Source organism: Heterocephalus glaber, unplaced genomic scaffold (assembly GCF_053883595.1).
Source record: "Heterocephalus glaber isolate CG9 unplaced genomic scaffold, H.glaber_assembly_v1.0 deba00001444, whole genome shotgun sequence".
NCBI lineage: Eukaryota > Metazoa > Chordata > Mammalia > Rodentia > Bathyergidae > Heterocephalus > Heterocephalus glaber.
In genome coordinates, this window is record NW_028258297.1 from 4,590,447 (window position 1) to 4,873,045 (window position 282,599).

Sequence of the window (282,599 nt, forward strand, 5' to 3'; positions counted from 1 at the left end):
ATAAACTCAGGTGTGAATAATAAGTCACTCCCACCAGGAAGTGCAGGGGTGTAGGAGCTCTGTCCCTGGAACCCAGAGGGAGCCCAAAGACACTTGCCTTTATACGAGGTTGACAGGGGCGGGGAGGGTAGAGCAGAGAACGACAAGAACGCATGTGCTCGGCTGCCTTGGGGTGCTTTGTTCAGCAGGGGCCACTGAGTGGAGGTTGCCAGGGGCCTCCAGGGATGCCCAGGGTGGTGGGCTGTAGCTCTGAGCCACCGGTGCCTGGCAGATGGACCCCGAGTACCCGTGCAGCCTCTGAGTGGATGGGTGAGGGGCTGCCCAGGCCCAGCCTCCCATTTCATAGGGAGAGTGATAGTCCTCAATGCTGCCAAGGTGGCTTGTCCAGGTGGGACCCTGACACCCCTACTCCAGCATCTCAGGCTCAGGATTGGGCCACCCTGACCTCAGCCACTGCTTGGACCAAGAGTACAGACAGACAACAAGGTGGAGCATTGGGAAGAGGGCAGGCTCTGGAGTTGGGTGAACTCTACTCCATGCCCACAGCTGGCTGGCCACATAACCCATCCAGGCTCAGGGCGAGAGGCTCCTGACAGGTGCAGTGCCCCAATTATAGCCATGCTGCCTGGGAGAGTCACAGAATCATTTTGGGCCTTGGTTTTCCAATCTGTAAAGTATGGATAATCACACCCACCTCCACGGGACTGAATGACATAGAGGACACTTTCTACAGAAGGAAGAGGGAAGGTGCTCAGTGAATGGCACCCATAGCAGTTACACAGGGTCAGACTTGTACCCCTGCTGAGGTACACATTCACGGTCCTCCTGATACCTTTTCTGGTTTCTCTGGGCGGGAACCAGTGTACACACCTTTGTCTGGTTCCCTGCTCAGATAACACACTTAAAAATCCAGCATGGCATTGTAGGCCTTTGGGATCTGATACAACATCATTTCTGTCCTGTTTCTCTCCACCAGTGACACATCATAGGTCCCCAGAGGTCCTTGCTACAGCCAACCTCAGGACCTTGGGTTCTGCTGTTTCCTCAACCAGAATTCCTTCTCCATCATTGGAAACCAATTCATCTCTGGTCACTTGTGCAGGGTCCCCCAGGCCCACAGTGGGAGAGCCTAAATCTACGTCCTCAGCCCCATTAAATCATCTCGTGCCCTGAGCATCCATTTTCTGACCTGTACAGTGGGAGTTCCAGACCTCTGAGCTGGCCTTGCTGGTCCATGAGATAATGCAGAGGGCTGATGCTTTGTGGGTGTGAGGTACACTTGGGACAAAGTGTTATGATTTTTGCAAGGCTCTGCTCCCATCATTGCGTGACTGGCACCTCTCAGACCCCTCCCCTCCTACATGCTGTCCCTTTGAGGGTGCTCTTTTTAATACAGGGCTTCTGAATGAGGTTTCCCACATCTGATTCTCTGCAGGATCCCTCACTACCCCAGGAACCTGAGCCCTGGAAGGCTTGTATCCATAGGTGCGAATCCATGCTTGCTGTGTGGCTTTGGGGTCCTTTCTCATGGTTCACCTTGGCCTTTCATGTTGTGAGAAACTGAAAACCCAGTTTTTAGCCTGAGAATGCTCATTTGAACTTGGTCTTCCCAGCCCATCAAGCGCCTCTGTGGACCGTAGCTCATAAACGCTGCTGAAAACCTGTGAGAGGAGAGCTTCCTGTTCCCCCATTTCAGCCAGGTGTTCCATAGAGAACAGGCAAAAGAAAGCTTGAATCTATCTGAGGTGCAACCAGTACTGGGCCAGCAAGGGTGAGCCAGGGAGTTAGGACAGCTTCAGGGGACAGCTGATTGCTAGGGACAGGGACACAGGGAGTGTTCCAGGCTGCCTGGGCCACTCCAATCAGTCCCGGGAAGGAGAGACACTGCCTTGCTGGCTCCTGCCTGAATCCTGTTTCTAGGTGGTCCAAGTTCACATACTATGTCATATCAAGCCCCTGGGTCTCTATGCTGCTATTCGATCCCTGGGGTGGCCACTGGAGGCCAGAGCCGAGCTGGGGTGCAACCTCTCACTCATAAGCCAGCGAGGGGAGTGGCCGGGCCCTTCCTGGTCCCATCTGGGCGCCAGTGCCCACAAAAATCTCCCTAAGTTAGAGGCCGGGTTGAGGGCTGGACCTTCCCAACAGGCAAGTCCAGCCAGATAGGTAGGACAACTGAGGCTGTCCAAGGTCGGGGGCAGGAGGAGCTTAGTGGATCTTGGTTGCACGATCGAGGAATCGGAGGCTAAGAGAGCGGAGGAACATGCCCAAGGTCAGGAGGCTGCTCAGGTCTCAGATCTCACCCTTTCCACTTGACCAGGATGCGGCTGAGCAGGAAAGTGGGAGCTGGAACTAACCTTCGGCACCTTCATGTCTGTGCCCGTTACCCACACTGCACCCCGCTGTTCCTCGACAGAATGCAACTCTCAGCCTCCCTTGGTTCACTCACAGCCTGGTTCACTCCCTCCCTCACCACCTGGTTCCTCCCTGCTCCACACCTCCTTTAACACACTACCCTGCGTTCTGCCACAGCCCAGACTCCAGAGGGCTCAGCCCACTGGGGCAGGAAATGATCCCCTTCATCAGAAGACGCATGGCCCCACTGCTAAGTCAGGGCTGCCTGGTGGCCTCCAGGGGAGGGATAAAGAATTTTCATGTAGAAGTGAGGGGAAGTTTCTCCCAAAAAGCATTTGAAATGAATTCTGGAGGAAAAGGATTTTTTTAAGTGGGTGACAAGGGACAGGGCATTTCACAGGGAAGGTACAGCCCAGGGTAAGACAGAGAAGCCTGGAGGGCAGGGGCTCAGGACTCCTTCCAGGGTTGCTCCAACCAGGAACCTGGGTTGCTCATGCAGGAAGTAGGTGATACAGTAACAGAAAAAACAGGGTGGGTAGATGATCATCACTGAAATCCACACAAGTTAACAGAAACTTGCAAAGGAGGCTTTAAAGTCTCCACCTATAGCTACTCTCCTCCTCTAGCCAGCATCTGGGAGTCCGTGTGGGGGGTCAGTGACGACTGCAATGTCCTCTCTGGATTTAATCACCATACATGGCCAATGATGAAATTATCCTGAAGCTTTACCAAAATGCCAGTGACATTTACAGAGGTTACAGTAGAAATTCTTTTCGCATGCAGGAGCTCTCTCTGTCCCCAGGGCAGACCACTACTTTCCTAGGCTGGGGTCCAGTCCTGCAAAAGCACTACTCAGCAGCAGAGTGCAGGCCTGGGATGTGAGAGGTCCTGCCCTCCATCCCCAGGACTGCAGCAGACACAAAACTAAACCAAAAAAACAGGAAGCGGAGGGAGACACCACCAGAAGCTGGGCAGACCCCAGAAGTGGGAGGAGCTGGAGCCCTCTCAAGCTCCTGGCCTCAGTCTTTCTGTTTTGCATGTCCGTCAAACACTAAATGGATCATAACCACCTAGAACATGTGTTCCTTTTGCATCCGGTAACAAAGCTACTGAGCGCTCCCTAAAGCCTAGGTACTGGGAAAGGATAAGGGGCCCTTTCTTCATATTTGGAGAACTCCATTAATTTTGTGGACCAATGACCATCACTGTGGGCTTGGGGGTTCCACTGATTCCTGTGACAGCAGAGAGAGGTCTACTATGCTGGCCTCTGCTGAAGGGGTGCACATGCCAAGGCATCTTTTACGCTCAGGAGGTACACGAAGATAGAATTTATCAGTTCAGACACTTACTTTGAAATTGGATCACACTCTTTCTCCCAGCGTCTTTCAAACACACCAGTGTGCTTCCAACAGGGCACAGAGAACTGTCTCCCACCGTAGCAACTCCGGGACAGCGATACGGACTCCTTAGCCTCCTGGTGGTGGGGCTAAGAGTACTGAAATGTGATCTCTGCAGCTGTAGCTATAATTGTTTTATGTCACGTTGACCGGGCATGTTTACGTTTTTTAACAACTGTCTTAAAAAGTCCGGTGACATCTGTTGAGAGTTTAATTGTGAGTGTAAAAAAGTCATTAAAGGAACAGCCGAGAGATCAATTTTCATACTGTTTAAGCAACACGGTGGCCATCAGGCGGCGGGGGACTCTAGCGACAAGACTAATTTTGTGTCCCAAGTCGAAGCGCTCCGTACTGAGTCAGGAGAGGATAGAAGATGATGAAAAGGAAACAGAAGAGGGGGCAAAGGAAGAAAGGGCGCAGAGAGCGACAGGAGAGAAGACAGGGAAAAAGGGTCAGCGGTCCTTCTATGGCAAAGTGTCCTTGGCCTCGGAGTCCAGCGGGGCGCCCAGGCAGTGGGGGAAGAGGTACCCCGTTCTCTTGGGGATCGGCTGCGGACGCAGAGGTGGACGTCGTGGGCACTCACTGGCCGAGCAGGTCCGGATTTCGCGCCCCCCTACGCGGACACTTTTGTTCTCCGCTTCGGGCTCCCGGCCGCGGAGTGGCGGAGTGCGCATGCGCGGGTGGGGCGGGGCGGGAGATGGGCGGGGCGAACGGTGGACCCCGGCCCCGCCCCCTGCCGCCCCGGCCCGCTCCATCCGGGCACTGCCGAATTAGCATCGTGCCGTGGCACAACTTTGCCGAGGCCCAGCGAGATCCAGGCGCGCGCGCCGGAGGAAATATAGTCCCTGCCGGCGGCGGGGCGCGCGCGGGTTGCGCGGGGCTGCGGGCGCCGGGGGGCCATGCGCCAGGCCGCGCCCGCAGCCCGGGGACCCGGTGCAACTCGCCGGGCAGCCTGAGGAGTTGGGGTGACCCGGGCTTGGCGCCTGGCCTCCTTTCTTACCCTTCGCCAGCCCCGTCCTACTCGGCCGTGGAAGAGAGGGCTCGGTACCCCAACCGCCAAGGAGTCCCGGTTCACCCCCGCCGGGCTCGTCCCCCCACCGAGCCGCACAACTTCCTGGGAGCCGGGGCCAAAGTGCGCGCAAAGTGCTGCCCAAGTTCCTGGGATGGAGCTGCAGAGCCGGCCTGAGACGCTCGCCGTGGAACTCTCGCGCCACCAGGTATGTGGCTGAGTGGGGGTGTCTGGGTCGGGGAGGGGACTGAGGAAGGGAGCTCCAGAGCCCCGAGCCCCACGTCTTCGCTTCCTGGATCGCGGGGTTTCTGGGGCTGGCGCCCCACTCCTACCGCCTCCCGGGGTCGGGGAAGTATGCTCAGCACCCACCCCGTGTTCCCTGCGCTCCTGCCCGCTATCCTGCACGGTGGGGTCGGGGTTTCGTGGGACTCGAGCCCTGCTCTTGAGGTCTTAGTTGCGGGGGTCTGCGCTGAGCGCTTGGGTTGCGCAAAGGGGCCCCGCGGGAGCTGTCCCCGAGAGGGGAGCATGGACAGCCCCCTACGGTCCCCACGCCCGCGCACCTAGCGCTCCTGCAAAGTAGTTTTGGCGACGGTTGCCGGGCGGGTGGCGGCGGCGTAGCGCCCGGAGCTCGAGCGGTGTTGCGGCGCGCGCGAGTGTGTGTGTGTGTGTGTGTGTGTGTGTGCGCGTGTATGTGCGCGCGCGCGCGCGTGTGTGTGTGTGTGTTGGGAGATTAGGACGCGACTTGAATATTTATGAGCTTTGCTCGACACGGACTCGCCGTGTTTACTTGGCTCTTTGTTCCTCCCCCCTCCCCTGGCACACACTCACACTCACACTCGTGCACACGCACCCCGGCCTGCGCACTTGCACGGCTCGGGGCGCGCCGCCGGGTGGCTTGCGCCCCCGCCCCGCCCCGCGAGGCGCCCCGATGAGGCGGCAGCCACAGGTAAGCGGCACTGCCCGGCTGCCGTGCGCGCGTGCGGGACGCGGCCGGGAAACTTGGGGCGCACCGGACTCCCTCCCGCACCCCAGCTTCAGCTTGCTCTTCTGTTTCTGCAGAACGGCGACCTCAAGAAGCAGCTCCACGAAAGGCAGCCGCGGATCGCAGCGCTCAGCGATAAACAAGTAAGCGAGGGGTCTGTGCCCCCCCCCGCCCCCACAGTCCCAAGGCCAGGGCCTTGGAGGGGTCGCCGGGCACTGTGGCAGAACCCTAAAAAGTACCAGCATGGGCACTCCCCGTGAAAACTCCCCTGGAGGTCTGGTTCCGGTCCTCAAAGTTACCGTCCTGTCCTCCCTGCCTGCAAAGAAAGAGCCCGATGGTAGCGGCGGGGGAGGGGGAGGGAGCACGGGGCCCCGGCAGTGGCCGAGAGGGACAGGCTGCACCTCGAAGGCGCGGCGCCGGCGTCCATCTTGAGTTGGTGACCATGGTTTTGGGAACGTGGAGATTTTCCGGGCCTTACGCTGGGTAGGAGTGGGGGCGGGGGCCCGGCGGTTTGGGCCTGGATGCTGCGCTCCTGGGAAGCAATCTGTGGGTTCCACGCAAACCCTTTTTTCAAAAAGCCCTTCCTCTGGGCGCCCGATCCCAACCACTTCGCCGGCTTCACTTTTTATTCTTGGAACCTGACGCCAGCTCCCGGGGAACAAAAGAAAGGCGCCCCCAGGACCCCCCCTCTTGGATCTGCCCAACTTTGGTATCTGGGCCTTAGGGATAGAAGAAGACCCGTAAGAAGCTCCCGCGATCGGGAGGGGGGCGCGGGCGCCGACCCCCCTCGCCCCCCCTCCAAGGAGGAAAAGTTGTCCATTGTGACTTAGTTGCGCTGAGCTCAGCGGTCCGGGTTTCAGCACCGCGAACAGATGCCGCGGCGGAGCCCGGCCAGCCCCGCGCCCTCGCCCCGCCCCCTCGCCCCTCCCCCCGCCCCCAGCGGCCGCCCCCGCCCCTCCCCCCGCCGCCCGAGCTGAGAACTTTGGCACAGCCAATGGCGAGCCCGGGGCTCGGGGGGGGCGGGGCTCGGGGGCGGGGGCGCCCCTATCCGAGCCCCTGCGCCGCCGCCGCCCCCGGCCCCGGCCCGCCCCTGTGCCGTCGATCGCGCTTCCTTCGGAATGCCACTGCCGCCGGCACCAAACTTGGACAGCTCCGCCACCGCCTACGGGGTCCCCTCCCCCACTCTCGGCCGGGCCGCCCCCTCCCTCCGCACCACCTCTGAGGCTGGGTTTTCGGGGCCTCGGAGAGGCTTGCTTGGAAGAGGTTGGCCGGGTGCCTACGATTCCGGAGAGGGACTACTCGGAGGCCCGGGGCTCCAATCGAGTCTTAAAGTTGAAAAGTGGTGGGAGGGGGCGTGTGAGAGAGGAGGGAGCCGGAAAGAAAGATGGCAGTTCCGGGGGCCCGGGCCAGCTCGGGGGGCGCCCGGCAAGAAGGCGTTCACCCCTCTTCGGTGCCTTGGCCCCCCAGCCCGGGCCGCGCGCCCCCGTCCGGGCGTGGAAGCTTCCATTCCCGCCGGAGGGGCGCCCGAGGAGTTCGCGGGAGGAGGGGACCCGGGCCCCGCATTACCATTTTGATTGCTTCGATGCCATTTTTGGAGGGGGAGGGGTTGAAAGACCCTTCTCTGCCGAGCACAAAGATGTTTAATCACCGTGCAGAATCAAATCAGATACTTTCTTTAAAAAAAAAAAAATTGCCACCAAATCTGTTATAGTGAGATAGCTGAGGTTTTTCGAAGACGATTTTTCACTGAGACTGCAAGTTGTTGACTCTTATGCTCAGAGTAGATTTGAGAGAGAGAAAGAGAGACAGTAACCCTGTAGCTCTCCTTGCAACAATGTATTTTCATGTTTGCCTTACATGCAATAGTTTCGCTATTTGGAGCGGCTGTTCTGAGCTCAGGTTCGATCATTTCTTCTGTATGGTAGGCAACTGTTTCAAGGCTGTTTAAATTTTTATGATGGTAGTAAATGAGTAGCTATTTATTATCCGACATGCCAGAATTTACATAAGGCTGAAAGGAACATTTGAAAACCCTTTTTGAAGGTGGAAGGGAAGGATCCCGCTCCTCGGGGGTGCCTTCGCCTTTAAATTTGAACTCGAAGAAGGCTGGCTGCCCAAGAGCCTCCTCCATCTTTGTGTGTGTGTGTGTGTGTGTGTGTGTGTGTGTGTGTGAGAGAGAGAGAGAGAGAGAGAGAGAGAGAGAGAGAGAGAGAGAGAGAGTGTTTAACAGGAAAGAAAGGAAACAAGAAAACTTTTGTCCTCTGGCCTTTTAAAAATGTTTCTCTTTTAGATGACTAAAAATAACATCTGGTACGCAGCCAGGTTTTGGCCTGGCCATCGGAATTTGTGTTTGTAACTACAAGTGTGTTGCTTTTCCGGTTCCCTTTGTGGCATTTTATATAACAAGGGCTCATAAAAGAGGGAGGGGAGGGGGTTGAGGCTGGGTTCAGCATGCTAATCAAGCCGCCTGTCTCCTCCAAGCATGTTGGCATCTTTCGGAGATCTCATGAGGGTTAGGTGGGCTTAACATTCACCCCTCTGGCTCCCCTTGGGAGACTGTAGTGGTGACTGGCTTGGCTGGAGAAAGGTCAATCAGTGGGCTTGGAGGTGACTGAGCAGAAGTGGGGTGTGAAGAGGCTGTGTGGAGACACCCCAAAACTTGTCCAGGAGGTGCTGAACTGGGGGAGTGGGACTGAAAAAGCTTGGGTGTCAGTCTTTTTTAAACTTAACAGACTATGAAAAGATTATAATTCTTTTACAGGGTTACTTGGGGAAAAGTCTTACCGTCTCCACCTCCAGGACTTGTGTGTGTGTGTGTGCCGTTCCCGTTTTATATCAGATCTAAAGGTTAAGTTTCAGTTAAAAGTGCACATGCAGGTGATGAACTGGATAGTAAAATGAATGGATGATCCCATTTTCTGAGTTGGTTAGAAATACAACAGTGGCAGAGTCGTGTCTTTCAGCGCCCAGCCATCAATTTCTCACTACATGCCCTTGGCACTGGAATTTTCTGTTACTTTTAGAAATACAGATAAGTGTTTAAAGGACTTGGAGAAGTGGATAGTGGGTTGGTCAGAAGTAGGTAGATAAATACATTCTGTATCTAGCTCTTCTCCCATCATCAGGAGACGACGGGTTAAACACAAAACTACCTGCCTTAGGACCTTGCTGTTTGAAAAGGGAGTTCATATTTTTCCCTTGAAAAAATCGGTTGGGGAGTAGGTCAGAGCTGAGTTGTGGCCCCATGGGGCCCAGCCAGACTGCCCCCAGGTTTGGCCACCCCTCTGTGCTGGATTGTGGATGTGGTGGGGCTCTTTTCCAACAAGATATGATGTGTGAAGACTCCATTAGCTGCTCCAGTGGTTTTACATCATGAATTTGCAGCACATGCAGAGAGGCAGTAACATTTTTATCTAAATCGTCAAGCAGCAAGCATTTCTGTGTAAATAACAGACCCATCATAAATACAGGGAACCCCCCCACCCCAGCTCTCCTCGCAGAGCCTTGGCATCTCCAGATCTGACTGTGCAAATCCAACATGAACAGCGCTCGGAGAACTTGGTGTTTGAACTGTCGCCTGTGCTGGCACGGACTCACCGGAGCATCCTGAGACGTGAATCTGAGGCCTTGCGCGTTGCCTGATATATCCATTTGATGGACTCTGGATTCCGAGGGGCTGTCCTCAGGAGCAGCAATAAAAATCTGTCTTCTTGAAAGATATTATGTATGTGGCCCTCACCCAACTCCATGTCGTGTCCTCAGCATGATTGACTGGCCACGTCAGACACTGGAGGGATTCCACCTCCAGCAGATGAAGTGGGCAGTGGGTTTATTCTGAGAGGGCCGCCCCACTCCGAGCTATTTGCATCCCTTGGTCAGAGGATGTTGTTTTCCAAGCTCTCCTGCCCTCCTCCAGGTAGACACATTGTCGTCTTCCTCATCCAGAGTTCCAGTCCTCCTTCTGCAAGCAGCACCATTACAGGTTCAAGAGCAAATTAATCCCAACCCCCAAAGCTCCACTTTTCTCACTTCGGGATGGAGACAGAGCATGGGGGTGGATGGCAGGACTCCTGAGCCCACCTTGAGCCCTCTTGGTCCCCACTTCCTCCTCCCTCCACTGCCCTAGGAAGATGGCAGTGGCCCCTCATGCCTCCACTTAAGGAAATGCAGCTTTGTTGAGGCAGCATTTACAGTCCCATGCCCACCGACAGCATGCCACTCTTGATGGTCTCGGGCACGCCCCATTCTAGGCACATGGCCTTCATCCATCTTAGAACATTTTCATCACCTCGGAAAGAAACCCTTTGGCTGTCACTTTGTCCCACCCCTGAGCAACTGCTCATTTCCTCTCCAGATTACGGTTCTAGACTTTGATCTGAATGGAATCCTCGCTGTTCCCATGCATCCTTTTGTGGTTGAACATGGAGTTTCCAGGTTCACCCAGGCTGCATGTGCATCAGTACTGACTTCATTCGCACTTCCCGAGTAGTCTGTTGTGTGGATGGAGTTCACTTTGTGTAACCCTTCACCTACTCGTGGGAAGTTCGTGGTCTCCATCTTCTGGCTCTCAGGAGCAGTGTACTGTGTCTTTCTTGTGCTTCTGGTACTTCTTTGCCAGAGTGTCTTAAAACTAGAGCACAGTCACAGTGCCCCTGGCTCACAGCCTTCTGGTGGGTCCACCTCACCCCTGGACCTGGCTGTGTGACCCCTTGGTTAGCAGCTCCTCTGCCACCCTGAGCATTTCCCTGCCTCTGGGAGTAATGGCATTGTGTGCCTTGATCTATCACACTGTTGACTACTTTTTGTTGCTTTATCCAGTGGCAGCAAACCTACAGAACATGTGCCACAGTGGGCTGTTTGTATTACTAAAAGCTCTAAAAGGTTCACCATCAATGTGCTAGACAAGCTCCATGCCAGCGGTCTGCTCAACTCCCCCTTCCCATGTTTCAGAACAAGGGGGACTGTGAGGATGAGCAGTGACAGTCTCGTGCCAGGGGATCCCTAGCCATGGCAGGCAGGTGGTGAATGGTAGCTTCTTTGAATGGTAGTGTCTTTGAAGTGAGTGCCCCAGAGACAGGTGGGACTAGCTCCCTGCCCTCGAGATCCTCACAGAGTGAGGTGTGGGCAGAACTTCTGGGAAAGGGGTGTGAAGATGGCACTTTGAGAATGCCAGCATGTTTCTGGCCTGGAGACTGAGGACAGCTTCCTGGAGGAAGCTGCTGGGCAGTGTGGCCTCAGGGCTCAAGGGAATGGTCAGGCAGAGCTGGACCAGGCTTGCTGGAGGAAACCCTGCAGGCTGGAACAGGAAGTAAAACCAGCAGAGAAGGGGGGCGGGAATGCAAGCTGAGGTGGAGCAAGGCAAGTGTGCAATGGGGGGTGAACTTGTCCTGCCCTGGCTGAGGGCCGTGGGCACGCAGCGGGGAAGTGTGTGCAGTGCTGGAGAGCAGGTCCAAGGGCAGACGTTGTCACCTGGGCCAGAAGGCGCGGCTCTGGCAGGGATGGTGGGGCCTGTGCCTGACTTGGGGAGGGGAGGCTGGACGGTGGCAGTGCCTAAGCAGGGAGGGCCGGGAGCCCGAGGGTCCTCCCTTTGCATCACCAGAGCCGCTGAGAGCTGAGAAGTTGAGGGCGGGTGCTGGGAGCCCCTGGACTGTGAGTCAGTGGGTGACTCCGCTGAGCTTCAGAAAAAAAGTGAGTAGCATACATTCAGCTGTACTTACTAGTTAGATTTTTATTCTTATTTCTTTGTTCTAATTTTATTGACTATACATAGTATATATAAAGGTAAATGACACATTCATATTGATATCTAACCCTAAACATAATATATGTGAAATCTGGGTGCTATAATATTGTATAAAGTTGGTGGAGGATCAAGTTACAAAAACAAGAGGGAGGGCTGGGGATTTAGCTCAGTGGTTTCACAAGCACAAGGACCCGAGTTCGATCTCCGGTACCAAAACAAAAAAAACCCCAAAAAAAACAAGAGGAAGGATCCTATTTTGAAGTCAGAAAGATAATTGCCATTCTGTTGCTCTGAAGTAAGATCTTATGAAGGAAGACAGTGATCAAAACCCTATTCTGTAATAAGAGATAAAAGAGAATTCTTTTAAAGAAGTTCTTGTTATACATAAGTAACACGTGCTGGATAGGAAAAATCCCAGCACAGGTTTGAATGTGGTGAGACTCATGGTCCCGCCTGACCTGTGGACCAGTGTCCTCTGACACAAGCGGATGCGCCAGTCTCACTGTTCCTCTGCTTGCTCTTCACACACACACACACACACACACACACACACACACACGTCCTTCAGAATCTGTTGGGAACAACTCAGGTGAATTCTGTCAACTTCAGGAGCTCCCACCAGACTGGGGATGTGCAGGTAGGGCTGATGTCGTATTAGCAACAGTGGCCTCTCCCTTTATAAGGCTTCTCCCTGGCCTCTGCTCAGAACATTCTTACTTGTAGCGGGGAGGCAGCTAGCTGTCCTTTGAGGTATTGGCATGACACAGCTGGCCCTTGGCAGCTGAAGGGGCAGTGGGCCCTGGAGAGGGTTGGGGGACAGCTCCAAGGAGCTGCTCTCTTCAAAGATTCTGTCCCAGTGCCTCCTGGACAGACATCTTTCTGTTGGGACTTGGTCAGGCTGGGCAGGTGACCATGTCAGAGAAGGGCACCTTCCTGAGGTCAGGCAGCTCGGGACCACTGAGAGTGGAATTGCTGATTCTGTACCCCAGCCTTGGGCTCACCCTGGTTTAGCCTCCTGCTTCTGTCCGGCTGTGTCCTGCGTGGTCAGGTCAAACATGATGCAGCTGGAAGAGCAAAGACCCCCAAATCTTAGTGTCCCAGATCCCTGTGTCTGCCTGAGTCACCTCGGGCAGGTCATTGTGCTTCTCTGAGCTGTTTCCTACCCATGAAGTGGTGGTAGAAATGACCTATCTCCCCAGGTCATTGAGTGGGTGTGAAGAGTCCCAAAACCATCAAGTAGAGGGTAAACCCTGTTGCTGCCATGGGTGCTTGGTTGACTCTCTAAGTACATTGTCACTGGTCCCCTTTCTGGGGTGGTCTTTCTCTGGAGATGTCCTGTCAGCTGCCTGGGAGAGGTCCATGGAGACAGAGTTTGCTTTGATGTTTTAGCCTCTTAAAACACCTGCTGTTAGAACTGAACGATTGATTTCAATTAAGTTTGAATTTTTTCAATAAGATGACTCTGATAATAACTTTGGTAATCCCACGATGCCTCATTAGAGCTGCTGGCTATGATGATTAGCCCTGTGATTTTGCAAGTTTTTCCTCTAATGCCCGTCTCTTCACGAATGGAGTCCTGGGCTCTGGGACCTTTTTAAATTTCACTTGTGGGAGCGGGTGGTAAGTGTGGCTGCCTCCTGTTGTGGCCTGCACTGGTCCTTGTGTCTCTTCCTAGCAGTGGAGGCTCTGGACATCTTGGGAAGCAGGATATTGTTTGCTGTGGTCTCCTGTGTCTCTGACCAGCCCATGGCAGAGGCTTAGCCATGTAACCCTGGCTCTGTCCCTTGGTGACTCTTCTGTCTTGGTCAAAGACACCTCTTGGAGATTCAGTTTCCTTAGCAGAAAAATGGGATAAACAATACCTCGCCGGTTAGCACAGAGTTTGGCTGAGGTTAGTGCTCAAGAAGTGATATTAAAGAGGCAACAGGAGACCAAATGAGAGGGCACAGTAAGTTCCAGGCCCCTGCTGCATCCTCAGTGATCGGGGCTGTGACATCGTCCTGCGTGGGCCCATAGGAGTGGCATTTTCCCGAGGGTGCTGAGACTCTCTGGGACTGACCCCTTCTCTCCCACCCAGCCTCAATGGCTTGCTGCTTGCGTCTGCTCTGTTCAGGAGGAGGCAGAAGCCCAGAGGGGCTCAATGGCTGGGAGAAGCTCAGGGCCTTGGCCACCTACTTGGCCATGTGCTCTCCACCTGGTGCTGGCTGTGTGTGGGGAGAAACAATGGTACTTTGTAAGAATGTGAAAATTTGGGTGTGGATTGTAACTTCCAGCCTATGTTTGGGGAGAAGTAAGTAGCATTAGTAGTGGGAGATGACTACCGACATGGCTGGCAGTTCCTTCTGAAGCAGAAAGTCATGGAACTTTCTCTGGGCCCCAGGTCAAGTCCCTTCCTGTCCTGGGGGCCTAGCTGGCCATGTGGTACTAGGCTGGGGTTGACTGGTGGCTCGGGTGCTGCTGTTCTTTTATTATATCGATGCTATCATTTTATGCTTTAAGGTGGAAGCAGCTTCTCATTTTCCAGTGGCTTTGGTTCTCTGAAGGAACGAATATGCTTCCCTAAGATATTTTATTGGCAGTTACTTACTGTTCGTCAGGGAGAAAGTGCTGATGTGGCTTCCTTCTGGCTACAGCCTCTGACTGCCAATGGCAGGGGCCCTGGTGGGCTCTGATGGCTGTGCTTTCCATGTTTTTATTTTTTGGTTTGGCACTTGTATCAGTCTTGTTAAGATGCAGGAGGAAGAGGTGCCTATTCCTGCCTGGGAGAATGTTTTTGTATAGAGTTGAATCAAAGCGTCAGCCTGAAGAAGGAAGGGAGGAGCAGGCGTTGCTGGGTCCTGTCTCAAAATGAGGACTGTGCTAAGTTCCAGCGTGTTGTCAAGTGTTGGAGTAGAGATGATTTCCTGATGAAATCATCTAAGAAACAGGAAGCCAGTGGGGGCCAGAGACAGAACTGCATGGAAAAGTAGAAGCAACTGTGACTTTTTGTCAGGGCAGAAACCTCTGGGTTGCTTTTGATCTCCATAGTCCAGTGTGTGCAGGGCTGGCCTTGGGCCCTAGACTTGGGACATGGTAGAATTGAGGGTATGCATCCCCCACACTCGGCTGATGGCTTATAACTGAAAGAGTCTGATGAGAGAAGCCAAGGGAGATTTGGGGGGCCCTCCTCTTCTATGGGGGAAACAGTGGCAAGTGGAGGTGGGGCCTGGAGTTTAGGTCCAGGAACCCGGCCTGGGCCAGAGGATCTGGCTTCCACCTGCCACGCCGAGGCCAGCTTTCCATAAGTGCGTCTTACTGGGGGTTTCTGATGGAAGCTGTCTGCCTAGAGAGCAGCTCTGGTGAGAGGTACTGCCGGGTCCTGCATGCAGTGACCTTGAGTGCCAATAGCAAGGTTGAAAAAGGACCCTGGTGTCACCCTAGTGGTTTTCAGAATGGTCATTAGGTGCTCAGAGCAGCTGACTCTCCATGTGTACCCTCGGCCGCCCCCGTGCATGCTGGAGTTGGCAGTGAGGACCCTGTGGCTGAGACCAGCCACAGGCCTGTAGGTGAGGGTGCTTTTTCTTACCCATGGTGTTCCCAGTGAGTCAGAAGATGCATATTGGCCATCCCCCAGCCTACCTCTCTGCTCTCGAGTCCACCTGCATGCTGTGGGCCTGGGAAGGGGAGTCAGGCTCCCACATAGCACAGAAGCTGAAAGCTGTAACAGAGGAAGACAGTCTTATTTGGGGGACACAATGTCTGCCTTTTGGTCCCTCAAGCACGGTGGCAGCAGAGGCTGTTCCAGATTGTTCCTCGAGGGCTGGGGATTTAGCTCAGTGGTTCCGCCACCTGCTTTGCATACACAAGGTCCTGAGTTCGATCCCCAGTATCAAAAAAAAAAAGTATGGTCTCAGATTGTCCCTCAGTAGAGCTGGAGCAGTGTGAGAGGGTTTCTGTCCCAGGGAAGAAGACAGGGCTGGGGAAGGGGAGTGGAGAAAGGGAGAAAAGAAAGAGAGGCTCCTCCTTGACGTTGTTCCACGGAGAGCTAATCTGCATATGTAAACGAACTTCAGAATGTAATTAAAAATATATACATATTAGAGGCTGTGATTCCGAATTTAATGTGAGATGCAGCTCACCCAGTGACAGGCAGTGATTCCCACAATCAGCGCTGCCGTGATTAATGCGACATGCACCCCACAAGTGCCGGAATTGCTTCCTACCCCACACCTGACAGCTTGTGGCATGCTGAGCGCCCTGCTGAAGTCTCAGGCTCCTCCTTCCAGCGGCCACTGCAAGAAGGTCCCCCAAGAGCTTGTCCTGGCTTGGAAGGGACAGTGACAAGACAGCCACTGGTGCTGGAAGGTGCCAGTAGAGGGGACAGTGAAGGGCAGCTGCAAGGAGTCACCTGTGGTTGGGACTCAGGTGGCCCAGGAGTTCCACATAGGTGACAGGAAGGGAGCTGAGGGTGATAGAGCTCTTTGAGTCTTCCGCCCTTTGTATCTCCTGGGTGCCCAGTGACCTTGGGTGTTGTGTCCAGAAGGGGATGTTCGGAGGGCAGGGGCACTGGCAGCCCCAGCCCCTGAGCATGCACATTGCCATCCCCCAGCCCACCTCTCTGCTCTCGAGTCCACCTGCATGCTGAGTCCTGCACGCTGAGGACACAGCAGTGGACAGATAGGTCCCAGTGGCACTCCTGTGACAGAGGGGAGATGGGATAGAGGACCACAGCAGGTGAAAGGTGGAGCCACTTAGAAGGTGGCAGGTGCTGTGGCCAAAGTAGAGCAGCTTAAGGCGTATGTGGTGTGTGTATGGGTGTTGGGTGTGTAGTGTATGTAGATGTGTGGTCCTGTGTAGGGGTGGGGTGGCTGGAAGGTCCCCCTGAGAAGGTAGCATTAGAGTGAAGGCCTGCAGGAGCTCAAGAGGGACTGTGTGGCTCTTGTGGGAAGAGCGTTCCCAGCGGGGGACTATTGCATAAAGGTGTGAGCTTGGGCCAGTGTGGCGGGCGGAGAGTGATGACGAGGATGGGTACTTTGGTACTTGCACGTGGTATGTGACCACAGTATGTGAGAGGGGCAGCCCTTGCAAGGGCAGTGTTGGCATGGCTGGGTCACAAGCTCGCTGGGGAGACCTGGAGCAGGCTGGTTCTCCCTCATGGCGAGGGTCAGGGTACGGAGCCCAGCGCCCACCAAGGGGTTCTGTGGCTGCGCAAGGACACTCTGGGTTCCCAGGCTGTGGGGAGCGAGGACTTCAGCCTTGCCTCCATGCTCGTGGGACACTGGCTGCGTGCAGCCTGCTCTGTGTGTTACATGGAGTCTCTGGTGCGTGGTATGGACAGTGGAGTGTGCCCTTCCTGCACGCTGCTGGCCATGTGGGTGACTCCTGCAGGCTGGTGTGGCCCGCTGTCAGGCTTCTTACAGTGCCTGTCTGTCTCCAAGTGAGGGAAACTCCAGTGCATTTCTGTAAAGGAGATAGTCCCTTGGGCCCAACCCACACTCTGGCCTGAATCAGCCTCGTTGAAGTTATTTTACTAATGTGCTCTGCAAGGGACGTGAATGGGCCATCCGGCCTCTCTTACTGTGGGCCTAATTATAAACACAAGGGACAGTGCCAAAGAAGCCTCCTTGGAAGGGAGAAGAATCTGGCAGCCTGGCGTAAAGTGTCCTTTAATGAACTTCTTTGGTACTTGTATCTTAGCAACACATTTTATTACATCCCGTGCAGCGGGACTTGCTGTGCAGTAATTTATCCCCCCACAGCCCCCTCCTTGGTGACTGGGGGGGCTGACATTACCCTCTTTCCCGAGGCTGTTCGCCTCTCTTCAGCTTTGTTTAATTGATGACAAAGGTAAACACTGCACTGAGGGCCAGGACCTCACTGGCTGGCAGGAACTGGCATGGAGGGGACCGTGATCCAGGCTGGAAGGTGGCATCTGGTGCCCAGCCGAGGCTGCCCACAGATCTGTGGCTCCTTGTCCCAGTGCTCACTGGCGTCTCTATTGATGACACTAATTTGTGTCCAGCAGGCAGAAGTGGGGATGTGTGCAGCTCTTTCCTCTTTATCCACAGCCTGTGGGTGTGGAAGGGCAGGAAGGCTCTGTGGGATGGAGTGGCCGCAGGGCAGCGCTGGAGAGTGGGGAGGTTGGGAGCACTGGGCCAGGGAGCCTTCCAGCTCTGCTCGCTGGTCCCAAGCCTGAGGACCTTGTCCAGTGACTTTTCGTTCATTGTCTCCTCTGCTGCCGAGTTTCCCGAGGCTGCTGTAAACTGGGGGTTTAAAACAACAGGTGTGTGTTCTCTCCCAGTGTCTGTGGGGTCTAGAGTCCTCCAGCTGCCCCCTGCCCTGTCCGGGGGCTCCTGGCATTCCTTGACTTGTGGACATGTCTTTCCACTCTCTGTGTCTGTCTTTCTGTGTGTCTTTGTATCTTTTTCTCTTCTTACAAAGATACCAGTCTTTGATGTTAAGGACCACCTAATCCAGAATGACCTCAACCTAACTAATTACACCTGCAGAGACTGTGCTTCCAAATAAAGTCACATCCTGAGCTTCCAAATGGAAATGAATTTGGGGTATGCTACTCTGCCCAGTCCAGTCCCCCTGCCAGTTGAAGCTGGTAATGCACACCTCACACTCGAGTTGGAGAGGGATCAGAACTGATAGAGGTGTGCCACTGGGCCCTGATGGCCAAGAGCTCGGGGCACATGTTGCGGGGCTGTCCTCCTTCCCGAAAAGTGCAACAACTGTCACTTCTGACACCAGCGTTGTCACCCAGTGTTGGACTGAGTCAGCAACATCCCCCAAATCCAGGCCACCTCTTAGTAGGGTTTGTGGGTCTCCACAAATGGAATTTGCCAATTACTTGTGTGCGCAGTTTTAGAAACCACTGCCTGAGGGTTTCGCCCTGACTCCCTCTCAGGAATGAGGGTGGGACCTTTACAAGGAAGCAGATTTAGGGCCAGGAAGCCACCAGCCTAGAGGCCATCAGTCTGCATGGAAGCTCAGGCGCCCGCGTCCCACCTCCCAGAGGCTCTGTGGCTGTGCCATGGGTGCTTGCCTCCATGAGATCCCGCTGCCCCTCTGTGGGGTGTGGTGACAGTGAAACGAAAGGGGAACCTGGGCAGATACGGCCTGTGAGTGGAGAGCTGGGGCACTGCTGGGGTCCAGCAAGGTGGGGGGGGGTGACTCAGAGTGCGCCTGGGTCATCCAGGGTCAGCAACCGCATTCCTCCTTCTCCTGTCCCCTCCACTGCTACTTACTGTGCCTTCTGTGAGCCTCCTTCACCAGGCTGGAGCCAAGGAGCTGTCTGCTGAGGAGCCAGGTAGTGGGGCTGAAAGAGCTGGGTGTGCCTCCAATGTTCAGTCACTCCTGTCTCCCCTGTGTGTCCCCAGGTTTCCCCAGGTTTGTGGGGTGACGTGGTGAGCGATTGACTCATGTGCTTGGCATTGGCCACAGTCATTGCCACCAGCTGTGGGGCAGGGCCGGTAGGGACACCGTGGGCCTTGGCCTGTCCTGCTCCTTGGTCACTGGCCCACTCCGAGTAGCTCAGGACATCTCCCACCCACCACTGCCAGGGGCAGACAGGCACTGTCCTGGCTGAAGACCCTCGATCCAAGTCCAGCTCTGCTGCCTGGAGGCTCAGAGAAGCCATGGCCAGAGTCCAGCCCTTCGCCGACTTTCTGGTTCTTTTGTGACTCACCCTGTTCATTCCAGAGCATGGAATTGAGGTGCCTTTGGGTTGGAGGTGTCAGCCATTAGCTGATGAACCCAGCTAAGCAGACCCCAGACCTGGAGTTGTTAATGCTCCCGGCTCATAGATCTCGTGACCTGGCCAGCAGCGTGGTTCCAGGAACCCATTCTCAGGGTGCTCAGCAGCTTCTTTACTAAGTGCGTTCGGAAGATTCCAGAGTAAGTGGAGACAGAGTTCTCTGTAGCCTCTTCCCCCTCGCAGCCTGGCTGGAGAAGCTGGTGCCAGCAGCTGCACCATCCCCTGTCCCCAAGTGCGTTCTGCTGTGTGCCTGGATGGTGCCTGTGGAGGTCCCCTCGGGGCACAAAATGGAGCCACAGAGAGCCTGTCAGTCGGGCCTCGGACGGGGTGTGGGTCCCGAGCTTGCTGAGCAGCTGCCCATGCCAGGCTCCATCCTCGCTGCTCTCAGCCCCTCCCCCATCTCTCCCCATCTGAGGGGCCTCACCTCCTACCCAAGGGGAGCAGATGCCACAGGACGCTCACGCCCCGGCACACAGCGGCTTGCCTTCTCTGTTGTGTCACCTGTGACGTGGCGGGTCCATGGCTGCAGGGTGGCCGGGTGCCTGCCCACAGGAGGGAATTCTCACCCAGTGTGCACATCAGACCTTTTTCCCGTCACAAGGTGGCTGTCGTCAACGGGGCTAACCCTCGGTGCACAAAGGCCAGCATCACATGCACTTGTGACAGGATAGTGCCCTGGCCCAGGACAGAGCCCGTGTGCCCTCATGAGTGGGGACCTCGTGGGGTCCCTGGCAGGGAGGGGCCACACCCGTGAACCTCCCCTTGCCTTCCAGGGTTGCTTAGCGCCCAGCCTCACAAGTGCTACTGGTAGGCTTTGGCCTTTTCCTTGTAAACATGTCCTGGGTTTACTAAATAACATTGATCAGAATTGTTTACTGTGGTAAAATAGATGTAATATAAAGTTGACCATTGTCGCAATCTTAGGAACAAGGTCCAGCAACATTAAGTCTGCTCACATTGCTGTGCAGCCATCAGCCCCACCCACCTGCAGGAGGCCATCTTCTTTCGGAGCTGAAACTATCCCCACTGAGCAGCTGCCCATCTTCCCTCAGTGTCGGTGACCCTGCTGGACCTTTCCTGCTAGGAGCTGGGTGACTGAGGGAACTCACAGGAATGGAGTGTCTGTCAGTCACATAATGTTTCCAGGGCTCATCAGTGTTGGGGTAGCACAGAGTTCCCTTCCTGTGTAGGGCAGAACCCCGTTCCCTTGCACAGGTAGAACATGTTACTTATCCATCCATCTGTGGACACCAGTGCCCTTCGCCTTGGGGCTCTTTTGGAGGTGCTGCCGTGAACACAGGTATGCCGACAGCTGCTTCTGCTTCTTTGGGGTTCACACCCAGAAGTGGCACTGCTGGCTTAGACTTTTGCTTTTCCTCCTGGACAAATTCAAGCGTGAGAAGTCTGAACGTTGCCAGGCCATCCTCTGGGGTCAGAGTCCAGCAGTGGCCACCTTGAGGCAGACTTCATCAGGTGGCTGAGGGTGCCTCCCAGCTGGCCTCCCAGCCCCTGGCAGGCCCCTGGTAGGAGGTGGATCCACAGAGGAGCATCCGTGGAGCATGTGGGCTTCTGCAGAGTGCAGTGCAGATGCCTCCACTGCTGGGGTGTGTGCCGAGGGATTTACCTGCTAGGGATCCGTGTTGACAGGAAGAATGTGGACGTTAAGAGTGGAGACTGGTTGTTGTGATGGTCAGACTTCCTTTTGTGTGATTTATCTTCCTGTTTCTCTCCCTCTTAGGATGATTAGTCAACACAGGTGTGAGATGGAGTCCGCCAAGCCTTCTCATTCATTAGCAACACTAACATTTGTAGAGCAGTGTCTCGGTGTGTCAGGTACAGCCACGCACGTTAACCTGTTGCGATGTTGCATTTCACGGGTGAACAAGCCAAGGTTGAGAGCTGGTGAGCTCCCAATCTCTTTCCCTCCCTCCTCCCTCCCTTGCATCAGGCTGTAAATCATAAAGGGCGGATGGGAGAATAGGATCTGGCCAACCTTAGAATAAGGTGGAGCCCTCTGGGGATCTGAGTCGTCCAGGCCTGTGGTGGCCTTGCATTGGCGATGGTGAGCTGCCTGTCACAGAAGGGACCCAGCCCACAGGAATGACCAGGAGCGGACTCCAGGAGGAGGTGGTCAGCATTTGTCACACTTAGGAAGCAAAGCCCAGGGATGACACCTATCCAGAGCTCTGGGAGCCACTGACAGAGGTCGCAGATGCATTCGCTGGCCACCTGGGGATGCTTCTTTCCTTCTGCAGATTGGGCAGAGACTCGCTGTGACATCCAGGCTGGTGCTCTGGGCTTGCAAAACTGGAGACTTCTTGCTCTGCACCCCAACCCCGGACACAGCTCTTCAGAGCATCAGTTCTGAGCCCACTTCCCTGACCCTGGTTAGTTTTGTGACCTTGAGCTTGCTGTTGAGCATCCTGAGGCCTCTGCTCGTCTGCACTGTGGGGTGACATGCAAGCTTGCCTCGTAGAACCGGGTGTCCTTGGTCAGCAATGGTGTTAATGCTCAGCAGAGCCATTCCATCATAACTGTTGGCTGTTATTTCTGCTCCCAGCTTCAAGACATTTATCTACCAGGGATCTCACCTCTGCCGTCTGTCCTCACCCTCATCCAGCCAATGTCACCTCAGAAATATGTCTCTAATTTTTCCTGCCCCTGCCATGCTCCTCTTCTTTCCCAGCAGCTCTGCCTTGGGGCTGTCCAGCAGCCTCCTGGCTGGATTTTCCCTCCGGCATTTGCTGTCACACTGTTACCAACACTGTTTTTCTAAAGTTGAGTCTTTCTGGCACTCTTCTGTACTTAAACACTATCTCCAACTCCCTGTTGCCTGTGGAAACCACTCCAGATGTTTCCTTGGCCCCTGGCCCAGATGTGAGTCCTGAATAGAGGAAGAGCTACTCTACTGGAGCCCACCAAGAACCTGCCCTGTTCCCCCAGCTATGAGGCCACTGAGAGCAGAGGACATCAGACTACTGTACATGTGGTATCCTTGTCCATAAGGGTGACACGGGCTGTGTCTGAACAGCTACATCTCAATGCTGAGTGGGCGTGGAAGTGGCTTAGAAACCGAATGTGTGACTGTTCCCGAGGGTGTGATGCTATGTGTGTGTGTGTGTGTTTAAGCTGAAAGTTTTAAAAGTTGTAAAATCATCAAGGTTGATCCCTTGTGTTCCTAGGGGTACCCTCCTCCCACAAGCCTCCGATAGAGTTAATGGTGAGATAACATAAAACAGAAAATGTGGCCATCATCTTAAAGACAATTGCATTCAGATAGCATTTTCCTGGGGCATCCTATCCACTTTTTACAAATGTTTCTGTGACATTTGTAGTCACTTGATAGGTGTGACAAATCTCAGGCCAGTGTCCGGGATGCCCTGTCCCTCTTTTGCTTGGGCCTGAAGCTCTGTTGATGGCCAGCAGGTAATGCTGAGGTTCTGGAAGGAAAGATCAGGAATAGAGTACACATTTCTCGTGCTTTTACTTGAAAAAATAAAGCTTTCAATGGAAAAAGATAGCAGGGTAAACAATCCTACCAAATGTAAATTGATAAATTATGGAGTGAGGGCTAAATACAAAGAAGCGTGCATGTCCAGTGCTGATATATTTTAAACTCTCAGGTGCACTCCAAGTACAGAGTTGACAGCTTTGCTCAGGGACCCTCAGCACCTGCCCTTGACCAACTCCACCCACCTGCACACACCTGGTGCCTCCCACCCTTGGGGGACCGGAAGCTCCACTCACTGCTGGGTGCAGGGGTCCGTGTGGAGCATGCTTCCCACTGGATTCTCAGCCTCTGGAGTTTGAGAACTCTGGCTTGGATCAGGGGAACACTTTCCCTGGATACCTGGCATTGTGGAGAGGTGGGGGTGTCCTGCCTCTTGAGTCCTGATTGGGTCTTTTGCTGCTTTTGTGATTATGATGGTGGTGGTTATTGCCGTGAGAGAGGCAGCAATGATGGCGTGGATGCACAGTCATGACTGGAGTAATGAGGATGGCGGTGGTGATGATGGTATCTTCCTTCGGGGACAGATTGAGGAGGCTCCAGGTCATTGCGATACTCCTCCCACACACTGGGTAAGGAGGATTAGGTGGAGTCCTTCTGAATCTCCATTTCCCCATCTGCCAAAGGGAAGTAACAATATCTTTGGAAGCTGCAGAAGCCATGCAGATATTAGTGGTTGTGTGACTGTAACTCAGAGGACTGTGTGTGATTTTACTCCTGTGACTAATAGCAGGAGGAAAGAAGTGGTAACAGTTTGTAAATGGTCTGTGACGTGAGACTTTTCATTTTTATTTGTGTGATCACTATTTGGATGTTTCTGTTTGTCTGAATTGGCTTTTCTTAGGTTAGATTTGAAAACTTTCTTCTTTTAAAAGAAAATATAAAAAGTACAAAAGATCAGCTAACAGACTTCCATGATCTAGCCTTTGGCTCGGTGTTGGGGATGGTCCCTTGGAGGCTCTTCTTATCCTGTGGAATCCACCCACGCTGGCTCCTCCTCCTCACTTTCTTTGTCCCGGTTTCCATGAGAGCTCAGATGTGGAGACTCACACTGCAGCCTCTGCCCAGCCACTGAGCTCCCTGATTGGCCTGGGACACTGGGCCTCCTTGAGAGCCACCAGCTGAGACTGGCTTTGCCTGAACAGGAGTGATGGAGCCCAGCAATCTCTTCCCATTTTAGGGTTAAATAGTTCTAACCCCTCCCCTCTTGTCTGTGCGCACATCTTGCTCCAAATCAGGTTGTGTTCCAGAGCTTCGGTTCATAATCCTGTGGGCTTTGCTCCGTCCTCATTGGGCAGACAGCTTCCTTTTCCTGGATTCTTCCCTCAGCCCCAGGTGCCTCCTTCCTGACAATCCTGCTCTCTGTAATACTTCTCACCCCTAATGAGCTACTTAAAAATAACCATTGATTTCCAGATAAAAATCACAATTAATTTTAAATGTCCTCTGTAAACCTTGTTATAAATAATTGCCAGAAACATACAAAGTCTGAGATTAATTGGAATGGACAGCTTCATTTGATGTGGGATGTGTTTTTCATTTCTTAGTTATGTGTGTGAACTGCCTGGCTATGCTGGGGCAGCAGTGGCTGGGAGACACCAGAAAAGCCAGCAGAGGCATCTGGCCCCTTGCAGGATGGGGATGTCGTGGCTTGGAGCCATCCAGTCCTGGCCAGCAGCCCTGTGTCCTCTAATAGCCTCTGGATCGACTGTGAAAGGGGTCCAGAGCCTCTTGATTGCATAGGCTGGTATTTTGTGCCTGTTCTCTCCTCATTTCCACTTTCCCCACCCAGGGAGCCTGAGGAAGGCTTGTATTGTTTACTCCTTTCTGCCAGGAGATAAATAGAAGTGGACAGAAAACAGAGATGTCTGGGATGCTGGACTCTGTCCTTCAGGCAAAACTCCAAGGCTCAATGCAGAGTGTGGTGGTACTCAACTGAAATCTTAGTACTTGGGAGGCTGAGGCAGGAGGATCACCATGAGTTCAAGGGCAGCCTGTACTACACAGTGAGCACAAGGCCAGCCTGAACTATGACATACTGAGATCCTATTTCGAAAAACAAAACAAAAAAACACCCTGACACTTGGAGTGGGGACGTCGCTTGGTCTACCCATTCCTAACAGAACCAGAGAAGGGCCTGGGCATTTGCCAAGGCAGAGGGAGCCACTGAGGGCCACAGCTAGGAAGACCTGTGGCCCCTGGGGCAGCACGAGCCCCTTGTCACAGGGTGGGTGTGTAGGGTGCATCTCTCTCCAGCAGATTGCCATGGTAACCAGTAATCTCTGTTGTATGGATTCATGGTCAACCTTTTGTCAGCTTCAGGTCCACAATTCTCCAAGTCACTCCAGTGTGTCCTTGAGCAGACTGCCCTGCATATTGCTGTCACTTGCACATTTCTCCACTGGCCCCTGTGTGGCTATTGTTCAGAGCCACAGAGATGCCAGTGGCCCTTCGCTCCCTTTTCTTCTGAAAGAGCACGGGCACGAGGCTAGACCTGCTAGTGAGGAACTCTCAGTCCTGTGCTGTGCTGGCCGCAGATGCAAGCAGGCGCGTCGGTAGCATCTTGGAATTGGTTCTGTCTGGTCAGGCTTTCTGTGCACCTGCGACATGCCAGGCTATGGGCGAGGTGCTGGGGAAACAGACCCAGATGCCAGGCCCTGGCCACAAGCTCATGCACCCCAATTGTTGAGCGAGAGAAGGAGCTCTGAGGCCTGAGGGGTCCCAGTAGCCACCTAGAGACAGCAGCCTCAAGGTGGAGCTCACAGAGGCAGACTCGGAACACACAGTGCAGCCCGATGACGACACTTCCTGCCTCCTTCCCCCTCTAGGCTCAGGTCTTTCTTCCCTCCCCTCTGTTCCTGCTTTTTCCAGCTTGTTGGGAAGCTTTGGACAATCAAGGCTGCTCCTCTTCGAGTTCCTTCTGTGCCTTTGGTCTCAGAGACCTGAGGTCCCTAACCCCACCCCGTGTCTCTGCAGACAATGGCTACAGAGAGAATAAAGCTTGGGAGTTATTTTTTCTTACTTTGCAGGAATGTTTATTTGAAGGCAGTGTGGCAAGGTGGAATGGTTTGATTTGATTAGCAAGTCTAAATGTATTAGCAGCAAGACAGAAACGATATTACAGTTAGTGTAATTAGCTATGCTGATGACTCCAGGCAGCGGTGTGGGGTGACAGATGTTGCTTCCTGGTCGCAGGTTAGACTGAGAGGGCACATTATCCTTGCGAAGGGACTTGGATCTTTGGGGGCTGGGACCCTGGCCCGGCTGTTGTCAAGTTTGAGTAGCAGCTAACCAGTCACTTGGAAGAGACACATGTAGTTGTGTGTAAAGTGACTTTGTGCGGTTTGGGTAGGGGGTGGGCCCAATGCCTGCAGAGCGGGGCTTCCCAGCTGCCCCGAAGTGGCGCCATCAGTGACATTGGCAGTGGCTTCCTTTGTAGCCCTGCCTCTTTATAGATCTATGTGACACCACAGCCTGCCATCCTTGTTCATGCTGGGTCTCTTGAGGGCTCTCTCCTGAGACAAGGCCTGTGCTTTGTCACTGGGCCCAGGGCCAGCCTGCGGTGGGGATGCCTTTGGTTACATTTGTTGGCTGTGTCATGGGTGCTTGGAAAACACTGCAGGGTCCTGGCTCTACACCCGGGAGACTTGGGGAAGGTCGTGACTACATCTTTACCCGTTAGTTACTTGGAGGAGTGTTACTAATGGCTGCAGACAAGGACAGGGAGATGAGAGACACTGTTCCTGGCCCTGGGAGTTGCCCATTTTCCAGTGGGGCAGATGTGCAAGCATCCTGCAGAGGGAGCCAAGCACCCCTGGGTCAGGATGATGGAAATGTTTTGGAACTAGGTGGCGGCGGTGGGTGCACATTTTGTATGTACTAAATCCCACTGGATAATGTGCTTTCAAAAGGCTACTTTCATGGAATGCAGACTTCATCTCAGTTTTTAAAAAGAAAGACAAGTGCTAAGAGGTATTTCAGAAGCCCAAACGTGACCAACTGGGTGCATCTCAGAGGGTTTAGTGAGATAAAGTTTCTGAATACATGCACCTGGTAAATGGGGTAGTTGTGGGTGGCAAGACTGCCTCTGGAAGGGGAAGGAGCCGGCGGGGGGGAGGAGCACATCTCCTCAGGCTGAGGTGGATCCCAGGAAAGGATGAGGAAGTGGTTGGAGAGAGACAGGGGCAGAGATGAGACCAGATGTCCTCTGTCTGTGCCTTGGCTGGCCCTCCCAGGTAGCAGAAAGGAGCCGGCGTGTGCCATATACAGCCTGGAGGAGGCTGGCAGCTCCGCCTGTTGCAAGGGCCACTTACCTGGACATCCCTGCACCATCTCAGATGTGTGCCTGAGTCTGCACAGCCATTGGAGTGTTCATGGCGTCACAGCTAGGCTTGCCATGGCTACTGTGTTTGTCAGGTAGTCCATACTGAAGGAGCCAGAGCTGTTCACATGGCCCTGCTTCAGATCTATGCAGGCTATACCAGGCACTGGGCACAGCAGAAGGAGCCTGGCTCTGCCCTGTGGCATTGGTTCTGAGCTGCATGAGGTTTCGTGGGAGTGTGCTTGGGAGTACCTAGAAAGGACCAAACTTGAAAAAGGACTTTCAGAACTTGAAGTATCTCAGGTCAGATGATGATTTGGGGGAAGTGAGACTGGGAGCTGGGGAGATGTTTGCTCCTGGGGTCTCCAGATGCAGGGGCTGCCTGCAGAGTGCACCCAGAGCAGTGGCCCAGCTGGTCCCCTGGTGGACATGTCCTTGCTCCGCAGAGTGAAGCCACAGTGGTCCAGAGCCTTTGAATGGATCAATCAGGAGATTGGATGGGCCTTGTCTGGCTTTTCCTGTGTCAGGAAATGATGGTGAAAACCAGTGAGGTTCTGTCTCAGCCCTCCTGATTACATGGTAGAGGGCTGCAGTATCTGGGGCTGGTGATACTCAGAATGCTGGTGGCCAGAAAGTGGAGTGCCTGAGGGGTGGCCTGGAGTCACCCTGTGGGATTGCAGGTAGGTGCACACATCTTGCCCGGGGGTTTCCCTTCTAGGTGTCTACCCTAGGGCAGTGTTTACACAGCACACTAGCTCTGACTTCGCCAACCAGCCTGAGGAAACAAAATAAGCACAAGTGGAGGGAACCTAGCTCCCCATTATGACAATAGGTGGATTGCACATTCACCACTGTAAGTCGGCTGTGATCGTGAAAGGGCAGGTGCTGCGCATGCCACCCCAGTGCAGCTCAGGAACATGCGGTGTGGTCCACCAAGGATGCTGAAGACTTCTTCACACAATTCTGTTTTTAGGGAGTTCAAGAACATGCAAAACAGAATATACTCTTTGACATACATAGATAGTAAACTACAAAGAAAAGTAGGAAATGACAGATATGACATGGCAGTGGTTACCTATAGTGGGAAGGGGATCTCCAGGCTAATATTCATTTTCTTAAAGTATTATTAGGTTTTGTTTTGTTTTGTTTTTGGTACTGGGGATTGAACTCGGCACCTTGTGCTTGTGAGGCAGTCGACAGCACCACTGAGCTAAATCCCCGGCCCTAAGTATTGTTAGTTTTGAGACGTTATGTGTCTTATAGTTTTTAATCTCTCTCCAGTACAGCCTAAAGCAAGTGTGGATGTTTTGAGAGGGCCTGTTAACGTGGGCTTCCCTGTGAAGAGTGGGGGCTGTGCCACAGGCCCAGCAGCTGGCCAGGCCATATGGCCTCCAGGCACAGGACTCCAGCTTCTTGGAGGAAGAATGTTGTGTAACTTTGGGAGTCAAGACAAACTGGTTGTGCATGAAGCCAGCTGTGTAAATGTGTTATAATTTTGCCTTTTGCTCTTGCAAGTGACACAGACTTTTTTTTTTTTTCTAACCGACATAAAATCTGGAAGTGAAACAAAACAGATTAGCGCCCTCTCCTGGGTCAGGCAGAAGTGGACCTTGGGCTCCCTAGGCTCAAGGACCCAATGGGCTCTGCAGTTTCAGCACCGCGGACAGCGCAGAAGGGCGGCTTGGCAGCGCAGCTTCAACACTTGGACAGCCCCGTCTTCGGGGGAGAGGGTGGCCGAAGCTTGTTCCCTCCTGAGTGAGAGGAGGTGGGCAGGCACTGCCAGAATGCCCACTTCAGAACTCAGATGGTCAGGAGCCCGTTTCGTGTCAGAGGGGAACGGGCTGCAAGATGGTAAGTGGAGCAGGGCAGGAAGGCGTCTGATCAGTCCTGCTTGTTGGTGACCTGGGACTCATGAGGAACGCCCATCAGTGGTGACCAGCATCATACTTCTGAGGCTGGCTGGAGGGTCACTAGCCCCAGTGTGGTCTCACTGCCACCTGCCACCACTGCCTGACTAGGGCCAGAGGAGGACACCAAGGCCAGGCAGGTCCAGGTGGGGGTACTGGTAGAGGGAGCTGAAGGGTCTCAGCCAGAAGCTTGGGTCCTTCACCCTCGGTCCTAGGAGGAAAGATGGGCTGGATGCACAAGGAAGGGGGAGGTTGATGGTGATGGGAGGGCCATGGGAAGTCTCTGCTCTCACAGGTCTTTGGCTGAGGATGAAGATGGAGAAGCAGGGCAGGAAGTGTGAGTAAAGAGAAGCGAATGGGAGTTGGCTACCCAGGAGAGCTGGCTGGGCTGTGGCTCTGTGTGGGAGGAATGGCAGAGACCAACAGATAATCTCTGAGGATTCTCTAGGCTTTAAACTCTAGGGTAGTGCTTCCCATCATGACAGCACCTATTTATTAATTCACATTTCACGTTGATTTACTTGCTTGATTCTTGGCTACTGAGTAATGTTACATGACCCGAACTTTCAGTAACAGAACTCTGTACTGTTCATTGAAACATCTATATCTTCATACACCTGTCCGATCTTACTAAGTCTAAATCCTAATCACACTTGGCAGCTCTGATTTCCGGAGCAGACCCAGTGTGGGAGCTTCCTCCGCTTGCCCTTTGAGGAACTGTCTCTCCTCTGATCCCTGGTCCAATGTGCACACAGGGTACAGCACTGGGCCACTCTGAGCACCGGATGGGCAGTGACAGCAGTGAGCACGGCGCATTTGTCAGCATTAAACCAGGACTTCAGTTGTGTGGATGTAGGGCTCAGTATGGTGTGGCCCCAGCAAACAAGGGTTCCTTGGTCTGCAGCCCCAGTCTGAAGTTCATAGTGCTGCTGAGCTGAGAGGGAGGTCAGCTGGGCCCAGACGCCCAGGACACCAGATTTGGGTGTTGTAGCAGTGTCAGAGCGTATGCACCCACGTGGTTTCTGCTCACTGTGCTTGATTTTCCCTACTGGCCTCTCTGGCTTATTCCTGCTAATCCCTTAAGACTTGGTTTGGCTCCACCTTCCCCACCAAGTCTTCCCAGACTTGACAGCACTGGGTTAGACCTTCCCCAAATGACCCACAGCTTCTGGGAGCAGGGCCCACAAAGCCCTCTCTCGGCTCTCACCACACAGTTCATGGTGCCTTACCAAACCCAGTGCTTCGCATGCATCAGTGTGTTTCATAGGGTTGCTCCACACCTCCCACCAAGCATGAGGGGATTTTTCTGTGATCTTCACTTAAAGAACCAGGTGGGATTCCTGGAGGGGAAACCCATGAATGAGAATGCGGGCCCCTGGGAGATTTTCTCTCATGCCAGTCTGCGCACAGCTTGGAGGGCTTGGTTGGAGTCACTGAAGGACCCTCCTACTTCCTGGCCCCAACAGCTTCTTGCACTGATTTCAGTTTTTGTCTCCAGATTTGTCCCAGGATTTCGAATGGGATGGACCTGAGAAGTCACTGGTTACTGGTTTGCTCAGCTTCTTCCTTGCTTTGGGGTGGGAGTGAAGATGGCCCATCTGGAAGGTGGTGTGAGGTTGTCACATGGGCTTGGATGGTTCCCTTTGCCTCTTAGAGAGGCCTGGGTCCTCTACCCTCCAGGTGTCTGAGGACCTCCAGGGTGCAGCCCCTGGGGCTGTTGAATTCAAGTCAGAGCACTGACTCCCTAGGGCTGTGATTAGTAGAGACAGGCAGCAGGGTTTAGTCATAACATTTGCACTTAATGCTTATGACAAGCTGAGGGTCCTCAGCCTGGAGTGGGAGCTTGTTACAATGACAGTGGTGGTCACTGGGTCCAGCCAGAGACAGCCAGCATGGTGAGCAAGGCATGCCCTGCCTGCCTCTTCCCTCCTCCTTCCCGCTTCTCTCTCCTGCACCTCTCCCCTCCCTTGGTCCTCCAGGTACCAGGCCAGTGCTAGAGCCTGAGCCATCTGGCAGCAAAGACGTGATCCCTGTCCCCAGCGGACAGACATACAGCCAGGGGGATGGCTGGGGGTGGAATGACACTGGTCCCCAGAGGTTGGCTTTTCAGAATGGGTTATGTGGAGTGCTCTGTCAGCGTTCATAGACTGGCTATGCCCGCCCCTGTCTAGTGCATCCTGAGCTGGCCCGTGCTGAGGAACATGACCACCACCCAGCTCCTTGGTCCACTTAGGAAGTCGTCTCAGCTCAGACTCAATTTCAGACATGTGGGCTCTTCAGGGTTCTCCCCCCTCATGAAAGGAAACTGCGAATGGACCCGAATGCCCCCTCTGCAGCTCATCACACACTTTCCCAAAGTGCAGAAGAAAGGATTCTCCTTAATCACCTTTCTCATTTTCATTAGTGGCATCAAAGCGATCAGGTCTGGAAAAGCCAATCTGCAGCCATAGTCCTCCCTAAGAAGCTGATGAAGAACGCAGAGGAATTTGAATTTCAAAGCCCAGCCTTTACCTCTCATCAGTGTTGGCGAGGCTCCCCCAAGACTGTGTGGCCTCCGTGAGAGGAAGCAAGGGGGTGCATGGAAGCAAGCAGGCCCCACCCCCACCCCATGGAGCTCCAGCCCCAGCCCACCCTGGGGACCGAGTCACTCAAGCTCCCCATACCCATTTTATTCATCCGTCAGCAGCAGTGGGCACCTGCTTCATGCCTGTCCATGCTGGACAGGTGGGGTGCAGGATGTGTGGGAGAAAACTCCAGAGGCCACAGGTGCTTGAGATCCCTGGGGAGAGGACCCAGCTTGGCCTGGAAGCCTCAGTGAGGGCATCTGGGGACACTTGGGGAGGAAGCCTAGTAGGTCTTGATGAATTTGGGGTGCACTGAGCTCTCCAAGGAAGCCAGGACAGTGTAGGAAGCAGAGCCATGCCCAGGCCTGGCCCTGCTGGAAGGCCGAGAGCACTGAGGCCTGGAGCCATTGGAGTGGGGTGTCTGAGTAGGGCAGGTGGACACCAGGTCAGCCGACCCTTTCTCAGCACTAGGGGGCTAGCGGTGTGGGTCACCACCTCTGCCACCCACACTTTGGGCCCTTGAGCATGCTGACATCTGAAAGCACCTCCAGCTATGGGTGGATGCACTGCTTACCAGGCCCCAGTGCTGGCTCATGTCATCTGAGAAGTGACAGGAAAGATTCCAGGGTGGACTTGGATTCCTGGTGCAGGCCAGGCTTAGTAACTCCATCAGAATTGATGATGGGCACTACAAAGTCCAGCTGTATGCGAGGAATTGCTGTGAATGAGGCCTCTGTGGGTTAGAAAACCCTCTCCGAAGCTGCCGGGGAGGTGAGACTGTAGGGTGGCGGTAAAGAGGTGGCGAGCTCAACCTGGGGCCTTGTCTCAAAGCTGAGAGCAGTCAGGGAAGCCTTAACCAAGATGCTTACCACCCCCCAGCCCTCCAGCCCATGCTGCTAGGAGGCCCTGAGAATTGGACCTGGGCACTGCTGCTGTCCACAGTGGGCAGCTCTGGTCTTGGTACCATAGCCAAGCCACTGGTGGCCGTGCAGCAGCAGATCTGTGGGGTAGGTGTGGGGGCTCTGCCCTGCATGGGTGCCACCTTTGGTATGGCTTCACTGGGTGACCAGCATCTGTCCAGGGGCTCTGTGGGACGGACCGAGTGTGGCTGCCATCTTGACCTTGAGAACAGCATGCAGTCTACAGCCATACCACCACGAATGTGCCAGATCTTATCCGATCTTGGAAAACAGCGTGCAGGAAAGGATTAAGCAGGACATGTGGCCAGCCCAAAAAGCAGCCCTCACCTTCAGATGAGAGAGTGGCCATTTGCAGTCCCAGGAGTGCTCACCCTTCTAGTGGAAACCATGGTAACCTTGCTGGACATGGTGGTTCACTCCTGTAGTCCCAGCATTCAGGAGGCTGAGGCAGGAGGATTGCTGTGAGTTCTAGGCTAGCCTGGGCTATGTAGTGAGTCCAAGGCCTGCCCGAACTGGGTAGTTTGGGTCTTGGAGGTGGAGCTGTGCTTGCTGAGATGCTGGAAGATGTGAGAGTGTAGTGCGGTGGCATTGAAGGCTGTTTAGTGCATGTGATAAAATGAGGCGTGGTTCAGAGGAGCTTAGTAACTGGCCGTCCTTGGGGCAGTTACTCAACCTCTCTGTCCATTTCCTCCTCTGCAAAATGGGAACAATGTAGGACCTCAGAAGTGTGGGAAGGATCAAGTGAGAGGGTGGAAATCCAGCACTTACACCAGGCCTGGTGTCCCCCTCTGTACTCATGGGGTGTTGGCTGCAAGACCCCCCCACATAGCAAAACCCATCTGTGCTCTAACCCTTGTATGAAATGGTGTAGTAGTCTCGTAGACTCTGCACACATTCTCCTGCACACTTTAGATCCTCTAGGTCACTTGCAATACCTGATATAGTGTAGCTGCTGGAGATACTTGTACCTTCCTGTTTGGGAATAACCGAAGATAACAGCCTATAAGTGCTCGTTGCAGATGCACATTTTCCCCCTGAGTATTTTCGATCTGTAGCCAATTGGATCTCCGGGTGCAGAGCCAGAGGTCACAGAGGGCCGAGCGTATGAGCCACCTTGTCCTAGTTCTCCACTTCTGCCGTCCTGTGGCCCTCAAACTCTGTTCTTCACTTGGTGAAATGAGGGCCCAGGTTTGAACCCCAGGCCTCCTGACCCCTTCCCAGCCCTGACTGGGAGCTGGCGCAGTGGGGGCACTTGAAGGTCTGAGGACCCAGCGTTAGTTTGTGCAGCTGGCTTTGGGGTATCCTGGGACAGATACCAGGCCTTCAGAAGTGGACTTTCTGGCCAGGGCTCCCCTGTGGGGAGTGGGGGCAGGTACAGAGTGCTGGGGGTCCTTGTATTCTGCTCCTAGCCCCGTGGGCAACGGCTAGTCCCCACTCATGCCCAGGCTGTGGGATGGGTGCGTGTACCTCGTGGACTGGCAGTAGTTCCCATCCAACACTGACTGCCCAGCTGGTGGGGAGCGTGGCCTGCTGGGCTGGCTCCAGGTCAGGCACCAGCCGTCAGCTCTGGTGTGGTGGAGGAGTGGGTCGATGGGCGGACTAGACCCACTCTGTATAGTCACATTAGAGCACTTGCTACCGGGAGAGTCTTTCCTTGAAGATCTTGCCCTGGGGAATATCTCCCTTTAAGGTGTAAGTATTAATCACTAGCTGAAATGAGCATAATTGGTTTATTTAGATGCCGCAGTGGAGCGGGGCCACTATTCTGGCTGCAGACAAAAGGTGAAGAAGTGGCCCTGTGCTTCCCCAGGCTGCCGAGTGGCTGGGCCTCAGCTCTTCTGCAGAAGACAAAATCTGGGGCTACAGGAGTCAGTGCAGGGACCCGGAGTGGTCTCTGAGTGCTGAGTCTTCCACCGGGAGAGGATGTGACTGTTAAGCATGCCTGTGTGAAGGGGGCCTGTGTTGAGGGGATAATAGCTAAGCAGTGATGCAGGGGGACAGAAGGCCGGGGGCTCAGCTGATAGTAACAGTAACAAGTGTGATGGCCCCCAAGTTTGTCTCTGCTCTGTGTTGCACAGGTCATATGTTCATGACATTCCCAACAGCCCACGAGGCCTGTTCTCCCTGCCCCTCAGGCCCTTGTTGTCCTTGGTCCCCAGAACCCCATGAGACCAGTGTTCTCATTGGCTCGTGTGAAACCCACTTTCTCAATGGGCCTTCCATACCCCTGTTCTCTTTGGCCCATTTTCCTTGGGCTTCATGAGTCCCGAGTTCCCATTGGTGCCCTGCAAGCCTGTGTTCTCATTGGCTCTCTTATGAAATCCACACTCATAGGTCTCCTGCCAGGCCCATGTTCTCATTGGTCTGTGTGAAACCCACTTTCTCAATGGACCCCTCCAAACCCTGGTTCTCATTGCCCCTCTATGAAAACCATTTTCTCATTGGCCCTTGTGAGGCCTCATATTCATCACCACCCCAGGCCCACATTCTCATTGGTTCCCCTGAGGCCTTGTTTTCCTCCCACCCTTGAGAAACCTGTGCTCTTATTGGCCCCTGTGAGGCCTCCCTGTGAGGTTTGCATTCTCAGTGGCCCTCTGTGAAGCCCACATTCTCATTGGTCCCCCTGAGCCTACATGTTCCTTGGCTCCACATCGTTGAGGAGGAAGCCGAGGCTCTGACCCCTCCCTGAATCATACTCAGCCCCACAGGGCCAAGGTCAGGAGGTTAGTCAGGGTGTGTGGTGCTGTCTGGCCCTGGAGCCAGTGCCTGGGTACAGGGCACAGAGCTACCCGGAGGGATTCCATGATCAGAGTCAGAGGCATCGGTCACACATGGCAGGGGCCAGCGGTCTGCCCTTTCTGCCTGTGCCCTTCACCTGGAACAGCTCTTCTTGCTGGGGTGACAATGGAGACAGTAATGTGGCCTGGAGAAACTGGGCTGCACTGTCCCAGGATCACTTTGTTTTGGGTGAAAATGAAACTGGACTCCAAGGGCACTGGCGCGGTGGGAGCTGGTTCGTCCCCAGCACCCCGGGTGTCCCAGGCACAGCCAGTGCAACAACCCACTCATCCCTGCTTCCCAGCTGTCAGGGCGACCTCCTGGATGAGCACAGACCTCAATTCTGTTGTGAGTGGATCCTGGGGAGCCCCCAGAAGGCAGCTTCCTCACCTGCAAAGTGGAAATGACCAAGTCTGTTGGCAGGGTTGCTGCTGGAACCAGGGAAAGTGGACAAGGGGAGGCTGCAGAGTGTTTCTGCTTTATCAGTTGCCGTGGCACCTGGAAGAGGCCTCTTCAGTGTGCCTGGGGTTCCCCGGCAGTGAGGACATTAAATGCCCCAAGGCCGAGTCTTCTCGTGGGATCACAGGTAGAGGCCGACCCTGCCCACCTGTGCCCCTCACGGCCTCCCTGTGCTGGCCCCACTACCTCTTCCACATTCCTGCTCAGCTGTCAGAATCCGCTCCTTTCCAGTGCTTGTCTCTTCTGGGTTCACTGTTGGTCTCCTTCCCCTTGGGCAGCACCCACTTCCCCTTCTCCTTCTCAATGCTTCCCACATCTTCCAAGCTTGGGGTCAGTGTCTCCACCACTGGCTTCCAGTCTGGAAGGAACCACGTATTAATAGCCACTGCGCGGGCCGGCACTTTTTTCTTTTGGTACCGGGATTGAACTCTGGACCTTGCGCTTGCCAAGCAGGCAATGGCACCACTGAGCTAAAGCCCTGTCCCCTGAGCCAGCACTTTTTTTTTTTTTTTTGGTACCGGGGATCAAACTCTGGACCTTGCACTTGCAAGGCAGTCGGTGGAACCACTGAGCTAAATCTCGGGCCCCCACTCTTTTTAAATTGGCTCTACAGATTAATTTCTGTTCCATTCTGGCAGATTCGTATAAGCCTGTAAGATACTTTGCTCACTTTCACACTTGGGGGGATGAGTGTGTTTATTTTGCTCATATCCATCACCTCTTACCTTCCTCTCTCTTATTCACATCCTCTGGTCTAATAAAAGTCTTCTTCTGCTTTCCTGTCATCTTCTTTAAATTCCACATATGAGGGAGAGAACACAGTGTTTGTCTTTTGGAGCCTGGCTTATTTCACTCAACCTGATGGTCTCCAGATCCATCCATTTTCTTTCTTTCTTTCTTTCTTTCTTTCTTTCTTTCTTTCTTTCTTTCTTTTTTTTTTTTGGTACCGGGGATCGAACTTTGGTCCTTGTGCTTGTGCAGCAGGCGGTGAAATCACTGAGCTAAATCCCCGGCCTTCCATCCATTTTCTTACGTATTGCAGAATTTTGTTCTGATCCTACTTTTTGAGAGATTTTCCCAACCTTATCTTTCATGGCTGTTTCCTCCTCTGCTTCCTTCTGGTTTTCTGTGTGCAGTTCGATGCCCAGTCCTCGGATGTGGATTGCCCCTTACAGCCTCTTTCTCCTGATTGGTCTCCTTGTGAGAAGCATTCCCTCGAATGTCCTGCGATGCCAAAAAAAAAAAAAAAAAAAAGAGTGGGGGAAAAAAGAAGAAAGACATAGGGTAAGTGGAGCAGGGGATGTGGGAGGGGGTCCTACAGCCCCGGGAGAATCCCACACAGGCTGGAGTAGGAGATGCAAGCTTGGGATGGGCGTGGTGTGGGGGAGCTGCCGCCTGCGGTCGGCCCGGGAAAGAGTTCGATCATTCTGTCAGGAAGTCCTGGGAAAAGTAGCAAGAGGAGCCTAGAAAACCACGCAAGGACAGCTTGACGCAGGGGAAAGAGCAGCTATGTAAGAAAGGGAGGATTGGCGATTGATTCTTGACTCTGTGTGCTTGTTATTTACATACAAAGAAAAAGTGGTTTTAAACTCTGAGGCTTTGAGGACCCAGCCCCAGCCCTGCTGCGTGAACAGGATTCCCCTCCTTAAACAGTTCCATACCTCAGCTTACTGATGTGCCTACATGAGGTTTTGCATGCAGAGTCAGGCAAGATACCTTTCCAAAACAATCAGTCCTGCAAAGTCCACCTTCCTGCGCCTGGCCCCTGGGGGGACACGGTGTGGTCCTGACCCCACTGGAATCCAGTCCCCCTGCAGATGTCCAGGACGAAGGGAGACTGGGATGGCAGGGAGCCCTGGGGCAGGTGGACCTGGGGCTGGCGGATGGGGAGGGAGAGTGCCTGGGGGAACAGCAGGTGGGAAGAGTTGCAGCAGGAGGCAGCGGGAGCTGGGGGTGGGGTGGGGGCCGGTGCTCTGCTGAGCTTGCAGTGGCTTCCTGCAGAAGGTGGGCTGGGCCGGGGATTGGTGTAACAGCCCCCTCTCCCCCTTCCCAGAGCTCGAGTGAGAGAGTGGTGCTTGAACCGTCCCTGGTCTGCCCTGAGCACCTAGGGGGGCTCCCCTGAGAGCCCAGCTTCTGTGACCTTGGTGAAGGTCGTCAGAGGTGGAGGAAGCCTCTCCCGCCTCCGAAGGCTCATCCATCCTTAGTTCTTTCTAAGCTTCCTGTTTCAACAGTAGATTCCAAAACCAAAAGCCCCTGCCTTGGGTGGCCTGGTGGGTGGTCCCCCGGGATCCCCAGGGTGCTCAGGATCAGGTTTACATCCGGCCTGAATCCTCACCAGGTTGTCTGGAGGGTCCCTTGAGACCTCCTCCCTCCTCCCAAGAAAAGCCCTGCCGTCCCCCAGCCCTGTGATGTGTGATAAATCCCAACATCTCCACCATTAAACAATACCGTCACCAGGGCTAAATTGCCACCTGCAATGAGTAAATTAAATATTGACGATTTCATTGACTGTTAGATTTAATTTGGAGTCGTCTTGCCAGGACTGTAACGGTGCTGGCGATGACTTGCTACTTAATCCTGTCTGTCATCCCATTAAGTGTTGAGTAATGAGGAAAAGATACACTAGGCAGGGTGAGAAGGTCCCTGAGCACACACCCCTGGGTCAGGCCTCTGCCCCATAAATTCAGTGCTGGAGAGGCTGGGGGTCATCTCCAAACAGCCCCCCACTGTGTCATCTGCTTAGCGTCTCCCTGTCCTCACTCGACACGTCGGTCCCTTGCTGCAGCCTGCCCACCAAGGCCAGCTGTCCAAATCTCGGTGCTTGGTTGTGTCATGCACTGTGATCAGTGCCCTCTGTCTCAGGCTGATGAGGGAGGAGGGTCTGGAGCTGTGTTCATCCGGTGCCGAGCCAGCGTGCTGCCTGGGCTCACTCTATGTTTAATGGAAGAAATGCTCAGCACGGGCACCGTCTACTCGCTTCCCATGTTAGCACATGGTGCCCACCTTAGGTTCTCCCCAGTGGAGGCAGGAGGACATGTGCGGACATAGAGGGTGCTGTCCTGGGATCCTGCAGTCTGGAGACCCGGAATCGGGCACTTTGATGCAGTTTGAAGGCCAGCGGCCTGGGGACCATGGTGTCTTCAAAATCTGGAGGCCCCTATGTCCAGGGGCAGAAGGTGGAGGTCCAGCTCCACAGGAGAATCGCCCAAAGCAGAGACCATGGCTCCTGCCCAGCCTTCAAAGGTGCCCGGTGCCCACCAGATTCAAGGTTGTATCCCTAGGGGAAGCACTGTCAGACTCATGTCACTGGAGGAGTTACACCCCACTTCCCAGAGTGGAGGAAGCGGAACCCTAGGGTGTCTTGCCGTAGAGAAATGTTAGGAACTCATCTCGCATGAATGGGATCTTCAGAAAACCCAGTGTCACTGCCCTGTGCACAGCACACAGGGCTCCCACCTTGGGGCCCATTCGCAGTGACTTGAGGAGCTGACCTGGCCTCTTTAGCTACTGCAGGGGAGGAAATGAAGGCAAGGTGGGAGTGGGAAGCACTTTGCAGGTGTGCATTAGCCCTTTCCCTGGAATGTGGATGTGATCCTAGGACGTTAGTGTCTCCGCTTTCTAGAGGCGCAGTCTTCAGCTTGGAGAGGTAGTGTTGTCTGACTGAGGTAGGAGCAAAGAGTGAGACCACACCCCGGCCTCTCCTTCCCGGTCCAGGACTCAGAGCTCCCAGGCTGTGGGCTGGAAAGGGGTCTGCTTGTTCCTTCTCCATCACTCGGTCACTTGTCAGAGTTTGCTTGCCATCCCTTCTCCCTGGTCTCCAAGCAGCTGTCCCACTCATAGGTCCATGGAGCTGATGGAGGACCCAGGGTTGCAGGCTTGGTTAGGACCAGGGGATTCCCTGACTGTCGATGCCTGCTGTTTGACCTGTTTGCCCCACGATGTGAGCAGCAGGCCTTAGGCAGGGCCTCGCCAGGCCTTACTACATCCCTGTAGCACCTTGAGGTTGCTTTGGGTCACTCGTGGACCCAGGGGGCCTGACAAGTGAGATGCCATGGGAAGAACACTCAACCCCCAATCCTGGAAGCGTTGCACTTTCAATGTCTACACAGCCCCGTGCTCCAGTTGGAGGTGTAATTTCCACTTCATCAAGGGGGAAACCGAGGCTCATGGGACTTGGCATCCTACATATGGTGAAAGAGCAGGGCACTGGCCTGGGTGGGTCCCCCTTCCCTCAGGAGCTGTAGAGTCCAGGGGCCAAGCATTTATTTGATACCTGCTGTATACCCAGGTCTGTGAGCACTGCAGGAGGCCAGGGCAGTTGTCATAGGCTGCGCAGTGTGCCTGTGTAAAGCCCTGTGCCTGTAGTTTACAAAGAAAAGATTTGGCATGTGGCACCTCAGGGCTGGATGTGACCAAGGAGTTGCTGCCGAGCCTGGCCTCCCCCTGGCCTGTGTGCTTCCCTCCGGGCACCCCCGGGGTCCTGCTGTCCTGGGGACTCCTATGCTGTTGGTATGGGCCAGCCCCCTGTGCCTCTCGGTCCCCGCCCCTGACTTGGAGCAGCTGGGAGGAATGGATTCCATTCCAAAGCATCCAGGCCCCTGGGTGGGGTCCACCCTGGTGGGGCTGCTCCTGCCACCTCCCTCCATGAAGACTGGAGCATCAGCACTTGCCTTTTAAAATACACAATTTTCCTGGGAGATGTAATTTACATACACTGAAATTCTAGTTGTACTGTTTGGTGAGTCCTGACAGCTTCGGCCCTCAAGTAACTCACACCCCAGGCATGACAGAACTCCCCAGCTCAGGCCTCAGTAGGAGTGAAAAGGAGTCAGGTGCAGCTCAGGGTAGAACATTGCCTCATGTGTGCCAGATTCTGGGTTCTAGCCCATTATGAGGGGGAAAGAGTAAAAGCAAAAACAGGCAAAATCAATTTTTTTGAGATAGGGTCTCATTGTGGAACCTAAGGTAGCCTTGAACTCATTTTGTAGCCCAGGCTGCCCTCCAACTTGAGATAATCCTCCTACCTCAGCCTCCTGAGTGCTGGGATTATAGGTGTGCACCACCATGGCCAGTGTGAAATTGATTTTAATAATGCATTTTATGTAACCCAGAATTCCAAACTATCATTTCAGTGTGTAATTCATGTTTTAGAACACTAATGAGGTAGTTTACTCTTCCACACTGTGTCTTTGAAGTCTCAGACATATCTTAGCCTGAGTTCAGATCAGCCACTTTCAGGAGCTCATGGAGCCAGGAGACGAGGTGCCCCTGGGATGTTACGCAGGTCTGGAGCTCAGAGGAAAGGACATGGGGACAGGTTGGGGCTGCTAGGGCACCGTGAGAACATGAAGCTTGCAGACTGGGAGCAGTGTTTCTGCCAGGCCCGGGAGAGCGTGGGACCTCACAGCTTCCCAGTGCTGCCCCAGCAGACCTGGCCTCACCACCTGGACCAAGATATCATATACACAGGACGGTCTAGCAACCTGGCGGCCCCCAGGGGCCCTCTAAGGAGCACTGGCTGGGGACAGCAGGGAACTGTGGCCTGTGGGCACAGAAGAGCACTTCCCAGATGGTCCGGGGGCTTCCTGAGGTGTTAGTACAGACACAAGTTCCCTGAATTAGATTCTGGTGGCAGTGGAGGTGGGGGTAATGAGGCCAGGCCCGTGGGAGGGCACATCTGCAAGTCACATGCGAAAATTAGATTTCCTGGATGGCTGTTCATTGTGCCGAGGTCGGTGGTAACGTTACCATGTCTGGCTGTGTTCTGCTTTCCTGTGGTTTGGTTTGTGATGCAGGCCTGGCAGCAGCGGCCTCCCTGGACCTGAGGGCCCAGGTTGAGCCTGCAGGGCATCCAAGGAGTAGATGCAAACTCGCCCAAGACCCCACACATTGGAGTGCTGGGACATGGGAAAGAACTGGCACCCCCATTCAGCCCATCTGGCCTCTGTCCCCAGGTCCAGTGAGGCAGCCCTGCCGTACTCCAGGCTAGGAGGAGTCACCCCATCTGCCCGCTCCAGGATTAGATTTTGATGCATTGTTCCAGGGCACAGAGGAGAGGACAGAAACAAACCCAGGCCCTTCGGGACCACACTGTCTTCCTGTCCCTGTCCACGGCTTCCGGGCTGCTTCCCCCACCTTCTAGCATGGGACATTCTCGACAGTCCCTGGGGTGCCAGTAGGGGTCCTGCAGGGCAGACGGCCCAGGAGGGTCCTTTGAGGCTCTGGTGCCTATTTCCCCACTCAGTAGCTGTGGACTCTGCTGTGTCAGCCGGTCTCGGGGCCTCTGCCACTGCAGAGCCAGAGTGACTTCCAAGGCTGCCACTTCTGTGCAGAAGTTTCCAGAATGCGCCCCAGCCAGCTCCTGGAGTTTCTGGGATGCCATGGCCGCGGTTTGCCCACCTCACAATCACAGCCCCGATCCTTAGTCCACGATGCCATTTAGAGTGTGTATTTCCTACTAAATAGCATAAAATTACACCTTTTCAAGATAATTAAGCCACTCAGCGACACTGAGGGCCTCTGAAAGGGTGTTTTAAATGTCAGCCCCAAGCGTCGCTTGTGTTCAGCACGTTCTGATCGAGAGCAGCTTCCCCTCTCAAGGCCTCTGCAGTTGGTTAAGTGGCCCAGGGAGCTGCCTGTGCCCGCCAAGGCTCAGTCAGGGTCACTGGGACCGCAAGTGTCATGGGGGACAGGGCTCTCGGTGAGCCGCCTCCCAGCTGGGCACCTGCAACCCTTCTGCCCCCGCTCAGAGCCGCTCAGCGTAGGTAGGTTTCTGAAGATGGTTCTTGCTTTCAAGGGGGGACGTCATGGCCCCCTAAGATGTCGCTCACATCTGGGGACCACTGGGTGTGGGGAGTCACCCCAGTGCCCTGGGAGAGGGTGGCTGCAGGGTGAGAAGGGCCAAGCAGGCTGTCCCCCGAGTGCTGCCGTTCCCAGCAGAAGATGTGGGGCCCAGATGGTCTCTGCAGCTGGGTGAGGGCCCTGTGCTTTGCCCTGGCTCGTGCTTGGCACCTTTTGCGTGGGTCCTGGTCTGGCAGCCACACTGCTGCCCCTGCTGCGTCCACCAAGACCTTGCCTCGGCTCTGTTGCCTTGGCTCTGTTGCCAGGGGCTGTGCCCCTGGTAAAGGCATTCAAGGCCCCCAGTGGTTGGGCCTCTGCTGACCCCTCTCCTCCTCCACCACCTGCCATTGGGAGCTGCAGCCCCCAGTTCCCCCGCTCACCCTGCTGCTGGTGCCCACATCTTTGCCCTGCCTTCCATTTCCCATGACTTCCCTGACTGCTGCTGGGGACATGCTGGGCCAGCTTTCAAGGTTAGGCTCAACCTGCAGGAAGAACAGCTGGTTAATCCTCCGGCCCCTGAGAGGTCTCTTGTTGTGACATCTTGCTGGGTGGTGCATCCCCTGCTCAGGGACAGTCGTGCTGGCCCCAGCTCGTAACACACCTGTGTGCCAGCTGCCTTGGCTGCCCCCTGTGGCCCCTGTCCTGCTCCCTTGCTTGGAGGTGAGGAGGTTGGGGTGGCTGTGCCATCCGGATTGACGTTCACACACAGGTCGGTACCGTGCCCCGGACGTATCCTGAACACAGCAGTTCCCTGGGGTCTCCCTTGGACTCCAGGTGGCCCTCACCAGCCCTGTGTGGACAAGTGTAAGGGTCAGTGGGCCACAGACCTGGCACACAGAGGACAGGCTGAGCGACCTCACACCAGCCGTGCACGGGACAGGCCGGTTTCTTCCCGACAGGGATGGAGGTGGCCGTTGGATTTCATCTGTGAGTAATAAACTGGTTTTGTAACAGTTGGAGTAGTGCCTTTGTTCTATTAATATTTATTAGCAGGCACCGAGGTAGGAGTTTGCGTGTTATCTTTGCCGAATAAACATCAGATCTGCTCTGATCTGTGAAGACCCAAGGAGATCACAGCCTTAGAAGCAATTAATGCCCAGTGAGCAGTGGCTCAGGGTGTGGAGGGGGCCAGGAAGGCTCTGTCCCAGGAGTCCTGCTCATTGAGTGACCTGGGGCTGCAGCTGCCTGGGCCGCCTCCCAGCCTGGTTAGCTGTGGTCTCTAGGAACCATAAGCGATGCGGAACCAAAGCACTCATCCTGGACCAGATCCTGCTGTCCAAGCTGGACCATGTGGCTGCTGCCCACTGAGCCTTCTCTATATTTCTGTCCGTGTCCTAGCGGGAAGAGAGTCCTCCCCCATGCCTTACGACATCGGCCAAGGGGCCTGAGTGCGTGCCCACCACCCAGGACGCCGCAGTCAGGAAGCTGTGCTGCAGCCTGGGCGGTGGTGGTTCTTGTTTCCCCCTTGTTGGCACTGTCCCTACGCTGATGGGACTCGTAGATCCCCTCAGAGCTCCCTGACTGTTGCTCTCGGGTCCTCAGAAACGATGTGCTCCCATTTCTCAGATGAGGAAACAGCCCCAGCATGGGGGTGGTGATGGTTCTTGGCCACCTCCTCCCTGGGAAGCCTTCAGGTCCTGGCCTGGACAGAGACCAATGCCCAGGGCTGCTGGGCCCTGCCCTGCCTTTCTCAGTTTCCCACCCCCAGCATCTTGTAGATCCATGTGCGCTTGACCCTCAGGTCACCCATGACTTGGCCACCTCATCAGCTTGCTGGTGGCCTTCTTCCTGGCTGACCTGGTATCTGCTGGCAGCTGGTACCCTGTGCTGGACTGAATCCCTGGGAAGAGTCAGCCTCAGATGTGGGTTCCTGGGTATGGCATCCACAAGAGTGTCCTCCTCTTCCCCCAGGAGGGGACCCACCCACCCATCTCCAGCAGCACCTTCCTTCTTTTACACCATCTCCTCTCATAGCTGGCCAGGCTGGGAAGGGCCCTGAGATTTGCCTCATGGGCATGGCCCTATGGAAATGTCTTTCACTTTCTAGGCCTCAGTTTCCCCATCTATACAGCAGGAGTCAGGGCTATGTGGAATGGTTTCCACATAGCCCTGTGTGGTTCATTAGGTCGGAAGGTGCAGGCTACTTGTTTGATCTTTCCAGCAGGAAAATTGGGTTCCCTTTGCAAGTGGATGAAGCTGCCTTGTTGGAAGTCAGGCAGCCTGTGAACTGCAGGCCCATGGCCTCTGAGCTGAGTCCACCCTGGGACCAGGCCTTTCACTCACCAACCTTTGAGGGACACTTTCCAAAGCCTGTGTGCCCTATTCAGGCCAGGGGCACCTTCCTGGGCACACACCTGCTGCCAGCTGTCTGCAGCATTTCCCTGGCTGCCAGTGGAACTCAGCAAATGCAGGAAAATTTGAAGATATCTTTGACTTTTATGGCCCTTTTCCCCCTATTAAAATGCTTAGAGCTGTAAACGTAGTCATCTGGATCTCATTTATCCTGACAGAAGTGTGGCTATAAAATATCCGGTGCTCATGAAATAGCCTCTGAGATGATTGTTTCTGCTGTATCGATAAATTCCAGCGTGGAACAGAAAGGTCAGCCCTTGCCAAATAAAATGTCTTTTCTGCTTGTTAATGAGAGGTTTATAAGGATGTGGAAGAACACACTTGGGGGCCTGTCTCTGAGCAAGAGAAGCAGAGTGGGGAGCATACCAGGGTGTTCTGGGAGGAAACCGTCACCCTCAGACGCAAGACTAAAGGAGGCGCTTTGATCTGCACCTCTGTGTAAGCAGAGACTGTGGTGCCTCAGGCCATAGGCCTGGTGGGTGCAAACCCCTCCTTCCCTAGGGCCTGGCTAGGGGGATCCTGTGCTCGAAGGTGCCCCATCTTGATGCCCTTTTGCAGCTGACTACGTTTGTCTCCCGTGGCATGGCACAGCTGTGATCCATACAGCTGCTGGGCACACGGTTGTCCCCGCTGTGGTAAGCATTCATTTCCAGAGCTCTGTGTGACCACGTGCTCCCATGCCTCTTGAGAGGCCCAGGGATGGAACTGGCCTGATCATATGCCAAACAATTGCACTTTCTTAATAATGCTCAGTGGGCTGGGGATGTAGCTCAGCTGCATAGCACCTGCCTGGCGAGCACGAGGTCCTGAGATCGATCCCCAGTACCAAAAAAAAAAATGCTGTGTATCTTCATCTGCTTATTTGCCATTTGTATATCTTTCATAGTGAAGTAGCTATTCAGATCGACTCTTTTTAAAACAGGTTGTTGCATTTCTAGAGTTCTTTCTTTGCTCTGGTCAGGTGATTTGTGTGTGATCATTCTCCAGTGTGTGGCTTGGATTTACATTTTCCTAATGCTGTTTTCTCACCTTCAGGAGAAAATTTTGTTGAAGTTTACTTATTCGTGAAAGTATTAAATTTTGTTGAAGTTCATTTATTTGTTCCTATTTAAAGTCTACTTTTGTTATTGTGTCTAAGCCACGTCCAAAAATTTCTCTTACATTTTCATCTAGAAATGTTTTCGCTTTAGTCTTTACATTTAAGTCTCTAGTTAGTTTTGTTTTGTTATTTTTTAAAATATGGTTGGTGGTGTGGATTGAAATGCTGTTTTGCTTATAATATATGGATATCTCCTTGTTCTAACACCATTTGGGAAGAGACTGCCCTTTCCCCACAAAATTGTCTTTTTAGCCCTTGAATAAAATTAATTGACTGTGTGAGTCTAGTTTGGACTCTGTTGGTCCAGGGATGTATTTGTGCATGTTAACACCAAATCCACGCCATCTTGACTACTGTAGAGTCACAGTAGGTCCCAGAGTCAGGTAGTGACTTTTGGTTATTGTTTGTATTTGTTTCAGAGTTCTTTTGGTTATTCTAGGTCCCTTATAATTCAATATGTAGGCCTGCTGAGATTTTGATTGAGGTTGGGTCAAATCTATAGATCCACTTGGGGAGAATTGACATCTTCATGTTGAGCCTTCTACTCCATGGTTATGGTATATCTTTCCATACTTGGGTCTTTTTCTTTTTCTCTCAACAGTATTTGGAAGTTTTCAATGTATAGGTCTTATACAGCTACGGTTCAGATTTATTCCTAAATATTTCTTATTGTTATTTTTCAATGCCATTGTAAATGGGATTTAGACATTTTTAAATTGCTGAATGTTCATGGCCAGTATCATATTTTATTCTAATATCCAGCAACCTTGTTAAATTCATGTATTGGTTTTAGCTTTTTTTTTTTTTTTTCCACCTACTGTGATAAGTATGTGATTTTTCTCCTTCAAAATACTCTTACAATAAATTGCACTGACTGACTTCTGAGTGATGAAGCAGCCTTGTATGCATGGGCTGTTGGTTTGCTAACATTTCTGTTAAGAATGTTTGCATCTGAGTTTCAGAGAGAATCTTGCTGGTCACTGGCCCTGGGTGAGAGATACCTCTCCGCCATATGCCCCAGGGTTGTAGGGTACAGACCTGGTCCTGTAGAACTGCTTCTCCATCGGGGCTGTGAATAATGGTGCCTCCCACAGAAGGAGACTTCAGACAAGTGAGGACCCCAAGCACATCTCTCTTTCTGTGGGCCTGGAGTCCTGGGGGTGTCAGCTCTTACCTCCCCACCCCAGTGTCCACCCTGCAGCTGTTGTGATCATCCCATCATGCACTAGGATGTCCTCCATGAGTGATGCTGGGAGCTGAGGGACACATAGGTCACACTCAGGGCAAGTCTCCACCAGGAGGCCAGTGGGGGTAAGTGTCAAGGCCTGAAAAGCACTCCCACATTTTGACTCATAAATCCCTGTTTTTGAACTCTCTCCCAGGGAAATATCCTGAGATATGGCACTGGCTTTATCCATAGAGATGTTGATTGCACCATTGTTTATTAACTGGAAAAGAATGGGCTAAAAATTCACTCTCTATAGCAGAGAGAATGTGTGTGTGTGTGTGTGTGAGAGAGAGAGATGAGCTAGGAAATACCATCGTGCCTGCTGAATTGAAGAATCCTCATCTATCAACAGGCGATTGATGAAGTTTATTGTGACACTGGAAAATCTCACAGGTTCCTAAGTAAAAGTAGGAGAAAGGGTTACAGAACTCCATCTCACTGCATAAGAACTTACCAGAGAAAGCTAGTGTGATGGTTTTCTGGGTAATACCATTCTTTCTTTTTCTCCAAAATTTCTTGGAGGAAGATAGATTACTTTGTGATTTATAAAAAGACGGTAAGAACAGGAAGACTAAACTGGGCATGGTAGCGCATGTCTGTAACCCTAGCACAGGGAGGCTGAGACAGGAGGATGACAAGAAGAGGCAATTTAGAAACTTCATGAAGCCCTCTCTCAAAAAGTAAACAGGCTAGGGATGTAACTCAGTGTGAAGGCCCTGGGTTTAATCCCCACTACTGCAAAAAAGAAAGAAAAGGAACAGAAAAAGGGTAGGCTTTGCCATCTCCCAGACAGACTGAGTCCACCTTGGCTCTATGTGTGGGCTCAGTTCACCTCTCTGTTTGCAGGCTTTGGGAAGCATCACTTCAGTGCCTGTCACGGGTCCTCAGGTCAGCTCCTTGCAGAGGTTGGCTGGGCAAGGAGCGGCCGTGCTACCTCAGGTAAGCGATACTGGGGGGCCCCAGGGTGTCATCGGCTGTGCCCATGGTCTCAATCCCTGAGCTGGATCCCTCCCCCAGGCAGCGCCTCCCTCTCTAGCTTCTTGTGCCGTTCGTCAGAGGACACCTTTGGACAGGTTTTACACAGGGAGGAACCCGGGTTTTCAAACAGTAAGAAATTGCCAGGTCAGTTCAGTGGCCGGGGCAGAATTTCTTTTTGAATGGAATAAGCGAGTCTGGACTGGATGGAAGAGCAGGTGGCTGGGTGCATTGCAAGCACCGTTTCGTGAACACCAGGTTTCTGTCCTGGGGCAAAGCACTGGGTCTATTTTTGACTCTGGATCACAGTCCACAGTGTTGAAGGAACTCTAGATGAGGTAACTCATTTCAGAAGGCAGCACAGAGGTGGGGCCAGGTGCCTGGGTTCTGAGCCAGGCTTCCCCATGGACTCCATGCCTGGACAGGTCGCCCAGCTCCCAACCTCCTGGGCTGGAAGCTCCTCTTTCACAGGGGCTGATTCTGGTGCCTGTGTTGTCCCTCAATCTTGAGGCTGGCACAGAGCCACCAGGACCCAGGTCTGGCTCTGTGCCAGGCACTAGGCAGAGCTTACAGGTGTGGTGCCGGCTGCCCAAAGGCATGCCACACTGAAGTGACCTGCCCAAGGCTTAGGGCCCTGCAGAGCTGGCCAGACCCCTCCCTCCCACTGCATGTCATTAGGGACAGGACAAAGGGATGTGGGGGTCAGCAGTGCTCTGTGGCCATCACACACGCCAAGCCTAGGCCGAGTCTCTGTGCCTCAGTGTGCGCTTCTGGGGCAGGGGCAGGACCACACCCACAGTGTGGCTGTGGTGGGTGCCAGCTTCCTTGTCATCATCTCTGAGGAGGTAGTACTCGCGTGGACCTCTGGCTCGGGGTGACCTCCCTTGTGGGTCTAGGTGTGTGCTGAGGTCTACTGCTGCAGTGGTTATAACGACAGGACACTGGTGACAGCTGGCATTTGCTGGGCATTTGCTCACCCACCCACCCCCAACCACACTGGTGGCCTGTCACCCTGGTGTACAGGTGAGGGACCTGGGCCCAGGGAACCTGACCGGAGCCCTGGCCTGGCCCGGCCCGTGCTGGCTTTTGCACAGGTCCCCTCTCCTGGGCGTGGACTCTGTGGCCTGCACAGGCACAGCCCAGCCCCGTCTCCACCCGGTGAAGAAGCAGAGCCCCTGTGTCTGCAGGCCCTGCTCGACTCCAGCTGTACAGGGCTTTGTGCTTGGGGACTTACTGTGCTCTGCTGTCCCTGCATCTCGTCCTGGGCCACCTCCCATCTCCTTCCCCTTACCACCCTGTGCCCTGTGGCAGTCAGTGCATGCCCCGGCAGGAATCCTCAGGGTCCAGGGCTTGCCTGCTGGGAGACTCGGGTCCCCTGGCCGTTCTAAGGCCCTCTCCGCACCTCTGACTTGGACACCTCTGAGGGGGTCTGCCGTGCCTCCCGGCCTGCCTGGGCCTCTGACGGTACACCTGTCCCTCTCCCCAGGTTAGGCCAAAGACTCTGATCCCAGACAGCCTCCCCGTTGCCCCAGGCAGGGACCGGCCACCCAAGCAGCCCCCGACGTTCCAGAAGGGCACTGTGGTCAGCATCAAGAACCCTAGCCCAGCCCTTCCCACCGCCAACAACACTGTCAACCATGTGCCGACACCCGGCAGCCAGCCCCAGGCCCTTGCTGAGCCCGCCGCCATCACCTCGCCCCTGAGCAGCGCGGGGGTGGCCTACGCCATCATCTCCGCCTCCCCCAGCAATGCCGCCGTGCCCGTGGTCAGTGACAGCATCAAAGTGCAGCCCCTCCTCATCAGTGCGGACAGCAAGGTGAGTGCAGCCCCGGGCACGGGTAAGGGAGGCTGTCCTGCAGGAGACAGGTGAGGAGGCCCAGGTGGGCTTGGGAATGAAGGGGTTGAGCAGGGGTGGATGAATGGAGTGTGATGTTCAAGGGCATGACAGACAACCGGAAGTGAACAAATGAACAGGATAAATGCGTGATGGCAGAGCGGCAGTGGGTGGAATGAGTGAGCCAGCGGTCCCCTGTACAGATCGGCCTCTGGGTGAGTAAACCAGTTAACACCAGTGCAGCAAGAGTGGCCGGTAGCTGAGTTGGTCACTGTGCCCGTGGGGTGATTAGTGACAGAGTGGGCAGCTGTGGGGACCCAGTACCTCATCCATTTCTACTGGTGGCTCACGTAGTCTGGGGCTGTTTCACAGCCCAGGTGCCTGGATGGAAAATCCCTGACTTCTTTCTTGCCAAGGTCTAAAACGGAGCTAAGATCTTCTCTCTCCCTGTCCCCTTGGGCTCCTTTCCAGGCCTTTGGGTTCTGTGGCTGCTGCTGCTTCCCTTCTGTGGCCTGTTTCCCTAGCCTGGATGTTGGTGCTCCACATCCACCCTCCTCCCAGTTGTCAGTACCCAGAAGGATTCTCAAAGCTCGGAGGGTCATCCTGGGTCAGGATCCGATGGCAGGGGACCAGGACGGTGCCTGACAGGATGGGGTGCACCCGGGTGTATCTTTGTTGCTGTGGCCCTGGACTCGTTTTGTAGGTGTGGACAGGCTGCCACACATGCTGGGAATCTTTCCCTCCGCTGTACCCATCCTGACTCTGTGACCGGCTCTGGGAGTTTTTGTTGAAGAGCTTAATGTTTTTCTTCCCCGGGAACATTAAAAAAGAGCATCTTGTTTTTCTCTACAGAGAATTTGATGTTTTGAAAAAATGTGATGCAAAGAATGAAGCTGATCCATTAAGCCAGCAGAAAAACAACACATTTTCCTCTTCCGGCTTAGAAGCCTGCAATTCCTAAAACAGTCTGCATGTGTTCTGAGGGAACTAAAACCCAAAACAATTCAGGTTGTTCCTGGCTTGGATCAGGTCCTAGCTGGCTGCTCTTAGCGAATTGCTCTTCCCTGGGTGCATGAAAAATACCAATTCTTTCCCAATGTCTTGTCCAGAGTAAAGACATAGTGAGGGTGCAGGAGAAGGAGCAGCCAGGGAGAGGTGGCTTTGTCACTTCAGGCATCCCCACTCAGGGCAAGGTTAGGAGCTGGAGCTCTGTCAACCCCGGCCTGGTGGGAGTGACCCAGCCCTGCTGCCTCTTGACCTGATGGTCTCAGGCAAGGAATACACTGAGCCCCTTTACCTCAGTTTATCTGCATTTGGGCTGGGGATAAAGAGACCTGCCCGGTGCAGGCATTGCCATGGTTTAAAAAGAAACAAAGCTGAGGTTCAGGGAGGCAGGATGACCTCTCTGAGGCCACACACTTGGGAAACAGGGCAGGATTTGAACCCACCAGTCTCATGCAAACCCTCACACAGCCGGGAGAGCTGTTGGGAGGTGCAGGCTCTGATCAGAGCAGGTGTACCGGCTCTGTGCTGCACCTTCTGGGATGTGCCTGGGCCCTCCTCACGCCTCTGCCACCTCCCTCAGGTCATCATTATCCAGCCTCAAGTCCAGACACAGCCCGAGAGCTCAGCGGAGCCCCGGCCGTCCACAGAGGAGCCATCTCAGGGAGCTCAGGCCACCAAAAAGAAGAAGGAAGACCGAGCTCTGAGCCAGGAGAACCCCGAGGTAGGGTGCCCCCTGTCGAGGGTCCAGGCTCTGGGTCGGGCACAGTGCAGGGTACATGGCTGGGCTGTGGAATGGTCTTGATGGCCCTGGCCCAGGTGCCATGCGGAAGGAGCTGCCATCCGGGACCACCCCCCCAGTGAGCCAGGTCTCAGCCATCCATCCCAGGGATGAGGAGGTGTGTGGCAATGTAGGGCAGTGGTCAGTGCAATTCCCAGCACCATTTTGCCTGTCCCAGTGCCACCAGTGTCCAGCTGTGGGACTGGGCCAGTCACCTGTTTCCTCATCTGTGAGTGGAGCAGCAAGGCCTCCTTTGTTAGGGATCTTTAGTGTCAGTGAAGCCCCAGATCAGGGGAGTGGACCCTCTTCCAAGGAACTGTGGCTGTGGTCCCCATCCTCAGGACCCCCAGCCCAGGGGGACAATGCTGCCTTGGCACATGTAGCCCTGCCTGTCCTCTGCTGTGGCCAGAGCAGGACCCTGGGTGCCTCAGAAGTCAGCACCCACCTCAGGCTGGTCTCCTGAGGGACCCAAAGACTCTTCCAGAAATCACACACAGCACCACCTCCCCAGTGTCCCCAAAGGAGGCGGGACAGCGGGCTTGTAGGGAGCCATGGTGACACCTGCCAATGGCCCCTGCAGTTGGATGCAGCAGCAGTCTGGGGCTTGGCCACGGCAGGTGGCTGTCCTGGTGCTGTGGCCGATGTCCTCTGCCCTCCCAGGCTCAGGCAGCCTGCTCCCCCTCCAGACCTCTCTGGCCTCGGTTCCTCCTCGCCATCCTCCACCCTTCTGCACACCTTCCCCACCTGCTGATTCTGTCCTGGTGCATGTGTGTCTTCCTGCCTGCCTCCCGTGAGATGGGCGGATGTGGTCCTCACCCTAGGAAGTTCACTTCAGTAGGTGGCAGGTGTGGCCACAAGGGACTCCAGCATGGGCTGGATGCATCTGGTGTAGTCAGAGCTGCTGGAGATGAGAGACAGGCTTCCTCCCAGAAGGGCCTGGAAGGTGCAGATGGGGACACAGTCAGCAGAGACCAGGGAACAGCACAGGAGGGTTGGAATGTCAGGGAGCGTACCATAACAGCCTCATGCAGTGGTGGGAAGGGCTCTGCCCACCCTGGGGAGTCCCATGGCCTGTCAGACCACACTGGGGAATGTACACAGGAACATCTAGGCCTGGCATTAAGACAAGCCTGAGTTTGGAAGATCTGGACACAGGTGGCCAGGATGGGACCTTATTTCTTAGGTGATGGGGAGCCATGGAATGTCATGAGCAGGAGCATGGCTTGGAGACCATCCTTCGCCATGTGCACATGGCCAACAAGGTCGACTGCTGATGAGGCCGAGGTGCGAACTGTCTCCTCTGTGGCCCCAGCTCCACTCCTCTCAGGAAAGATGATCAGTTCCATCCTTCGGGCAAAGCCTGAGCACCTGCTGTGTGCACAGGGAAGCCATGGGCTGGCTCATTGCACCCTGCTGGCCCCTCGAGGTTTTGCTGCACCCTCGACTTTCTGAGGGTCCTCGGGTGGATTCTCTTTGTGCTCTCAGAGTGTATCTTAGCCAATTATTGTGCATTTTTACAATTAGTATAATTGCATCCAACTGTATAATTAGCATAAATACAGTAATGACTTCAATAGAACTTGTAGTTACAACCTGAGGAGAGTGGTGTGCACAGACCTGCCCAGTGCCAACCCCATTAGAGAAGCATCTTCTTGACCTTGAACCTGAGCAGCAGTGCCTAGAAACTTCAGTGGATGAGCCAGGTGGGAGCCCAGGGTCACTGGGGAGACATTGGTTTTTGTAAAGAAATGAAAATTGCAAGTAGACAGGCTTCTGGCATGGGAAGCCAGGGTTGCCCAGAGTTGCCTAGATGGTGCTGAAATGGCACAAGAAGTGAGGCGGCTAGAGATGCGCTGGGTTTGCCAGTGCCCCAGGGTCGTACCTGGGCTCCAGGCAGGATGTTTCTGCAGCCCAGCATGGCTAGCACCTAGCTGGTCTGTGCCACTGGGAGGTGCTGTGTGAGTCAGCTGCAGCCCTCACAGTAACTGTACGCCTGCAGCTGTTGCTGGCCTGTTGCTTAGAAGGGTCACAGGGAAGAGGGGAAGCAGGAGAGGGGCCCAGTGATCCCCAGAAGTACATGTATTCCTCTGCACCAGGCTACACTGGGAGGTGTTTGCTTGTGCTGCAGCAGCCATCAGTCATAGACCAGTGACGGATGACACTGCCCTGCAGGTCAAAGAGACTCTGCCCCTACCATGACCACCCTGTCTCAGCAGCCCCCTCAGGCCAGACTGGGTCAATCCATTTGCCGTTTCCTCTTCTCTTGCACCATGAGCTCTAAAAAAGCCTCTTCCGGGTGGCCTTTTCCCGCCTGTTCACATGGTGTTCACTGAGCTGGTGACACCCAAAACCACCAGCCCTGCCAACAGCTGGCAACTGGAGATGGCTGGCAGCTGGAGAGCATCAGAGAGCCCTGAGAACAGCCAGGAGCCAGGTAGCTCAGAGCTACTGCCTCTGAGCGGCAGGAGGGCAACTGCACCAAAAGAGTTGATGGGTGCTGGCCTTCACAGCCCAGGGCAGTTAGCATTAGAGGAGCTATGCTCTGCCAGGTCAGAATTTCTGTCCCAGGTGAGCAAGAACTCTCAGCTGTTGGTAACACCTTGGAAGCCTCCCCAGGGACCTCCACTTTTAGGACCCTGGAAAAGAGGACAGACAGCGATGACATTTGTCAGCAGTTTCAAGAATCAGCCCATGTCTGATTCCTGTTTTACGTGTGGCTAAGAATTCATGATAGCTGATGATAGAAGTTGGGCCCATCAGAGTTGAGCACTGCAGCCAGGCGGTCTGACCCAGAGCCTGCTGCCCCCACCTGCAGCCTTCAGTCTGGAGAAGTCACCTCTGACCATGTGGAGTGGGGCTCAGGATGGTCCTGACCATGCTTCGTGAGAACCCTGGTTCTGAGTTTCCACTCGCTGCTCCCAGCCCTTCCTCCACAGGAAGATTGGGGGTGTATAAGGTGGAGTCTCCATTTCTTGCCTGCCCAGGGGGCTGGAAGGCTGGCCTCTTCCGCCTTCCTGGAGCTGAAAGATAAGGAAGCCATCACAGGAAGTGCCCAGCCTGGGCCCAGATGCAGTAGAAGAGTCTGCTCACAGATGCATAGAGTCCCTGCCCTGTCCATTTAGCCATGGGGCCGGAAAGTGATTCACGAATCAGGTGAGGGCACGAAGCCTGGACTGACCGCTCTTCTTGGCCTAGATGTTAGACCCCAACCCGGTTTCCAGAACTCGGGTCATCCCAGCTCACACACCTTACAGGACTGACTCTTACCATCTCCACTTTTCATAACATGCTGACCCTTCCCTTTAGGAAGATGATTGTAGAAAAATGAATTGAAATAAAGACTTTAACCTGTCTTAAAAGGACACTGGGGACCACGGGAAAGCGGTCTGCACCGAGACACACCAGGAACATTCCTGGCTTCTCATAGACGTGGGAAACGCTGCCTTCCAGGCGGAGGAGCATGTCTCTTTAGAGGGGAAGCAGGGAGGCTGGCTTCTGGGATTTCCACAACAAGATTGGTTCCAGAATGCGGAGGGGAGCATCTATAGGATGCTAAAGGACAGGAGCAGGAGCCAGGATGCGGCCCCAGGCCAAGGTACCCTTGGGCTCACCCACATCTTCAGCAGAGGGTGACCCGGGAAGGCCTCACCTGGGGCTGAGGGCTGGGGCTGAGGGATGTCGGATGGAAGGGCCACACTGTGAGCTCCACATGCAGTTTGTTGGCCCTGTGTGAAGTCAGAACAGGTCAAACTACGTCTTGTCACATTTAGATCTGTGCAGGTGGGTGACAGGAGTGTGTGCCTGGACATGAAGAGTCGAGAAACCACGAATTACAAAACCCACAAGAAGGGTCGCTGGAAGGAAGCAAAGGGAGCAGGATGAGGGGAGGGCACCAGAGGGATGCAGCTCGCTGTCGGGTTTGGGGGTTTGCAGTTATTGTGGGTTCATAGGTGTTTGATTTCAAATTAAATAAATAAATGATGATTAAGAGCAGTGACGGGCTCGGCGGCGTAAGCTGTGTGTCTTTAAGCGTACCTGAGACGTGCTTTCCCAGCCTTTCGGGGGAGCCCTCCCCTCCTCTGAGGGGCCCCTCTAACTGGCCCGTGGATGGCCTCTGGGAATCTGGTTCCCCAGCACTTTCTTGGCCTCTGGAGCAGTGGCATGGAGGCCAGGGCACCTGGAGCCCTAGCCCTGCAGCCACCTTAGGCAGATGCCCTGTGCGAGTCAGGCGACAGTCAAAGGCCTCACTAACTCCACCTCTTCCTTTCTGCAGAAAATCGCCTTCATGGTAGCGCTCGGCCTGGTCACCACGGAGCACCTGGAAGGTAAGGAGTGGGCACTGGGCTCAGACAGAAGCAGCTGGTTGTGGGAGATCCAGGTCAGGGGATGAGGGGTGGCCCTCCTTCCGGGAGCCGTGCACCAAGCACTGCAGTGGGGCAGCTGTTCCCAGCGACAAGTGGGACCGAGAGGCCCTCCAGCTCTCTGTGCTCTGGGGCTGCATGGACCCCACTGTGCACTGTCTTCTTTCCACGAAGGGAACTCATGGGTCCCTGTCCTTACTCTGGAGGCAGTGCAGTGAAGCGACAGGAAGTGACTGGCCAGTCCAGTTCTGCCATTTACTAACCATGCGAGCAGACGTTTCCGTGCATCCCTGTGCCTTGGTTTGCTGACCTGTAGAATGGGATTGTGGAGCCGTCCCCTTGATGTTAAGCACCAGGAACCCTGCACTCCTCCCGGCTGGGCACCATGTGGCAAGTTAGTGAGTGTACCTAGTCTGTGGACCTCAGTTCATGCCACACATGCCAGTAGGCGTGGAAATGTTACTTTGTTTGAACAGACAGGCCGGTGTGACCCTGGAGGTGGTGTTTGACTTACTAGTGACTCCAGGCAGGAAGTACAGGCCCCAGCTCACGTGTGGGGAAGGAAGCTGAGGCCAGAGAGGTTGATTGACCTGCCCAAGGTGACACAGCCATTTGATATCAGGCTGAGGCTGGAATTCAGGTCTCCTGACTCCTAGCCTAGAGTGTTTCCCACCACACCACTTGGCCTGCTAAAGACATTTCATGAAATGAAAATGCCCAGGTGTATCTGGGTGCCAGAAGGCAGACTGGTTTGTATTTTCTCCTTAAAATCCAGAACAGAGCTGGGCATGGTGGCGCATGCCTGTCATCCCAGCACTCTGGGAAGATGAGCCAAGAGGATTGCAAGTTAAAGCCACCCCTGAGCAACTTGGCATGACCATGGCTCAAAATAAAAGAGGAAATGGGCCAGGGATGTAGCTCAGTGTGAAGGCACTGGGTTCAATCCTCAATAGCATAAAAAATAAATAAAAATGCCTGGGATTTAGCTCAGTGGTTCTGGTGCCTCACAAGCGTAAGGTCCCGAGTTCGATCTCCGGTACCTAAATAAATAATAAATAAATAAAAGTGGGACAGGAAGGTTTGAACAGAGAGCTCGCTGTACCCAGCAAGCCTGCTACCTTCAGCCTAAGGTCAAGTTGGAAACGTGTGGGGAGGCAGGGGACCCAGCCAAGGCTACAGCACCCACAGGGCCCTGCAGGGATCAGAGCAAGCCCTCCCAAGCTCAGCTGAGGCCAGCATGCTTCCATGAGCCTCTAAGGGAAGAGCCTGTGCCGACCCCGGTGCCCCTGCTCCCTGGCAGCTGCTGGACTGTGTGGGTGGCTGGTGCAGTGGGAGGGCCCGTCTTCCAGATCCCAGCTCACTGACCTGGCCCCCATGGGGAGACCCTGTCCTGGTTGCCCTGAGTCACCTCTGTATGCTGGGTAGGAAGGCATGCTCTGAGCTTTCCTCTGTATGAGTCACATTCCCGCTGCTGGGATATAGTAACTGACATCCATAACTTGAAGGAGGAGAGGTTTAACTTGGCTCACAGTTTTAGGGGATTCAGTCCATGGTTGGCTGGCTCCAAGCCAGGAGCAGCATGGCGGAAGTGCAGGGTGGAGTAAAGTGGAGCAGGGGAACAGCACCAGAGAGAAAAGACCCAGGGACCAGATAGATATATGCAGTTCCCAAGGTCACACTCTATGACCCACTCAGACCCACCCAGGAGTGTGCTTCATTGATCCCCTGGGCAGCTCCTAAGCTGATCAAGATGACACAGTCACACATCCCCACCTGTCTGATGTTGTGAACTTGAGCCTAAGGTTCCTTCTGTCCTCAGCTTGTATTTGAAAACCATTCTGAAACTGACTTTGGAGCATGGAGAGCACATGGGGTGGTGGGGACCGAAGACCTGTGTCCAAGTCCTGGTCAGCATGACACTTAGCAGCTGGCTGACCTTGGGCAACTCCTTCTCCACTCTGAACCTCCGCTTTCTCATTTCCAGCAGAAGGAAAACTGCATCCTAGCGTTGCAGAGGAGGGAGAGACAAGTGCTTTCCTAATATGAGGGATTGTTTTATAATTAATCCTCCTTTTGAACCCGTTTCCCCACCCCCATGGTACCCTAAATGTTCATCTGGGCCCCATCTTCTCCCAAGGAGGCCTGTGGTGCCTCCCAGGAAGCACACAGCATAATGCCCAGAAAAGTTTGTAAAGGAGAAACACTGCAGGCGAGAAGGTAGAAGGCAGGCAGTCGCCCGCAGAGAGGGCTGCAGGTCCACCCAGCAGCAAGAGGGAAAGAGACTACAGTGTACTCAGTATGTGTTCCTAGGCTCGGGGGTGAGTATGCAGGCACCCATGGAGGCTGCTTGGGGTAGGGGCTCCTGAGTGCCCGGGAGACCACAGCTGGCCCACATGGCAGCCGGACCCTCACTCTGCAGCCAGGCAAGAGGGAGCCAGTAACCACCGTTTCTGTGCCTTCCAGAAATCCAGAGCAAGCGCCAGGAGCGGAAGAGGAGAAGCACCGCCAACCCCGCCTATAGTGGCCTCCTGGAGACCGAGGTGGGGACTGGGCCCAAGTGGCTGTGCCGTCTCAGGAGCTGAGTCCCTGTAGAAGCTGCCCTGGGCAGCGGTTGACTGGGGCCGGACAGAGTTGTGGGTGTACCTGTGGTGCACGTGGGATGGCTCCCTGCTTCCTGGGACCCCTGTGGGCCTCGTGTGCAGAGCCTGCCTGGCCACAGCTTAGAGGGGGTGAGGCCATGGGCAGTGGGGAACGGTTCTTTGTCCTACACTCTGACGTGGTGCATCCATCCTCCCTGGGGATGAAGGTGGGGAGCGGCTGTGGCCCAAGCTGCGACCCCTCTGAGCAGAGACCTGGCTGGGGCTAGGGACCCCAGGACTGTCTGGTGCCTGTGGCTGTGATCTCATAACTGCCCTGGTTTGTCCTGAGCCCGCTGTCCCCCTGTGTGTGCCTCCCAGGAAAGCCTGCATCTCCTTCTAGAGTGGCACCTCGGCTCCACCCGGCCCGGCCGCCTCTCCAGCCTTACCCCAGGGCCTCTGAAACAGGCCAAATAGGACATTTAACGTTGACTTACAGGCAGGAAGTGCCCTCCTCACCCAGATCCCATCCCGTACCCCATTATTGTGCTGTCCCTGACAGCCGGACGAGGTGGTACAGACGGGTGACCCCAGGTTCCGAGTTCACCTCAGCTCCTGCTCATTGGCACAACCCCAGGAAGCAGCTGAGCCCGAATGGAATCCTCTTGCCCTTTTGAATGAAATCCCAAATTCTTAAATTAGAATGCAAATGTCTCCCCACAAGCCAGCTGTGTGGAGTCTGAGCCGGAGGCTGCTGTCCTCAGGGAAATGGGTCCCAGGACCCAGGGCAGGAAGGGCTGGGGCACCCCAGGCTCAAGCTCCTGGGGAAGGTGGAGAAGCCGTCGGTCATGCACAACTGTGGGCCCGTCCCACCCTAGCCCCGGTCTGCGTCTCTAGAACTTGGGCCGGGAGGGAGGCTCTCGGGCATCAGGAGCCCCAGGAGGGAGCTGCCCCTAGGTCTGGGAAGGGGCCTTGTCACTGCGGAGGGATTCGGGACGACGAGTTGTTATTCTGTTTGTGCCCACAGAGGAAGCGGCTGGCCTCCAGCTATCTCAACAACCCCCTGTTCCTCACAGCCCGAGGTAAGCGGCAGCCTGGGCTGGGCTTCTGCAGAGCTGTTGGGGCCCGGTCAGGGCCATGAAAGGCCAGGCTCCTCATGGAGACCTGCGTTCTGCTCTGCTTGTCCCTCTGGATGCTGGGACACTGGGCTGAGTCCTCAGCGAGGGCCCCGGTGCTGGCAAGCAGGGCTGGCCTGTGGGCTCCCTGGGAGTTTTCAAAGGCCCCTCCGCCCTCTGCCAGCCTTGCTTGGATGGAGGACCACAAGGAGCCACACCCACGGGTACACAGCGGGGCGTTTGCTTGTTATTGTCAGAAAAATACACAAAAGTACAGATAGTTTGGATGCCTCCCTGGGCCTTGGTTTTCTGGACTCAAAAATGGACTGCACTTGCCTGTACCCCAGAGCCTGGCGTCCCTGAGTGAGCTTCACCACACTTAACAGCACGGTTCCTCTCCCTTGGACCTGAGAGGACAGCCATTGCTGTGGTGTTAAAGTGTGTGAATTGACACCACGTTCTGGAGTGAGGGTGGGTGGCAGCCAGAAGAGAACTGAAAAGCAGGCAGAGAGGTCCCTGGAGTGATGGCACCGGGTAGCTCACTGTCACCGCACTCCTCAGGGAGCTCAGGCATCGTGGGCCCAAGCCTGTGGTGGGTCCTGGCTGTGCCCAGCCCAGAGGTCCTTCATCCCATTCTGCCCTGGGTGAGAGCTCGTGAGGCTCCCATCATGCCTGAGTGGAAATTCAGTCTTCTCCTGGGCCTTGTGATGCTCCCATCATTCCCTGTGGAGAGGACCCTGCCACACCAGGTGTTCTGGACCCATGCTTGCCCTTTGTTCTTCCGTTGCCCACTAACCTGTTCTCGCCCTTCCTCCCTGTGCCAGCCAATGAGGACCCCTGCTGGAAGGTAGGTGCCCGGCTCACTCCTGGGGGAGGGAAGTGTTCTGGGCCATGCAGGGAGGTCACTCCTGGACTAGCCTGGCCTGGAGTAGTGCACGAGGCCTTCGGTGCCAAGAGCTTTGCACGTATTGGGCCTGCTTCCGTCTTGCCCGGAAGAGCCAGGCATCACCACAGGGAGCCCTCCCTGCCCAGTCCCCAGAAAGTCCCCATTGGAAGCAGCCAGCCTCACTGTGTGACCCTGGGCAGAGCTGGCCCCTCTAGGCTTCTCTTGCTCACCCCACAGGGCATGCTGGTCCCCAGGGTCTCATCCCATCTGCCCATGGATGTCTCTGTGATCCTGTGAGACCACCCACCTGTGCACACCTGTCCCTGCTCCCCTTGCCTGAGGCCGGTCATGGCCTGGTACCCAGGTGTTTCCTTTGTACTTACCGAGCATTCTTCATTCAGTTTCTGATCTCATTCCGGATGGATTTTCAGGGCCCTGCATGCTTGTACTGGTCAAGCCACTAAATAGGACAGGCAGTTGGTCCCAGCCCATTCAGGCAGTCTATGTTGTCTTCCACAGCAGCCCTGCCGTGGTGAGACTGCTGCTAGCGGGCCTGGTCACTGGTTCACAGCAACCTGGTGCCCTGCCCAGGTGACATAGGATGGGAGGGAGCTCCTGAGCTGGAACCCCACCCCCACAAGCCCACTGTCCCAGAGAGGTCTTGGCTTTGAAACAGGAGACCCGGATGCTGCTCTCAGCTGCACCTCTAGCTCACTCTGTAAGCCCAATGCCTCACCCTCCCGGGCTCTGGCTCTGAAATGAGGGCCTTATCTGAGGTGCTGTGCCCTCCTCCAGGGACATTTCGTGTCCAGTGCCCTATGGCACAGCCATCTCAGATGAAAGCCCTCTGGTATTGGAGGCTCTGTTTACACACAGCCTATAGAGGACGGGTCCTGTTGGTGGCAGGAAGTGTCAGATCTGTAGATCACAGGCTGCGTAGGGTTGTGAAGCCCCCATCAGAGTGGCTGTTGGTGCACAGCCGCCAGGAGGTGGCACCTCCTGGGAAGGTGTCCTCATCCCTACTGCAGGGCTGCACAGTAGCAAGGCACTTCATGCGTGTCTCCCGTTCAGTCCTGCATTGACCATGGCAGGCATCCTCATCCACGTGATGAGGGTGGACCTGTGTATGACTCACAGGTGTCGGGCCCAGATAGAGGACAAGCTCTTGAGGGTCCCAGCAGCTTGTGCCAGGCCACAGCTCCTAGGATAGGACCTGCGCTTGGGCTGCTCCCTGCGACAAAGCGGAATGCTGTCTCCGTCCTCACCTGGAGCCAGGTCTTGCCATGGAGAATCGGGACACTGGGGCCACACCATATGCCTTGTGTGGTCATGATGACCTGGTTGGCTCCCCAGAGTCCTGCCTTTGGGTCGCCATGCCTCCTGCACTGTCGCCCTGCAGGACCTGTCCTCCCTAACCCCAGCCCCTCTTCTCTTCCAGAGTGAGCTCGAGCACGATGAGCTTTGTGCAGCCTGCAGGCGGGGCTCCAACCTGCTGTGCTGCAGCGCCTGCCCAGGGTCCTACCACCTTGGCTGCCTGCACCCACCCCTCAAGACGGCACCCAAGGGCGGGTGGCTGTGCCCCAAATGCCAGCAGAAGGTTGGGCATTCTGGGTGGGCCCTACTGTGGACAGGCAGGGAGGGCAGACGTGGGGTGACAGGAGGGGCTGGGCGGTCAGATGGACTTGACCCTTTGCGTGGGGCTTTGTCCTGTGAATTGTGGGGTGCTCAGCAACATCCCTGCCTCTGCTTGGGAGAGAGACCCAGAAAAATACCAGCTGTGACACAGCTTTGGGCACTAAGTGGCCCTGTGGCCACTGTCCCCTGGGCACAGTTGGGGGGCTGAATGTCAGACCTGAACAGCCGGGCACGCCACACGGGACGCAGGACCTTTCTGCCCTCTCATTTCCCCTCTGCCCCCAGGCCTTAAAGAAAGACGAGGGTGTGCCCTGGACCGGCATGCTGGCCATTGTGCACTCCTATGTCACACACAAGACCGGTGAGGCGGTCCCTCCCCTGCACCGCGGCCCTGGGGAGGCTGGGTGGGCCCAGGCAGGCGGGACCCTGGGACCAGTGCTGGGTGGAGCGTTGGCAGTGTTTCTAGTTCCCTGCTTCAGCCTGAGCCACTGGCCCTGAAGGAGGAAGGCTCTGGCTCAGTCCGGTGCCTCCCTCCTCCCCTTGTGTCCTCTTGGCCACTGCTTACCTGCCCTCTCAGTGGGGCCTGGCCCCCTCTCTCCTAGTCAAAGAAGAGGAAAAGCAGAAGCTGCTGCAGCGGGGCAGTGAGCTGCAGAGTGAGCACCAGCATCTGGAAGAGCGAGACCGGCAACTGGCCTCTGCTGTGAAGGTACGCGCAGGTGCGGACGGACGCCGCCTTAGATCCCTGTGTGGAGCAGGGCCTCTGCCTGCTCCCGAGTCCTGCAGAAGGCATGCTTGCCAGCATGGCCCAGCGAGGATTCGGCTCCGTGACACATTAGGCAGATGCCTGTCAAGTAATTAGGGACATCCTGGCTCTGGCCCTTCACAGCTCTGTGACCTTGGCAAGGCCTTGGGCTTCTGTGAAGCTCAGTCTCTTCCTGTCTAAAGGGAACAGACTCCTCTGTAGGGGGTGAGAGACAGGATGACTGAGGAGGAGGTGGTGGTAGGGATGGTGATCACGGTGTGGCAGTGGCTGTGGTGGGAGTAGTGTAATCGTGTGGCCGACGGTGGCTGCAGGAACGATCAGCACCGATGCTCGGTGGTTGATGTGATCGTGGGGGCGATGATATGGTAGTGGTGGTGTGGAGCACGATGACTGTGCTGCAGGTGAGGTGACAGTGTTTGTGGTCACGGTGGTGATGGTAGTGGCGATGGTGCAGTGAGGTCGCAGTGTTCATGCTGGCTGTGGTGACCACCGTGCTGGGCCCTGGAGAAGTCCCTTAAGTGCAGTGTCTCCTTTAGCCCTCTGCATAGCCCTAGGAAGAGCCTGATTATCCTGTGGTTCAGGAGACAGCCTCAGGGAGGCCGCTATTTGCTAGCAGCACTCAACCCCAAGCGGCGGGACTTCGGACTCTGGGCCTCGGCCCCGCTGCGTTACTGTGTTGCTGTAATGCACGCAGGATGGAAGAAGGCAGGCGAGAACAGAGAGCTGGCTGGGCAGCCCTAGGGCCTTGTGGCTGCTGCAGGAGGAGGGAGGTGGCCCGCTGTGAGGGACGTCCCTCACTGTTGCTTCTTGTAGCGAAGTCAAAGCTCCCCATGGGGCTCCCTGCCGTTTCATTCCATGTCTTGCTGCTGCCTGTTGCTTTCCGTTCTCAGCTGTGGGAGTGAAAGGCCCTGGGAGGAGGTTGGCCAGGAGCTACCCAGGACCCAGCAGGCTGAATTCTGAACCCTCTCTGAACTCTCTCCCCTTGACAGAAATGCCTGGAGCTTAAGACCAGCCTGCTGGCCCGGCAGAGGGGCACCCAGTCTTCACTGGACCGCCTCCGGGCCCTCCTGAGACTGATACAGGGCGAGCAGATGCTCCAGGTCGCCATGTCGACCACAAGCCCCACCCCACTGCTGGCCGGGCCCTGGACCAAGCCCTCAGCTGCTGCCATGCGCTCCACCCTCCAGCACCCCCAGGACCACAAGTGACCCCAGGGACCTGTCTTTGTGCCCACGGAAAGTTACTGGGACCCTGCTCGTGCAACCTCGGGGTTCTGTTGGCCTTAATTCATAAACTCTATGAATTTCAGACAAAAAACCAGATAGACCAAGGAGAGAAGGGAGAAGCCAGGCGAGCATCCTAGAGCCAAGGCCAAGGGGAAGGGGCAACCTGCACCTTCCCAATCCGGGGAACACCCGGAAGCCAGGTGGGGTGTGACTGGCACGGGTGGCCCTCATCCTTGGCTGTCCTTGGGCTGCCCAGGCTTCTGGCTCTCTCCACAGCCCCATTTCACACCTTCAGGAGCAGGCGGCTGCACTGGGGAGGTCAGGATGCTGCAGACTGGCCTTGCCTGGCCACTGCAAGTGCCACCTCGGGTGTCCTGCAGGGAAGGGGAGCCAGGCACAGTTAGCTGAGTAGTAGGGTAGTTGGGTTGGGCGTGGCAGGAGAAGAGGGTAGCAAATCTAGGTAGTCCTCCAACACCCCACCCTCGGGCCCCCCAGGGTTCCCATGCCTGCCTTCCCAGACCCCCAGCGATTATCAGTATTACTAGGTTGAGAAGCAGCTATTGAACTTGAAAGCCAGGAGGCCTGCTGGCACTGCCTTTTGGACTCACTCTGCTCCCCATCAATGTGTTTTTCTTGTGGGGTTTCTGGGCAGAATGGAGCTGCCGCCATGCAGAGGAGGCATTTGGCAGGTTTCCGTTTTGGGTTGAATCATTCAACTTACAACGGGAGCCTTTTATTTTCTGCTTCCCAAGAGCCAATAAGTATTCCAGTCCTCTCTTCTTGCCAGTACAGACATGATGCCAAAAAAATAACTTTACATTTTTGTATGGCGTTTTTAGTTGTGAGATATTTAATGTGAAGGGGGCTCCTGCTCCCTTCTCTTCATCCAGTGGTCTCTGCCCTGAGATATGAAGGGGAAATCTCCCCCTCAATGGGGGACTGGCCAGCCTGAGCAATCTGGTGGGTTTTAAAGAACTGGATTTCAGAGTGAGGGGAGAGAAGGACAGGCCGTAGCCTTGGCAGGGTCTGGCCTTCGGGGGCTCGAGCGTCCCCTCCTCTCACTGTGTCCCGATTAGCAGAGCTGAGGGTCCCACAGCCTCTCCCAGGGCTCCTGCTTCCCGGGCACCGGTTCACTACGCCCTCAGCACAACTGGATGAGTGTCCAGGAGCCCAGGGCTCCACCCCAGCATATCACATGGTGCCGAATTGCTTTGAACATGTATGTGCGTGTGTGGGTGTGCGTGCAGCCCAGCCCCAGACACGCACGCATGCACACAGATGTAGGTGCAGCACTGGGAGGCTGGCCAGAGCCCTGCAGCCTGCCACTCGGTCCCTCTTGTTATTTCCACGACTCCGGGAGAAACTGTGCTGTACGATACAGATCTATTTTAATACACTTAACACTGGGTTGAACAAGATTTTTATATTCTTTTATTGATGAACAAAGTGAGCCACGTGAGACCCACGTCTTATATATTGGTTACTCTCGATGCCAATTATGCATTACTGCGAGTCTTGCGATGTAAATGTCTTCAGGTTCCTCTTCTATTGGTTTGCTTTTCTTCTTGGATGGATTGGGTCAGATCTTTTCAAAATGTCATGGGAGGATATGGAAGGCTGGACCCGGGAGGGGTAGCTGCCGACGTGTCTTGAGACTGTTAGTTTTTTGGGACCAAGGAGGACCGTCCAGTGGATAGTGAGGCTAGAGAAAAAGTGTTTTGTCTTAAATATACCAGTGTAGTTTTCCTTCTGTACAATGCATTAAACTTGATTGATGATTTTAAAGCCCTGTGGTGTCCGTGCCTTTGGTGGGGAAGCCCCGGGGAGTGCCCAGGGGGACAGCAGGGCAGCCAGAAATTGGGGTCCTCCCCACACTTCACACCAGGGAGGGAGGGAGACAAGGGGCAGCATGCAGTGCCTCCCACCACTGGTCCCCCCAGAGGTGTCCCACAAGACTGTTAGGACTAGGGCTGGGTGGGAAAACCCCAGGACCCCCCAGGCCATGGCCGCATGGAGCCTCAGCCTGGCACCTGCCCCTTATTGTTTTGATCCTTGGCTTGGTGATGTCATCCACCTGTTCTGCGTTCCTGGCACCAGGGCACACATACACCCCTACCATCACCCTGGGGCTCCCTGGGGCTTGCTCCCCAGTCATTTGAAAGAACAGCCAGATGAGAAGTCAGACCCCCAAGTCCAAGTGCCAGGTGCTGCTGCAGGGGCCCTTGGGTCAGGGCCACTTGAGACCAGCAGCTGTGGCCAGCGGGTGATGCACTGCCCAGGAGGCAGGAGGGCAGGACAGCCTACCCAGTGGGCCACCCTGGCTATGTCCTGCCCCGCTGCACAGTAGCCCAGGGCACAGTTTTAGGGGCCCAGAGCTCATGTTGCCTCCTCTTGACCCCTGACTGCAGAGCACCCGGCTGCCACCCTGAGTGATCTTCACGGCCTCTGTCCAGGCTGCCATGGGGAGGGTGCTTCTGCTCGGGGACCAGCCAAGACCTGCTGTGCTGTGTCCGCAGTTCACTCCTGCTCTAGATCTTTGCCAGTCACCCACTCTGCTCCCCAAACTGCTCTACTCGACATCAGTCGTGACTCTGCAGGGCATCCTGGTCAAGCCCTGGACACTGAGGACCAATGACACATCGATGACAACCCACTACTGAAGAACACCTCACTCCTAGGCCCTCTGCCCCTCGACCTCTGCTCCTTGGCTTCTTCCCTTCCGCCTGCTCACCCAGCACTGGAGCCCAGGCCTGTGCACCAGGCTCTGCTCTCTCTGCCAAACTCCATCGCTGAGCTGGTGGCCCATGGCTGGCCGCAACATCACACTTGGCCTGGCTTCCACCACTTTGCCCCTGCCTGACTGTGGACCGGCCCCCTGGGAGGCACCCATGACCCCTCCCTGCCCCCCACCTGGGCACCAGTGAACCCATGAGCTCTGGGATGGGCCGTGCTCATCACCTATGCCAGCATCACCTCTCTGTCAGCCCCACCTCACCTGAGCCGCTGCTGCCCCTGCCAGCTGCCCTCCAGCCCTCTGTTTCTTCCCAGCCAGCAGCTCCTCGATGGTGACTCAGCTGCCCGTGGTCCTCCACACCTGCTCAGAAGCGCTATGCGGTATCAACAGAAGCAGCGATTTTAAATTTTTTAATGTCTTAGGGTTTAAAAGACACATTGCCATGCATCCCCCTCGCTTTGAGCACACTCATCCTGTCATTCTGGGAACTTTCTGAAGCAGCTCTGAAGCCTTTCCTGAGTGTCGATGAGGTGCGGTCATAAATTCAGTGCTGCCGCCGCTGAGTGCCATCCAGTGGAAAGGCAGGCTCAGAAAAACATGGCGTGGTGTCCTCTTCCGTCTTATTCACCGAATCTGGTGCCAGGTGACTTCTGGCTCTTCCCCAAAATCAAAATGACCATGGAAGGGAAATGTTTTGAATTGATTCCAGACCTTGAGACAGATATGACAGCGCGACTAAAGACATTCGGGAAAGAGGACTCCAGAGCTGCTGCAGAAAGTGACGAGGGTGACGGGATGAGCGTGTTCAAAGCGAGGGGGAGAGTTTTAAGGGGAATTCATGGCACTGTGATTTTTACTGTGATAGTTTTCCCTTTATTCACCATGCCTTTCAGTCACACCTGGTACAGTCTTTACTTTCCTTACCTTCTCTGTGGCCCCCGGGGCTCCAAGGCCCTGATCCTCTGGCTTCTGGTTCATTTCCTGCTCAACTACTCTGTTCTCAGTGCCTTGCTCTTACCTCCTCCCACTAGGCAAGCAGCCGCCACAGGGTCTTTGCACGTGCTGTGCCCACCGCAGGGCAGACTCTTCCCCACTCTCTTCCTGACTGGCTCCCTGTTGTTTGACTCCTTTGACTCTGGGCCTATTTGATGTTTTTGCCTGCCTGTGTCAGCAGTGTAGGCCTGTATCACCGAACACCATTTGTGTTGTGTAGATGGTTGTGAAATAAAGGAAGGAGCCTGCTGGGGCACAGAACTGGCCCTGGGGCTGCCACTGTCCTGGCTCAGCAGAGGCCCGGCAGTTTAGCTGCCAAGCACAGCCAGGCAGATGCGAGAGAAGACAAGGCCATGAGCAGCTGGCTCCACTGGGCATCTGCAGCCCCAGTTGGGCCAGGAGGCCCCAGAGCTCCTTCCTGCCCACCTCGGCTCTGTCACCACAGATGGGGCCCCGGAGTGGGCAGCTGCTGCCTCCTCGGCCTCGTGCACTGCACCCCGCAGTCCCCGGATGACTTGCGCTGGGGCAGTGGCTACCCAGGACCCCAGCTGCACCCGACCCTGCCACAGCTCAGGGCTATCCTGGTTTGGCCACACCCTGTGGGGTTTGGCCACATGGGACGATGGGGACTCAGTGCTTCCCAGGGTCTCTGCCCACTGTGACACAGGCTGAGTTTCCTGGGACCGGACAGAACGGTCCTCGCCCAGCTCTGGAGCCAGAAGTCCAAGGTCCAGGCCTGAGCAAGGCTGGTGGCTCCTGCATCTGGAAGGACGGTGGCCTGGGCCCAGTCTGAGCCTCCCCAGGGGCCGGCCACTCTGCCACCCTTGACTGGGGCAGCATTGCTCTCGGCTGCCCTCCCCACGCAGTGTGCCCTGCGTCCTGATGTCCTGTTGTGGAGGGACTCTCCCACATTAGATCCGGGCCCTCAAGGACCTCCTGCTCACTTGGTCCCCTGGGAGGGCACGTGCAGGGTTGGCATTCCAACTCCAGCATCTTCCTGGGGGACTGGGCCGGCCCTGCTGGTGTCTGAATGTGTCCCCTGCAATGGAGGGCTCCTCCCTGGTGCCTGGGATCGGTGCCCTGGACAGAGGGAGTCTGTCCCTCTTGCTTTTCCTTCTGCCACCGTGAGGACACAGCTGTCCCCTGCAGAGGAGTTGAGTTGGACCCAGAATAGCTTTCACCTGACAACCGACCTGGGGTGCCTGGGCCCTGGGCTTGGGGAACGCCCCAGTTCCTACAGCCAGTGAAGTCACAGAGACCTCAAGTGACGCCCAAGGCCACACAGCCTGGAGGACTAACCCGGGCTGTGGCTTGGTGTCCTTGCTCCTGGCCACTCACCCCCTGGGCACTGGCCACACAGGGTGCAGAGGTGGACAGCAGAGGCCACCCCACCACCTCTCCCGCATGACTCCTGACGTGGCTGCCTTGCCAGCCTGGAGCCTCAGGTGAGGCCCGAGGTTCCTGGGTGGGAGGGGCCGGGAAAGGATGGCCCACTAGCCAAGTTGTGCTAGCCATGCACTGTGTGTCTCCTATTTAGTATACCTTGGACTGGGTAATTCATAAACAGCAGAAATTCACTGTTCCTGGTTTGGAGGCTGGAAGCCTGATATCAACACCCCAGCAGATTCTGTGCCTAGAGACAGCTCTGCATTGTGTCCCCTGGGAATGGCAGGGCATAGGGGTCCAGTAGGCCCCTCCTGTCTGATGCATAGAATTAACTACTACACTCAGCATTTACCTATAAACTTGGGACAAAATTCTGCCAGTCCCATGTCCTCCAGCTACACTGATTTATGAAAGAAAGAGTCACATGCCCCTTCTGTGCTGGAATAGGGTGGGGTCTGTCCAGGAATCCCACTGGCACACTCTGTAAGGAGCACGAGGCTTAGAAGGAAAGAGCCATGCTAGGCATGGTGACATGCCATAATCCCAGCACTCTGGGAGGCTGAGGCAGGAGGATTTCAAGTTCAAGGCCTGCCGGGGCAACTTAGCCTAACCCTCTGCTAGCCCTCCCTGCCCCTCTCTATACCTTGCATGTGTTTTTAGTCCATCTTCTATTGCTCTAGCCAGCTACCTGAGGCTGAGCACTTCATGCAGAAAGGAGGTTTGTTTAGCTCACAGTTTTGGGAGACTGGAAGTCTGAGAATGGGCGGCTCCCTGGGCTCAGCCTCTGTTGAGGGCCTCCTGGCTGCACCACAAGCTGGCAGGGAGGTGTGAAGGGCGACAGCCACATGCAGAGGGGGCCAGGTGTGCGGGGTGGCCTTGTGTGACACCAACCTCCTCACAAGAACTAACCAGGTTCTTCTGAGTCCAAATCCCTGAAGACCTAACCAGTTTTCTCAGGGCCCTGCCTCTCACCATGACCACACTGGGACTGCACCTGTCAGAGCCCCTGGGGACACAGCAAGCCACGCATGGAACACTGCCTTAGGTTGCTCACTTCTGTGTCTCTTTTCGTAGATATATTCTTGTGTATGTATAGTCCTGTACCTATATATTCTAGCACATATATATATATATATATAGAGAGAGAGAGAGAGAGAGAGAGAGAGAGAGAGAGAGAGAGTCAACAAGTTTTGTTTTGTACCGGGTATTTAACTCAGGACTTCACAGTTGCCAGGCAGGTGCTGTGCTGCTGAGCTACATCCCCGAGCCCAACGTCAATATATTTTTATTTAAGGAATTTTATATGTGGGCAGGATACAGGTTGGGGCACCGAGATGTGGCTGAGCTCGGTGCTCTCCTCTTGGAAACTGCAGCCACAGTGGAAGTTTAAGAGTTGAGCCGCTATGAGGCCCCACTCAGGAGAGACAGCTCTGGGCTCGGCTGGGAGCCTGTGGAAGCCTAGCGGCAGGGAGGGGGCCGGAGTCGTCTGTCACCATTTCCCGGGCTGGGGACACTGGAGAGCTGGTCTCCCCTTCTTCTGCCTCCAATGTGGCGGCGGGGGCGGCACCTGCAGGGACCCTGGCTGGCTCTAAGCCTCCCTTCCACCGCTGCCACCCTCACACTCCCCGGGCCTGGGCTCCAGAGGCTGCTGCAGGAGGCAGCCGTCCTGAAGATTGTTGGCGGTCTCCCCGTCCTCCTGCCGCTGCTGCCAGGCCGCTGGCTGCTGGAGAGAGGCAGGTCCAGTCACTGCAACTGTCTAGCAGCAGTGACAGCAGCCAGTACCCGGAATCGGTCCAGTACCAGGTGGCACCAGAGCAAGGGACATCGGTGACCAAGTCCAGAGCCATCTCCATCCCGCAGAAGAAGCCCTGCCATCTCTCTCTCCCCTCTTTTTTCTTCAGGGACGGGCTCCCAGACATGACAGCCATCATCAAAGAGATCATTGCCAGAAACAAAAGGAAATATCAAGAGGATGGATTCGACTTAGACTTGACCTGTATTTACCCAAACATTATTGCCATGGGATTTCCTGCAGAAAGACTTGAAGGCGTATACAGAAACAATTCTGATGATGTGGTAAGGTTTTTGGATTCAAAGCATAGAAACCATTACAAGATAGACAATCTTGAAATGTCTGAAAGACATTGTGACACTGCCAAATTTAACAGTATCCTTTTGAAGACCCACCACAGCTAAAACTTATCAAACCTTTTCATAAAGATCTTGACCGCTGGCTAAGTGAAGATGACAATCACGTTGCAGCAATTCACTGCAAAGCTGGAAAGGGACAGACTGGTGTAATCATTTGTGCATATTTATTACATCGGGGCAAATTTTTAAAGGCACAAGAGGCCCTCGATTTCTCTCTCTTACCACTGAGCTAAATCCCTGGACGCGAGGGCCTGGATTTCTATGGAGAAGTAAGGACCAGGGACAAAAAGGGAGTAACTATTCTCAGTCAGAGGTGCTATGAGTATTATTATAGCTACCTGGAATCGTCTGGATTACAGGCCAGTGGCACTGTTTTTTCACAGGATGATGTTTGAAACTATTCCAGTGCTCTGTGGCGGGACTTGCAATCCTCAGTTTGTGGTCTGCCAGCTAAAGGTGAAGATCCATTCCTCCAGCTCAGGACCCACAAGTCGGGACAAGTTCATGTACTTTGAGTTCCCTCAGCCGTCGCCTGTGTGTGGTGACATGGAAGTAGAGTGCTTCCACAAACAGAACAACATGCTAACAAAGGACAGAATGTTTCATTTTTAGCCAAATGAATTCTTCATACCAGGGCCAGAGGAAACCTCAGGAAAAGTAGAAAATGGAAGTCTATGTGATCAAGAAATTGATAATATTTGGAATATAGAGCGTGCAGATAATGATAAAGAATATCTAGTACTTATTTTAACAAAAAATGATCTCGACAAAGTAAAAAAGATAAGGCAAACCGATATTTTTTCCAAATTTTAAGGTGAAGCTGTACTTCACAGAAACAGTAGAGGGGTCATCAAATCCAGAGGCTAGCAGTTTAGCTTCTGCAACACCAGATGTTAGTGACAGTGAACCTGATCATTACATGCTGACACCACTGACTCTGCCCCAGAGAACGAGCCTTTTGATAAAGATCAGCACACATAAATCATGAAAGTCTGATTTTTTTTTTATCAAAAGGGATTAAAAACCATGAAGACAAGCTTAAAAATAAAGAATTTTATATGTACAGTAACTTCTTCAGTGCCCATCAGGTCATTATAATGAAGTTCCTTGTCTTCAAAATACCCCTTTTTGGTTTAATTAATGAATTTTTGAGACAGCGTCTCACTCTGTAGTCAGGCTGGCCTTGAACTCACAGTGATCGTCCTGCCTCAGCCTCCTGAGTGCTGGGATTACAGGTGTGTGCCACCACACCCCGCTAAAATAGCCCTCCTCCCTTTTTGCAAACATCTCACTTAACTTTTTTGTTTTGCTGTGGTTTGTTTTTTTTTTGTACCTGGGATCACACTCAGGTCCTTGTGCGGACTGTTTTCGGGGCAGCCCAGCTGCTCCGTCTGCGGCAGACTTTCGTTTAGGTCTGGACAGGTTTCAGTAACTCACTGTGGATGTCAGCTATGCGTTCCGGGCAGCCTGCCTACTCCCCAGAGTTGCCTAAGATCTCTGTCATTTCTGCACAGGCGAGTGTTTGGACCGTTTATCCCAGGCTTCCTGTCAACAGCGACACCCTGGAGTCCTCCTGTTGGCGTCACGCTGCATTGTTTTAAGCTGAAATGTGCTGATATTCTTCCAACACATTATCACCGTAATCGCTTTCTTTTGCTGTGGAAATGATCAAGAAATTGTGCTTTGATACAAGGAAGGGTGACGGGGCCACGTGGCACAGAGCTGGGATTCCACAATTATCGTTTGTAAAAGGGAAACTTATCAAAGAAGCCACGGGAGAACATCTTGGGGCCACCTCTCGGAGTCAGAAAATTTGAAACATATATTTCACAGACGTGCCTTTTGCGGTAACCCTCTCTGCATAATGCATAAGATCTGATTTAATGTCATTGTTAATTCTGGTGTTCACAATGGTGTTCTCTGAAGGGAGCCATCATTTTTCTTTCTTTTTTTATTTTTTTTCCTGGCGACAGTACTCTGAGGCTGTTTTGAGGCTGATCGGAATTGTGAGAGTGCAGACGCCTTCCTGGGGCAGACACAGATGCCAGGCGGGTTTCTCAGAGGTGTGGCCAGGGACATGGTGCCCAGTTGCCTCGGGGACCACATTGGCCACTCCTGGGAGCCCACTTAGGCCTGGGCTGCACCCCTGAGCCTGGGTGTCTGCGGGGGTCAGAGCTGGAGGGTTGTGTTAAAAAGTAAGGAAGAATGAAAGGAAGGAACAAAGAAGGAAGGAAACAAAGGAAAAGTCTGTATAGCAGAATAGAAAAGAAATGAAATAATGATGAGTTTTAAAGAAGCACGAGGGCCCCATTCTGGCCCAGGGTGGCTGCAAGTGACAGAGCTGGGAAGGACAGAGAGGCCATGATCAAGTCTGTTGAAGGCGACAGAGAGACCCATGGGCTGAGGAGTGGGGCAGGACATAGACGGTGACAGGGGCCCAGGCAGGAAGGAGCAGTAGGGGTGATGGGGAGAGAAGAGTCTCGAAGACACGCTGAGGCCAGCCAGCTGGCGGCACCTCCGACTGCCCCGGCTCGGGGCCGGGTCCCCTGCAGTCTGCCCCTGGAGCTCTGGGACAGTGAGGTCACAGGCTGCGATGCTCAGCTGGTGAGCAGTGGCTGGAGCCGCTCAGAGAATGCCCATGCAGGAAGCTTCTGGCCAGGCACCTCCACGCTCTCTGCCTGGGCACTGCAGCTGTGGAAGAGTTGCCCCAGAGGACCTGATGGCTTTCAGAGCAGGGCCAGCCATCTGGGAGGACCAAGATCTGGTTTCAACTCAAAGATCTAGGTGGTTCTGGGACAGCCAGGAAATGTTCAAGACACAGTGCTGTAGTACATAGCCCTTCCCTGTCCACAAGGGGGCGCTGACCCCTCACCCTCTCCGAGGCAGGTGGAGGAGGTTGAGCACGTGGGGAGACAGTCTTATGGTTTCTGAATCACATCCTCAGAGCTGGAAGGAAGCAGGTGGTTGGGGCCTCACTGTAGGATGAGAAGACTTAGGTCAGGTCCCCCAAAGTGGCAGAGTAGAGAACTGCACTGTTCAATCCTGGCCCGGCCATTTGCCGGCCATGTGACTCTGAGCCCATGGGGTCCCCATTTGTGGGTTAGGAATAAAAGCTTCACTGGACAAAGACCCACTCCCTGTCCCCATGGGGAGAAACCACATGGAGGGGGATTGGTACTCAACTCCCATCCTGGGGAGCCGGAGGGGACATTCTAAGTGGCCTGTCCAGGGGAGGACACTGGTGTGGTCAGCCGAGCCCATCCCCCGGGCCAGGGCTGATGACCAGGGTAACTGGTTGGCAGAGGCCCTCGGCCTCAGGACTCTGGTCAGCTGCAGGGGGCCATCCGGCCCCTGTCTCTTTGTGGGACTCCTGAGTCTACTTCACTCATGGCAGGGAAGAGGGGTCCCATTTGCTGAGAACACCCAGCGGGGAAGCCACGTGGCTCACAGGCAGGTGTGAAGGCCAGCTGCTTCCCCTGGCCCACAGCAGGGCTCCGTGTGTGGGTGGCAGTGGCTGCTCCTCACCAACTGGGGCCCTGTGGCACCAGCATCCCACAGGTGGGACCCAGCAAGCTGCCTGTGTCTCTGGCGGAAACAGAGTGCACAGTTCCATTGGGCTGGGCCCCACTCCCAGCATCCTGGAGCCCAGCCCCGTGTCCTTGCTCCTGAAACAGCTTCAAGAAGCGGGCAGTATCAGCGTCTGGAGCAGCTGAACAGCCCAGGCTCAGAGACGCTGCACTTGGCCCTGGACCCAGGACTGCATCTGTGATGCAGCATGCTTCAGCAGTGAAATGCTCTTGTCTGCAGATCTAGTCAGTCCTTGTGTGCAAGGTGCCACCTGTGACAGGCGCTGGGAACAGCTCAGGAGTCACCTGGTTCCTTCCTTACAGACAGCACAAGCCAGGTAGAAAACACAGCCTGGAAAAGGTGGGGTGGAGACAGTGTGCAGCCAGCACCTCCATGTTCCGGAGCAGAGCCCCACATGTGACCCCAAGGGGCCAAAGGGGCACCAGGGTCACTGCATGGCAGGAGTGGTGTGTCCACAGCGGACACCCGCCCTTTTATCCCAACACCCGCCCCTTATCCCTGAAGCAGGGACAAAGAGTGAGTCCTGTGGTGACGGCGAACACCCCAGAGACCTGCCCCTCCTTCCATGCCTGCTCTGGCCAGGGCTTCACCGAAGCCCCAGGGCTGGCCGTGTGATCCAGGCCTGGATGATTAGTTTACCTCCTGGCCACAGAGATGGTCCAGGTGGGCATATGACCTCACCATGCCCAATCGGGACCACACTGTGGACTTTCTGTTGGAACATGGAACCCAGATGTCTCTTCTTTCTGCACTGTATTTCATGGGGACATGGATGTGCCCATCTGTCACCCCGAGGAGCCACTCTGCCTGAGGCTGTGCAGGTCCAGCATGTCCTGGGCACTGTGGCAGACTGCTTTATGCCCAAGGCTGCCCCCTCCCTAGAGGCCCTCCACCACACCCTCTGCCACAGTGTGCTGCCTTACCACCAGCCAAAAGCAATGGTACCAAGGGACCATGGACTGAGCCCTCCAAAGCTATGAGCCAACATAAACCTCTCTTCCTTTAGGAGGGTTTGTCTCTGCATTGTTACAGTGGTGAGAGGATAACACGTGCACTGGCTCAGTGTGGGCACCCTAAACACCTGGAGCCCCCAGGTCTGGGTGGCTTATTACATAGCAGCACCAGTACTAACTGCTATATGATCTTCACCCATAAATTCCCATTTTCAGTTAAGCCATACTGGGTCATAATTCGAAAGAATCATTTTCATAGACACGTTATTTTATTCTAGCCATAGCCCAGGAACCACGAAGAAGGATCTTAGAATCAGAAGCAGGAAATTCCTGCTAGAAGATTCTGAGTTCATTTAATGCAAGTTTGCAAAACCCACAGTGAGGACATAGATGCATCGAGTTTGATGGGAAATTTCCAACACGAGAGGTGGCTCCTGGCTGCCATCAGGGGACACGGAGGCCAGACAGGCCTGGCGAGGGCTGGGGTGGATCTGACCCCCCACATCCTCTGATGAGGTGGCTGCCCTGTCCACCTGTGTCCGCCTTGCCTGGGCCATGCTCCCCGGGGGCCTCGTGGGCACTGAAGATCTTCTCGTAGTACTCGATCAGCAGCTCTGTGAACAGGTTCAGGGGCACAAGGGCATTCAGCGAGGATGCACCCTGGGAGGGCCAGATCAGGTTCAGCCCGAAGACGCAGGCCAGGTTAGAGCTGTTCATCTTGTTGAGGATGCTCTCCTGGGACACCTGAAGACACCACGTGGGACAAGGAGCGTGAGCCCCGAGACAGCGGCAAGCCAGACCCCATCCTAACCCCAGGGAGGGATTTGAGTGGAAGAAACAGCAGCGCACTGGGAGCCACTGGCCAATGCTGAGGCCTTGTGCAGCCATCTCCTTGCTCCAGGCCTCAGTTTCCCTATCTGTAAAAGGGAGGGATTGGTCTTGATGCCCTGAGAGACCCTCTGGGTCTGACCTTCTGTGAGCTGTCTCCTGGGGTCTCCTCAACCCCCCACCCTCTCCCTTCCTCCAGCAGATTCGGGAGGCCCACACGCACTGACACAGATGGTCTGGGCAAGATAACCTCTGGCCTCCAGGACAGGCTTGGTGACGTGGGGACTTCTGAAGTCAGCTAGCAGAGGTTTCTTGGGAGGGTGGTAGGTGTGTGAAGATTCCCCACCCCCTTGGGGGGCTCCCCATCTGTCCCAGATGCCACAGCACCTCAGGGAGTGGAATTAATTGCTCATGGGGAAACTGAGGCTGGGGATGACCAGGAGACCTGTCTAGGTCCTGCGGTCCAGCGGAGGCGGGAGCCCATGCAGATCCATCTGAGGGCAGGGCCTATTCTTTGCCTCACTGAAAACCCAAGATGGGGGGCTCCAGGAATTGAGACAGAGATGGGACAGAGCTGTCCCATCTACTCTGTCCCTGCTGGCCGGAAGTGGCATTGTGAAGGTGTGACCTCAGGCCCGGCAGGCAGTGGGAGGGACCTCAGCCACTCACCGCGTGCAGGAAGGCCATGAGGTAGCGAAGGATAGCATAGTTGTGCTCGGGGAGGCTCCGCAGGATCTGGCGGCAGTGGGTGACACGCAGGCTGCTCTCCACACCTGCAAGACAAGGGTCCCGCTGAGCTGGCTCGGAGGGGCTGGGCACATGGTGCCTGTCCCTGGGAGGGCACAAGCTCAGGGATGACAGCTCAGAGGGTGACCAGTGAGGCAAAATGAAACTTTTAAAGTAAGATTATTTTTCCTTTAGAGAAAAGTGGCTTCTCCAAGCTCCTCAAGCCTAGGACGTAAACTGAACCCCCCCACCTCCGGCCCAGATGAATGGACAGAACATGCAGGTGCTGGGCCCAAAGGTCAAGTCCATTTTTGTCTCCACAGGGTAGGAAGGAAGAGGCCTGGGTCCAGGAAGTGTGGAACAGGCCTGGATGCATCTCCTGTCAAAGACCCTAACACCTGTACTTGGGGAGATGGGGATTTGAGGCAAAGGGACCCTCTGTGTGCTTGGGGCCAGCTTTGAAGAAAGCCTTTTTCCTTTTCACCAAAACAAACAGCCTCTTTTGACTTGGCAGCAGAGAACAAACAAAGCGGCAGGAACAGGACAGCCTGGCCAGTAGCCTGAGCCCCACTCCCTCCTGGCCCAGCACCCTCCACTTCTCCAGCTCCTTCCTCATCCATGCTGCCTCTCGGGAGGCCAGGGAAGCCAGGTACTTTTTAAACAGGAACAGTCTGGATCAGGGGTCAGTAAGTTGCAGCCATGCCCAAACCTGCCCAGCATCTGTTTTTGTCAATAAAGTTTTATTGGAACACAGCCATAGCCATTCCCTGACGTTTTGTCTCTGGTTGTTACAGCTGAGACTGCAGGGCTCCAAGTCCTGAAACACTTTCTGGCTTTTCCAGGAAAAGCCTGCCAACCCTGCACTAGATTGACTTTTCCTATCCTGATTCTCAGGACAAATCCCCACGTCTTGTTGCTCCTAGGGAAGGCAGCGTCCCCTCCTCAGGCCTCGATGTAACTGTCCCACTGTGGTCGGTAGCAGTCAACTTCCCTGGTGGCACTGAGCTCCCCCAGGCAGAACTTCAGGGGCCATGGAGTCAGGAAGCTTCTCTCTAGGATGGAGCCCAGCATGCCCGGATGACGCTGTGGGCGTCTACCCTGCCCACTGGTCGCATGCTGCATAGATGGCCCCCAGACCATTGCTGCACACCCACAGTCGGATCCACCTCTACAAGGCCACCTGGCTCCATACTTCCCAGTGTCCTATCCACACCAAGATGGCCTCTTCATCCCTCATAGTGGGATGGTCTCCTCCCTGTCACAGACAGGGCTTGGCCCGGCTAGTGTGGGGGACACCTGGCAAGGCCATAAATCTCCCTCTGTGAGGAGTTGGGGTCTTTGATCCTGTGTGGTGGCCATGAACTCTGTCTCCAGCCATTGCACTCCCCAAGGTGGGCTGGTGCCACACAGCTGACAGTCCCCACCCTCTAATCACAGGACTGGTCCTTGTGAAATGGAGGCCCCAGCCTGAGTCACCCTAACTACCTACCTTAACCCGCCTGGCCCCTGCCAGTGACAAGATATTCCTGTCTATTATGGTATATCCAGATGTTCCCCCAAAGCCTCAGGCACTCCTAGGCGAGATCATGGGGAACTGATATGAACCAGTGGATTGGTCCACTTGTGGGTTTATAGCTAAATGTGATGTTGAGAGGTAAAGCCTCGTGGGAGAAGGTGGGTCACTGGGGGCGTGGCCTGGAAGGGTCTGTCTCCCTCCTCCTTGCCCTTGATCTCTCTGCTTCCTGTCTACCCTGCCATGGACTGTTTCTCCTCTGCAATGTCCCTCTGCCATGTTGTCCTGCCTTGGAGCCAGCCAACTATGGACTGAAACCTCTACAAACTGTGAGCCAAAATAAATCTGTCCTCCTTAGAGTTGTGGGTGTTGGGTACTGTGTCTCGGCAATAAGAAAGGAATTAAAATGTCAATCCTGGGGAAACTCGAAAGTTTAGAGGCAGAGGCAGAGGCCCAGGCCATATCCCTGGGGCAGGATGCAGGCCACATGCTCTTTGGGAGAGGCAATCCTGACGGCACAGAAAGGAGCAGCCTGCTGGGATGTGGCTCAGCAGTAAGTGCTTGCTTACCATGCCTGGCCCTTGTTCCACCCCAATTCCCAGACTAAGTAACAAAAAACACAGAACCAGGCTCCCTCTGGATCATGGAGCTCCAAGTAGCAGCTGGGTGGAGCTGCCCATTTGAATGTGAAGGTGCTTTTGATGCCAAAACACAGCAGCTGTTTGGCTCCTCCCAGTGCTGCCTCCCCGGCATGCTGGTACCCAGAGGCCACCCACCTATGGCACCCAGTGCCAGCCTGTGCCACGGCCACAAGAGCCCATGCTCCATCACAAGGCCACATTCTCCCTCCACCCCCACAGTACCAGTCCTGTGTAGGTGGGGAGATGTGCAGAGGACTCCTGTGGGTGGAGTCAGGACCCTGACCTGGCGAGGGGCCCTGAGTCTGTGGATGCCTTTGCTCCACCTCCATGAGGACCTCGAGGCCTGCTGAGGACCCTGCTGTGCAGTGGGTGACAGCCCAGGTCCCTCTCCATCCCCCTGCAGGCACCAGCCACCTTGGCCACACCAGAACCTGACTCTGGGCCTCAACACTGCCCCTCCCGGCACGCACTGGTGATGTCCATGATCCGCTCGTAGGCCTCAAAGGTGAGCAGTGGCTGGGGCAGCTCTCGAAGGAAGGTCTTCAGGATCACGGCCGGGAGGTGGATGTCCCCGTAGTCATCAAAGTTCACGGGCTTCCCTGCATGCGGACACGCGACACAGCTGAGGGCCAGGCCCAGTCCGGGCACTCCAGAGGGGAAGGCTCGGGTAGCCTCTTGCCTGGGGACTGTGCCAACCCCACCTGGAAATGGGATGCCCTTTCCTGCCAGCCCCAACCCTCCCTGCTTCTTCCCAGGTGCCTTGGACTGGCCAGGGGGTCCTGGCCCTGACTAGGGTGTGAGCTCTCTGAGGTCAGAGTCTTGGCTCTTGGAGTCCCTCAGGGCCAGCCAGGAAGACAAGCGCCCCACTCAGCACCCTGTGGACTTTATGTTTGATGAGTGACTGTGTGATCAATGCCAGGGGAGTGGACAGGGGTAGGGGCAAGCTGACAGCACCCTTAGCTCAGATGCCACCTCTCCCAGCTATGGGGGGGGCTGCCTATGAAGCCCCCACATGGTGAATGCCCCTTGCAGAGTGTCAGGTACTGCACATGTCCACTAAAGGCAAAGTGGCCTCACGTGGCTGCCTGGCCCCAACTGGCTAGGGACCTGGGGGATGAAGGGCCCAGTTCTGGACTGCAGGGTGGGGGTCCCTGGCTGACCCTGGCAGCTGCCCACCTTGAGCTTTCCTGGGACCAGGTGGGGGCTCCGGCAGGGGTCAGGCAGACTCACCTTGGTCCAGGAGCCGCTGCACCTGGCGGACGGTCTGGGCACTGGCTGACCTCCGGAACAGCCCCTCAGTGTGCAGCCCTGCAGGAAGGGACCCAGCGTCTCATGGCGCCAGCACAGGGCGGGTAGCTCTATGCCCCCGGGGCTGGAAGGGTGTGACTCCCAGCCCCCCAACATCCCTCCTTCTGGAACAGTCAGGAGCTAAAACCAGGCAGCCCAGTGACCCTCCTGCCTCAGCCTCCCAGAGTGCTGGGATCACTAAGCCCTGCTCATAGAACTTTTATGATCAGAACATGCCATCGGCAGGGTCCCCGGGGAATGGAGCACCAGGGCCCAGCAGCGATGGCTGCACTTCGGCCTGGCAGCCACAGTACCCTGTCAGAGGCCACTCCTGGGCCACTGTGCCCATGGCCTGGCCCTCCCAGTCACCTCCCTGGATGGTTCCCAGCCACTCCAACCCCCAGGCCTGAGGATGGACTTCCCTGGGCAGGGACCCCAGCCCTGGAAGCTCTGGCCCCAGCCAGCCCCTCACCTTTCTCTTGCAAGTATGTCACCGTGAGCCGCAGCACTGGGGGGATGAGCTCACCTTGGTTTTTCTCTTTGAGGCTGAAGGGAGAGAAAAGAAAGTGGGGGCTTATACTGGGCTCGATGAGCATAAGGCTCATGAACACACTCACTGAGGAGCTGTTCAGAGGGAGAGAAGCAGCTGCTGTCCCCAGGAAATGCCCAAAAGAGAAATGAACAATAAAAATGACACCCCAACATCAGAACACCATCCCCTTACATGGGACAAGGACAAGAGAGGAGTGGAAAGCTTCCCTTGTGGGCAACTTTAGAGTGGGGTCTTAAGGGATAACTAAGAGCCTGCCATAAGATAAGAGAGAAGGGAAGTCCAGGCAGGGGAATGTTCAGGGGAGATCCAGAGCATGAGAAGACTTGGCCATGCCAGAGGACTGCAGAGGCCTGGCCTGGGCGCTGATTCAGTTGAAAATGCACTTGACACAGCACAGAGGTAGGGGCTTCCAGGCCACAGTACCACCACTCCCAGTGCAGAGGAGGTGTGCCACGCAGGCACCAACATCACACCCCCATGACCCCCAACCCCGTGTCAAAATGAGAAGACATGTAAGTCTCAGAACCAGACTTCCAGATCACCTACAGCAACCTCAAAGGGAAATGACATGGAACACTGATACTAAACCACCTGGACTCCCTGAACTGGCAAAAAAACAGGATCTAAAAAAATAAACTCAGAAATAATTTCTCAGATAACAGCAGAGATTATGCCCATAGTGCAAGGCATGATTAATAAATCTGGAGAGGAGCTCAGGAACATGATGGAATCCCAACACAGGAAACAAGCGGAATCCATAAAACAGATGCAAATAGATTTCTAGGAGATGGAAAACTCCATTGAAAGTCTACACAGCAGAATGAGCTAATGTGAGGACAGAATTTCAGATATAGAACATAAGATTGCAATTAGTGACCAGGAAAAGAAAAACTGCTTTAAAATTGTAAGGGACCACAAGAAATCAAACAAGCAGCTGCTAGATGATGCAAAGAAGAATAATATAAGGCTAATTGGAGTCAACAAAGAAACAGGAGAGGGTGCAGATGACATAAAAAAACTGTTCACAGAAGTAATGGCAGAAAACTTCCCAAGCAGGGGAAAAGAACTTGACATACAGATAAGTGAGGCATATGGGACTCCAACTAGCCTTGATTAAAAAAAAAAAATCTACACATAGGCATATAACTGTTAAGATTCCAGAAACCCAACAGAAGAACAAAGTTCTACAAGCACTTAGAGAAAAGAAACAAATCACATACAAAGGAAAGCCCATCAGAATCACAGCAGACTTCTCAATGCAGATCCTCAAGGCAAGAAGAGCTTGGAGTGATGTATTCCAAGCCCTAAAGGAAAACAACCTCCAATCCAGACTGATGTACCCTGCAAAGCTACCTTTCAAAATTGATGGAGAAATAAGATACTTTCATGACAAAGAGCACCTTAGGAACTTCATGAATACCAAACCAGCACTCCAAAACATTTTAGACAATATCCTAGTAACAGACAATGAGGATCACAACCCCAGGAAGCACAGCAGACTGAATCCATCGGGCAAAATAAGAAATTAAATATAAAGGGGGTGAATCCAGCAAAAAGAAAATGTCATGACAATGATAAGTCAATATGTATCAGTTATAACTTTTAATGTTAATGGTCTCAATTCAATAATCAAAAGAAATAGAATGGCAGAATGGGTCAAGAAGAAAGATCCAACAATATGCTGCATACAAGAAACACACTTAATTCAAAAAGAAACTCATAGACTGAAAGTTAAAGGGTGGAAAAAAATACTCCATGTGACGGGAACCCCCCAAAAAGCAGGAGTAGCTATCCTCTTTGCAGATCAAGTGGATTTCAAACCAACAATGATTAAGAGCAACAAAGAAGGACACTACATCCTTTTAAAGGGAACAATCCAACAGGAAGACATGACAATAATAAATATATATGCACCAAATGTTAGTGCACTCAACTATATAAAACAAATACTAATGGACATGAAAAGTCATATATGCACTAATACAATGGTAGTGGGGGACCTCAATACCCAACTGTCACAAATAGATAGATCAACTAGACAAAAAATAAGTAATGAAATACTAGAACTCAGTTGAACTCCTGAACAAATGAACTTAACAGATGTTTATAGAGTGTTCCACCCTGCAAAATCAGAATACACATTCTTCTCAGCTGCACATGGGTCCTTCTCCGAAACAGACCACATACTCGCTCACAGAACATGTTTAAGTAAGTGCAAAGGATCTGAAGTTATCCCCTGTATGCTATCAGACCATACTGTGATGAAATTGGAGATCAATAGCAAAAGAAACCGCAAAAATTACATAAACACAAGGAAACTGAACAGGATACTTCTGAATAACTTCTGAATAATGGGTCACAGAGGAAATTAAAGAAGAAATCAGACAGTTCCTTCAATTAAATGACAATGACAATGCAACATATCGGAATCCATGGGACACAATGAAAGCAGTCTTACAAGGGGAATTCATAGCAGTGAATACTCATATTAGGAAAACAGAGAAGGCCCAATTAAACCTGATGCTGAACCTCAAGCTTCTAGAAAAAGAAGAGCAGGACAAACCCAAAGCTCATACAAGGGAGGAAATTATAAAGATCAGAGGAGAAATCAATTCAATGGAGACTAAGAGAACGATACAAAAAAATCAATGAAGCCAAGAGTTGGTTCTTCAAAAGAATCAACAAAATTGACAAACCCTTAGCCAACCTTATCAGAAAAAGGAAAGAAAAGGCCCAAATCCATGCAATTAGGAATGAAAAGGGTGAAATTACAACAGACCCAGCAGAAATCCAGAGGAACATCAATACTACTTCAAGAACCTATATGCCAATAAGATGGAAAACACAGAAGAAATGGACAGATTCCTAGATATGTATGAATTACCAAAGTTGAACGAAGAAGACCTAAAAATTCTAAATATCCCAATATCAACTGATGAAATTGAAAACATAATTAAAAACTTACCAACTAAGAAAAGTCCAGGTCCTGATGGTTTCACTGCTGAATTCTACAAGACATTTAGAGAGGAACTGCTGCCACTACTGTTTAAACTCTTCAATGAAATTGAAAGGGAAGCAATACTCCCATATTCATTCCGGGAAGCAAGCATCACCTTAATCCCCAAAGCAAAGAAAGACCGAACTGAAAAAGAGAACTATAGGCCAACCTCACTAATGAACACAGATGCAAACATTCTTAATAAGATACTGGCAAATAGAATGCAGAAGATCATCAAGAAGATCATACACCCTGACCAAGTGGGATTCATCTCAGGGATGCAGGGATGGTTCAACATATGCAAATCAATGTAATTCACTATATCAATAGAGCCAAGGACAAAAACCATATGATCATCTCAATAGATGCAGAAAAAGCATTTGACAAAATGCAACACACATTTATGACAGAAACTCTACAAAAAATTGGAATAGACAGTCTCTACCTCAATCTGATAAAAGCCATCTATGAAAAACCAACAGCCAAGATCATACTAAATTGGCCAAAAACTGAAATCTTTCACACTAAAATCAGGAACAAGACAAGGATGTCCACTATTACCACTCCTGTTCAATATAGTTTTGGAAACATTAGCCACAGCAATTAGACAAGAGAAAGAAATAAAAGGAATAAAGATAGGAAATTAAGAAGTCAAATTGTCATTATTTGCAGATAACATGATACTCTATAGAAGACCCCAAGAACGCCACCAAAAGTCTTCCAGACTTAATAACCAAAATACTCAGCAGAGTAGCTGGATGCAAAGTCAACACACAAAAATCAATAGCTTTCCTCTACATGAACAACAGACTCACTGAGACAGAAATAGGGTAAAAAATTCCTTTCACAATAGCATCCAAAAAACTGAAATACCTAGGAGTCAACCTAACAAAAGAAATCAAAGACTACTTCTCCAAAAACTATAGCACTCTGAAAAGAGAGATTGAAGATGATATCAGAAAATGGAAAGGCATCCCCTGCTCCTGGGTAGGAAAGATCAACATAATGAAAATGGCCATACTTCCAAAACTGCTATATAGATTCTATGCAACCCCAATTGAAATCCCAGCAGCATACAAGGAGTTTGAGAAAAAATCCAAAAATTCATTTGGAACAAGAAGAGACCCAGAATAGCAAAAGCAATTCTAGGTAACAGAGACATGGCAGGGGATATCACAATCCCCAATTTGAAACTATACTACAAAGCTATTGTGATAAAAACAGCATGGTACTGGCAAAGAAACAGACCTGAGGACCAGTGGAACAGATTAGAAGATGCAGAAACAACTCCAGACACACTCAGCCATCTCATCTTCGCTAAAGGAGCCAAACACCCTCACTGGAGGAAAGATAGCCTCTTTAATAAATGGTGCTGGAAAAATTGGGTTTCAACTTGCCAAAGACTAAAACTAGACCTGTATCTCTCACCACGCACTCAACTAAAATCAAAATGGATTAAAGATCTAAATATTAAAATAGAAACGCTGAATTGGCTGGAAGAGAGGTTAGGTAGAACTCTTGAAGACATTGGTGTAGGAAAAGATTTTATGAACAAAACCTCAGCTGCCCATGAACTAGCACAATCAACAAGTGGGATCTCTTCTTATTAAAAAGCTTCTGCACAGCAAGAGAAACCACCAACAGAGTGAAGAGACAACCCACAATGTGGAAAAAAATCTTCACCTGCTGTTCCTCAGACAAAGGTCTACTATCTCGAATCTATAAAGAACTTAAAAAAATCAGACCTCCCAAATTTAAAGACCCAATCCAAAAATGGGCATCTGAAACGAACAGACATTTCTCAGACAAAGAAGTAGAAATAGCAAATAAACATAAGAAAAAATGTTCAACATCACTGGTCATTTGAGAGATGCAAATGAAAACAAGGCTGAGATTCCACTTCACTCCAGAAAGAATGGCTGCTATCATGAAATCAACCAATAACAAATGCTGGTGGGGCTGTAGGGAAAGAGGAACACTGTTCCACTGCTGGTGGGAGTGTAGACTGGTGCAACCACTGTGGAAATCAGTGTGGAGATACCTCAAAGAACTAGGACTGGAAGTCCCATTTGACCCAGCTATTCCCCTGCTGGGTACCTTCCCCAAAGAATTAAAAGAATCATACCACAGCGATATATGTGCACCCATGTTCATACCAGCACAATTTGTAATAGCTAAAACTTGGAAACAGCCCAAATGCCCATCAACTGGAGACAGGATAAAGAAAATGTGGTTTTTATTTATAAAATGGAGTACTACTCAGCCATAAAAAATGAGAAATTAGAGATATTTGTAGCTAAATGGATGCACATTGAGGTGATACTCTTAAGTGAACTAAATAGGACACACATGTGTAAATACTGGATAGTTTCTCTGGTGTGAGAAACTGAAAGCATAAATAAGGACTAAAAGGTATAATAGATAATGTGAAATAGGAAGAAAAGGGGCAAAGGGGAAGGGGAAGTGGGAGGGGTAGGGGAAAGGAAAGAAGGGAATGCAATTAATATGGGAAAATGGAAAAATGTAAACAAAGTCTCTGTAAATAGGGAGGAATGGAGGGGTTGAAGGGAGAGCAGGGGAAGGGGGAAAAATAAGAACCAAGAGAGATTATGTAAAGGTGTAAATTTCCAACGATGAATGTCATTATGTTGTATACCTAAAATGTGCCAATAAAATAATATTTAAAAAAATAGAAAAAACCGTACTTGACAGAGACCCAGCCTAAGGTCCAGGAAGCAGCACTTGTTTGGGGACAAAGAGAGGCAGATTAGTGCTGTGCCCTGATGCCACCAACCGGGCCCCACAGAGCGGGAAGCCCAGTGCCTGCCAACAGTGGCTCTGTCCTAGCCTCGGATCATCTCCTGCATGCTGGCCCTGGGCTGGCCACGTGACCCAACACGTGCAGACAGAGCCCTCAGCACCCCGTGCAGGGCAACCATGTGGCATGGCCAAGGCCACCTCCTTCCTTCCCTGAGAATGGCAGGTCCCAAACAGAGGTCACGCCTCGCCTGGAGTGGGCTGAGCCCTGGTTGGCCTGAGCACCTCACGGAACCCGAGCAAGAAAGAGGCACCTCGTTCCAGCCCTGGTGGCACATGCCTGTGACCCTGGCACCCGGGAGGCTGAGGCCGGAGGATCGCTGCAAGTTTGAGGCCAGCCTGGGCTACATAGTGAGAACCTGTCTCATAAAACAAAATAAGAATAAAAGCAGACACAGGACCACCCAGGCCCTCCTCCTGCAGATCAGAACACCAAAGTCCTGGAGAGGCAGGGACTGGCCCGTCCTCTGCTGTTGGGTGGGGCAGTACACCAAGTGTGCACCTCACACAGCTGGCCATGGCTAAGCCGCATGGAGTGACTCAGTCCACAGCACAGAGGCCCGGGTTGAGTCTCCCCTCCCTCCTGGCCCCTCCTGCCAGCTCGGACAGTGGCCTGCACGGCAGAATGGCAGTGCCATGTGGAGTCCCCACAGCCCAAGGGACCAGCTCAGCCAGGGAGGCCTGGATGCCAACAGCACCAGGTGAGCCACAGAGAGAGCTCAGTGGGCTGTGGTCCTACTGTGTACAAGTAGCAGAGAAGCCGCTCACAGCACCATTGCAGCCTGGTTCCACAGAGGTCAGAACAGGGGCTTGGAGAGGAGACCGCTGCACCTGCAGTCACAGTCTAGGGCAGCAGCGGCGAGCCCGCAGCACACAGTGGGCTGCTTTTACCACTGAAAGCCTTAAAACATTCTCCATCGCTGGCCTGGGGTGGCCTTGCTCTGCAGCCACCTGTTCTGGCAACAAGAAACTCCTCCGAGGACACAATGTTAATCCACCAGAGGTAGCACCTGGAGACCCGCACACCTCCCAGTGCAGTCACTTGGGGACCCAGGTCCCAACACAGGGGGCCCTGGAGCACAGGGTGGATCTTGCCGAGCGGGGCTGTGTGCTTCAGGAACAATGCCACGGGCAGGGGACCCAAGGCCAGCATGTCCCCAGTGCATGGCGGGAGAGAGAGGGGGTGCCAGGCTGTCATCCTCCTCTCTGGGGCCAAAGTGGCCCTGGCTCTGCTAAAAGTTGGGTTCTGGGGGAGATGCAGAAGCCAAAGGCCACACGGTCCTGCTCACTCACAGGCAGCCTGAGGGACAGCCTGAATCTGTCACCTCGGACCCCATTTGGGAGAGGAGAGGGGAGGGCAGCACCCCAAGCTGGCTTCTCCCCTGAGCTGGCAAGTTGAGAGGTCTGTTCTTTCCTCCCCACCTCCCCAGCCCTTCACCTCCACATGAAGAAACCAGGAACACATAAAGGTAGCTAAAGAGCGTGCAAATGTGTGATTATGTTTGTAAGTCTTTTCTTCCTCCACTACCTGATTTAAAAGTCCACTGCAGAGAGCAAGAATTGTAAGACTGTGTCCTCAGCACAAAATAAAGATGAAATTTGTATACTAGGAACAGCATCAAGGGGCGGGGTGGAGAGGGCAAAGGGATGAGGAAACTTTTTTTTTTGGTACTGGGGATCGAACTCAGGACCTTGCGCTTGCGAGTCAGGCAGCAACACCACTGAGCTAAATCCCTGGCCCCAGAGGCAACATTTTTGCAGCCTACTGAAGCGGTGATACACACCTGTAATCCCAGCACTTGGGAGGCTGAGGCAGGAGGGTCATCAAAAGCCAGGGCTCAGCCTGGGTTACATAGTAAGACCCTATCTCAAAATAACTAACTCAATAAATAAAATAAAATCATGAATGAAAGAGGTGTATTACTAGTTACATTACAGAAATAATAGGACCATAGAGCAATACTATGAATAATGGCGAGCTAGCCAGTTAGAAAACCTAGAGGAAATGGATAAATTCCAGGAAGATACAAACTTAAAAACTACCAAAACTCACTCAGGAAGAAATATAAACTCTGAATAGATAAAACAAGCAAAGAAACAACTGCCTGCAAAGAAAAGCCCAAAGATCAGATGGTTTCACTGGTGAATTCTACCAAATGTTTAAAGAAGGATTAACTCTAATACTGAACAAACTCTTCCCAAAACTAGGAGAGGAAGGAACATTTCCAATCCATTCCATGAGGGGCTGATTCCCTAAACTAGACAAAAATGTCACAAGACAAGAAAACTAGAGATAAGTATCTCTTATGAGCACAGACATAAAATACTAGCAAGCAAACCCAACAATATACTTAAAGGACTGCACATCTTTAACGACGAACACGCCTGATTTATTCATCTCAGTAGGGGCAGAAAAAGCATTTGATAAAATCTAATCCCCATCCTGACACTCTCTACACACAAACAAGACGTTCAAGAAAACAGGAATATAAATATAAAGAACCCACCACATTGTAGTGTTTGTAGCTAGGCCAACTAGGCAAGAAAATGAAATATGAGGCATCAGATTGGAAAACAAGAGGGAAAACAGTTTCTGTGTGCCGATAGAGAAAATCCCCAAAACACAAAAAACAAAACTTCTTGTAATTAATGAATGAGCTTTGGCAAGGTTTTGGGATATCAGCTCAATATATGAACACCAATTATATTTCCACACACTAGCAACAAATAACCAAAAATTAAATGAAGAAAACATGTCTGTTGAATATCATCACAAAAAGAAAATACTTAAGAAAGAAATTTAACAAAAGTGTATATAATGGATACAATGAAAAATATGAAACATCTGGGCAGGGATTTAGCTCAGTGGTGCTGCTGCCTGCCTCGCAAGCACAAGGTCCCGAGTTTGATCCCCGGTACCAAACAAACCCAAAAAAACCCAAACACAAAACATCACTATAAGAAGTTAGAAGGAAGTCACGATGTTACCGCTCCATAGGTTATAGGTACAGCACAATCCCTATGGAAGCCCCACCTGCCTTTCTACAGAACTTAACAAGTGGAGTCTGTGTGAATGTGGACAAGCAAGGGGTACAGAAAAATCTAAACAATCCCAGACAACAAAACAATTTTTTTAAGAGTTAGAGTCTCACTAAGTTTCCAGGCTGACCTCAAACTCCTGGCTGGGCTCTTGTGATCCTCCTGCCTCAGCCTTCCAATTAGTTGGGACTACCAGCACTTACCACCACACCAAGAAAAAATGATCTTACAACAAAATCAGAAGACTCACACCTCCTAATGTCAAAATTTACTACTGAGCTAAAATAAGATTGTGTGGTACTGGCCCAGTGTAAACATGCAGATCAACTGCATAGAATTACCCTAGAAATCAACCCTTGTATCTATAGTCAATTGTTCATTTTGGGGGTATCTTTTAATTTTTTTTACTTTGAGACAAAGTCTTGCTAATTTGCCCAGTCTGGGCTTGAGCATAATCTTCCTGTCTCAGCCTCCCCGAATGCTGGGATTACAGGTATGTGCGGCTGTGGATTGGTTTCTGATGAGAGCTCCAGAACATTCAGAGGGGAAACAACAGTCTTCTCAACAAATGGTGCTGAAGAAACATGTGACAGAATGAAGTGAGACCCTACAACATGCGTAGAAATCTACTCAAAATGGGCTACAGGCATGAATCTGACAGATATCATCGGGAAAGTGCAACCACAACCCACAGAATGGGAGAAAACATTGCAAACCATAAGGACAGAGTGCCCAGACTGTAGAGAACCTGCTTACAACTAACAACAAAAAGTCAAATAACACAAATAAACAATGGGTAAAGAATCTAACGAACATGCGTTTCTCCAAAGAAGATATACAAATGGCCACAAGAACACAAAAAGATACTTGACACCATTAGCCCTGAGGGAAACACAAATCAAAACTCCAATGAACTATGTGTCACCCACACTGCCATACCCGGAATAAAGAAGAGAAATAATAACAAGTGTTGGTGATGACATGGGGAAATGAGATCACTTATTTATTACTGGTGGAAATGTGAAATAGAAAACAATTTGGCAGATCCTTCAAAAGTTACAGATCCTCCAAAGGTTACACAGAGAGAGTTGCCATGCAGTGTAACAATCCTACTCTTAGGAATATACCCAAGAAAAGAGGAAATGGGCACACACAAAATCTTGTATGTGAATGTTCACAGCAGTGTTATTCATAATCATCAAAAAGTGAAAATGGCCACACGTTCATTAACTAATGAATGGATACTCAGAATCTGGTCTACCCACACAAAAGGATGTATTCAGCCACCTCATGGGTGGACCTTGAATATACAATGCCAGGCAAGAGAGTAAGCCTCCACATGGCCTCAGGGTGTGAGGTTGTTTCCAGAAGGCCTGGAATAGGCAGAGCCGGAGCACAGAGTAGACTTGTATTCATCAGGGGCTGCTTGCTAATAGATATAAGTTTGGGGGGGATGATGGGAATACGCTGAAGTCAGGTAATGGTTGGACATGTTTGCAAGTGCACTAAAACCACAGAATTGGTTTAGGCAGGAAAAGGGAAAAATAATCCCATCTTGGGAAGGGCCTGGTCCTACTTATAGGATGCCTTATGTAGTCACTAAATGCTGCCCTGTGCTGGCTGTGATGGTGCCAGGTGTGTGTGTGTGTGTGTGTGTGTGTGTGTGTGTGGTGTGTGGCACACAAGCATCAGGGGAGCACACATCCCAGGCCGTGTGCAGCACGGGACTGCCACATGCTGTGCACATGTGCTGTGGTCACTCTCAGGGCCCAAGGAGGGAGAAGGATAGGGCTTCACCTCCAGTTACAGAGAAAGAAACAACAAGAGGGAGTGACCAGGGCCAGGAACGTAGCTCAGCAGCACAGCGCCTGCCTTGGCAAGCATGAGGACTTGAGTTCAATTCCTGGTAAAAAAAAGAGGTAAGTGACCAGCGAGGCTTCCCAGAGCAGGAAAATGCCAGAGCTCAGACAACCCCCGCCTTTCTCACATGCTAAAGAGGTCTCATGTTCTCTGCCAGGCCCACAGCTGCCCAGACCAGGCCCCGCCAGTTCATCCTCCCCCTCAGGACGGGGGCGAGACCCCTGCATCTCCTTCCTACACTAAGGGCGTTTTCTCCCTCCGAGGCAACGGTGTTCTGTTGGATGCTTTTGAATTTCGCTCAGCAAATTAACATTTGTGAATAGGATTTGGTTATGAATTTTAATGACTTTCATTCATTCACAGTCCAAACAAATTACATATCTGGTGCTTTATTTAATATGTTTATTGCCGTTTTATTATAGTCATTGGCAATGAAATGGCATAAAATATTAATTTAAAGAGGCGATTGCACAGATTCTCTCTCAAAGTGGCGCGCACAGAATGTTTTCAACCATCACCTGATGTTTCTCATCATTCCCTAAAGAGATAATGAACTGGGGCCGGGGATTTAGCTCAGTGGTTTCGCCGCCTGCTGCATAAGTGCAAGGACCCGAGTTCGATCCCCGGTACCAAAAAAAAAAAAAAAAGGGAGATAATGAACTGGTTTTATTTTAGTTTATTTCGCAGTGCTAGGCATGGAACCCTGGGCCTGGCGCAGGCTCTCAACACTGTGCTATACCCCCAGGTAGGTTTTATTTTAGTTTATTTTTTACAGGACTAGAGATCAAATCCCACTGACCTACATCCCTGGCTATTTTTACTTTTTAATTTTGACAGAGGGTTTCACTAAGTCTTTGAGTAGCCCAAGCTGGACTGAAACTTGTGATCCTCCTGCCTCAGCCTCTGAGTGCTGAAATTACAGGTGTGCACCACCACATTTGGGTCTAGCTCTGCTTGTTTAATGAACTGGTTTCTAAGAAGTGCAAGTGGCCCCAGAATAGGAATGGACTGCAGCACAATGACAGTGACAGCAGAAGCCCCGACATCTCCCGACAGCTCAGTGTCACCAAGTTTTGACGGTGCACACAGTGCCAGACCAGGGGTGTCCCTGTGTCCCCAGTGCAGTGGGAGGACCTCATGAATGACTAACAGTTTCACTATCTGTGGCTCAGGTGGGTGCTGGAAGGGACTGTGAGGGATACGCAGGCTATCAGGGGGGCATGGCTGGAGCCTTCATGCTAAGGGACTGACCAGCAAGGTCCCTGAGTGTCAGAGTTCCCGGGGAGCGGCACCCTCTCACAGAGCCACAGTGACAAGCTGTGTACACTGACCTCAGAAACCCAAACCCGGGGAAACCCTGGGGACCGGTCCTGGGGGGCTCGGTCCTCACCAGCGTCCCCTAGAGGGGACCTGTGGTCACTGCGGGCACCTGTTGCACCCAGACTTCTTGGGAAGGTCAGAGGGTAGAGGGGACAATGAATGGGGCACTCCAGCACATTTTTATCATGTTTGGAAAAGGAAGCCTGGCATGCTCATGCAGATTTGTAACCCCAGCCCTCTGGGAGGCTGAGGCAGGAGGATGGGAAGTTTGAATCCCACCTGGGTGACTTAGTAAGATCCTGTTTCAAAATAAAATGGGCTGGGGATGTAGCTCAGTGCAAAGACTCATAGATTTAATCCCCAGTACTATAATAATAATAATAATAATAATAATAATAATAATAATAAGAAGAAGAAGAAGAAGAAGAAGAAGAAGAAGAAGATTTGGTAGTAAGATCTGTGTTTTGGGAAATGGGAAGAAAATGTTCAAATGAGAAGGGGAATGGGGAGAGGAGGAGGGAAAGGAAAGAAAGGACAAGAAAAAAAGAGACTAGAAGGAAAGGGAAAAAAGAAGAAGCAAGAAATTATCATGCACAGGTACAAATTCCCTATGATGCATGTTATCATTAAGTATAAAATGTACCAATAAATGTTTTGCTTCCAAAAAACACTTTTCTTAATGTTCTTTTTTCTTCCTGAAGCGCCTAGAAATAACTGCCAGTGAAGACTTTTGAATGATGATCTATCCAAGTTTCTGGTAATTGCTCATCAATGAGAAATTTTGCCCAAACAGGAGATAAAAAATTTTAAAGCTTTTAAAACTACCCTGCACAACTGTACAGTGGGTGAAATTATCTTTACAGAGTTCAACAGCTTTGCTGAGATTTCTTGTGAGAAGATGAAGGATTAAACTTTTCCTGTCACTCTTTTGAGAGGACGCTGGCGCTCTGAGAGTAGTACAGGCACACGCCATTAGGGGCTCACCGTGCAGAAGGCTTAGATACCAGGCCAGGGCAAAAAAACAACAACAAAAAACCCAACAAACCTGTGTTCCAGATATATCTGGGGGCAGACAGTATATCTGAGCATGCACCATATCTTCGGGCTAATTTCGTCAGAAAGTGCTGGCCAGCGCCTCTCCCTGCACACCTCCTGTGTATGTGCCAGCCAGGAGGTGCGGTGATAGGGTAGCCAGCAGCGATATACACTATTCAAACCCAAGTTAAAAATGACAAAAATTATGAGTTCTGCGAGGGAGTGGCCCTGGCCTCATGGTGAGTGCCAGTGGCCACTCATGGCCGGTGGCTGCCAGAGGGACAGTATGGCTGCAGCCGTCATAGCAGGGCGTCCCATCAGACAGCCATGGTGGGGAGCAACATCCTCTCCAGCTGTGACACCCAGAGACACCACACCCCTTGAAGCTCTCCAGGTGGCCACAGGAATCTTGCCTCAGTTTCCCACCCTGCCCCACCCCTGAATCACTTCCTGTGGCTGCCTGGATATGAACAGAACTGTCTTAGAGTCAAGAGGGGTCAAAAGTCTATGAGAGTGGAGGAGGCTTCTGGGCCACCATACCACCCCCCTCAGTGCAGAGGACGTGAGCCACGTGGGCACCAGCAACCCTCCCCCATCAAAATGAGAAAATGCATAAACAAGTCTCAAAACCAGACTTCCAGATCACCAAAAACAACCCCAAAGGGAAACTAGATGGAACACTCAGATACTCAACCACCTGGACTCCCTGAACTGGCAACAAAAGAGGATCTGGAAAAAATAAAATCAGAAATAATTTCTCAGATAACAGCAGAGATTGTGCCCATAGTGCAAGACATGATTAATAAATCTAGAGAAGACACAGATTAAAAAAATAGAGGAACTGAGGAACATGATGGAATCCCAACATAGTAAACAAATGGAATCCATAAAGCAGATACAAACAGATTTCCAAGGAGATTAAAAACTCCATTGAGGGCCTGGGGATTTAGCTCAGTGGTTTCGCTGCCTGCTGCACAAGCACAAGGACCCGAGTTCGATCCCCAGTACCGAAAAAAACAAAAACAAAACTCCATTGAAAGCTTACACAGCAGAATGAGCCAATATGAGCCAATGTGAGGACAGAATTTCAGATATAGAAGATAAGATTGCAATTAGTGATCAGGAAAAGAAAAATTGCTTTACAATGGTTAGGGACCATGAAAAATCAATCCAGCAGCTGCTAGATGATGCAAGGAAGAATAACAAAAGACGGATCAGAGTCAATGAAGAAACAGGAGAGAGTGCAGATGACATAAAAAAACTGTTCACAGAAGTGATGGCAGAAAACTTCCCAAGGAGGGGAAAAGAACTTGACATACAGGACCAGGGATTTAGCTCAGTGGTTTTGCTGCCTGCTGTGCAAGCTCAAGGACCCGAGTTCGATCCCTGGTACCAAAAAAAAAAAAGAACTTGACATACAGATAAGTGAGGCATATAGGACTCCAACTAGCCTTGATAAAAAAAAAATCTACACATAGGCAGATAATTGTTAAGATTCCAGAAACTCAACAGAAGAACAAAGTTCTACAAGCAGTTAGAGAAAAGAAACAATTCACGTACAAAGGAAAGCCCATCAGAATCACAGCAGACTTCTCAGCGCAAACGCTCAAGGCAAGAAGAGCTTGGAGTGACATATTCCAAGCCCAAAAGGAAAACAGCCTCCAACCCAGACTGATGTACCCTGAAAAACTATTTTTCAAAATTGGTGGGGAAATAAGATACTTTCATGACAAAGAGCACCTTAGGAACTTCCTGAATACCAAACCAGCACTCCAAAAAATTTTGGACAATATCCTAGGAAAAGACAATGAGGATCACAACCCCAGGAAGCCCAGCAGAATGAATCCATTGGTCACATCAGGAAATTAAACCCAAAGGGGGAGAATCCAACAAAAAGAAAAAGTCATGACAATAAGCCAATACATATCAGTTATCAGGCTGGGGATTTAGCTTAGTGGTTCTGCCGCCTGCGTTGCAAGCGTAAGGACCCGAGTTCAATCCCCAGTACCAAAAAAACCAAAAACTTATCAGTTATAACCATCAATGTTAATGGTCTCAATTTACCAATCAAAAGAAATGGACTGGCACAACGGGTCAAGAACAAGATCCAACAATATGCTGCATACAAGAAAAACACTTAATTCAAAAAGAAACTCATAGGCTGAAAGTTAAAGGGTGGAAAACAGTACTCCATATGACGGGAACCCAAAAAAAAGCAGGAGTAGCTATCCTCTTTGCAGGTCAAGTGGATTTCAAAATAAAATCTGAAACACTTCTGGTGCCAAGAATTTCAGATAAGGGATAGTCAACTTGTATGTACAAATCTATTGTGAACATGTGTTTTCATTCCTCTTAAGTAAATCTTAAGAACAGAACTGTTGGTTCTTAACAGTAATACAAGAAATTTCTATATTGTTTTCCAAAATGGTTTTATCATTTTACATTCACATTACACTTGATCTTAGCCAAAAGGACGAGAAGTGATTTTTACATTCACATTAGCCGTATTAGAAAGTTCTAACTGGTTCACACCTAAGCTGACATTTGTTCTTTTAAAACTTTTAACTTCATCTCCCTAATGAGTGTATAATACGATCTTATTATTGTATTGATTAGTCTTTTTCTGATTCCAGTGTTTCACACCTTTCCTTGTGCTGTACTGGCTATTTGTCATCTTCTTATGTCTACTTTTTAATTGGGTTGTCTACTAATGAGCTGTAAGTGTTCTTTATATATTCTGGTCATAGGTTATATGTATTATAAATATGGTCTGTTTAAGGACTACTTTTCATTCTCTTAATGATGTCATTTAAAGTTCTAAATTTTGATGGAATCTCATTTATCAATTTTTTTCTTTTATACATCATGTTTTTTGTATCCTAGGAAATTATTGCCTACCCTAAATTCATGAACATTTTCCCTTATAATTTCTTCTTAAAGTTTTATAGTTTTAGTCTTTCATATTTAGGTTCATAGATCCTTTCAAGATATTTTTATGTATGGAAATAAAGGGTTGAGGTTAATTTTTTACATACGGATAACAGGTGTTCTAGTACCATTTGCTGAAAACACTATCTTTTCCTCTGCTCTTGAGTTGAGTTTATGTTCTATAAAATGTTAATGTTAAATAATCTTTCAAAACTTAGTGGACCATATATGTGTGGTTCTATTTCTAGATTCTCTGTTTTATTCCAATGATCTATATGTCTTTCCTTACACCAACACTGCCTTGATTACTGTAGTTTTAGTGGAAGTCTTAAAATTAGGTAATAAATGTCTTCCAACACTGTTTTTTTTTCTTTTTTTTTACTTTTCTAGGTCCTTTGTACTCCTACATAACTTTCAAATTTCAATATCCAATTCTTCATTTATAGCAAGTATACATAGACCTGAATTTTTTTTTTCTTTTTTTTGGTACTGGGGATTGAACTCGGGCCCTTCTGCTTGCGAGGGAGGCGGCAGAACCACTGAGCTAAATCCCCAGCCCTGACCTGAATTTTCATATATACCTTGTGTTTTCTAATCCTGCTAAATTCAGATACAAGTTCTAGGGGCTCCTAGAGATTTATTAGTATTTTCTCTGTAGATGATCATTTCATCTGCATATAAAGATTTTACTTCTATCTTGCCAATCCTATGCTAATTGTTTCTTTTTATTGCCAGACTATTTTGGTTTGGGCCTATGTATCAAAGTTTAGTGGACAGATGAAGAGTAGGCATATCTGCTCTTGTTCCCCACCTTAGGGAGAAAGCACTGTATCTTTTCTATCCATATAAGGCATTTTTGCTAGAAGTATGGAGTACCTGTCTTTTCTGTTGAGAAGGTTCTGTTCTACTTCTAGTCTCCTGATAGCTTTTAGCATGAACAGCTATAGAATTTAGTCCAATACTTTTTCTGCAACTAATGACAGGATCATATGGCTTTTTCCTTTCCTCTGTTAAAATGATGACTTGTGTGGGTGGATCTTCCAATGCTAAACCAACACTGCCATCCCTACAATAAAATCACTTTCTACATACTGCCAGATCTGACTTCTACTAGTTTTTATCTATGTTCACACTTTTTTCTTCTATTTTCTTTATCCAGTTTTAGTATTAGCACAATGTTGATTTCCTAAAATGAGGGGAGAAGTGTTCCTTCTTTTCTCTGCTTTAAATGTTTGATATAATTCATCAGTTAAAATGTATATGAGCCTGTTGTTGTTATATAGGTAGGTTTTCAAGCTAGGAATATACTTTCTTTCAGTAGGTGCTATTCAAATTTTATATTTCCTCCAGAGTCAGTTTCATTAATTTGTTTTCCAAGGTACTTCTTAGAAGTTGTCAAATTTATTTCAAAAAAGATTTTTGTAATATGCTTTCTATATCCTTTTAAATTCTGTAAAATCTGTGGTAATGTCTCCTAGATCTTGATATTATAATTTTTAAAATGTATAACTGATATTGTGTAATAGGAAGTAAAGGTCTAAAGGAGTAAGGGAAGTGGGAGGGGTAGGGGAAAGGAAAGAAGGGAAAAGAAAAAATATGAGAAAAGGAAAAAAATGCAAACAAAGTCTTTGCCAAGAGGGAAGGGTGGAAGGGGTGAAGGGAGGGCAGGGGAAGGGGAAAAAAAAATAAGAACCAAGATACTCATGTAATGGTACAAGATCCCAATGATGAATGTAACTGTACTGCATACCTAAAATGTACCAATAAACTAAGTGGGAAAAAAGAAGTCTGTGAGAGGGCCACACCTGCCTTGCAAGCGCAAGGTCCTGAGTTCAGCTGGAGCCGCCTCCACTCGGGGCTCACAGCCAAGGTCACTCTGACCTCTCCTTCCACATGGGCATCACCTTCTCTGACTCAGACCCTTAAGGACCCTAGGGGTGACTCTGGGCCACCCAGATAATAATCTAGGATAATTCCCCTCCCCAGGGTCCTTTACTTAGCCACAACTGCAAAGTCCCTTTTGCCACATAAGGTGACATAGTCACAGGTTTAGGGGGACCAGGACACGGACATCTTTGGGATGCTGGGGCCTCATCCAGGACCTGCTGCCACTGGTGATGAAAATCCACTCATCCCCACCCTCCTGGCCCACAGTGTGTGGGATGGCTCCCCTGGCACCCCAGTCTCATTGCACGGATCCAGTGTGTTGGGACAGCAGGGGGGACATCGGGATGTCACAGGCAAGAGTAGCCGCTGGTCCAGGTCTTACACAAGGAAGATGCCCTTAAAACACAAGAAGTTTCCTACTAAACCTCCACACTCACGACCTGACGTACAATCACCAGACCTGGCCACTCCAGCAGGACCAGAGAGCTGGTCCATCCCTGTCAGGCCACTGAGGGTCCTAAAGATAGTCAGATTTTTTTAAAAAGAAAATTGCATGTGAGTTTCCTATGAAAACTATCTAAAACGAAACTGCGCTCCAGGACACCGGGCTGCTTCTCCAAACACTGCGTATGTCTGAACCGACTGGCCCATGGCAGCTGGAGGACGAAACATCTCTTGCAAGTTCCTCCAGATGGGTCTATGGCCAGCCAGGGCAAGGAACAGGAGGGACAAGCTGACGACCTGGTGCTGGGAGAGCTGCAGACTCCGTGGCGGCCTGCTGGGACCCGGATGCTGGGGGAGGGGCTGTGCGCAGTCAGGGAAGGCTTTCCAGAGGAGGTGCTGCCAAGGCACGTAACCGTAACCAAGAGGTGGAATGGCCTGGTATAACGGGGGGAAAGGCGGAGCCGAAGAATGACCACAAGAGCCGCGAAGACTGAGGACTGCATATTCCAGTTCCATGGGTTCAGAAATCAGGGACAAGCGGAGAGGAGAGCAGAGTAACAAGACAGTCAGGAGGGACAGGCTGTGCTCCCTGGGGATGTGGGAGACCAGGGCCAGCCCGGTGGGGATGGCTTGCAGGCGTGCACCGCTTCCCCGTGGTGTGATGCTGCCTGTGCCTCACATGGAAGGTGGCAGCAGGGGACCCAGAACCAGGCCTGGAGGCCGGGACCCTGATCCTCTGCCTGCAGCTGCTGGGTCCCCACACATGGGCTCAGAGACATGCAGAGCTGTGAGCCCTCAGCCTCAGCGGTGACCTCTGGTTTCGTTTTCCTACGTGCTAAGCTGGGCCGATGGGGACCAAGGTGCGTCCCGGGGCTGAGGGACAGGGCCCGCCAGGGTCACTTACTATTGCAGACTGACACCGAACTGCTGTGTGGGCAGAGGTGGCCGTGGGGGTGGCATCTTGGCAGGAGGGTGTGGCCGTCCCTCATGCAGGTTGCGCAGCTTCTCATCATGCCTGCAACATGACAGAGGTGGGGTCACACCTTGTGGGGGACAGCCAGGGCCACAGGAGGCCAACTGTGGGTGCCACATGGTGATCAGTCACTCCCAGATGGCCACATCCTGAGGGGGCCACATCTGCCTCATACACACACACACACACACACACACACACACTTGTACACACACACTCAAAATCCCCCCATGCCTGGGGTCCATACAAAAGCCAGGAAGTGTGGTCCCACTAGGGCAAATGGGGCAGGTGGGGAAACAGGTTCGGCTGGGTCCGGGTCCCCGCTCCTACTCAGGAGCTGGGACCCAGCCCTGATCCCAACAGCGATGCCTGCCCTCCCCTTGGGCTGGGGTCTCCTGCACCCACCTGGGGCGTAGGGATGAAGTACCAGCTGCAGCTCCCACCACAGGTCGGATTTGTGACCCTTGGGACTGCTGTGGGGTTCAGGACCTCCCGATGGCCAAGGCCAGTCCCTCCTGACCCACAGGACCTGTGCCCTCAGGGTCACCCCAGGCCCTGGACTATCCCTTCATCACTTTCACAGGCAAGGGGACACGAGATTCCCATTAGTCACCAGCTCGGATTGTTCCAGAAACACATTCAGCCCCAGTTACCACAGTGCATCCTGGGTGGGGTTTCATCCAAACCCACAGGAGACCACGGATTTCCTTGTCACCCCAGGGCCTTGGGTCCAGTTCTCACTCTGAGAGTACCCCTCCCTGCCCAGGATGCTCTGCTTGGTGCCACTGCTCCCTACCTCTACAGAAACCTCCTTCCCTGCCTCTCAACCTGGCCAAGTGACCCCTTGAAATGCACTTGAAGACTCACTTCTTCCTGGAAGTCTTCCGAGATTTCCTCCCCAGCTGGGTTCAATGCCTCCTGAGGCCCTGCTGTCACTGACTTGGGGCCCCTGCCAGCCTGAGAGTGTGCTTTGGATGGGGACCACATTCCCTGCACACTTCCATATTCTCATCATGTTGTACGGCGTCCAGAGTGGACACCACTTCCTTCACACAGCTTGGTGAGGGCTCTGATGGCTGAACAGGGAGGCAGAGGGCAGAGGGGTTCCAGGTGGGCCCCGAGAGGTGCCCTGAACTTGGCCCACTTTGCCCAGGCCGTGTGGCCAGGGTCATGCCCTGCTCAGCTGCCCCTAAGCTTCCAGCAGAGTTTGAGACTCGGGGAGGGTTGTTTTCCAGGACACCTGTAACACGCAGGGAACATGTCATTCCACACACGGCTCGGGCCACATGGCGCGAAGTTCCTGATTTCCTGCTCAGAAGCAGAAACAGCAAGCACAGAGGCAGTGAGCAGCGACTGCCAGGCTACGCCTCGTGTTTTCAATCAGTTCTGCCACGAGGAAAACTTCCGCCCACGCACGTGGCTTCACAGTCCCTGTCCCTGTATCAGCACTTCGCATCTCTGACAGCACAGTCTTTGTGGAAGCCACAGATTCCTGGGCTGAATCCAGGTGCAGGTTTGGAGGTGAAGGCTCAGCGAGATGGGTCTGGGCCTGGGGACCCTCATGGGTTCAGGGGACACTCACCGCAGTACCTCCGGGGGGATGGGCAGCTGGTCATACTCATACTGGAGATGTTCTCGGAGCTCGCTCAGATAGCTCAAATAGGTGACCTTTTTCCCGAACTTGTGGCTGAGAAAGCAGAGGCCAGAAGAGGAGGATTAAGTAACAGCGGAGAGAGGACAGGGGCTGTGGGGCGTTGAAGGAGCAAAGCAAGGGTTTTTCACATCAGGAAAATGTAAACACGGACGCAACTTAAAAGCAGAACATAAAGAAGCAGCGCGTGTTGTAGGGGGGGAGAAGCTTGGCTTGCAGGAGGAGAGGAGCCCCACACTCACCGCATAAAAATAAATAGCTGCCTCGCTGTGAATCTGCAGATATAGGAGGTGGTGCCGGAGCGGGAAACACCTCGAGGGGACTGAGACTGAGGACTGAGGACGAGGGCCAGCCCCGCCCTGCCAGGCGCAGTGACGGGAGGCGGCTCCCCACTTGCTTGTCCGTGTCTGTTCCTGGTGAGCCCAGGAAGTGAGCAGAGCCAGAAAGGCAGAGCAGGCCCAGCCACCTCAGCCACTCCACCCTCTGCCTCAGACTCAGGACAATTCACCCCACCTCCCAAGATCTGGGTCCCTCTGGAAACGAGGGCTGTCCCTCCCAGGGCAGGTGGAGGAACTAGTCACTCTCTGGTGACGATTATTGTTATGAATGAGGCTCGGTTTCCTGCACTGCAAAACGCACTCTGGTTTTATTTTGTTAATTTCTAGAACAGCGCTATTTCCTGGCTGTATACACTTAAATTGTACAACTAGGAATGTGAGAAATGGATCGCAGAGTTGCCAGAAAAGGAAAGTTATGTACTCAGCAAAACCAAACACATTTTGTCACTGTTATGATGATTTGCAAGTGTTGAAATAAGTATTCTCCTGTTTTAAACATATACGGCGTGAAATTAAAATAACCCAGTTCACCACTGCAAAAAACAAAAGCCCCACAATGGAGATTGTGACGGACAAATGGGTGAGAAAAATTCAAATGCTCAGCCCAGCATGGGTCCCAGCTCTAGGCCACTTCCTAAGCTAGTTTCTGGGGTTCCTGGCCTCTGTTTGCTCCAGGACATGGCAGGCACTGGCGCCCCCTAGTGGCCAAGGGAGATCAGCCCTGGGTGTCCAGGCTCCCAGCCACCTACTGGTGATTTTGGTGGGGCATTCAAGGATGCCGCTAGGTAGGAGCCCAGGAACCTGAGCTGAAGGCCAGAGCTGCAGCGTGCCCAGCACCCAAAGGACAAGGTCCTGCAGGAGTTCCCTGTCCCCTGTGCTTCAGAGCGTGCAGTACCTGGGGACAGCTGGCCCCAGGCAGTGAAAGGCTGCTGACAGCCTGAGTGATGGAGCAGATGGTCCCCCGAGGCCACAGGGCCTGGCTGTCCCACACAACTGTCCAGACAGGCCTCTCAGCCACACTACTCACACAGGCCCTTTTGCCTGGCATCTGTTAGATGCCAGGCTCCAGGGGCAGGGCATCCAGGGCCCTGCTTCCTGCCCCTCATACCCTGAAGAGAGCCCAAGCCAGGTTCAGCCTGGGACCCCAGCACACATGATGGTGGAATCATGTGTGACTTGTGTTGTCGCTGCAGGAGCCAGGCCTCACTTCAGGGTGTGGGAGTCCAGGGGTCTGGGCAGAACCTGAGGGTTCCCTATGTGCGGGCCTTTGAGAGTGGCCGAATTCATCCACTTCCTCCAATTCAGACAGGGACTTCTAGGTGCGGTGCGGTCAGGTGGCTGCTCAACCACACACAGGCCACAGGCAGTGGAGCCCTAGCCTGACTTCAGGGCTGCCACCCTGATTCCCAGGGTCCTCTCCTGGCATCTGTTTATGCCCAGGTCTGGGAGAGGATGAGGGGTAAACCACACAGGCCTGAGCCAGAATCCCAGCCAGAGTCCTTACTGGGACCTGGGAAAGGCTTCGTAACCACTCTGAACATCAAGCTCCTCTTCTCTGAAATGAGGAAAGTTGGCCAGCATAAAGGTGCATAAGACACTGCAATGATTCATCCTAAGAGGACAATGTGAAGACTAAAAAAAACACAGCACAAATGCTGAGCATCTGCCAGTGCTGGGCAGTCTCTGCTCTAAACACTCCATGTGCATCAAGTCGGCAACTTAAGAGCATTGCCAGCCACATGGGGAAACCGAGGCAGAGCAGCTGCATCTCCTGCCCAGGGTATTGCATGGCCATGGGGCAGAGACAGCCTGGGCATTCTGGCCTCAGATCTGTTTCACCTCCACTATGGTAGCAAGGGTTTCTTCTGACAGCTTGAGAGGTTTCCAGAGCCCTGGCAGCTTTTCCAAGGCAAAGGACATCGTGTAGAGCTGGCATCTGACACTGTCCACGGCTCCCAGGTGACCAGGAGTGGCCGCCTTGCTGTCCATGGGACTCAGATGCTGGGAGATAGGCACACAATCCCAGGCTGGTGGCCGCAGCTCAGGTGCAGGGTGAAAAGTCCGCAGGGAATGTTGGTGAAATGGAAGACAGGCTGAGGTGGGCACACAAGGGTGGGCATCAGGCAAGGCTGGGGGGGTGGAACGGGACCACGATGCTGGCCAGGAGCCTCTGACCAGCTGTGCATGTGTGCACAGGTGTGTGTGCACGGGAGCACATATGTATACGCATTTGTGTGAGCAGGCATTGCACACGTGGGCTAACAGGACATGGAGATCTGGTGAGGCAAGAAGGGGAGCAGGGCCTTGGCAGCAGAACACGAGCGCTGGGCATGTTCAGCAAGCCTGGCTTGCACGTAAGGGCGTCCCGGCTGCTGGAACAAATCGCCGCAAACCTGACAGCCCAGACAACAGCCCAATCTCCTGCAGGCCCAGGCCCAGAAGCCCACATAGGTCTTGGAGGGGTGAACAGGGTGTGGCAGGGCCGGTCCCTGAGGGGTTCCAGGGTGGGCCCACTTTCTGCCCTTCCAGCTTCTGGAGGTGTCCTTGATTTAAGGCCACCTGGCCCCATCTTGAAAGTCAGTGGCTGGCGTCTCTGAGCTTCCCCCACCTCCTCCTCTGTTCTCAGCCCCTCGGGGCCAGCTGGATAACCTCGGAAATGTCCCAGAGTAAGTCCTTCACTTAGCCACATCTGCAGAGTCCCTGCTGCCATGAGAGGTGACACATTCGCAGACTCTGGGGACTTGGGTGTGAACATCGCTGGGGTCATCGTCCCACTGACCACACCGTGAGGAAGGGCTGCAGACCCCAAGGACCGAGGCTTGCTGGAAATCCCAAGGGTGGGTGTGGTGGCAGACACAGGGACACAGGGACAGGATGGGACACAGCAGCTCAGCCCCTGGGAAGGGGCTGGTGGGTGGGGTGCAGGTGTCAGAGGACCAGAGCTATCCCTGCTTTGGGGGACTGGGCCACTTCCGGGAGTCAGATGGGATGATGGGTTGGATGTGGCCCTGGATCCTTGAGCTCTGCCTGAGTCCTCACCTGTGCACAGGGTGTAATACCTACCTCCCATGGTGGTTTGGGGCTTCAGAAGCCATGGAGTTCAGGAGCCACAGGCCTATGAGCCATTGAGGGTGGGTTTCAGGAGGAGGCATGACTAAAGGACACATGGGGAAGCAGCAGAGGCCTTCAAGGGCCATGTATGTCCAGGAAGGGAGACCACTCAAAGGACTCAGCTACCCATGGACCAAACCCTCTGAAACTGTGAGCCAAATAAACCCCTATTATGCGGCCTGTGTCGAGTACTTTGTCCCGGCGATGGGAAAGTGCTGCATGCACCCTCACTCAGATGCCACCGCCTCACCCAAGTGTCCTAACGTCCCTGTGCACACCTGGGCCCTCCTGGACTAAGCCTGTCCAGGGTTGGGCCAGAGCCACCAGGTAGAAACCGAGTCTGCCGGTCTGGGTATAGCCTCATACCTGGGTTGCCTGCTGCCCCACACCTGCTACCCGGCCCCGTGCAGTTTGTGGAGATGTGTGTGGCTGAAACAGGGCAAGAGAAGCTGCCCGTGTGAGCCTGGCAGAGCCTGGGTCTCACCACCCCCTGGGGCTCCTTCTGCTTACAGAGGCAGAAGTCACCCAGAGGGAAGGCGTCTGAGGAGGAGCCGGACAGCTGTCCCCAGGTGCCTGGGTGGTGGCTCGGGTTGGGTGTGGTTAAGGGAACCTGCAGAATGTGCGTGGTGGCGCATGCCTATAATCCCAGCACTTGGGAGGCTGAGGCAGGAGGATCTCCGTGAGTTCAAGGCCAGCCTGGACTACAGAGCAAGACCCTCTCACAAAACAAAACAAAGCAAAACAAACAAAACCCAATACAAAGGGAACCTACAGGCTTGGAGCATCTAAACTCTGCACTTTCTGAAGGAGGGCCTGGCCCCGGCTGGGTCCCAGGTGCCCTGAGCTCCTGGGACATCCGCCTTGCACCCTGGGCCTCGGGCCACACCATGTGGTTTTATGCCAGCCATGGGATCTGGGGGGGGGCGGGACTTGGGCTGTCACAGTCCAACCCCAGCAGGGACAGAGACAGTCACTGAGGTCAGCCGTGTAGCTCTAGGCCTTTAGGGCTGGTTGCAAGGAAATCCCTAGGTGCTGAGGCTCAGGCGCCTCCCTGGGGAGCAGGGTCCACTGCAGGTCACAGTCACTGCTGGGACCGTCCAGTGCAGGCCCACAGGGCAGGGGGCTCTGCCTGCCTTCCAGGCCCTCACTGTGCCCCGTCCCTGCCCCGTGACAGGCTGGACAGTGAGGACAAGCACTCCAAGTCCTTCTAGTGAAAAGAGCCTGAGAACGCTCAGGGGACCCTGGAACAGCTACAGAATGTGGGGCTCTCGTCACAGGAGGCTGAAGACACCGGGGCATGCCCGGCAGGTGCAGTGGGTGGTACTTCCGCCCATGACCCTCAGAGGGCCAGGGCACACGAATGGCCATCCTGGGACTCAGTGCAGTCCCTGGGGGTAGGCAGGGCGACCCCTCCATGGATACCCCAGAGACAGCAGCGCAACCTGGGCCCTGTGGGTCCTCACAGACAGACATACCTGATGAGGGGCCGGAAGAGGTTCCACAGGACCTTGATGAAGCTGGTGGGGTGCACCACGTACAGGGCCTTCAGGTTCTTCTTGTACCTGTGGAGGGGACCGAGAGATACCCTGGGTCTCAATAAGAGGATGCCAAACAAACAAACAAACAAAAAGAAAGGGTAGCTGGAGGTGGTAACACAGGCCTTAATCCTAGCACTCTGGGAGGCTGAGACAGGATGGTCACAAATGAAAACCCAGCCTGGGCAACCTAGCGACTCAGCAAGACACTGTCCCAAAATAAAAAATTTAAAAGGGCTGCAGATGGAGCTCAGTGTGAAGGTCCTGGGTTTGATCCTCAGTCCCACAAAAAGAGAAGGGGCTCAAAAGTGGGGAAAACTGTACTCCTCAGCGTACACCATTCTGCAGCTGCTCCCTGCTGGGGAGGGGTCGAGGCGCATGGCCCGGGCCGACTTGATTACCAACAGCTGGCACCACTGAGTGCACAGACCTTACGCCTGAGGACGCCTGGACCAGAGGAGCTTGCTGTGCCAAGGCCAGCAACTGCACACTACACGAGGGACTTGGGGTGGCCCTGGGGGACACGAGGCTTCTTAGCTTTCCTGCATCCCTGCTCCAATCCTGCTTCTGGACACTTCCATGCAAGGCTGGCAGATGAAGGCAGGTGACCAGCTGGGGTGGGAAGAGGCAGTGGCATGTTGGGGACCAAGAGGGTGACATGTGGCCTGGGGGGAGTCCCAGCCTCCAGGGACAAGGACACCCACTCTTCCTGGGAAGGAGCCAGCCAGAGCGACTCTGGAGCCAGTGCTTAGCACCCCAAAGCCCCACCGTCAGAATGTCAGGGATTACACCGGCCACTTGTGAAAAAACAGCTATGATTAAATATGAAATACTGGTCAGGATGCCGGAGCCTGAGTGGGTGGCAGAGGGGAGATGTTAGACAGCTGCAGCGTGGACAGGAGCCAGGTAGGGGCAGTGGGCTCAGCGCCACAGGTGGGCAGGGAGAACAAACACAAACAAGCACATACAGGAGTACACATGCACCCTAACTCCGTGCCCTGAGAGGGTCTCCAGGAGGTCCCCACTAGGAGGAACCAGGGTCCTCAGAGAAAGGACGGATTGCTGAGCGGGGGCCAGAGAAACACAGGAGGAGCCAGAGCATGGGAGCTGGAAGCAGGGAAGTGAGCACGAAGCGGGCCAGGACAGGGCCCAACACGGACTGGGATGAATTCCAGGGCCCAGGAGCCAGCTTGCAGGATGAACAAGGAGCAGCTTGTGCGATGGAGGATTCAAAGAGATCATCAGTGCCTCATGGGCAGGACATCATGCATCCACATTGCCATGGACCAGCAACACAAAGAGGAAGCCCTGCCTCAGTGGACACCACTGCTCTGCCCCCGGGGTCTGGCAACTGCCTCAGTAATAACCCATCAGGAAGAGGGTGCAGCCAGCACCTGAGGCTGAGGAGGGAGGTGTGTGTGGGCTCCCAGTGCCCCCTGCTAGGAAACACAGGTGAGGCATTCTTACAGGGCCCTCGCTGCAGGACTGAAGCAAAGACTTCTGAGTTGTCCAGGAACCCACAGTGTGGTGGCCTCCACATCCACCCTTGGAGGCTATAGCCTTTGCCAGAAGCCACCCAGGACAGTATCAGCACTCCGGGAAGGGGGTCAGGACACTGGGGTGTGAGCGGGTTTGTCCTTCACAGGAGTGAGCTGTCAGAGGGTCAGGAGTGTGAGAAGCCAGCAGGAGACAGAGCAGGAAAGAAGGCAGGAAACTCTCTCCACATGAATCCCATCTTAACGGATTTGGAGCTCCACTTGCATGCCTCTGGTGACAGAGAACTCACTCCCTTGCAGGCACCCACTGAAGACCACAGCGAGGATCTTCCTCCCACCCCTACCTGGTCCCCTCTGGCCCAGGTCAAATGACCACTGCCCGGAGGTCACTGCCTCATGTCTTCCCTCCTGGAGGGCCACCAAGCTAGTGGTGTGACTTTTCGCCTTGTCCCTGTTCACGTCTCTGTCCTGAACATCAGGGGCTTCTGCTGCTACCTTACACGGGAGCTCCCCACGCTGGCCACCACCCCCCTCTGCACAGCTTCGACCCCACAGTCCCACAGCCCCAGGCACGCACTTCCTGTCGAACTCCTTGTAGGCGCTCTGCAGCCAGCTCAGGGATGGCTTGTTTCGGCTGTTGAGACCATGGTGGAAGTAGATGATGGTGTAGTCGTGCTCCACGTACTGGTCTAGCGTGAACTTCAGGTACCTGTGCACAAATATAGACTCATCACGAAAATCACCAGCTTCTCCCCAAGATGCCTCCCGTTGCTGGCAGGTGTGGTCACCTGGCAGGTGCCACACAAGCTCATACCAGGGCCACCTAGACTCTGCTCGCCAGGGACTGAGCTGCAGATGTTCCATCACTTGCCTAAGGTCACACAACTGCTCAGTGGAAGGGGCAGGCTGAAGTGTGACCCCCAAAGACACCCACGTCAAGTTCTCAGACCCTGGGAAGGTGGCTTTATTTGTAAGAAATCCTTCGCAGGTGTAAACTGAGGTTCTCAGAAGAAGCCAGTCCTGGAGGAGGACTAACACAGCCACACGCAACTTTACAGGACAGACGTCAAGAGAGGACTCAGCAGGGGGGACAGAGGTCAAGGGGGCTGTGGTACAGCCCCAGGCCAGGGAGGACAGGACTTGCACACACACAGGACGCTGGAGGAAGAGGGGGCGCCCCCCCCAAGGGAAGCACTAGCAAGCAGGGCTAAGACCCCAGACCGCCTGGACCGCACCCTTGGACCCTCCCACTCCACTCCTGGCCACTGGGCTACGTGTCTGGAAGTTCATTCTGTCCCCACTTTCCAGAGGTGCCTCCTGATATCTGTCTAGACTGTGAAGGCAGAACCCTGACTCTGCCCTGCCAGGCACTTGGCCACCCCCAGGGATGACTCCTCCCGGGGGCTCCCTTTGATCCCTTTCTGGGGTGCAGGGTGCTGATTCCTCTCCGCTGCAACTGGGAGCCCTGCCCTTGTGTTACTGTGGAAAGGCCTTGTTCAGCTCTCTCTATTTATTTTTGGTTTTTTTGAGACAGGGTCTTGCTAGTAGTTCAGGCTGTCCTTGAACTCAGTAGCCTGGGCTGCCCTCAAACTCATGAGGATTCTCCTGCCTCAGCCTCCTGAGTGCCAGGATCAGAGGTGCATGCCACCACACCTATCGCTGGAGGCACTTTACCTTTGTGAGCAGCAGTCCCTTAGGAAAGGCTCCTGGGTCTTTGTCATGCAGCCCCAAGTGTACCTTGCATCAGGGGAGTGTGTGTCACTGGAGCCTGGGTGGCAGTCTTCTGGGATGGTGACCCTCTCTCCCAGCTCCCACCATCTGGGTGCGAATCCCCCAGGAAGAGCCGCCTCATGGGCCTCAGGGACTTGCAGAGCTGGGCACAGCTGCCGCCAGCTCTGTCTAGAGACCTGGGTGTCCTCACTGTGTGCTGCAGCTGTCGTAGGTGCCTCCAAAGGAGCCTGCCCAAGGCCTGCATCTGGTGACTCTCTGGGGCCCTCCAGCCCAAGCCATCCCCCGATGACCCGTGACCCTGCCCTGCCTCTGTCCCCCAGAGTTGCCCAGACCCCATGCTGCTGGCCTACAACCAGGTGGCTTGAGTGGGGGGCACCCGGAGCAGGGTGTCATAGCCTCGTGTCCTCACATGGGACACCTGGGGATGCCAGGGCTGGTGGGGAGCAAACTCCAAGTGTCCACCAGGGCTGCTCTGTCTCCACCTCGTGGCCAGCAACCGGGGCAGAGGCGCAGCCTGTTGAGCCAACTGTTCTGGCACTGGTCCCCATGAGGCCACTGGTACTGGGGTAAGTGGCTGGGTGGCTGCCTCATGACAGCAGCAGGGCCAGCAGCAAGGGACAGGTGGGAGGGGGTGACAGTGCCAGGCCAGGTAGGAAGCAGGAGAGTGGATAAGGGAAGAGGGCAGAGGGCCCACAAGGCGAAGAGGACCGGGAAGAGGAAGAGGAGGAGGAAGCTGGAGACTAGGCAGCCTCCTAGGGCCCTGAGGCCTGGGGTGGAGCCCAAGACAATGGATCTAAAGCCACCAGGCTGGAGAAGGCTGGGTCCTGCTGGGGTACTGGCTGGCCAACAGGCAGGTGACTGACACTCCGGGACACATTTTCAATCTACTTGGCAGCCTTTGACCTCAAATTCCCACTTTGCTGAGCACAGGGCTGGAGACGGAGGTGTTGGGGAGGGTGTACATGGAGCAGTGGCCCAGGAGAGGGGACAGGCAGAGCCTGTGGTCAGGGAGGTCAGCATCGGTGGACAGGAGAGCACTGGGCTTGTCCTCCAAGGGGCTCTGCTGGGGCCACTGTGTCCTGGGCCTTGTGACCTGTGACCTGGGAGCTGGTGCCCCGCCCTCCAACAGCAGGAGCTTGTGGGGCTGGTGACCTCTGCGCGTGACCTTTATGACTTCATCACCCAAATATTTCATGACTTCATTGCCCAAATATTGTCCTGCCCTGTAGGCAGAAGACAGGGCCTCAGAGAGGGGTGAGGGCCTCATAGAAAGCAGCCAGGAGGCCCGGAGAGCTGGTAGCCTTCAGGGGAGACGTGGAGGATGGGAGTCCATGCCTGAGAGGTGGGCGGAGCCAGAGGCCCGGTCCTGTGTAGCTCTGCTAGGGGCTGGGGAGGGCGGTGTCCCCTCAGGTCCCAAAGCCCGGAGTAGAGTCTCCCTCATGCAGACTGGAGCGGCTCTGGGTGGGGACGTTAAGCCAACTGGAGGCCGCAGAAGTCCTGCTGCCTCCCCCCCACCCCGCCCTGCACAGCCCCCCGCTGTACCAGCCTCAGAACCCTGCACACCTGGGTGGCACAGGGTGACGCTGGGTGACCCAAGAGCACATCTCCCCACCTTCTGTCTCAGGCCCATTTCCTGGCCATAGTATCCCCCATTCCACCGGGCACCCAGTAAACACCCAGGGCCAAGGACAACAGCAGTGGAGCCCTGGGGCTCCTGTCTACTCCACTCAGAACCCACAAGGTAGCCCTGGGGGGAAACTGAGTCTGGAACCAGGTGACCGTGGGATAGAGAGGCCCTGGTCCTGTGGCCGAGAAGAGAGAAGACTTGCAGACACATAGGGATGATGGCGTGTGAACATGGAGACGGAGAGGGAGAAATGAGGGAGGACCCTGCCATGGAGCCCCAGATGATGTAGCTCTATGTGGTCAGCTGCCTGCTGTGTCCTTGGATGTGGATGCCACAGGACCCTTGCACAGCTCCAGAAGGTGTCCCAGTGAGGCCTTGAAGGAACAGCATGGTGTGCTTTGGATCTGGAACACTGGCCTCCCTGCCCAGGACTGGGGCAGGGCTGTCCCCAGCTTCAGAGGGAGGGCACCCACTGCTGAAAGGAGACCAAACCAGCCTTCCACTGTACCCATGGCACTGGTGATGGCCATAGGAGCCCTGGGGACCCAGACTGTCCACAGATGACCCTGGGCTGGACATGGAGGTGAGAGCTCAACTCCCAAAGTCAGCAAAGGAAACCCAAGCAGGAGGCCCTGTGGGACAGCGGTGACACAGGGATGTGGGGTGGAGACAGGGGGACTCACTCCAACAGGCGCTGGTGGTTGAGTTCGTGTGAGGGCGGCATCCGACAGCAGCTGAAGGTGACCACGTGTCTCCCATAGCAGTCGTCACCTGTGGGAGAGACACAGGCCTAAGCCTCCAGCCACCCCGGGAGCCTTAGGACACAGTGACCCTGACTGGCCCGGTAGAGCCGGAGGCCCAGGAGGGACACCAGTAACAGAGTGCGGTGGCACAGGCTTGTAACCCCAGCACTGAGGAAGGCAGAGGCAGGAGGGTCCCAAGTTCGAGCCCAGCCCAGACAATTTAGGGAGACCCTGTCACAAAATAAAAAAGAAAAAGCAAAGGGCTGAGGATGTAGCTCAGTGCAAAGGCCCTGTTTCTGGGGTTTGTTCTGGGAAAAGAAGAAAGAAGAAGAAGAGGAAGAAGAGGAAGAGGAGGAAAAAGAGGAGGAGGAAGAGTCCTTCGTGTTAAGCCACCATAACCAGCCTATGTGATGGAAGCGTCTCCCACTTCAGACGGAAAGCAGGCCTGCCACCACCTGAGCTAGGTTGCCTGTCCCAGGCCACACCGAGGCTGAGGGCACCTGGGATTTGAATCTAGACACTCTGACCTCAAAAGCTAGGGTCTGCCCGCTCTGGCACCTCCACCCCACCACATTAAAGCCCCCTGAGGCCGGCCACCCTCCCTGGACTCTGGGTTGGCCCCGTGCTGACTCCTCACACAGCTGGGCCCGCCCTCGGGGAGAGCCTGGGGGAGGTCCTTGGAGACCCAGGGATGGGCACACGGCAGGCCCCTGTGGGTGGTGAGAGCCCGCCTGCCACGCACTGCCATAGCCTGGGGCAGAGGCCAGAGACCCAGCCCCATCCTGATCCCCCAGCTCAGGAAGGACCGGACTGGGGAGGGTGGTGGCTCCTTTTCTCCTCCTTCCACTTCTCCTCCTCTTCTCTTTCCTCTTCTTTCATCTCTTTTTTCATCTTCCTCCTCCTTCTCCTCTTCTCCTCTTCATCTTCAGTATGGGGAGTTGAACCCAGGACCTTCACACAGAGCTACATCCCCAGCCCTGAGACAGGCTCCTGCTAAGTCACTAAGTAGCCCAGGTTGGGCTCCAACTTGCAATCCTCCAGTCCAGCCTCCCGGAGTGCTGGGATTACAGGCATGTGTCACCATGCCTGGCACAACTTCTTTATTACAACTGAACACACAAGGACACGGGGAAGCACAGCCCGACGTGTGCTGAGGGACAGGACAGGAGGCCAGGCAGCAGGGATCCAGAGGCACTGACCCTGCCAGCCTCCCTTGGCTGCAGGGACCTTCTGTCATTTCTCAGGTGATGGGAAGGCTGCCTCCGCCTCTCAGCCACCTGCATGGTCCCCCTCCTTCCTGACTCCACCCCTGCCCTCCAAACCCACTTGTCCTTCCAACCGCTGGGCAGGCCACTGCCCCACTGGTCCACCACAGGGAGGGATGGGCTGCAGGGGCTCAGTCGTCACAGGGTGAGGAGCGGTCCTACCGCTCACCTACCCCTCACTGTAGCCGTGGGAACTTTGCATCATGGGAAAGTTCTGTGGGGCAGCACTGCCCGCAGTGGAGACCAGGTGTGGCCACGGGTGGACCTGGTGTGTGGCCCTCAGGGCAAAGGGGGTAGTTCTGCCTGGCTCCACCTGGTGCTGCGGGTTAGCAGGGCGCCTTCCCCGATACACAACCCTGTCCTCAGCCCGTACCTCAGAATGAGGCCTTATTTGGGAAGAGGGTCAGCACTGCAGGCCTGTTAGTGGTTCAGACAAGCTCATCCTGGACTTGGGGTGCACTCCAAACCCAGAGACTAATGCCTGTGTGATGGGGGGAGAGGGAGACTAGAGACCCAGGAGAGATGATGGCCCTGGGGAATGTGGGGGAGATCAGTGACACAGCAGCCCAAGGGACACCAGGGCCAGGGTGTATCCTCCCCAGAGCCTGCAGGAGACCCCGGCCCACATCTCCAGTCCAGACTTCTGGACCTAGAACTGCAAGACAGTCAACTTCTGCTTTTTTTTTTTTTTTTTTTTTTCGGTACAGGAGATTGAACTCAGGACCTTGCACTTTCAAGGCACCGAGCTAAATCCCCGGGCCTCTTTTTGTTTTTTGAGACAAGGTCTTGCTATGTAGTTCAGGCTGGCCTTGAACTCACGGTGATCCTCCTACCTCAGCCTCTCCAGTGCTGGGATTACAGATGTGTGCCACCACACCTGGCTCCTATGTTTGCTCTTTGAAGCTCCGTCCAGGGGACAGGGATACTTGGATGGAGGCTTCTTCCTGCCCACCAGCCAGGGACCATGAAGTGGTCAGCTGGGGAGTCTCCCAGATGCAGGGTCCTGGGTCGCATGGGACTGCCACCATTAGTGGTTTCTTGGAGCTCAGTGGGCCCTGCAGCCCACTCCGCTCTCTCCTCATCCCTGAAGCCCACGCCCTTCTGCCCCAGGATCCTCCAGCCTCCTGGGTGCCACCTTCTCTCCTATCCCTGGCCTCCCCCACCTCCCTTTACTCCTCCCCCAAATGCTTTCCCTCCCCCTTTCCCCTCCTCCTCCTCCCGGGCTGATCCTCCTCACTCTCTCCCTGCTCTTCCCTGGAACCCACCAAGCCCAGCCTGGGGCCTAAGCCCTGCAATCATTGATTACAGGAAGCTTATCAGGACCCTGAAGAAAGTAAGGGTCCCCTCCTGGAAAGGCACAGGACTTTCCGGTTTGGAAGTAGTCCTGACATCAGTCCTCAGGGAGTTTCCTTGAAATGATACCCCGAGGCTCTGAGAACAATGAACTGTGTTTACATTTATATGCTGCACTGGAGCACACTCAGGCACACAGGTGTGAGCTCTCCTTCCGTGTCCCTCCCTGTCGGCCGTCCAGGGAGCTGCTTGTTATTTAGGACACAGTTCTCATTCCTCCAGGAGGCCAGAAGCCTCCCTGATGTCTGGAATCCAGAGGATTTTCAGTTTCCAAATACACCCTCCTTCCCTCTCCCAGGCTCCTTAGGACACTTGTCAGGCTTCCGATTGTCCAGTGACAAGAAAGAGTATTGTACCATCTGTCAATGGCCCAGGAAACAATCAGACTTCAAAATCCCAGGTATAAGATGGCTAATAAAGGCATGAAAAAAATGTTCAACATTGCTGGAGGTCAGAAATGCATATTAAAACAACCCTGAGATTCCATCTTAATCCAGAGAGAATGGCCACCATCAAGAAATCAAACAATAGCAAATGCTGTCCAGGCTGCAGGGAAAAAAGGAACCCTTCTCTCTCCATTGCTGGGGGAATGTAAACCAGTACAGCCACTCTGGCAATCAGGGTGGAGATTCTTCAAAAAACTGAAACGAAAAATTCCATTCCATCCCCAGCTATTTCCCTTTTAGGTATCTTCCTGAAAGAGTTAAAGTCATCATATCACAATGTTCCATGTTTATAGCAGCACAATTCGTAGTAGCTAAATCTGGGAGGCAGCCTATATGTCCATCAGTAGATGAATAGATAAAGAAAGCATGGTATTTACACACAGTGGAGCACTACTCTACCATAGGGAAGGATAAACTTGAGTCGTCTGTAGGAAAATGTATATACTTTGAGATCACAATGTTAAATGAAATAAATGAGACTCTCAAGCTTAACTATTGTGTGGTTTTTCTCTTATACAGAAACCCAAAACAAGCAAGCTCAAGGACCCGAGTTCGATCCCTTGTACCAAAAAAAAAAAAAAAAAAGAAATCCAAAACATAAATAAAGAGCAAAATAAAAGATAACTAGTAGAAAGTAGGGAGGTCTTTTCAAATGGGAAGGGAACAAGAGTTGCAGGGAGGGATGGGAGGGGAAGGGGGGAAAAAAAGAATTAAGATGCATTATGTACATGTACCAACTCCCCACAAGGAATGAAATCATTATGTACTGCAAACATGGACTAAGAAAAATAATAATTCAGTCAGGCATGGTGGTGCGTGCCTGTAATTCCAGCAATCAGGAGGCTGAGGCAGGAGAATTGCTGGGAGTTTGAGGCCAGCATGGGGTACATAGTGAGTTCAAGGGCCAGCCTGAACTACATATTGAGAACTTGTCTAAAAAAATAAATAAATAACCCAAACAGTAAAAATTAAAAATTCACACTCGGGCCAGGGATTTAGCTCAGTGGTTTCGCCACCTGCTGCGCAAGCGCAAGGACTCGAGTTTGATCCCCAGTACCAAAAAAAAGATTCACACTAGCTCTGCAGATCATGTTTCCTTTCCTACCTTTAATAAACTTAAAACCTTGCCACCTTTTGCCCCCCCCATCTTGACCAATTCTTTGTTCAGGAAGACAAGACCCTAGAAAGCATCTCTAGAAGGAGTACCCAGTACCCCAGAACCCGGTAATCTATTTTGGAAAAGCCAGCCAGGAGGTTTTTATTTCTCCAACCCAGCCAGTAAGCTACAATATCCCAAGGTAGTTGGCCAGCACACAATCCCTAGACCTATCAATAATAGGAATCCAGGAAATGCACAGAAAAACAGTTCCCAAAGCCCTGATCCTGGAATCAATCAAATCAGAGAATACTATCTTCAATTCTTCTCCTGAGAACTCAAGCAGATTTTTGATTGGACACCCTCAACCTCCCCTCAGTCCTGAGAGATACAAAAGATGGCTGCCATTGAGCTCTGGGGTTGCTACTATTAAGAACCTCAAGCAGCCTTAAAAACGTGGATTATAGCTCTATAGCTCTATATATTTATCATATTAGAAACCTAAAACAGAAAATCTTAAAAGATTTATTCAAATATTTAAATGAACATTAGCACAAATAACACACTTTTAATGTCTTACAAAATGAACTTTGTTTCCCATCTCCCTCTTGTTGGCACCTGAACTGTGGATCTGTATCCCTCACATCAGATCCAGCACCCTTTCCCCCAAGCCCCAACAGTTTTGTAGAAAGGACACTGAGGGCTTCAGTGACCGGGCACCTGCAGAATCTTGTCCTCTGGCTCCTCCCCTGTATCTGGTGCATACCGACTGTATTTTTCTGGGGGCTTCACTGGATGGAGAACTGTGGCCCTTTGTGTCCGTCACCTCTACAGAACCCCAGCACCTTGGAGGTGACAGCCAGGTGTGAGAAGCCAAGTGCAGCGACCTAGAGGCAAGAGCACCTGCCTGCGGGAGATGGCACACAGAGGGCTCCTGGTCCCCAGGCCTATATTAAAGCGATGCAGTCCCTTCTCCTCTGATGGATAGCACCTGCAGGTGCGGGTGTGGGCTGGCTGGTCTGCTAAGCTTTGGAGACATATGTTGTTCTGGATGCGAGACTGCAGCACAGTGCCCTTCATCAGCACAACAGCCCATTTCACTTGGGCTCCCACTACCCTAGGCTTCTCAGAGCGTCCCACAATGTGGTGACAAGCACGTCCTTGCTCTTGCAGGACATTGGCAGGTACCTTGTTCCCACTACTTTCATCCTGTGGCCAAGCCCCCTGGTCCCCAAGACATACACACTCTCAGGGACCATGCAGCCGAGGACCTACCTGCCATCTGCAGGATGCCATGCCTGGCCACGTCATAGAACGGGTGACTGGTGCTCACTGTGGGGTCCTCGCCAGCCATGGCCACCACTGACGGTCTTCTCGATGCACCCAGCTTGGCTGCCTCCTTCTGGGGTCTCTGTGGCTCTGTGGAAGGCAGTGGGTGTGAGAGGAGCTCAGGGTACTCTCAAGAAAGAAGCAGCCCTGCTGGGTCCTTTGTAACAGTCATCCAGCCTCTGCTGTCCCCCTGCCTCTGCCACAAGCCCTCTGTGTGCTCGCCTCTGCCCTGCAGCCATGACACGCCCTGACTTACTGCACCCACCGCATGCCCACCCAAGGCGTAGCAGTGAGGGAGAGAAAGGAGATCCAAGGGCTCAGTTCTGTCTTCAATGCCAGAAGTGGAAACTGAGCCCCAGAGAGTGATGTGCCCGAGGCCACATTGTTAACTGGCAAATCCTGACCTACACTGCCTTGGCAGATGCTAGCAATGTGGCTGGAGGGCAGCAAGGCCCAAGAGGGCAGGGTCAAGGGCAGAAACTGGGGACCCTGCTGGGTGAGGAGGGGGTGAAGATGTGGCTACAACTCAAGGATGTCAGGAGCTTCAGGTATTAGCAGAGGCCAGAAGAACCTCTTCCCACAGCCTTTGGCCCACACCACGGGCACAGCTCTCCATCTGGTGAACAGATTTTGAACCCTGGCCTACAGATCAGTGAAAGAGTAACTTCCTGTTGTATTAAGCTACCAGGTTTGTGGTCACTTATGAGCCCTAGCAGCCGTGGTGAGGAGGTGGGCTCTACCCAGGGGGTCCAGGGAGGCACAGAAGGATAGAGGAGGTGGGGGGCACAGAGACGGGGCTGGACACCCATGGGCGCTGAGGACAACTGCCTTGAAATCCACAGTGGCCCGTGGTGAGCCATGTGGAGTCTCCAGTGTCACTGCACCATGGCAGGATCCTGTCTCGTACAGCGCCATAGGGTTTGGTGAATCCTCCAGAAGCTAAACGTAGGTCATCGCGTGCCCAGAGCGATGGGCAGAATGGGACCCTGGATTCGTGTGCTAAAAACAACCCCCCAATATACACCAGGTATTTGGAGGGGATCGGCAGCTCTGAATGAACGGATCAGGGGTATGGTGGTAGCGCCTTGTCACAGAAGCAGCTCCCCCAGACTCACTTGCTCTGTCACTGGCGAATGTCAGGATGCAGCACAAGAACCCAGCAGGTGTTGGACAGGGCCTCAGACTTCCCGGCCTCCAGAGCTGTGAGCTAAACAAACCTTCATCCTGCTCTTGGTTATGTGCCCAGGAAAACTGAAAACCTGGCTCAAACAAATACAGGTCCTCATGTGTTCAAAGCCGAGCTAGCCACAGGAGGCACAAGAAGGAGACAGCCCTGTTGGCATAAACAGGGAGTGGATCAGCCAGATGCCATGTGTGCATGGTGGACTGTCCCTTAGCCACAAGAGGGCAGGAATTCGGGGACCTGCGACAACCTGGATGCAAAAAAGCCAGACATGCAAGGCCTTGTGCATGCATGTCACACATCCACATGCTCCACTGTGGAGCCCCGCTGAGGCAGAGGAGGGCTGAGGGGTCCTCCTGGCACTGCCATTCCCCCTGCACGGTCCCACTGACTAGAAGTGTGCAGAACAACCAAGTCCAGCGAGGCTGGAGGGGGACACAGGACTGAGGGCGGGGAGAACAGAGAATCAGCAGCTGTAGGTACAGGATTTCCTACTAGGGTGACAAACATTCTCTGGAACTACATAGAACCAAACTGTAAGTGAACAAAACGCCATTGGACTGTGCACTTTAAAATGGTTCATTTCAGCTGGCCAGGCGGGATGCACGTCTGTAATCCCAGCATTCTGGGAGGCTGAGGCAGGACGATCATGAGTTCTAGCCCAGTCTGGGCAACTCAGATACTTAGCAAGACTCTGTGAAAGCCCTGGGTTCAATCCCCAGTGCCACAAAAAAAGAAGAGAGCGAGAGTGAGAAAGAAAAGAAAAAGTTGATTTCATGTCATGTAGATTTCACCTAAATTAGAAGAGAAAAAAAATGCTACAGTAAGAAGGAGCACAGCTGGAAAGAGACAGAAGGAGCCAAAATGTTGGACCCCATCATCAGGACCAAGAAGCAGGCCCAAACCGGGACCTCACCACTGCACGGCTATCACGTGGCCTTGGGGTCCAGAACCCAGGCGAGGACTGAATGGGTCACAGCCCCTGCGGTTGAGAGCAGCAACCAGGAGGAAAATGCAGAGTTCTGGGACGTGGCAGTGGGCGTGAGAATCTGGCCAGACCCCCTGTGCCTGGGTGTGTGACGCTGGACAGGTGTTCAGCTCAGGACTGTAGCCCCTCCCTTCGCCACTTTGAAACCTGGAGAGAGAAGTCTGCACTTGAGGGGGGACTGAACCCCCTGGCCCATCACTGTGCCCAGTGGTGACCGGCTTGGCCTGCAGGTCAGTGCACTGCGAGACCCGCCCAGATGCCCAGCGGGTAGCCCTGAGCCACACCTCCCTGTGTACCCCGCCATGTAGACCTTACCTTCCTGGTCGCTCTGACCCTCAGTTTTCCTATCTGTCAAATGAGGACACAGAGCTATCATTGTCCACATGCTGTGAGCAGGGAATGGGGGTGTAATTCATGGAGGCCTTGAGTAACCCCAGAACATGCACCCCATTCCCCAGGGGGTTTCTGGAAAGACAAACTGTCCCCTCAGTTGGCAGGCAAGGACAGGGCCTGGGAAAAGCTGGAAGGAAGTCCTCCCCGAGAGTGGTTTTGGGCCACGTGATCAGATCTTCAAAACACTGCCACATGTGGTGGCACACGCCTGTGATCCCAGGACCTGGGAGGCTGAAGCAGGAGGATCACCACAAATCTGAGGCCAGCCTGGGCTACCTAGTGAGTTCAAGGCCAGCCTAAACTATATAGTGAAACCCTGTCTCAAAAAAAAAAAAATCAAAATAGTGAGCGCACAGCACACAGCATTTCCTCTGCCGGCCAGGACCTCAGGGCCCAGCCCCCATGCTCTCCTGGCCAGTGGACGGCCTGGCTGGACTGTCCTGAGGCCGCTGCTAACTTGGGACCTTGGCATGAGGGTCCTTCCTGAGGTCCTGAGGGAGAAGTGCCCAGAGCCCAGTTGGGCATTTCACCAGGAGAAATACAGGAAATGCCCTCTAGGGAGCCCCTCACTGTTTTAATTTCTCTCCTCCAAATGAAGCACAAACTGCCAAACTGAAATCTAATTTTAAAAGATCTATATACTCAAGACTCAGAAATCCCCCCCACTACCTTTTAAAAATTTATTTTTATTTTTATTTTTTTCCCACTGCCTTTTTTTGAAGCAGGGTCTCACTCTGTGTTCCCCAGGCTGGCCTTGAACTCACTAAATTGTCCAGACTGCCCTTGAACTTGTGATCCTCCTGCCTCAGCCTCCTGAGTGCTGGGATTACAGATGTTCACCTCAAAGATCCCACTCTTGCACACACCCGCCAGATGTGGTGCAGGCCACCACTGCAGTCCCCATGTGGGCACATCCTGAGTGAGACCCACCAGCCAGAAGGAGGGTGGGGACCATCAAGCTGCAGCCCTACCCCAGCATGAGCACCTAGCTGTGTTGCACAAAAGATCAGATGGAAGGGCTGGGTGGTTAGCTCAGTGGTTCCACCATGCCTCACAAGTGCAAGGTCCAGAGTTTGATCCCCGGCACCAAAAAAAAAAAAGTCAGATGGAAAAGGCTATGGCCTCATGGTCCCCATGAGGGATGGCTCAAAGGCAGGCGAGGGCCCACAGTGACCGGGCAGGGGTGGTGGCTTCTGGACACGGAGACAGCAGGGGTCACCTCCTGCCTCCGGACAGCCTGTGTGGGCCACTCTGGAACCCAGCAGATTTGGGGGCTGCCTAGGGAGTGCTGGTGTGGGAGTGGGCAGGCTGCGTGGAGGCTGCAGGGGAGCGGGCAGCAGGAGCTGGGGAGGAAGGCGGCTGCACAGATGGGGGGCACCCCCGGGTCCCCCCTCATTGATTCTACTGTGTGTCCAGGGCACAGCATGGGGGTCCCCGACATGAGGGCCCAGCAGGTCTGTGCCCCTCGAAAAGTGCATGCTTGTAATCTTAGCACTCTGGGAGGCTAAGGCAGAAAGATCCAGTTTGAGGCCAGTCTGGGCAATCCTGTGACTTACTATGATCTCGGTTTGAAATAAAAAATAGATTAAAAAGGGCTTGGAGTACAGCTCAGTGGGAAGGACCTGGGTTTAACCCTACAAAAAATTAAAATTTTTTAAAATTTAAAATTTAAAAATAAATAAATAAAAGTTCTCAGGCCGAGCAATTCAAATGCAGAATGCTCACCAGAGGAAAGGAGCCGCCCACCCCAAAACCTGGAGAAACAGACGGCGGTGAGGAGTTTGCCGGGGCACAAGGGAAGGGACAGCCGACAGGGACGAGACCTCCCCACCTGCTCTGCCCAGCATGGTCCAGCGGGACGATGCCACACACCTGAGCTGCACCCCACAGCCCTCCCAGGAAAAGGGCAGATGTGTCCTATCTTAGCCACCAGCCTGCCTGGCCCTCTGCCAGTACCACACCCACTTTCTCTCCGTGGTTCATCTACCACCCATGCAGTGACACAAAGACAGGGACATGTGACCTTGCCTGACCATCCCAGCACCAAGTTTCCAACGTCAGGAGGGATCACGTGACCCCAGCTGGTCCAATCATGGTGAATCCTGAACTTCTCTACCAGTTGAGAAGAGATGCTTTCAAAAAGATTCTCCTGCTGGGCCTAAACTCTGAGCTTCCAATAGCGACTGCATTGAGAAGAGGAAGTCAAGGGCAGAAGACAGGGCTGAGAGATGAGAAACAGCAGCCCCTTAGGCTGTGCACCTGGATCCCACTGTACCTGAATGCAACCATATAACAAATCCTTCTTACTGCTTACGCCGGCCTGGGTAAGAGACGACCTCTCCCTTCTAACAAAATGAATGCTATTTTTGCTTTGAAAAAACTCAGTGCATATTGACCCAATATTCTCTACTTTAAGAGACTAAATTAATGCATTGAGAAATTATTTTGATATTAGTAAAGAAGTTTATTTCTAAAAAATGTTTTCTGGAAGGAATCTGGCTAAACATCTGAGATTTAACTGGCCAGCAGTCGACTTCACTCTGTCCCTGAATGTGCCCCGGCCCTCAGCCCCCACCGCACTAGATGGCGGCAGAAATGGGAGTTGCCTAACTCAGCATGGACCCTGGGAACCTGCTGTCCTCTTGACTCGAGGCACTGTGTCCCGGCAGATAAAACATCCTTCAGCCAATGGCTCCCTCCGTTTCACTGCGTTTCAGTGCTCCTCTCCCCCAGCTTCTCTCTACTCCACAGTTTGTTTCTAAACAGTAAATAACATGTGACAGCGATATCAAAGGAGAAAGTCCGCCCTGACTGCTATGAGCTTTATTTCTGCACCTTCCCCTGCAGCTCCTGCCCTGGCACTCGGAAGTTACCATCAGATCCCATGCACACTTCGGATCAACTTGCTCAGCCCATGCAGCATCTGGGTGGACTTGGGGAGGTGGACTGGGGCCTGGTGAGGAATGAGACAGTCCCCCTCTGTGCCCATGACCCCTGGCTGGCCGCCCCACCCTCTCTCCAGTTCTGGAAGATCTGGCCCATGGAGAGGGTGAGAGGCTGTAATTCTCCAGGGATCCCTGCCCCCACATGGAGCTCCAGCATGATGACCCCCACCCGCCCTTCCGGTCCCCAACGTGCCAGTGCCAGGCCACTGTTCCTCCTCCAGGTTCTCACCTCCAGCTTCTCCGGGTCCCCCACACCTCCATATACACAGGAGAGCCTGTGTTGGGCTCTCCTTCAAAGATGAGCCCTCTGCATCCCACTGCCCCGAGGAACAGAAGAGAAACGGGCCATCTTTCACCTCGCCGTGTCCTCTCCAAAGCCATGAGCCTACATCACAGGCCGGGCACGGAAACTCTTATTTATGCTTGGGTGCCACGGCTCACAACATCCTTTTCAAGTGTGCGGCCCCTGATCCACGATTGTCCCCATTTTAAAGATGAGAAAGCCGAGGTCCAACAAGTAAAGGAAGCTGGCAGCCCAAGGTCAAGGTCACAAGGCTGGTCAGGGGTGGGTGTCCCTCAGCCTGCTCTCATGTCTCCCCAGTGTTTAGGCAGCTCTGTGCAAGCCCGGCACCCCATGCCTCAGTTCACTCACCATTGCTGTAGTTAGGCACCACCTCCTTGCCAGGCCACACTGTGCATTAAAGCTAAGATGTTCAGGAAGGACCGAGCAGGTCCACAGTCTATTCACGCCTGTTTGTTAGATGACTCACAGGGGCTGCACAATTGAGGATCCCAAACCAAGTCCAGAAACCTCCTGGGCTCATCTCGAATCAGCGGCAGACACACAGGGCAAGCGCCTCCCGCCGAGCTCCACCCAGGCCCAAAGCCCCCTCTCAACATGGGGTTCATGGCGGGAGGACCTGGTAAGGGGGAAACGGAACTGAGGTCCTTGTTTCCACTGCCTCACCTTCCTTCCCAGGGCACAGGCACCTGAGCCTGGAACCCATTCCTAAATTGGCCACTGACGCCCTTCCAGGAGGAAAGGGGCACGGCAGCGTCAGGCGGTGCGGTCAAGTGAGCATCGGAGCTGTGGGAAGGAGCAAGGAGAGAAGAGATGGGCCCGAGGACAGCAGCCACTGCGGGGCTGAGCCTGAGTTCTGTCCAGAGGAAATTGGTCACGGCAGCTTTTAATTAAATTAACACCTGGTGGAGGCAAAGGGCTGTGGCGATCAGATTGCGGGATCTGAACCTCAAATTGTTCACTGGGACTTGCTCCAAGCTGGCGATGAGGGAGAACGTTTCAAACCCGAGACAGGTGCAGGGTCCTGCAGGGGAGTTAGCAGCAGAGCACAGTGCAGCCTGGGCCAGGCCACCTCAACACACGCTCCCAGCCTGAGACTTTCCTGCGGAGATGGCTGGGTCTGTGGCAGCAGCCAAAGGGGCGCAGAGATGAATCAGGGCTGGTGCTGTGGCGCAGGTGGGTTGGTCTGTCCCCGAGCTCTGCTTCCCACCTACACAATGGTAACAATACCAGTGCTCACTAAAGACTGGGTGGCCAGACCGGGGGAGAGCACAGGAAAGTGCCCACCGGGGGGAAAATGACCTCTTTCCCTGACCCAGGCTCCCGGCTCTGCACAGAGCTCACTGCCTTGGGAGGCAACTGCACACATCAGGTCACGCATGGGCTCCACACGGTGCAGGGAGCAGTACTGGTCTCACAGCTCAGCACTGGGGCAGGTCCGGGAGGGCTGGGTTGCACCGAGCACTGTGGGGCCGGGCAGTGGGCACCAGGGGTCACAGGAGCCTGGACTACACGGTGGGGTGGGTGAACACAGGAAGCGGTTTATGGCTTTCACATAGAACAAATGGCATTTAGGGAATGTGGCCTTCGTAGGCCCCCATACTCAAAGGATTGACAGGGTCACTGAATCGCCACTGCGAGGTCACCATCGTAACGAGCTGCAGATTGCACAAACAGCTTGCTTTTGTGACATCTTCAGATGACAGGAAGTTCCTGAAAGTTTCAGACTCAAAACTTGGCAGCTGGCACTTAGAATCTGGGGGTGACTTCCTTACCCTCGATTTACCCACCCAGGAACAGAGCAGCCAGAATAAGGGGCTGCTGGTTTCAGGAGGAGAGAAGGCCCAGGTTAAAACACAGCAAATGCAAGACAGGGCCCCTTGTGGGCGAGAGAATGAGCCCTCGTGTTGCCAAGGAAGCTGATTTTTCCCAAAATCAAAAGCAACTATGGGATAGGGATTAACTGATTAAAAAAAAAAAAGATTTGTGAGCCAGGCATAGTGGTGCACACCTGTCATCCCAGCACTCTGAGAGGCTGAGGCAGGAGGATCACAAGTTTGAGTCCCATCTGGGGAAGTTAGTGACTTAGTGAGATCCTGTCTCAAAATAAAAATATTTAAAAAGGAGCAGGGATGTAGCTCAAAGCAAAAGGTCTGGGTTTGATCACACACACACACACACACACACAGAGTTCAGATACTAAATATTTCCCTCTGATTTAGAGTAGGGACCCTCATGGTTCTGCCACCCTTTTAGGGTTGTCCAAAGGTCAGGGAAACGTGGTGTTTGCAGACAGCCAGGCTATGGCTATGCCCAGCGTGCACCCACAGAGGCTTCGAGGAGAGAAATAGCCACGTCCAGCAGAAGCCAACATCCGGGCAGCTGGACCCTGGCCACCTTGCTGAGCTGTAAACTCGAGCCAGTTTATATGGCGCATCAGACGTTGAAGATGTAGGTGCTGAGGGACAGAACTGTTTAGAGCACTTTCTTTCTTTCTTTCTTTTTTTGGGGTACCAGGGATCAAACCCAGGACCTTGCGCTTGTGAGGCAGGTGTGGTGCCACTGAGCTACATCCCTGGCCCTTAGAGCACTTTCTGCCTTTGGTTATGCATGCTGCCCCAAGAGACCGCCTCCTCCTGCAATTTCTGTTTTAAAATACTTCTCCGTCAAATTATTGAGAAACAGCAATAAAGAAGCTAGTCAAAGGCCAGGCATGGTGGTGTATGCCTGTAATCCCAGCACCGGAGAGGGTGAGGCAGGAGGACTGCTGTGACTTCAAGGTCAGCCTGAACTACATAGTGAGGCCCTCTCTCAAAAAACAAACAAAAAATCAAGGTAGTTCACCACAGATACAGACAGACAAGTGGAAAAAAGCATCCCAATTAACTCAGAAAAAAAAGACTGGACAAAATTCAAGACTCATGCATAATAAAAACTAGCAAAATCAAGAATAGAATTTTTAAAACCTAATAAAGAGCAACTACAAGAAATCTATAGGAACATTCTACTCGGCGGTGGAAGACTGAAGGCTTTCAGAACAATGAAGGTTGCTTTCACCTTTTTTAGGCAACATTATACTCAAGGCCTCTTACTGCAATCAATAAAAAGCATACAGGTGTAAGAAAGATAAGTCAAACTTTTCTTATAGATAACATAGCTAAGTAGAAAATCCTAAGCAATCTACAAAAGAGGTACTTGAACCAATAAAGAAGGTAAAAATAATAGGAAAGGGCCGGGGATTTAGCTCAGTGGTTCTGGCACCTGCCTCGCAAGTGCAAGGTCCCAAGTTCGATCCCTGGTACCAAAAAAATAAAATAAAAAAGGAAAAAAAGCCAATATGTAAAAATTAGTTACATTTTAGCTGAGTGAGATGGTGCACACCTATACTCTCAGCATTCTGGGAGGCGGAGGTAGATTGAGAGTTTCCAGCCCAGCCTGGGCAATTTAATAATTTAGTGAGATCTTGTCTCAAAATTAAAAATAAGAGAAGGGCTGGGATATAGCTCAGTATGAAGGCCCTGGGTTCAATTCCAGTACCACCCAAAATAAATAAGTAAATAAAACCAATATACCCTAAATGCAAATGATGAACACACTGGCAATTAAAAATTTAAAATCCATCAACAATAGCACCAAAACTATAAAATACTTGGGGATAAAAGAAACGAGTTGCCTAATCTCAAAAAAGTGACAACAAAACATTACTGAACAAAATTAAAGGGGCCTGAATCATGGTGAAATATGGCATACTCATGGATTAAAAGATAACGACACGTTAAAAATGTCAATTCTCTGCTGCCTGCCTCACAAGCACAAAGGCCCAAGTTCGATCCCTGGGACCAAAAAAAAAAATGTCAATTCTCCTCAAACTGATCCACAGAATCAAACACAGTTCCAAAGAAAACCTCAGCAGGCTTTTTCATAGAAACTGCCAAACTGATTCCAAAATGTATTTGGACCTAAGAAGCACCTAGAACAGCAAAGGTAATTTCGAAAAAGAAAGAAGAGACTTGAAAGATTTTCCGATTTCAAACCTACTATAAAGCAACGGCAGTCGAGACGTTGTGGCATCAGCAAAGAGACGTGGAGACCCAGGTAGCAGAATAAAATGTCCACAGTTACACACCCGTGTGCTCAGCTGCTTTTCAAGGAGAGTTTCAGGCAGAGCCTGCGGGTAGGTGTCAGAGTCCCCAGGGCTGGTCCTCACCTCGCCCCACCTGGGTTCCATCCAGGCCGAAAAGGGAAGAACACACCTCAGGGACAGAAGGTCAAAAACCACCTCAGTAAGCCAGCAAGATCTGCATGGGACCATGGGACAACCCAGCTTCAGCTGCCCCTTCCTGTGCACCCTGCCTGTTCTGACTGGAAAGACGTTGGCTGATGAAGAATTCTTGCCGGAAAGGTTAAACTTGAGTCTAATTCAGCCTCTGGCACTAATATTTAGTTCACAGGGAAGACCCCAAGGGTATCCAAGAAAAAGACAGATGACATCTTGGCTGAGGAGACAGGAGATAAATCGAGAACAAGAAGCCAGGAGTGGTGGCGCATGCCTACCATCCCAGCACTCGAGAGGCTGAGGCAGGAGGATTGCTGTGAGTTCGAGGCCAACCTGGGCTACACAGTGAGACCCTGTCTCAAAAACAAATCAAGTCAAAACAAAACAAAACAAAATCTAGAACAAGAGACATTCATTCCACAGGGAGCTGGCCTGGTTTGATGTTGTTGAGGAAAAAGAGAGGGAAGTTCTTTGGACCTCAGGGGGTTCTGGTTATAACCAGCGGCCCAAACACACCTGGGCAAGGCGCACGCAGGCAGGAGGCCTGGACAGCTGGTGACAATAGGGAGTCACTGGAGATGGAACTGGGGGGAGGGCACTGTGTTCAGGAGACGCACCCTAAAATATCCACAGGAAAGGAGAGGGCGGCCAGTTATTCTGCAGCAGCTCAGGGGAGACAGGAAGGAGGCATTCATGGAAGAGCAAATGCTGCCGATTCGGAATCAATTTAAGGAGTTAAGTGTGTGACCTTACTCGTTTCTTTGCGAGTACCGGGGATTGAACCAGAGCCTTTGCATTTAGCTACATCCCCAGCCCTCTTCATTTTTATTTTATTTTGAGACAGGGTCATTCTAAGTCACTAAATTGTCCGAGCTGGGCTCCAACTTTCAATCCTCCTGCCTCAGCCTCCCAGAGGGCTGGGATTACAGGCAGGCATCATGAGGCCAAGCAGTGATGTTTCTTAAATGTTGCTATAGTGTGAACAATTCTCATAGAAGCAGTGGTGGAGGGAGAAGAGATAGGAGGAGGCAGCCCCCACCCAACTCGTGTGGCCTGATGAGGACCCGCACCGCGTATCGGAGAAGGGAAGCCAGGCTCCTGAGGCCTAGGCGCCTGCCCAGATCCCGCACCAAGTCCCAGGTCACCTCCGTCACCCCCACCTCTGTCTGCTCTGCTCTCTTCTACCTTGGTGCAGGTTGGCCTAGACTTGATTTTGGCTTCTGAGAGTTCCCCTGTGCTACACTTTGTCCCTCCAGTGCTCTCTCTGGAACTTTCTTCCCAATGACACTGTCCTTAAAGGCGGTCCCTGGGTCCAGCGGGGTGCACAGTGTCTGTTCCCTGAGAACTGTGCCCTGCTCCCCCTCAACCCTCCAGTGATCTGCCCGCTCGGGCTCCGCTCCCTGCTGGACCCTGGCTGCCTCGGCCCAGGGCTTTGACCCTCTGGATGGGGAGATGAGGCAGAAACCCTCCCTGCTGCTCCATGACTCGGTGCCAAGTCCCCAGGGATGCCAGGGTTATGCTGCCAGGAGATCCCTGGGCAGAGGGTCAGGAGGGGGCCCAGAATGGGGAGGGAGGACAGCAGGGCAAAGGCCAGAGGGCAGGGAGGGGGCCAAACAGGTGGCAGGTGCACACACACGCACATGCATGCACACACACATGCGTACATGTCCCAGTCCCTCCATCCTGCACCTGTGAGCCTCCTGGTGTGACACTTGATTCTCCATCAGTCCTCCAACCACCCACAGTATTTCACAGGGCGACTTGCCCTGTGCCCCAGCCTCCCGGGCTGCACCCCAATTTCCATGGTCACCTCACCATGGAGGGCGCAGGAGTCTGAAAATGCCAGGTACAAACTCCAGATCAGGTTCACTTCCCTGGCAGAGTGGGGGAAACCGAGTGCCAGGCAGGGGAGGCCCAATGTCCCCCCCTGGGCCTCACTGGGCCCCCCCTCCAGGTTGGGAGCCAGCATCTCCTCCTAATCCAGCCTTCTCCAAGCTGGGAGCAGCTCACCAGGGACTGGTAGGTCCTAGGGTGACACAGCCCTGCTTGGTGCGAAAGGAGCAGAAGCCCGAAGTCTCCAGGTCCACAGTCGGGATGAAGGTGCAGGGGACGGAAGCTGGGTGAGGCGGGAACTTCATGTACTCAGTCATGGGCCCCTTGGCCACCCAGCAAGCCCTGGCAGCCTAGCAAGGGGTGATGAGGGTGGCTTCTGGCCCGAGGCATGGGGGGAGCTCGCTGCCACCTGTCAGTCCACTTAAACCTCAGGATGAGCCGGGTATGGTGGTGCAGGCCTATAATCTCAGCACTCCGGGACGCTGAGGCAGCAAGGTAGAGAGTTGGAGCCCACCCCGGGCAACCGAGTGACTTGGCAAGACCCTGTTGAAAAGTAAAAACTAAAAAAAGGGGCTAGAGATGTAGCTTGGTGCAAAGGCCCTGGACTCAATCCCCAGTACCACCTCTCTCAAAAAAAAAAAAAAAAAACGTAAGACAAACAAACCCCAAGACAGGCAGAGGAGGCCCCCCTTTTGGGGAAGGCCCTGTCCCCACTCCCTACATCTCTGGGCCCCATTGTAGCCTGGGTTCCACCACTCAGCCTCCAACCCTGCCCTCCCCAGCGCTCCCAGAGCCCTTCCCGTGGCCTTCACCAAGGACTCACTTCAGTATAAACCCATCTCAGGTCACCAAACACCTTGAAAGCAAACTTCTGGGGCTCCAGGTCCCAGGTGGAGATACAGGGTAGCAGCCAGGTGGCCTTCTTGGCTCAAGGCCTTGCAGGAGACACTGCCTATTGGGGTGAACCACTGTGACAATCTCCCCTCTCTGTATAGTCCCTCTGCTCCCCAAAAATGAAACACCCCAGTAGCACTGCAGCTGCCACCCCTGGGACCACACACCAGCCACGGGCCAAGGAGCCATGACCTCTGAGGCTGGAAGACTGTGTTTTCCCCCAGGCTCTGCTGCAGCCAGACACAAGGACAGTGACTCCTTTCTCCTTCACAAACTCACAACCTTTTGCCCAGATGGCCTATCTCAGAAATCACAGACTGGGCTCTTTGTTTTGAGGTTTGTTCACTTGGCATGAGCGTGCCGCACGTCCTCCAGGCCCTGCCGCGGCATTGGGTAGAGGGGGTGCACAGGGGACACCCCAGCACCCCTTCCCTGAAGTCCTCTGTGGGGAGCAAAGTGAGGCTGTCTCTCGGAGATGCCCTGTGGGCTTAGACCAGAGGCAGCAACCCTTCATCTCCCTTCCAGACCCCACAGTGGGGAAGCCTGGCCAGGCGCCAGAAGGAAGCCTGTGCTACAGGGGGGCCCAGGAGCTCCCGGGGGCCGAGGTCCTGTCCCTGCAGGAGCCCAGGCAGGGCTGCCCAGACTGGCCTCACTCTATGTTTGATCACCTCTCATATATTTGTGGTGCTGGGGCTGGAACCCAGGACCTTGTGCTAGACAAGTACTCTACTACCAAGCCACAGAGACCCCAGTGCCCAAATATAGATTTTATAATCACACCACAGGGTCCTGGAGCTGCCCCTGCACCAGGGTGAGGTTGCTCCCGCTGGCCTGTGACCGACCCTTTCATGAGTCAGCCTGGCTGGGGGGACAGATGTCCAGGTGCTTGGTACGAATCAGCCTCAATGGAGGTGTTTGTGGATGGGATTAGCATTAAATCAGGTGACTTTGGGTACAGTGCAAGGCCCTCATCCAATTAGTGAAGGCCCCAAGAAGGTCCCAGCCCAATAATGGGCTGTTCCTCGGAGAGAGCAGCAGTCTGAAGCTACCTAGGGGCACCCTGAGTCACCATACTAACATAAACCCAAGTGTGGCCCAAAGGGCTCCAGTAGTTGCACTGTTATGGCTGCCTCCATGTCCTGAATCGATTCAGAACATTTCTCTTTCATGGTATTTTGAGTTTACATGGTGTCATATCTGATGAATACGGTGGATGAAGACGCAGTGTCAGGTTTTCAGGACACTGTTGGCTGGCACTCAGCTGCTGCAGTCACCACAGTTTTTGATCACACCTCATAAAAGACACTCACGAAAGAGGACTTCCAGAACTGCTTCAGAAAGTAGCAAGAATGATGGGCTAAGTGTCTTGGAAGTGAGGGGGATTCATGGCTGTGTATCTTTTACTGTATTTTTAAATTTAAACCTTTACTGTATGTTTGATCACCCCTCGCATATTTGTGGTGCTGGGGCTGGAACCAGGACCTTGTACATACTAGAAAAGTGCTCTACTACTGAGCCACAGACACCCCAGTGCCCAAGTATAGATTTTTAAATCACACCACAGCCCCCACCTGCAGGCTCACTCTGCGTCCTCCTGATCTCTGCTCAGAAGTCTCCCTCTCTACCCTGAAACCTGGCACCTGGGGCCCCCTCTAACAGCTCAGCCAGGAAGGAGCAGACTCTTATCTCGCCATTCACTGGCTCATGTTTCCATTGGTGCCCTAGCAGCTTAAAGTTTCATGAGGAGGGAGCACCTGACAGGACTTGATCACACAGCACCTGAGAGCCCAGTACAGGGCCTGGCACAGATGGGACCCCTGGGGTGCTCAGAGTGACAATAACCACACGCCAGAAATGAACCTTTTTCTGGGCTGAAGCTCCACCATCCCCAGTCTGCCTCACCCCACCAGAACTCACACTGCCTGCGCTCACTTTGGGCTCTCATTGGCACCCCTGTGCCCTGTGCCTGGCGCAGGGGCCCAGGAGCCTCCACCACTAGGGACCTGTGAGGTGGGGCTGACTGCAGGCCTCTTGGAGCCATGCTTCAGAGCCTGTACTGTGCACGTTATGCAAAACAGATTTCAAATCACCCAACTGCTCTATTTATAATTCATAGCAAAATGGTTTGTTGCTGTAAAAATATATTTGCACATTACACAAATAGACCCTCACAGCAATTATCTTAATGCTTTCACTACAAATTAACACCTCCTTACCTCGGGCAGATGAGCAGCGAGCGGAGAGCAGCAAGTTCAACGTGCAGGGTGCACACAGGAAGAGCTGGGTGGTCTCAGCACCCGCTCTCTGCTCTGGATTGAGTGTCGGACAGAGGGCCCTGGGGACAGGGGAGGGTCACACATCACCCGGCCTGAGCCTCGAGGGCTGGGAGAAAGGGGCTTCCCAGGGCCCCTAATTCCTGGGACCCCTAGCTGGGAGGGCAGGGTGCCCTGGCAGACCCCACAACAAGCAGTTTTCATGCTTTTTTCATGAGGTCCCCAGTGCTGGTGGACAACACCTGTGCACCACTGGGGCAGGTGTGGGATGGGAGCCCCAGAGGCGTGGGGGGAACAACACCTGGGTGAGACACTCAAAGGGGCCACTGCATGAGCTCATCACAGGCCCGAGGGCTGGGCACTCTGAAAGGCCACAGGGTTCTCTAAAGCTGCTAGGGCCACCGATTCTCCTGTGGCTGTCATAGAGACCGATGTCACAACTTGGGGCTTCTGCCCAGCCTCTGGGTGCACAAAGACCAGCCCTGTCCCCTCAGAGTCCTTGTCCCCAGGCGCTTGCTCAGGTGGGCACGTCAAACCTGCAAGGCACTGAACATACACACACACACGCACATGCACACACGCACACACTGCTCCAGAGCTGGCCTGATAGCCCGAACGATCCTATCACCCCTCTCAAAGGTATGTCTGGGGATGCACCCAGCCAATTGGCACATGACAATTTCCCTGGCCACTGGCTTGGGTTCATTCAAGCCCCCAAGCACCAGGCGCTTCTGGAAGGGAAGGTCCTGATCTCCAGAGCACCCACAGGAGAAGCTTGTTCACACAGCTTTGCATGCAGAAGTGGCTGCAGCCAACTCACAGCCACCCTGAAGGTCCAGCAGCCCACAGCGAAGGCCTCTGCGAGCCTTGACCAAGCCATATCTGATCTCCCCACCATCCTCAGACCTTCCCAGAGCTTGGATTGCTGTTAATTACAAGATGTTCTGATGCCCCTGCGCCCTCTGCCAGGGGGGGACAGGGCCTCCCCAGGACTCAGCTGCTGTCAGCACCACCACGGCCCTCCCCAGTCTCCAGAAGGTGCCTGTGTGTCCTTGTCCCCAACACCGTGCATGCCCTGACATGCCCGACTCATACCCAGATTGGCGGCACGAGAAGGGGCTTGGCAGGGGCTACAGGATCCGGCCTGGCCCGGTCTCACCCCACATCCGGGGCTGCTCATGCCCACCGTCCTGCCCACCCTTTCTCTGGCCCCAGTGGACACAGTGGGGCCTCTGGCTCAGTCTCCACCAGCCGTACTCAGAGCTCTTGTTCCCCTTCTCCTGCCCAAGGTCTGTTTCCATTCCCAAGCCCTGATCTCAGGCCCAGACCCCTCCCCATCCTTATCCCCCTACCACAACAACCCTCTCCACATCCGGGGCTTCCTGTAGCTCTGGAGACAAAAGCAAGCCTGATAGGCCCCTGAAAGACTGGTCCCTGGCCCAGCTGCACTCCAAGAACCTTGTTTTACTACCTCTGACCCTCAGACGCATCATCTGCTCCTGCCCCAGGGCCTTTGCATGTGCCACTGTACTTTCTTCCTGCCAAAGTAGGTTTTGTCATTTTTGGCCAAGCTCCAATTCTCAATTTTGGCTGAATGCAAACCTGGCCTCTTTGAGAACTGAAGGAGCATCCTTGGGGCCTAATCAGCTCACCTGGGACCTGCAGACTCCTCTTTACAGAAAGATCCGGCTGCACCTGGTCCGGGCCGATGAAGACTTTGCCCCAGTGTCACCAGAAAAGAAAGTGCTGCAGGCCACCTAGTCTCTTGGGATGAGGACCTGTTCTGAGACCTTCTGTGACCCACCTCATACCTCCCAGGTATGCACCCAGGAAATGGGCACAAGCCCTACCCTCCCACGCCTGAGGCTGTGACCAGGACTGAATCAAGCCACCGGTGACTGGCACATCCCAACTGTGTGTGGTACCTGCCACGTGGATGGGGAAATAGACAGGAGAGGAGGTCATAGCTTAGGAGAGTTTCAAAAGGCAGATTAAAGCTGGGCATAGTGGCAAAGGCCTGTATTTCCAGCCCTCAGGAGGCTGAGGCAGGAGGATTAAAAGTTCAAGCTCAGGGGCTGAGGATTTAGCTCAGCGACCAGGGATTTAGCTCACTGCCACCTCACCTGCCTGGCAAGGGCAAGGTCCTGAGTTCAATTCCCTGTACCGGGGAAAAAAAAAAGGTCAAGCCCAGCCTGGGCTACACAGCATCAATTTCAGTTCTCTCTCTCTCTCTCTCTCTCTCTCTCTCTCTCTCTCTCTCTCTCTCTGTCTCAAGCTTGATCTAGCCATTTCACCAGGCCCTCCTTATCAAAACATCACATTATATCCTGTAAATAGGTACAATGTTTATTTTCCAATTACTCCTTACTAAAGCTGAGGGAAATAATTAAAAAACAAAACAGGATCCCGGCTGCACTGTGCAGGGAGTGTGAGGTCTGGTAATTGCTCTAAAATGCTCTAAAGGGAGTGGCAGGAAGGGGTGAGCAGTGGGGTGTGTGGTGGCTTGGGGGGGTGCCGGGTTGCATTATGCATCCTGCTTCCGGCCATCATCTGAAATTCTCCAAAACTTTAAAAAACGCTAAACAAACAAACCCTCTCTATAAAGCGCAACATAAGAGCACCACCCCCAGCTCTGGACTTCTACTTCCCATAAGCCCCAAGAGAGGCATCTTGGAGCCCCCCACTGCCCCAGGAGTTCATCCTCCTGCAGAAACAAACCCACAGACCTGCAGCCCAGCGCCTTACCAGCCCGCGCCCAGTTCCCACCAGCTGCTCAGCAAGGAAGGAGGGACAGGTAGTCCCCCCTGCGAGCTTCTGGATGCCTCACCTCCCCAACCAGTTTCTTCTGACTGACGGAGCCACAGAAGGAACTGCTTGGTCCCCAGCGTGGGGGTGGGGTGGGGTGCGACAGGCTGCACCAAAATTCATGCCTCGCTGCCTCCAGTCGGAAGATGGACCCAACATAGAGGCACAGGGAATAACCAACAAATGCTGGTGCTCTCAAAGGGGCAGGCCCTGCACCTGAGAACAGGACCCGCACTTGCACAAGAGCTCATTTACCTCGGCAGTGATCCTGTGAGGAGGTTTAGCATTGTCCCGACTTAGGGACGAGGAGACCAAACCGCAGAGTGGATGACCAGTGACTCGGAGTTACACAATCACCAGGCAGGGGGTAGGGCTGCCCTACCCGCCTGTGACCCCCTGCGCAGACTGCTGAGCCCTAACTTCACTCCCCAGGGCTCTGTGACAAGCTGTTAGCTAATGGTGCCCATTCATGAGGAGAGAAATCAGGGAGCCAGAGAGGCAGCTTGGGAGTCACTCAGCCAGATCGTTTACCATCAGGGACCCAGAAAACTGGACAGAATCTGCTGCCAGAAGTTCCAAGGAGACCCCAGGGAGAGACGCTGGGACAGGACACAAGAGCATGGTGCCTATCTGTGGCCCAGCCCCCGAAAGGCATCTTCAAGGCCATCTTCAAGGCCACCCCACCAGGAGGGCTCCCCTTACAAGGATCCCTGGGGGCCTGGGAAGTCCCTGGATGTGCACAGTGTATCTCCCTTGGGTGCCGAATTGAATCAAAGAATTGAAAGGAAGAGCTGCTGGGGATTTAGCTCAGTGGCTCGGCACCTGCTTCGCAAGCTCAAGGTCCCGAAATAGATCCCCGGTACCAAAAAAAAAAAGAACGGAGGAGCTAATTTATCTGGGAAAAAATGGAAAACATCAGCTTTCTATCTTCATGAGAATTTGAAACGTCTCCAACTTAATACCAAACAGCCAGCTGACCCGGGGTGCAGGGGGTAGACACTGTGGCCACAGACAGCTGGCTATGTGATGCCCTCATGCCTCAGGCACCTCATCTGTAAAAGTGGACAAAATGGTCCCTGCCAGGGAGCCAGGTGTGACGTTGGAAGGGGCGATCGGCACCGGGGAGGGCTTGGTGATGGCTAAGGACGGCGGCCATCCCAGGCTGGGAAGGTCAGCCAGCAGGTCCTTTTACAGGTGAGGAGGCCACTGCTCAAGCAGGAAAGTGACCTGCTTGGAAACCGGCCCTCCTCGCTTCTGCAGCTTCCTCCCCCTTGGACTCCCTGTGCCTCCGTTTCTCATCAGTGACAGGAGAGTGGGGTAGGAGAGAGGGGTGGATTTCCAATGTAGTGAAAGAGACTAGGGTCAGGGACCTCCAGGGTGACCTGAGCTCCTCACTGTCCCCCTTGAACCTCACTGGTTCACGGGGCGCCCGAGACCAGCGGGGCGTGGCCTAGCAAATGCCACCGGCCGCTGAGTCCCCAGACTTCAGTCTCACTGGTCACCTTTCAGTGACTCTGGGACCCTCTCTGCGCACACTGACACACACCCCATCTGTCAGGGACACAAGGGCACTTCCACCTGCACCTGCACATGGGAGCCAGGTCTAGCCACCAAGGGCCACACCCTCCCCTTCCGGCCTCCTTCAGGAAGCCCTCCCTGCCTCCCGGAATGCCCCTGGCTTCTCCCACACGGAGACCAGAAGACTCTGGGCAAGAGAGCGGAGACCAGACGGGAGGTGACCAGAGGCCAGCTCTTCACAGAGGGCACAAAGCAAGGAATTCAGGACGCGTCCCGAACCGCCCCCCCTCCCCCAGGAGAGGTCAACTGAAGAGTGCTTATTTCCGTTCTAACGTGGACAAATGTCACCTTGCTTTTCACAGGCGACAGGAGGGATCTGCGCGTTCCTGCGGAGCCCTCCGAGCGCAGCCACCAGAAGGGCGGCCCTGGTCTCGCCCCTGTCCCCGCCTCTGTCCCCGCGGGCCACCCGAGGCCTCAGGAATCCCGCCCCTCCCCCCCGCACAGGTTTGGAAAAGCGAAAGCAGCTGGCTCCGGCTCCAAAGTGATGGCGTCCAAAGGCGACGGCCTCGGCGTGGCCTCGACTCTGGGGGTCCCCTGCGGGGGCAGGAGTGTTTGGGGTCCCAGCCCCCCATGTGCAGGGGCGCAGCACCTGCTGCTCTACCTCAGTTTCCCCTCTGTGCAGCGGAACAAAGCTGTCCGCCTCTAGGACTGGGGCCGCAGACCTGGGCGCGCTCTGACCTGCGCTCTAAGAGTGCCCGGGGCGAAGGACCCGGGACGCGAGACTTCGGGCGGACACAGCCCAGCTCAGAGCTCTGCAGGAGGGAGGAGCAGTAGGGGGACAGGAGGGAAGAAGGGACGAGGGGCCCGGCCCAGGGCCGGCAGGGGTCCCCACCTGGGCAGCCAGCCCCGCGTGCCGCGCGGATCCCCGACCTGCCGGCCCACGCACCCCGACTTACCCAGCAGCTGAGGCGAACCTGGCCGGGAGGCCCGCGCTCTCCTGGCCCCACCCACTCGCCTAGCCCCGCCCCTCTCGGCTGGGCCCCGCCCGGCCCACCTAGCCCTGCCCCCACTCACCTGGCCTCACCCCGCCCCTCGCGTCCCCTCCGGCGCGCCCAGCACAACTCCCCTGGCCATGCTACCGGTTCTCCCGCTCTGCGGCTGTGCTAACTGAGGCGGGACAGGGTGAGGTCTGCCCCTGCAGAGCGGGCACCGAGCCAGCAAGCGGCCCAGGGCGCGCTCGTGGGGCCTTGCGTAGGCGTGGAACCGACGGGGACAGGGACCCAGCATCGCCACAGGCGGCCCCACCCAGGCCGAGGCCGGGACTTCCTGGAGGCCTCGCTGACCCTGCCCCGAGGACGCAGGCTGGGCCCGGTGGCCCGGAGGTGCTCCTCCTTCCTGGGCCGCGAGGTGGCCTCCTTGGGACTCAGAGCAGCTCAGGGGGCTCCCGAGGAGATTTGAGGCGGGTTTATGAAGATGGAGTGTCACCTGCCTTCCTGGCTGCGCCCCACCTCCTGCGGCCACTCCAGTCTCCCAGGACTTCTAAACCCCCAGGAGGCTGGATCTGGCCGCCTTCCACCCAGCCCCCACCTCCCGGCCTCTACTGCCTGCACCCCAGCTGTAGGGACGAGCCCTGAGCCCGGGTGACAACTCCACACTGCTCTCCCCACCTCATGCTTCCACCGGCCCCATCCAAACTCTGTCTTGCACACCGTGTGGGGTCCATCACCAGCCTGATAGCTCCTCCTTCAAAATGCCACACAATGTTCACAGTGCCATGACATAGGGGAAATAAATGTCACTCCCGACCTGCTGGATGTCAGATACACCAAGTTTGTGTTCCCCAAAATCGAAGAATGAATTCGGAGGAACAAAGGAGTTTCACAGTAGGAAAAATGTATTGAGAGAGAGAGAGCTCCTGAGAGACAAGAGGGGACCCAAAAGTGGGTAGCCGAAGAGTCCACTTCTGGGCTGGGGATTTAGCTCAGTGGTTTTGTCGCCTGCTGCGCAAGCGCAAGGACCCGGGTTTGATCCTTGGTACCAAAAAAACAAAAAACAAAAAAAACCCCACAAACAAAGATCCCACTTCTCAGAGAAAGTTTTATAGAGTAAAAATCACCAGGTGGGTACAACGTGGGTCAAAACTGTGATTGACCAATAATGTTACAAGTACAGCTGTTTAGGTAATATTGATCCAATGGGGAAGCAGCTCACCTAGCAGGTGTACAAGGAAAGAACAAGGACCTTTTAAAGAAGGGATGGATCAGGAGGTCCTGGTTACCCATCTGGGTGACTGATGTCTATCTAGACTTTATTGGACCAGATGATACCAGTTATAGTATAATCTTCAGTTTATTGTTTATACCTTGGGGAGGTATGTAGGCCTTATTTTGTCTTTATCTCAAGGCCTGGGCTTCCATAGATGCGCCTCCAGCCACAGTTGTAATGTGTTCTCATCTTCTGCACTGACTCCCTTGAGAGCCTTGCCCTGTCTGACTGTCTATATTTCTACCTAACTCAGCTGTCTATAATACCACCACTTCTCCCCACCTCCAGGGGCCCCAGGGGTCCAGGCTCCCAGCACCTCTCCTGTGGCTCAGGACAGTGACCTCCCACTTCTCCCCTTCCCCTCCATCTGTTTCCACCCAGCAGCTGGAGTGGGGAGTCCTGAGGCCCCTGCTCCTTTGGCCATGACCCCTCCCCCTCCCCCCTCCTGGCGTGTGGGGGCTCTGTAGTCCCCAAGTCCTGCCTGGAAGGGGTGTGGCTGCAGCAGCTCTAGGGTTACCAGGGCCCTGGTACCATAGTACAGCAGCCAGGACAATGCAGGTGTTGAGGTGATCCGATCACAAAGAGCATAATCACCCCAGAAGCCCCATAGAGCTCTGCCCCCTGGCTCCCCCTCCCTGCCCTAGAACACTGGGAAACCTAGGGCTGGAGTCAAAAATACCTTTTTTATTCCTTTCCCTGGATTCATGGCCAAATTCCCTATAACAAAAGAGATGAACCAGAGAAAGCATAAAGACTTATTTGTTTGTTTTTGGAGACAGAGTCTGTGTAGCCCAAGCTGGCCTTGAACTTGTGGCGATCCTACAGTCTCAGCCTCCAGAGTGCTGGGATTATAGGTATCTGCCACAATGTCCAGCAGTTAGTCAACATAAGCTTTATGTGATTCAGGAAACTTCTTAAGGAAATGCAGACCCAAAGAGAAAGGTACTTGTGTGTGTTTATGCTTAGGTTTGATGAACAGTGGTCCATTGGGAAAAATATGACTGGAGGACAGAGGTCATGATCTAGGGGTGATAAATGGGAGGAGCTATCCAAGCCTATTTGTCCAGGTTCCTCTTTGTGTCGCCAAGTCCTTGGAGATTAGCATGTCCCTTTCCTCTGGGTATAGGGAGGGCACCTCTCAGATGAGGCTCTCAGAACCTGACCAGGGGACAGCAAGACCAAATGGTAAAGGTGAGCTCCCTGCTCCATCTCCTCAAAAGTCCAGGTGCTGTGTTTTGGGGTAGTGAGCCCTGAACTCCATCACCAGCAGCCATCCTGTGACCAGGAAGGGATCTAGGCTCAGGATGAATTAGAGATGGCCAGGAACCAAATCCTTGGTGGCACTCCAGAGCCCTGATCAAACCTGCTCTGAAGCCTACCTTACCTCTGGACTTCAGTTTAAAACGCCTTGAAATTCTCCTGTCGTTTAAACTAACTTGAGTTTTCTATTTCCCAACATCCAAAGCATCCCTTTTAAACCAAATCGCCAAGTTATCATCAGGATAACACTAGCAGAAAAAGTATCCCAGGGAAGACCTGTAAGTGGCGGGGCCCGAGACACACAGTGATGACCCCAGGGGTGAGGAAGAGACAGGCATTCTTCCCTCCCCAAAGTCAGGACAGTTGTTTCATGCCAGTTTGGCTCACGATAACTATAAAATACAAGGGGGCTATCAAAAAATAGGGCAAATGTTTACATTTTAAAATGTATCACAGTGAAAGACACATTGCCATGAATCCCCTTCCAAATCCTCTCTCTCCTCTCTTTGAACACACTCTCAGTCCTGGAGTCCCCTGTCCTGATGTGTGATCAAAACTACAGTGACTACTGCGGCCAAGCACCATCCAATAGAAAGGCAGGGGTGTAAATACTGGGTCCTCGTCTACCTTATTCACTGGTCTGGCACCATGCGATGTCTGACTCTTTCTCCAAAGTCAAAATGACTGTGAAAGGGAAACGTTTTGGATCGATTCAGAACACAATTTCACAGTATTATGAGACGATGCCTCCCTCCTTGCATTTGTGTCTTGTGAAAATCTCACACGGATTCCACATCCATAGCTTAGAGGAATTAAGAGACGTGCGGTAAAGCAATAACAGACTGATGGCGCGATGGAGAATGCAGGTGTATTCTGCCATTCATAACAAAAAAGAAGGGAACTGTAAGACCCAGGCTGGCTCCTTTCAGTTTCTTTCTCCTGTTTTCCCTAAGCACTGTCTAATCAGTAATCAACCAGTTAGTCATTTCCTTTTGTTGCTATAACAATAACTCCCTGTTTCAAATGCTTTGCAATAGAAAAGAAAAAGAATAATAATGTGGAATGAAGGAATTACATCTGAATGGCATTATTCCCGGCTTTATTAAATTTGCGCTTACACACGTTTATGGAGTCAGAGAGCTGGTTCTTCCCTAAGCAGCAAATTCCACATTAATGAGCGCTGGGGGGTGGGGCAGTGAGTCTTCAATCCGAGGCCTGGGCTTGCCGTTTATTTTCTCCCAAATCGCTCATCCTGCCAGCTGCGGCAGCTAAGGCCTGGCCTGCCTTGAACTTGATTAAACCATGAAGCCAGCCTTTCCCTGCCCCTGCGAGGGCGAGGGAGCCAGGCAGGGCCAGAGGGATCTCACAGATGGTCTCCCAGCTGCCCCTCCGTGACTCGGGACCTCTGGGCTCAGGGCTTGCTTTACTGCTGCATAGCCCAAGCCCAGAATGGCACCCCGGACCCCTGCTGTAGAGCAGAGGCACTGGGTAATTAGTATGGATGACACAGAGTGCTTTCCACACCATGCTTTCCAGGATCCTTGGGGTCTGATGTTTAAACGCTTTTGACTTATAGCTAACGGGCCCCGATCCGGATGCCCCTGTGGGGTACACTGGTGTCAGCCCCTCATACGCCTCTGCTATATTAGAATTCCCCACCTTGCCAGTCTCACTGCCTTAAGGTGCCTCCCTTGCCATGAGGCCAGGGAGTGACAGTGACAGCCTCCATCTCTGTGACACACATCCCAGGAGAGGGTGGCCCTGGACCCTGCACCTTGGAGAAGGCGGCTGCAGCAGCGGCATCCAGCCTGGGAGGTGGGGGAGGCCAAATCGGTGGCCTGGGACACACTGGGTGTCCTTGCTGGTGGTGGTTGTGAGTGTGGTGAAGGGCAACTGAGCATCCCTGTGTGCTGGGAGCTGTGCAGTGGCTGAGCATCCTGCTTCCCCATCATGCCCTTCCTGGTGTGTGGGGGACTTTGGGGCATCATTTCCTGAAGCTACACCAGAGGCGGATCCACACCTCCTGACAACTCCCTGCCATACCGAGCATTAATAAACTCCTTCCTGCATAATCAGCCTGGTCTGCTTCAGCAGCTTGCAACGGAGTTTTACTGGTCCTCACATTTCACACCGCCCTCCCTTCTCCCTGGGCAGTGCAGGCTGCCGGGACTCCTGTAATGATGAGGGAAATGTAAATGTGAGTGATTCTGCAGACGGTCCCAGAGATCAAACACATTCATCAGTACAAACAAAGGTTCTCAGGAGCAAAACCATGTTTATTATTAAGCCATTGTCACCTTTGGGTCAAAAGCCACTGTCATCTGTGCAGGGCCACAGGTTTATAACCCCACAGCCCATCCTACTTGTGCCTGTGCGTGCATGGGGAACAAAGAAACACCACCTGTCTGGGCCGGGGATTTAGCTCAGTGGGTTCACCGCCTGCCCTGCAAGCACAAGGACCTGAGTTCAATCCTCGGTATCAAAAAAAAAAAAAAGAAAGAAACACCACCTGTCAGACTCTGTATTTGGAAAGATCCTTGCTACAGATGAAGAGACCAGGGCTGGGTAACCCTCACAAGGTCACAAAGTAACCAATTCTGAATCACACTGGAGGCCTGGCTCTGCCTGCCAGGGTCCCAGATGCTGAGAACATACAATGCAGGATCCTGGATGACCCTTCAGGCCTGCTGCCTCCAGTGTCCCGGTAGACTCATGCATAGTCAGGCCAGGGCAGGTAATGCTGCCGTAACAAGCATCCCCCAGACTCCGGCGCTCCCATCAAACAGGCCGACGTCACACAAAGGCCGTGTGTCTAGCTTCTACCTGGGGTTCTGTCCCCTCAAGGGCTCTACCTGACAACAAACTGCTCCAACTCCAAAGACTGCATCTCCTTGGCTCAGGACTTAATGGCCAGAGCCGGGATCCTCACCTCCCTCCCAATCAGCAGAAGACAGGACATAGAGAGCAGGGGCACCTGGAAGAGCACTGGTGATTTTAAGGGTCTTAGCAGCAGTTTGTGATGGCCCTGTCCCTGGAGCAGATTCCTCCACCCCACCCGCTGGGTCCTGCTTCTCCTGGCATCTCTGCTGAGCTCTCCTGGGCTGGGCTCCAGGTGCCCCCACTAAAACACTGCTCTCCTCCACTTGGGCTTCCCAGAGGGGTCCCATGAGGCAGTGGAGTCAGAGCACACTCCTTAAGGGAGGAGGCGTGGAGAGGTGCCAAGGAGCCTCCGTGTCTCTCTCTCTCTCACACACACACACACAGGTGCACGACACAATACACAGGCACCTAAAATGTCAGCTCTGGGAAGGGTTCAAGCAAGGCCTCAGAAGCCCATCTGGGCTTTCCTGAGTACCCCCTCCCTAGTGGACCCTGCAGCTGTGGGGACAAGGCTCTCATGTGCGGCCCCAGATAACCGTGCTCTGCTCTTGCTGACCCACCCACGGCATGCTGGACTGGCATGTCCCACCTGTCCTCCTACCCTGAGCTCAAGCCCAGGGTGGCCTCGCTTGGAGTTGAGGATTGAGGCTGTGCAGCACTGATGACTCCTTCAGATGCTTTCTCCTCCTTCTCTCTCCACCTCGGGACAGGCTGCAACCTGGAGGACCCTGACACCTCCACTCGCTCTGCCTCAGACAGGTCCCCAGGGCCAGCCACTCTGCCTCCTCCTCCCTGTGGCTCTTGTGGGGGTTGCCTTGCCAGGCCACCTCCCCCGACAGCAACCCCGGCACACAGTGGCTCCAGCTGGGCTTCCTGCAGCCTGGCTGGCTGGGGAGAGGCAGAGGGCTTGCATGACCCGCCCAGTGCCCTCATGCGCCCCGCTGCTGCCCAGGGCCCCCGGGGCAGAGCTGGCTTGGCGGCCCCGCCTGTGCACATGGACAAAATACACCCCCACGTGCCCACAACAGCTCGCTCCACTCCTCCCTTCTCATTCCCTCTCCCTGAATCTGGGATGTTCTCCTGGTTACCTCCACCTGACACACAGCTTAGTCCAGAGCCGCCTGGTCCCCTTGGCCTGTGGCACTGCCACACACAGAACAAGAGACAGGCCAGGGAGCTTGAGTCCCGGTTACCTTCAAGGGCAGGTCTAGCCCACACTGGTCCCAGCCCCCGGCAGCTGGCCACCTGTGCCCCGAGGCCTGGCCTCTCTCTGCCCACATGGGCCTGGGTCCCAGTTCTATGCCAGGATGGCTGCTGGAAAGCTTGCTGCCTTGACCCCATGGTGGCATCAGAACACTGGATGAGGGCTGGGCTTTAGCTCCTATCTCTCACATACAGATTCATGTCGTGCACATGTACACGCGGCTTGTATACAAATACACAATCGCATGATTGCACACGCACTCACACCTGGACAGATGCTCACACACACAGCCTGGAGAGGAGCTTCCCTGGCCCCACCCCGTAGGGGTCCTATGCAGAAGCCAAGCAATGCCTGGACGGCCGGCCGGGGCTGGCTGGGCCACAGCACAGGATGTGCCTTCCACAGGTGGGGAGGGGCTTCTGAGAGCTGCGACACCACAGGATGTAGGGCGAGACAGCCACAGAGTGGGCAGACACATTTTATTCCACCCTCGCCTGTCCCAGGGGCCACCTGAGGCAGAGGGAGGGCAGGCCGTGGCCCGAGGACAAGGGTCAGAGCAGGGCCCTGCCTCCTGGGGGCCGAGCCGGGCAGTGCAGGCAGGTGCCACCAACTCAGTCTCTGTGAGGGGCGCAGACGCTGCTGGCTTGGCAGGTAGGGGCGCACGACCTCATCCATTTCAGACGCTCGCTATGCACCTGGTGACACCCGACAACAGCTCTTTCGCCGGCCGGGAGCAGAAAGTGGCCGAGGCAGTGATGAGGTTGCTGGGGGCCAGCGGAGTGGGGGAGTAGAAAAGTCTCGCACACACTCACGCACACTCCACGCGGACACGCACTCAAGCAGGGCCAGTTAAAGGCTCTGCTGGCCCTGCCACTCACACGATGCTCTGCTGGCCACCAGGCCCCTCGAAGTCGGACACGCTGGAGCCGCCACCCCGGCCAAAGTCGATGAAGATGCCCTCAGAGTCCGAGTCCACCGACTCCAGGGTCTGGTCCACCAGGGTCTCAGGGCTGGAGGTGGGCGGCGAGCTGAGGGCCGGGCCGGGCTTGGGGGGCTGGGCGGAGGGGTACAGTCTGCTGGGGCAGGGCCCCGAGTGAGGCGTCGGGGGTGACCTGAAGGCCCCTGAGGGGCCCTGGCCGGGAGCATCAGTGAAGCCCTGGGGCTCAGGGCAGGACGTCATCTCGGACACTGAGTGCCGGCGGATGCTCGTGTTGCTGCCCGCCATCCCCTCCGCCTCGTGCTCGGCCACGGGGTTCAGCAGCGGAGTGTTGTAGCTCTTGGAGCGCACCACAGGGTTCTTGGCCAGGACGTCGCCAGAGTGGGAGCAGCGCAGGAGGCGCTTCTCTGCAGGGAGAGGCTCGAGGTCACACCAGGGCTCCCGCACACCTGCACGGACATGTGCCCAGCCCCTCAGTCAGGGAGAGCGCTCGGGCCACCTCCCCGCAAGGGATGCAGCTGCCACCCTCAGCCTGGCTGGGCTGCAGGGCCTCGAGTCAGTTGCCCAGGTTCACATCTACACCTGTGTCAGCGACATCGGTGCTCTGTGCTCAGTTCCCCTGCTGGGGCAATCTAGGAATCTTAGGAGCTGGCATTTCCCTAAGCAGACTCAGCTCCTGGACTCCCAGGCCTTGTGTCCCAGGGGTCGGGGGACGAACTCACAGGGTGAGTTGTAGGGGTGGGTGGGGGCATGGGCTCCAAGGAGGTGGGTGACAAGGGGCTGGCGGGAACTGTCAGGGGGGAGGTATTGTTCTGACTGTGGTGGGAGCCCATGGCAAGGGCTATAAGGCCTCACTGGCTGGAGTGGAGGGCAATGGACTGCAGGGTCCAGGGCAGAGGTGAGGACCATGCAGTTCCCAGAGTTGCCACAAGGTGGCAGGGCAGAGCACAGCTAGTAGCCTTTCCTGGATGGAGCGGCCCGGGGAGAGGTTGGGATCCCCTGGTCTAGGGTCCAGGGGCACATGGGCCTGGGAAGGGCCGTGCTCACTGGCTGCGGGACCTGCCTGAGTCCCCCGGTGGGGGAAGGGGTTCTGTCCAGCAGAGAGGCACAGGCTCCAGATCTGTGGATTCCCAAGTGGTCCTTGCCCTGCTGCTGCCCCTAGGCCAGGATGCTCCCTACCCTCCACCCTGTGGTCACTGTGGGGACTCAAGTCATCCACCATTCCTGCTGGACCAGGTCCCGGGAGGGTGGGGCTTGGTCCCTGGTGACCAAGTGACGTTTCAAGGTGAACCAAAGGAGCAACGCAGCAGCTCTGGTGGACACTTGAGGCCGCCCCAGGTCACCGCTCCACAGGGCTTGGCATCTCCTCCCCATCCCTGATGTGGCTCCCTAGTTAAGAGTAGAAATTCCTCAGGCCCTGGGCATTTGCACGAGCTGTGCCTTCTAGACTGAGCCTGGCTGACCTTCTGGGAATGGGGAGACCTGTGGGCTTCTCGGGTGTCACCATGTGGCTGCTCGTGAATCTGAAAGCCCTCCCTGTCCTATCCCTGTGTGCCCAGCTCAACAGCTGGTGGGTTTGCTGCAGGACTGATGTTGTCCCAGGGGGACCCTGGTCCTGCCACCACGCAGCTGTGGGCCTTAGTTTGCCTATCTGTTCACAGGTGGGCGGGGCCTATGGTCACCCCACCCCTGCCCAGGGCCCAGGCAACCCCTACCCAAGATGCAGGAGTGGACAAAGGGGCCCTCGCTGGAGTAGAGGCCGTAGGTGCCCAGGTACGGCGACACCACCTTCTGGACCAGCGTTTCCAGGCGCAGGTAGTCATCAGTCGCACCCCGGGCTTCGTGCACACCCTGCAAGAGAACAAGGGGCAGGGGATCACATACTTCTGCCTCCTCCATTCCCACAGCAACCTTCCTGCCCTCCCACCCTGCCGCTCCAGCACCCTCTGTGCTACCCACTGCCAGCCGCTGTGGTCTGGATGGCCCATGCCAAGGGCACTGTGGACAGAGAAGGCCAGGCCTCCTGCAGTCCACCCACAGGGCCCTGGATGCAGTGTCCTAAAGGCCCTGGGCAGCACCACCTCCTCCCCACTGCTCAGCCCTTCCTGTCCCTCCTGGGATGCTCCTGGGCCGGCTCCCAGTCCACCCACTGGACCACTGAAGCCACTTCCTAGCACCTGGGATTAAGGAAGGAGGCTGCGCATGGGCCACCTGTGTGCTCCCCAAGCATTGGGCTGATCTGTGCACCCTTCATCCCAGCACTTGGCAGAGGACCGAGAGGGCAGCTCCAATGAGCGCTTGCTAAACGATCAGTGTGTGAATGAATGAATGCAGACAGCAAGCCTCAGGGCTGCCTGCTGCTGACCCTTGGGGAGAATGCTAAGTGAGAGTCATGCCAGCAAGAGGTGACAGCCAGAGTTTGGCCTGGCACCAGGCCAGACACGGCCCCGTGACTCACCTGGGGATGGAAGTCACCTGCCGCCCAGTGTGGCCCAGTTGGCGGAGACTCCTGGGCCTGGCCAGGACTTCGGCACAGGGGTGGGGTTCCCACAATCCTTGGGCCATCTCTGCCCACCGCAGTGGAGAGGCAGATAGCCTTCCACTTCCTGAGCTGGGCCGTATGTCTTATGGACCTTGTGCCATTCACCTGGAGGACCTGTATGAGTCGCGTCCCCTGCCCTGTGTTGAGGCTCCTGAGAAGGAGCTGTGGTGCTGGGGCTGAATCGGCCCACTCAAGACAAAGATAGCAAGGGGCCGATTCACTGGGACAGGCTCACCAGGGGCTAGACAAGGTCATCTGTGATGGGTAAGCTTGACTGTGTCAACCGGATTGGCTTGGGAGCCCTTTGGGTGGGCTCACTCCTGGGAGTGTCTGGGGGGTGATGGAGGTGTGACCTCGGGTGCTCTGTCTGCTCCCTGCCCCTTTCTCTCTGGCATGGTTCCCTGCTCTGCGTCCTGGCCCCCATGAACTGAGAAGCTTTGCTCCACCAAGCCCTTCCACCATGCTGCTCCTAGAGCAGCCGACCATGGACTGAATCCCCTGAAACTGTGAGCCAGATTAAACTCCTTTCTTTCAAGTCATGGGTGTCAGGTCCTGTGTCCAGCAATGAAAAAAGTGACACACAGATCATTCAAAGTGGGGACCACGGCAGAGGCTTCTGGGCAAGAGCAAAGGCTCAGTCTGGGGGCCCGTGAAGCCCAGCGGGGAAGCTGCATGAGGTGCAGCAGCCACCAGGGGGCAGCAGCCCCGGGCCCTGCCTGCCTCCCCCGGTCTTCACCAGGCCGACCCCTTTCTGGGTACAACCCAGCCCAGAACCACTGGGGGAGCCCACGGGGGGATTTTCCTGGGATTTCTCCCCATGGCCCTCACACCCGTCTGCCAGGTAGGAGGTTTTGCTGTCAAACAGATGGAGACATCGAGGACCAGGTGCCCCACAGCCAGGCCAGGCCCGAGGTCCCTGGAAATCCCACCCGCAGGCAGGCATCCAGCTGGGCTGCCAGGGTGCTCCACACCTCTTCACACTCCAGCTCCTCCTGGCTCTGCGATTTCCCAGGCACCCTCTTCCCCGGGGCTGACCCTAAAGGGATCCCATACACATGGGGCTCAGGACAACATGCAGGGCTTTAGCACCTGAGAATCAGGGGGGCTGGCCCAGTGGGCCCCAGCAAGCATCGACTCTTTCCCCCCTCACCGGTCCTGCACCCGGGGACAGACTGGCACCTTCAGCCACTGTACTCCCCGCAGGCCATGGGAAACAGGCTATGGTGACATCCGCTGCTGCTGGCCCTCACCCCGTATGGGATAGGTACCCAGGCCCCAGTTGCTGTGTGTGGGCTGCCAGCAGCACCCCCTTCCCCAGAGCCACCCTGGCTATGAAAGCCGCCTGGGCGGATCGACCGCAGCTACTGTGTGTGCATGTGGTACGGTGCCCACGGCCTCAGCAACTGTCCCAGTGTCCTGGAGGAACCACCACAGTGCCCTTCACAGCCCCAGGCACGCACAGCCTGGCCTGACGTCTTCCCTGCCCGCCTCTCCCACCCTAGGTCCCCAACTCCCCACACAGGCTCTGTCTGCGGCACCTCTACCTGCAGCACCAGCAGCATCTGCACGATGGCAGGTGGCACGCGGGCGTGGGCACGGGCCAGCGCGTCCTCCAGCTTCACGCTCAGGGTGATGGTGTTGCGGAAGTGCAGCAGGGCCAGCTGGCGCACCGAAGGCTCCTTCCCCTGGAGACAGTGTGCAGTGAGCAGGACAACTCGCCTCCGCCCGCCTGCTCAGTCAGTGCTGTGACCCTCAGGCCCCACCCCAGATGGCCCTGTTCCAGGCGAAGGCCCTTTGGGTTTCCTCCCCCAAGGAAAGGGTTTCCGTGCACAGAGCCCTGCATGGCCCGGGGAGCGAGTGTGGTTCGAACAGCCCTGCGCACACAGAGCAGTGCAGCACAGCAGTGCCCGCTCCACCCCGCCTGGCAGCCTCCCTCCCAGCGAGGCCAGGCTGGCCTGGCACCATGGCACTGCCCTCCCGCACCTGCACGGGGTAGAAGATGGCCTGCAGTGTGGGGAGCACGTCGCTGAAGAAAAAGTCCCAGGTCTCCGCCAGTGAGTCCAGCAGCTTCTGTCCTGTTGGACAGGGAGCCATTACCACGTGCCCGCCCCTTGCCATGCACCCAGGACAAGGGGCCAGCCCTGCACTGAGCCACAGGCGCCTGCCAAGGGCGATGTCTGCCCGCCCCCCAGCAGCCCCATGGCTGATCCTGTCTGTCACTCGGCTGCTCTGCACCTCAGTGTGCCTGGCTGTGGAACGGGACGGTGGCAGGGTCACCTCCCAACCTGGCAGACTCACTGACACTAAGCCATGAGGTGCTCAGCCTAGGATCTGGTGCTGTGAACACTGGTGGTCAGTTCCTCCTCTGTGCTGGGGCTGCCCACGCTGCCTCTGGTGCCACAGAGAGGCTGTCGCCAGACCCTCCTAACCCCAGCCCAGCAGCTGAGGGGTCCACCCACCCACCCCACCTGCCCACTCGTCTGTCTACCCAACAAGCATTTACAGGTCACCCGTCCTGGGCCAGTTTGATACTGGGCACCGGGGACCCAACTGATTCCCAACAGCTCCCAGACCCATCGGGGGGCGGGGACAGGGACTCAGATGGTGCCCGGGGGGACAAACGTAAGGGATGCCCTCTGGGGTCAGTGACCCAGGCTATGGCTCCAGGCCAGCTCCCCCAGCGCCAGGCCACTCTGCCTGCCTCCCTGCCAGGGGTGGGTCTGGGAGAGCTGGAGTGGCCCCAACAGCAGCACCCCGCCCCACGCAAGGAGAGGGGCAGGACAGGCCCGATTTAGGGAATGGCTCCCCAGAGGGGCTGTTGCGGGCATGTGTCTTGGCTGTGGACCCCCAACGCAGGCAGAGAAAAGGGTGCACGGACAGCTTTGCGGGCACCTGTGGCCTCAGGACTGCTGAAGTCCCCGAGCAAGGGCTCCGGTGCCTCAGCCGCCCCACGGTGGGCTCCGAGCAAGGGAGGAAGGGTCTCCGAGAGCCACCAGCTGCTTCCCCAACTCTGTGGGAACACGGAGGCCAGATGGGGGCCTGGGACTAGCCCCTCCTAACTTCCCCTGGGGTCTGTCTCCCCAGGAGTCCCATCCAGCAGCCCAGCCTCCGCGGGTGGCCCACACCTGGCTGGGGGTGAGGCGGGCGCAACAGACCGGCAGGCGGACGCTCGCTGCCCTGGGGGACGGGCCTGCACACAGAGCCCCTTCAGTCCCCGCCGACCCGCAGGAAGAAAGGATGCTCAGTCCCCACTGGCCGTGGGCTGGCCCTGGGTGTCCGCCAGGCAGGGTTCCGCTGAGCAGGCCATTCCCCAGTCCACGGGCGGAAACTGGGGGAAGCAGATGTCGAGCATGGAGCCACAGGATCTCACAGCCACTCAGGGGCCCCAGGGACAGTGAAGACAGAGGCCACAAGTGGGGCCGGGGGAGCAGGACCAGGGCATCAGGCAGTGGCTTGGCCACACAGTCCATGTGGCAGGGGACCACAGGCTGCTTCCTGGACGCCACCAGCCTTTTCCCCAATGCGGGGAAGGGGGATGGGGGTGGTGCCCTCACCCTGCCCCCAGTGTGGCCCCAGGGAAGTGCTAGGACAAGGCAGCTCCAAGGCCCAGGCTCAGAGCAGCACCTGCTGTCCCTACTGCCATTCAGCCCATTGGACTGGCACTGTCTGGTCCACCACTGGGTCCCTAGACACCAGGGCCCAACAGGCAGTGAGCACCCTGTACATGGAGAGTGTCCTCCACCCTACGGTGCGGTGACAGGAACTCCAGGCCAGAGAGGACAGAATGTGCTGGTGGCCTCCAGCTGGGAGCTCGCTGCCTGCCCCAGGGCCTAGGCTGCTCAACTCAGGCTTCCTGGGCCATCCTCATCCCTGCCACCCACAGTGGACCCGCATGGGAGGACGTGGCACTGGACACAGAGCTCCCCCAGGCTGCACAAAGTCACCCTTCTCTGAGGACCCCATGCCCAGCGGCTGGGTGGTGGGCGCAGGCACCGAGGGAATGTGTGGAGTCGGGGGGGCAAGGGATGGCTCCTCCCCTCCCCAGGTGCCAGGGCTCAAGGCCACCGCTCGAGGCCGTCCTGACCCTCAACCCCCTGGCTGTGCTTGGGCCTTTCCCATGCTCATGCCTCAGCTGGCACTGCCCAGCACGTGCACTGGGGGTGAGGGAGGAACACAGGACAACTGGCTCTGAGTTCCTCCTCTGAGCTGGGCTGAGATCCTGGCTCCCGGATTGAGTGAAGGCTTGAGGAGGAGCCTGGGTGAGGGCAGGGTGCTTGGTGCCTCTCCCTCCGGCTCGGAGCATCTGTGGGCAGCAGGTGTAAACACCTGGTGCGGAGCCCAGCAAGGTGCGCACACACAGGGCCCAGCACACACAGCATGCTCAATAATTCCCGAGGTGCTTGAGCCAGCTTGGGCTGGAGCACAGCAGGACCACACAGAGGACCCCACACACAGGTAGGAGTGCACACCTGGGCAACTCCCCCGGGGCCTGGGACTCCCCCGAGGTAGTCAGGGCCTCTATCAACTGATGATCTCTGGGCAGCAAAGCCACTGGGGCCACAGGCTCAGCAAGGGCCAGGGGGTGTGGCTTGGAGTCAGACAGGCCCAGGACCAAGTCCTGCCTTTGCCTGTCCCTGCAGTGTCACCACAGACAAACTGCCCATTTCCACTGTGTTGTCCCCATCTGGGAACAAGGACCGGAAGGCCTCATCTGGTGGCTGTGTGCTTCCCTGGACCTGCCCTATCCTTTATGAATATCAGGGCGACCTTGTTCCTAACCAGTTCTCCTGCGATCCCCTAGACCCTCAACCTGTCCCTCTCCAATCCTCTGAGACCCTGAGGTGGCTTCTCCCGTCCGTGGACAAGAGTTACCAGGACAGAGGGTCCTCATTGCAGTGAGGGGGAGCAAGGGCCTTCCTGGGTGCCCGAGTGAGGGACAGACTCTCCCAAGTCCTTTCTCAGTGAGACCTCAGTCCTGCTGCTGACCCCCTTCCAGCCCTCCTGACCAGAGAGCCCTCCGGAGCCCTAGGGTCCAAGGGCATTTACAGCACCCCTAGCCCGAGGCACCCAGCACAGGGTGCAGCACGCCCACCCTCATAGAATGGGGTGTACCACTCACCCTCATAGAAGCGGATCTTGTCCCGAAGAATGACCATGCCTTTTGTCAGCAGCTGGTTCTGAAAGCAAACATGAGGTACAGTCACTGCCCCATAGAACCCCAAGTGTCCACATCCTCTCGCCCAGTGCAAAGCCTGGACCTGCACCAAGCAGGACCCCGCTCAGGTTGTTATGGGATGGGAGGTGGCCACAGGGACCCTGAGAAACAGGCCGCACACCAGGAGTCCTGGTGAAGAGGACACCGAAGCAAGCGGGAGGTGCAGCACCAACTGGGCTGTCACCCCAGCCACACAGGGACCTGTGCACAGGACGGGCAGCTTAGCTGAGCGTGGAAGCTGGCAGCCTCAGCACTGGGCACATTGGCTGAGGTGGTGACAACCCAGTGTCCATGCAGTGACTGTGCATAAAGAAGTACAGGGCGACTATACAGGGGAATGATGTCCACCCATAAAGGGGAATGTGGAGGCACCGCCTGCTGCAACGTGCACACTTTAAAACATGACACCCAGGGGAAGAAGTCAGACACAAAAGGCCATGCAGTGCTGGGACAGAGGCCTTGGGCGAGATGATACCATGGCCACCATCCTCACTAGGAGCAGGTGCCCCTGTCCCTTCTGTCCAGCAAGGCCACCCACCTGCAGGTACTCGGTGAAGAAGGACCCCAGCTCTGTCTTCAGCAGCTGCCTGCGTGGGAGGAGAAATGACAGTGAGCAGGGACCAGGGCAGCGGGGACCCACCTGCTCGGCCTGGTACAGAGGAAGGGACCGGGGGCAGATTTCATGCCAACTGCAGGCTGAAGGCACTGGCCGCTGAGCCACTCTCTAATTTTTACCCTGCTGTTTCCATTAGGGGAACTTTCTAGCCAGTCCTGAGTTGCAGGCTGTTCTCACTTTACATGGTTCTGATATACAAGAATTTCAGTAAACAGGGTCTGAGGAACACCTGCCCGACAATACCGTTCAAATTTCAGTTCCCATAGCGCTAAAATCGTAAAGTAGGATCGCTACCGCTGGCTTCCAGGCCACCAATCACAACACAGGTAACAGATGGGCCTCAGGACTCATAACCAATCACGGCACGTCTTTCAGAGCTGCTCTGTGATTGGGCCCAAGCACCTGCGGTCAGTTCAGCCCAGTCAGCAAAGTGTGTGGCTGCGTTGCCGCCTCACCGCTCAGCCTGGCGCCCCCTGCAGGTGCCCGGGACCCTCATCAGCTGACTGCTGGGCAAAACCAAGGCACACAACACCTGTCCTATGACGAATGGCTCTTGTCATTTATTAATTATTGTACTGAATGTGAAAACACTTGCACAGGTGCAATTAAGCACCTCTTATTGCTGAAAAATCTTAAGGTGAAAGCCTGGGCTAACTCATAAATGAAAAGTGATAGCCAGGTGTGATGGTGCATGCCTGTAATCCCAGCACTCGGGAGGCTGAGGCAGGAGAACTGCCAGAAGTTCAAGGCCAGCCTGGGCTACACAGTGAGACCTTGTCTCAAAAAAAAAAACAAAACGGAGAGAGAGAAAAGAAAAGTGAGAGTCCTTTGCCAAGTGCTCTGGGAGGCTGAGGTAGGAGGCAGGCCAAGTTTGAGGCCAGCCTGGGCAATTTAGTAAGCTCTAGTCTCAAAGGAAAACGAAGAGAAAAGCACCAATAAAGTTAATTTTAATAAAACAGATTTATTGTCTTATAGTTCTGTAGGTCAGAAGTACAATGGGACTAACTAGGCTAAAATCAGGGCCCGGGGATTTAGCCCAGTGGTTTCGCTGCCAGCTGTGCAAGCGTAAGGACCGGAGTTCAATCCCTGGTACCAAAAAAAAAAAAAAAAAAAATAGGATGACTAGGCTAAAATCAAGTTAGTTCTGTAAAAAAAAGGAAGAGAAAAGCAAAATAATCCACGCTAATACTGTTCAAGTGACTCTTGGTGATGTTTTAAAACAAAGAAAACCCTTCTGAATGTTTTTAACGTCTTAAATACAACATCCCAAGCAAATATTTACTTTTTGTTTTTCATTTCTCAAAACATTTATAGTAAACAGAACGATAGGCTTTAATGTTGTGACAAAAGTTTTTAAGGATCATGGAGCAATCATAATTTCCCCATGGATTAATAAGATTGCTTTACAGTTTCAACACACACGGTCTTGCTGAACAAAAAGACAACTTGTAGGATTTGGCAAAAGCAACACATGGAAGAAGAAGCCCCCGAAGCTCCATTTCTGCAGGACGCCCACCGTTTCTGCTGTGTCCTGACCCCCAGGAGTCAGAGGGTAACAATGAACTCTTTCTGCCCCTAATCTTGGACTGGGGGTGGGGCAGGTGGTGGTAAACTGAGCTTGCCCTACACACCGGAAGTGGGCGCTCTGGTCCCCAAGGCCCTTTGGGGCAGCTACACTCTGCAGAGGAGCTGCAAGCTGGGCCCCAGCTCAGGGCTAACCGTCCCCACCAACCTGGGAGGCCTGGGGCTGGAAGCCCTGAGATTTTGGGGAGATGGGGCCAGGTCACCAGTGCTCAGCCATTGTGATGGAGGTGGCTCCCACACCCTGGTCACCCAGTCGCCACAGGAGCTTAGAGTTTGGGCAGCACCTCCAGAGCCTGCTCGTAGTAGGTACTCACAGTGTATGTTGAATACACACTCGGGAGACTTTCATCTGGCAGCCCACAGCACCCTGGGAGCCCAGATTTCAGACAGGAGAGGGTGCCGAATACAGCAACTCCACCCGCACAGGCAAGGTAGGAACTACTTTCATTTTTCAGATGGAGAAACTGAGGCACAGGGAGGGCACCTAATGAGGTCAGAGGAGAAGCCACAGAACCCAAGGTTGGGTCCCTAGATCTGTGGATTAAAAACAGACAGCCAAACCAGGTATGGTGGTGCATGCCTGTAATCCCAGCACTTGGAACGCAGAGGCAGGAGGATCACCACAAATTTGAGGCCAGCCTGAACGGCATAGTAAGATGCTGTCACAAAAACAAAACAAAATGCAAACCAAAGCAACAGCCAAAGCATGGTGGTGAATACCTGTTGTCCCACCCACTCAGGAGGGTGAGGCAGGACTGTTTGAGCCCAGGAGTTGAGGGACAGCTTGAGCAACACAGAGACTCTGTCTCAAAGAAACCCCAGACCTGGGCCGGGGATTTAGCTCAATGGTGCCACTGTCTGCCTTGCAAGCACAAGGTCCTGAGTTCAATCTTTCGTACCAAAAAAAAAAAAGAAACCCCAGACCTCTCATCCTTCCTAGGAGCTTAGGAGGGGTCCACCCAGCCTACAGGGAACAAGAAACTCATAGCTTAAACCAGTGATGGTGAACCTTTCAGTGCTTTCAATGATATAAACAACCCAACAGGGCACATGTGCTACAGGTTCGCCACCCATGGGCTCCTGGACAGCAAGGTGCTGGGCCACACTGGGGCTGGGGGGACCAGCCAGCCCTGTGCATGCTGGGAATGCAAGAGGAAGGGGGAAGGGGGGTGTGGGTGCCCGCCAGCAGCAAAGTGCAGCAGGGAGTCGAGGTGTCCCAAGATGGTAAGGGGACCTGGCGCTGTCCCCAGGGTGGCAGGGCCAGGTGATCACCACACAGCTGCAGGCAGGAGGAGGAGGGGATCCTCACGGGAGCAAAGCCAGCAGCTCCCCAGGCTCGGTACACAGAGCACAGAGCAGCCAGGCCGAAGGGCACAGGGAAGATGCCTCCACAGCTGGGCTCCACCAGGGCACCTGGGGCCCAGGCTCCAAGAAGAGGGTCACAGCGTGTCTCCTCAAGGACAATCACCAAAAAACCCAATGAGTCAGGAGAGATGAGGGTCCCCAGCGGGCGCCTGCTGCCACCCAGGCTTTTCTGCTCCCTGAGGGTTTTCTCCAGGCTGGGCTTGAACTTGTGATCCTCCTGCCTCAGCCTCCCAGAGTGCTGGGATTGCAGGTGTGCGCCATCACATCTGGCACCAACTGTTAACAACTATCATGCGAAGTGTCAAGAGGGGTGGTCAAAGGAAGGGGTCTGAGAGAAATGCCAGACAGCGGAGCTCCCCAAAACCAAACCCTGTGCCTCAATGGGCGCCATGGAGAGGGGCACGTGTGTGGCTCAGCACAGGTGAGGTCCCGACTTGGGGACCTGGCAGGCTTACAGCTCACAGCCGGGGCAACCCGAGCACCTGAGCACCGCAGGGGCAGGGATGAGGACACATTTCTCCACAGACTCGAAGTGGCCATCAGCCCCTCGGAGACGACCCACACCACGGTCCCAGGGAAGTGCACACCCACTAGCTGCTGGAACCCCGAACTGGACAACAACAGGTGGCTGCGAGCGTGTGGGGACCCAGCACATTGTAAGGGGAGCAGCTGCAGTGGAAAGGAGCAGGTGGCTCCCCAAAATAGCACCAGGGGACTCAGCAGTCCCTGCCCCTACACTAGGCTACCCGAGGCACCTGTGTGTCCCTGAGAGAGCGGCAGAAGCGACACCTTTGGCACTGGTGGTCATCAACAGAAACAGGCACAACACACACTCTGGGTCTCAGGAGCCTCAAAGAGCTTCTGGGTGAGAGAAGCCAGGCACAAAACTCACATGGTGCCTGAGCCCACAGACTGGAAATGTCCGAAATGCGGAGAGCGGGGACCAGCTAGCTAAAACCCACTGAACTACACAGTGCAAAAGGCTGAACCCTCATGGCAAGTGAATTCGATCTCAGTGAAAATTCACATCCAGCCAGGCACTGCACATCGAAAGTAGCTGCAGACCCAACAGTGGTGCCCCGAGGCCAGCCTGTATTTATTGTCACTGCACTGTTCTGTTCTGCTTGGGTACAATGGCCCACAGCCAGCACTGGGCAATGACGCCCTGCACAGGCTGGGATGCAGGGACTGTGACTGCTGTGACGTAGGCGCACAATGAAATGGCCTTGAGTGACGCATTTCTTGGTGTTCCTGCTGCTGAGTCAGCCACAACTGTGTAGATATAAACATATACACAGAGGGCAGAAGGACAAGGACGTCAGCGTCTTCAGTTACGCTTACCTTCCCTGTGCATGAGCCGTGAGCCACGTCTGGAGCTCCGGGCTCCGCGCCCTGCCCTCGGCCTGTTTTCCTGGGCAGGAGGCTCATGCTCCAGGGAGGACTGTGGCCCAGGGCGGGGGCTGCAGGAAAAGGGACAGGGGTACACAGGAACAGTGACCTCTGGTCCTGGGGTGGGGGTGGGGGTGCTGGGTGAGCAGCCCATGTGCTGGAAATTTGGCAATTTGACAGTATTTCCTCTTTTTTTTGATGGACTGACTCTAGGGCCTTTACACTGAGCTCCATCCCCAGACCTTTTTATTTTTATATTCTGACACAGGGTCTCCCGAAGTTGCTGAGTTGCCCAGGCTGGGTTTGCACTTGCAATCCTTCTGCTTCAGCCTCCCAGAGTGCTGGGATTACAGGCATGCACCACCGTGCCTGACTCTTTTGGGTGGTTGTTATAACACCACCAACAGGCTCTTTAGCTTGTTACAAACTCATTTCCTTGAGCAGGAGCGTATTAGAAAATGGTGTGCGTGGGTCGCCCCCTCGGTGGGGCCCAGATGAGAGAAAAGCAGAACACCACAAACAGTGACACATGTCAGGCCTGGGAAGGCACCATGCTCCTGCTCTGTCACTCTGACAGGCCCCTTCCTCCCTGGGCCTCAGTTTACCCTATGTAAGGGCCACTGAGTGGGTATGGGGTGTCCACATGCAAAATCTGACTCCTATTCCACTTACCCTTTCATCTTGCCCTGAATAGCAAGGGGAAGGTTCACTGCCTATTTTCCCAATGAGCTGGTTTGTTTTGTTTTGTTTTGTTTTTTGTTTGTTTGTTGGTACCGAGGATCGAACTCAGGTCCTTGCACTTGCGCAGCAGGCGGTGAAACCACTGAGCTAAATCCCCGGCCTGTTTTGTTTTTTGAGACAAGTGTCTCACTACGTAGTCCAGGCTGGCCACAAACTCAAGGCAATTCTCCTGCCTCAGCCTCCTGAGTGGAGGGATTCCAGTGGCCAATGTGGGTCAGGCTGAAGGTCAACACCTCCTTGTCCCAGCTCTGTGACTGGGCAACAGCTCGAGGTCTCTGAGCTGCAGCCTCCTCAGCCACAGGGATGACTGGAAGCCACGGCCACCTTAGTTTGTCCCTCCTGGCTGCTTCACAGCCCCCTTCCTGCTCGGCACAGGAAATGAGGGGTGTCTGCGGTGGTGAGTGCCCTTCCGGGTGCCGCTCAGCGTTTAAGCAGGTGGGTCCTTCCTCTTGGACATGATAAATGCCCTGGCAGTGCTCCACCCACTTCCCCTTCGGCACGGCCAGGCACGGCCAGGCCCGGAGGACTGGCTGGGGTCACCGGGGCTCCGGGTCTGGGCCCAGCACTCACCGCACACCCTCGTTGAGGCTGAAGAGCTCCTGGTCAGGCAGCCCCTTGCGCTGGAAGACGGCTATCACCCCGTTGTGGATGCTGTGGGTGGGGAGAGAGAGGCGTCCACACCCACGGCCCAGCCTGTGTCCACCAGCCTCCCCTCCTGAGAGCCCGAGGCCCTGCAGCCCAGCCCTGGTCACCTCTCCAGGTCACCTAGGCCCCCTGTGCACAGTCTGTGGTCAAACCCTGGCTGACTGCTTTCTTCCTGCTGGACCAGAAACACTGGGGACCCTCTGCTGGCCTCTCCTGTCCACGACACATCCAAATCCTACTGACCTCAATCTTATTTAAATGTTTTGTGAGAGGGGGTGTTGCTGTGTAGTTCTTTGAACTTCCTGTGTGCCCCAGGCTGGCCTCGAACTCATGGCAATCCTCCTGCCTCAGCCTTCCAACTACTCCAATCCCAGGTGTGTGGCACCATTCCCGGCTAACCTTCACAACATCCACTGCCTCTGGCCTTTCCACCTCCCCTCTCCCCCCAAATTCAGGTCCCAGGGAGCAAAAACACTGCACCTCTGAGAGCTCTGAAAATGCCCTTGTCAGCATGCTGGCACACAGCATGGAGGCTGAGGCAGGAGGATCAGGCAGCAGGGCAGGGCCCCTCTTTCCCAGACCCTCAGAGGGCTGGAAAGATAAAAGCTAGGCCCAAGGTGTAGCTGCTTGCTCATGAGCAGGCTGGAGAGTACCTGTTCCAAGTCCTGGAGGGGACCACTCCCCACTGCAGACTGAAAAAGGTCACAGATCCGTGGGTGTCCAAGGGCCACTGCAAAGGCAGCTGTCCAGAGCAGCTGCCTCCCTCCCAGGCCAAGGCTGGGCCCCATGGTGGGCCTGGGGGAGGGAGGGTAGGCGGAGGGGCCAGCATAGCTGCAGGCTGAGGTAGGAGAAAGCAGAAGGACCAGATCCCATTGCGGGAGATATCCAGGGGCCTCTAGTACTGCTGTTCTCAGGGACCCGCCTTTCCCTAGCCCCTCAGCCCTCCCCATGAAATGCTCTGAAAGGACCCCAGCCCACACCTGTCCCTAAGCAGAGGTGACTGCACAAGGTCCTCCCTCCTGCCCCACCTGTCCCTGGTCCCCTGGGGAGGAGGTGGCCTGTGGCTTACTGCCAACCCCACCCTGGTCACCCCTACCACCCACTTTCTACCCTGATGGCCCCAGCTTCCTCCAGCTCCAGGTAGCTCAGATGCAGGCGTGGATCTGACCCGCTGCCCCTGTGCGGCCTCAGGGCCTGTGTCCCCACGCATGCAGAGGTGGGATGAGCATGGCGCCTGCCTAACCATGGGAGGCAGGAGGCCCTGGGCTTGCGTGACAGGGGTGAGCCAGGCCTGCTGAGGTATCTTCCCCACACTCCTGCTAGCTGTCAGCCTGTGATGGGGTGGGGACGTCAGACCCCAAGGACAGTGGGAAACACTAAGCTCAGAGAATCTGTGCGATTTGCCCAGTTACAAGTCTGTGCCCAGCAGTCAGAGCTGGGATGGGGCCCTGGGTCAGTGTCCTCAACGCCCTAGACCAATGGTTGCCCCAGTGGGGCTGCTTCCTGCTCTTTTCAAAGTCCCTGCTGGGTAAGCAAAAGAAACCTAGTGTGGCACTTGCAGAGGAGGGGCGGGAGGCTCCGGGCCTCATGTGACTTGTCATCCCCGGGAGAAGTGAAACTTGCAGACCAGAGCCCAGCAGGCCTGTTGAGGTGTCTGCAGATGGCCCCCAGAGAGCACAGAACCGGGAGAAGCTGAGACACCCAGGACGCTGGCTGGGAGGGTGCGCCCGAGCCCCTGAGGGGTGTGATGGCGGCTCCTGGGGACACTGGCTGAGGCCACCCTGACCGGGGTGGGAAGAGGGTTCTCTGGGGTGTCACTGGCCCCTCGCTGGCAAAGTAAGGGGACATGGGGAGATGGACCCCACCTTGGGCCCCTGTCCCATTGTGGACCAGGCCGCCGGGGCCACAGAGGACCCAGAGGTGACAGAGAGTCTGCTAGGGACCCCTCCTCACGGTGCCCCGAGAGGCTGACCTGGACCCCACCGCCTGGCTCCTCTTGGGACACCCCGTGATGATTTTTTTTCTTGTTTGGTGTTGGGGATGGATTCCAGGGCCTGGCGCCTACTAGGCGAGTGCTCTGCCATGAGCCAACCTCTGTCCCTGTCAGGACCCAAGGGAACAAACCAGGGTGGGCAGGGAGTGACCTCATCCTCCAGGAGCCTGGTGGGGATTTTGAGCCCCTCCTGGGGGGACTCACTGGCCCTGGCTGGCAGCAGGCACCCACGTGGCCAGCGTGCAGGGACAGTGCAGTGGCTGTCCTTCCCCTGTCGCTGCCACCCCAGGCCACCGTGGACCTGCCCTTCCCGCTGTGGGTGGATTCTGACTGGCAGGGAGAGAGGGAAGCCCCACCTGTGGCGTGGGGTCCTGTGGCCAGCCCGAAGGTGCCAGCTGTAAGTCAGCTCCATCTGGCTAACAGTGAGGTGTCGGTGGGGCCCAGTCCCCATCTGTCTTTGCCAGCTTCCTGAGGCACCTGTGGCTCCTGGCTCACCCTCCGCCTCCGGGCCCATGGGAGGCGCCTGCAAGTCCCTGCTTCCCCATCGAACTGTCTCTGAGGGATCCTCTGGCATGCTCCAGCAGACCTGTGATTACACCAGGCCTCCCAGACACAGGGCCTCCCTCCCACGCAGCCTCCCCAGCTCCAGGCCCTAACTGGAGGGCATCTGTAGTCTTCTGCCAGGTGTAAACCCCAATGTATCCTGACCATGGAGGTCCCGGAGGCCCTGCTCCTGCTGACTACACCCAACTGGTCCCAGAAAGGGGCTCAGGACCCAGCGTGATGCAGAGCAGCAGGAAAGGGTACTGGGGTTCAACGTGGACCTCACGGACTCCATCCCGAGGCCTTTGACCCTCATCCTCTGACCCTTTAAGACCTCCAAAGGCTAATATCGAAAGTGAAGGCTTGGGGTTGGACCTGGACAGTACCAGCTCCTCTTGGGCCTTAGTGGGCTCATCCATGAAACGAGAGTATCGAGCTCATCTTGAGGGTTTCGGGGATGCAGGCTAAGGCAGGAATGTGTACCCCGGTGTCTGTGGGATTGGGTGCTCAGCAGTGCTTGGGGGGACTGAGGTCCAGGGTACTCTGTGAGGGCTGGGGCTGGTGGCTGGAGTGGACAGGGCCCCAGCATCTTTGTCTAGGACCAGTGGAGTGAAGACAAGGTCATTTAGGGCCTGGCCTCATCCCAACCTGAGATGGCCACTGGCTATAAAATACAGCCGGCTCTTCCGGTCAGCACCACCATCCCTGGGCCCAGCTGGGATATGGGCTCCTGTGTCTCTGGCTGTGGCCTCAGGTGAGTGGGGATCCTGATTGGCCCCTTTCCTCTTCTGGCTGAAGACAGTCCAGCCCCAGAGGCAGATGGAGGGAACAATGAAAGGCCCACCTCTGCCTGCTGCCTGAGGTGCACACCACCCCCTTCTTGGCATCCGGGCTCCCTGATGCTGACACCCGTGGTCCAACACCCACCATGGAAAGGCTTGTGTGGGGAGGGGTCCCCTGAGGGACACTGGCTCAAGGAGGCTTGGATAGCCACATGTCCCTCAGCACCCCAGGGGTGAGGCATCTTCTGAGGGTGCTCAGGAGCTCCCCTGGGTGGGGGCAGGTGCAGCTGGGAGAGCACATTCCTGCCAGGAGGCAGGGGGCAGGCCCTGAGTCACAAGGCCAGCCACCTGGTCCCCTCCAACATCCCATGCCTGTGCCCAGCTCCTGCAGTGCCTAGATGCCTTCCTCCTCCTGTCCTCCAGGGCACACCCAGGGGCCACCTCCTCCCTCTCCCCCACTCAGGACGGATGTGGCCCCTCAGCTCGAGGGCATGACCTTCACAGAGCCAGAGGCCTCCGGTGAACACGGGGTCAGACCCAGTTGGGAGTGAACTGGGTTTGCCAGGGAGACGCAGGGACAGACAGGGACCCATTCCCCCCTTGAAGAGGAGGAGCGTGGACCTCAGGTGGGTGGCAGGTGTGCCCTCCAGAGACTTGTGTTCCCCGTCTCCCTGCCACCCCAGGAGCGCCCTAGGGTACACACCTCAGTGCCAGGCCTGGCCCAGGCTGGGAAGGGGGCCAAACCCACCCAGTGAAGTGGCAGCAGACGCATAGGAAAGGACTCAGGTGGCTCTGGTTTACAGTCTGCAGGAGGCTCCGCCGGCAGACGGCCTGGCATCCGCCCCACCGAAAATGCTTCCCAAAGCCCCAGTGTTCCTGGGGAGGAGGCAGTGCCCCAGCCAGCAGGGTCACTAGCTCATCTCTCCAGTGCCAGCCGTGACCTGCAATTACTCCTCTGCTGACCTGTCTCCTGTTTACTTCCTGGCTCCTCCTCCTGGCTGGCTCGGGAGCCCTGTTCTCTGCTGAACCCATGCCCTGGGCCCAGCAGGGTGCCAGCAGAGGGCGGACAGAGGGATGAATGAATGCCTGGCCGAGTGCCCTGTGCCACTCACAACAGAGCAAGCTACATACTTTTAAGCCGTATCTGGATGAGGAGATGGGTGTGGGGAACTTGGGGGTGTGCCCAGGGTCACGGAGGCAGGTAGAACGATGTCCCTCAGATATTCATCAGGCCTGACTGGGAAACAAGTGTGGGCAGAGGTGACAGCTATGGATCTTGGTATGGAGGCAGCAACTGGTGTCTTTACAGGACGGAGACTGGGACCAGGCTGCCACAAGCCAAGGACACCAGGGGCTGGTGGTGGGAAAGAAGGACCCCCAACCCCAGGACGGGGAGCACAGCCTGGCCACACTTCTGAGAGTCTGGCCTCCAGATGGGGCACAGACACACTGCTGTGGTTTCCCTGTCGGGGGCCATCTGTTCCCGAGGCCCCGGAATGAATGCAGTCACACAGATAAAAGGGGCTGCAAAATGGGGAGTCCACAGCTCCGCAAGCCAAGACCCCAAGGGACATAGCTGTCCCTGACCCTGCACAGGGCTGCTGTGGGGTGAGGACAGGGAGGCAGGAAGGGACCCTGCCATTTCGGCTCAGGGAGAGGCAAGAAAGGCACCATGCTCTCCATGGCTCAGCCAGCACCAGCCAGAAGCAGAGGCAAGGTGCAGGTCCTACTGTCCCGTGTGCTGCCGGGCATGGGTGCTGTGGGCAGGTCCCCAGGCACTCTGGGTACCCTGTGCATCTCTCAAAGGAGGGGGAACACCTCATGGGGCCAGGCTGGGGCCTGAGCAGTGATGGAGGTTAATGGGGTTCAGAGGGTGGAGATAAGAGGCCTCGGGGCGCTATGGGGGAGGAGGCCTGGATTTCTGTCTGCCAGGCCACCAAGTGAGAATCCAGTGGAGGGGCTCAGGGTCCCCTCCCCGAAGGGCTTCCTGGGCTGGGAAAGACATGGGTGGGGTCACGCAGGGTTGGGAGAGGGGATGCTGAGCACCCCTCAGCAGAGGCCCAGCCAGTGTGCTCTCCCCTCTCTCCAGGGGGAGTCCAGCCCAGACTGGAGGGAACACGTGGAGTTGCTCCTGGTGAAAGCTGGGAACTGGCTGAGGTGTTCTCAGGTGCCACCCCCACAGGTATACTGGTCCTCCAAGGTGTCTGAGCTCGAATTGCATCACAGAGCACCTATGACACACTGGGCACCATGCAAAGGGCTACAGTACGCGTTTCCACATTTAACCTGGACAATAGCCCCTGATGATGAGCTGGGACCATCATTTACCCATTTTATAGATAAAACAGGACCAAAGATGTTAACTGATTCACTCAAAACACACAGCAGGAAAGAGGCAGAGATGGGATTTGAACTTAAGTCTGCCTGGCTCTTTTCACTAAAGCACAGCAAGAAACAAGTAGGAGACGACCTCCATCTCCTCAGCACTTTAACGGGGAAAAGACCAGACACTGAGCAAACTCAGGCCAACGAGACTCCCTGACAAGGGTCCTTTTCACTTACTGCCTCCCACCCCATTTTGTTCAGTTTCAGACTTGGTGGAGGGCAGGAGATAAGCAAGACTGACCCTGTCCTGCCTCGTCCCTGAGTATACACAGGGGCCCAGCTGGCGCCTGGTGCCCACCAGGATGCTGGGAAGGAGTGGATGATCAGAAAAGACACGTGTCCAAGTGACAGCCGGTGGCCTAGACCACAGCTGGTGGAGCATCTGGCGCCTGTGGGGGTGGGGACAGCACCCGCAGACCCTGAGCAGCCCCTGTCCCTTTTGGTGGAGCTGCCCTTTCCTAAAAAGGCCCCTGAGCAGAGTACGGGGAATTTCACAATGTAAGCCATCTCCTTTCTGGTTCTCAGGGTCAGGGCTGGGGGAGGGGCTCCCCGCGTCGCTTGCCCCGGGGAGGGAGGGTCCTCTGAGGAATGCCAGGCCCTGGCGCACCAAGCGGCCGCCTGGAGGCCCCAGAACCCCCAGGGGAACCAGCGCCTCCCATCCACCGATCCTCCACGCGGGCACAGGAAGTGCGCTCCCGCTGGGGCCCGGGCGCGTCTGCTCATCTGCGAAGTGGGAGACACTTCCTGCTGTCCGGCGGGTTCCCCCGGGCGTGAGGCGCAGGCGGGGGGGCCGGGGGCGGCGCGGGTCGCCCTCCCTGGCTGGCTGCTCGGTCCCAGGCGCAGAGCTTCCCTCGGGCGCACCCCTCGGGCAGGCGGGTCCCCCCCCCCCCCGGCTCCCCTCACCTGTTCCAGGTGGCGTTGGCACAGGCCCGGCGCTGCTGCGTGCCCCTCTCGTCCCCGGCGGCGGCCGGCTCTCTCTTGCTCAGGTCACTGAGGCTGGGCGAACTCATGAACTTCAACCTGCGGAGAGTCCTCATGGTGAGCCCGGCGGCCGGCCAGCGCCCACGCGCGCGCCGCGCCACGCCACGCCACACCACGGCCGGGCAGGCCGGCACTGGGCGCTCTACAAGGAAACTTGGGCAACAGCCGGAAGCCTAGCGGCCCCACGGGGTCCCGCCCTGGGCTCCTGCCTCCGCTCCGGGCCGAGCGCCGGCCGCCCCGCCGGGTTAATCATTGCTCGGAGCGGGACAGCGTGGAGCGCGCGCCGCCGCACCGGCCCAGCTCAAACGCAGGCGGGGGGCGGGGCAGGGAGGGGCGGGGCTCCTCCGGGGCGGGGCCTTGAGGGAGGGGCTAGGACTGGGGCGGGGTCCACGTCTCTCCCGTGGGGTGGGACGAGGACCTGGCAGGGGTGGGTCCCGGGCAGGGCGGGGCCGGCAGAAGGGGCGGGGCCACTACCGGGAGGCGGGGCTACGAGCTTGGGCGGGGCCGGCCCCCAAGCGCCCAAGGCAGCCACAGAGCGGGTCGGTCCGCCCTTGGGAGGGGGAATACGCTCAACCCCCACCCCTCTTCCAAAGGGCACTCGTGCCCACAGGAAGCCAATACCCACGCGAGGCCCAGCCCCATGTCCACCCTGTGCTCGACCCTGCGGTCACACTCACACCCACAACATGCACAGCGACCACGAGACAGAGACACCTCCATCAAGGCCTCAGGGAGTCACCCCCACCCCTCTGTCCACCCAGAAAAGGCGGTGCCCACAGAGGTGCCCCAAGGCCGCTTCACTGGGGTGCAGGCTCCTGCGCAATACTCGCGAAGACTGGGCAAAGGCTTGCAGACGGGGGTGGGGTGTCTCTGGCCAGCAGGAGCTGTACCCACCCAGCTGCCCTGGCCTGGCACGTGCACCCCGCTCTGCAGGGTCTTGGCCTTGTGGGCTGCAGGGCTGCGGTTGAAGGAGTGAGGGCCCCTCCCAGGACGGAGCCCGGCCTGCTACTGCTGCGGCCCCTGGGGTGGAGAGGCAGGGACCTTCCTGAATCCCCCAGGGAGGGCAGGGCCTTGGGCCCAGCACTTAGAGGTTCCCCACAGAGCCTCCCTCGGTGAGACAAAGATTATTCTCTTCATTTCCCAGCTGAGGAGACTGAGGCTTACCGGAAGAAATGAATTTTCCCGAAGTCCTGCAACCACCAATAGCAAAGCTGGCCTGCCCCAGGCCCTCTTTGCTCACAGAGCCCTGCCCTATCCCTAGCTTCTGGGATGCCTGCAAGGCTGGCCTGCCCACTCTTTAGCACAGGGGGACACGAATGGCCCCAGGCTCTGGGTGACCTATACAAAATGCAAGAGAGCCTTAGCCAGGCAGGGTGGCACATGCCTATAATCCCTTAGGGGACTGCCATGAGTTTGAGGCCAGCCTGGGCTACACAGTGAGTTCAAGGCCAATTTGAACTACACAGTGAGATGCTGTCTCAAAAAAGAAAAAACAAAAATGCCCAGCATGGTGGTGCACTCCTGTAACCCCAGTACTCGGAGGCTGAGACAGAAGGATAGCTGAAAGTTCAAGGCCAGCCTGGGGTACACAGTGAGCTCAAGGCCAGAGGAGACCCTGTCTCAAACAAAACAAACAACAAAAAACCCAAACCAAAACTGAAAGAAGAATCCCAAAGAGCCATGTAAGGAATCATCCTTCAGTTCAAACTGACCAACATTCCCTGAGCACCTACTATACGCCAGCCACTACCTTGTTTGTTGTAGGGGACACAGCCATAAACAGAGGATCCCAAGAATCTCCCACCAACCTGTCACCCCCAAACTGTGACCCATGTGTGCCACTGTGAGCTGACAGCCAGGAAGGGCCGGGCTCCCTACTTCCTCTCTAACACCAGGGAGGCCCAGGCTGGGGACAACAGAGGAGGCACTTGCCAGCCTCTGGTTGGAAGGATGAAGCATTCTGGGGACTTGGGTGGCCTCAGCTCTGGTCAGTAAAGCGGGATCAAAGTGTGGGCCCCAACCGGTGTGTCTGCATTGTACAAACTGTCCAGCGTCAGACATGCCCTTAGGGGTCTCCACTCAAGGCGCCAGGAGACTTCTTGGACACTCCTGGTCACACCCGCTCGTGTATGTACAGGATACACATGCCACCCCAGGTCTAAATCCCATGCCAGTTCTCATAGTTGGACAAGGATGCCCTGCCTTACCTTCGTAAAAAAATTACATAAAAGTACCCAAGAATCACAGAATTGCCTTTGAAAAGATGTGACTATCACGTGGGAGGTCAGCGTGGCTGGGGGCGGTGGTGGGGCTCACAAGCAGCAGCTCCCCATGGGCCCAAAATAGAGCCATGTAGAGCGGGCGTGGTGGTACACACCTATAATCCTAGCACTGGGAGGCTGAGGCAGGAGGATCACCACAAGTGTGAAGCCAGCCTGAGCTACATAGAGAGACCCTATCTGGAAAAACCAAACCAAAACAAAATACGGTTATGTCCCAGGGAAGGGGCTCTGTGGGACCTGTGAGTTCCTTCTCTTTGTCCTTTGATGGCACCCGGGTCAACCCTGGTGGCCTCTCCTCCCTTAGACACACCTCCTGACCCTGTCTGATCCCCTCAGTCCCCCAGATGATGGCTTCCCTGGCCTGGGCCACCGACCCCTCCTGGCCACAAGGTGGCCTCACAAGCCCTCCCCTCATGGTGGCCAGGGCTGCCCTGGTACCCACATGCTTCCTGAGTCCCACAGGGTGGAGGAGGAGCCCAGCGCCCCAATCCTTGAAGGAGTCTGGTCTTGGTCGCTTCCCCCATTGCTGGGACACAATACCTGACACACCCACACCGTAAGGGAGGAGAGGTTTATTTTGGCTCACGTTCTAGTCCATAGTTGTTGACCGACTCCAAAGCAGGACGGCATGGCAGAGGACAGCTGCTCACAGCACGGTGGACAGGAAACACAGACAGTGAAAGGAGGAGCCTGGAAGGGAGCTATAACCTTCCAGGCCATGCCCCCAGGGACCGGCTTCTGCCAACCTGGCCCCGCCTCTTAGCTGCAAGGCAGCTCTAGGCCTCCAATCCAGTCACCTTCCAAAGGCCCCGCCTGTGAGTGCATCAGGCTTTGCGGGGACATCTAGACATAAACCGTAACATTCTGCCAGCGGAGCCTGAAGGACTCAGAGGCACCCCATTATGCAAAAGGCATTGAGTCCATCTCTAAGAGTTCCCCAAGTCCTAACAGTTTCAGCATTCTAAAAAAGTCCAAGTCCAAAATCTCCTGAGACTTAGGGCAGACTCTTAGCTCCTGTAAAAATTAAAAAGCTAAACACTGCCAACATGCAAGGGCACAGGGTAAACATTCCCATTTCAAAAGGGAAGAAGAGAGGGGCAGCAACAAATGGGAACAAACAAGACCACAACCCAGCAGGACAAACATTAAATCTTGTAGTCCCATGTCCAGCACCAGGGAGCAAGTTGTGACAAGGAGATGTGAATTCCAAAGGGCTTGGATGGCCCTGCCCCTACGGCATTGCTGGTGATTTCAGCCCTCATGGCCTCTCTCTTGGGCTGCCTTTCATCAAGCCCTGTGGCCTTTCTCAGATGTCCCATGTTTCTGATTTCTCCAACTTCCTGTGATCTCCACTGCACTTTTGGCTGAATGCACTGCCCTCTCAGGGTCACACTGCCTGGCCTCCCAGGGCTTCTTCTGAAATCTGAGTGGAAGCCTCCCGATTCCCACATCTCTTATTCTTTATGCCTGTAAAGCCAGTACCACGTGGGTGATGCCAAGGTCTGCCGCCAGCTTGAGTAGTAGCCAGGCCTCCTTGAATCAGGAGTGCAGAGGCCTCTGAGTGGCTGGCTGACTGAGCACTGTGAACTGAATTCCTTAGGTAGTCCTTCTAGTGCCCGGTGCCCCCGGGGCTCTCTTCCCAAAGCAGTCTTTCACCACTGAACTCTCAGCCTGTGAAGGATGGGGTCTTCCTGGTTGCTGTGATGCACTCAAGCCATTTTTTCTATCATCCTGTTGTAAAGTGCTTAGCTTCTTTTTAGTGCTAATCTTTTCAGCAACCAAGCTCTCCTCTGCCCCAACTTTGTAGGCCCTTCCTTTCTGGGAAATGGAAAACTTTTCAAATGGACTTTTTCCTCCTGATTTTCAGTATAAACATGGCAAAAAACAGTAAACCATACCTATGCTACAGCATGAACATTGGACTGCTTTGAAATTCCTCCTCCAGATTAATTAGTCTGCCACTCTTAACTTCAGTCTCCCACAAAGTCTCAGGACATGAACAAAATGCAGACAAATTTTACACCAAAGGATAACACACATGGCCTGGAGTCCAACAGCCAATGGAGTCCTTCCTAACAGAAACCTTCTGAGTCTCCCTCTCTTTCTTTTTTTCTTTCTCTTTCTTTCTTTCTTTCTTTCTTTCTTTCTTTCTTTCTTTCTTTCTTTCTTTCTTTCTTTCTTTCTTTCTTTCCTTTCCTTTCTCTCTCTCTCTTTCTCTTTCTTTCTCCTTCTTTTAAATCAGCATTCTGGTCTTCTTCTGACCAGAATCTATCAAGCCTCCAAACCATTTCAAACTCCTCCAGAGAACCAGTTCCAAAGGCTTCTGAACCACCTGGTCAGGTAGGAAGTGTTACAGTAATGATCCCATTTCTCTGGTACCAAAATTCTGTCTTAGTCACCTCCCTCACTGCTGGGACACACCTGACACCCCTGGGAGAGGTTTATTTTGGCTCATGTTTCAGTCCTTGCATGGTTGGCTGGATCCAAAGTAGGGTGGCATAGAAGAGGGGTATGGTAGAAGAGAGCTGCTTACAGCATGGTAGACAGGAAGCAGAGAGTAGAAAGGAGTTGAGAAACAAGATAAACTCTTCCAGGTCACACCCACAGTGACCCACTTCATCCAACCAGGCCCCATCTCCTAAAAGCAAGTCAGCTATCAGCCCCCATAATTCAGGTCCTGGGGAGAGCAAGGGTCTTTCTCTCCAACACCCTGGCTCATAAATGCAACCTTTAGAGACCCTCTCCATGCCTCAGTTTCCCTTCTGTGAGTGAGGTCTCAAACACTTGCTTCCTAAAGGTTCTTCAGGGTGGGTGTTTTAATACTTATTTATTTTTGCACAAAGTTATATCCCCCAGCTCTTTTTCAATTATTTATTTTGAGACAGGGTCTAAGTTCTCCAGGCTGGCCTTGAACTTGAGATTCTTCTGCCTCAGCCTCCCAGATTGCTAGGATTACAGGCATGTGCCACCACATCTGGCAAGGCTCGTGTTTTAGAACCCCAACTCTGGTCTATCAATAGGTTCCTGGGGTACAGAGAGATCCCTGTCAGAGCTGGGGAGCAGAGGGGCCGAGAAAGGCCAGGCTTGAGAACCCCCGGCCCAGAGATGCTCTGGCTCCACCCCTGCCCTGCAGGACCCTCCCTGTAATCCCTCCTTGGCCCAGACTGCGTCTCCCCGACCTGAGGATGGAGGTGACACAGGGCCTCCCACCACCTGAGCGCTCTATGGGCCAGGCCAGCTGCAGCAGCAGCCCTAAGCTCCCATGCAATCCTACACAGAGGGTGACTACTCCCTTGTCCTGGGTTCCGGGGAGCCAAGGTTGGTTAGTTGCCCAAGGTCACCTGGCCTGGCCGGGACATAGCACTGGATGACCTCCTTGCTCTTGGGAGGGCCAAGGGTCTCTGCAGGGATGCAGGGCAGGGGCACAAATGGTAGCTTCGTCCTCTTTAATCCACATCATGGGCAGAGATGATGCTGGCAGAATTCAGGTGCTATTTCGTGCAGCCTCCCATCCTAACAATGACCCCACCGGCCCACCAAACGCCAAACTCTCAGGTGAGAGCCCAGCAGAGTCCTCAGACCACTCACTGCTTCGGGTAGAACTGGGTCCCCCAAAAGGACACACTGAAGTCCCTCCCTGGTGCCTGCGAATGTGACCTGGCCTGGGGTCTCTGCAATGGCACCAGGCTGAGATGATGTCCCATTGGAGTAGGTGGTCCTAAATCAGTGACCGATGTCCTTATAAGAGAGCCACACAAGCCAGGGATGGTGGGACATGCCTGTCATTCCAGAATTTGGCAGGCAGAGGCAGGAGGATCACTGTGAGTTTAAGCCCAGCCTGGGCTACATAGTAAGTTCAAGGGCAGCCTGAATTATATAGCAAGACCCTGTTTCTAAAACAAAACCAAAACAAACGAAAAAACAAAAAGCAAGAGCCCCACAGCTGCAGAGACCCGAGGAGAGGCAGGTGACAAGTTGAGGACTGTCACAGGGCGCCAGCAGCTGCCAGGAGCCCCTGGCCACACCTCCCTGGCAGACAGGAGAAACCAGTCCTGTTGTAAGCCACCAGCCTGCGGTCACCTGTCAGGAACAGTGGGGACCCAGGCACTGCCTGTCCTCAGCAGGCCCTTGCAGTCCACTGCAGGCTCTGGCTCTGACCCCAGGGAACCTGTGTCTGCCCCAGACTCAGCGCCCTTGGAACCCCTCCGGCCCCTTTTGTCCCCAACAGAAAAACTCCACGAGGCCACCTCTGCCAGGGGCGTCATGACCCGGAGCTAAACACACGACTCCGAACTGCCAGCCCTGGGCACCTGTGCCAGTTCTTTGAGGCAGTTGGGGTGTCCTGTGGTGTGGACTCGGAGCCTGAGGCTGTGGGGAGGCATAGAGTTGGACTGGACTCGGGGTGACTTCCTGTCTGCGTCCCTGGAGGCAGCCCTTCACCAGGGGCCATTCTTGGAAGGCTGCAGGCTCACCTCAAACCCTCCAGAGTCACAGACTGCAGATGGAGGCCAGGGCTGACCCTGGGGCACCATTCCAGTCCCCCATGTCCCCCAGAGTGGGCGGTAGATGCGGATCCTGCTCCTCTCCCCACAGAAGCCTGGCACTGTGGCTGGGCCTGTCCCTGTAGTTGGCATCCCCCAGAGGCCCCCACCTGGCTGCCACTGGCCACCCCTCTCCATGTTGCAGCCCTGGGCTCAGGACCTCTTGGCCCCCCTGACCAGGCCTCCCGGCACTACTGGAATCCACCTTCTGAAGGTGCCAGCTGGTCCCTGCCTGCTCCGGGCTTCAGGCCCAGCCCCGCCTGAGCAGCAACTGTTTCCAGTCCTGATGTCCAAGTCCCTCCGAGGTCTGAAGCCTCAGCTCTTTCCGATTCTGCCTCCTCTCCCCTGGCTCCCCCAGGCCCTTCTTCACACTCCACCATACCATGCCCACCTCCTGGCCTAACCCTAGCCTTAACCCCAACCCGGGGGCCGATCAGGCTATGAGAGCATCCACAGTGATGGGTGCTGAGGGCCAATGAAAGTGACAGAGAAAGTCTCCTCTGCTTTAACCTTCACAAGAAAGGTGACTTCCGGGCACAATGGTGCATGTCTGTAATCTCAGCTACTCAGGAGGCTGAGGCAGGAGGATCCCTGTGAGTTCAGTCTGGGCAACGTAATGAGTTCAAGGCCAGCCTGAACTGCATAGTGAGACCCTGTCTCAAACAAAATATCAAGCACAAAGGGCTGAGGATGTGGTCCAGTGGTTTGATCCCCAGTACTGAAAGAAAAAAGTGACTGGAAATACCCACCCTTGCCCCTTTCCATCTGTGATGCCAGCCTCCCAGGACACGTGCTGGTCTCCACCCAGACTACCCTACCTCCCCACTGTGGAGCAGAGCAGAGGGCAGAGGGCACCAGCGTGAGCATCAGGAACACCAGATGCGCTGCAGGGTGTGGGGGATGGGAGGTGAAGGGGGGGCTTCTGCAACTCCAGAGGGGGCCCACGGGTGAGGCTGGGCTCTGGGTGTTGCAGGTGAGGATTCTTATAGTGCACCAGGTGCCCTGGCAGAGCTCAGGAAGTCAGACGATTCAGAGGCTCACATAACTTGCAGCCTCCCTTCTCACCTGCAGCCTAGAAGCACCCAGTGCAAGATTCCGATGTGCCCTACGTACACAGCAGAGCTTGTGAGATAGTAAGGACTGAGCCAGGTATGGTGGTGCATGCCTGAAAGTCTAGCACTCAGGCAGCTGAGGCAGGAAGATTGCTGTGTTTGAGGCCACCCTGGACTACATAGCGAGACCCTGTGTCTCCAAAACAAAACAAAACACAACAAACAAAACAAAAAAGCATCAGGAGGAAATTCTCAAGAACTTCAGCCAAGAGACCATGGGAAGGAGACTATAAACGACTCTGCATAATGCAATTAAAAACATAAGAGGGAATCAAAACCAGAACAGGTGGTGGTAACAGTCGGGTACCTGGAGGGAGCTTCCAGTGTGGCTTCACCATGGTGCCCCTCAGGAATGGGGACAGTGGGAAGCCAGGCCCTGGGCACAGGCGGGCACCAAGTACCAGCTTGGCCTACCCATGGGGCTGGAAAAGCCAGGAGCAAAGAAGAAACAGGAGGGAGGGAGTCAAGGAGAATCGTGAGTATAAACTGGACTTTAAGAAGAGTACAAGAGGGCTGGGGATTTAGCTCAGTGGTGCCACTGCTTGCCTCGTAAGTGCAAGGTCCTGAGTTCGATCCCCGGTACCAAAAAAAAAATAAGAAGACTACAACGTCAGGACATGAAGTTCCGAGGTCTCACTATGTAGCCCAGGCTGGCCTCAAACTGGGGATTCTCCTGCCTCAGCCCCTCTCTCCCCAGGCTGACGTCGCAGGTATTACAAGCTGAGCAGCTCTACTGTGGTCACAGTGCCCCCTGGTGGCAGGGGCTGGCAACGCAACCCATAGCACCCTTCCCTGGCCCTGGCGGGCTGGGGGTGGGGGCTTGGAGGACCTTGCCGGGTCCCTCTCCTTGCTGGCCGCAGGCATGACTGCCTGGGTTCTGCACCTTCCTGCCCAGGGACCTAGGTTCAGTTTGGGAACAGACACCCTTCCAAAGCCAGGAAGGAGGAAAGAGATGGGGGCGACCTTGATCCGACACCTCTCAGCCCCTTCTGCTGCAGGAGGCCAGGGTCAGAGGCCCCTGGGGCTCATCCAGGCCAGCTGTCCATGTCACAGCCCAAGAAACCGCGGCCTCGCTTTGGGGTAGGACATGCACAGTGGCCCATGGAGCAGACTGTGCTAGCATAGGGGGAAGGAAGTAAAATGCCCACCGAGGCTGCGAGTGCCAGTCACTGTGTAACCTGTCCCTTCCTGCATTCCGCCTGGGCAGCCCCAAGACCCTGAATTCCGGCCCACATTTCTCAGAGAAGTTAAACTGAGACTCCGAAGGGAAGCGACTGCCACTGATGCTGGGGAGGTCAGAGCCGAGCTGCCCCATGACACCAAGTGTGCTGGGCCACTTCGGGCAGGGGGAACAGCAGGGGCTCAGCTCTGGGCTGTGACTGCCAACAGAGAATGGGGTGACCCCTCCTTCCCTCCATGAGCTATAACAAAGACAATGGCAGATATCACTCACGCCCATCTGGTCTCCAGGGCAGCTTGTCCTTCATTTGCTCTGTCTGGGATGAACTTCCCCTTAGCCCAGTCGAGTTGGTTAACTCCTATCCATCCTGCAAAACCCTCCTGGGGTAACCCCACCCACCAAGTCTTCCCTATCAGCTCTGCCTCACCACACACACACACACACACACACACACACACACACACACACACGCACGCACGCACGTTAGTTTGGATGGTGCTGCCCGGCTACCTGCTGTGTCAGGCACGTTCCCAGGGAGACTCACAGAGGGACAGCCGCCTCCTTCCTCAGCTGGCCCCTACTCAGCTCCAGCACCCTGTGCTGCACAGTCTCAGCAGTGCTCCCCGATGGGGATGCCTGCCCTGTGCTCTGTCTGTCCACCTATCTGCCGCCTCCCTGGAGGCCTCTGGGCTGTGATGGCCACTGACCGTGACTGTCTCTGGAAGCCATCCTGGGCACCTGGAAGGTCCAGCTGTCACTTCCCACTGTCCCCCGGCTTGCTGTCCCTCCTGTTGTGTGCTCCCTTGGCGGGGGGGGGGCACGGGGCCATGTTGTGGGACATCCCAGAGCCACGCCAGGCAGGGTCCATGTCAGCATCTGTGCTCCTCAGCAGCCAGCACCATCCATGCAGAGAAACGCTTGTTGAATGAATGAATGAGTGAGTGAGTGAATGAATGAGGCAGCAGACAGAGGAAGGAAATGGACATCCTGCCCTGCCCCACCGGTCAGGTCAGGTCTAGCAGCCCCTTTGGTCCTCTGCTAGCCAGCCCACACCCATCCAGGTCTCCAGGCTTGCCTGGCCCTCACCTGGCCACCACACCTGCCACCCAGCAAACCCACCTTTAGGGTCACCTTACCCCTAGTGTCCTGAGCTCAGGACTGGCTTCCGAGACGGCTCTGCTCAGCCTCCCCCATCAGGCTGTCTGTATGTCCCTCAGGGTCTAGCAAGGACTCTCAGCACACACTGTCACTGTCAGAAGCCCGGGAAATGTGAGACGTGCGGAGAGGGTGGGAGGAGAGACGGCCACTGAGCCAGCTGCTGGCCCATGGCGGGCGGGCATCTCCTCCGGGTCCCTTTCTCACACCCAGATGCTTTCACTTGTCAGATGTCGAACCCTAGCTGTCCTGCCCACCGCCCTGTGGCTCCTCAGGCCTCCTCTCCCGCCCTCTGCACGTCCTCCTCCTTTGAGGGCCAAGCACATGGAGGCTGATCAGCAGGGACAGTCTGCAGGTCCCTGCCCCTCCCACGGTCACCCAGTGCACTCTGGAGTCCTAGCCTGGCCAGGAGCTGAACTGCCTGTAGCCGGCTAGGCGCTGGGGCACTGGGGGACCTGCACTTCTCAGAGCCAGGAGCATTGCCGCCGGGGCTGGGGTGGGGAAGGTCACGGCTGACCTGCTGGGTGGACTCGGCAGCCAGGATGCCGCCTAGAGAATGGTGCCCACCTGCAGGGCTGAAGCAGGAGGAGAGGACAGGCTGGGGTGAGGAGCAGCCACAGGAGGCCAGGGAGGACTGGGCTGGCAGGCAGAAGCCAAGGCTGGCAGCAGGGCCCAGGCCATGCACGGCCGAGCTGAGCTTGGAGCTGGCCCAGCCACCCCATCCCACCCACAATGCTGTGCCAGGGGTTGCAGAGACCAGGGCTTCCCTTCGGAAGTCTGGGCACCTTGGGAAAGATCTCCCCAAACTCAGGCCTCCCATGCTTGCTTCCAGTTATTTCCTGGCGAGTCAAGCGCAAGGCCTGCCAGGGCCTCTCTGGAAACTGGAGCCCATGCTGAGTCGCTCCATGCCAGCCTGGGCTCGGATTCGAGGGGAGCTGGGGGTGGTGCAGCAGAGCTTGTCCCTTAGACACAAATCAGAGAGGCAGAACTACCTGCCTGAGGCCTCACAGCACACATGTGGGCCCTGGAGCCCTGCGCATTCCTCTCTAGCTCCGTGGAATCCCCATTGTGGCACGAGTTCCCCCACGGTCCCAGTCCCCGAGCCTGTGGCACTTCACCAGAGCTCATTTTATGAATGAATGACAAAAGACGCGGAGCCCGATTGCTCAGCCCACACGGCAGGCGCCGGGAGAGGAAGAAGCCAGATGGCTGCTTCTAGTTTTGTTGTTGCTGCTATTCTGAAAGTCAAAAGCACAAACCTGAAGTCACAGCACTGTGTTGCATCTCGGGGAGCAGACAACCTGGTCCTGACTCTGCTGCAGCTGAGCTCGGCTCCTTGGGAACCGGGTCTTGGGCAACACAAGGGACCAAATCTCTGCCCCGCCAGCAATGTGGACACCTGCTGTGCTGCACCCCACGCCCTGCCTGCTGCTTCAGAGGACCTGCCGTGCTGGATGCAGAGAAGAAAAGGGGTGCTTTGGGGTGGTGCCAGGAGGACCCTGGCCTGAAGCCTCCTGTGCCCATGTCCTTGGCCGTGCTACCCTGGCATCAAGCAGCCCCACGGCTCAGGTGCTGTGAGGCATCTGTGGCCAAAGGGCAGAGGAGCCTGGGCCATGGGAAAGGGGCTCCAGGCCCTGGTGACTGAGTGGAATGTGTGCATACAGAAGGCTGCAGGTGGGGGATGGCAGCTGCCCCCACTGTGCCCTGCACTGGGATGCCCAGCTCCTCATATTTTATCACTGCTTTTGAGACAATCCCCAGGCAGGTGCCTGCAGCTGAGCCACAGTACACCCTTTCCTGCCCACACTGAAGGAAGGGTCCAGGGCAACGTGCGTCCCGCTGCAACTTCCGGTCTGGCTCAGCAGACTCCTTGGGGGCCCCCGCCCTGTATCCCTGCTCGACCCAGTGCTGGTGCTGGGTTCAGCTGTGCTCACAAAAGACTCCCTCTTCTCTCCACCCCTCTGCCTATGCTGCTGGTCCCCTGCCACTCCCCTACCTCCTCCAGGAAGCCTTCCGGGCCTTCCCCTTTCTCTTGTGGACTTTGAGTCAACCTCTGGGGGCCTGGCTCTGCAATGGAGCTACTGATCCCCTCTAGTGGGGGACAAGATGAGGTGGTGTCAATGAAGCCTCTCCAGCTTCAGGCCCGCACGGAGGCTCACTCTAGTTGGGGGACACCAGATGGCAGCAATCAGATCAGAGGCATCCAGGGAGGGCGACACAGACTCATGGAACCTGGCTCCTGCTTCCAGGGATCCACACAGGACAATAACAGCAGCAATAATCACAGCTGCCACTGGAGGAGTTTCAAGCCTGCCAGGGTGGGTGTGTCACATCTGTCCCTTACTCCTCTGGGACCCTAAGGCTGGTGAGCATGTGACCACTGGACAGCAGAGCGGGACATCACTGTCCACCTGGAGACCTCTGAGATGGGCATGTATGAGCATACTGTGGGGCAGACAGCGACACATCACGGCGACACAGGTAGGAGCTCCTGCACTATTTGAGAAAGATGCTCCTTATGTCACACCAAGTGAAGACAGCAATAGACTGAGTTCTGGTGTGATGGTGACACTGTGCAGAAACAGTTCAACATCAGACCGCGCGGTCTGTGGGAGGAAGATGTCCCTGTCGGTGCCCCTCCTGGCACCTGCCCTACGTACCAGGCCAAAGTCCAGCTCTGGGTCACCTCCCTGACTCCCTGTGCACTTTGAGTCATATATCAGACTCATCACTGTCACCTCCAGAAGTCCCGGACTTACAGTCCTAAGGGTTCATAAGTAGTGAGCTCCCTGAACCTGTGAATAAACAAGCAGTGGCCACCAAAAAGTGGACGCAATGCACAATGTTGTGATTTGGATTTGAAATGGCCCCCAAAACTCATGTGCTCAGAGGTGGGTTGCCAGCTGATGGGCTTTTTTGGGAAGTGACTGGATCAGGAGGGTTCTAACTTCATCAAGTGGATTAAAGTTTAAAGGGTGAGTTTAAAAGTAACAGATTAGTTAATCTGGCAGAAGAAATTTCAAGGCAGCAGAACATTCATGTTGTGGCAGCCGTATTATATTGCTGCCTGTTTTGAGACAGATTTATAATGAGACTTGGGAACAAAAAACATTGTGGAAAGATCTGAAAAACTTGCAGTTTGGCCAGAAAAGGAGCACATTTAAAGTTGGGGCAAGAGAAGGTATGATTGCTGAACAGATGGGCACTTTTAAAAAGAAGCCAGGTACTTTGCACTGGACAGCAGGAAAGACATCTTGAGGGCATCTTAGGAATTGGCCAGACCCAATCTACACCAGGCTCAAGGCTGTAAAAGTGTAAACTCCTTTGAAAGACTTTGCTCTGGGAAGAGAGCACTGGGGCACTCAGCTTGCACTGAACTTCTCCAGAATTTGTTGTACAGGGCTCAGCCTGTATTCCAGACACTCAGTTGGCTGCAGCCATGACCCAAGGGGGCCCAGCCACTCCTCTCATTGAAGGTGGACCTTGGTGTTGTCTATATGATACTAATTTTGCAAGTCTGCAGAATGCAAGGGCTGTGGGTCACAGAGGCTTTTAGCTAGATTTCAGAAGAAGGCCTCGGAGGCCAGACAGTCCGCCTTCAAGAGGGCAGCATGGAGCTGTGGGAATGAAGCTGCAAGTACAGTGGTGACCCCAGGAAGTTGGAGAAGCCAGGAATGTGGAACATCTGCTGAGGAAAGCCACAGCTATGAGCAGAGCCAGCCCAAGAGGGAGTCTATGTGGACTGCACCAGCAAGACCACATGGGGTCGCCCAAGCTCTCTGGAGTTCATCTCATACCACTTTGTGCCCAGACACCAGACAAGGAATACAGAATTTAACCTTTGCTTTGCTGGGTTCTAGTCTTGCTTTGGCCGGATATCTCCTTCCTATGCTCCCATTCTTCCTTTTTGGAGTGGAAATGTTTACTTGGTGCCATTCTATTTTGGGATTATGTAACTTGATTTTTTCTTTTTTTAAATAATTTCACAGGGACTTACAGCTAAGAGTTTGCCTTGTTGTTCAGAGGAGACTTTGGACTTGGAGGACTTCGAGCACTGCTGGAACCACTGAAATGTGGGAACTCTTGGAGATAGACTGAAAGTACTTTGCAAAATGAGGGACGTGAGCCTTTGGGGGCCAGGGCAGAATGTCACAGTTCAGATCTGAAATGTTCCCCAAAGCCCATGTACTAGAGGCTTGGTTACTGGCATTGGATTTTTGGAAAGTGTCTAGATCATGAGGACTCTACCTTCCTCAAGTGGATGAATCTATGGGTGAGGTCATAATTTTACAGCATTATTGGGTGGTGATGGAAACAGGAGGTTAGGCCCAGTTAAAGGAAGCAGATTCTGGGGAGTGATCCTGGGGACCAGCTCCTTCCTCTCTGGCTCTTTCCCTCTTTCTCTGCTTCCTGGCTGCCATGAAGGGACCAGTTGTCCTCTGCCAGGGCCTTCTACCATGATGCTCTGTCACACCCCAGGTCTGGAAGTGACGGTGCCATCTAACCATGGATGGAAACCTCTGAAACCATGAGCCAAGATAGGGCTTTCCTCTTTTGAGTTCTTAAGACTCAAGTATTTTGTTATAGTGCTGAAAAGCTGACTAACACAGATGGATTTCAGTCCGTCTAAATCAGAACCCAAAGTCTTCCCAGCTGAGTGACTGTAGACAAGACACTGACATCAAAGGGGTGTGGGTGGTGGGACCAGGACCAGTCTTGGGTCCTTTGGTGCTCAGTGTGTGCTGCTTTCACAGGCTGGCTGGGCTCTCTTTGCGGTGTCAGGCCAGGTGCACAGGTTTTGCTGGAAAAATTGCTTTTGTGACCTAGTGATGGCCTTCAATATGCCCAGCAAGCTCTTAGGAGCTTCCAGAAAACGAGGGCTGGGGTGAAGTACTTGCCTTATATGTACTGGATTCCATCCCTGGTACCAAGAAAATACAAGAACCTTCTAGAAAATGAGCAGGACTTATGCTGGGACCTGAAGAGCCCACTGTGGTGGTCCCTGATGGGAAGACTTCTTGGGGATATGTCCTTGCCCCTGTGCATGTCGTGTGGTGGGTAGAGAGGGTCTGGCCTGTGCCCCCTGTGCCAGGTACCCAGGCCTGTGCCCATCTGCCCTGTATTCATCTCTCAGCAGCAGCTGGCTTCTGCCTGACTCTCTGCTCACTAGGCATGGCCAGTGCTACCTCCTGGCTGCCGGTAGGAGGGTGTGGGGACCTGGGATCACAGCTGAGCAGAGAGAGCCCTCTGAACTTGGGGGAATGTGTGTTTTCTTGACCAACTTTTAAAAGTGACTCAGCCTTGGGCCAGGGATTTGGCTCAGTGGTTTTGCCGCCAGCTGTGCAAGTGCAAGGACCCGAGTTTGATCCCCAGGACCACCACCACCAACAACAAAAAGACTGAACAAAAGTGACTCAGTCTTGTCCCCTCTCCACCTCCCCAGCACATCGAGATGGGGATGACACAGGAGCACACCCTGCCCTTTGCCCTCACTCCCTGGGGCATGGTGAGGGCACCTGTACTCGCTCAGCACCTGTGTCCCCTGGCCACCTGGACACTGACACCAGACACTGTTGCCCATGGTCACACTGTGGCTCAAGCCAGGACAGCCTGACCCTCAGCCCTACACAGAGGGAAGGTGATGGGGGGACCCCACTCAGGCCACCCAAAGCTCAGGGCCCAAGGCTCAAAGCCAAGGTCTGAGTGCAGAACAAGCACCAGGCTGTTCCCTGAGTTAGGGATTCTGAAGGCACTGAGAAATATGCTCCCCGAAAGTCTTCAAAGGCCCTATCCCAGCCAGGCAGAGTGGCACATGCCTGTAGTTCCTGCTACTTGGGAGGCTGAGGCAGGAGGATGGTTTGAGCCTAGGAATTCAAGACCAGTCTGGGCAACATAATGAGACCATCCCTAAATAAATAAATTTCCTCTTTCACTAGGTGCTTCCCCCATCAAGATTTATTTTTAAGTTATAAAAGAGGGATGTGGTTAAAAGAAAGAGTCAGGCATGGTGCTACACGGCTTTAATCTCAGCACTCTGGGAAGCTGAGGAAAGTTTGAGCCTAGCTTGGGCAACTTAGTGAGACCTTGACTCAAAATAAGATTTTTTAAAAAAAGTTGGGGATATAGCTTAATGAGAAAGCTCTGGCTTCAATCCCCAGTACTGGAGGGGGAAAAAATCCCTGTATTGTCACCAGGAAGCCACCTGGTGACAAGCCACCAAAGCCTATCTTCATGATGACCCAAGCTTCTGATTCACACTTCCCGTCTCTAACCTAGGAGACCAGCTGCTCCTGCTCAGTGCCTGGACCCCTCGGCCACCCTGGGGCCCTGTTGCAGGATGTGTGAACCATCCGACTCTGTGAGCACGTGCCTCGGCCAGCTCCCCTCTGCAAGGCCCTCTGTCTCGAGGGGCGCCTGGCCCCCTGCCCAGCCCACAGACGGCCATCCTGAAGCAGTGAAGGACTGCACGGCTGTGCCTGTCCCTCCATGGGTCAACGTCTCTGGAGGAGCCTTCGTCGGTGTCCAGCAATGCCCACAACATGGGGACCTAGAGGGGGCTGGGCTGCTCCTCCTCTCTCCCCCAACTGTGTCCGGTGTTGTCCAGGAGACACTGGGGTCCTCCCTTTGTGCCTGCCTCCAGTGAGGGAATCGGCGTCCCACCACGCCACCCGTTCTGCATCCCCAGGTGATTCTGGGCTGCACCATCCATTAGAAACAAAAAGCCGTTAGCCAGCCAGCGCCGCTGCACACTGTCCCTGCTGATGAGGAATTCGGCCTGTGCAAGTGTTCCCATCCCCATCACCCTGCTCGAAAGTGCCAGCTGTCCCGTGACTTGCATCCACATGGTGTGTGCCTGTGATGCCATACCAGGCGTCCTGCATCCTTGGACCCCCTGATTATCCCATGGTGAGGGGCATTTTCAGATGAGGACACTGGGGACCAGAGACACAGAGTGACTTGCCCAGGGCCACACAGCCAGCAGTGGTGACTCAGGATGTTGACTGGGGCTGGCCTGGCTCTGTACGACCTGCCCCACCATTAACAACAAGGGCAAGGGGGCCGGGGATTTAGCTCAGTGGTTCTGCCGCCCGCCTCGCAAGTGCAAAGTCCCGAGTTCAATCCCCGGTACCAAAAAAAAAACCAACAACAACAAGGGCTGGGCCCTTCCTGGGTCTGCCATGGGGTGAGGGGTGAGGTGTAGATGACCTTGTTCCTCTCAGGCGCCCACACTTGAACGTGCATCCAAACATGGGGAGGGACTTGCACAGTGTAGATTCCTGGTGCCCCCACCAGGACAGGGCCCCAGGAGGCTGCATTTTGTCAGCACCGTCATTAAGGAGTATACAGTTCTCAGGTACTGGGGATGGAGACCTCACCTAGGGAGCCCCCAGGAAGGGCCCTCTGGGCTGGGCCTGTGCAGGGGCTGTGGGGAGGTACTTGCCTCCCCCATCCAGACCCAGGGATGGGCCTTGGCCTTTGGGGCCCAGGACACTCGGGCACCAGGAGCATCAATCATGACCTCCATGGCGATGTCATGCACACAGCCCACCCAGACCTCCGCAGACGTCACTCCTGCCCAGGCCACAGACTGGGAAGTGAGGTCTCCCAGGAAGAGGGCAGGGCCGAGACCACGGCTGGCCTTCAACCCCTGGCCAGGACCTTCCCCCAACCCAGCCCTCTCCCTCACCTTGGCTCTAGCAGGAGGAAATCTTAGAAAGCGTCAGGCTCTGCTCACAGGAAGAGGACCCAGTGATCCACCTGATGTGGCCAGCGTTCCCGCCTGTCAAGGGATGGGCAGGGGTCTCCCCAGGGCCTGTGGCATGGAGCCCTCAGTGTTCCAGCCCATGGCCTCTGCCCTAGGATCTGCTGCTGCTTCTGCCTGGCTCTATCCACTCTTCGGCCAGCTCACTGCCAGGAAGGTTGTCGGAGGCCCAGGCCAGAGGCCAGCAGGGTTGGGGCTGCAGCCCAAGCTGGGCTGGGGCTCTGAAGCGAGGGTCCCCTCCCTCGACCACCTTTGTCTGCTGTTTTAAGAGGGTGATGGGAAGGGAAGCGGACAGCGCATAGGGAGGGGCAGGCTGGGGAAGCGGATGACGAGGCAGCTGGACAGGGTGGACGCAGCCCTGGGGAGACCCACAGAAGGACAGGGACAGGGAAACTCGGGGACAGAAGCGAAGGGGCGGGGCGGGGCCTCTGGAGAGGCAGGGAAGGTCCCCGGGGAGCTGGGGTGGGAGGGGCCGGACCCCTCCGAGGGCCGCCCCCGCCCCGCGGGTGCCGCCGACCCCACCCCACCCTATCCCACCCCTGGTCTGGCGCTCGGAGTGACACGCGCACGCAATGACACACGCGCGCGCGCACACACACACACACACACACACACACACACACGCACACGCACACACGCGCGCGCGAGCGCCTCCCCGCCGGCGCCGCCCGGGGCTTCCCCTTCAGCAATGCGCGTGTCGCCCCCAGGGACCCTCCCTCCCGGCCCTGGGACCCTCTGCCGCCGCTCACCTCGGTTCCCACGGTGCCGCCGCGGCCTCTCACCTCGGTCCCGGAGCCGCAGCTCCCGTCGCCGCCGCGCAGAGCCGGGGAGGGGGAGGAGCCGCCGAGACCCCTCCCCTCCCTCTGAGGCCCCTCCCCTCCCTCTGAGGCCCCGCCCCGGCCCACGCTGGCAAGCCGCGGAGGCCCGGGGGTCTCGGGCCCCCTACCGCCCCTCAGTCGGAGCTGGACCCTCCGCTCCCGGGCCCCACTCTGCGCACTGCACGGGCTGTGGGCTGCTGCCTGCCAGGGGGCGCCCGGGGCCACCCGGCTCTCCGGCCAGGATCGCCCCGCGGTCCTCAGCGCTCACCGCTCACCGAGTGCCCCCTCCCCATCCCTGCCTGAGCTGGACCTCAGGCGCCAGGAAATCGGACAGTCGGAATGAGTCTCTGCTCTGGCCCCAGGGTCCCTGGGTCGAGGGAGGGTGAGATACACAAACAGATTCGCAACCGGAAACAGCCAGGGCTTCGATTCTCCCGGTGCAGCAGCCCGGGCGATCTGCTCCGAGGATCAGCACCGCCCCGGACCTGCAGAATCAGAACCTCCGCTCGGGCCCAGCTCCCCGTTTCCCAAGTTGCGTGAAGTGGGGGAAAGCATCCAGCACCCCATATTCCATACCCCACACCCCACATCCCGCATCACACCCCTGGGCCTCAGACCTCTGGGTTGTAGTGGGGGCTGGATGGGGCAGGGACAGGGCTCCTGGACCAGGAATTCCCTGGCAGGACTGACCTCGGTGCTGGGCCAGGGACCAGGCTGTCCGGGGAGAATTCTGGTGGTGACTGTTTTTGGTTATTACTTGCTTCCATGTGTAGGGATAGTTTTAAAGTTTTGGAATGCAGTTGTGCAAGCATATGCGGCCATGTTCAGCACTCAAACGTGCTTCCCTTCCCTTCGGGAGGCAAAGTGTTGCTCAGGAGAACTGGTGTGGGGTGCACCTTCCGGGTGACCATGCCCAGGAGGTGGGTGGCCTGGCCAGACCCTGAGGGGCCCAGACCCTTGGGCCCTGGGAGGGGGTGAGTCTGCTGGGGGGCAGGGCAGAGGGCAAAGTGGGGGCTGTGCAGAGGCCAATGCTGGGCTTCAAGTACTGGGGAAGACAGAGGTGCTGGGGTGGGCCTGGGGCTGGGGTGCCCAAGGTGCAGGAGGGAGGCAGGGACCCTTCTGAGCTGTGTGCCACAGGGGTAACCTGGCCTTGGAGGGACTTTGCGGGGCATCCAATCCAGTCTCTTGGCATGTGACCCCAAAGACCCACCCTCTTCTTTAAACTTTTTTGTTTTGAGATTATTGTAGATTCGCATCCACTTATAAGAAATAGTAGAGGTCTCTCGGACCCAGTTTCCCAGCTTGGTGACACCTTGCGCAACCACAGTCTGACCAGGACATGGATGTGCATGCCATCAGCATGCGGAGCATCTGGTCCCTGCAAGGACCCCCTCCCTTGTGCTACCGTTTTGTACCCTGTCCTCTGCCCCACCCGCTCCTGGTACCCACTAACCTGTTCTCCATTGCTGTAATTTTGTCATTCATTCTCTGGAGATCTTCCCTGGGGCTTCAGGAATCGAAAGCTCACTCCTGTTCACGGAGAAGTGCACCTCCCTGGGATGGAGGTACTGTGGTTTGTTTAAGCATTCTGCTGCCGAAGGACAGCCGGATTGTTTTCATTTGGCGGTGTTAAAAACAAGCTGCTGTAAACATTTGTGTATAGGTTTTTGTGTGAACATAAGTTTTCATCTATCTGGGAAAAATGCCCAGGAGTATAATTGCTGGGTCGTATGGTAGTTACATGTTCAATTTTTTTAAGAAACTGCCTGGTTTCCGAAGGGGCCGAACCACCTTATATCTCCATTAACAATGTATGAGTGCGCCAGTTTCTCTGCAACCTCACCAGCATTTGGTCTTGTTTTGATATTTTATTTTTGTCATTTGATAGGAATGTAATGGTATGGATTTTCTTTTGAGACAGGTTTTGCTATGTTGCTTCAAACTCAAGATCCTCCTGCCTCAGCCTTCTGTGTCACTGGGATTACAGCTGTATGCCACCATGCTCAGCTTCAATATTATGGACTTAATGTGTATTCTTCTAGTGGCTAATGATGTTGATGATCTGAAAAGATTTTCTGAGCTGGCTGGGGTTGTAGCTCAGCAGCACAGCGCCTGCCTGGCAAGTGCAAAGTCCTGAGTTTGATTCCTGGCAAACAAAACAAAACAAAACAACAACAAATACATTTTCTGAACTTTTTTTGTTTGCTATGTGTAAATTTTTTCTAATGAAATGTCTCTATATACATTTTGCCTATTTTCTAATTGGATTGTTTTATTTTCAATGTTGATTTTTAAAGAGTACTTTAAATATTCCAGATACCAGTCCTTTGTTGGGTATATGATTTCCAAATATTTTCTCACAGTCTATGTTATGTCTTGTCATCCTCTTCATGGGTCTTTGGCAAAGCAAAAGTTTTTCATTTTGGTGAAGTCTGCTGTGTCGAATTTTCCTTCTGTGGAACAAGCCCATCTCATTTCCTGCCAGAACACAAAGCTGTCCTGGCCCGGGGCTGGGGGGGAGGTACTCTGGCTGCTGTCCAGACACTTGCCCATGCCCGGGTCTCAGGCCACGCCCACTCAGCCATGTGGACACCATCTGCTGGCCACAGACTCTGCCCCAAATAAAAGCAGTGTAGACAGCGCTTCCAGGAGCCTAAACTCAGCTAGAGCTTGATTCTAACAGACAGCAGAAATGAGTCTTAGGGTCTTCTCCCTGGGGTCTCCCACGCACCCAGGGTTTGAGACCTATAACTGCTAAGAAATTTGGAGGATTAAGATTCCAGCCTATTTTCCAGGCCACAAGATGCTTGGTGCCAGTCCTGGGGTTACCAGTGGGTGCAGGGCAGGGAGACTGCTTTTACTTCTCACCTTGTTCTTTTTTCGAGATCAATTCATTCTTTGTTCTTGTGTATTTTTCAAAAGTATCACTTGTGACCACCATTCTGGTTTGAGGAGAGGTCTTTTAAGAGGATATTCATGGAGCTAGGCATGGTGGCACAACCCTGTAATCCCAGCACTTGGGAGGCTGAGGCAGGAGGGTCACTTTGAGTTTGAGGCCAGCCCGGGCTACATAGTGAGTTTAATAGCCTGAACTACATAGCGACGCCCTGTCTAACAACAACAACGAAAGATACTCATGCACCTAAGTGGGGTATGGTGGCACACGCTTGTCATCCGAGCACTCTGGGAGGCTGAGGCAGCAGGATGGCAGTTTGAGCTCAGCTTGGGCAGCTCAGCAACTTACTGAGATTCTGTCTTAAAAAAAAAAAAAGGCCTGGAGATGTAGCTCAGTGCAAAGTGCCTGGATTCAAACCCCAGTACTGAAGAAAAAGGAAAAACAAAAAGGGCAGTCCTGCATGGAGCATGCTAGTCATGTAGGGGAAGAGCTGTAACTCCCAAACTTACTAGATATCCGAAACGTGAGTTTGTGTTCTTTGAAATCGAAGAATGAATTCTGGGAACAACGGAGGTTAAGAGTAGGAAAAATTTATTGGGAGAAAGAAAGCTTCTGCCTAAGAGAGACAGAAGGGGGACCAGAAAGTGGGCTGCTTGCCCACCCCAGGTTTCAAAGATGTTTTATACAGCAAAGCCACGTGGTGAGGCGGGTACAAAGTGGGACAAAACTGTAAGGCCCAATGGAAATTTACAAGGTGGACATGAGGTGGGACAAAACCATGACCAACCAATAAGATGACAAGTACAGTCACCCAGGTGATATTGATTAAATGGGGATCGAATGAGAAGACCAATCACGTATAAGGAATTTCCCATTTAGAGTATCAATCACGGGGCCAGGGATTTAGCTCAGTGGTTCCACCGCCTGCCTCGCAAGTGGAAGGACCCGAGTTCGATCCCCGGTACCAAACATAGAATATCCATCACTGCTATCTATCCCTAGGGGAAGTAGTACTTCTTTTCCTTTTTATAATGCTAACCAGTGAATGTGCCTCAATTTTTCTCCATGTTGGCTCCTTGCTGTGTTGGCTCCTGGAGGGCTGGTGCCTTAAGGGAGGCCCTGTCTAACTGCCTACAAGATATCAAATTAACGTACCTATCTGCTGTACTAGGACCTCAGAGGTGCCATCTAGGGACCAGTTGAAATTGTCCCTCCCCCTTCATTCTTCCCCCAGCACTGGGTTTGGATGGGACAGTTGGTTACCTCTTAACCCCTTACCTCTCACCTCCTCTGATGAAAATCCCTAGTGAGGAAATGCATCTTTTCTCTCTCCAAGCGTCTCTAGGGTTTAGAACAGTGTTTGTCACTGAGAAAACCCAAAAGGTGTTGTTGAATGAATGAATGAACGAACGCGTGACCCCTTCAGCAGCTGTGCTGGTCTCTTGGCATCTGGGCCCTTCCCACCCCCAGGTCCCCTGGCTGGAGATGGGGGAGGAGAGAGGATGAGGTGTCTCATTCTGATCCCTAGGTGGATGCGGCCCCTGCTGGGGACCCTCAGGCTTTCAGTCCTTCTGGCTTCCTTCCTTGGGGACACCATGCTCCCCGCTTTGCATAGCCTCCTGCGCCTCCTGCCACTGTCCGCCCTCTCTGGTCCCCCATATCTGTCCCCATCTCTGTAAATAGAGCCCTTATTTGTATCCAGGGCCAGTTCCCATCTGCCGGGCCCCTGACTGTAGCTCAGAGCTGCCTGAGACTCATCCAGAGCCACACAGAGGGCAACAGCAGGGCGGGGCTGGAACCCAGGCTGTCTGGCTTCTGGCCTGCAGGACAGGACATCGGAGCTCTTCTTCTCTGAGGGGCCCAGAACTGGGGTGGACATGAAGGTGTCCCAGCAGCTAGGTGACCTGGAGCCCCTGGAGAGGATGCTGGTGGCTGTCACAGCACAGGGAGTGGCCACGAGCCCAGCTGCCTCTTCCTCCCAGCCACAGCTGACAGTTGAATGTGTGTGGGCCTGGCAGGAATGCCAGCGTGTGTGTCTGTCCCCTTGGGAGTACCCCTTAGGCCTGGGGGACCGTGGGAGGCTGGGGAGGGAGAGGCTCAGGGGAGGGCCCCCCGTCTTAGCCATGGCGATTGGCGACCTTCCTTTTTCTTCCCTCTCTCTCCCCAGGAGCAAGTGTGGCCAGTGCCCAGTGCACACAGGACAGTCCTGACGCCGCGTGGGTGACGGGGACCATGGCAGTGCCTGGGAGCAGGGGCACAGGCCCCGCAGCTAGAAGCCCAGGGCAAGGCCCCTGTCCAGTGACCTGTCCTCTCCACCTCGGGCTCCTTGTCCCTGCCATGGGGACGATGGCACCTGCTAACCCCACACCTTTGTGTTTTTGTTACATGTCTACTCTGCTGGTTGATTGAATCCTTGGAAAAAAATTAATGAGACTCCACTCATTGCCTGCGTGTAAGAGAAGCACTTTGCAAATCCAAAGCCCAGTGAAAGACGCAGTCCTCTCCCTCTCACCGCTGTCCCTGTGGAGCCTGGGCCACCCCAGGAGGTCTCCTAACAGCCCACCCGGCCAGCATGGCCCCTGGTGCCTCGAGGGACTATGGACACCTGCAGACTGAGGACTCCATGTCCTGGGGGACCGGCCCGGATGGCCCCTCAGGGCTGCTGAGTCACTAGGGGCAAGGGCAGGAGGAGTCACTAGGAGGGAAGGGCAGGAGGGTCTAGTGAAAGAAGGGACAGAGACAGAGATTGGGGAGGCCCCGATGGTGGCTTTGCAGATGGGGGAAGGCTCCAAGCCGAGGGGTATAGGGGTCTCTAGGCTGAGAAGGCAGCGGGGAGACAGAGCTCCCTGAGTCCCCAGGCAGGAGGTGGCTGGGACCATCAGGGCACCACCTGCTGGCAGTCCTGTGGCCGGCTGTCCCCCTAAGTGGGATCTGCATCCCCTGGTGGCCCATCCAGAGCTCCTGCCTATGAGACAGCAGGGTGCTATGGAGTTCATTTTCCTTCCTTGCCTGGGGTAGAGGTTAAAATGTTATGAAAATGTTCGACACAGAGTTGAATTACAGCTATAATGGGAAATCTTAGGAAACAGAGTCTGGCTCTCAGCTGTGTGCCCTGGTGTCATTGCTTAGATCTAAAATGGACCCCCCACAACTGTTCATGGTGGCACACATCTGTAATCCCAGCACTCAGGAGGCTGAGGCAGGAGGACTGACACAAGTTTGAGGCCAGCTTGAGCCACATATGAGTTCAAGGCCAGCTGAACTACGTAGTAAGACCCTGTCTCAAAAACCAAAACTAAAACCAAACAAAGTTCCCCGTAAGTCTCGTGTTGCAGAGGTGGGGACTTTAGAAGGTTAGTGGTCATGGGATTCTGTCCTTGTAAGTGGATCCATCCATGGGTGAGTTCACGGCTGAGTGTGCTCAGGGGGAGCGCCTGGGCTGGAGGAGGCAGGCCCTGGGGAATGACCTTTGGGCCTCTCTGGCTCTTCTGTCTCTCTCAAGTGGAGCAGAGTCACCCGTGGGGCCTGGAAGGGACCAGGATCCCAGCCAGGCCTGAGGATCCCATGCTCTGCTCCCAGACCTGGGCAGTCAGGCTGAGACACTGCCCTGGAGCTGCCTGTATTGGGGCAGTGATGTTCGAACCCTGCCCTGACCAGCATTTATCAGGAGGCTTGCACTTCTGGGAGGTCCTATCCAGCCTAGCCTGTCCCCCATGGGGGCTTCCTGGGCTCTCATGGCCCCTGCCCCATCAGAGCTCCAGAGGCTGAGGAGAGCTTGGCCCTGTCCCACACCAAGCACAGCCCTCCCACCTGAGCAGATGGTGTTTCTTCCCCAATATCCAGGTACCTTTCCCTGTCCAACCACCCAGCTGGTCCTTTGCGTTGTCTTAGGCAAGCCCATCTGGAACTCGGATGGGTCTGGATGGGATGAATCCCCACTGTGGTCCATCTGAACACAGACGCTGATGTGAACCTGGCCCCCGGCCATGCCCTAGTGCAACTTGAGTGTCCTTTTGTCCCCAGTGCCGGCCCCACCTGTGGGCCCTCTGGACACAGGGGGATGAGTTTTTGCTGCAGCTCCAGGAGTGTTGGCCAACAATTCCTATGCTTCAGGGAGTCCGAGTGCGGGCTGGGCTGCAGTTAGGGCCTAGGGCTGCCTTGGGGAGCGGCCAGATGTGAGGAGCCCAAAAACCAATTTTGTTTGCTTTTGGAGAGTGAGACTCGTCTCACTATATAAGTTCAGGCTGTCTTGGAACTCACTATGTAGCCCATGCTGGCCTGAAACTTAGTGATCTTCCTGTCTCAGCCTCCCAAGAGCTGGGATTACAGGCCTATGCCACCATGCATGGTTTGGAAACCAATTCTGCCACTTGTGTGTAATACTGTAATACTGGAAGCCTAGGGAGGATCCCCAGAGTGGGAGGTGAGGCCCCCATTCTCCTTCTCCAAGGAGTGGACCCCAGGCTTGGACTTGTGGGGCAGTGCTCCTCCTGCCGGCCCAAGCCCTCTAGCCCAAGTGGCTGGTCCTCCTTGGCACTTGGCTCTTGGTCCTCCCAGATCCACTTCCTGAGACCCTGACTGGGGGCCACTCACCCGCTCCTCTGTGTGGGAACAGAGCTGGCTGGCACTGCCCTGCCCAGCCCCGGGGGAGTCACTCGGGCATAAAAGGAGCTGGGTTGAAGTCTTTCACTTGCAGCCAGCCCCGCCCCCACTGCGGGCGCCCTGAGAACCTGCCAGGCAACCCCCCCACACTTGCTACACATCCCATGCCAGGGAGGGGATTAGCAACAGGGCTGGCAGCCCAGCAGCCACACCAGCAATCTGTCCCAATCACCGTTCGCAAGCGGGGCCGGCCTGCAGCCAGCCTTGGCCTGGTGTGCCTTATGGTAGCTTCAGCAGAGGCTTTCCGGGTGCAGGGCCTGCAGCACTTCCTCTGCTCCACATTTCTGGGTGACCCAGGGTGACCCAGGGCTGCCCGGACATCCCACTTCAGTTCTCCCCCTTGGAGCCAGGCCTGTGAGGTGCTTTACATGTCCCTTTGGATTTTCTACATGCACAATTGTGTTGTGAGCACAGAAGTCCTACCAGACCTCTGAGAGGAGACCAAACGGAAGCAGGGACCGTGGATGCCCATGTCTTGTTCCTGGCCCTCTGGGAAAATCCTTCAGACTCTCATCGTCCACTGTGATGTCATTGTAGATGATCTTGGGGTTTCCTTTCTACCGAAGAAAGTTCCCTTCTATTCTCAGTTTGCTGAAAGATTAAAAATATTTTTTTGCAACCATCGAAATCAGGTTTTTAAAATTCTTTATTCTATTAATGAAGTGAATCACATGGAACATGAAACCAAACTTGCATGAAACCAAACTTGTATTTCTGGGGAAAAGCACATTTGATGCAATACACCATCCTTTGTATACATTGCTTGGTCCCATATACTAAAATTGGGTTGAGAATATTTGCAGCTATGTTCATGAGGAATATTGGTCTGTAATCCTCTCTCTCGCCTTCTTTCCATACCCCCATCTTTTTCCTTCCTTTATTCCTTCTCTCCTCCCTTGTCAGATTTGGTATCAGGGTAACTCTGGTCTGTGTTTCCTTCCTCTTCTACTTTCTGAAGGGGCTTCTATAAGACTGGTATTATTTCTTCTTTAAATGTTTGGTAGAAGTCACCAGTGAGCCCACCAGCCCCTAGACTTTTCTTTCAGTACAAATCCAAATGTCCTTAAAGTTCCTCAGATTTCCTACTTTTCCTTGTGTCAGATTTGGTAAGTCATGTTGTTCAAAGAATTTATCTATTTTCGTGGGGGATTTAGTTCAGTGGCACTGCGCCTGCCTCACAAGCACAAGGATAAGAATTTGAACCCTGGTACTGCAAAAAGAAAGAAAGAAAGAAAGAAAGAAAGAAAGAAAGAAAGAAAGAAAGAATCAATTTTGCAAAAGTTGTCAAATTTATTGGAATGGAATTATTCACAATGTTCCCTTATTGAGCTTTTAATGTCTGTAGGGTCTGTAATGATGTCTCCTCTTTCTTTCCTGGTATGGTTAATTCATATTTTCTCTTTTTCTTGGGTAGTCTTACTAGGGCTTTAGCTATTTTGTTAATCTGTTCAAAGAGCCAAAGGACCAACTCTTGGTTTGTTGATTTTAATATCATTTTCTTATTGTTGCTATAATGAATGACCCAAAAATGACCTCATCCCTGGTTCATGCTGGGGATTGAACCTAGGGCCTTGGACATGCTAAATATGCTCTACCACTGAGCTCCATCATTTTAGTGTTTTTAGTAGTTGTTCTAGAAATGACAAGGTATATCAACTCATCATAGATTACCTTGAATTAATACAATGTGTGAAAATCTTCCAACATTATAATTGAGTTCCTCCATTCTTTGAGCTATATGTTATGATATATCTTCTTGAACATTTAAATCTCATGACATTCTTTTTTTTTAGATGGGAAATTGTCTTTTAAAGAAACTAAGAAAATAGTCTTTTGTTATATTTATTCACATACTTATTTCCACTGCTCTTCATCCTTTCTCTACATCAAATTTCCATTTGGTATAATTTCCCTTCAGGCTAAAGCACTTCCTTTAGAAGTTGTTGGAATTCAGGTCTAGCAGTGAATAATACAACATGTATTTAGTTGAAAATGTCTTTAGTTTCCCTTTATTTTGAAGGGTAATTTTGCTGGGTCTGGATTTTCAGTCTGATATTCCTGAACCTCCATTCCTATAGTCCTACAGCACTTTAAAGATAAAGATTTGGGCTGGGGATTTAGCTCAGTGGTTCCGCTGCCTGCCTTGAAAGCACAAGGTCTTGAGTTTGATCCCCAGTACCAAAAAAAAAAAAAAAAAAAAGAAAGGAATTATCTTTGGTTTTCAGTGGTTTAGTGAAGATATATGTATATGTTTATATAGGTGTATAGTGAAGATACGTATTTATTGTTTGAATTTTTCTAAACTTCTTGAGTCTGTGGGCTATTTTTGCATCTAAACTTTCATCTTTGGACAATCACATTTGAAAAGTTTTCAGTCATTGTTTTTACATTTTTTTCCATCTGATTTTCTGTCTTGTATCTTTCTAAGATACAATTATTTGTTAGAATGGTTGATATTTTCTCCTAGATCACCCAGGTTTTAAAAATCTCTTTTCTTTATATGGTTCCATTTCAATATTTCTACTGAACTCTTCAAATTCATCTACTCTTTCTTTTGCTGTTTCCAATCTGTTTTTAAGCCCATCTAGTGAGTTGACCTCAGATGCTATGTTTTTCAGTTATCTGATTCCCATTTTCTTCTTATTCAAAAGAGCTTTTTGTTTCTTTCTTGAAATTTCTCTATTACCTATGACATCATTTTTAACACTTTATTTCATTTATAATAGTTGTTTTGAAGGTCTTGTCGGAAGGTTTCAGTATCTGGGTTCTACTTCTATTGACCATTTTTTCTCTTGATCACCCTCGTCTTTTCCCACTCACTCTCTGTGTGTCTCCTAATTTACTATGTTCCAAACATTGTATATAAGTGATGTTGCTGCTAGGGGCAGGTTCAGATTTAGCAGAGCTGAGTCTGAGCTGAGCAGCACGAGCTCCAGTTCTCCTCCTTTTCTCCAGCCTTCCTGACCTCCTCCCACAGCCCAGGGCTGGGCTTTTCATCTGCCAGCATTTTGGCTTTGAGGACCTTGGACTGGACTTTCAGGGAGTTCTAATTCACATTCAGGCTCATCTCAGCAGATTCCTGGAACCCAAGTACCCTAAAAACACGTGTTGCTGTGGAGAGCCCCTTTCTTCCCTCCCAGTCTCCACCTTCCCAGGCACCGTTCCTGCTTTTCAGCAAAGCCCAGGGGTAGGTGGGTTGGGGGAGACTTGCCAGGCAGAGCACTCGGATTTGGCCTTGGGACTCTCTGGGCCTCATCCACCCCACTGGCCCATGCCACAGCCAGCAGCAGGGCCAGCTTCTCTCTCTCCCTGCAGCCTCCGATTCTGCCTCCTGCACAGGCCTGGTGCTTGCTTCAGTGTAGAAGCTGCCTCCTGGAACTCAGCTGGTCCATGCTTCCTAACACCTGCCTTCTGCATGGCCCACAGAGGTTGGTGATTTTAACTCTTACCCAGTTTTGTCTTGTCATCACCGTGGGTGGGCCTTCATCCTGGCAGAAAGGAGAGACCCTCCATCAACTTTGACAGTGCGGTCCCCTTTCACCTCCCTGACCCTGGTCTGACTCAGTCCTGGTCCCTCCCTGTCTGAGCACCTCCTCATTCTCCCTGCGGGTCCCACTATGCAGTTTCCCCCTCAGTGTTGCACTCTTCCCTCAGGGATTCGCACACGCCACTCATACCTAGAGGACTGGAGCTGACACAGTAAGGAAGATTCTACTTCCAAAAGAGTAACCTGCTTAGTCCTATGTTAACCAAATCAGGTGTTCTCCCCTCCTGTCCGGTTTGCTTGTTCCCATCTACACATCCTACTGTCCTGCTGTTGCCCCATGGAGATCCCATTCTCTTACTGTAACCCTTCGTTCCTTTCTTCCTTCCTTTCTTATACTGGGGATTGAACCCAGAGCTTTAACACTGGGCCTTTATTTTTTATTTTTGTTTTGAAACAGGTTTCCACTAAGTCACTAATTTGCTCAGATTGGGTTTAAACCTGTGATCCTCAGTGTGCTGAGATTACAGACGTGCTCCACTGTGCCCAGTTAAGGGTACAGTTTTGTTTTTTGTTTGATACCGGGGATCGAACTCTGGACCTTGCACTTGTGAGGTAGGCAGCAGAACCACTGAGCTAAATCCCTGGCCCCAAGGATACAGTTTTTAAAAAGATAAACTCAAGACTCTTATACAAATTCAACTGAACATGTGCCAAAGATTTTACTTAATTCACCAAATGAGGGGACCGGTAAGATGCTATGATCTGTTAAAAGGAGAAGCCCGAGAGCAGGCTCACATGTAAGCAATCAAGGGTATTGAAATAAAGTTGCTAAAAGATGCACCACCATCTCCTGTGGAGGAGGGATCTGCCTGCTGCCCTTCCACCTGATGAAATTTGTTTTCACCGCCCTGGATAGAGATCTTTGCTGTGTTGTAGATTTTCTACAACTTATGGAGCTGTAAAATTGCCTAGTGAAAGGCAAAGAAAAGCATAAGCCTGCAGAGAATCAGCTAATGAACTAGAATGTCCAGTGTGGCTTTGAAGGGACACTAGGTGCAGCCTCTCTCCCTTTCCCTCCCTCCCTGTGCTGCCTACTGTAGCCCATCTGAACTCTGGGCTCCTTGTGTGTAGACGAGGATGACGTCATCGGCCACTGGGGTTAGGTTGGACTCTGATTCCAGAGCCTGAGGCAGGGTCTGGTGGGTGTTTGTAGAAGGCCGAGTGCTTGCCATTGCTGCAGCCCAGGTGCCACGAATCCACACTGTCACACACGCTGGGTCTGGGGCACATGTCACATGCAGCCCCACCCTGTTCCTTTCCAACAGGCTCCTGAGACCACAGGGTGGGTGAACGGCACTCTGGGCTTGAGTGAGCCCCACCCTGCTCTGAGCTGTCAGCAGGAAAGGCCAGGCCTGGATCCCCCAGCTTCATAGACTTTTTGGTACCAGGGATAGAACTGAGGACCTTGCCCTTGCGAGGCAGGTATGGTGCCACTGAACTCAATCCCCAGCCCCAGGTTTGTAAATTTTGAAACCCATGCCACGCTTTCTTCAAGCAGTCATGAGTGGAAGTCCACCTTGGGCAATGCTGTGGGAGCCATTTTACATTTTCTTATCAGTTGGTATAAAATTTTCCCTTCCAAGGAGTGGGAATGGCATCAGCTGCAGCAGGGTGAGACCTGGAAAGGCAGGGTGGCACAGAGCTGTGTCCCTTCACAGAGGGAAGGGCAGGCGGGCTCACTTCCTGAGACCAGAGCTCCCTCTCTGGGGTCCAGGCTGCTTCCCTGCATGCACATAGCCTGGGAACCCTGCCCTGGGAAAGCCAGTCTGCAAACTCGATGATACCTTGGCTTCTGGGGTCACCAGCTGCCCTTTGTTTCTGCCCCTGCCTCTCATGCCTTCTGCCAGTGTTCATGGCCTGGTGCAGGCTCCAGGGCCAGCCTTCCCGTTCTGATGGGCATGGGCTGCAGCCCAGAGCATGGATCCCAAGAGGAAGAGTCTGTGTCTTGTCTGAGGTCCTAGGAGCCACTGTCCTGCCATGCTAAGGGACCTCAGAGCCCTGAGGCTCCGTCCCTAATCCCAGGAACCCCTCTGATCCCAGAGCTCCAGGAGGTGCCATCTGGAGCCTCTGGCATGCTTTCGGGGTGCCAGACTGCAGAAGGCCCCTCTTCCCCTCTCTGCCAGGGCCATGCCTTTTGACAGATGGGTCCTCTGAGCGACTTAGCTGTGTGTGACCCCGCCTTCGAGCAAATGCACACAATTCAGGAAGGAGGAGAGCAGTGGAGAGAGCACTGTGGCCAAAACTTGTGTAATAAGATCAAGTGTAATGGCACGAGCAGGCCGGGAGGTGCAGAAGTGATTTTAGGGAAGGGAACGCGCAGGACAGGATGCAGGCTCAGGGGGCACAGCCCATCTTCTTGGTTCCCCTGGGACCCAGTATGTGGACCAGGACCCAGCATGTGGCAGGTGCTTGTAAAGAAATCTCCACTGAACAGGGCATGGTGGCACATGCCTGTGATCCCAGCACTTAAGAGGCAGAGGCAGGAAGATCACCGTGAATTTGAAGCCAACCTGGGCTACATAGTAAGTTCAAAGCCAGTCTGGAATTTATAGCAAGACCCTGTCTCAAAAAACCAAAACAACAAACAAAAAAGTTATCTCCATTGAATGACTCTGTCTGGTGGGGGCTCCTCCTGGATTTTGGGTCAGCCAGCTCTGGTTCTGCCCCAGGGAGCTGTGTGATTTTGAGCAAGTCCTTTACCTCTCTGGTCCTCAGTTTCCTCATCTGTTCCTTGGTAGGTCCTGGAGACAATTTGAGCTCATGAGAGGGAATCTCCTTCCTGTCCAGCACATGGCTTACACTCTTTCTGCTATTGTCTGGAACCCAGAGGGACTCCAGGGCGCCTGGCTCTGGGTCTCTTTGGAGACCTGGTGGCTGTGAGCCCAGTGCACTGAAGAGGGGTCTCGGAGTGCACATTCTTATACAGGATTCCCTCCTGGGCTCCTTGGCTGTTGAGCATCCGTGATTGGCTTGATTACTCTGAGAGATGGTGAGCTCACTACTTGGCAGTCACTGAGCTTTCGTTGTGGAATCTGGGCTGGGGGAAGTTCTTTCTCATATACCGTTTGTCTTTCTCTGCCTCAGTTGCTCTGTTGACTTCAGGGCTGGGTTCCCCATGGCCCTGGTGCCTCAGCTGGGATAGAACCTAGGCAGGAAGATGGATCCATCCCGCACAGAAGCGGGTGGGAAAGAAACCCCACCACTCTGGACTTTAACAGCTGGCTCTGGCATTTCCACGGTGGGGGTGTCACTGCTGTCATCACCCCTCTTCTATCTAGAAATCTCCCGGGGCTGGTTGCAGGCACACACATCCCCAGGAGCCTCTCTGGCCTTCGTAGCCACCTCTGTCACCTCCTCATGGCCCTTTATTGGAGCCTGTTGTGAATGGGGCTCAGAGCCAGCCAGACAGGGAGATCCGTGAGGGTCAGGCCCAATACTGGCTGCCCTCGGTCGTCCCCATGATAATCACAGTGCCCTGGTCACCAGGTGGGTGGAGCTGACTCTGCTCCGTCTGGCTGTGAGTTGCCCTCAGATCCAGGGAAGCAATTCCAGTCTGGAACTGCTGTCTCCAGTCTCCATGCCTGGGGCAGGTGTCCATGGTTCTGGTCCTCGGAAGGACACTGGGTGTGGGTCACAGTGGCCCCCGGAGGTGACCACAGCCCCTACTTCCTCCTCGCTTCCCACAGCTGCATCCTGTGTGGCTGCCTGCGGAACCTGCCCTCCCGACCCCTGGGCAGGTGCTGTGATCCTGCTCCCCGCTGACCCTGGCCCAGGGCTTGGGGGGCTTTGTCTGCGGCCAGAGCAAACTTCCGGCCTCCTCAAAGGCCTCCCAGCTCGGGAGCCTGGGCAGGTGGCCTTGTCCCTCCCTACTGCTGGCTGTAGGCGACCCAGGCAGATCCTGGCCCTTGCTGCGCTTCTGTTTCCCTCTGCCAGCTAGAGCCTGGGACAGTTTTCCTTCCCAGCTTCCTGGATTTTTATCATGCAAGTCTCCCAGCCCAGTCTGTGACCCATAGAGGAGCTTAGGAAACATGTTTCCATGGCAGTGCGAACCTCATGACACGGTTTGGGCACCATCTCCCTCCGGAGCCTGACAGGAGCTTGGCAAGGGGACTTTTGCGTGATAGATTCTATGTCTCTGAGCCGAGCCTGGCCTGAGGACAGCAGGGCGTGTGGAGCCCAAGAGGGTCCCTGCTTCTGGCCAGGCTGGCAGCGCTCTTGCGCCTGGGGCTGTCCACGTCCCCCCTGTCCCCCCGGCTGAGACATGTGGGCCTTGACAAACCCCAGACCCATGGCTACAGGGGCGCCAAACCGCACAGCTGTTGTGGGGGGGGACATTTAATCTGAAAAAGGCTTCCTGGTTAAATGGAAACTTCTGTTGCGCAAAGAGAGAAGCAAGTTGTTAATGTGTTCCAGAAGCCCAGGGCGTTTGATCTCCTGCCTTTCTGGGAAGAGGCTGCAGAGTCCCGGCCCCAAGGATAGTGTGTCCTCTGGGTGGATTTCGAGACGCTAACGCAGGGGACAGTCACCCACAGCGACCACCCCACATTGTGCCCTGTGAGCCTCTCACGTCCCCATGCACAGTGAAGAAGCCACTGTCCTAGGCTGGGGCTGGGCTGGGTTTGGATCTGGGTCTGCAATTCCTCCAGGCCAGCAGGGCTTTCTGCACAGCACGCCAGCTTCGGCCGGGCCGGAGGGGAGATTCCCAGAAGTGGCAGGGACTCCCAGGCGACTGTGTGTGACACAGGCATCGGCTGAGCTAACGTGGGCTGGAGGTCTCTCGGGCGGTGCTGGTGAACCTATGGCATGTGGGCTGCCATCACCGCCCGGGGTGTGTGTGTGTGTGTGTGTGTGGACGACACCTTCTGGGTGATTGCTGCACAGGAAGTGAGCTGACTCAGAGATCCGTGTCTGAATTCCACACGCTGAGTCTTCCAGAATCCAGGAAGAGCTCCCGCTGTTTTCCAGAGCACAGTTTACAGTGGCCGGAGCTGTGCCCTTCCAACAAGACGGCATCACGATGGGCCGGGGATTTAGCTCAGTGGCGCTGTTCCTGCCGCACAAGCGCAAGGTCCTGAGTTTGATTCCAGATACCAAACAAACAAACAAACAAGACTGCATCATGATGGTAGCAGACATCCCCTCTCTGGATGTGATACGTGCATTAAAATTAGGCTGACGGGTTTTTAAAAACACGAGAAATAACTGTGTAATCATATTAAAATAATTTTTAAAAACACCGAGAGTGAGAATAGCACATGTGATATCAAGATGATACAAAACACAGAGATTAGGGAAAGAGCAGAACACAACACATGCCATCATTGTTGACAGTTATCTTTGGGTCGTGAGAATATGGAAAGTTTTTTGTTCATTTTAGTTTTCCAAATACTTAGCCCTAAATGTGTTCTATTTTTACAGAGGAAGAACACACATGTGAGTTTACTCCACAGACAGAGAGCAGCCTCACAGCACATGGAAAGACCTGGCCGTCTACAGCGTCACTGAAATCACTGAGAGCGAGTCAGGTCCACTGTGGGCCCTTAAGAGAGCTCCAGACTGCGGATGGGTTTCAGACGCTTTTCTCAAATTATTTCCTCATTGCTCGAAGGCTCAGGATCTGTCCTCATCCCAGGGGGCCTGAGACTCTTCCGTTCCCTACTCTCAGCTCTCTAAACAGCTTCCTGACCTGCGCTGGCCCAGGCCCCGTGGGGTCCCCAGCCTTCCTGGCTTCCGCCTGTCCCTCTCTGTGACCCCAATTGGCAGATTCAGCCTGACAAGGGGGCTTCGGGAGTTGCCTGGAGCTCTGCGAGGTGAGAGAGGAGCAGATTGTAATTATATTGTCATCGTTGTTCCCATTTTTCTTTTAAACTCTGGTCCTGTTGAATCCTGAAATAAGAACTGCACCTTAATCCCCAGTGTGTGGCTTCCAGGTCCTCACCTGTTTTATTTTCATTTTGAAGGACTTTATTATTTATCCACATATGTAGGCAGAGATGTCCCATACCTCCTGTTCCCTGGTCAACATCCCCAGTGGAGCAGCACGTGGTGCAGGGGGTGGACTGACACTGGCCTGTCACTGTCACCCAGAGCGGCCAGACAGTGTATAATGGTGGCACGACATCGCAGTCCTGACAACATCTTGAAGAATAAACCTTCTGCCCTCCACGCCCTCTGTGCTTCCCATCATCTTCCCCTGGACCCTGGCAACCATTCCTGTCACTGCCGCTGTATTTGGCCTCTTCCGTGAAGTCTCAGAGTCTACTTCATCCTGGGCATTCAAGGTCCCTCCATCTTTCTCCGTGTCTTGAAAGCGCGTTCCTTTTTGGCGCTGGCTAACATCCCATGGTCTGGATGCGCCATAGCTTGTCCGCTCCCCCGCTCAAGGGCAATTTCCAAGTTCCAAGGTCAGTCTCAAGTGTGGCAACCGTGCACAAAGCTGCTGTAAACGTCTTTGTGCAGGCCCATGTGGACACGAGGCCCGGCTGTGAGCCCGTGGAGGGAGGGGCTTAGCGCTGTGGGAAATGGCCTGGTTGCCTTCCAAAGCGGCTCTGCCACTTGCCATCCCCTCGGTAGGAACTGAGACCCTGTGGCTCCGCCGGCTCCACCGTGGCTGCTCTAACAGGTGTACACAGGATGTGCTCATTCTTGGATGCCGTCATCAGGCCCTGGATCCAGCCTCTGGTGCCTACTGGAGTCCAAGTTCAAAACTGTTTCCTCTGGCAACAGCAAAGACACCAGCTGTGTGGCCCTGCTGGCCTCCTCGGGTGGGACCGGATGACATTCTCGTTGTCTGGGTCATCAGCGCCCCCTTGTTTCCTGGGCGCTGAGTCTTGCTCCTCCCTGGTAAAGGGCACATAGTGGGCGCTCAGGAAGCCTCTTCAGGTTGTGTGAGCTTTCACGCTGCTGTGATCAACAAGATGACCCTAGGAGGTTGGAGATGCCGTTGAGGGGTCCCTTGAAAGGACCCCTGGTCCCTCCCTCCCTCCCTTCCTTCCTTCCTCCCTTCTTTTTGACAGTCTCACTATGTAGCTCAGACTGGCCTTCAACTCACTATGCAGCCCAGCCTGGCCTCAAACTCATGGTGATCCTCCTGCCTCAGCCTCCCGAGTGCTAGGATTACTGGTATGCACCACCATGCCTGGCTAGACCTAGTAGTTTTTGTTGAGGAGTGAGTGGGAGTCCTGGTTAAGGGGACTGGGCTCCAGAAAGGGCCCCTCCATTTATAGGCCCTAAGTTAAGCTTTTTGTGATGTGGCTCTAGCCTGCCTTGCCCCATCTGGGTGCTGCCTTCCCCTGGCTCAGCAGAGAGCCCAAGCCTGGCCCTCTCTCATCCTGCTATGAGCCGGGGACCTTGGCACTACTTGGCTGAGGGCAGGGCTGGCCTGTCTGCTCAGAGGAGTCCCCGGGCCCCATGCTCGCTGCCTGTGGGCCCAGCGAGGGAGTTCGGCGGGGCTGTGAAATCCAGGGCAAAGAGCAGCACTGCCTCTTGTGCCTCTTGTGCCTGACCACCTCCTCCTCTCCAGTCTCGGGCAGGCGGGAGCCACGGAGTCAGCTGGGAAACAGAGAGGATACAACAGTGGATGGCAGCCATGCCCACCTAAGTGGGGTGCTGGATGAATTTCTGGGCTCCTGAAAATCCATACATCCACCCATTCACTAATCTGCCTCCCCTCCGTAATGCATCTGTCACCCATCCTTCCATCCACCTCTGTCCTCCATCTGTCCAGCCGTCCTCTACCCATCACCCAGCCATCCCTTTTCTTTGTCAGCAGGCTTCTCATGAGGTTCCTGTTGGCTGGTGGACACAGGGTGGCCAGTCTGGTTCCTGGTTTCAGGGGCTCACAGTGGGTGGAGAGACAGAAGCACACAGGGATCACCCATCCTAATTTACTGGGCACACTGTTGTGTCTGCTCTCCAAGCAGCATCCCAGCCCTTGTGGGTATAATTCTACCACACTGTGAACGTTCCCCAGCCTGCTCCCCAGTCTCCACGCTAAGGTTACCTGAACCCACTGAGACCCCAAACCTTACTGTGGCCTCCCTGTGACCTCTCCTTCCAGGACACTCTTCTTTTAAATTTTTTGAGACAGGGTCTCACTATGTTGCCCAGGCTGGTCTTGAACTTGCAGTGATCCACCTGCCTCAGCCTCCTGAGTGCTGAGATTACAGGTGTGCACCCGTATTCCTGACCAAGGCTCTCTCTGCCACTGGACAGGGTCACTGGACAGGAGGTCCCCAAGTGGACCAGGAGCATGACTTACTCCACCCCAGAGCAGGCTGCAGGGTCGATGAAGTGTATCCTCCTCCTGCCCTCTCCACCCAAACACTGCAGGGCTAGCGTGCAGGTCCTGGTCCACTTCCCTGGTGACAGAGGTCTCTGCCTGCGGTGACTCCTATGTCTGCACAGAAGGGCTGTGTCTGGTCTAAGCTGGGCTGGGGGTCCAGGGGGAGCTTGGCTTTGGAGGGTCTGGGGTCCCTGCCAGTCGCCAGCAGCGATTCACTTCCCCTGTCCGCGTGTCCCCAGGGCAAGCAATGTAGCAGCTACCTGGAGAACGGCAGAGAATGCTTTTCTGAAGTGTCACTGCCGAGTGGCCCCCGCCCCTGCTCCCCACCTGACAGCTGTCTCACCCGCTCCGTCTCCCAGGCGAGTGTGCTGCCTTCTCCTCATCAGCCACCAGGTGGTGCCAGTGCACCACAGATCCCACCTTGGGCCACAAGGCCTGGGCTGAGAAAGCACCGGTCACCCTGGACCGGACCTCATGGATCCCACAAAGGACAGGTGTGGGGCACGGAGCCCGTGCAGAGTCCTCGTGATCTGGGTGCAGAGCTGGAAGAGCCACAACTGTGCCCTCTCAGTGTCCCTGCAGGGTCACCATGCAGCAAACCCTGGTGTGTCAGGTCTTCCCCAGGTCATACGGGGTTTGTGGGGGAAGTGGGGTGAGGAACCCAGAGGTCGAGGAGCCTTCCTGGTAGAGAGGAAGGGGGCAGCTGTCCCTGCGGGGGTCATGGTGAGCAGCCTGGAGCTGGGGCTGCGGGGTGGCTGGAGCGGTGCTTCCCACACCCGCCTGGCTGCACAGAGCTAAGCAGGCGCCTGACGCAGCTGATGGAGTCTCAGCCACAGCACAGCACGATCCCAGCCAGGCTGCCCCCACCCCATGGCAAAGCCCACTCTACTGACGAGGAAACTGAGGCTCAGGAAGGGAAGGGACCTCCCGGGAATGGCCGCCTCTTTCTCCTCCTGGGGCTTCTGACCGTCAGTGCTGGTCACCACCCTAGGAGCTGAGTTGGGGCCTGGAGTCCCAAGCCAGGTCCCAGCCCAGCAGCCTGGGTGCCTCCTCCTTGGACCCACTTCCTGGGGGGAGCTGGAGGGCGGCACCTGAGGCAGGCAGTGCCCAGTGTCCAGAAGTCACATGATGAAGAGCAACGGTACAGCCAGGTTAGGCTGCAGCAGTAGGACTGCAAGTTGGAGCCCAGCCTGGCACATTAGTGAGTTATCAAGACCCTGTCTGAAAATTAAAAAAGGGATGGGGATGTATCTTCATGTGAAGGATTGGGGTTCAATGCCCAGTACTAGAGAGAGAGAGAGAGAGAGAGAGAGAGGCAGTGATGCAGTCACCAGCACAAACGGCAGTCCTGTCCTCCCTTTACAGGGACTGGGCCTTGGGAGCTCCAGCGGCAGAGCTTCCTGGTGTCTCACCAGCTGGCCCTGTCCCTGTCCAGGTTCTGGGACTGCTCTGCCTCCCCTCTTCCTGTCAAGCTGGCACCGGGAAAGCACTGGGGCCAGCAAGAGGCACTGTCGCCTTGCCCAGAGCTCCCACTGTGGTGCCAGGCTCGGAGCCACTGGGCAGGGCTGGCCTGCACCTGTGGGCCTGGGAGGAGGAGAGGAACCCCCTTCTCCGTCCCGCTGGGCCCCTGCTCTGAGCTCCACCTCCTCCACGGTCTGCCGGAATCCCCAGGCCAGCGAGCCCACCTGTTCCTTTTGCCTAGGGCCAGGCCTCCGGGCTCAGTGCTAGCGACAGCGTATCACACTTTGGTGCCCTTGGCCACCCGCACTGCCCTCCCTCGACAGATGGGAGTGCTCTGGCCACTGGGGTCCGTACAGAGATGTTGTGTAGTCAAGGGAGGGCCTGCTGAGGTCCCTGTCTGTCCCCCATCTCGGAAGGTGGCCGACCACACACAGAGGTTTATTCCCACCCACGCATCTCTGGTCTTGGCCTCTGTCTGAGCTCAGCCCTCCTCCTCTTCTGATGAAGATGCTCGTCCTGGGGGTCACACAAAGTCATGACTGTGGGTCCCAGGGGTCAGGACTTGGTCCTTAGCCTGTGACAGTCCCGGGGCCAGTTAGGGCAATCCCCTGCTTGGCACGCGACCCCGTGAGGCCAGTGGTACGGAGCCTCCGTCCTGAGTTCCTTTCTCACCCCTCGCACTCTGTCACACATTGTCACTATGTTCCCGAGCCCCTTCCCTTCCGAGGGCCCCGAGGGGGTCTCTGGTGTCCCTCGAGGGCCAGCCCTGGCACAAAGCAGCAGAGCGCTGGCCCAGGAACCCCTTGCTGGGCACCTGGATGTCGCTCAGGCCCCACTTCCCCCTGTCCCACAGCCCTGGACCCCCAGGATGGCCCAGCAGCCACTGGAGACCCCTCAACCCCTGGGTCCCTCGGCCTCGCCCCACAGCACCCTGACTTTCACAGCTCCCGGGCCAACGCCTCTCTTCTGGGCTCTCAAGAGCTGTTCTCTCCTTCCTGCTGCCCTCAGGCCTCTCTCCATGACCCCTACCTGGTGTCTCCCCCACTCAGTGAGGGTCTTCGCTGATGACGGCACTGCCCACCTCCAAGTCTCTACCCCCCACTTTATTTATTTCCATTTCTATAGTCTCAGCTGAAAAAAGGCCTCCTCCAGGAAGCCCTCCCAGACTCCTGCTAGCGGCTGCTCTTTCCTCTGCATCCCACTCTGTGCAAGCTGCCCCTTTCCCAAAGCGGGTGCCCCTCCTTCACACTGGGGGCTCAGGAACCCCGACCCACTGCCTGTGGGCTCCACTCCGTGAAGGCTGGCATGGAGTCACACACTGCGTCTCGGGGACTCCATGGCAATCTGGTCACACACTGGGTGAGTCACTGGCACCGTCACTGAGCCAGCGCCAGGCCATCTCCCTCCTCTCCTGACTCGCCCCATGTGGAGGGGACCAGAGAAGCTGCCAAGTCAGCTGCCTGTGAATGGGCTGCTGTCTGCATACTTTCTGGCATTATCTGAAACAAATTTGTTACAGTGTTATTCTTCTTACCTAGACAACAATACGCTTGTTCCTAGTTTTGAAAAATCCAAGTGTTGATTGCTATGGTCCACCTTGGATACACAGGACTTGGGGGTTCCCCACATGTCCCCTTGTGCTCAGGCCTGGCTGGCCGGTCCCTGCATGGGGCTTTTGTGGGACCCAGGGACTTTCAGACACAGATCAGTCCCCAGAGCCCGTCATTGGCTCTGGAGGAGAGACAGCAGGTGCCCAGGATGATGCAGCTCAGTTGCCAGGTAACGAGGTCACCATGGCAACAGGGCCTCCTCAGAGGCAGAAGCAGCCTGGTCCCCCCCCCCCCCCCGCTCGGCAACCCAGGGGTGGGGACAGTGGTGTGGCTACATGGTCACCCCTTGCCCTCCATCTCCCGGGGGCAGGGCCATGGGGTAGGGACCTCGGGGTCTGCTCCGGGCTCTTCCATTGACGCTTGAGCTGCAGCCTTTGTCTGGCCTCAGTTTCCCCATCTGCAAACGTGGGAGCTCCTGCTGCTTCCTACATTCACAGTGGTGACAGCATCTGTCCCACGCCGGGGCCGGGTGTGGCACTGGGCCTGGTGTCCCCTTGCAGTCTGGACAGCCCTGGGGATGTGATCGGAGAGTCACTAGGTGATCTGGGGCCACTTCCTCTGCTCAGGAGCTGGGTGACCAGAACTCATCCCTTCGCCTCTTCGGGCCTTGGTTTCCCTGTCTGGGTCAGGAAAAGCCTCTTCTGCCTGTGCTTCCGGAGCTGCTCTGAGAAGTAAAGAGGAAATTGTGGGGCCACATGGGGGAGCCCAAGAGAGCAAGGGGTGCAGGCCCAGCTCCTGGACACTTCCGGCGGCCTCCTCCCCCACCCTCTTTCCACTGCCCAAAGCCCCTGGGCTGGCCCCACTTCCCAGGCATTTAGCTACACGACTTTGCAGGTCCCTGCTGAGGTCAGCGTGTCCCCGGACTGCGTCCCCCTGCCCAGGGCCCGGCTTCAGCTGCCTTGCTGGCACCCCCTCTCCTGCACCCTTGGAGGTCCCTGTTGTGCTGTGTGATGCAGGACCAGACGCTTGGCCTCTCTGGGCCTTCCTGTCTTCATTTCTCCAATGGAAGGGGTGAGGTGCGTGCCCAGTGGTTAGGGGTTGGTTAGGGGTCAGTGCCAGGTCAGCCCCTCCTGGACACCTGGTGACAAATCAAGTCCCTCTGCCTGGGGTCGGGGGAGTCCTCTCTCACAGCCACGGCATCCTCATCTGTGGCCCCAGCTCTTAGCTCGCCCTTCCTGCTGCCCCAGTGCCTCTTCTGCCTGCTCATCCTCTGCTCTCTGTGCTCCACGTCTTCCTGTGTCCCCAGGTGGCTGGGTCTCTGGAGGGGTCTTCGGGATCCTGTGTGGGTGGCCCCAGTCCTGGGGTGCTGCCAGAGGGGCCCAGTGGTGACTGATGGAAGGGGATGCACGCAGCTGCTGGGCTTTCCTCACCCCCTATTAGTCACCGTGGAAACCTCCTAGCAACCACACAAACAGGACATGCGCAGCCTGCTCCACACAGCTGGGAAGAGGCATCTCCCTGGGCCACAGTGGTCACCCGGGGTAGCCCAGGGCCAGGCCGGGGCCAGGGAGCCTTGTCCACCCCTCTGTGCCCTTTGCTGTGAGTGACAATGCACAGCACAGCCCGGCACACCAACCAGGACTCCAGGCCTCTGCAGCCCTGGGTCCCCCAGGGGACACCCTCTGAGGTGGCAGAGGGGCCCAGGCTGGGTGGCTGACCCTGCCAGAAGTGAGGGGGCTGCTGGACCTGGGCCCAGCTGAGGCTGAGGATGAGGGCAGGGGCCTCTGCTGATCCCCTGAGTGCTGGAGAGGAAGAGGAAGTCGGGCTGCCTGGGTGGGCTGGGCACGTCTGGCCCGAGAGCCCCAGATCAGGGCTCCCTCTCAGAGAGCAGGGCTGTGGTGTCTTAATGCCCATGTGTCTGCTGTGTGGCACCTCCTCACTCCTATGTCCGAGTGCTCCAGGGGCAGCGCATGTGTATTGTGTGTGGTGTGTGTGTCCATGGGTACATAGCGTGTGTGCCTGAGTGTGGTATGTGCAGGTAGGTAGCCTGTGTGGCTGCTGTGTGTGTCTATGTGACACAGCCTGTGTGTCGTTGGTGTGTGGCTGTCTGTGTGGCGTGTGTGGAGCAGGAGGACCAGGGTGCCCGTCTGAAGCTGGCTGGAGTCTTAGGAGAGACCCCGCAGGTGCCCACACTGCCGCCCACCCACTCCATCCCCCTGTAGGAGCCACGAGGACTCTCCCTGGGACACAAGGCAGGCACCTGACCAGGGAGAGTGGCTGTCTCCTGTTGCTCTCAGGCCCAGAGGTGGTGGGGCCCATGAGCCCTGTGGCCAGGCAGGCCCAGAGCCACTGGAATCTGTGACCCTTCTTCCTGGTGACAATCAAACCTCCTGCTACCGGTGGACAGGGACGCCTCAGTCCCTCTGCACGGACCCCAGGGAGGGAGGGTGGACAGCCATGAGCTCTCAGCTCCCACTCACCTGCCCCTGGGCCGAGTGCCATCCACGGGCCTCAGCTGGCCTCTCTGGCCCCGGTCTGACAGAGAAGGATGCCACCTTGCCAGGGACACAGGGCTGGAGATGCAGGGTGGGCAGGGCTTGGCAGCAGGACACAGGAGCCCTCCTCTTGCCTAAGTCCCGGTACTGTGGTTCCGTTATTAAATGATGATTAGCCGCCTCGCACTGTTTATTATCGCCCCTGCTGCTCGTATGATCGGGAGTGCTATTATTATTGCTGCTGCGATTACTTTTGTCACGGTTGTGATTATCAGAATTATTGTTGTTTCTACAATCCCTGTTATTGTTGCATTTATTATCATTGCTTTAATTATTATTCCTCTTTGGCATTAACTTTCCCGGCGGTGCGCCAGCTTTGCAGGAAGCAGTGGTCCTCAACTGGGTGATTTTGACTTCCAGAGACTCTGGTAGGGTCTGGTGATGTTTGGGGTGGTCGCAGTTGGGGAGGGGAGCCCCCGCCTTCCTCTGTAGAGGTCGGATGTTGCTCAACATCCTACACTCACGGGTGAGCCACGACCAGGTGAAAAAGGTCAGTAGCTCTGTGGCTTCCGTTGTGGTCCTAGGTCCTAGGGTAGCGTTGATCCTGGGGAGGGGTTGGGGTCAGGTCTGCAACATCCTCTTTGGGGATGTGAGTCTGGGGTAGTCATGGTTAAAGTCTTGCAAAGCTGACTTCCAATTCTGCTTGCCTTTGCGGACAGCTATGCTTGAAACAGGAGAGAGAGAGAGAGAGAGAGGGAGGGAGGGGGAGAGAGAGAGAGAGAGAGAGAGAGAGAGAGAGAGAGAGAGAGAGAGAGAGACAGGGAGAGAGAGAGGGAAGGGAAGGGAAGGGAAGGGAAGAGAGCAGAGATCCTATAAAGACACTAACTCCATCCTGGGTGGGGAGTTCCACTCTCATGATCACATTTAAATCTAATCACCCCCCAAAGATTCCCCTTCCAGTATTATGTTATTGGTCATGGCTTTAACATATAAATTCTGGGGGAAACATTCAAACGTGAATAGCACTTGTGCATGTGTGTGTGGTCCTGGGGATGTTTTGTGTGTGCTAGGCAGCCACTGAGATCCTCCCTCAGCCTCATACAAACATGATTTTTACATGGTCTCACGCAGTCCTCCTGCCTCAGCCTCCCGAGGACCTGGGATTTACAGGTGTGTGCCAGGGTCCCAGCTTATATATTTTCATTTCATGATCACATCCACACCTTAAGGTGTCCCAAATCTCTAGGGGCTGCTCCATGGTCCGCACCCGTGCACAGCCCTCCCCTCCCCAGGCGGGTGGCGTCACTGTGGAGAGTGTGCCACCCCTAAGTTTACATCCCTGGAGCCCTGGAGTCAGCTGGGGCTGTGTCCCTCATTATGCCGACAAGGCTCAGCCACGTTCTCCTATGTCACAGATATTTGTTTCCTTTTATTCATAGTATCTTATTTCTGAATACACCACAATTTACTTGTCTCTCCTGCTCCTGGACATGGGGTTCAAGTTTAGTTTGTGGCTATTTTGAAAACAGCTGTTGGGACTACTGCTTTACCCACCATTTGGTGGCGCTGACCTCGTGACTTCCGGGTGTACATATTCAGGAGCAGAGTTACCAGGGACCACATCTAGCTTGAGTAGCTACTTCCAATTCCTTCTGCGAGGTAGTTATCTGGCATCTTAAAAATTTTCTTTAGAAATGTCTTTATTTCTTAGAGCGTTTATAGATCTGCAGTGAAATTCAGATGGTACAGAGTTGCTGGGTCCTCTGTCCCCAGATCCCCCTTTGATTAGCATCTCGCATCTGCCATGCCACCTTTGGTACCCATGCTGAGAGCTAACGTCCAGACTTCTGCTGGATTCCTTAATTCTGACCTCCCATCCTTTATTTGTCCCAAGCTCCCATCTGGGATCCCATGTGACATGTAGCTGTCATGGCTGCATTGGTGTGACATTGTCTCAATGTGATAGCATTTTTGTTCTTGTTGTTTGAGGTATGACTTTGAAAATTGAGATAATGGTAGACGGATCCGCAGTTGTAGGAAGGATCAAGGAAGGGACTGGAGTGTAACTGTCCGCTTTCCGCAGTGGCCACATTTGGTGACTCTGAAGCACTGTGTGACAAGCAGGCTGACACTGCTACACTCCACAGGGTCACTTGGATTTCACCTGTCTCCTGTGTGTACTTGTGTGAGTGTGTAAGAATCCCATGCAGGCTTATCACTGTGCAAGTTCCCGTCCCCGCGAGCAAGACCCTGAACAGCTCCAGCATCACCACGCTGTGCCAGGCTCTCATGGCCACAGCCTCCCCTCCAGCATCCCGGATCCCTGGCACTTGCTTCCCTGTCACCTGGCACAGCCCCTTCAGTGTAAAGGTGTAACACTGGATCCCAGCGTGGTCCCCTGAAGATTGCTTTTCCACACTCAGCAGCGCCCCCTAGAGATTCCTCAGGTCATTGTCAGTGTCCATAGTTCCTTCCTTGTTGCTGCTGCCTCTATGGAAAGACAGCCAGGCTGACTCCAGTTACAAACTAGGCTACTGTGAGCATTTGTGAGTGGGTTTTGTGTGGACTTGAGTTGTCCTCACTCTGAGCGAAGTCGGGTCCTGCTGTAACTACACGTTTAGATCTTTAAGGAATTGCTAAGTTGTTTTTCAGAGTGGCTCTAGCATGATATTTGAACCAGGAGGGTCTGAGTGACCCAGTTTCTTTATGTCCCCTCCAGGGTATGGTGTTCCGACTTTCCACCTTAGCTGTACTGATGGGCAGTGCTCTGGACTGCCAGGAGCCGGGCACTTGGGGGAGGTCACTATCACCGATGCCGTCATTGCCAGCGAGGGTTTGTGCAGAGAGAATCGCCTGAGTGTCTCCTGTCCCCGAGGAACGGGCTCTGGTCAGGGAAGGAGTGAGTAGGAAGCAGGCTGAGGATGGGGTTTGGCCACAAGACTGCCATGCCGTGCCCACCCCACAGAAGATGGCACCACATCCGGGCAGTCCATGTCCCCGGCATGCCCCAAGAAGAGGCTCAGCGAGGACGTTGCTGCTTCCTCCCCCTCAGCCAGAAGGGAGAACGCTCCTCTCCACCCTCACCAACCCCGTCAGCTCAGGAGCCGTGGCATTCAGAGGCTAGGAGTGGAGACAGGTGGGCAAGTGCCTCGAGGGGAATCTCCCCTGCCCAAAGTGCCCAGGGAGTCTCTCTAGGTAGAAAATCTGAGGGGAGGGCTGGGGCGCCTGGCCAGCGCTTGGGGTGGGAGCTGCCTTTGGAATCCTCCAGGAGAGGTGTCACCAGTGATTGCCATGGAGATGGCGGGCTTTGCTGACTTCCATACATGCACGTTAATCCTACAGGCAGGCGGCAGGCAGTCTGGGCTCGGCAGGAGGTTGCTTCAGGTCGCTGCTGCGTGGTAGAAGAGGCTGTGTCGGCTGAGGGTGCCAGGTGTTATCCCCAGGAGAACAGGTGTCGGTCCCTAGGGTTCCCTTGGGGCGCAGGGCTGTGGGGCTGCGGGTGCAGAGGCAGAGGAGACAAGGACAAATGCAGCTCCAGACAGCAGGGGCCGCTCACATCAGTGGCAGGATGACAGTGGAGGGGAAGGCTTCCTGTGGCTTGCACAGCTGGGAGGCCTGAGAGTAGCCTAGCCCAGGCCTGGGCCTCGCAGCTGCCTTGAGGCCTTGGTTTGGGCACTGTTCTGCCTCCCTCTGCCCGGGGAGCCAGGTGTGGTAGGAGGGAAGCAAGGGTCCTGTGGTGAGGACATTCTGGTCCCAAGAAGCTGCTGCACCATGGGGAACAGGTCTGGGGAGCCGGGCCCTTGGGGTTGCCTCGGATTCAGTCAGGTGAGGGTGATTAAGGTCATGATCCCAGGCACGGGGTGGGGCTGGGATGACTTCATGACTTGGGGACCAGGTACCCTGACCCTTCCGAAGTCCCCAGTGGGTCCAGCACTCTGTCCAAGTGAGGATAGGGCTGCCACTGCCACTGGGTGGGCTGTGTCTCAGCTTTCCAAAAGTTGGTTCCTCAAAATTGCCATCTACCTTCTGATCTTCTTCGATTGCCACCAAAAGAGAAAAAAAGAAAAAAAAAATTCATGATTTGAGAGTGTTCTTTGAACCTAAAAGCCCTCCATAAATACTTCCTGGCAGTGCTGGGAGGAGAAATCTCGGGCGGCCAGCAGGGCGATGGAGGTGACAGTGCATGTCCGGCAGAGATGGCCCGGAGGTGGGGGTGGTGGGAGGGGTCCTGGTGCCGCTGTCCTTTTGCAGGGTACAGGTGCCAGCCTTTCTGCCCCAGGACCCTCCGCCGCCCTCAAGTGCATCCTGCCACATCCTGTGGTAACCAGAGGCCCTTTGAGCCTGCTGGCGAAGGTTTCCAGAGGTAAAGGTTGAAAAAGAAGCAGGAGGAAGAGAATTGTTTGAGAATCCAGGTGGGGCAGCCAAGCACAGGGGACCCCAGTTCTGAGACCCTCTGGGTCAGCGGGGCGGAGGCAACCTGGAGCCCTGACATTCCATTTTAAGAACATTTGAAGTATTCTAATTAAAGCCTCTGTGCTCCTTTTGAAATACTGGCAATTACCAAGATGAATAATTGCATAATAAATATTAATCTGCATCATGGTAATGAGGCCCAGAAGCCTCCTGCTGTTAAGTGAGAATTTAGCTCTTTCCCCTCCCTGGGTGGGGGAAGGGAGGGGAGGGGACCCTTCGGGCCGTGAGGGACCCAGGACAGCCGCGGCCAGTGCAGCTGTTGCACCTGACGACAAGGGGCACAAGGTTTCCTTCCTCTGGGCCTCAGTTTCCAACGTAAGCAATGGTAGCATGGGTAAGATGGCTTCTAAGGCCTTGCCGACTCTGGCCATGTAGGAGGTGACTAGAAGCTTGTGAGTTTGTTTTAATGAGGTCAAATCCCATATGTGGGACCCTCACTGTCGGCAAAGCTGCCCAAGATCTGAGCCATCCAAAGTAGCCCCTCCAGCTCTCTCTCTGCATACTCTGTTCAGGGTCTGACTCACGCAGTGGAGCATAAGCTCTGGGACTGAGCCAGGAGCCGTTGGCTTGCTATACTTCCCCAGGCCCAGCCGCAGGACAAAGGGAAAAGGTTTGCTTGTCACCGAGATCAAACAACCACATGGCAACAGCAACACCAAGGGCTGCCCGTCCTGATTTAATCCCTGAACAGGTGGCGGCAGGGGCTTTCACAGCCAGTGTTGCCTCTGTGTCTCCACCTGGCCTCCGGCATAAAGGTCTGTCCGGAGCATGTGGCAGATGCGGGTACCACGGGGGAACGTTGCTTCCCGTGGGAACAGGGCACCTGCACGATGGCGATCCTGGGTGACCTCCCTCTCTCATCTGAGTGCTGCCCTGTGCTTTGGTGGATGCCCCTTCTGAGGCCTGCAAGCCTGAGCGCCTGTTGCCGTGGGATCCTGCTTCGTGCTGTGAAGGGCACTGAGGCACGGTGCTTGGCTGGCATCCTCCCCTCTGCATGGAGCTTGGCCTGGCAGCCATGCTGGCTGTGTGCTTCTGACTCCAGAGGTCCCCGGCTGGGCGGGGCTGCTGCCCAGCAATACCCTGAAGTCAGTTTCCACCCTGGCCTGGCTCCTTGTGGGGTGGCAGATGACAGGGAATCCTGTTGTTCTCTCTCTCTCTTTCTTTTTTTTCCCTCCTCCCCTCCTTCCCTCCCTCCTTCCTTCCTTGCTTCTTTCCCTCCTTCCTTCCTGTCTTCCTTGCTTCCTTCCTCTCTTCCTTGCTTCCTGTCTTCCTTGCTTCTTTCCCTCCTTTCTTCCTGTCTTCCTTGCTTCCTGTCTTCCATGCTTCCTTCCCTCCTTGCTTCCTCTCTTTCTTGCTTCCTGTCTTCCTTGCTGCCTGTCTTCCTTGGTTCCTGTCTTCCTTGCTTCCTTCCCTCCTTGCTTCCTGTCTTCCTTGCTTCCCTCCCTCTCTCTCTCCCACTCTCCCTCCTTCTCCCCTTTGTCTCTCTCTTTCCCAGTGCCTAGTTTCCTAGTGTAACAACCTTCCTATTTAACCACTATTCAGACCGAGGTGCGCAGCTCAGACTCACAACCCCCCTTTTTTGTGCACAATTCTGTGCATCTTATTTATACAGCCTCAATGTCTTTTTTTTTTTGTATAATCACCTTGTTTACAAAGTGTTGTAATTTTTGCTGATTGCACTGCTCAGTACAGTTCTGTAGTTTGATGTTGTTATACATTACAGTGCTGCTTGTAAGAGCTATGCAAATAGAAGCAAAGGCATCAAGTTGGAGTTTCCTTTGACCATTTCTTTGCTCTGAATATTGTAATGTCCATACTATGTATGATTCCTTGCTTAGCGACCAATTCACTTAGTGACCTAGTCACAGGGCTGTAACTTATTAAATGAAGATTTACTGAGGATTGAGCCAAGAGCCTTCATGTTGAGCTGCATCCCCAGCCCCTCTTTTTAAAAAAAATTTTTTTTTGGTACCAGGGATCGAACTCATGACCTTGTGCTTGCAAGGCACGCATGGTGCTACTGAGCTAAATCCCTGGCCCTTTCTTTAAAATTTTGAGACAGGGTCTTGCTAAGTTGCTGTGCACTCCAAGCTGGGCTTGAACTTGCAATCCTCCTGCCTCAGCCTTCCAGGGTGCTGGGATTACAAGCATATGGCACCACACTTGGCTGTTGTTGTTTGTTTCTTTGGTTTCTCTCCCCTGCAGAGTTTGCTGTCTCTGGAGTTGGGGACACCCCTCACTGTGTCTGTGGGCCCCAGGACCCTGGTCTGGCTGGGCTGATGGCCCAGCTTGACCGTGGGCTTTGGGGCTCTCATGTCTCCCTCTAGGCCACACTTTAGGTTGCCTGTCTTTTCCCTCAAGAGTGGGGTCTAGGGTGGCAGTCCCTCCCTGTAAGCCTGTGACTGGGCTGGGCACACAGCTGATGCACGGCAGACACTGGCAGGAGGGACCCACCTAGGAGCCAGGCCGCCCACCTCAGCCCGCCCATTTCACCTGCTGTGTCCCATGCGTCCTGACCACCGACACTGGGCCAGGGAGCTGGGGCTTCCCCAGAGCCCTCAGACCTGGCACTGCGAGCTCCTGGGGACTCGTGTCATACCTCTCACAGGCTGAAATCCCTCTTGCCTCTGGAGGCCAGGGCTGGGGTACCTGAGTTGGCTCAGCCAGGTACCTGGGGAGCCTCCCTCAGGCTTTTCACTACCCACCGCTGCCTGGGGCCAAAGGTGGCCTCACTGTGGAAACATGAGCATGCCAAAAACCTCCGTTTTCTTTTTCTTTCTCCTCCCCCTTCTCCTCCCCATTCCCTCTCTCCCTCCTTCTGCCTTTTTTCTTTTCTTCTCGGTCTTTGGACCCCTTGGTCTTGCTTTGTGCACCCTACGGTATGTGTGCCTCAGTGTCCCCCCACGACACCCACCTGCGTGTCTGCCCCATCTCCTAGGCCCAAGTCCTTTCTGCCGAGTCCCTGGTGCCTCCAGCCTCAGCTCCAGCCCCAGGTGGCCCAGAGGGCAGGGCGGCCTATGTGGGTGCCCCAAGGGCTCAGCAGTGCCTCTCCCTCCCTGCCAGCCTGGCACAGAGCCACTTTTGGGGCACTGCTGTGTGTGTGATGTGGACGGGAGCCAGAGAGGTGGTGTTTGTCTCCCCCAACCCCATCCCTTTGGAGCACGGGTTCCCTGCTTTCTGCTGCTCGGGGTGGCAAGGCCCAGGGTCCCAGCCCTGAACCTGCCGTGCCAGTGGTACCTTCTCTTGTCACCCGTGGCTTCGGCTCTCTGTGCACAGGACCTTGGCTGGGTCCTCTCACGGCCCCAGGGACCCAGAGACACATTTACCATAGAAATGGAGCAGGACTGTCTGAGTGTCAGCCACACCCAGGAGGCAGGTGGTTCTGGTCCAGGACAAGGTTCTGGACAGAGGCTGAGGGTGCTGGGGTGGGGTGGCAAGCCCCTTCCTGGGACAGGGCTCTTGGTGCCCATCACACCAGGCCACCACTCCTGGGTGGCACCAGCCCAAGATGTTGGGCAGGAAGGGAGCAGCTGCTGCAGTGGCTTGGGACTGGTTACCCACTAAACACCAGCGCCATCACCATGGCAACCACCGACTCTCACCAGCAATGCCCACATCTGCCTGCCACCTGGCTCTGCTCTCTGCTCATCACAGCAGTGACTCATCCCGCCTCATGCCACCCTGGGGGTCGATTCTGCAATGATCCCATCTTACAGGTGGGGAAATAGAGGGCAGCTGAGAGAGGTGATAGGGAAATTGGGGCCTCACGGGAGCAGAGCTGTCAGAAGGACTTCCTGGGGGCGCTCAGTGACTTCATGAGGGTCCTCTGGCGTTCCCATGACCTCCTGAGAGGAAGTTCATGGCTGCTTTGGAAAGAGGCCTCTGCTTGCTATCCTGAGCATCCAGGGGAGCTGGGGCGGGACCTGCTGGGGGACACATGGGCCCCACGGCCATCAGGAGAGGGGATGAGGGGCATGTGCGCGAGGGGTGAGGACTGTCCCTAAGGCCTGGCTCCTGGGCTATGTGACCCTGACCAAGCCACCTGCGAGAGGGGCTGACAGCCAACCCGTCCAGGCTGGGCCTCTGGCTCAGGGTCCTCCTACCTCCAGCGCCCTAGAGCCAACAGAGCTGGCAGAGGTAGCTGTCCCTACTCTCTGGTCCCCAGTCCTTGTTCTGCGGCCTTCCCACCCATAGCCCAAGCTGACCTCAAACTCACAGTGACCATCCTGCCTCAGCCTCCTGAGTGCTAGGAACACAGGTGTGCACCACCACGCCCAGCTTCCCACTTTCCCCTTTGATGCCTTGGGGCGACTTCCGCAGGGCCTGGGCTGGATGCCAGGGTCCTGCTACAGGATGAACGGAGGAGTTTTCAAATCACCAGGTGCTTCCCAGGGCAAGGAGCGGCCATGTGGCTGAGGTCTGGTGGGGCCTAGAGTCACAGGCTGCTACCCCACCAACTTCAGGGGAGGAGAGGTTCCCGGGTGCTGGAGCAAAGCGACCCTCAATGCCACCTGCCTGCCAGACAGCTCTCAGGGACCAGAGTGAGTCTCATTTCTGGTCCTAACTGTGGCCCTACAAATGTCAGTGCTTAAACAGTGCTTATGACCTGGGACAAGGCCCCTCTGTCAGGCCCAGGGCCGCTATGGCTGGGCAGATAAACACAAACAGCCTCAGTGACTGCTTCCGCCTCGGGCAGGGTGACATTTGCGTCACAATTTGGTGTCTCCTAGGAGAAGCTGTGAGTGCTTGGAACGACACCCGGGATATGATGTTCTTGGTAGCCTGGCCACCTGGGGGGCCCTGGAGACAAATGGAGCCCCCAGGACTGGGTGGCTCTTAGGTATGTTCTCAAGATTTGTAGCCATTCATTCATTCGTTCATTCTTCATTCGCCAATCTAACACGTCATCAGCAAAATTCTCACCCTGGCCTCTCCCTCACCCTTCCTCTCCCCTCACTGGTGCCCCCTGAAGACCCATCTGTGCCCACTGTGGCCCTCTCAGGGGTCTCTTCCTGCCCACATCCCCATCTCCTGGCATGGAGCTGAGGAAGGCTTTGCCAGCCTGCAGGACTCACTGCTCCCACTCTGTCCCCTTCCTGCAAGTCACTGGCTCCCCCTCACCTCTGAGAGCTTCAGTGCCCCTAGCCCTCCCCTTTTCCTTCCTGTCCCCCAGTTCCTCTCTGGGGACCCCCGCCAGCCTCCTGGTGTGACTACCACTCACCTAGTGTCCAACTCCACCAAGCCGGCTGGGATCTCCTTTGGCTCCTAACTCACGCGCCTTGCCATCCCCATGATTTCCAGTCACCTCTCTGCCCTTCTGTTCCCCAAGGCTGTTCCATCCTTGCAGGGGCTCAGCTCCAAAATCTGGGGTTCACCTAATGCCTTCCCCTCTCTGACATCCACAGCCGGTCCATGGGCAGATCCTGTGGGCCCTGTCTCCCAGCTGGCACTATCTCCACCTGGCCCATGCTGCTCTCACCACTTTCGGGGGCCACAGTGATGGGCTAGAGGGCTTCCTGTTCCTTCTGTTCCTGCCCCATGTCCTTTTGCACTAGCATCAGGGTGACCCTAGCACCTGTGTCACAGCCTGGCATGTGGCCTGGGGTTCAGGGAAAAACAGATGTCCTGATGGGGCTGTCAGGCTCTCCCTGACCTGGCCTCTCCCCTGACAGGGTCGGCTGAGCTGTGCAGCCCCTGGGAACCGGAGGGACAGTTGCATAGGGCTGTGCAGTCTTCAGAGATTGCGCTGAGTGAGGTGAGAAGCTCCTGCCAGGTTTAGGGACCAGGAGGGAACTATGTGGCCCCTGTGATGTCACCGCCAGGGATGAGGAGTCAGGAGACACTGCAGGACGCAAGAGGAGTGAGAGGTGTGAACCAGCAACAAATGGCTGCACTGCCAACAGGCCTTGAAGCAGCCAAGGGTAGTGGCAAGTGCAGGGGACAGGGTCCCAACCAGTCCGACTCCTGTCAGTTCTGGGACTGTCCCTGTCCTTCACACAGGTCACCAGAGCAGGCGAAGGGCTCCAGCTCTCAGCGGCTGCTCTTGGCTAGGAAGGGGCGGAAGGGGCCACCTGCAAGGCCATGACAGGGTCCCTTGAGGGGGCCTGGTGCTGTCTACGTGAGCGCCGACACTGCCTTGGTTCTGTTCCTGCTTTGGCTAAATGAGAGTGGAATGGGGTGGGGTAAGATGGTGACCGCCCCTCCCTGACGCACGGTCTGAAAGGACAGTGCCAGTGGCCTCGGGGTCTGCCTGGGGTCTCCTCCCAGGACTTGGTGGGGGTGACGCAGGACCGTCTTGGCCCTGGCTGAATGCCGTGGGCAATGTCGAAGAGATGCTGCTGCAGGGTCTCCTGCCTTCGAAGCCCGAGGTGCTGGGGTCTCAGGGAGGGGCTGAAGCCAGCTTGGCTGCATGGCCTGGCCACCTCATCACAAGTCTGTGCTGCACAGAAGTCGCCTTTCTTCTCTTGGGCCTATTTTGGGCTTGGCAACCCATGAATATTTGATGGAAAATCAGTTTCTACATCAGCCCCTAGCTGCAGGGACAGGCCTGGGAGCCAGGTGTCCCCTGAGTGACAGGAAGGGGAGGTTCTGCCTGGAGAAAGGCAGGCTGGGCTGGGGTAGAGGTCTGTGGTCCTCTGGGGGAGCTGGTGCTGCTGGGGGCCCTGATGGGGGGCAGGTTCCATCCCCCTGGGTCTGGGACCAAAGATCCCCCATCGGTGGGAGGATGAGGATTATGGATCTGTGTGTCCCAGCACGTAAAGAAATAAACTGACTTAAAAAAAGCCCTGGCTGAGCTGGGTTGACCCAGCTGTCCTTCATCCTTCTCTGCAGGTCCTGGGCCAGGTGCTGTCTTCATCCCCAGTGTAGTGACCTGGCTGTTGCCCCAGGGTCACCATGACCTCAGATTTGGCATCTGCAGGAGTGGGCTCTCTGGGTCACTGGATCCTGGCTGCCTGTCCCACCCACCTCTGGTGACCGGGTATAGGGTCAGAGAAGTTCCCAGAGATAAACCTAGGGGCAACCCACTTTCCTGTCCCCCTTCTGTCTCTCTCAGACAGAAGCTTTCTTTCTTTCTCCCAATAAATTTTTTCTATTCTTAAAAAAAAAAGAAACCTAGACCCCCCTGACCCATAGGATCAAGTTGGAGGTCCGCTGAGTTCTGTCTCCGAAGAAGAACTTTCAGGACTCATCAGTAAGGCATAATGGGATTTATTAGGCAGAAATTTAGATTTAAAAGTTTACATTCAGAGCAGTAGAGAAATAGAATTCAGACCTTTGAGGGGGCATTGTGATCCTGAACTGGGCGCCTTTATGGAGCCTGGGGTGTTTTCAAGGTGGGGGATCTAGGATGTGTGTTCCTCCTGTCGGTCATATTACCTAGTGGGTAGCTACGTCAGCCCCCAAACCATTTCATGTGTTTGAAGCTGAGATCTGCTGCCCATTGATGTTGCTGCTTCCTGGAGCTGGAGGAAATTCAATTTACAGGTCAAAAGAGGCGGTCTGTGCACAAAAGGCCAGTTTGTAGGTGAAAGGGAAATGCCCAGGCCTACTGCATCTTGAGAGAAGAGAGAAAAAATTTAAACTGGGCTTGAGTAAATTTTGTGTCCTGAAATTGCAGTTTAAAAAAAAATACAGCATTTTTGGTTCTTTTGTTTTGAGACAGGGTCTCACTATGTAGTTCAGGCTGGCCTTGAACTCACTATGAAGCCCACACTGGCCTCAAACTCCTGACACTCCTCCTCCTGCCTCAGCCTCCGTGTGCAGGGATTACAGGCGTGCACCACCATGCCCGGCCTAAAGCACAGTTTTAAAACCCCGATTTCCTTGTCTTCTTTCTACCTATCTTTATTTCTTTTATCCCATCTCAGGGGGACTGAAGGATGCTGTACCCATGTCCCTGGCTCACTTCCTCTTCCCGGGAGGACTGGCTCTGCCTACCCTCCCTCCCTCCTTCCGCAGGTGTGGGGCCCGAATGATGATGCCCCAATTGTCCTGCTCCCTGGCCCTTGCTTTGTCAAAGGGACTTGGCAGATGCAATGAAGTTGAGGACCTGCAGGTGGGGACAGCCCTGGACCTATGTGACCACGGGGTCTTAAAGAGGGAGGAGACACTGGCTGGAGTCAGGCCAGGAGGGCAGGAAGCAGAAAACACCCGGCCCCAGAGGGGACCAGCCCTGCCCACACGCACTTCAGCCAGTGCCGATTCCAGGCCTCTGCCCTCCAGAACTGGTTCCCTGAGGGCTGGAGCCGCTAGCCTGTGGTAGTCCTTACAGATCCTGCAAGAAACTCCTGCAGCAGGGACCGCCCCCAGGAGGGGACAGCGGCAAGATCCCCAAACTTGCCCCAATCCTGAAATCTCGCCTGGGCCCCGTCCTGTTCCATGGCCTGCAACTGGGCAGCCTGGGGCAGCTGCCTCTGTGCTCCGAGCCTCGGTTCCTGCTGGAAAATAAGGGAACACAGGGACTTCCTGCAGTGGTGGCCAGGGGGAGGTGTAGGCAGACCCAGGGTCACCTGACAAGCCACTGCCTGTCAGGGCCACCAGGGCCACCAGGGCCACTGCAGTGGGCCCCTCCTCCTGACCCTACTCTGTCCCATCCCCACAGTGCCCTTGCCATCTGCCTGCCACTCTGTTCCTGCCCCTCCCATAGGCCTTTGTGTCTCACCTGCAGCGCTAGGTGTGCATAAGGGGAGGAGCCCTTACTCCCCACCTGCTCCCACCTGCCTGAGTGTTTTCAGCTCCAGAGCTGCTGGCAAATGTGGCTTTCAGGGGCTGTGGAAGCAGCTTGCAGGGCTGTCACTGGGGTGTGGGTGGGCTGCCTAGGTGGCGCATGGGATCCCCACATGGTGAGGAGGGGGCGGGTGGATGGTGGCAATGGGGCCCTTGGGAGCAACTGCATGCAGGGCTGGCACCAGGGTGGCCAGCAGCAGGACAGGCGGCAGGGTGTAGAAGGGGATGAGTCTCATTTGCCGTGCGCGGCAGCTGGGCAGCTGATGGGGACAGCATATTCTTTCCTCACTGTTCCAAGCACTGAACGAGCAGAGCCAGCTGTCCCCAGCCCTGGCCTTGGTTTGCACGTGGTGGCCCCACGGCGGTGATTTTTACCTGGTCTCTTCTTGCTAGGATTCCAGCTTCCCAGACCTGCCCCGGACTTTGAAAAGTTCTGGAGTGGGGTGCAGGGTGACCCCTTGTCTCCACTAGCCTGGGAGTGGGCGTCCCTGACCACAGTGCTGGTCCAGGAATCCTCTGCCAGGGCCTTCTCTGCTCCAGGGGTCCTTAGGGCCTTGTGTGCCACCCCCCCCCAAGCCCCTACCCTGATCAAGGGTCCAGCTGTTGTCTTCCTCCTGGGCTAGATTCATTCTGCTCCATTCCTCTCCCTTCCTCCCTCTCATGGGCCCCCAAAGATGTGTCTGGTGTGTCTTGAGGCCACCGGGGTGACTGCTGGACCCCCAGCCCAGCCCTGGGCCTTCCCAGTGGTTTTCCTTGTAGTCCTCTTACTCCCCAGAATGTACCAGGTAGCAGAGCCAAGGCTTCACCAGACCTGTGGGTTCCTCGGGGACTCAGGGAGCAGACAGCCCGAAGTTTGGGTTTGATCCCCTTGCTCGCCGTGTAGCCTCAGACAAAGAAGCCACTGGGACCTGAGTTTGTCACCTGCCAAGTGGAGCACAGTCCCCATCAGGCGAGGGTCAGCTAACAGTGCCCAGAATGGGGTTGGAGCTCAGCTGCACCAGTGCCCACGTGGCTGGCAGGCACAGAAATTCTGTCCCCAGGCCGGCCCTGCCTCTCCTGAATGGGCAGTGGGCAGAGTGCGGGCCTCTGTCCAGCAAGCAGCTCTGGCTTTTGTCAGGGGGGCCATGTGCTGGGGTGGGAAGGGCCTCTCTCACCACTACTGTTAATGTTATGTCATGGATTTTTTTTTGAAGTAAAGGGAAACAAAGAACACTTCCAAGGACTAACAGAGATTCAGGTTTCCACCTCACAGAATGAATCATATTAACATTTTGGACTACTCAGGTCTAATTTCCTTCCTTTCTTTTTATCCCTCCCTCCCTATTGAAAGCATCTCTCCCTTGTTCTTATGAAATGATTCATGTTCCTGTATCAGTCAGAATAACCTAGGTTGTGCTGCTATAACAAACAGCCCCCAAATACTGGTATCAGTAAGGCCAACCCTCTGAAGTAACAACTTCCATTTTCTCACATTCTGTAGACCAAAGCAAGCCACAAGGCTACCCCAGTGACCCAGGACAAGGGGTCCTGGCAAATAGCTGTGTGTCAGAATGCTGGCAAATAGCTGTGTGTCTATGCAGGACACAAAGCAGAAAAATACACTGTTGAGGCCCAAAAAGTCCCCATATCTGGCTATGCAGAAGCCACCAACCTTAATATTAAGTCTACAGTATTCCAGAAGATAGATAATGAAACAACAATATTCTTACACACAAATAAAATTAAGAGAAACCTAAAGGAATTGTTAAACTTCACGTGAACTATTTCTTAAGTGAATCCCTTTATGATAAAAAAAAAATTGAGTTTCTGAAAAACATGCAAAGATTAGAATGGTGGCAGAGGCTGTCACCTGTCTGTGTCTGTTTCAGACAGCACCTGCCACTCCCTGCTGCGAATGAAGAGTCCCAGCTGCCCTCCCTCCCCATTCTGCATTATTATTATTTTGAGATGGTCTCAGTTTAAAACATTCACATTATTTTTGGTAACTAAAATTCCTGAACGTGTTTAGCATTAGTTGTACATTTAAATCAACTTGCTGTCCACTACTGCTTTCCTTGGCTGGAGTGCATTGTGGCTTATCTGTATTTTTCCCCAGGAAGAGCTTGTGTACCTGTGCACGTGTGTGTGTGTGTGTGTGTGTGTGTGTGTGTGTGAGTGCATGCCCGTGCATGTACCAAGTCCTTTCTGCCAGTCGCCTGCATCTGCCCTTAGTGTACCAGTTATGAATAATTCCTGAGACCCATGTGAACCTGGTGCTTAGTGGTCGTAGGAGTAGACAGGTCCGGGCAGAAGCTCAGGCAGCAGTGATTCTTTACTTTCTTGCAAACAATTTTCTTTAGTCTCCTGCAGAGGGAGTGAGCTCTTCTGCAGTTTGAACCCAAGTGCCCCCTTTCCTGGCCCCTGGATGGAGTGTGAGTCTCACTGGGGCGGTGCAGGCAGCAAGGATGGAGGGCGATCAGGGACGCCAGCCAACCCGGCAGTGCCATGTCCACGTCGGGGAACCACTCTCTGATTCTCTCCATCTCTTTATCTTTTCCGAGGCAGCTGCTGTGGTGATCTGAAAGTTGCTCATTTGCTGTTCATCTGCGGCAGTTCTGGTCACTCACTCGGTCCCTACTCATCGACTCAGCGCAGGCTGCTTGCCAGCAAGGGTGACACTTTGACCCTTTGCACCTCACCCTCTTGTCCCAACCTCTGGTTTTGGGGGTTCTGGTCCTGTTTCTGGGCTTTGTGTCCCTCCTGCAACCTTTCCCTTCCCCTCCCTGTTTGGCAGCATTTGGAAGTTGCTACGGCGTCTTTCCATCCTATTCAACTTGGCAGCCCCGTGGGGTGTCATTTGCCCATGTGCTGGCCTGTTTGCTGCCACCTTTTGTATTCATCCCTTGATTCTCTTTGAGAGTCATGTCCACTGTGGCCACAGTGACTTATGCTCGCTGCAGGTGATGCTGGGTGCCCAGCACCTGGCTGGGGCTCCCTTAGGGGTGGAGGAGGTGTGCAGGTGGCCAGCAGTGGGGGCCAGGGTGGGGTGAGGCCATCAAGTCTGCTTCAGGGAGGACACTCCTGTTATTTCCTGATGAGTTCATGACCTCAGTCCCCAGTGGACATGAATTTGGGGTGCGCTATTCAGCCACTATACAGATGAGGACCTGGCATCGGCTTGGCCGAAGGCTGCTGACCTCCTTGGGGCAGAGGTCAGAGTGGGGGGACTCAGCACCCCCCAGTGTGGCTGTCCAGGTTCAGCAGCCCCTGCTGGGACCCAGCAACTGCTGACATTGGTGCCGACCGACTGTGACCGACTGTGCTCCCATAATTACAGGCCAGGCCAGGGAAAGTCCCCTGCCCTCCGGGAGACACAGAGAGTGATGACAATGATCTTCCACCCAAATGGCTTGTTCTGGGAGTGGCAGTCATTTCCTGTCTGGGAACAATTAAGGACCCAGGCAGAGCCGCTGTGATTGGGAGCTGGTGGCTGACGCTGTGGTTCCTCCTCGCCGCTGTGATAGGTTCCCAGAGGGCTCTGATGTTCCAAGCTACCTTTGGGACCACGCTCTGTGTGGCCCAGGTGACATGAATTCCAATCCCGAGCCTGGCGTCTCCAGGGCAGGAGCATGTCGGGCCCAGCTCGGCTTCCTCCTCCCCAGAGGGACAGTGTGAGCACCGTGGATCATCGGGGGTGCAGTCACGTGGGTCACTGACGGCTGGGCAGCGCAGGCCTGGCAGGAGGCAGGTGCTGGGGAAAGGACTGGCTGGACTGGGAGGAGCGGAGACGGTGGGAGGGAGTGACAGAGCTGTGAAGCGCTGTCCTTCGTGTTTTGCAATCACAGGAACACTCTGGAGCACACCCTGCCCGCTGGGCCCCAGCTGCATTTAGTTCACTCCCGTGGTCCTCAAAGTGGGCCCTGGGCCAGCACGCACCCACAACAGGAGCCCGGAGGAAGTGCAACCTCCAGGGCACCACCTGGGGCAAGAGGGGAGGGAACTCGGGCCAGAGGCCACAGGAAGTCATTGGAGGACACAGAGCATGCAAAAGTCCGGGATCTGCTGAGGCCTGACTCTGTCTTTCCTCTTTCAGATAAATCTCTGCTCCTGCTTCGACTCTGGGTGCCCTGCTCAATTGTTTGTCTAGGACAGTGGGATCCAGAATAGGACCCCGACCCGTAACAGTGTCTATCAGTCCCATCTCTTCCTTTTTCCTCCTCCTCTTCCTCTTCCTCCCTTTTGTCTGTCCCCCGGCAGAATGCCAGCTCTAGCCAAGGTGATCTTGTCTGCATTGTTCCTGTTGCTGACCCTCAGCACCTGGATCAGAGCCTTTCAATCATGTGCTCAGCTGGCGTTTGCTGACCGCATCCCTGATGGTTCCTGGAGGACTCTAGAGTGGGGAGAAGGATAGCAGCTCCAGAGCCCACGAAGCCGAGTCGTGGGTAAATCCCAGCCTCAACTCGAGCCACAGCGCCCACCTCAACAAACGAGGAGGCAACACCAACCATGCCGCCTTGGAGGTCCAAAGGGGTAGAGGAGCCGCAGGCCTGAGTCACGAGGGTGGTGGGTGGAGCGTCCAGACTCTGCTGCTGGCTCCCATCTGCCCACTGCCAGCCTCCCCACTGCTGCTCCGGCTCCCACAGCTGTTTCATCCCATCTTGCAGGAAAATCTCTATTTTCTTCAGTGGCGTCAGCACTCATGGTCTATTTCCTGCATTGTGCTCCGTGCTGACCGAGCCAGGGACAATGTAGAAAAATTAGTATTATCAGGGCTGAGTCGGGAGGCATCTCTCATGCTGGTGTCCCTGACATATTAATTAAACTTGATAAATGATCATTCTTGAATAAAGACAACTTCTGAACAAAGCATCCCACCACCCTCTTATTAGTCGGATGCATGCTCCAGGAAATTGCCTGGGAGGCTCTTGCAGCTCCCCAGGCTGCAGTAGAGAGGGAGGGTATCTTAGTGCCCCTGTGCCATGGCAGTGCCCATGCCACCCAGGCTGGCAAAGGGTGCCCTGGCCAGGCCAACGTGGCTCTGAAAACATCTGGGTGCGTGAGATGCTTTGAGAGGGAGGCAACATCCACAGAACTTGATGGCTGTGTGTTGCTTGCTGTAACTGCTCTGTTTTGTTATTAGTTAGCCCAGCCCAGGTGCACAGGCCAACCGCAGGGATGTGGTGAGCCCCTGAGACCACAGTAATCCTCATAATCCTCCTGCCTCAGCCTCCCAGAGTGGTGGGAATGCAGGCGTGTGTCACCTTGCCTGGCTGTGAACTGCCCTTTTCAATGCTATCTACTCCCATGTGGTGACTCAGATTTCCACCTTGGGTCATTCTTCTTGTCCTTGCATGTTTCTCCTAGTACTGGTCTGCTGGTGATCAGATCTTTCAGCCTTTTCTGTCCGAGTACATCTTTATTTTATTTATTTATTTTTTGATATCGGGGATGGAACTCGAGACCTTTTGCTTGAGAGGTAGGTGGCAGAACCACTGAGCTAAATCCCCAGCCTTAGTAAATCTTTATTGTGCTTTCATTTAAAAATATTCTTACCTGGGGATTTAGCTTAGTGGTTCCACTTCCTGCCTCAAAAGCACAAGGACTCGAGTTTGATCCCCGGTACTAAAAAAAAATGTTCTGCTTCGCACCCGTTTCCATTAATTTCACTATGATAAGCCTAGGGGTCGTGGAGATTTCTGGGCCTGTGGATCAATAGCTGTAATCAAATTGGAAAAAATTAACAACTATTTTTCGAAAAATTCTTTTCTGTTTACCCTTGTCCCTGTATCCCTTTTCTTCTGTGTTCCAGCTGCATGAACGTCTGGCCACTTGAAACTTTGTTCTTTAGATTTCATGTAGTTTTCCCATGGGCTTCGTAGTCAGGGCCTCTTAGGCCTGTGTTTCTGTACTCACCTGACTTCTCGCTATGGTTTCCATCCTGAACTCCTGCATCTCCTAAAATCTGCCTTGGGCTTTTTGAAAATATCTTTGATGTTTATTGCTATCAGGTGCATGCTCCCCTCTATGTGAACACATGGACTATATCTGTTGTACTTGTTCTAATTCTCTGGTTTAATAGATCTGTTGCCTATATCATTCTGAATCTTTCTGTTGGCTGATTTTTCTCCTTATTATGGGCTGTATTTTCTGTCTCTTTGCATGGTGGGTAATTTTTTCTTAGATTTCAGGAATTATAAATTCTGGTTGTTGAATACTGGATTCTCTCTCTCTCTGTTTCATTCTTTAAAAGTTGTTTTTTTTTTTTCTGGGCCTTAGATAAGTTACTTGGAAATAGTATGACACTCTGGGGGTTTATTTTAAGCTTTGCTCTAGTGTTTCTTTTTCTAACCTGGGGTGGTTCATCACACTCATGTGTCGGTCAATACCCCGCTGAAGGATTCAAGGTGACCCCTCAGCACAATAGATACAGGTGATAAGTTATTTGGCACATTTATTGAAGACATTTTTCTTTTCCATTGACTTGCTTTAGCATCCAGGTTTTAAAAAAAATCAACCGACTGTATGAATGTAAGTTTACTTTGGGGTTTTGTTCTGTCCTGAGAACCATTTGCCTATATTTATGCTAATCAACACTATATTGCTTTTTTGGTACCGGGGATCAAACTCTGGTCCTTCCGCTTGGCTTGCGCAGCAGGTGGTGAAACCACTGAGCTAAATCCCTGGCCCTGCGCTACATTCTTTACCACAACGTTTTTTTGTTTGTTTGTTTGTTTTTGAGACAGGGTCTCAGTATGTAGTTTGGGCTGGCTTTGAACTCACTATGCAAATAGCCCAGGCTGGCCTCGAACTTGCTGTGACCCTCCTGCCTCAGCTTCCCAAGTGCTGGGATTACAGGGGTGTGCCACCATGCCTGGCTATTACTATCACTTTATAATAAACCATGAAATGGTGTGGTATAAGTCTTCTAGTTTTATTTTTCTTTATCAAGTGTTTTTTGATATTCAACGCTTTTTAATTGCGATGTTAATTTTAAAAGCCTATTTGCTGACTTAAAACAGTTCTGCTGGGATTAAAATGGCTTAAACAGACAATTTTGTTGAGGGTGTAAGGGAAGCGTGGGGAGTGACGCACTTTTGAATGGTACAGTTTGGCAAGTGAGGGAACGTGTACCCGGCATCCCAATCAGGTAACAGAGAGTAGAGCTCCAAGGTCTCTCCTGACTCTCCCTCTGTACCTTAATCCCTGCCCACCCTGGCCCAGGCAGCCCTGACCTGGTGGGTTGGGGTGCTGAGATTTTGATCATTTCCACCGGGATTGCTCGAATGGCTAGATGTTTCCAGGGTCACATGAATCTTCCATTCATGACCATGGTGTACCTCTCCATCTGATTATTCCTTTTGATTCTGTGTGCTTTTTGTTTCTCTTGCTTGCTTGATTTCACTGGCCAGGACCTCCACTGTGTCCTGAGCAGGAAGCTGACGCCTTTGTCTTGTTTGGATCTTGGGGGAGCAAGTGTTCTTCTTCATGATGTCTGATGTTCACTGTTGACTGTGTGCCTGTTTCTGCTCTGTTTTGTTTGTAGATGCTCTTAGGTGGGGGAAGTACCTTTTAATGAATGCCTGTTGAATTTTACTGAGATAACCCTGGGATTACATGAGTCTCCTTGTTTATTTTGGTAATGGAATCTTTTTTTAATGTTTGGTCAAGGAAGGAGGCTTATGTTTTTAATCTCAGCACTTGGAGGCTGAGGCAGGAGGATTGCCACAAGTTCAAGGCCAGCCTGTGCTACATAATGAGTTCAAGGCCAGCCTGACCTACATAGTGAGACTCTGTCTCAAAAAAAAAAATCTATTTTGTAATAGATTGCAGCAACTGACTTGTCGAATGTTGGACATTTGAAGACAATACCCCCTTCCGGGGTTTATAATTATTTCTGCCAGGAGGGGGTCAGTGCCATCACTCCTCCAAACCTGGCTTTTCTGCAGCCACAGGCTGCGAGCATGACAGCAATCAGGGTCCCCAAGATGAAAGACAGTGACTGGGACAATCAGCATCAGCAAGAAGAAAGTCAGAGGAAAGGACACCGTGAAAAGGAAAACAAATGAGAAGATACTGCTCTGCTTGGGCTGTTGTTTGGGTGAAGCCAGGGTTTGTGTGTTGAAGCTGAAGTCCCGGTGTGGGTATAAAGAGGGTGGACACGTGGTGTGACTGAGGTGTTCAGGGGCAGGGCTTGGGGAAGGCACTGAGCATAGGTCATCAGGTGGATCCCTGATGATGGCTTTATAAGAAGAGGGAGGGACCAGGGGACACACTTGCGCATGCGTGCACGAGCACGCGCACACGCACACACACACACACACACACACGCAAACACACTCTGCCTCTTTCTGTCTCACCCTGCTCCTCCTTGGCACCTGCCACAAAAAGCCCATCAGATGCAGCTTCCTGCTCTTGGGCCAGAACCGTGTGCCCCAATGAACCTCTGTGTTTTACATTTTAGCCAGTCTGTGGCATTGCATTATTAGCAACAGAAGCGGACAAATTTGACACCCTCTACCGGTGCACTCCGAGGACTGACTCTCCTTGCATAAGAGCAAGCTGCCATCAACCAGAACAGGGGTCCTTAGTAAGTAAAAGGGTCATACCAGAAATGAAAAACTCAATAGAAGAGCTGGAAACAATGTGATTCAATAGTAAAGGAAGCAGACAGAGCAGACAAAGCTCAGAGCAAGTAGAAAAGATTAAAAAAAAAATCAGAGGAAAGTCCAGAAGGCCGATACCTCAATACTGAAACTCTACAAGGAGAGAAGAGAGTAGGTGGAGGGAAGAAATGATCTGTGAAACTTGTCTACCTGCCAAGATCCTTGAGTGCCCAGGAAAAATGGATGAAAATAAGCCAAGACCCAAACTTATTACCCTGAGCACTAGGGACAGAACAACAGACTCCAAGGGAATGGCCAGGTACACAGGTCAGGTGAGAATGTTTTCAGATTTTCAAGAGCAGCTTTGGGTGTGTGAGGTACCTGGGGTGCGAATCCTGCAATTCCCTCACCCAGGAAGCCAGGAATTGTGTTTGTGGACTTGGGGGGAGAGATCCTTTGTCCATGGAGCTTGGATTTCATGTGGCCCAAATAGGATCACGTACAGGTCTTGAGAGATAGAAAGGAAGCAGAGGGCATGGCCCTGACAGTCTTTGTGGTCAGATATGACCACAGGGATGTGCAGAAGTACCTGGCTATGTCATCATGTATACTCTTCTTCCTTCCGGCCAGTTGCCTGGACGGCCATGGGCCCCAGCCCTGCAGACCTTGCAGGGCCCTTGCTTCTCACACCTGTGCCAGACACGCTCACCTTCAGAGATCCCCCAGGGCTGACCTGTCCACCTGGGCCCTGCTTCAGGAGCCCTGTTAGGGACCCCTCACCCCCTCCTCCATGGCATGGGGTGCAGTTTCTGCACTAAATCCCCAAGGCCCCCTCACTAGCTCCGCCTCTCCAGCTGATCACTGTCCATACAGTAAGGCCCTGGAAGTGGTTCTGGGGAACGGAAACCTACACTCCACCACCATCTGCAGCTGTTTTTCTGGGTCAATGGCAATTAAAGGCATTGTGACCCCTGCCATCCACCACACACAATGGCCAAGCAATCCCTTAAGCCATCAGCAGGAGCCTCCCACAGAAGGCGAGTCTTCTGGGGCCCAGGAACTGCCTCCAGGACACCGCAGTGGCCATGAGGTGGACCATCAGTGGCATTTAAGGGCTGCAGAGAATGTGGAGGGAGAAAATGATGAGCTTGGGAGTTCTTTCTTTTCCCTTCTCCCATGCTCCCACTGGCTACCGAAAGTTGTTAATGGCACTGACTTTCTGTCTCTGTATTTTAGTCATGAGAGACTCAGCCAGAGAGGATGAGCATCCTCCAAAGACAGGTGAACAGGGGAAGGGGGCACAGTTTGGGTTTTATAAAAGATAGTCCTGTCATTGTGTCGGGGGCCTGATGTTGCTGCTATCTTCATTCAGAAGTTAAAGAGCTGTGGGAGGGAATGGTCTGGAGGTCAAGTTGAGGTCCTCTGGGATGAGGCAGGCACAAGCCCAGTGGCTGCTCCTCCCTGCACCTTACTGTCTGTCTGCCTACTGACCGCTCTGTCTGACAGGGGCCCCAGCTCCACTCCCTGAAGTGGCAGCTCCATGCAGCAGAGTGTTGTGGTTTAATCTAAGATGTCCCCCAAGTCTCCTGTGTCTGGAGTGGGGCTGCAGGAAGGCAATGAGCTCATGGAGGTGCTATGGTAACCACAAGCCCAATGGCTTTGTTCTTCCTCCATACCCTCCTACCATGCCACACAGCCCCGACATTGACCCAAGGCATCAGGGCCACTGTGAGCCAAAATAAACCTTTCTTCTTTGTAAGTCAGTCATCTTGGGTATTTTGTCATAGTAATGGAAAGCTGACTAGCACAGCAAGGTAAGAATTCAAAGCAGTTTGCCTTTGGGAAGGTGGGAGGTGGAGGAGGGTCCACTGCAATGGCAGAGCAAATGCTAGGACTACCTGGCCCTGAATCAGGTGCACATATAATGTAGAAAAACAGAGGAGTCTGACAGGTGGATCACACAGCACCAGCCTTAGATGGCCTCAGGATCCAGATAGCACTGGATGAAAATCCCTTCCTTACTTCAAGCAGTAGCTATTGGACTCTCGGCAGGGCATCTGAGCCCACGTTTTTTTGTGTTTTTTTTCTTTGGTACGGGGAATCGAACTTGGGTCCTTGGGCTTGCAAGGCAGGTGGCAGAACCACTGAGCTAAATCCCTAGCCTGAGCCCACTTTTAATGGACACGAAATCGGGCTGAGATCTCTGAGGTCTGCTGCAGAGACGCTCTCCCCACCAGCCTCCCCAACTGACCCTGTTGAGTCAGTAGCCCTGTGCAGCCCGCTGACTGCTCACTGCCCTCTGGGGTTCCTTTCTCTGCTCCCCGTTGCTGCATTAAACATGTGTTGATCACCATTTGTCCCCAAACCCACTCATGCCCACTGCAGGGGTCACTGGGAAATACTGTGATACCAAGGAAAGGGGTGTGTTCCTCTGAAAACTGACACACAGTATTTGAAGGCTCAATAAACATTAAGACATTAAAATGCTGCTGCAAAGGAGTGGGGGGCAAATTCAGTTGGATTCTGTGCCCTGATTGCTCTGGCTGTAGCTTTACATTTTTCCTTTAGTGAGAAACCAGACTGAAAATGTAGACTGAGCTCCCGGGCTTAGGGTTTAGCCACAGTTGCCTCAACAATGGCCAGGAGCGGGTACACCAAGCATCATTGAATAAAAGCCTGTATCAAACATGGGTGGAAGGGGGTCCAGTGAGCTATTTCTGGTGTGAAGTAAGATGGTCAAGGTGCATATGCGTCATTGTTTGGGAGCGTGTTAAAAAAATCTGAGGTATAATTCCCACAGCAAGCAAACCATCATGAAACATTTAAGGGGTCCTGGGGGGCGTTTAGTGCATTTGCAATGATCTGTAGCTCCTCTCTTTCTATTCCAAAGCTTTCATCCTCCTAGAAGTATATCTGACTCATTTAAAAACAAATCCTTGCTTTAAAACACTTTTTTCAAGTAAGAGGCGAAGTCTCCCCCTGCTATGTGGGTTGAGGGGTGGGGCAGGCAGCTTTCTGCAACTATAATGGGTGCTCCAGGCAAGTCACCGGTAAATAGGAGGGGTGGACTTAGCTCAGGGTCCCGAGGTCCAGTTGCTCTGTGCAGGACGTGCTTGGCAGAGCTGAAGCTCACATCAGAAACAGGAAGTAGAGAGCCTGAGAGTGGCCCCAAATCCCTTCTGTGTGGGACTCCTGTGACCCAAGCAGCAGGCCCCCCTCTTAAAGGTCAACGGCACCTTCCAGTGGTGCTGTTATACTAAATTGTGAGATTATAGAGAATCGCCACACTCTGAGGCAAATTTGAGTCCTTTATTGCCAGTGGTTGCGAGTGGTCCTTGCTTGTGGGTTTCTTGTAAGCGGCTCTTCTAGTTGGAGCAGGCTCAGGGAGAGGAGGAGCACAAGCAGAATTTCGCAGAAGCAGAACTTTGCTAAGTTAGTGGGGGCCAGGGGAAGTTTCACACAGTTCAGTTGAAAGAAAATATCACACAGGTGCAGAGTATTCTGTTTACAAGGTTGGAAAGATAACATGTAGTTGCAGACTGCTCTACCAAACAGGATGCAGAGGTCTGTCATGCATTACCTGAGGGGACTCCCAGGGAGGTAAGGGGGAGGCGACCACCTGGAAGCCCTCAAATTTTACACAAATGGAGTTGGCGATCGCAGTGCCACCCTGGCCAGCAAGCCTTTGACGTGTGGGCCATTTGGGGACAGCATCAGTGTAGACCACAGCAGGATGGCTGGTGCTGAGGGAGGGGAGCTGTCCCCCACAGGGAAAAGGGTGCCGGGCTTCTGCTGCCACTGTCCACTCGGCCTCGGTCACCTGGATTTATTCAAAATATTGTCACAACACATAACTACTCAGAATTATTAGTGAGATATTTGCAGTTTACTTTTAGCAGGAGCCTCCAGTGCCTGGTTATATGTTCTCACAGGTGTAATCTCAACTGGGCACAACTGCATGACAGGGAGCAGCGGCCATGTGTGAATAAGGAGAGCCACTGGGTATGGTACAGATGCACCCAAGGGTTTCACCTGGGTTTTTTTGTGTTTTGAGACAAGGACTCTCTATGTAGCCCAGGCTGGTCTCATACTCACAGCAATCTTCCTGCCTCAGCCTCCCAAATGCTGGTATTACAGGCATGCACCACCATGCCCAGCACCACATTTTTTATATTTGTTTTAAGTAACAGGACCATTCTTTGAAGTGAGACCTCGGTCACGGAAAGCTTCTCCTGGGTGTTTCAAGGTCCGGTTTAATCTCCTCTCTCTGCCTTTAGAGTCACCCTGCTGCTCAGATCCTAGGGACACTATTTAGAAATTATTGTTATAGTAACCTTCAAAAGTCTTTTGTTTTGTGGTCTATTATTGAGATCTGTGTGTCCCCCCAAAAGCTTCATGTGCGTGGAAGGTGACTGGATTTTGGGGTATCACACGCACCAGTGGATTCATCCCTTGATGAGGTCGTGGCTGATGCACTGTTAGAGGGCAGGGCCTAGGTGGGCATGGCCCCCTGGGTGTAACCTGGAGGGTGTGTCCTTGTCCCTGTTCCTCCCTGCTCTCTCCACTTCCTGGCTGCCGTGAGGTGAGCAGCTATCCTCCACCAGACCCTCCCCCCATGATCAGGGACGAAAACCAGGACCCCAAATGGACCTCTCCTCCTTGAAGTTGTGGGTGTCAGGTATTTTGTCCCAGTGACAAGAAAGTGACTGAGACAGGGTCACAGATGTCTTTTAAACGTGGAGAAGGGCGATGACATCCCCCTTTCCAGCTCTGCTGTGTTGCCCAAGGACACCCTGGAAATGGTTTTTATCCATTCCTTGACTGCCCTGCCAGTCCACACAGGCTACGCTGCCCCAGCAAATGCACCCCGAAGGCTTGGTAGTGCAACACAGCTGACATGCAATTCTGCCTCAGGAACAGCTGAATGCACGCCGGTGGCTCTCCTCCTGGGCACTGTGCCCCATGTGGTGAGCTGAGGACTCAGTCAGGGCACTTCTGTCTTTAATGTTTGTTCTGCACAGCCACAGTGGAGGAGGGTGGGAGGGTGGGAGGGTGCCCACCCTGGAGGTGCAGTCCTCCATTCTATCACCAGTCAGGATGATGGCCTGATCAAGGGCAAGGGGACTGCCTATGTCCTGGGGCCTGGGGAAGATGCTTCCTGTGAGCTGCTCCACCCCACCCCAGGGCCTTTGCACATGCTGTCTCCCCTCTTGGAAATGCCCTTTATCTCCCTCTCCTGCTTATTTAGTTCTGGCAGTAGCTGTTCAAATGTCACTTCCTGGGGGAGGGCAGAGAAGCCACTGAGGAAGGGGCTGGTGGCCAGGAGTGCTGGCCCTGCAGGTGCTGTCACCCACAGAGGGGACAATCTCAGACTTCATCCCCTGACCTGTGTGGACCAACTGAAGGGCTTCTAGCTCAGGGAGGGCTCAGGATTTGCATTTGAAAACAACCTCTTAGACTGCCTTGTGATGGAGAGGCAATAATGACACTTCTATTTTTAAGAAAGGTTGTCTCCCCTGGTGGCACCCTGAGGAAAGGGCAGCTCCGCATGATTCCAGCTTTGATGAACAATCTCAACTCCCTGGAAGCATTTTACCAGTGCTCTGCGAACAGGGCTTATAAATTATTCAGCCGCACAGCTGTCTGCCCACAGCTCAGGCTGCTCCTTCACTGGCACATTTGATGAGGCCCAGGGCCCAGGAGCCCAGGCGGTGGCCAGGGGCTGAAGCAAAGTGGGGACCAGGGGCCAGCAGGGTGTGGGATGGGGCAGTGGTCAGAGGTGCAGGGCCAGCACCTGGACTCTTCTCCCCCCAGGCTGTGACCCGTGGCCCTGAAAGCAGCCCCCCCCCCCCACAGTCAGGGCATCATTTCCATGCCTGGACCTGGGAAAGGTAACCATCATGGGTGCTGTAATCTCCATGGATTCATCCACCATGTTCCCAGCTGGATGCCTAGTTAGGAGGGAGGCGGGGTGGGGGGCTGGAGGGTGGCCAGTGCCCTCGCCCTGAGAGAGAGGTGAGACCCCGAGGGGTCTATCTCTTGCCAGTGCTGTTTTCCTGCTCCTTTCTGGGCATCATGAACCAAGCAGCTTTGCTCCACCACCAGCCTCTTCTGCCACGCTGCCTTGGAGCCAGCCCACCATGGACTGAATCCCCTGAAACTGTGAGCTGAGTTAAAGCTCTCCTCCTTTACGTGGTGGAGATCAAGCATTTTGTTCCAGTGATGAAGCCCTGTGCCCCAGCAGGCCTCTGGCAGAACCCTACCCACCTCTCAATCGGTTTGTATAACATATAAGCAATAGATGTTTATTTCTTGGGGTCCATCGTCAAGGTGCTGTGAATCAAGGTCAAGGTGTCTAGTGTGGGCTACTTCCCGATCCACTCCATTATGACACTTGTTGTGTCCTGGAGTGGAGAAAATTGAGTTCTCACTGGGCAGAAGGGATGAAAAGGTAAAAGGGCCTCTTGGAAAAGCACCCAGCCTTCTTGTGTTGTGTTTTCTGATGTGCCATGTTCTCAGATGCTGGGAGCTGTGGGGAAGCAGAGGTTGTGGGGGTGCCCACGGATGACGCCTGTGCAGGGGACCCCGGGGCTGGAAGTGAGCCATGGGGCGCGCGGGGAGGGGCAGGGATCTGTAAACCGAGGCTTGGAGCACGTTGACTGGGGCCCCTGAGGGGAGGTAGCCGTCCAGCTCACATGGCTTGGGAGTGGCAGCTGGTTCAGGATGTGGATCCACCTCTAGGAGCTGCCCGGACCCGGGTCTGGATTGCATGAGGCCAGGGGCTGGACCACCCCCGGCAGCTGAGCTCTGCCTGGGTTCTGCCCAGAGGAGGAGCTGGGCCCAGAACCTGGCTGAGTGTGTTGGGGGCCAGGCTGAGCCTGGAAGGTTCTAGGGGCCCGAGCTGGGGCGAGTCGCTGAGGGCAGAGCTCAAGTGAGAGCCATGAGGGCACAGGGCCAGGTATGAGGAGGAGGCGGTCAGACAGGTTCCAGAGGGCAAGGGGCTGGTATGGATGGCCTGACCAGGGCCAATGGCTGTCTGCCATCTTCCCCAAGAACAGCCAGGCCCGTGCCCGAGGCCATTACTGGGTCTGGGTCTCCATACCTTGGAGGTGAGGACTTGTCTTCCTGCTAAGTGAAGCCTTTGACCCCTATGTCCTGGGCCCAGAGGACCTGAGGCTGAGGTTGAGCCCATTCCCAGGCTGACCCAGATTCTGCACGCATCCTCTGGGCTGCTCTTGAGCCAGCTGGTGTTTTGGGGCCGAGTGGTGGATGGGCTCGTGGGTGACGCCACTACCCAGGGCCACCAGAGTCCTAGTTCATCACAGGGCTGTGGCATGCACGGGAGCCTGCAGTGCCCTGAGCCCTGGGGACACTCAGGTGGGTGTGCAGTGGCCTAATCACGCCTGTGGGCCACACCAGCTCTTCTTTCTTTGACCACAACCTTTCCCTGCTTCTCAGCCCACTCTCCCATTCTGCCTTCTGTGAACACTCTTTCTTTCTTTTTTTTTTTTTTTTGGTACCGGGGATCGAACTTGGGTCCTTGCACTTGGGCAGCAGGTGGCGAAACCACTGAGCTAAATCCCTGGTCCTGTGAACACTCATTCTGATGCTGCAATTGTGAGCCCTTCCTTTTTGGCAACTCCTACTCATCCTTCAAAACCCACAAATGCCTCTCCTCGGTGAAGCCTTTCCCAGCTCCCCCAGTAAAGCACCATCTCACTCTGGGGCTGTCAAGATCACACAACCATTAAGCAGTAGAGTCAGCATTCAAACTGAGACTGTGTCTCGGAAGTTCATGTCCTACAGTGTCACCTTGCAGCCTCCGTGGTCGACTGAAATTGCTCTAGGTGTGCCTTTATTCCCATGTGAGTGGCTTGGTGGGGACATCACATCTCCTGCTGGCCCCAGGCCAGACAGACATTGATGCCAGCATGGGGGGGGGCCTGGCTGCCTCCACGGCAGGGCCCTGTGCAGGTGACACAGATGCCAGTGTGGCTGTCATTAGCCTCACCAGCACCTGCACACTGGAATGAATTCTGCCCTCGAGGGTCCTATGCTGGAGGCCTGAATTCTCAGCCCTGTCCAGTCTTGGGGCCTGGGCGCTGTTGTACCGGGCTATCGTCAGGGCAGGTGGTGACACAAATGCAGACCCAGAGGGCAGCTAAACCTCACTCTCAGGGCACACAGAGAAGGCACCTGACATCACTGGGGACTGGGGTGGGATGGGGGTCCAGAGCCAGCCTGCTACATAAGAAGCAAAGTTTGTTATATGTGGACTCAAGGGATGTCACTGCTGTTCCTTCCATCTAATCATCCACCCATCCATCTGTCCATCCATCCACCCATCCATCCACAGCCAACCCATCCACACACCCATCCATCTACTCACCTATCCCTCAGATACTTGTGTTCACTCTGCCATCTTCTGAGGATGCTGAGCAAAGTCAGACCCAGTCCCTGGCCCTGGCCCCTTGTAGACCCTGACACTTAGGACTCTGCACTGGTTTCCTCTATCTTTGCTGGCCTTCCAGGTGGAGGAGACAGTGATGACAGGCAATGGCTGGACCGAGGCCAGATGGAGGGCAGAAGGACGATCTGTGGGAGCCCAGAGGTAGTACTAGGTGTCACAGCAGGGTCGGGAAAGGACATGAGATAAATCTTGTGAGCGCTACAGGAGAAAGTTGGGCAGGGTGGGTGGTGATGGGGAAACCTGAGGGAGCCGGTTGTGCATCTCTGCAGCCAGAAGGCACTGGCCCAGGCTCCCATGTGGGGGAGTTGGGTTCAGAGACCCAGGAGCCTGGGTGCCACATCGTTCTCCCCTGCAGCTCGAGCGGCAGGCCGAGGCCTCCTCTCTGGTCTCCTGAATGAGCCCTCATTTCCTCCCTGGGGAGAAGCCCCGCCAGCACAGCAAGTGCTCACTGCACTGGGGCTCCAGGCTCAGGGCTTCCTTTACGGGAAGAAGGGAAAAAGTGAGGCAGGTGTGGAATGGAGACAGAGCAGCAGAATGGGGACGGTGTCCGACAGCAGAGGGCTTGTCCGGCTGCGCTCTCCTCAGAGTGGCTAACCCAGCTGCATCCTGGCTCTGCTGCTTCCTGGCTGTGTGAGGCAGTGACTGAAACTCTCTCTGTTCTCCCACTGCCGCATCTGTGACGGGGGCTTCCATATCAGACCCCCAGCCTGGGGTCTGCACGTGGTAAATGGCCCGCTGAGGTCAACTGGAGTCACGACTGTCTGTACCCTGCCTGGGCGGCCAGTGTGGCCAGCTGGCTTGGGAGCTCAGCTTCAGTGCCTGTTCCCTCCGCTGCGGGTACAGGGCTCCTGCTCTCCCCAGATGCTTCTGTGGGCTCCACAGTGTGGGACCTGGCTGTTCGGTGGGGCTTGGCTGGAGGGTGAGGTAGAGCAGAGGGAACAGTGATGCTTGGGCCCCACAAGAATCTATCCAGGAAGCGGCAGCTGCAAGTTGAGTCCTGAGGCTGGGAAGTTGGCCTAGAGAGTGGAGACTATGAGTGCACATGCAAAGGCCCTGGGGCATGTCCTGCCTACCATGAGCTCTGGGATCTGGCTGCAGGGTTCAAATGCCTCCTTTACTTCTTGCTAGATGTGCAAGTTTTGATGCTTGGCTTCTCCGCTCCTTGCCTCAGTTTCCCCATATTAAAGCAGGGCTGAAAACTGGGGATTGAACCCATGGCCTTTGCACTGAGCTACATCCCCAGCCCTTTAAAATTTTTATTTGCTCATTTATTTATTTTATTTTTTTATTTTGAAATACGGTCTTGGTTATGTTGCCCAGGCTGGGCTCCAACTTGCCACCCTCCTGCCTCAGCTTCCCACAGTACTGGGATTGCAGGTGTGCAGCACTGCAGCCAGCAGTGGTGACACTACCTCACAAGGTCGTTGGAAGTGAGGGAGGTGAGTGAGCACAGTGTTGTGAGCAGGGTGTGCACCCTGAATGCGGCCTGCAGGTGTTAGCTGAGGTTGACAGGTCCTCTCTGAATTCCCTCACCACGCTGTCCCGGGGAGGACACTGAGCAGAGGGCACCTGGCCCGGTGAACCCAGCTGAGCTGCTGCTCGCTGCCACCATCTAATTGGCACTGACATGGAGCCTGTTCAGCTCCCTGCTCCAACTCTGGCAGCTTCTGGGTGATAAGCCACTGTCAGATGCGTGTGACAAGCCTCGGGCTTAGCGGGTCGAGGTTCCATCTGGACCAGATCTGGGATAATTGGGATCCACTGAAAGGCCACCAAAGGAACACCGATGAGACTGTCCCCAACTCTGCGTCTGACAGCCATGAGCACAGGGCTGGCCTTGGGTCCCAGCTGAGGCTCAGTCTTGTAAACCTCAGACACTGGGCCCTGCTCCCCACCGGCCCTCCCACCCTCAGTGATGGCCCAGGTGTGGGGATGGGGTGCGCGGGCTCGGGTGCCGCCTCTCTGGGGTCTCTGACCCGGAGGACAGGGCTGTGGGAAGCTGAGGACCCCAGGACCTAGCCTCTGGCTGCTGAGCTGAGAAGCAGCGTGGCTTCCTGGTGTCCTGGGTGGGTCCTATGCACCCCAAGTTCGCTGCTAATTAAAACAAGGTTCTGACACTTGGGGCTTGTTGTGGAGACAGGAGCCATCAAGGTTCTGAGGCGAACGGAAGCGAAGCGTCAGGCTTTTCCTGAGCTCAGGGCCCCAGACAGCTGGGCATTATGGCTCCAGATGTCCAAATGCTTTTATTTATTTATCGAATACATTTGTGCTCTTCCCACATTTCAGAGAGGATTTGAATCAGCCTTAAGAACGAGTTTGCTTTCATGAGAAATAAAAAAGGCACACACATGGCTTTTGAAGGCAGAAGGGATTATGTATGAATCCTTCTCGCTTTCCAGCTGTGTGTCCTCAGGTGATTTCTGCCCCTCTCTGGGCCTCTTTCCTCCTCTGCCCAATGCGAGGGCATGTGATGTCTTCATTGTAAGTTTCCACCAAAGACAAAATTAGATCATGAGGTAAAACCCTTGGATCCTTAGTGGATGTTTCCAAAATAGGCTTGTTGCAAATGCTGCACAGGCTAAGTACAGAGCAAGTAAGTTGAGGGCAAGAGAGGCAGGTAGGTCCTGCTGCCCGATGCTGCCTGGCTGCTCTTCACACCCACAGGTGCCTCTGGGAACCACCCAGATCCCTGGGCAGAGACCACTGGGCCAGATCTGAACATGAGCTCCCGGAGAGCCCAAGGGCTGGGGAAACTGAGCCATGCAGCCCATCTCTGCTGGAACTGAGGCTGGTACAGAGCTGACGTGGCGGGAGGGTGAGGGAATGAAGCCAGGTGCAGACTGAGACCCCAAGAGGTGTCTGGCCTGGGCTGAGAGAAGTTCCAGGGCTCCCCCAAGCCATTCAGCATCTTGGCGATGACCCCCATTTTGCTTGTGTCCCTGCTCTAGGACACAGAGGCACTGATTCAAAGAGGGGGAGGTGACCCCAGACAGGCTGCTGGCTCTGAGAGCCTGGCTTCATGGACTGGGGCAGTGGGGCAAGAGACTGCCCTGCCTTTGCCACCTGGACCCGGAGCTGTAGCAGGCGAGTGGAACAGAGCTGGGCAGCAGCAGTAATGGTTAGCCCACGTGGGGTGGAAAACAGTGATCCCACAGGCCTGCAGAAGGCTGGGTCTGCCCAGGTCCTGTGACCAGGAGTCAGCGGCCAGGCTTGCAGGTCTGTCTCTGTCCCATAGCCTCGAGCCATGGCCTCAGCCAGTGAGACCCCCCCAGTATCACTGAATCAGCAGGATATGGGAATGGTCTCTGCCAGGCTGATGCACAACTGTGTTGTGCATTGGCATTTTGTTTTTTTTGTGTGTGGCACAAGCATTTATTCATCCTTGAGGGAAGCAATTTAGAAAATGATTCAGCAAATTGTCAGGCAGATGTTTCCCAGGCGTGCTGGGACTGGAGAATGTGCTGTCTTTGGAATCCATCAAGTCTGGCTGGAGTCTAGCTGTGTCCTGGCTCCCTCCCTGCCTGGCTGTGCCCACCCTGGCCGTGGGCTGCAGGAAGGATGTCCCTCCTCTGGGGATGCAGCAAGATATGGGTATGTGGATCAGGAGGTTCTACCTGGGCCAGAGGTGCTGATTCAGCCCTGGGCCCTGGGGACAAGGAGGTGACGGGGGGGGGGTCCGTGACCCCAGAAGTCCACAGCCCCTGGGGACCACCCATGCCAACCAATCACCATCACAGAGTGCAGCAGAGACGATACAATGCAGGGAATCACACAGGGGGCTGGAGGGGCCAGCTCCCTGAGGTCACTGGGGGGCTGCGGTTTTTTTTGTTGTTGTTGTTTGGAAATTGAGCTCAGGGCATTAAGCTTGCCAAGCAGGCATTGTGCCACTCAGCTACATTCACAGCTCATGAGGGGCTGGGTTTTGAAGCTTCAATAGGAGTCCTCCACCTGGCTAAGGAAGGTGGGAAGAGAAAGGGAAGAGCTCGGGGGTGCAGGGTCCAGAGCATGGCTGCTGAACACGGCCAGAGGATGGCTTGGGGTCTGCAGCATTGTGTTCAGCCTTTCTGATTCCTCCAGACTGGATCTGAACCTCAAAACAGCGGCCTGAGGCTGGCACAGCCCTCCATTTCCCACAATGAGCAGAAGAGGGAGCAGGAAGGAGGTGGATTCACCACACTTTGGGCAGGATAGGGTGGCCCCTGCCCTGGGGTTTGAGGCCTGAGGAGGAAGAGGAGGAAGAAGTGGGGGAGGAAGAAGTGGGGGAGGAAGGAGGGGGAGGGGTGAAGAGCCGGAAGGGGAGGAGCCTTGTGGGAAGCGCTGAGCCAGCACCCCCAGGGGGCCCCTTAGCTCAGCTCCTGGAGCTTCCAGAGGTGGCACTCATGCCTCCCAGCCCCTTCCAGGATGGCGATCGGAGGCACCTGCCCACGGGACCTCACCTCACAGGGCTGGGGTGTGAGACCCTCCCAGTGCAGAAGCAATGAGGCCCAAGGGCCCTGGGGCGGTGGTCGGGGGTGGCCGGGGCTGCAGGTGACCCTGGGCACCTGTGCAGAGCAGACGGGAGGGGGAGAGGATTAGAGCCATGACAGAGAATACTGGGGGGCCCAATTTAAATGAGGGGGATGGGACCTAATAAGAAAGAAGGCAGTGAGCTAGCAGCATGGCTGGTGTGGGCTGGGCCTGGCCTATGCACATTGTAAATGCAACTTACCTCATCCTCACGGCAGCCCCAGCATGCTATCTGCCCATTGTATGGATGGTAAAACCAAGGCCCAGACATATTAATTGTCTGGGAATGGTAGGGACAAACTTGTGGACCCAGCAGGGCCCTTAGTGACTCTGCAGCCTTTAGGAAACCTCCCAGGGGCCTGGGGTAGGGGTGCAGGGGGAGAGCAAGGGTCTCAAGTAGGAGAAGGATCATGAGAAGGTCTTGGGTGGGGAGCTGCGCAAGCTTGGGACACCTGTCCAGTGTTTTCATGTCACCGTCGGGCCTTCATTTCATTCTGACCATTTGGGAGGAGGAGGTAGTAATATTTTTGTGTGTCTGGCTTAATATTTTTTTTGTGTGTGTGCTGGCGATTGAACTCGGGACCTTGTGCTTGCAATGCAGGTGGTGGATCCACTGAGCTAAATCCCCGGCCCCTGGCTTAATAGTTTTAAGAGTCATCTCTGTTGTTTTATGTCTCAGCGACCAGCTCTTCTTCCTTGCTGTGTAATGTTCCATAGTACGAATATACAGACATTTGTTTACTTATTTTACTGTTGGTGATAATATGTGTTTCTAGTTTTCTGCTATGAATTCAAGCTGCCATGAATATTCAGGCACAAGTCTTTGTGTGGACATACGTTTTAGTTTTTCTGAGACAAATACCTAGGAGCGCAATTGCTGGATTGTATGGTGTGTGTTGCGTGTCATAAAAAACTGGCACCCTGCTTTCCATAATGGCTGTACTATTTTATGTTCTCACCAGAATGGATCTGTTTATCTCCGGATCTCTTTCTATTGACTGTTTTTTCTCCTAGTTATGGGTCAGAGCTTCTGGCTTTGCTTCATGTCTAGTAATTTTTTTATTATATGTTGGTCATCATAATCACTACACTGGTTATTTTATTTTAATTTTCAAAGTGTGAGGTTTTGCTCTGGAACACCAGTGGTTACCTTTAGAGGTGGTGAGCACTGATGAATTGAGAAGGGAGCAGAAAATATTTTGGGTAATGGAAAATTTTTAAAATTTTTCTTTATTGTGGTAAAAGACACCTAACAATAGAATGTATGATTTTTAACCATTCTAAGTGTACAGTTCAGTGGTATTAAATACCTTCATAATGGGGTACATCTGTCACTGCCACCCATTTCTACAATTCTTCTCATCTTGTGAAACTGAAATTCTGTACCCTTACATTATAAGCTTCCATTCCTTCTCTTCCCAGCCTGCCCGCTGTCTCTGATGATTTGATCACTCTATTTCATTTAAGTGGAATCCCCCAGTATTTGTGTTTTTAATGACTGGCTCCTTTTACTTAGCATAATATTCTCAAGTTGCATCTATGAGGTGTGATCACAAAATATAGAGTGTTTAAATTTTGAAAAAATTATTACAATAAAAACCACATTGTATCTGTGGTTGCACGGCTGCCTCGATGTCCTGAATCGATTCCAAACATTTCCCTTTCATGGTCATTTTTACTGTGGGGAAGAGCGAGAAGTCACATGGTGTGAGGTCCAGTGAATAAGGTGGCTGAGGACACTCTGTGATGTTTTTATGAGCCGGCCTTTCCATGGGATGGTGCTTGGCAGCAGCAATCACTATATTTGTGATCACAGCTCATGAAGAATTAGGAAGGAGGACTTGCAGACCTGCTTATGATGGGCTGTGTGTGCTCAAAGTGAGGGGGAGGATGTGAGGGGGGATTCATGACAGTACATCTTTTGCTGCAGTAAATTTTGAAAAATTTAAACATTCACCCTACTTTTCAAGCACGCCTCATATCTTGAGTGACATGAGCAAATTCACATACTGAAGCCAGGTTACGACATCCAGATCTCCTAGACAGCTTTGGGGGACAGTTATGCAAGTATGACAACAGGTGGCAGCTGGGGTGTGGCCGGAGGTGGGGGCGGACCCCGGTCCTTGGGACCTCTGCCCTTGAATCCTGTCCCAGCCTCCCCAGCTGCTTTTGGTGAAAGCACTGACTCTGGGCCTGTGACTCTCTCCTTTGCTCCCTTAAAGTTGGGTCTTCCCTGTTCAGCTCTGCTTGTAGATGTGTTACAGCAAGACAGGGCTGATTCGCCCCAGACTGACCTAACCTCTCTCACACCCCTTCAGGGTGGAAGACACCAAGATAAGAATAACTAAGATATTTTCAAGCTTCCGAGAACAGTGAGTCTTTGCTGGCGGGTCGTTCCATGATGGGAACCTCCTTTCTTCCCTCCCCAAGCAGGAGAAATCATCTCATGTTGGAACCAACCTGCTCTTCCAGCAATAATGATGTCCCTGGAGCCAGTAGGATCTCAGAGATCCAGACCTGAGACCGTGATCCACCAGGGCACGGGCTGACTGTGACTGCGCATGTGCCCAGCCCCCTTCCTGCTCTGAATAACGTGGCAGCTGCCCAAGGGGAGCAGGGGTTGAAACCCTTGACAAAAGAACTGGTTAGGGACATCCAGATCTCCTCGGAGGTCATAAGACTGCAGCACACCTTTCGGCACGAGGCCCATTAGCCCTTCCAAGGAGTCCACGGTCTCTGGTCTCTAGAAGGCCTGTCTAAACCTCCTTATCACCTTCTTATGGGAAGCTGAGAGCTTCTGAATGCTAGAGGAATGGTCTTGTCAGGATTGCAACCCTAAACATAATTTTAAACATAATACAGGAGTCCTAGAAGATCTACACAGTGCTAAATGATGCTCTAGGAAAAGACCTTTTGCAGATAATCATGTATGCTGAATAGTACTAGAAACCACCTAAATGCCCTTTACTGTATCCTCAAACCCTTATAAAAACCCCAATCTCTCACCCTGGCTGCACCATTCCTCTCTTGGAAGTTTATCCATTGTCCTATTATAGATAGATGAGCTAGGTAGCAATATTACAGGCAGTCAGTAGGGCTAGGTCCTCCAGAAGGTCAGGACAGAAGTGGAACACACCACAGCTGCGCTGGAGACACATCAGCTGAAAACCAGGCTTCAAGATAAAGACAAGATGGCCAGACCTGCATTCTTCCTCAAAGAACAAACACTGGGCCTAATGAAGTCTAGATAGACATCAGCCACCCTGGTGGGTGACCAGAGAACTCTGGACCCACCACTTCCTAGGAGAATCTTTGTTCTTTTCATCCACGCTTGTTACATGACTTGTTTCTCAATTGGACCACTATTACCTAAGTGACTGGACTTGTAACCTTATTGGTTGATCCTGGCTGTGGCCCACGTTGTACCCACATGGGTTTTGCTCTATAGAACTCCTCTGTAAAGTGGAGGACCTGGGCTACCCACTCGGGTCCCCTCCTGCCTGTTGGGAGCCATCCTCTCAATAAATATCTTCCTACTCTTAACCTCCATTGTTCCTAGAATTCGTTCTTTGATTTTTAGAGAACATGAGCTCCGTGTATCAGACATCTAACAGGTTGGGAGCTATAATAGTTCATATTTCATCTCTGGCATTATTTCCTATATCAATGGGGAGAATCTTCCTGGGGACAGGGCTCAGGATGCCGGTCCCTGTTTTTTCTCAGCATGGCCACACTGGATAATAAACTCCTTTCTTGCCAATACCACTTGTCCCCCTCTGATGTCACTCCCCAGGCTGTAGGAGGCCGAATTGGTTCTGTCGAGCCCTGAGTCGAGCATCTGGCCTAGAATTCTGGTAACTCCAGCAACAGTGACCCCAGGTACCTCTGTAGCTGGTTACTTCTTGCTCAAGACTCAAATCCAAGGCCAATCCCTCCAACCTGAGCACCCCACCTCTGCCCAGCATGTCTACTCCACCATCTGTTGTCTTTGGGACACTTGATTAGCTATTTATCTCATCCAGATTGGAACATAAGTCAAGAAGAAGGGCCTCATGCAGATGCTCCTGTGTCACCACCTGCCGAGCAAGTGCATCTAATGTAGGTTGAACAGGGATGAATGAGTGAAGGAAGGAATAGATATTACTGTGTCTTGAGTTTTTCTACTGATTTCTAATGGTCCATAATTTCCTCCTCCATCTTGGGCATTTAGATAGTTTCTGGTTCTGTGTTATTTTAGGTTCTGCTGCATTTCCTGGGAGGATGTCACACGTGCACTTTTGTAAAACTGGATGTATGTTCCCAGAAGATAAAAATATTTTTAAAAGTTCTTGAGATGAAGGTGTGCACACTGGTTTTTATTTTTTTTAGGTACCCGGGATCAAACTCAGGACCTTGAATTTCAAAGCAGGCGGTGGCACCACTGAGCTAAATCCCTGACCCTCACAGTGGTTCTTGTCACAGAAGTTTCCTGCTTTTCAAATCCCTGTTGAGCTCCAAGTTTCTGCTGCTGCTCTGCCTTCCTGCCTGTTCTGTCCTCATCCCCGGGCCTGCTCTGGAAAGGCGACCCTTTCATATGCAAACAGCAAAGTTTTGCTAACAAAAAACCCCACAGGCCCAGCTGGGAACTCACCCAGCTCTGAACTCACCCTGGCTGTGAAGGAGAGCCAGGTCCCTCAGCTCATCTACTGGAGAGCCAGAAGCCGCTGTCCTGGCTGAGCCTGGTGTTCCAGGTGGAGATCAGCGAGTTGGTCACCAGCAGGGGGTGGCCCGGCCACTTCCAAGCTCCCTCTGCGCCTCCATCTGCTCATGGATAAAATGAGGGTGAAGCTGGAGCCAGCGCAGGCTGAGGAAAGCAGGGGCTACTGGGAGACTGCCCCAGTGACTGTGACAATGGGATGTCTCTGAAGCCATTTCTTGGATCTGCCAGGGGCTCCTGATCTGCCTAAGGCTCCTGATCTGCCTTCCCACCACCTTCTCTCTTCCTGTGCCCACCCACCAGCTTAGCGAGACCCCTGGGACCCCCTGAAAGTCCTCAGAAGTGTTGACAGCTCCCAAAGGCATGACCAGGATGCTAGGCCCCACATCGTGGTCTCCCTTTGTGCAACTACTGCACGTGCCAACCTTGTCCTGGAAGACACGGGAAGGACATCTGGACCGCAGGTGTCCCCTCTGGGACATCAGCTGCCAGGTGGTGTCCTGCTAATCATTTCCTTGTGTTCATTTACATTTATTATCTGTACAATTTGCTGTGCAGTCTCTCTAATGCACACAAACGCATTGCTGCCCACCTGTGACCCTGGGACACTCGAGAGCAGGATTAAGCCAGCAGCCAGACACCCACCCAGAGACCCCAAAACAAGATCAAAGTGCAGCAAGTTTGAATATCTGGAAATCTGAGCTTTCTGTGGCAGCAGCGGGCGAGCGCTCGTGCCCCAAGCTGGGGGTACTTTGTTACCCGTAGTGAGCCTTTGTCTACCAGTGGCCTGAAGCGGGGAAGTTACGCCTCTTTATCAAGATAAATGAAATGTCAGCATTTCTCTGGCCAAACAGTGGCAGTTTTCAGAATGAGTACAAAACCAGGCCTGCCAGTGCAGCCTTGAGTAACCTTCCTAATAAGGTCAAAGTGAGGCCAAGACTGCCCTGGTGGTAGCAAAAGCAGCAAAAAGCTACTGCTGAGAGGGTCAAGAAATAAGCCAAAAAGCCAATGCCCAACACAGTGTGGGGGAGAAACAAGAACCAGCAGCTGGGAGTGGTGAAGCATACTTGTAATCCCAGCTACTCAGGAGGCTGAGGCAGGAGGATTAGAAGTTCTAGCCTAGTTCGGGGAATTTGGTAGCAGATGAGATAATTGTAGTCACAGCGCTGCAGCCAGGAAGTGTAATGCGCACTCTACAAAGATTAAGCAACCCTTACTTGTATCTGTTTAGTATTTTATTTTCCTGTTTTAAAATTAATTTTTGAATTGATACAGAAATTGTACATGTTTATGGGGTAGTTTTTGTGGTGCTTGGGATTGTACCTACAGCCGTCACACAGAGCTACAGTCTCAGACTTTTAAAAATTTTTTATTTTGAGGCAGGGTCTCACTAGATTGCTAAGTTGCCTAGGCTGGGCTCGAACTTGCGATCCTCCTGCCTCAGCCTCCCAGAGTGCTGGGATTCCAGGTCTGAGCCACCATGCCTGGCTAGTGTTCGATTTTGATACTTGCATGGAGCATGTAATAATCAGATCTATGTAACTCTGATTATTTTATTATTTAAAAATTGTCATTCACTTGTATATTTATTTAATAAAAGAGACTTTCATTGTCTACATTTGCTTGTTAACCAGCCCAGGACATGCGGAGGCTCGAGGTCTCGTCTGGAGAGACATTGCTAGTTAGCAGTAGAGTGGCTTTCTCTTCCTTTACCACTGCAGTCAGCCTGTAACACAGGAACAGAAGTGCTCATGGAGTTTTCACTTGAGCAGTGACATATTCTGGTTGCCGTGAGGTGGACCGGGAAGGGCATAATGGGACGGGTTCCAGCACCCACAGCAGTGTGTGCACAGGACTGTCCCTCTCTGTTTTCTGTTGCTGTGATGCAATCCCACAGGCCGGGCGATTTATGAAGAAAAGAAGTTAATTTAGCTCACACTTTTCCAGGCTGGGGTGCAGCAGGTTGGGTGTCTGCTGAGGGCCTCTCCTGCCTCATCCTGGCGGCTGGGTCTGGCCTTCTCCCTATCCCCACTGCTGCATCCCAACCCCACACCCATCTGGGCCTCCCTGTCCATCGGCATCATCTCAGGGCGGACCTGCTCTGAGCTTCTCGGGGCCATTTCCTCTCTCAGCCTGAGTGGCCACTCAGAGCACATGGACGCTGTCCTCTCGGCCCTGCTCTGCCATGCTCCTGGGCACGGCTCCTGCTCTGATGCAGTGCAGCCTGGAAGGCCCTGAGGGATGTGTACCAGGTGCCCGGGCACCGTCCTTGGTGTGGAAGTGGTCGGGATCGACGTGGAGCCACTGTGTTGAACTCTTGCACAAAAGGAAAGACAAGTGGGTGGAGGCTGAGCAGGAAGGGTCAGGAGCTCTCACACCTACGGTAAGAATGGTCACAGAGCCAGCAGGTGTGGGGGTGCAGGCCGGCGATCCCAGCTCTCTGGGAGGCTGAGGCAGGAGGATCATAAGTTGGAGCCCAGCCTGGGCAGCTTAGGTATTTAATGACTTATGATTTAGATCTAAAAGGGCCCCCAAAGCTGGCTTGGTGTTGGAGCGCGACCTGGTCAGAAGAGCCCATCACTGGGGCGTGCCTGGAAGGGTACCTCTCCCTCCTTGCTCCACTCTCTCTCTGCTTCCTGGTGGCCCTGAGGCGAGGAGCTCTCCTCTGCCAGACCCTTTAACTGTGCCTTCCTGCCTTGAAGCCAGCTGACCATGGGCTGAAAACACTGGCCAAAATAAACCTCTTCTTCTTTAAGCTTTGGGTGTTGGGTATTGGGTCTCAGCAGCATGAAAGTGACTAAGACAGTAATGCTGTTTTAGAATAAAAATTTTTAAAAGGCTGGGGATGTAGCTCAGTGTGAAGGCCCTGGGTTCAATCCCCAGTACTACAAAATAAATAAATAATAAAGAATGGTCACCCGGGTGCCCTGGCTGGCCTCATGCACGCGTGCTGGGAATAAGAGCTGCTTCTCCCAGGACTTGCCGCTCTGTTCCAGGGTGTCATAGGCGTGGCTGGCGGTGCGCTGTCTCCCGAAGCTGGAAGTGGATGGAAGCCTGGGACACGTGGTGACGTTCTTGCCTCCTCAGTGAGCACATCACTGACCCCGAGCCCCAGAAACCTCCCTGGCAACTGCCCTCACCCTTTCCTGGTTAACTCCTTACTGTGTTGCCTTAGCCACCGGATTTGTGGATTCTGTCTGCCCTTCTGTTGTACCTGCAGCGTTCTTCCCCAAATCAGATCCCAGGTGCCACACAGAACCTGTTCCTCCCCGCTAAAACCGTCCCAGCATGAAGCCCCAAGGATACCATACTTGTTTTCTGGGCCACTAACAGACATTATTATAGATGCAAGATGAAAAAGATAAATTCATTGACCAGGGCATACATCCACCCTCACCACTCTGTCCTAATGTCTCTGTTTCTTTCCGATGACCACCATGAAGATCTGAGCCCCAAATTCCTTTACTACCCCTCTTCCCTGCAGGGCATGTGACCTGCCCTCCTCTGCCCAGTGACGAGGTGCTGGGGTGCGCTGAGGAGCCCTGGGCTCGTCTTGCAGCAGGAGTTTCATTTTCTCCTGTAATTGAATTACTTATCTCTGGAAGCTAAACAGCTGCTTCTGAAATGCAGCCAGGAGCTGCTCTGGACAGAGGCGAGTTTGGCTCCTGAATGATAGTCTTTTTCAATAAATGAATCAGTCACAGAAACCTCTCTCAGCCTTCAGCATTCTCGAATCCATTCTGAGAGATTTGGCAATGTCACCTGCCTTTCACACACTGACAGGTGTGTGACAAGAACAGGTTTTCCTCACAAAATCAGCCTTCGTCTTTTTGTCTGTTATTGTAGCTCAGGAGTAAGCTCGCAGAGTTTGAGACTATGATTGGGATGGTCTGACATAAAATATGGTCCAAGAAGTAATTCCCCAAATCTTTGGGGTGGGGTGAGGCAGCACCTCAGAGACAAAGGCTGTCATGGTCCCTGACAACCACAGCAAACGCTCTGCAGCAGGTGCACATGACTGCGGTGACCGTGTGAGTGGGAAGACAAGTCTGTTCCAGACTCTGTCCCCGCTCCTGGCTGGAGCTCCTGAAACCTTTGTAATTTCCTGAGGAATCAAGGATCTCTTTGTACTGATGTTTCGTCTCTTTCCCTGCTTCCTGACCCCAGAGCTCCTAATCCTTGGAATTTTCTGGCATCCTTGGTTCTACGAAGATGACTCTTGGTGGGCTCCTCACTGGGGCTGATACCAGAAGGACCAAGCCAGGGTCAGAAGCTCTTCCCCTCCCCACACTCCTGGGTGGGTGGGGGGAACAAGCCGGAGACTGAGTTAATGATCAATCACAATGAGGCTGCCATAGAAATCCCTGAACTTTGGGGTTTACGGTTTCCAGGTTGGTGGACATGCCCACAGGCCACAAATTGGCTGCCCAACCCAGGCCACAGGGACAGAAACTCTTGCTCATGGGATTTCCAGACATTGCCTGAGGGCTGGGGGTGTAGCTCAGTGGTGAGTGTTTCCCAGCATGCTCAAGGCTGTGGGTTCCATCCCCAGCAACACACCAACACAAAATCAAAAGCAGACTTTGCCCTGTGTATTTCCTCCCGTGGCTGGTCATCTGTGTCCTGAGCTGCTATGTAAATAACTGGACCCGATGAGGGCGTATGGGGGTCCCAAATGGTAGCCAAGTTGGATAGAAATGTGAGTAACTTTTATTGAAGTTGGCATTTAAGTGGGGGTGGCAGTCTTGGGGGACTCAGCCTTCACCTTGGGGCATGCTAACCCTGGATAGCATTGGAATGGAGTGAAATTATAAGGGACACAGCTGGGGTCTGGAGAGGTGGAGAGGTGACTGCTGCGGGGATCCCCACACCCAGATTTGGTGTCTAAAGTGAAGTAGGAGTGTATAGAAAAAGGAGCATTGTTTTCCCCCTTTAAAGGGACAATGAAGAGAGCCATCTGTGAGTACAAAGCTGATGAGCTAGGCTGGACTGTTGTTCCCCAGTGTTAATATCCGGGCCCCTTTCTGTGGGTGAGGATGGCTTTCTCCTCTGTCATGCTGGGTTGGTCATGTGACCTATGTTGGCTGCCTACTCCCCCAACCCTGACCTCCCTTGCTCACTGGGGCTTAGCCTTGTGGATGTGCCTATTAGGTATGGAGTGGGCTTGCTACACTGGCTTCCACATCCCACGAGAAGGGCTTCCTCTTGGGTTGCTGCTGCCTCTTACCTGTACCCCTGGAAAGACACAGGTGGGGTACACCTGCATTTAACCCTCAGCTTGGAGTCAAATCCAGCCTGGGTCATCTGACCTCCAGCTGACAAGGCTGTTGGAAGGTATTGAGTTTTGAGGTGTTTTGTTATGCAGTGTTATTATGGCTATAGCTGACTGATACACTGAAACATGGTTTCCAATACAGGCCTCCAAGGACACAAAGAGAAACTCAACGTAGTGCATGGATGGACCTGTGATTAAGCTGCTGACCACAGGGAAGACTTTGGATAAAGCTGCATGCAGCTTATTTTCTATATGGATAATTACCCATTTTCCAGGCAACGTAGGAGAATCAACTAGGAGACAAGAACTTCTGTCTTAATGCTTCCTCATCTTGTCCTATCTAAAACAATTTTAATGTGATCAGCAGGGCACGTTTAAGTTCCAATTTAAACGCTGTGGTGCAGCTGATGCCCACAAAGTAATGAGGTGAGGAGAAGCAGGAGGAGCCAGCAGGCTGAGGGAGACCCACTCATCCCAACTTTAAGACAGGAAGCCCTACATCCCAGAACCCCACTCAGTTCTGGGGACAGTGGGATGGTTGGTCACCCCAAGCCCCACCCTAAGATGAATTCATTTATTTCAGACACCTAAACACCTTGAAAAGTTCTATGGAAACATGGTGCCTACAGCAGATGAGATAAAAGTTGCTACAGAGAAAAGAGTGGAAATCAGGCTGGGTGGAGGTGAAACACATCACTCTCACCTCCCTCTGCATACCTGCTGAGTGGTGGCTGGGAGTTGTAAAGCTGTTAGTGCACAAGGACAAGGAGACCAGCAGAGGAGGCTGTGGGAGTGAGATTTGGAAATGGGGAGGACAGAAAGACACATGACAGCTGACCTGGCAACCTTGAGAAAGACGAACGGGAGCAGGTGTGAGGAATCAGAGGAGCTCTGGCCCACACCCTGGAATCCTCCTGAAGGCTCAGCAGCTGGTGTCTCAGGACACAGGAGGAAGGACACCCCTGAGGAGGCCATCAGACCCCACACCACATGTGGGTGCTGCCCTCCTGCACCCTGAGGGTTGTGACACAAAGTAAAAAAGAATTTGGGCTTAGAGAGACTTTATTTCAAAGGATTATTGCAGAACTTTTGTAACAGGAGAACACTCTGCCTATAGATCTGCAAGTATTTCCAGAGTTAGGCAGGAAGAGTTTTACTTTTATAGAAAGGAGTAAGGAGAGGTGGAACAAACCAGAGGCGAGGAAGTGGGATTAGACAGTAATGTGATTGGAATAGAGCAACACTATTCTTTCCTGAGGCCAGTGTATTCTCAGGAGGGGTTGTGAACTGTCTAATGGTAAAGTGGGGAAGTGAACTTGGAGGAGGGAGAAAAGTCCAAGCAAAGTTTTGTTAACAAGCATTGTGTACTACAGGGAAAGCATTGTGTACTACAGGGAAAGCATTGTGTATTACAGGGAAAACAAGCAGTTCTTATTATCTGGACATAAAGAGAAAAGAAATGAAGAAAAGGAAGGGAGGGAAGGAGGGAGAGAAAGAAGGAAGGAAAAAAGAAAGGAGGAAAGAGAGAAAGGAAGAGATAGAGGAGAAAGAGGGGAGAGAGAGAAGAGAGGGAAGGAAGGAAGAAGAGAAAGCAGGGAGGAAGGAGGGAAGGAAGGAAGGCAATAAGCAAATCAGAACTGGAGAACTTGAGTTTCCTGGTTGAAAGGCTCAGCGAATGTTCAGCACAACGCTGAAAATAAACCAGCTTTTGGCATTTCAGAAAAACAGGGCAGATACATAAATTTCCCAAGAGGAGACACAGAACTCGAGGCAGAATGTGTTCCTCCTTCTCAATAGCAACACAGCATGTTAAATGATAGCCCAGAAAGGTCTTCCGAATTCTCAAAGTGATTTCTAATTAAAATTCTGAAGCCAGTGAAAATGTCACATTAGATCTTATGTAAAATAAAATGAAAAACAAAACTTTTAATGCACCCTTTCTGAGAAAGCTACTAAAGGAAATTCACACGTAAACAAGGACATAAACCAAGAGAAGAAAGGCAAAGGCAAAGGAAGCAGGGGATTTAATTCAAAGGAGAAATGAAGAGAATCTTTAGGAGGAATTCATAAAGGCAGATCCTAGGACGTAGAGGGACACCAGTTCATAGAGGGGCAGATTAAAGTTCTATGGGATAATCACCACCAAGATGAAAGTAATAAAATTCTGTTGCCTACAGATCTATTAAGAAGTTATTTAGACAATCAGTGACAAAAGTGAGGCTAAATTATCACTATGTAATAGAAAAGTAAGCAAATAAAAAACCAACTGTGAATTCAGGAAAACAAGAATAAATGTGTAGAAACAGAAAAGTAATTATAGAGTGCCATGTGGTTTGGCTTACATATATTAGTTATGACAATGAGTGGGTATTAGTACAAACTCAGTTACAATATAAACATCATAGGAAGAGGGGAAGGGTGTGTGTGTGTGTACACATGTGTGAGTGTATAAGGCAAGGCATGGGAGTTGAGAGAAAGAGTCAGAAAAGAAGAGATTGTATGATGTTGACAGCCATCAAAGGATTGTAGATGTCCTCTCCCATAATGGGAAGTTGAGAGATAATGACTAAATCTAAGCAATTAACAACAACCTTATGAGGTTGTTTATAGATTTAGAGATGATATAAAAAGCAAGCAAAGAGTGTATGTTTTGGGGATTTGAGAAACGGAGATGGGGCAAGGAATTGCTGTTTTTAGCAAAGAATACAGTACTTTTAGAATAATTTAATTCCTTGACCAATGTTCTTCAATCTAAAGTTTAGATAAAAGCAAAAGCATTGAAATAGAGGAGGCTTCTCATATGGGCACACAGGAGACAATTCATTGTGGATTTAATTTGCAATGTCTTGATTGTTAGTCAAGCTTTTAAAAAAATGTATCTGCTGACCACTGAGGTTTCTGGTTCTAAGATTGACTCTTCATGGTCTTTTATTTTCCTATTGGATGCATTGTTAGCCACAATGTACATAGTTATCTTCTCTCATCTTCAACTTGGTTTGTCTTTATGTTGTGTGACTGTAAGAAGTGCTATGTGTTTTGATCAAATGAGTTTATCAATCTCTTCCTTGTAGTTTGAGTTTTTTGGTGTCTTTTTTTTTTTTTGGTGCCAGGGATTGAACTTGGGACCTTGCGCTTGCAAGGCAGGCGGCAGAACCACTGAATTAAGTCCCTGGCAAGTTTTGGTGTCTTATTTAAGAGACCCTTTCTAATTCAGGGATAAATTACTGCCATGGTCTGTGTCTTCAGTATCTTAAGCAGCAACCATCCATGTAATTTCAGATTATTAACAATTTTGCTTCCTGATAGATGAAGCTTAAACAGTATGTATGCTGCTTTAAATTTCTACCTCAGGCAGATTTTTATTGGAGGGAATGTTCCTTTTTTTTTTTTTCCTAGTATTTATTATTCTATTTCCAGTAGATTGGAAAGCAGAGATGACTAATATTTTAACCTTTTCTTGGAGAAAAGAAAGGACTCTTCTTATACTTTCTCAGATTGTGACTGCTTTAAGTGACCTCTTGGAATTCAGGATTAGATGAACTTAATAATGTCCTGGTAGCACAAATACCATGTTTTAACAGGAAAACCTGTCAGTCTTCAGACTTTTGTTGTGAATGAGGTTATGGAAGCCACTACCAGGGAATTTAGCTTTAGGATTAGGGGCCAAGGTGGATTCAGAGTACAGTGAGGAAGCTTTGGTGATCTTTGCCACAATTTTGCAGTAGAGGGTTCAAGGAGTTCATTACACTGTCACACTGGTGAAGTCTCTGAAGTTCTGTGTTTTAACTATTTCTTGCTTTGTGACCCTCAGTACTTGGCAGATGTTCATTTGATGGGAATACTCATTACCTATGTGAATGAACTTGAAATAAATTGCAAGGAAACAAAAAACCCCCTAAAATTAAGAAAAAGTAGAGCCGAGGATTTAGCTCAGTGGTTCTGCTGCCTGCACTGCAAGTGCAAGGTCCCAAGTTCGATCCCTGGTACCAAAAATAAATAAATAAAGGTAAAGGAGCATAATTTTTTTTTAAAGTCCATTAAATGGCAAGGAATGCATGCTATGTTTGAGCAATTTAGAAATGCTTTTTATTCACTGGCTAATATTTACATTTTTACAACTTGTATCAAAACAAATGATCTTTGTGTTTCTCACAAAGGCAAAAACAGACTGACACTGTTAAGTTGGTTTTATTACCTAAAATTACTTAATGATGTTACCTATATTTCTAAATTATAGCATATGTTTTAGTTAACTCTAAAATCAGTTATTTCATTTGCTTTTAACCTCCATTATTAGTATTATTTTTAAAATGTTCGATACAAATTCGTACCACTTTTTCTCATAGCTTTTTCAATTAATCTAACTTGAAAATGTGTTATCAATCAGTAGTAGAAGTGTCACTGGAAGATTTAATTTTGTATTTCTTAAGTTTAGTTCTAGCTACTAAAAATGTAACATTAACAGTTTTTTTTTCTTTCTTAAATTAGCTCTGTACACAAATGTTTTCCTTTTCACTAAGTAGTCATTGTGCTTGGATTTTTAAAAATTTTCATATTCTAAAGTGGTGCAGATTTAAGGTATGTTAAGTGAGCAAGGTGATATATATATATATGTATATATAATATAAAGAGAAGCCGTATAAATTACAGTATAAAATTATGAAGTGTACTGTATTTATATCTAATTCTCATTCTAAAAGCTGCCATAAAGGCTGAATTGGAAGCTTCATGTCTGCATGAAATTTCCTATATTTTTAATGTGTATGATGGACTTAATTTTTCTTGGATATTAAAGTCTGCCAATTGCTATAAAATAAAAAAAAGAGAGAGTCTTCCTAACTCCATGATAAAATGATATTTTCCCATACTTTCTTGGAAAAGTTTTAGAATTCTGCTACTCATTTTTAGGTTTTAATCTGTGTATTATTTTTTTTTGCATAGAAAGAAACATGTCTCATCTTCCAACACAACAAAAGAAAGTAGAAAGATTAATTAATTGGAAAATACACCTGAAAAACTTACTCAGAATGCAGTGCAGTGGGAGAAAGTAGCAGTAAATGTGCAAGCGATGTTGAGAGTGGATAATAGACTCAGATCACACAGAGAAGGAGAGGGTTCCCCCTCCATGTGCAGAGGGTGGGTAGGAAGGATGTGTGGCTGAGTAATATTTGAGTTGTTTTCTGAAAAATTTCCAGCCCTAATGGAGACACCAGTCTTTGAAATGAGGAGAAATCAACCACTTCCAAACAGAACACATAATAGAAATTCATATTTAGGTAAAAAATGAGAGGGCAAGGATTAGACCATGACTGGATTTCCCTGGCAAAAATCTAAGTCTGAAAATACTGGAAAATATCTTCAATATGCAGAAAGAAGCTTAAATGTCTTCCTAGAAAATTACCCTTTAAGAATGAAGGTGAAATAAAGACATCTTCAGACATTAAAAAACACTGTAAGAATTTACCTCAGTAGACCATCGCTAAAGAGAATTCTGAAAAGTCCGATAGTTAAGAAAGAATGATGATCAGACAATGGGGAATATGTGAGTGAATCTAGACAGCAATGATTACACATTTTGTGAAATGTGAAAAACAACATTTTGTGTTTTGTGAGTTTTAAAAAGATATAGGTTAACATTATGAATCAGTAACACACCCAGGAGAGCAACAATCAGAAATAAAGGAGCTAAGATTGTTGTGTTTTTCAGATTAAGAGTAAATGTTGCCAATGAATCTTAGAATTTCTTGTTAAAATCACCACACTTACCACTAAAGGAAGAAAAATAGAGAGTATAACTTCTAAATTAGTAGAGGGAGAAAATGGAAAGAAGGGAAAGAATTTAATCCAAAAGAAGTCATGGAAGGACAGCAAGAAGCAGAATTGGTGGAACCATTTGAAAGCACATAAAACACTGACTCTAAATAGTACAGTAATTACAATTAACCTACATGAAGTAAACTTGCACATGGTACAGTTAAAAGATAAAGATGGTGCTATGGAGCATCTTACACTCATAGGTGGGGCTTTTGGGTGTGACTGGATCATGGGAGTGTGATACTGGATTAACCCATTGATTGGTTTAGCATAGTTCTAGGTGTGGGTGATAGGAAGACCCACCCTGGATGGGTGGCATCAACCAATAGTCTTGTAGTCTGCATGGAATAAAAATGGAAAGCAGAAGGAAGGCTGCTGCTTCCTGTCTGCCATGCCATGGACTGTTTCTGCTCTGCGATGCCCCTCTGCCATGCTGCTCTGCCCTGAAGCCAGCCACCTATGGTCTGAAACCTCTACAAACTGAGAGCTAAGATAAATCTTTCTTTCTTTAACTTGTGGGTGTTGGGTATTTTGTCCCACCAATGAGAAAGTAATGAAAACAAATGGCCATACTAGATTTAAAGAAAAAATCTAGCTACACATTAATAATAGATTTACCTAAAACATAAAAGCATAATGCTACTCACTAAAAGAAAGATGTAGCTATATTAACCACTTACCAGTCCAATTGTTTAAATACAGGGTGACCAAAAATGGCATAGTTTTTCATTAATTTTTAAAGATAATATAACAGGAAATATAAAAATAACAATTTTATCAAAATTAATTTAACACAAGAATTGATTGGTTGAAATGACACCTGCCCGAGTGATGCTCAGGGTAGTCAGTATATAAACAAATATGCTGCCCAAGTGAGCTCGGGATAAACTGTGAAGTGGCTAATACCAGACCACTTCACTGTTAAATACCTTCCTGGAGATTAAGTCTTGCTTATAATGAGAAACAGTTTAATTAACTAAGAATATGCAACAGTTCATATTATCTGTGATATTAATAATATAACATCAAAATGTGTAAACAAGAAGTGACAGAAGTACAAAGAGATAAAGCCACCAACTAGGTTTTGAGAACTTTTAACACATCTCTTGGCAATTAGATTAAGAAGAGAAGAATTTAGGAGAAGTCAATAATATCTGAATAAACAAAATTACTAGGCTTAATTTGAAGAATATATATAGAAACCAACACCCAGATAACTGTAGAATGTAAATTATTTTCCAGCACACATGGGGGCATTTATGTAAACATCTCAGAAACTGGATCAGTATCTGATCACAATGTTTTAAAATTTATTTTATTTTTTGTTTTTTTTGAGACAGGGTCTCAATGTGTAGCCCATGCTGGCTTCAAACTTGAGTGCCAAGAACAAGCTCCAAAGGTTCCGTGAAGTGCCATTATGAGAAATCACTCTTGCCAACAGAGGAACACTGAACCCACTCCTACAGAAGTAAGGAAGCAGAGAAAGAAATGGAAGGCTGAGAGCCTCCAGGGGGTACAGGGTTTGCATTTTAAATTTCCCCATTGTTTCTGGAATATGGCAACGTGAGGAAGGAATTTTTTTATTTTTTTTTGGTACCAGGGATCGAACTCAGGACCTTGCACTTTTGAGGCAGGTGCGGTGTCACTGAGCTAAATCCCCAGTCCCGGAAGGGATTTTTTAAATGAGGTCTCTAATTTTAATGGCTAAAATGTTTATTTTGCACCAGAATGGAAGGAAATCAAGAAGGTCTCCTATTCTGCAGCAACTAAATGTGATGAAATATTCAAAAGAATAATATACTTTCCTGGGAAGATAAATTTTGGCATATAAAAATATTCATTGAAGAACAGAGGTGAAAGGGTTGATCATACAGAGATGTTTGAGCTGGGATAGTTACACATTGTAATATTAAAAAAATAGAACTGAGATCATCCTCCATTTGGTAGTTTTTTCCGGAGTGTACTGGCTCCTCTGTACCTGTAGAAAGAGGATGATTATCAATTAAAGTATGGTCTACAGAGAATTAATTGAGGATGCCAACAGATCTAAATTTACAATCACAGAATGCAAACTTGAGTAAGAACGCAAGCAATTTATCACAAGATGAAAAATAATGAGACCCTGTTGAAGACAAAGAACCCTTTAGAAACATACAGGTGACACTCCCAGGTCCCCACCACAGTAAACTAATGCATTGGGCAGTCACTAAAATGTGTGACTGTCGCTCTCTTTAGCAGCCCATTCTGCTGTAGGAGCATCCTCGTTGGAGCAGTGGCCTGGGCTTCCAGAGGCTTGGACTCAGCTGGGCCTGTCTCCTCCCCACCATTTCCAGGCTTCTGGGTTCCCACAAAGCTCCTTCCCTGGCTCTGCTCCAATCCTCAATCCTTCCAATGGCGGTCCATGCAGTTGTGGGCCCCAGGTCACCCACACATCCAGGACTGTCCTATGGTCTCTCCCCAGGACCCCAGGACCCCAGAACCACACCCCAGAGCTGTCCGATACCCCACTGGGAGATGTCTCCTGCTATGGCCGGAAGAGGGTTTATCCCCTCCAAAGTCACTTTCGGCTTAGTCCCTAGGGCCACAGTTCCAGAAGGTGGGGTCCCAGGGAGGAGCCTCCATACACACAGGGACAAGCCAGCCTGTCCTGTGAGTCTTTGCTACTGCCGGGCTGGATGAATCACCAGGGAGCAGGCAGAAGCAGCCCCTGGGTCCCCCTCTCCTGTGAGCCCCTGCTTCCTGCTGTGTGAACTGAAGCACCAGGAGCCGTAGGCCAGCACTGGGCTCTGGGACTCCTGGTCTCCAGAACTGGGAGCCAAAATAATTATCTTTTCTTTATCAATTTTCCAGTCTTGGTGTTCTGTTATACCAACAGAAAACAGACTGACATCTCCAGCTCTCTCTGTTCATGTTCTTTTTACTCTTCCATGGCCACAAGTCCTTGGTTTCCTGTCAAACCTCACATCCAGCCCATCAGCCAATCCACCTTTGAAATATAGCAATATAAGTGGGGGCTTGTAAAACAACAAATACGGCATGGTGGTGCACACCTGTAATCCCAGCAGGCTGGGGCAGGAGATCGCCATTAATTCAAGGACAGCTTGGGCTACACAGTGGGTTCCAGTGAGACCCTGTCTCACCCCCCCCCCAAACAAAACAAAACAAAACAAAGAAACAAAGTGATTTGTTACGTGGCAATTGCTTACTGATACAGCTTGGATTTAAGGAGTGTGTACCTTTAACTGAGGACTCCCATCCTTCCTCAGTTCCGGAAAAGTCTGTCTCTTCACCCCCTCAGATTCTGTTTGTCCTCCATCTCTTCTATTCTGTTCTAGCCACGTGTTCCTCCTGCTCTTTCCTATTTTTCAAAAGCTCCACCTCAGTGCTGTCTTCTAGATGAATTACTTTCTTCTAATTCACGATTTGTTTGCGCACATCCAGCCTACACTTTACCCCATCTGTAAGTATTTCCTCCAATTATGTGGTCTTTCTAACATTAAACTTTCCATGTTTAGATAATTGTAGATTCTCATGTAGTTGTAAGGAATATAGGGGACCCAAACGAGCCCTACACTCAGCTTCCCCCAGTGGTGACCTCTTGGAAAGTTACAGTGCACCCTCATGGCCAGGACCCTGACACTGGCATGGTCAGCACCCAGGAAGACTGCTGCTATTGTCCTTCCACAGCCACACTCATCGGTCCCACTCCAGGTACCACCTCCAACCCAGAAACCACTACTCTGTTCTCACTTTCTACAATTTTGTCACTTCAGGAATGTTACACAAATGGAACCAGGTCTGGTGGGATGGGCTTCCCCCCCTCCCCGCCCCCACTCATTGTAAATCTCTGTAGATTCTTTCAGGTTCATGCAAAGAACCTATAGTCTGTTCCTTTTCAGTGTTGTGTACTATTCCATGATCTAGACAGACCTGTTTGTCTGGGCTTTCATCTCTCGGTTTTTTTCTAGGTGTTGGCTACTATCCATAAAATTGCTATAAATATTTCTGTGCTTTTGTGTATGTGAACACGTCTTCATTTTTCTGGGATAAGAGGTGCCATTCTTGGTTTGTATGGCTGTTATACAGTTAAAGAAATTGCCAAAATACTTTTCTGGGTGGCTGCACATTCTCATCAACCATGCATCCAGTTTCTCCACATCCTTGCCAGCATTTGGTAGTAGTAACAATCTTTTGTCAGGTGTACAGTGATCTCATTATGACTTGAATTTTTATTTCCCAAATGCCTAATGGTGTTATGTATCTTCTGATGCACTTATTTTCCATTTGCATATGCTTTGGTAAATTTGCATATGCCCTGGTGAATTGCCAGCTGTGTCTTTTGGTCATTTTGTAACTGGATTGTTGTTGGTTTACTCTTGAGTTTAAGAGTTCTTTATATTATCCAGAAACAAGTGCTATGTATGTGAGGTATGAAGCGTGGAATTTTCTTTCAGTTTCTAGCTTGAATTTCCATCCTCTTTCGCAAAGCAACAGTTTCAAATTGTGATAGAGTCAAATTTATCAGTTTTTCATTTTATGGATTGTGCTTTGGGTGCCAAGTCTAAGAATTGTCTGGTTTTATATCTCAGAGATTTCAGTCTGTATACCGTTTATCCTGTGTGTATACTTTTATGGTTTTATAGTTCAAGTCTGTGGTCTATTGTGATATTTATTTAGATAGGTGTACATCTTAGATCGAGGCTCTTCTTTTTATTTTCGACCTATGGGTGACGGATTGCTCCAGCACCATTTATTTATTTATTGTTTTTCCTTCATTGGATTGCTTTTGCAGCTTTGCAAAAAATCAGTTGGGCATGTGTGCATGGGATTCTACCCTGTTCCATTGACCTTTCTGTCAGTGCTGCCACCAACATCATATTAGCTGTATCGTAAGTCTTGAAATAGGATGGACCGATGCCTCCCACTTCATTATTTTTCAAAATCATGTTTAGTTAATCTAGATCCTTTGTCTTTCTATATATAGTTTAGATTAATCTCTATTATCTATACCAATCTTGCTTGGACTTTATAGAGTGCTTCAAGCTTTTATATCAGTTTTTTGGAGGGGGTCAGTGAAAGAAGGTAGGAGCCCGGAAGGGAGATGCATCCTTCCAGGTCACCCCCAGTGACCGCCTCTTTTGGCCAGGCCCTGCCTCCTAACAGCACATTTAGCTAAGGCTTCACTGGGGGAGAGTACAGCATCCCCACAATCCAGTCACCCCCCTCAAAGCTTCACCTCTAAACACAGGATGCATGTGGGGGACAGTTGAGATCCAAATCATAACATCAGGCTTACTTTTATTTCTTTGTCAGTGTTTGTTTTCGGAATACAAGTTCTATACACATTTTGTCTGCTTTACACTCGGACGAGTATTTTGAGTGATTATAAATGATTCTGTATTTAAAACTATCCTCTCACCTGTTCATTGCTAGTCTACGCAGAGGAAATGGATTTGTGTACACTCACGTTGTATCCTACAACCTTGCTCAACGCTCATATTAATCCTAGGAACTTTCTCTATTGCTTGTTTTGTGGACTCCTTGGGGTTTTCTGCACGGACAGCTGTGCCTCTGCAAACAGAGATAGTTTTATGTGGGACTTTCCAATCTTTATGTCTTTTGTTTCCTTTTCTTGCCTTACTGCACGGGCTGGAACTGTGCTGAGTGACACTGTTACCTGCCCAACCACAGGGGACAGCTTCGCCTCGGGCCACTAAGCATAATGTCAGTTGGTTTCTGTAGATACTTATCACACTGAGGATGTTTTTCTTCATTCCCACTTTTCTGTGAGCTTTCATCATGAACGTCACTGATTGTTTAAGATATAATTCACATGCCATAAAAGTTATGTTTAGTAGTTTGAAGTACACTCACAATGCCGAGCAGCCATCCGCACCAACTTCAGAGTGTTTCATCCATTCCCTGCTCCCCAAACCCTGTACTCATCAGCAGTTATTCTGCACGCTCTTCCCTTCTCCCAGACCCTGAGGACTACTGTTCTACTTCTCGCCTCTCTGGATTGGTCTATTTTGAACATTCCATATACTAATAAAAATCATAGCATGTGCCCTTCATGCCTCATTGCTCCATCTGCTTGTGTCTCTGTCTGTCTGCCTCTCTCTCAATGGCAAAGAAAATCTTTACTGTCACAAAAAGCAAGTAAACTTATCCCATCTGAACAACAGCTTTAAGAGTCATAAAAATCCAGAACCAGGAGGAAATGGCCCCTTAGACTATACTGTTGTAATTCTGAGGTAACCAATTGACCTTATTCAGTAAAAATACCTCTAACACAACAGAAAGAATCAAGCAGTTAAAGCATCCTCTTCATATATTCAATTCAAATAAAAATATATTATTTGCTTTCATGTATAGTAAGTCTAGTACTTCAGTGTTTACAAAATAAAAACTGTGTTCTACTGAAATTGTTCTTGTGCTTCCTCGTCACTGAGCTGGAAAGATCGGAAAAGTATGATACTTCAGGACACTTATTTATGGATTTAGAGATGCTATCTGTGGGTCCATGAAAGAATGAAAGATGGCTAAATGTTAGCTGGAAGATTATGGCATCCTTAAAAACTGTTGTTTATTAAAATCTATAAACTTGAATTGTAAGAAACAATTATGAAAAAAGACCACAAAAGTTCTCAAAACAGATTAGAAGACAGGAAACAGTTTGCAAAACTACTGAGATAATTTAGCCAGTGCTAGGACTAATATTAAGAAGCAAACATTCTCTGAAAATCTATTGAAATCCTACTCCTACTACACTCTACACATGGCGAATGATACAGCCTCAAATTAGCAACAAAGGTGCAAGGGTCACAAGGTTTCTTCAGGGTTGCCTGGTTTTTTTGACTTAGCATTCTGAATCAAACCTCATCCTGTTGTAGCACATTACCAGTATTTCCTTCATTTGTATGGTTGATTAATATTCATTTTACGGCTGATTAATATTCATTTTATGGCTGGTTAATACGATACACTGGCAACACATCTCTGCGCTGATACATTTTACTTACGCATTCAGCCACTGATGGACATGTGAGTTTTCATATTATTCATATTATTATGACTCGTGCTTGTATGCATATTCATGTATGAGTTTCTGTGTGCATACATGCTTTCAATTCCCTTAGACATATACTTAGGAGAACTGCTGGATCACACGAAATTCCACATTTAAGTTTTTGAGGAACTGCCGAATTGTTTCAGCAGTTGCTGTACCATTTTACATTCCCACTAGTAATGTGCTAGGGCTCCAATTTTCCTACATCTTTACCAATACTTGTTACTGTGACAGACCAGGAGCACCTGACTCATTTTTCCCCTGCTGGCTGGAGGTGGGTATAGCTTGGCCAACAGCTGTCTACCCTTTCCTTCTCTTCCCTTTGCTCCCCATTGCACACCCCACCCTGTGCACTGGGACAGTGTGCTTCAGTATCCTCCCTGGTGATCTCGTGATGCCCTCTCTGGCTATCAGAGTGCCACTCTCCACTTCAACATGAGTGCAGCCAGCCAGGCATGTGGCAGCCCTCCCCCACTCCCGACAGTACTGCTGCCTTTTTGAAGAAGGAAGGGGGCATCCTGGCATCACTAAGATCAGGAAGGGGAGGGATCTGGGCCCCTTATTTGCATGCCCAGCATGCTCAGCAAGCTTTCAGCCCTGCTCCTCACAGGCCTGCAGCTGCTACATAAGCAGCAGTCCCCCCCCAGCCACCTTGGTTACACTAGAAGGGCTCTCTCCTGCATACAGAGCCTCTGTGCTACAGCACAGGCTCTAAAATAAAGGCTCGCTTTGATGCTCCTGTTAACCTGGCTGTGATTTATTTCTCAGAATGAGTTCCCAAAGTCCTACACATGTACTTGGGATTCTTATCCAGAGTAGCATGGACAGAGCTGTTTTTTCCAAAGGAAGAGCAATAAACTTAATAAACTTAGCACTGAAGAGCTCTACAGACCAGTAGCTGATGGAGAAACACCTGGTAGAGTCCACCTATGGTGTCCAGCACAGTAGGCATCGGGTAGTGACGGCTGGCAGTGGTAGTCACCAGCAGCTGGTTGTGTCATCTGTTGATATCCAGCATTACCTGGTGACATCAGGACTGCTGACAGAGCTGCACTTTACTGATTGATAATTTTCATCTCAATTGAGTAAAAGAATCCTAGGCTGATTGGCAACATTACTGCTTGTCTTTTAGATTACAGCAATAGTGGGGGATATGAAGTGGTATCTCATTGTGGTTTTGATTTGTATTTGTCTTATGATAATGTCACTGAGACTCTTGGCATGTGCTTATTGGTCACTGGTGCATCTTCTTTGGGGAAATGTCTATTCAAATCCTTTGCTCATTTTAAAAATTAGGTTGTCTTCTTTTTAATCAGTTATGAGCTTTTCATGTTCTCTGGGTGTTAGACCCTCATCAGATAGATAGTTTCCAAATAGTCTCTCCCATTCTGTGTGTTGGGTGGCTTTTTACTTCCTTGATAGTGTCCTTTGAAACACAAAAATTCTCATTCTGGTGGAGTCCAGTTTATCTATCTTTTTCTTCTGTCACTTGCGCTCCTCAGTTATATCTAAGAAACAATTGCTCAATCCAAGGTCACAAAAATTTAGCCTGTTTTTCTCCTAAGAGTTTTGTAGCTTTAAGCTCTTGGGTTTAGGTCTTTGATCCCTTTTCAGCTAGTTCTGTGTTTGTTGTGAGTTAGGGGCTTGTGTCATATTCGAGGTATGGGGTCTAACTTACACAAACACAACTTTGTTGTGGATAGTTTTAGAAAAGACTATCGCTCACTGAATTGTCATGGTGCCTTTTTTTTTTTTTCCGTACTGAAAATCGAACTTAGGACCTTGAGCTTTCAAGGTAGGCGCCAAATCCCTGGCCCATGGGGCCTTTTTATTTATTTATTTATTTATTAATTAATTATTTAACAGTTTTATTCTGTTTTAGAATTAAAACCTTGCTAATATTAAGGTGCACTGCAGGTATGCCATGCTGCCAGTTATTACTGGAACAACAAATGTCCCCAATCAGTGACCCAGAAGGCTGGGAAAACACATGAACTCATTCTTTCAGAGCACATAGAACAGTCATTTACAGTTTTCTTCTTGAAATCAGCCTGGAACATCTCAGTCTACTTAAGTATTGCCATAGCACTTGCTGTGATGCTCAGAAAGCCTCAGAAATGTGTTCAGTATCATGATTTGTGGGTCCTCCAAAGATTCTGTTGTTAACATGCAAACAGATAGTACTAAACATTACCTAAACCATGGCTGCCAAATACTGGATTTTGGTAATGAAAGCAAATTACAAAACATTTCGTTGCAGAGCTATACAAAAAAATGTCAACCATCTTTAAATATTCCAATTCTGCTACCGTGCAGTTTTTTATACCTTTATCATTACTGAATGTTTTAAGAGTAATGTTAACAAAAATCAAAATAGATAAAAATATTTAAATCTTTGGATATCTTTATTCCATGGGCTTCATAAAAACACAAAAGTAGCTAATTTTTTCCATGATAGCTAAAATATCAAAAAGACTGATTAGAATTTATATTTAGCAATGAACTCTATTCTGAGTCATTTGTGGGTCACAGACCCAAGGAAAGTGTTAATGATGTGATACAGATTATGGTTGCCATGGTGCCTTTTTTGAAAATGACTTGACCATAAATGTTAGGGTTATTTCTCAACCCTCAGTTTTAGTCCGTTAATCTATACCAGTACCATACTGCCTCGATTACTGTAGCTCTGTGGATAAGATGCAAAGTGTGAACCCTCCAATGTAGCTCTTGTTAAAGGTTGTCTTGGCTATTGTAGGTCTTTTGACTGTCCACATTAATTTTAGATTCGGCATATTAATTCCTGCAAAAAGGTTGCCACGAGTTTGATGTGGATTGTGTTGAATCCATAGATAAATCTGAGGACAGCCAGTGTTTGGGTGGAGTAGAGTGGTGAACAGTCCAGGTTGTCTGTCATGCCAGTCTGTTCTTCTTATGGTCCTTTGGTTAGAGAGTAGACTTTTTTGGGTCTACACCCAGCTTCTTCAGTATTGTCTCTGGAATAAATGAGGTAAAAGACACCCTGGAACTCAATGCCATGTCATTCCCTGGGTCCTGAGTGCCCTAGCCAGTCTGCCTTCTTCACTCCACCTTTTAGTCTTAGGGATTTTTGGTTTGTTTTATTTCTAAAGTTGCTTTCAGTTGTGCTTGTGGAAAGAATAAGGAAGAGCATATCTACTGCATCTTCCCAGAAATAGAAGCCAACCATATATATATATATTTTGTGTGTGTGTGTATGTGTGTGTGTGGTACCTGGAATTGAACTCAGGACCTTGTGCCTGCCAGGCAGGCGAGGTGCCACTGAGCCACATCCCTGGTGCAACCATATTTTCTTTTAAAATATATTTTTCTGGGCTGGGGATTTAGCTCAGTGGTTCCGATGCCTGCCTGGCAAACGCAAGATCTATCCATCCAGTACCATAGCTACCTGATCTTGTTACATTATGCCTTTTCCTTCACCATCTCTGTTTTTCACAAACCTTACTCCTTTGTTGTTTTCACTGAGCATCCCAAATATGCTTAAACTCTATTTTTCAGATTGTTCTATTATTAAATTTTCACCTAGAGTTAACTGATGTAGGCTACTGACTTCGTTGGGCATTATTCATAGCATTAGATGATATCATGAGCTTTAAAGTTTTGGTTTTCAGGCTAATCTCAGGTCAAAAACCTTTTTCTCAGCTGCCCCACTGGATCCCTGGTCTGCAGTACAGAAATGTGTTTTTTTTTATTGTCGGTTCAGAATCAGGACCTTCCATTAGGTTCAGCAATCTGGGGCCATGAGACCCATGAGATTGTGTCTGTATTCTTCCTTGTCTGTCTCAGGGCTACATCTTCACATTTTATTCCTATGACGAATCAGATTTCTTAGACTCCCAACACAAGGGTGACTCTTCTCTCCTCTAAACCCAGGCTTCAACAGGAAGCCTGGCTCAGCTCCTACCCTTATGCTCCTATTATGCCTCGGGACCTAGGGCCCAGCAGGCCCAGGGCTAGTCCAATACTCAGCAGTCTATGTCTCTAGACCACAGTAAAGTTTATCTTGTTTTCAAGCCCAGCCAAATCCTTTAATAGTCTCTTTGTACAGTTTGTGGTTCTGTGTTCAGAGCAGAGACAGGGACTTCAGAGCATGAGTCCTAGCAACATCTGAATCAGAATCCCTGTACTCTTTCTCTGCTTTGCTTATTTTTAAGATTCTGTCATTTTTATTTTGCTCTATTTTAATGTGCTGCCACCTTATGTCCTATTTGACATAAGGTGAAATACAAGTAAATGTTATCTCTTCAATTTCAGGTTTTATCATTTCCGACATCAGGGTGTACATTATAGTCAAGGCACTTGGGAATTTAGGATTTAGAGTGTCAACCACGTCTGGAATTACAGCAGACACCATACTCTTGTGCAAAGCAACCAGGGACCAGGGGAGATGCAACTCTGGCACTGCGGGAGACTGAGGGGTGTCTCACAGGAGTGGATGGGGATTCTTGTGGTTTGAAGAATCAGGAGGGGCAGAGAAGTCCAGGCCACTTTCTGTGTTTGAAGTTGCTGACCTCAGTCCAAGTTAAGAGTTCCTGCCTCCATGTGAGTTGGGAGAGATCTCATGGAAGCAGCTGAAGGCCACAATCTCTTCATTCTTTCCTCTCATACTTCATACCCTGTAGGTTTTCAGCTGGTCACAGAAACTGCACAATTTGGCAGACTGGGATACAAGCATCCCTCCAAGTGCTGGCACCCCCACCCCCACTTCCCAACTTGGAGTGACAGCTGTGGGTGGCAGTGGATCCCACTCCATCCCAGGCTGCCTATAGAGTGTAGGCCTGCCCGGGAAAGACTGGCATGGCGGTTGTCTTTTCTCTCCAGCCAGGACTCAGCTTGGAACTGGCCACTCCCAAGCAGCTCAGCAAAATCAAGCTGGAAAGGCATCTAGATCCTGGGTCTAATAGTTCACACACTCTGGTCTGATAATTTCTCTCCTTGGCACTGACCCCAGGAAGCCTGCAGAGAAAGAGACTGGGATTTACATACCACTGTGGTTTATAAAACTTCAGTGTGAACAGTAAAATAGAGACCTATCAAAACAGGCATGGTTGAATTCAATATGCTGTTAAGATTACAAAACAGTTTATAAGGCACAAAAATAGTATTTCACCGAAATTGGCCTATATGCCCATCAATAAATGAACAGATAAAGAAAATGAGGTATGTATACACAATGGAGTATTACACAGCCACAAGGAAGGATACATTTGAGTCATTTATAGGAAAATGGATCTTGAGACCCTAAAGCTAAGTGAAATAAATCAGACACATAAATATCATGTGGTTTTTCTTATATGAGAAACCCAGAATATAAAAAAAAGAGCAAAATAAAAGAGAGATGATAGGAAGCAGGGAGGTAGAGATTCTGGAGATGAGAAGGGGATCCGAGGAAAGGGGAAAATTTTTTGAAAAGTAAAAAATGGTACTTTATAGTAGGAAATATCTTGGAAAAGTGACAGGAAGTACAGAAATATTACCATTTGCTATCTTTAGATGACTGAAAAGGTTTTAAGACTTCTCAAGACTTGCTACAATGCATATATACTCCACTGAATTTATATTCAAGTTACAGTAAGAAGTCAACTTCATTTAAAATACAATTACATCTACAAAAAGAGCTTTGCAAGCAATCTTGGGAAGGAGCAGAGAAAAGCAGTAATAAAACCACCACAACTACACTCACCGTTGATTGGCTGCTGAGGCAAGTAGGTCATCCACGATCCCTAGGAGGCGGGACCTGCGTCACTTCCGGGGCGGGGCTCCAGCTGCTGCTGCTCGCTCCACAGCGGGCGGTCTCCATGGCAACCAGCGGGGCTCGCGCACGGCCCCTTGGTCCCCGCTGCCGTCGCCACCGCGTCGGCCCCGCCCGCACAAAGGCCGCGCGGTGACCGCTCTGCGCCACGACCCGGCCCCGCCCGGTACGGCGCCGCACCTGCCGGAGGCCGCCCGCCACCCTCGCCGCCGCGCTGACCAGGAAGCAGTTCCGGTGGGCGTCGCGGTGACTCATCGGCCTGGTCGCGTCCCGGAGTGGGCCATCGCGGTCGCGGCCGGCGCGGAAGGAGCCTTGGAGACCCCAGGTACGCCTGCCCGCTGCCCCGCACAAGCCCAGGTCCTGCAGGTGCCGCCATCTTCGTTCTGCCCAGGTGGGCTCGGGGCTCTTTGCCGGCTGTGCACCCCGCACCCACTCTTCCGCAGTCGACACCATTAAAAAAAAGAAAAATCTTCATCCTTTAGGGCCCACAGCCAGCTGGCCTCTCGCCCAACCTCCTGGTCCCCGGGAGGCCTCCCCAGAGTAGCATCCGAAACCGGAACCAGGCCGCGACCCCGAGGCCCGCGCAGGGCCTGGCCCCCTCTCTGTCCTGCATCCCGACCTGCTTGGACGTTACTGCCCAAGTCCGCCCTGCCCCAGCTCCCGGAGGCCCGCGATTGATTGTGGCGCCCGGCCCCCCCTGCGCCCACCCATCGGCCTCCACGTGCAGCGGACCGCGGCCACAATGGTGCAGCCGCAGACCTCTAAGGCCGAAAGCCCGGCCTCGGCCGCTGCCGCCGCCAATGCCCAGATGGACGACGTGATCGACACGCTGACCTCGCTGCGCCTCACCAACTCCGCGCTGCGCCGCGAGGCCTCCACGCTGCGGGCTGAGAAGGCCAACCTCACCAACATGCTGGAGAGCGTGATGGCCGAGCTGACCCTGCTGCGCACCCGCGCGCGCATCCCCGGGGCTCTGCAGATCACGCCGCCCATCTCTGCCATCACCTCCAATGGGACGCGCCCCATGACCACGCCGCCCACCTCGCTGCCCGAGCCTTTCTCCGGAGACCCGGGCCAGCTGGCGGGGTTCCTGATGCAGATGGACAGGTTCATGATCTTCCAGGCCTCCCGCTTCCCAGGTGAGGCCGAGCGAGTGGCCTTCCTCGTGTCCCGCCTGACTGGGGAGGCCGAGAAGTGGGCCATCCCTCACATGCAGCCGGACAGCCCCTTGCGAAACGACTATCAGGGCTTCCTGGCCGAGTTGCGGAGAACCTACAAGTCCCCGCTGAGGCACGCGCGGCGCGCCCAGATCAGGAAGACTTCCGCCTCCAACAGGGCAGTGCGGGAGCGGCAGATGCTGTGCCGCCAGCTGGCCGCTGCGGGCACTGGGCCCTGCCCAGTGCATCCAGCCTCCAACGGGACCAGTCCAGCTCCGGCTCTGCCCACTCGGGCACGGAACCTTTAGGAGGCCGCCACCACCCTGGTAGCATCTGCAGCCATCTGGGTAGCATATGCTCTTTGCTGTGGAGAAGAAATGACCATACAATAGCATCGCCCTTTCAAAGCCGACCCTTCCTGTGCCTCCTGTTCCATAGGTCTTCCTCCCGCCTTGCTTGGGCGCCCTGGTCACCTGCCTTGCTGTTCTTCCTTTGTCACATGCTAGCTCTGTACCTGCAACTCAGTGCATGCTCCCCTCTCCTTGCAACCTCAGCTACTCTAGAGATGGCAACTCTGCTGCTCCAATCCCACAGACTGCACAGCACACTCTGAGACCATCTGGACTGCCACCCTTGACCTCCAGCCTGGATACTCCTGCTGCACTTTCTGCAAGACCCTGGGAAGCTCCCTGCCTGGTTGCCCTGCTCCTGCCAATGGGCTCTGGATGGAAAGAACCGGCATGGCCAAGCTGGTGGCTTGATGTGGTTACCTGGAGAGGGGACCAGCCCTGCCAGGGTCTAGGGTAGCCATCAGTGGCCAAGTGCTATTCTAGCATTGCCAGGGCAAGCTTCACTTTGTACCACCATGCAGTCCAGCTGACTGCGGCAGGGAAGGGGAGGATATCTTCCAGATGCGTCTCCATTCATCCCCAGCTTCAGCTGCCAGGGTTCTGGCGGCGCCAGGAAATGGGGAAGCCACATTCCTCTGCTCTAGAAGGCCCTTGTGGACCAGGGATCCTGGGCAGTTCCATTAGGTCACCACGAGCAGTGGATTCGTGCACACCCATTACCAAGAGCTGTGGCATGCCGAGGGGTGGACACTAGTGGCTCTGTTGCTGCCCTGGGTCTCCGATGGGGAGCTCACGAACTGCTAGTGTTCGGTCACCCCCTCTGCCATGTCTCTTTGTGTCCTGACTTGAGACCCACTCCCTTTTCATTCAGGTGCCATGTGGCCTTCATCTCAGCCTTTCAGCCACCCACGCCATCTCCAGGTCTCCAAAGATGCCATGTGGCATGCTCTCCCTGTACCCAGGCTGTTGGGTCTCACCTTTGTCAGAGAACAAATAGACTTTCTCTTACTCTGGAGCCAGCTCCTCTGGGAATACCTGAAACACTGAAGGCAGTGTCTGGGTGGCATTTGTAAAGGCAAAGAGTTGTGAACTGCTTGGTCCTAAAGTGATGAAGTTGCAGGACATGTGTCCTGATTCTGAGGGACACAGCTGTACCTCAAGGTGTATGGCCTTGGCTTCCTCACAGAGACAACCAAGAAACCCCATTCTGACCCAGACTTGGCCAGGCCCTTTGGACTGTGGCACTCCAGCCATACTTCATTGTCACATAAACGGCACTGACGTGGCCACCTGGACTTGAGAGGAGCCAGGATTCATCTGCCCCTGACTGAGTAGTCCTGCCTTGGCTGCAGAAGGGCTACCTGTGCACCTGCCCAAAGCCGTCTTGTGTCTTGGGATCCCAAGCTTGGGTCCCAGGACCCATCCTCTCCAGATAGTTTGATGCTGCTGGGAAAGTGGCCATGATTCTAAAGCAACTACGGCCCTCCCAGGTCAAGGAGGTCCTGTGGTTGCTGGGGTCCACAGACACGGCCTCCTACTCATCGTAAATTCTGTTAGCCCAGTTGCCCTGCTGACCAGCTGCCTGGACACAGGCTTCAGGTTCTCCTGGACTCCGCCCAGGTCCTTCTGCTTGGACCGTGGTGCTCGTTAATTGGGAGTGGAGAGAGGGGGCCCACTGGGGCTGCCGCTCCAGGTGGAGCTGCTGATGGGTGGAGTGCTGGTCACTTCCTCCTGTGCCCAGTGCCCTTCTGTCCCAGCACTGTGTTGGCAGGGCTTGTGCCCGCTAGTGAAGGTGTCTCCAGACAAAGGGGGACAGTGGTACCTGGGGACAGAGGCCCTGCAGAGGGAAGAGCCCTGGAAGGGTTCTGTGTGGCCTGGCCCAGCATGGAAGGGCACATCTGCCATCTTCCCAGTCCTGGGCCTGTGAGTGCTCCTGTGCCCGCGCCGGCACTGTGTCTGAGAGTCGGGCGGCTACGCACCCCGGGGCCAGAGTTGCAGGCAGGGCTGGCCACCCTCCCTTCTTGGTCCGCTGCTGGGCCTTTGGCTCCGGTGGTTGTGCCTGGTCCAGGTTGCTTCCGTTCGAGCTGCGTCTGGTTTGGTGACTGGTGTGTTTTGTCCCCTGGTGTTTCTGTTGGTGGGCCTGGGACACAAGCTGTCACGCAGGTGCCACCTTCTCGATAGCTCCCCACAACTCTGGACCCGGAGCAGATGAGAGAGGGCCAGGAAACCTGTGCTGGAGTTGCTGAGGGGCCGTCCTGCCTCCAGGGGAGGACAGCTCAGTCCCAGGCAGAGGATGAGAGGCCCACGCAGCCCTGGAGGGAGACCTCAGTAATGAAGGGGCCAAGCTGAAGACAGGTGGGAAGGGAGCTGCTGTGTACATATTGGGGTTATAGTTTCTCCATCTTCGGAGGACAGGTAGTGACTTCAAAAAGGCAGTGGAGTGAATGCATGTGAAGAGTTTCTGTGTCTCTTGGTGTCATGGTCATTGGGATGACGTAACTGCTCTCTGGTCCACGTGGAACCCGTCTGGTAAGTAAGCTTCATTGCATTCCAGGTATGTCTGACAATTGCATTTGGTAGGGGCAACACCCTGGCCTAGTGTGTAGCATGACCTTGGGACTAACTTCATGTCCTAAAGCATTTAGGTGACTTCTAGGAACCAGCAGAAACTCGTGTCATTGACCCCAGGTAAGTAGGTGAGAGGTATGAAAAGTACCATGCTGTGGTGAGACAGGACAGTCCTGACCCATGCGTGCCTGCTGTCATGGAGCTGCTCCCACCGCTGCGCAGGCCCACCCGGAAGTTCCGCTGTGGGCATGGGAGCAGCTAGGGCTGGGCAGAAGGACACACTAGGGGCAGAGGGAAGAGACCCTTGCAGAGGCCTCTGTCTTGCAGTATGAGCAGTGACACTTGGTCCCCTGCTTGGGACATATCACTGAGGGGCTTTGAAAGGAAGGCCCAGAATGGTTGGATCAAGGGGCAGAACTCCCGTGTTGGGGGTGGTGGGGACAGGGTGACCCAAGGTCACAGAGTGTCGAGGACCTCAAGTCTCATGGCAGTCTCTCTTGGGGACTTCATGTTAGATTTGGTGGCAGCTGGCCTGGGTTAGAGGGAGAAAACCCAGCTCTTCACACGTACCCACTGAGAAACCCACCAGGTCTTTGCATTCTCCAGGTAAACCTACTCATTGTAGGAATTTTGGGAAATCAAGTAGAAGAAAGAGCAGAGTAAGAACGAACACTTTGGTGACTCTCCTTCCAGGCCCCACCCCATGGTTTCTTTGCGTTTTCTGTAGTTAGGACACTTTGCCATCTGTAACGATGCCCTTTGCGCCGCTGTCTTCACTGACTGTCGCAGCTGCCCAGTATCGGGACTGATCATGTTTTGCTGAACTCTTCCACCAAGCAAAGGGATAGTGGTGCCAAGTATTGATCAGTGCTGTTGCTAAGTTTTCACTGTTCCCAGTCGATGAATAGCTCTGCATAAGGTTTTTTCCCACTGTCAAGTTATTTCCTTGGGATAGCTTCCCAGAGGGGGCATCATTAAAGAGTACGAAGATCTTTCATGTTTTTATTATCTAGTGACAAAATAATTTCCAACAGTATCCATTTACATTGCCACCAGCAAGGGGAAGTGGCCCAGCTTGCCAGTGTTGGGTATTATCGGGCTTGATGTTTGCTCATTTGATAAAAACAACAAAGGCACTGTGGTTTAGTTTGCGCTTCCTTGATTTCTAACTCAGTTGAGTATCTTTTCACATTCAGTGGTTGTATTTCCTCTTTTGTGGATTGTCAATGTCCTTCGCTCTATCTACTGAGGTCTGATAAATTTGTATAAGCTCATATATTAAAGATACTAACATGGTGTGTGTCATGTTTGCAGGTTTTTACTGTGTGCGTGGGGTGTGTTTGTGTGTGTGTGCATGTGGTGAGTGGGAATGGGCCGAAGTTTTGACACAGAGCTAATCAGTATCTCCCAGCACATGTCCAGTAGACTGCAACACAAAACAGGCAGGTGTGTCTTGCCTGTTCTTAGCTGTGTGGTCAGCACCTGTACACAGTGCCTGGAGCATAGGGGGAGGCCTGGGGTCCCCATTGGTAAAGGGTCCCCACTACACCATTTAGGCTCACACCTTCTCACACCTTCTTGTCTCGGGACTCCTTTGGGCCCTTAGGGCTACTGCGAACCCCAGAGGGCTTTTGCACGTATGGGTCAGTATGTCAGTATTTACCACATTGTACATTAAAACAATGCTTTAGAATATGGTGGGGGTTTTTTTGGTACCGGGGATCAAACTTGGGACCTTGAATTTGCAAGACAGGAAGCAGAAGCACTGAGCTAACTCCCCAGCCCTAGAATATGGTTTAAGAATATAAAGAGACACTTAGGACTTATCAACATAAATAATTGTATTTTAATGAAAACTCCCAAATTAGGAAGAGTGGCATTGTTTTATATTTTTGTAAATTTCTTTACTGCCTGGCTAATAGACGGCTGGAGTCATAGACATACTTCTGTACTTGATCCTTTTTATTTATTGATGTATCTCTAATACTGGGGATTGAATCCAGGGCCTTTGCACTGAGCTCCTCAACCTGGTCCCCATTTTAGAGACAGGATTTCACTAAGTTAAGTCGCCCAGGCTGGGCTTGAATTTGGGATCCTTCTGTCTCAGCCTCTCAGAGTGTTGTGATTAAAAGTGTGTACCACCATGCTTGGCTTACACTTGACCCTTCACAAGATCAAGTGTTGTGAAACCTCTGAAAACTTGCACTGTATACTCGGGAGAAGGTGGGAAGACGCATCTATTTTAGTGTTATGAGAAGAATGTTACCGCATGGGCCCCTGCAGAGTCTGCCCCTACTGTGGGAGGAGCAGAATGGGGGTCCCTCCAGCATCCCAGGTCTCCTTTGTGGTTTAAACTTGGGGTCCCCACCCCTTAATAATCATCATTTAGGGGTTCACTTGGTTTGTGGTGTCACTGAAAGGCTTTTCAAGATATAAACACCCTGCCGTCCTGTGCCAGCCCCTCCCCTCAGTGAGTGCTTCTGTCACGGGGCCGTGTTCATCTAGGGCCAACTTATTTCTACCCCTCGGATCCATGTATCCTGCTCAGCAGCCCCCTGATAGAGCGGGTTCGGGTTTTATCATTTGTATTCAGGTCTAGCAGGTTTCTCCACCCCCGCATTTTCTTAGCTTGTCTCACCAGATGATTCAAACTATTATAAGGTTTTTCCAAAAATCCCAGTTAACAAGTGTGGAGCCTGAAAAGGCGGAATTGCTTTGGGGAGTGGTATGCAGGGCAGAGCTGTAGGGTAGCTCTTCGAGGAGCCAGGTGTCATGGGCTGGGTGGCCTCTTCCTCCAGCTGGCAGAAGGCCCTGCCCTGAGACGTCCACTGTGTGGGCTCTGTGATAGTGGCCCCTGGGTAGGGGGTAAGAACTGGTGTCCCAGCCAGGTAGGCTGGTGTCGGTTGCATCTGCTGTGCGGTGAGTGTACACGGAGCCCTGCTGCTGTCTCCACACAGTTGGTCCCAGAGAGATTACAAGGACCCTGCCCCCGTCGGGCAGAGGTGGAGGCCTAGAGCGGCAGGCCCTGCTCTTCCCTCCATGGGGCCAGAGATCTGGGGACTGGGGTGGGGCGCGTCTGGGCCTCTACCCTCAGTCACTATGTGACTTGCTTCCCCGTGGGTTCACACGTGCCTGGCCTCAGCCCTCGTGGAACCTCATCGTGGGGCCCTGCAGGTTCCCTCAGGGACTCCATCTCCATCCATGCCACCCACGCCAGGAACCCAAGTGTCACTCTTTCCTGGTCTCCATCCCGTAGCTGCCCATCACCAGGGCCACCAGGCTGGTTCTCTGTCCCCACCCCCCAGGCCAGACTTGCTGCTGCCTCCTGGCTCTCCTCCAACTGTGAAGATGCAGGTCCAACGTGCTCCTTTTAACCGGCCTCCCTGAATGGCTGGTCTGCTCAGGGGTCCCCCGCCCAGGCGCACACCTAGTAAAATTTGTCACCTGTCCTTCCGTCTCCCCTACCTGACTGTGCTCTTCAAGGGCAGAGCGGGTTTTACCAGCTCTCTCCGTGGCACCTAACCCAATACAGTGGGCGCCATCTGGACCATCCTATCACAGCACCTGGCGAGCAAGACTGGAAATTCCCGAGAACCCCAAACCCAATCTGTCCTATTTACTTTTTGTTAATTTTTTGGTACTGGGGATCAAACTTGGGTCCTTGCACTTGCGGGGCAGGCGGCGGCACCACTGAGCTAAATCCCCAGGCCCCTATTTACTTTTTTGCAGAAGGGGTCACCTGCCCACACTGTTACGAAGGCTTACGAGTTGGCCTTTGCCACCGTCCACTCAAATGGTCCCTTTCCCTTGGAGATTTCTCTCGTTCACAACTTTTGTTGGCATAAATGGTGCTGCACTAAACTTCCTGGGAGCTCTGTGTTTCTAGGGATGCTTCTCTGTTGTGCTGATCCCGC

The 282,599-nt window shown here is 53.5% G+C and overlaps 4 protein-coding genes and 2 pseudogenes across 20 annotated transcripts; 4 read left to right on the forward strand and 2 right to left on the reverse strand.

Moving 5' to 3' along the window:
* Positions 1 to 4,616: 4,616 nt before the first annotated feature.
* On the forward strand, positions 4,617 to 66,139 carry Phf21b (PHD finger protein 21B). The gene is made up of 13 exons (XM_004845413.3): positions 4,617 to 4,966; positions 5,818 to 5,883; positions 48,047 to 48,139; positions 49,662 to 49,991; positions 51,595 to 51,735; positions 56,066 to 56,117; positions 58,617 to 58,693; positions 59,757 to 59,811; positions 60,669 to 60,691; positions 62,169 to 62,327; positions 62,651 to 62,726; positions 62,968 to 63,071; positions 64,118 to 66,139. Exons 1-13 carry the CDS (start codon positions 4,913 to 4,915, stop codon positions 64,334 to 64,336), a joined length of 1,449 nt encoding a protein of 482 aa, XP_004845470.1. The 5' UTR covers positions 4,617 to 4,912; the 3' UTR covers positions 64,337 to 66,139.
* A 1,324-nt stretch (positions 66,140 to 67,463) lies between these two features.
* LOC147827442 (uncharacterized) lies at positions 67,464 to 71,976 on the forward strand (annotated as a pseudogene).
* LOC101703570 (phosphatidylinositol 3,4,5-trisphosphate 3-phosphatase and dual-specificity protein phosphatase PTEN pseudogene) lies at positions 71,937 to 72,614 on the forward strand (annotated as a pseudogene).
* Positions 72,615 to 76,406: 3,792 nt separating this feature from the next.
* Arhgap8 (Rho GTPase activating protein 8) lies at positions 76,407 to 139,445 on the reverse strand. Of its 4 annotated transcripts, XM_004845418.4 has the most exons (13): positions 139,095 to 139,109; positions 119,845 to 120,062; positions 118,676 to 118,819; positions 113,181 to 113,268; positions 109,717 to 109,848; positions 107,584 to 107,670; positions 102,591 to 102,695; positions 100,940 to 101,050; positions 81,627 to 81,700; positions 81,098 to 81,175; positions 80,338 to 80,466; positions 77,657 to 77,760; positions 76,407 to 76,903 (listed from the first exon to the last, which is right to left on the reverse strand). In XM_004845418.4, exons 3-13 carry the CDS (start codon positions 118,752 to 118,754, stop codon positions 76,604 to 76,606), a joined length of 1,287 nt encoding a protein of 428 aa, XP_004845475.1. In that variant the 5' UTR covers positions 118,755 to 118,819; positions 119,845 to 120,062; positions 139,095 to 139,109; the 3' UTR covers positions 76,407 to 76,603. The 4 variants fall into 4 exon arrangements, with proteins under 4 accessions (XP_004845475.1, XP_004845477.1, XP_004845478.1 ...); XM_004845420.4 differs by lacking the exons at positions 119,845 to 120,062; positions 139,095 to 139,109 and adding an exon at positions 139,213 to 139,445; XM_004845421.4 differs by lacking the exon at positions 119,845 to 120,062 and having other exon boundaries at positions 139,095 to 139,139.
* Positions 139,446 to 146,207: 6,762 nt separating this feature from the next.
* Prr5 (proline rich 5) lies at positions 146,208 to 186,365 on the reverse strand. 14 transcript variants are annotated; one of them, XM_087213714.1, is made up of 9 exons: positions 186,247 to 186,365; positions 167,388 to 167,504; positions 160,707 to 160,787; positions 154,980 to 155,028; positions 154,346 to 154,403; positions 151,210 to 151,301; positions 150,771 to 150,911; positions 148,400 to 148,535; positions 146,208 to 147,091 (listed from the first exon to the last, which is right to left on the reverse strand). In XM_087213714.1, the coding sequence occupies exons 2-9, from the start codon at positions 167,492 to 167,494 to the stop codon at positions 146,622 to 146,624; spliced, it is 1,134 nt and encodes a 377-aa protein (XP_087069840.1). In that variant the 5' UTR covers positions 167,495 to 167,504; positions 186,247 to 186,365; the 3' UTR covers positions 146,208 to 146,621. The 14 variants fall into 14 exon arrangements, with proteins under 14 accessions (XP_087069840.1, XP_087069839.1, XP_012927998.1 ...); XM_087213713.1 differs by having other exon boundaries at positions 146,208 to 147,133; XM_013072544.3 differs by lacking the exon at positions 186,247 to 186,365 and adding an exon at positions 161,435 to 161,619 and having other exon boundaries at positions 167,388 to 167,515.
* Positions 186,366 to 274,588: 88,223 nt separating this feature from the next.
* Rtl6 (retrotransposon Gag like 6) lies at positions 274,589 to 279,981 on the forward strand. The gene has a single exon (XM_004845422.4). It carries the CDS (start codon positions 275,353 to 275,355, stop codon positions 276,073 to 276,075), a length of 723 nt encoding a protein of 240 aa, XP_004845479.1. The 5' UTR covers positions 274,589 to 275,352; the 3' UTR covers positions 276,076 to 279,981.
* The last annotated feature ends 2,618 nt before the right edge of the window (positions 279,982 to 282,599 follow it).

Bases quoted from the DNA above. Each gene is read 5' to 3' on its own strand.
- Phf21b (XM_004845413.3), top strand. From the start codon at position 4,913: ATGGAGCTGCAGAGCCGGCCTGAGACGCTCGCCGTGGAACTCTCGCGC. The intron at 4,967-5,817 runs GTATGTGGCTGA...CTGTTTCTGCAG, and splicing joins TGGAACTCTCGCGCCACCAG to AACGGCGACCTCAAGAAGCA. The intron at 5,884-48,046 runs GTAAGCGAGGGG...CTCTGTTTGCAG, and splicing joins CAGCGCTCAGCGATAAACAA to GCTTTGGGAAGCATCACTTC.
- Arhgap8 (XM_004845420.4), bottom strand. From the start codon at position 118,754: ATGGCTGGCGAGGACCCCACAGTGAGCACCAGTCACCCGTTCTATGAC. The intron at 113,269-118,675 runs GTAGGTCCTCGG...TCTCTCCCACAG, and splicing joins TGGCATCCTGCAGATGGCAG to GTGACGACTGCTATGGGAGA. The intron at 77,761-80,337 runs GTGCGTGCCGGG...CTTGTCTTGCAG, and splicing joins GCGGATCATGGACATCACCA to GTGTGGAGAGCAGCCTGCGT.
- Prr5 (XM_021258817.2), bottom strand. From the start codon at position 161,610: ATGCTGGCCCCTCCGCCTACCCTCCCTCCCCCAGGCCCACCATGGGGC. The intron at 154,404-154,979 runs GTGGGTGGCCTT...GTTTGCTTTCAG, and splicing joins TCTTCACCGAGTACCTGCAG to AACCAGCTGCTGACAAAAGG. The intron at 151,302-154,345 runs GTGAGTGGTACA...CCTGTCCAACAG, and splicing joins CAAGATCCGCTTCTATGAGG to GACAGAAGCTGCTGGACTCA.
- Rtl6 (XM_004845422.4), top strand. From the start codon at position 275,353: ATGGTGCAGCCGCAGACCTCTAAGGCCGAAAGCCCGGCCTCGGCCGCT.